This window comes from Podarcis erhardii, assembly GCF_964252035.2.
Source record: "Podarcis erhardii genome assembly, chromosome: 4".
Lineage (NCBI taxonomy): Eukaryota > Metazoa > Chordata > Lepidosauria > Squamata > Lacertidae > Podarcis > Podarcis erhardii.
Window position 1 is genome coordinate 85,191,662 of NC_138508.1, and position 210,131 is coordinate 85,401,792.

Genomic DNA, 210,131 nt, shown 5'->3' on the forward strand with positions numbered 1-210,131 from the left:
GACGCTGCCAGGAGGAGGAGGAGGAGGATTGGGCCCAACGGGAGGCGAAGGAAATTCGGGACACACCCCCCCCCCCCCCAGCGAAAGGCATGCTACCGATGCCTCCCAGCCCACCTGGCGCCAGCCCTCTCCCCGCCTGTAGCGGGAGGCGCCGTGCGCGCGTGTCGTCCGGCTGCTTGGTGTGCGCCGGTGGATGCTCGCGGGGAACAGCTGTTGCTGGGCGACTGCAAGGCTGCAGCGCCAGCCAGCAAGAAGGAACCTGCTCGCCCCGTTTCGCCCTGATCTCCACCACCGCCTATTCTTCTTCCTCCTCCTCCCCATCCCCGACCCCTCCCGGGTCACGCCCTCTCTGCGCACCGGCGACGCGGGGCGGACAACTCCCAACCCCCGAGAATCCTCACCAAAATCAGCTCGGGGGGGAGGGGGGCCCGAGCATCCCGCTCCAATCACGCCATGAAGGGAGAGGCAGGCGGTAGGTTCCCAGCGGCGCTCGGGTTGCTTCTCTGCATGGTCTGATGCTGCTTCTTTCCCCTCCCCCTTTTATCAATAATGCTACCGATAATAATTATACCGTGTGGCGGCGGCGGCTGCTCCTTTCCTGCTGACGGGCTTTGCAGTTCTTGGCGGGTGCGGGGAAAGCAGGAGAAGACAAGGCTGGCGCAGCTGCACCGGAGGAGGAGGAGGAGGAGGCCTCCTGGGCTTGTTTTCGGTCAGGGCTTCACCTGAGCTGCTCTCCACCTTCCGGTGAGGAGGGGATGGCTGGGGAGGTGAGAAAGAGGCCTCAGAGGAAAAGGAGCCCAGAACTGGCTGGAAACCTTTGCCCTTCAAAGGGGGGTGGGAGGAAAGGCTTGCAAAGCCACATTGGCAGCAGCATAGGAAAGGGTGTGGGGGAAGAAAGAGCCCACTGCACCCCCCTTTTTTTTTGCACAGGTGCCCTCCTCCCAAAAGACAGGCCTGGTCTGTTTCTGTAGGGAGATGCACAGGCTTTCCTGGGCCTTCTTGCCTCTGCAACAGTCTTCTAAGATGGCCTTCTCCCTTTGGCATCATTGGTGATGTCAGCCAAAGATCTGGGGGAAGCAGTTGGCCGCTCTGGGGGGCAAGCATGTAAAACTACAAACCGTTGTTGGGCCCATGCGGTATTCTAACTCAATAAGAAGGTAGGCCCCCCATACATGATATGAGGCACTCAACACATTGGGTCTCAGCCCCCAGCTCAATTATGTGACCATTAAAAAAAAAATATAAGTAGGTGTGCGCAAGTACAGTGGTACCTCGGGTTACATACGCTTCAGGTTAAATATGCTTCAGGTTACACACTCCACTAAGCCAGAAATAGTGCTTCAGGTTAAGAACTTTGCTTCAGGATAAGAACAGAAATTGGGCTCCAGCGGTGCGGCGGCTGCAGGAGGCCCCATTAGCTAAAGTGGTGCTTCAGGTTAAGAACGGACCTCTGGAACAAATTAAGTACTTAACCTGAGGTACCACTGTATATAATCTTTTGAGGGGAAATAAAATTGCAAAAAAATAAAATGAAAGTTAGGTTTTCTAAATATTGGGGGGACGGGGTTAGTTAAACTAACATGGGTAAACAGGTTAAATACTGAGACGGTAACACAAGTCGAAGGTTAAAGGCTGATATGCCAAGGTAATACCTGAATAGGCTGCCCCCCATTTTTTAAAAAAGCTCTGTAGGTTATATCCCCAGATGCCACCCTTGTTAGGGAGCCCCAGGAGAGAGAGAGCCATAGGGACCTAAAGCTCTTGAACGAAGTATCCCCAGTATCCGTTCTCCACCCCCAGTTAAAAAATCCAAACTTCCTTGAGTTAAGCATGAGGAGAATCTGTGCCCAAAGAGCATTTTCATGCAAGGCTGAAATACCTGTGAGCTTCTCCCCTATACAGATCCAAATGTATATTCTAGTCAACGGGTGGTGCGTTTGCATTTCAGACATGGTGTTAAGCCCTTTGTTTAAAAACACCCTGTAAGTACATATGTCCAACTTCAAATTAATATTAATTTCATACCAGTTTTAGTGTCAGAGCTTTTTCCCCCAAAACCCCCCAAAAACTAAAAAACACCAGGAAATTTGTGGTTTAGGAAGAATGCTGAGAGCAGAGATTCCTAGACCTTCCCGCAGAACTGAAGTTCCCATGGTTCGTGAAATATACTCAGAGTCACAAAGTGATTTCATGCTCTTTATTCAGCTCATACTGGTGAGGAGGAATGAATGAAAGTCCCCTCAAAGTATCTGCTTTATATACATTATTTACACAATGGGCTGCACATGATTGGCTAATTCTGGAATTCCACTGTAAGCCAATCAGGTTGTGGATTCACTTATATCTGGAGCATGATTGGGTGGTTCCTGCCAACCAATCATACTGCTGCATTGTTCTAGGACAAATCAGACTGCTGCATTCTGAATCCTATTGTTCTAGGACCAATCAGACTGCTGCAATTTGGATCCTATTGTTCTAGGACCAATTAGACTGCTGCAGTTTGGATCCTATTCAACTCAGTACATAACAGTTCGCTAGAGAAAGGGAATGTTTTTTACACCTAGGGTTCCCCTAGCCTTGTCTGACACTCAACGTAGGCCCTTTTCACATGCATATTCATCACTATGTTCTTATGCGTCAGCAGCAACTATCCTTATGAGGAATTGTTGATGGAATTGGGTATCTTTAGCTTGGTAAAGAGGAGATTTGATAGCTATCTTCAAATATCAAAAGGGCTCACACATGGAGGATGGAGCAAGCTTGTTTCCTCCTGCTTCTGAGGCTAGGATCTGAACCAATGGATTCAAGTTAAAAGAACATCAGGAATAACTTTCTGACAGTAAGTGCTGTTTGTCAGTGGAACAGACTCCCACAAGAGGTGGTGGACTCTCTCCTTCTTTGGAGACTTTTAAGCAGAGGTTTAATGGCTATCTGTCATGGATGTTTTATTTTAGATTCCTGCAAATTCAAGGGGTTGGACCAGATTACCCTTGAGGTCCCTTCTGATTCTACAATGATATGATTCTATGATTCTAATCACTACACTGCAGTTAGCTTTACTGTGCTCTCTCTGTGGAGACCTAGTCCAAAGTGTTTACATACGCCCCCATGGTCTGTCCTTTCACAATACAGTACTGCTTAGTTCTGCTATACTATTTTTAGTGTTCATTGACTGAGTGGAGTGCATTTCAGCAGGGTGGCTAAATTATAATACATGGGTTTCTTTGGGTTTTTTAAAAAAAGAATCACAATACCATTATTATTATTATTATTATTATATTTATATGCCACCCATCTGATTGCTTTGCCCCAGCCACTCTGGGCGGCTTCCAGCAAAATATAAAAATGCAATAAAACTTTAAATATTAAAAACTTCCTTATAAGGACTGCCTCTTCCCTTTGCACTTCAACCTTTATATGCTACATTCAAACTATGCAGAGTCAGAAAACCAAGCCATGTAACACTGTATGTGCTTATTTCAGGTTTCCTGGTAGAGAGAATTGAGTTACGTTGCCATATGGTCCTCCACTCCTCAGCAGTATTCTCGCTGGGTTAAAATGAGATTTGCACAAGGACCCAAAGGCAGCACATGCCCTTTTGGTATAATTAGCTTTTATTTGCTCATTACCTTATTGCTATCTTCAGAATTGTTCAGTTATAAAATATTCTTATTCAAAAAACAACAACCACGGTTGCTCATTAGGGGTAGTTTTGAATATGTACCTACTATCTCCCTATCAATTTTATTTCCCCTTCCTTCCTTTCTCTCCTGCCCCCCCCCCCCACTCCCCAGTTTGTTTTTTAAGCTGCCATGGGAACTGACTGCCAGCAGCAAATTGTCACATGCTTTCCTGCAGAGTCAAAAGCACAATTTTCACATAACTTAGAAACTATCTTAATGGGATCTTGGTAGAAGTAGAAGAACAGAATTGTAGAATTGGAAAGGACCCTGAGGATCATCTAGTCCAGGCACATCCAACAGGTAGATCACTGGACGTCTATGATAGATCACTGGTAGATCACTGGCTTCCCCCAAAGCAGCTCAACAAGTTTGGGGCTCCCCTTAAAACAGCTCACCAACTTTGACCTGAACCCCTAAAAAATGGACTTTCCTCCTCCCCCCCAAAAAGCTCACCAACTTTGATCTGAACTGCAAGAAAACAGGGCTTTCCTCCTCTAAAAAAAGCTGAACAACTTTGACCTGAACCCCCCCAAAATGGGGTAGATCGCTGTCAGTTGTTAACTCTGTAAGTAGATCGCAGTCTCTTGGGAGTTGGCCGCCTCTGATCTAGTCCAACCCCCTGCAATGCAGGAATATGCAGCTGTCCCATACTGCAATTGAATCTGCAACCGTGGCATTATCAGCACCAGCTCAGCTATCCATGCAGAAATCCTTGCTGAAGCCACTAGATCTCGGTTGTGAAAACCGAGCAGTGGGGTGGGGAGTTGAATTGGGATTTTCCTCATGCATACCCTTCAACATTTATCTGATGAAAATAGGGATGTCCTAAGAAAAAGCGGGACATTCTGTGATGAAACGGGAAACCGCGACGGCTTCTGTAAATCCGGGACTGTCCCTGGAAAATAGGGACACTTGGAAGGTCTGCTTGTCTAAACCAAGGATTTAGGTCAGAGAGCAATGTGGAACTGTGTCTCCTGTTGTGGAAACCCTTTCAGGCACATAATGTCTTGGGGTTCATGCGAGCATGCTGCTCTACCCTTTGCCCAGGTATTGTGTTTTATCATTCCTCCTCTCTCAAGTTCTCAGTTCTTCAGCAGATGCTTAGGCTCAGTTGGCTGCTGAGCATGCTCAGGTGACATATACTCAGAGGTGAGAGTGGATTTCATGCTATTTATTCAGCTCATAGTGGTGAGGAGGAATGAATGTTTCCCCAAAGTATTTGCTTTATATACATTATTTACACAATGGGCTGCACGTGATTGGCTAATTCCGGAATTCTCCTGTAGGCCAATCAGGTTGTGGATTCACTTCCATCTGGAGCTGGATTGGGTGTCTCCTGCAGACCAATCATACTGCTGCATTGTTCTAGGACCAATCAGACTGCTGCATTCTGAATCCTATTGTTCTAGGACCAATCAGACTGCTGCATTTTGGATCCTATTGTTCTAGGACCAATCAGACTGCTGCATTTTGGATTCTATTCAACTCAATACATAACATCAGGGTTCCCCTGTCCCTGAGGGTTCTTTTGTGCTTCTGCAAAGCCTGGCGTCCCCCCCAAGCCTGTTGATAAGGACTGGCACTCAAAGAACCAAAGCTGCAATCCTAACCCTACTTACTTCAAAGTAAGCTCCACTGAATTCAGTAAGACTGAAGAGATGGTGAGAATGGCACTGTTGCCTGTTTGCACACACAATGACAGGGCCTATAATTAAGGTATATCTTTGGTGGCCAAAAAAGAAATAAAAAAAGAGGTAGCTTTATCTGGAAGGAGAAAGAAACAGTATGGCTGATAATAATATGAAGAAAAGGGGGTGGCTCTTCTGCTTGAGTGGATGGCGCTAATATTTTTTGAAAGGAAGGCTGGGTGACATAGTTATTTGTGTTATTTCTAGTCATTGCCTTGGCCTTCTTCAGAGTGTATCTTTCCTCTCAATGTGCTGACTTAAATTGCTCTGATTTAAATTCCCAATGCATTTCTCCCCCTTTAAAAGCTTTTGAAAATCTTCATAGAATTTTTTATTGGGGGGGCGGTCAGGTATTTTTCTTTGTCATCGTCTTCTCTTGCTTCTAAAAATAAGCTGAAAGAGTGATATTCTGATTTGCACATTAACAAAAATGAGGCTGCATTCCTACATATTAAGCAATGGCAGTGTGCCCAAATTAATGTTTATTTCTGATTCTTGCTGTGCAGAGAAAATGCCTCTGCTGACGGAGAAAGCAAATTGGCATGGCCTTTTTATAGTCCCCCTCCCCACTGTTGTTTTTTTTTAAGTATGCATGATCTAGCTTCATGTATTCTTGATACAGAAGTTGATTCTGGAAAAAAGGGACCCCAAAGGCATATTGCAAAATAGCCCACACATACATTTTCTATTTACCTTTCATAGATAGTATAATGTTGCAGTGATTATTTGAAATGTAGAGTGCTAAAATGTGAGTGTGGACAGTTCCAGACAACTTTTATGAATGTTAGAAAATGTAGGGAAATCTGGGGCAGTTGACCACCTAAATGTGATTTGTAGCATTTATTTGTTATTCCCAAAAATAAGGAAGTGACCCTTAAGAGTATTTATATGCCGTTCTTCAAAACACATTCTTGTGTTTTGCAATAAGATATTAAATGCAATAATACAAAAACATAAATCTATAGAAAAAACAGCAACAAATAAAAGAACAGCACCTATGTTTTTGTGGTGCTCATGGAACTCCTCAGAGATATTAATAAGCCACATTTAAGTTTCACAAATTAAGTATAGAAGATTGCATCCAACTGAGTCTTAGAATCATGGAAAGGAATTGACTTGGGATAGTTCGTTGTTATTATTTATTAGATTTATACCTCACCTCTTCCTCAAAAGGAGCTCAGAGTAGCTGAGATAGTCACAACTAAGTTGAGATTGTCACGACTAATTTATGTCTTGTGTCAGGGAACTGCCATCAGAACAGGGGCAGGAAACAGAGGGAGAGTTGTGTTACAGGGAGCCTCCGAAAATCTTGCAAACCAGTTCCTCTTCCAGTGATGAGGAAAACCCCACCTCCAGTGGGGAAGATGTGAAAGGACCAGAGGATGCTGGTGGGAGCATCAGCACCACTTCTGGCAAAGCTGGCCAGGAGGGAAGCATGCCCCTCCGTCCCCCACCCTGCGCAGAAGTCTAAAGCGCAAAGAGGGAAGGAAGAGGCTGGGCGTAACGAGGCTTTTATGCTGGAGGAGGTCTAGGAAACAGGCACCCTTCTGCTAGCGATTGAGGCAGACATGAACTTTGGGGTTCTGCACTGTAAATAAAGGTAAAGGAACCCCTGACCATTAGGTCCAGTCGTGATCGACTCTGGGGTTGCGGCACTCATCTCACTTTATTGGCCGAGGGAGCCGACGTACAGCTTCCGGGTCATGTAGCCAGCATGACTAAGCCGCTTCTGGCGAACCAGGGCAGCGCACGGAAACACCGTTTACCTTTCCTCAGGAGCAGTCCCTATTTATCTACTTGCACTTTGACGTGCTTTCGAACTGCTAGGTTGGCAGGAGCAGGGACCGAGCAACGGGACCGCCGACCTTCTGATCGGCAAGTCCAAGGCTCTGTGGTTTAATCCACAGCGCCACCCGCGTCCCTTGTGCACTGTAAATAGTTTGCACCAAAATAAAACCTGTAAAAGACAGGTTGGAGTCCTGCCTGGTTACTCGTGAGCAACCACCCTTGCCATCTGACATCTTGATTTCAGCCTGAGGTTGTAGTTTTGCCCTTTCTAATCACAAGCTGTGACCAAGAATAACCAAGGAAGCACTGCCAGAGGGTTCTTCTTTTGCAGCAAGGAGCAGAAATGTGAGGTTCCAGGGTGGGGCTCTGCCGGCCCAGGATCTATTGGATCACAAGTTGACCCCGCTACTGTCACACAATTCCATTGGGCCCAATTGGGGCCTGCCCCCTCACCTTCTGCCCCAGCTGACACACTCAGCAGTGGTTTGGATGTGCTCCTGTTGTTCCATTAAGCCCCAGTGGACAGCAGCCGTGGTTAGGATTTCACACATATAGGTGAACAACTATTTCCTCTCACTGTGTGCAAGTATTTGGTATGCATTGGATTCCTACCTAATAGCCTGATAGCTAGCCAGTGTATCTGCTGCCAGGAGTGGCCACCAGGACGACATAACACCGGTTCTGAGAGATCTGCATTGTCTCCCAGTACGTTTCCGAGCACAATTCAAAGTGTTGGTGCTGACCTTTAAAGCCCTAAACGGCCTTGGCCCTGTATACCTGAAGGAGCGTCTCCACCCCCATCGTTCTGCCCGGACACTGAGGTCCAGCGCCGAGGGCCTTCTGGCGGTTCCCTCATTGCGAGAAGTAAGGTTACAGGGAACCAAACAGAGGGCCTTCTCGGTAGTGGCGCCCACCCTGTGGAACGCCCTCCCATCAGATGTGAAGGAAATAAGTAGCTATCCTATCTTTAAAAGACATCTGAAGGCAGCCCTGTTTAGGGAAGTTTTTAATATTTAACGCTGTATTGTTTTTAATACTTGATTGGGAGCCACCCAGAGTGGCTGGGGAAACTCAGCCAGATGGGCAGGGTATAAATAATAATAATAATAATAATAATAATAATAATAATAATAATAATAATGATATCATCTATTCAGCACTCTTTTCCTGGCTGAGAACCAGAATCTCCCAGCTTTGCCAGTTTCCTTAATTTTTAAAGAAAACATGTTGGGAGTGTGATGTTTTATGGTGATACAAAAGAGCAAACGTATTCTGCCAGAATATGAAAAAATGTATCTTTCTGCAGTGTTGCAGAAAAAAGTATCTTGACCTTCAACTTAATATGTAAACCAAGTATATCTGTCTTTCTTCTTACAAAATGTTTGGCAGGGTGTAGCTCTCATCTTGTGTCTGAGTTCATATAGAAACGTGGGCAAGCATTTGACTGATTATGTCTCAGGGGTGTGCAAAAGGGAAAAATGAATGTAGGAGAATAGAATAATGGGCAAAAATCTAAAATTAGCACCTTTGGTTTGTTAGGTTTGTCTCTTTAAAAAAAAACACAACCTCTTATATTGTGGTTTTGCTTCAGTAAACATATGAGAAAAAAGTATGTTGAAAAGATGGTCCTTGCTAATTTAATAAAGGACGTCTCATTATATTGATAAATCCATGACTGTGTGCTGACCTGCTATGCTTTTTTTAAAAAAGGAGATATAGACAGCATTCATTCTAAATGTAAGCTACAGATGGAGAATTGGCTTTAACTAGATTTGCTTATCTCCCCCAGAAACTAGAAATGTAGGGTTTTTGTTTTTAATTGCCCTTTGTAAAAAAATAATAATTATATATTATTTATTGATTTTTCACACAAAAAATACTATACACACACACACACACAAATGTATTTAAATTTTCAGATTTACAAACAATCATCAAGCAAACAAAACAATTTCCATAAGTTCCCTTTGACTTCCCTCCTCCCCTTTAGTGGGTCCTTATGTTAACTTATTCTCCTGCATCTTCCCTGTTAGTCCAATTCTATTAAATCTCTGATAAAACCATAGTCCAACTTTTAACTACAAGTGTCATTCCAACCCTACTAATAATTTTAATTTACTAATAATTTTAATTTACAATGGTGTGTTTTTTTTAGGGAATATGTATATTTTCCCCATTCCGCGTTGAGATTTTAGTCTTCCTGATTCCTAATTCTTCCGGTCAGTTTTGTCATTTCTGCATAGTCCATCAGTTTAATCTGCCATTCTTCTCTGGTAGGGACTGCACCCTCTTTCCATCTCTGGGCTAGTAGTGTCCGGGCAGCAGTAGTTGCATACATGAAAAGTGTCATCTGGTCACTTGGAATTTCGACACTTACAATTCCTAAAAGAAAAGCTTCTGGTTTTTTAGAAAAGGTTATTTTAAACATTTTTTTTAATTCAAATTTTAACATAGATCATAAATTACTTTATCCATTGACTTCTCATCCTACCCTTCCATGGTTTCCATATACATCCTCGAATGCTGCATATTTCACACAAACTATTCAATACATCCAATACATATACTAGTCAATGCATTTTAAGTTACTTGTCTTAATAATTAACGCTGTTGCTCATATTTGTAAGTGGTCTGGGTCTTTTGATTATATCAAGAACCCATTTGAACTTTTCAGCAATTGAGATATGCTAAGCAATTCCTAATTTCTTGGAGGCTAGATTAAGGGAGCAGGAGGAAAGTGAAGGGAAGCTGACCAGAACTTCCTGTCTTGTTTGTGCAGGGCATTAATTTATTCTTTAAGATGGTCAAGTGGCTTTTATTTGTTTCTTGACATGATAATGTTCTTTTCTTTTGCAGGGAATTTCACAGTTTTAGATAACCACAGCTAATTTAAGTATGCTTAAAAGAAAACAGAGCTCAAGGGTAGAGGCCCAGCCAGTGACAGATTTTGGTCCTGATGAATCCCTGTCAGACAACGCTGATATCCTGTGGATTAACAAACCAGTAAGTTTTTTTAAAAAAAAACATTTTAAAGTCTCAACCCTTTATATAAGAGCCTGATTAAGCCATAGTCCTGTTAATTCCCATTGACTTTAATATAAGAGATTAAAATACGTGCTTGTTGAATTCAAGGGGTTGCTAAATTGCTCTCACCAGAATATGTGTGTATGTGTGTGTCTTACAGATGCTTGAAAATTTTCTGTGACATAAATTTGACTGCCTTTGGACTTAAAGGATTCCAGAGTCTTGGATGGATAAATGAGTGAACGTATGAAAAATTGTGGAAAAGGAGTGTGACGGGGAATTAGGCCATGTCCCGGTTGATCTCAAAGAAAGTAGCTAAAGACTCAACCCTGCTTTTCTTCTCCATAGAACGTTGATAAGGAAATCTGGCCATAGCTGTCAACTTTTCCCTTTTCTTGCGAGGAATCCTATCCGGAATAAGGGAATTTCCCTTAAAAAAAGGAAAACGTTGACAGCTATGAATCAGGCTGAACTCATGCATATCTACGTGGGGTGGCATACGTTTCAGTAGATATGTACAGACTTGCCCTGTTAGAAACAGATTTTATTAAATATCATGAGATAAAGCAGTTATCAAATGCTGAAGTTAGAAATGTCCAAATGTTGCTGAATAATATTTTCTCACATTTTCTATATTTTCAAGTTCTGAGAGTGTGGGACTAGCACTTTTTATAATTATTTATTCCTGAATACATTGGACTGTGTTCACTGTCAGTCCTTCTAGACCCAATGAAAATAATGGCTATGACTAATGTAAGCACATTCCTTTCAGTGAATCTACTCTTGAGTATATCTTAGTTGGATGTTTTAAGGCAGGCTTCCTCAAACTCGGCCCTCCAGATGATTTGAGACTACAATTCCCATCATCCCTGACCACTGGTCCTGCTAGCTAGGGATCATGGGAGTTGTAGGTCAAAAACATCTGGAGGGCCAAGTTTGAGGAAGCCTGCCTTAAGGTTTGGATACCTTAAGCCTTCCTGGAAAAAAAACCTGGCAGGAATGTGAGACAATAACAGATAAAGTATAGACTCTGAAAGTTACACATGTTGTCTTTGTTTGAAAATAGTTTCTAATCTCCAGCAGCGATGGTGGTAAGACAGGCAGAAAGAAATGGTACAGCACAGAGCAAGGAGAATCTGAATGATTCGCACAGCTGATTTAATTGCAAAAGAGAAATAAACTGCTTTCTTCTCTCCCTCTTTGAGTGGAAAAGTTTGCTCCAAGCTGTAGGTCATGAGATCTCATTAAAAAGAATAGTTAAATGTCATATATTTGTACTGTTAAAGAAGGTGATGAAAGCCTTGTTACTGCTTCTTGTTTTTCAGTGGGTGCACTCTTTACTACGCATCTGTGCCATCATCAGTGTTATTTCAGTCTGCATGAACACCCCAAAGACCTTTGAACATTATCCTCCTCTTCAATATGTGACCTTTGCTCTAGATACACTACTGATGTTTCTCTACACAGCAGAGATGATAGCAAAGATGCACATCCGTGGCATAGTCAAGGTGAGCTTTTCAAACACTTTTTAACGTGTGTGTGTTTTATTTTTTTAAAAAAGGACGAGAAATAGTACATTAAGTCCTGATCCTAAACAAATTAGCTGGAAGAAAGCATCACGGATCTGAGGGAAGCCTATGTTGGATCACGTTGGGCAATATCTTGCTAAGTAATACCTGGAACAGACCCATTAAAATCAATGGAAAGAAGACCAAGGAGGAGTGGCAGACTAAATTAATGGTCTATGCCGAAATGGCAAAACATACTGGAGCAATAAGAGAACCAGAAGAAAGAAATTTAATCAAGGAATGGGGAAAATTTGTGGAATATTTGAAAAGCTTTTGTATACAGTTAAATTGAATAGCAGGATTAACATAAAACAAGCAGTTAAATTTCTAAAACTGAAAACTGAACAATTATATTAACAATTAGTTAAGTTCTTTGACTTCAGTGGGTCTCCTCTGAGAATGACTAAGATTCGATGTCGTCCTGTAAACTCCAGTCCTGAGCATATTTATTTGACAAAAGTCCTGAGCATATTTATTTGACAAATATTATTTATTTAATTAAATAATAAAGTTTAGGATCAGGATACTAGGCCATTCTATTATTTTACTGTATTTTACCATTCCCCCTCCCATCATTTTATGTGTGTGTGTATGTGTTTCATGTTGGTGTTTATAAAAGAGGGACTGTGTGTGTGTGCATAAGAAGTCATATAAAAAGATTGGATAATATGCCAACTTTCAGTCAGAATATTGTATATTAATCTTTTGAGACACTGTTTAAAAGGTTACTGAATATATAGATCAACAAAAAGGCCTTGTAGTACCTTAGTCTACGACAACAAACTCCACAGTTTGGGCTGTAGTCTTTCAGTTCTTTGGAAAGCCTTTTCTTGAAATCCATCTGGTGCCAACATTGATTGATTTGGGTGGCAGCCAGCACTGTGGTCTAAACCACTGAGCCTAGGGCTTGCCATTTGCAAGGTCGGTGGTTTGAATCCCTGTGACAGAGTGAGCTCCCATTGCTCGATCCCAGCTCCTGCCAACCTAGCAGTTCGAAAGCACGTCAAAGTGCAAGTAGATAAATAGGTACCACTCCGGCGGGAAGGTAAAAGGCGTTTCTGTGTGCTTCTCTGGTTTTGCCAGAAGCGGCTTAGTCATGCTGGCCACATGACCCAGAAAAACTGTCTGCGGACAAACATTGGCTCCCTTGGCCAGTAAGGCAAGATGAGCACCGCAACCCCAGAGTCGTTCGCAACTGGACTTAACTGTCAAGGGTCCTTTACCTTTACCTATTAAAAACCTATCTCTTTAGCTAAGCTTTTAATTATGTGGATTCTTAATGTATTAGGCTTCTGACTTTCGTAGTAAGGAGAAGTTGTTATGTTATGTTATGTTATGTTATGTTATGTTATGTTATGTTATGTTATGTTATGTTATGTTTATATTGTTCTAATGCACTTGAATAATTGTTTCATTAGTTTGATTTTATATTTGACGCATCCCACACTGGGATCACTTGAAGGGTGTGTTAAAAATAAAATTCAATTAATAAGAGAAATGAATATATATTTAATTATCAGAGCTGCTTCAGCTTAGTACCCCCCACCCCACCCCCCAAAAAAGGTTCTGTATCACGATTTCCCAAATTATGCCTCAAGAGAGTTTGACATTGCAGCCTTGATAAAATCATGCACATTTAAGTAAATTTCTAGCTCGTCTTTTTATCTTTACCTGGACCAATATGGCATGTTGTAGTGCTCTTGTGGTGGAGCTCCATACATGTGTTTGCCGGTGGTTCAAACTGGATACAGCAGACAGGTTAGCAGTCAGAGTTTTGCCAAATTCAGGTTCTGAGTAATTTCTAAAAGGGAAATCCGTGTGAATCTACATTTCAAAGTGACTGCAAGGGGGGGACACATACCTTTCTCTGGTAGTAAGAATTGGCCACACTAACCCTCCCAAAGTGGACATCTTAAACAAGCTTTGGGAGATCACAAGTGGGCATAATAAAATTACTCATCCGGGTAGAATAGGCTTTCCAAAACGAAACTAAAGGCTTTTAGCAGGTATCAAAAACAATACAGCAAAGGCGTTTGCCCGATATTAATAGCCAGGAAGTTTCAGAGCATGGGTGCTGCCACACTAAAAGATCAATTCCTTGCAAGTATAGACCAAATATTACATGGAGCTTGTAAAAGTACAAGTTCCATGGATCAAAGTGGGCATTTATGGGGTAAGGCAATCCTTCAAATATGATAGTGTCAATCTGTTGAGGGCTTCATGTAACAATAGTAGCCAATAGAATGGTATGAGTCATTCATAAAAGTGCTCTTGACTAGTTCTACTTGTTCTTAAAAGGAGTCCATTCTGTCCTCTCTCTCTTAGCCAAACCACATTTTGCATTAAATGTGTGCTTTTTAAAAACTTTAAGTGAGGGTCATGGAGGGGAAATCAGGGCTGAGACTGTGGCACACAGGAAGGGGGATTTAGATCAGCAACCCCCCCCCCAGCAGTGGTCCAAATGAAATCTACTCCCAGCTGCTTCTCTCCAATGCCAAACAGCTGCTTTGGGGGGGGGTATTTTTTGTCTGGATCATTTCATGGAGGGAAAGGGTAAAAATGATTCATTCCCACTCATTGTAGACACAAGCCTGGTTGTAATTACGTAGCTGTTATTTTAAGTTTTAAAAGCAAGCACGTATTGTGACGCTTTGGCTTCCGGTGTGCATATGAATTTTTTTGGGGGGGGAAGGTTGCATTTTTAGAACAATGCCAGTGGGAGCCTGCTAAGGCTATTTGAGCACGGAAGGCAATCTTCATTGGGGTGGTGGCTTGGGAGGAAAGAGTTGGACCTCCCTTGCCCATGTGCTTTGGTCAAAATGAAAACCAGCACCACCAGCTTAGTATTAAATGGGGGGTGGGGGACGACACGCTGAAGGTGCAAGCTATGCATTTGCGAGTTGCATGTCTGCTTGTGGGTGAGGAGTAGATGTAGGCTAGGCAAATGTGTCAAAATCCAGATATTATTGAACTAATACAATAAGTCTACCTTGCCATCTGTGCGGAATAGGAGCATCTTTTATTAATGGGTGTCTGCTTCCCTTGGCAAGCCTTGTATCCCAACACTGTGCCTGGAATTCACAGGAGGCTAACCTTATATATCAAGTCATTGGTCCACCTGGCTCAGAACTGTGTGCTCTGACTGGCAACAGTTCTCCAAGGTTTCAAATGAGTCTTCTGGAGGTGCCAGGGAACCTTCTGCTTGCAAAGTTCTGCCACTGGGCTGTGGCCCTTCCCCTGTGTTGCACTTCTAGATAGCAGTAGTAGCCTGCAGCCCTTTTTGTCAACTCCACCCTGCAGTCTGAAATGGGTCACAGAATTGTAGAGTTGGAAGGGACCACAAGCCCCCTGCAATGCAGGAATCTTTTGCCCAATGTGCAGTTTGAGCCCATGAGCCTGAGATTAAGGGTCTCATGCTCTGCCACCTCAGTTATTTGGTACCTTTTGTAATCCACTAGACCAGCGGTTTCCAACCTGTGGGTCCCCAGATGTTGTTGGACTACAACTCCCATCATCCCTGAGCTCTGACCTTGCTAGCTAGGGATGATGGGAGTTGTAGTACAGCAACATCTGGGGATCCACAGGTTGAGAACCGCTGCACTAGACTAAGGCTGCCCACAAGAGATTGTCTAGAGGCATCGGCTGGTATAAAATGTGGTGGTCCATCCTGGGTGGGATAATGGAAGCGTATTAGAAAGAGCTTTGCACTGGTTCTCCAAAATCTTCCAGCTGCTTTGTTGTTTTACTTTCACCTTTTATCCTTGCGGCAAATATTTTAATGACTTTTGCACATTCTGCTATCTCACTTCTCGTGAATTCAGGGTTTCATGTGCATGACTTCACCACAGCAGAATGTTCTGTAAGAACGATTTGTGAGATGGGTTTGCAGGTGCCTGCTCATCTAATCAATCAAGCGATATTGCGGCACTGCTTAAGTGCAGTTGCTGGGGCACACCAGAAACTCTGCAATAAGCCTGAAGTACATGGGCATCTCTTTGCTTTTGCTGGAGGGGTCGATCCGTTGCACGTGCTCAAAAGGGATCACTGTTCTGCATCCAAGTGAATGCATGTGAAACAACTGCAGGTTCCCATAGGGCCCACCCCACCTATCTGGGGCAGAGAAAGGGGCAGCCAGAAGTCATGGTGGGGGCGCCAGTTGAATAGTCTTTCCTACTGAGGAGGCACTCCTTTGTTTTGTTAACTGGCAATACGTGTGTTTGTGTGTGTTTTTAAGAAAGGTTACAAAACTTTTACTCTGTGATATCAACAAGCTTCCTAGATAATCTGGCAATACCACTCAATATTTTCACAGATGAAAACAGAGGCACTTTCTTTTACATGAGTGGGTGGGACTAGGGGCGAACCTTTGTTGTCTTGATGGGCGATGGTGGGCCGGCACAATCCACTCTCCAAACTAGACAACACGACCTAAAAGAACATGCCGAGCAGGATGGCTCTAGATGACAAAAGTAGTGAAGCAAGCCGCCTGCTACACAGAAAGTCAAATACATAAAGCAGTATACGCAAATACAGTGGTACCTTGGTTCTCAAACTTAATCCATTCTAGACGTCTATTCCAAAACCAAAGCGTTCCAAAACCAAGGCACACTTTACCATAGAAAGTAATGCAAAATGGATTAATCCGTTCCAGACTTTTAAAAACAACCCCTAAAACAGCAATTTAACTATCTAACGAGACCATTGATCCATAAAATGAAAGCAATAATCAATGTACTGTACTATACAATAAATAAGACAGTATTGTAGATGTTGAAAATTAAAATTGTTATTTTTTCTTCCCTGCACTGATGATAGTCATTGTTTAGATGGGGGGCTTTTATCCATTTCCGCAGTCACACAATCAGTCAATCAATCAGTAGCGAACTGGGTTCCACACAGTCACAAAATCCGTTCCGAAAGTCCATTTGACTTCCAAAATGTTCGAAAACCAAGGTCAGCTTCTGATTGGTGCAGGCGCCCCAGAAACAATAGCTGACAGCTGCATTGTACATTCAGCTTCTGAGAAACCGGAACACTTAGTTCTGGGTTTTTGGCGTTTGGGAACCAAGGTACCACTGTATACTGTTCCGCATTTATAGAGAGGACATTGGTCCCATTTTACAGCTGGGAAACAGAGAACTGCAGCAACACGTCTCTAGTCTAAGAGCAGTTAGTATGTTTGTGGCCAGAGCGCTTAAGTCAGAGTACCTCAATAAATACATTGAATGAGCATATGAGAATTGTTTTCCCATAATCTCTGTACAATTACAGGCTTCTACTTCCCCATCAAACTCTGCTCCAGCACATGCTGGCAGATACTTTCCAATATGGTATCTGTGGCAAATGGATGATTAGTTTCGAGAGAAAACAGGCAATAAGAAGATTTGTATTCCCTACTGCCTCCATGGATGCCTCACCTTAAGTTTGTGTCACAGGAACATTTCTCATGTTTTAGCTTTCCAGTCTTTTCTACTCTAAATCAGGGGCGAGAAATTTTAATATATTTTTTTTCCAACCTGAGGGCTTCATTCCCTTCTAGGAAGTTGCCAAAGTGCCGTGTGCCAGTCATGGGAAGGGCCAGATGTAAAAGTGGACAGAGCAAAGAATTCAGTTTTCTTTCCTATGTATGAAAGGCAACTCTGTGCACACACTGACACACCCCTCTCTGTCCAGAAGAGGCTTTTTCATAGTTCAAGGACACATTCTAGACATGCAAAACCAATTGGACTACTGCAATGCGCTCTACATGGGGCTACCTTTGAATGTGACTGGGAAGCTACAACTAATCCAGAATGCGGCAGCTAGACTGGTGACTAGGAATGGCTGTGGGGACCATATAACATGCCTCCTACACTGGCTCCCAGCATGTTTCTGAGCACGATTCAAGGTCTTGGTGCTGATCTTTAAAGCCCTAAGCAATCTTGGCTCTGTATACCCAAAGGTGCATCTCCACCCATATCTTTGAGCCTGGACACTGAGGTCCAGCTCTGAGGGCCTTCTGGCAGTTCCCTCACTGCGAGAAGTGAGGTTACAGGGAACCAGGCAGAGGGCCTTCTCGGTGGTGGTGCCCACCCTGTGGAATGCCCTCCCACCAGGTGTCAAGGAAATAAAGAACTACACAACTTTTAGAAGACACCCGAAAGCAGCACTGTATTGAGAAATTTTTAATGTTATGGTTTTATATGTGTTAGAAGCCGCCCAGAGCCCCAGCCAGCTGGGATATATATATATATACGAAAGCAAATATATATATATATATATATATATATATTGTTGTTATATTTTTATTTTTATTTAGGAGCAGTGAAGGGTGTGGCTTGTGGAGAGTTCTGGGGAGACACTATCCCTACTCTAATGCCTGGTGTTTTGTTTGTTGGCAAACACTCATTGACCAGAACCTTTATTTGTCTTTTATACCGTCCGCAACATCAAGTGGCTTCTGAATGGGGAGAGTTTTAGTAAGGTGGGGGAATGATATCTTCTTCACCATAATTGCTTGGTATTGTGCCAAGGCACATGCCAGCAGGGCTGGGTGAGCAAGGAAGAAGATTACAGATAGGTAGCCGTGTTGGTCTGCCATAGTCAAAACAAAAAATTCCTTCCAGTAGCACCTTAAAGACCAACTAAGTTAGTTATAGGTATGAGCTTTCGTGTGCATGCACACTTCTTCAGATACAAGTGTGCATGCACACGAAAGCTCATACCTAGAACTAACTTAGTTGGTCTTTAAGGTGCTACTCCAAGGAAGAAGAGTTTAGTTACAACATATGGGGACCTCCCTGCATATGGGCATGGGTTGGGTCATTTATCGCTCAAACATCTGTGTTGTATTTCCAAACTCATTCAATCTGTATGAGGCTGGCTGAGGATAAAAATGGGAATCTGGCCAAGAGAGAGGTGTGCCTCTAGCATGGCTGGAGACCCTGCCCTTACAGAAACAAAAGCATATGTATATGGGGTGCGGCCTGCACACACCCCAGGCCCTCAACAGATGCCCAGGTATCACTTGGCAAGTATTGATTTGTGGGGAATTGGACAGATTAAGCTTAATGCAATCACCCAGTTCCTGTTCCCAAAGCAATTGTTGGCAGCTCTGTTTGGCTCTGATGCCTGACATCCCTCTCAGCTGAGTCTGTTTTCTGAATGCATTTTCTCTCTTCACTTGCTTGCTCTGTGCCCATTTGTTCCAGCTTCAGAAGTGACCTCTTCACAAACCCCATTTCCATAGGCTGCTACTTCATCCCTGCTCCCTCTTTCTGCCTCTGTGCTGCTAACTGGGGAGGGCACCAGTTGCTGAACCCACCCTGCACCTGGTCTTTGGCAGCTAGACATTTCTGTTGAACTCCCTTAAGGAAGGAGGATGGGGCAGGGGAGGCCATCCACATTTGCTGAAGAATTTTGCTGCTTAAAAACAAAACAAGTACAATGGCAGGATTGAGCCAAAGAGCTGATGGAATAACTGCAGAGCCAGCAAAAATAAACAAATAATGCTTAAAAATAGCGTTGGATACTATGGTGAATAGTTACACACCAGGGGAAAAAGTGTCCTAGACAATTTCACAACCTGGAAATAGCTTCTCTCCAATTTGCCGTTCCCCCAAGAAGAGTCTTTCCAGCTTCACCATCTGCTAAATGTGAATTCCTTTAGAATAAGAGCATACCTTCCCGCTCACTTCCTTACAAGTTGGTTCACCTGCAGTGCTCAGATTCTTCCTTTGCTTCTTCCTGATTGGGGGAGGGTATAAATACTATAAAGGGAAAAAGGGGGGGGAGGTATAGTTTAGCAAAAATGCAGATTATTCAGACCATTCTTGCCAGTCCCGGAGGTTCTGCATTGGAAAATACGTCACAAAAGAGGGGTGGGGCGCTTGCGGCCCCTTCAGATGTGCTAGTTACTGGGGGTGTAAGGAACTCTTCATCCAGACCCTCAGGCCTTCCTATCTGGAAAAGGTTTCCAGGTTAGTTTGGGGGATCAGCCTGCCGTTCTGTGTGACCAACGTGTTTGGTTTATCATGTGATATGCAAACCAAGCATGCTTCTCCAGAAAGCCAGGAGATAGGGACATTATCCCACGTTGGCACACAGAAATCAGTTTACATAAATATCCACAAGCAAGTCCTGCTGTTTACAGTTTAGTCTCCATTTTGTTCCCATGTTAATGAGCTTTCCGCTTAGGTTGAACCACTGGGCCGGGGCAAAATATCCCCTTTCTTCTCTGTTTGGGTCTTGGCTTAGCCAACTGAGTCCTGGTTCTCAGAAGCTGCTAATAAGAAGATGTAATGAGACCCTATTGCCATCTTTAGGCAGAATGGCTGAAGAGGCAGGGATAAGACTTAACCATGGTTTGCTCAATATAGTTGTAACACTTAACTATGGTTAATGCAAACCATGGTTTGTGAATCCACTGCAAAGCCATAGTTTTATATTCTGTCCTCCAGCCAGTCCTTCCCTATGAGTTAGGAGTAAATAAGTAATGCTTACCATGGTCAGGAAAAACACAGTTGCTAAGCATTTTGTGCACAGAGGAAGCTTGGGCAGGGAGTAAAAGCTGTTTAGTTTGCAGTTTGTTGAAGGCTTGAGGCAAGTAGAGGAATGATGTGGAATTATATAACTCAACTTTGGGCGCACGCAGTGTTACTGGTATCCCTACTATGAAAATAAAATATGCAAACAAGAGGTGGGGAAGAAGGGCTTTTTTAAATCTTTTGTTGTTTGATTGGGACAAGAAAATTAGAGAGGGGAATAATAGCCTTCAAGAGTAACTAATTGACCTTTGTACATCGATTCACTCATTTACTGTGCAGGCAAACTTGGTATCAGTAGATGCAGCTCAGGTGTGACTCATTCTTCTCCACACAGTAAAGTTATAGAATACTCTTTTCTTAGCATCTGCTTAACACAGGGCAAGGTATACATATATATTCCACCAAATTTATTCCTGTATTTGTGCTAAGCAAACTTCATTTAGTCTCTAGCGGAAGGAAGGCCACAAAACAGTTCAAAATTCCAAGCAGAATTTTTAAATTAGTTTTCAGCAGAGGTTTCTCCCTTAATGTTCTAACTTGAATTTTTGGATCTTTGTATTCAGCTGCAGGGGGATTTTCTTTTATTCCTGTCAAATGCTTGAATGGTAATTTCAGAGCCTCTCGTGTCTTTCACCATTTCACCACGGAAGTGATTGACAGTCTCTTACTGTGATGCCTTTCATAGCAAATATGATTGATAACCTTAGCCAAATTACATGCTTACCCTTCGGTTCTTAACTTCCAGCCCCCTTCTCCCTTTCTTAATTGCTTCAGCTAACCCCCTTCTCCCCTGCCTTTTGTCTTCTCCCATTTTGCTAATCCTACATCTCTGTGGTGCCTGATACACTAGAATGTTCTTGCTGATTACTGGAGTTATATTGGCAAGACTTTGCACTCGTAGGTGTAAAATTACCGGATTTTGCACAGTGGGGCCATTTGCAAGTTCTGGGTGTACTCCACAGAAAAATAAAATGCATTTGAATTATTCTGTGTGCCTCTTATTTGGCTCATATTGTTCCTTTTATGAACTTTGGGAATTATTATTATTTTATTTGCTAATTGGTTTTATTTAGAGAATAAAATATTTTTGATTCCTAATCCTTGTACCAACAGACCTTTAAAATGTGCTTTTAATATATTTTACTTTATTTTTTTTAAAAAATAGTAGCCAGGTTTTGTGTGTGTGTGTCTTGTGTTATATTGCATAGACTGACATATGTTTCATATTATATTGTGTTGGAATAACACATCTCTGGAGATGGTTAAAAATAGTTTTGTGTTTTTATGCAGTTCACCATCCCATTTTAGAAAATGCCTTCTTAGGAGCTGCTTAGGAGTGTTTCCAATTACTGTCAGGGTATTGTTTTTTCAGGCAAATTACTATATTTTGAGTGGTATTAGTATGAAGGTCTGGGACCAGGATGTAAAGAGGAGGCCTAGGGAACCACAGCAGGCATGCAAGCAATGGACCAGAAAGGAATTCAGGACAAATTACATATTAAGTGATGGAAATTCTGTGGTTTTCACCTGTCCCTGCCAGCATAACCAGATGATGGGAGTTGTAGTCCAACAATGTCTGGGTGGGCACAGGCTCTCAATCCCTTGAGAAACAGGTTTAAAGACTAGCAGAAGGAAGGCAGAGGAAAGAAAAATACAGGTGCAAATTAAGAACACACAAGAGTATTGAGTGGAGATGAATCTCAGCTTAGTAGCTCCCAGCATGAGCTGTTGACCAGCCTGTCAACAAACCTTTCATGATTTGTGAGCAGCTGGGGCCAAAGGCAAGCTGGGAGCAAATTACTCCCAGGTGAATTTGGCTAAAAGTCAATAGAGAAGACTGACGAGTGCTTTGTAGCAAAGGCCAGCTGTTTTCAGATGGCAGGCATTGGTTGGGTAATCATCTATATTTTCCTCTTCTGGGAACTTAACATAAATGTTGCCACTGAACTATGATATCTTCTGGACTGAGCCTTCTTCCAGTTTTTTTAGGGACTGAGTTAGGGTTTTGGTACTTGTCATTATTTTAGTTTCGATTCTCTACCTTTGTTTTTAGGACCTTGCAATCTGCTTTTGAGCCAATAGATGGATATACACACTCGTACATACAAGGGGAGGGAGGAAATAAGAAACTCTACACTGCAGTTATAGAAGATGCTACACTAGTGGTCAGAGTTGTGGAAACCTTTTGGAGAAAGTTTATTTCCAAGGTTTAATGGCTCATAACACTTTTTTTGGAGTAATACATAAAATTATATATCAATGGAAAAATAATTTACCGTACCTTTCTGCGTAGCTCAACAACTCCCCAATTTTCCTAAATTTGAGCCCCCCAAAATAGGGAGCGTCTTATATATGGGGGCATCTTATAGACGGAAAAGTACGGTAATGAAGAATGTAACGCAACAAGCTTTCTTCAATTATCTGTATTGTGTCAAAAGTTCCATTTATATATTATTTTATGGTATTACTCCAAAAAAAGTGGTGTTATGAGCCATCATTGCCAAAACAAGATGACACCTGATTGGCTCTCTAAACACTCCTTTTTCTGTTTATTTGGCTATAACATTTGATAGAATACAGATAACTGAACAAACCTTGTTGCATTATATTCTTCATTAAATTATCTTTCCATTGATGTATAATTTTGTGGTATTACTCCAAAAGAAGTGGTGTTATGAGTCATCAAACCTTGGAAATACAGTACACTTTCTCCACAATTTTGGCCACTAGTGTAGCTCTTGTGGTGCAATTCCCATTTTAATTGTGAGCTGAATTATATGTTGCAGGAGTTAGGATTCCGCCGCTAGTACCCCCGTGTCAGATTCTCCCATCCATTCTTTTCTTATGTTGCGGTGATCTGCATTTCCCTACCTTGACTTCCTATCTTTACCTCAAAGAAACATGGGACATCACAGTGTTAGGGTGCAAGATGATTGTTGCTGCATGTTTACTGACAAGGAATGAGAAGAACATACCCAGCAGAACTCTCATAGAGCTCACAATCAGGAGTTCGACCTGAAACCGGACTGATTTCATTTACTGTGCTGTTCTCATACTAAGCGGCATGCAAGCATCTTGGGCCACGGAAATACCATCCACCATGGTAGCTACGAATGGTATTAATTACCATGATGGTCTTTGGCTGTTTAAAAGACCTCATCAAGAGTTAGCATGAATTTTGCACCAACAACATTATAACTGATCACATATGGGTCCCTTGGTCAGGAAAGTACATTGCCCATAGATCATTAATTCGCTCATTCGTAAAACTTTTTAACTGCTTATCTGTGTTTGGCCGGTATCCAGTTGTGGCATTCAAGTGTTGCTGGCCGTTCCAGAGGCAGGAGCCTTGATCTTAGCATCGCACAACAATCTGATTCCATTTCTTTTCCCCCGCTTGCAATTAACATTGTGCAGCCATTATTCTTATTATACTCGGTGACTATTAAGCTTGTGTGCTACCGCTTATGTTTTAAAAGGTGTTATCAGTTCAGTAGGCAGTTGATTTGTGTTCAGTTCAGGGGTGCCAACTTGAATAAAATATTGTGGGGGCAGGTAGGCCCCACCCCACATAATTGATCACCACATGACATGGTGCGCACACACCATTTGAATGGCAGCACCCTTCAACTTGGGATGCGGGTGGCACTGTGGGTTAAACCACAGAGCCTGGGACTTGCCGATCAGAAGGTCGGCGGTTCGAATCCCCGCAAAGGGGTGAGCTCCCATTGCTTGCTCCCTGCTCCTGCTAACCTAGCAGTTCAAAAGCACGTCAAAGTGCAAGTAGATAAATAGGTACCACTCCAGTGGGAAGAGAAGGTAAACAGTATTTCCGTGCGCTGCTCTGGTTCGCCAGAAGTGGCTTAGTCATGCTGGCCACATAACCCGGAAGCTGTACGCCGGCTCCCTTGGCCAATAAAGCGAGATGAGTGCCGCAACCCCAGAGTCGGCCATGACTGAACCTAATGGTCGGGGTCCCTTTACCTTTACCCATCAACTTGGGGGGGCGGGCAGTTCCTTCAAATATTTTATTGGGGGATTCAAAAGGACCTCGGCCCCTAGGAGTTGGCTCCTGTGGTTCAGTTCATAATTTTGAATTCAGATACTTAAAATTCATCACTGGGAGGTACATTAGTAGATGAGGCATCATCCTCTGGCATGTAGGCAGCAGTGCCTCTTCTGAAATCGTGCTTGCTTGGACTCATGGATGCATCCTTTAAAGACAATGGGTCCCCCCCCCCTTCGGAAGTATTGTGTTATTTCTGCAAGTTCATATGATTTTTTAAAAGTGCTTTTCTCCTACTCCACAGCTGGAGGGGGAGGGCCTCCGAGAGTGGCTTACAAAGATCAATAATAAGGTGGCCTCTGCTGCCAGGCTGACCATCTAAAAGACGTGACACATGATCTCTGGCTATGCAGCCCAAAAGCACTTAGTCTTGCACATTTTTGTTAGACACTTTGTGCACAGGAAAGGACACTGAGCAAGATCTCTTATTTGAAGACCACACAATCCAGTTTAATGAGTTAGATTTTGAGCTGAAAGCCCAGAACTTCCTACATGAAATGAGATGTTGGGTGGGAGGGATGTCCATGTTGGTCATCTATTTCAATCTTCCTAATTTGCTGCAAAAATACATGACCTAATATATCATATTTATATAATGTTTGATCTCAGAAGCCATATAGTACCCCTCCCCCTTTTATATCAGAACATGGAAGTTTTAGATGAAACGATAGTTGGCCACACGGTGCAGTAGAAATTGGAAATTGAGATTTTAACATAGTAGGCAGACATTCTTAATTTGAGAACCAGATGTTTGCATTTGGATGAAATAGCAAACACTGGTTTGCCACCAGCTAGAAATTGAAGCTTCAAATGCAAAAAGGAAGAACAGAAGGTGTTTGTTCCTAATTGATTTATATATTTAACGGAATTTACATACTGCTTAATCATCAAACATCATGGTGGTTTACATAAAATATACACTAAAATTACTGGTAAAATCAGATGATAAAAAGGTAACCTAAAATTTATCAAGATAAAACCAGTGGTTTAAAAATACACATTATAAAATAAAATTGGAACTATATGTGTCTGGGTTACGCACAAAAGTTTTTTAACAGATGCCAGAAACACTACAGCAAAGGCCTGATCCATGCTTTGGGAGATGATCTGAATTCAGCCACACAGTCCCTTCTGTGATTCTCAAAACATTTCCAAACTCTTACACAGCACCCAGGTTACAGATGTGAGTACTTTTGGCAATAGGCTTGAAGCAGTCATAAGTGTGTCTGAATTAAAAAGAATGCCTGGCTCAAAAGTTAAAAATCTGAACTTTCTGCTTGCATTTCATCACATTACTATATTATCATTGCATTTGTATATGTTGCATCTATACCAAGGTGAATAAATTAAAACTGGGTATTTTAAAGGTTTTAGTTATATTAATGGGTTCTTGTTCTTGATTTTGATTTTGTTTTAAAAAACCTAGTTTTAAAATGAAATCTGATCTAATAAACATATAATAAACATATGCAAATTCTCCCTTCCTTGTGTTTGAAGGAGGATGAAAGGGATGGGTGGAACGTGTGAGCCCAAGGTTTGCTGTTGATTGTTCTTCCAATGGCAAACCATAGTTTGCTGTTACTTCTGAACTGAGCCTATGACTCAGAACTGGAAATCATGCAGGATTTGAATGGGGAATTCTTGTATGTATGCCATTAGACAATTGACTTTTTAAAGACCAACGAAAAATTGCATTTATACCAATGCTGTTTAGTAGCATTTACTGAGTAGGACACATTTTTATATATTGCCATTTCATTGTGGCTTTATTTATTTTTTGAATTTTTATTTACCCATAAATATCTATGCCGCTAAATCAAGGGGGGAAATAATCTCAGAGCGGTATATATAAAATCAAAAGTAAAAACATAAAAAACACTGATCAGATGAACATAAAACTGGGTCACATGGCCGGGTACGCTCATGTAAATTATTTGGCATCTTAAACTAGATTGGAGGGGCACGTTAGGTGTAACCTCCTTTTGTCTGGACAATTCATGGTCAGGGCCTACCCTTTGAACTATGGAACCTTCTCCAGAAGTGACATAATGTGCCCTGGCCCATGATCTCAGAAGCCATTTCTCCACATTCCTCTCCACATGGCTATAATTGCGCGGAGGGCAAGAGTAAGGCTGGCAACTACTAGCACCACACAAAAGGGAAAGCAGCTGTGTGCCCATAGGCGCTCCTTGATTTTGAACCCTGCTAAATTGGGTTCTCTGGGGCACTGTGGGATAATCACAATGGCGACAACTTCCTAGCACTGGCACCGTAAGCCTGTGGTCAAGGGACCAGATGGGAAGGAGATCTAAACAGCAACAATGGAGAATGGCTGGAGGGCTTGGCTCTGACAGCTAACTCAGATAACCGTGGGCCAGAGGTAGCACAACATAACATCAAAGGGCATGGGCCCCATTTGGGATATTTGAGGGTACTTAGAGGGAACAGAAGGAAAAAAAGCTTGAATGTGCTATAAGAAAATGGGGGGGGGGTTCCTTTTGGCTTGGCAATGTCACCCACTTTCACTTTGCAATGTGTTATTAAAGCTGAAGTGAGGTTTAGCGCCTGCAGACCACATATATCATGGCATGAGACTCTATCTCTCTCTCTCTTGCGTTGGTACATTGACAGATAACGCTGCTAATGTGCAAAGCTCATGAATGGAGGTAATCTCCTTTTTTCTGTAGATGGAGTTGGGAAAAGGTTGGAGGTTAACCACACCACAGCCATTTCAGATGTTCAAGGTAAGATGGAACAAGTTCACCTTACTTGGGGATATTTTCCCTTATGAGAGTTAAAGCCAGAATATGCTTGTCAGTCAAAGCCAAAGGGGAGTTTTATAACAAAAGTTTATGGGGGCTAAAACAGACTGTATGTTATTGCACAGTTCCATGCCATAAACATTAGCCCTTTTTAACCCTCCCCTCATCCCCTCATCGTGGATATACAGTTTTGATTTCTTTCTCATGGGTACTGAAATCCAGCACCTGGCCTCCTATGAAGGATATGAAATGCATATTCCATGATAATTTTTCAAAATTCCAATGCATTTGAAATCATAATTGTTTAGGAATGTAAGCTTGTGCGTATTGCTCTATATGTCAGTATGAGAGACTGAACAAGGAGCTGTTTCACAAAGGCAGCAGCAGTTACTATCCCAGTTTATTGTGGGGAAATTGTGGTTAATTTTTGAAAAATTAACCATAGAGCCGGCTGCGTCTGTTCTGCACACAAATCCACAGACCACCAAAATCAGGATCCATTTTGGAAGTTGAGGCCATTTGCTGAGCTTGGCATAATTCACTTTGCTTCCATGATTCAGGCTTTTGACTGCTTTTGCAATTTGATGCTGGTGGGCAGTGCATAGGTAGTTCTGACCATGGCAGTGAGTACTTGGCACCAAATGGGCCACAATTGCATGAAAGAAGTCCAGATTATGCTTTATTAAAAAGAAGAAGAAGAAGTGTTGAAACTGTGGGGCAGGCAGGCAGGAACTGAATGGGAGCAGTGGCAACACCAGAAAAAAAATATTCTGTGGGGCACACAGAGTATTTCTAGGTGGGCAAGTTGTGTCTCACATGTTAAGATCTCTGAAAGAAAAATAACAATATATGCTAAAGACAGGAGTCTAACAATGCTGGAACAAGTGAGGGACAAGCTCCTTGTTTGGGGGACTGCTGACCTTCCTGGCCCCTCCCTCTGCCACTGTCCACAAAGAGGAGGAAAAGGAGCCCGAGGGCTGCTGACCAATATATTCAAGGGAACATCAAGCAGAAGAAGGCAATGGAGGAGATTTAAAGGAAGTTAAAGAAAATTCACTGCAGCCCCTCTGTTCTTAACCCCTTTTCAGGCCTTTCTAACAGATTTCTGAGCTTCACACACTGAAGTCATTCAAGCCAGAAGCAGTCTTTAAAGAAAAATATAAAGTTGACAGCAGAATGTCGTCTAAAGCTGAATCTTGCCTCAGATATTAGATTGCAAGTCTACATAGTGAACTGCATATAAGCAAACAGTGCACAGTTCAGGTTTTGCCTTCCTTGCATGGCCTTCATTATCTCCGCTAATGATCCTTCCATGTTCCAGTTCCATAATTAGAAGGAAAATAATAATAAGTAATGCCGGAAGAGGATGGAGACTTGAAAAAATCCCTCGGCAAATGTTATATGAAGATTCCTGCATTGTGCTGCTCCACCTTGCATGAATTTCTAAGACTGTTCCATTATTATTCATGGGCTCCAATTCTGTGAAGGTCAGAGCTCTTGTGTAAAACATTTACAAATCAGATGGGACGCTTCACACACAGTAAAAAACGGTGGGGTGTCCTCTTGCACAGACAGAACCTTTTGTATTTTGGATATAGTTTGTTGCTTCAGGGCAGAAATGACATATCTAAAGAATTCAGGCAATCAAGAGAGAAGGAGCCATCAGTCTTCATTAAACTGGTACCATCAAATGATTTAGCTCAGCTGTTAAGACTTCTGCTTCCCCAGAGGCCCTGCGCATTGTAAGAAAATAGGATGCTAGTTGCTGAATGCTATGAAGAATCTGCTAAAGGCACCTTAAATTTGCCAGGCAGTGTAACACAGAGAACTTATACTATGCTTGAATTTAGGAAGCTTTCTTGAAAAGTTAACCACATATTTGTGAAATAAGAGGTGGTTTTATTTTATTTTGTGACTTTCCAAAACTATGTGGATCTATCTTTGTGCAGAATAGTTCCCCTCCCTTTCAGACTAGTACAAACCCACACACAGTTTGCTATAGCCATTTGCTCATAACTAAAGGCTGCTGTGACAACTCATAATGAGCCAGAAGGGCATTGCTAATTTGTGTATCTTATTTATGCATCATTAACATTTTCCACAAACTGTGACATCAGGTCGTATCGAACAGATGAGTAGTACTTCTGTGCTGCCACTTACACAGTCTCCAGTGTGAACCTGAAAACCAATTCAGATTTTACCTTTTTGTAGACATAGGAATTATTTGAATGTTTTCGTAAGCAGGAAAGTGTATTGTGTAAATGAGTAGTACTATGCGTTTTATGGTAAGTCTATTCAGTTGCTGCTTGTAGGTAAGTTAATCATTTCTGTGTGGTTGGTCCTTAGGTTCAGAAGCACACGCAGTATTGTAGCTTCTAAATTCTGCATGGGAGGAGGATAGATTAGTCCTTTCCAGGACTGTGAAGGAGGTACAGAAACCAAGCACCCATGTGAAAAGGAAAGCAATTTCATTCCAAGGACCCAGGGGTGACTTTTTTCTTTAAAGACCCTTTGTTAATTGGGACCTTAGTTTATAAATGGTTGAACAGTGGAAATGTTTGCTCAAAAATTCACATACTGGGGGAAAAGGATAGAATCAGATATGAAGGCATACCTCTCTCCAATGCAGTTACAATGCAGCTGTGATGACCCAAGATTCTAGTTTCTGTTGATTTCCAGGGTTCAAAACCAGGTTTTGGTGCCAAAACAAAATAATTTTGACTGTAACATTTGAAGATATAATTATGTTCTTTGTGCTTTGTTTGTTTGTTTGTTTGTTTGTTTGTTTGTTTAATTGACTTCTGGGTTATTTTAAATTCGTGAGCCATATTTGTCACATTTTCTTATTTTTGCTTGCAGTCGTTATGACTAGAAACATACTCTTTTTAAAAAAAGAAGTCTCAAATTCAGTCATAAACCTCTGGGCTATGTGTCTCACCACCACCATTGTTGCAGTAATATATTGTTTCTGTTAAAAAATTGAAATAGCCCAAAAGCATATGCAAACCATGGTTAAGTGATCAATAACATGCCATAGATCTGTTCTCCCCTCCCCTCCCTTCATCTTTGTGAATTCCTGAATCTTACTCATTCAGTGTTAACTATGGTGCTATCTTACATTTGTGATGGGGCTAGCTATGGCTAATTCTCATCATGTTGAACTGTTAATTGAATATTTGAAGATAGGGATAGAATGAGGCTGGTTTGCACACCCTGGTTGCCTAGGCATTGCACCGTTAGACTTAAACCTCTGCCATCTATCGATCGATCTATCAATCTATCGACCTATCTATTTATAAACCCATTCTAGTCAGGGAATTTCTACACATGAGAGGAAGTGAACCTATGAACCTGGAGCATTCTCCCAACTTCCATCCATGGTTAGGCCATTGCTAGCATTATGTATCCAGCAGGCATAGCCTCTGTTTGCTAAGCCAAAGCATAGCTTAGCGCAAATGTGCAGGTTTTGGGAGGGGAGATTGTGGCTGCTTTGCTCCTGCACCGGTCATGTTGTGAGCTATACTGACTGGAGCAAGGCAAACCACAAGCCCTGGTTTGGATGACATGCAGTGCAGTGACAACAGCAGAACCAGGGTAGGAGCAAAAGAGCTGTGATACCTCTGGGAAATCTGCAAACTTGCACGTTTACGCTAAGCCATAGTTAGGCTTTGTGTTATGTGCAAACTGGGCCACGGTGTGTTATCTCATGGTTTCCCTCTTTTCCCCCATTATCCTATTGGCTGAAGGAATTTGCTATCGCCCTGTATTATAAATGTCTTTAAAGACCTCTGCTTAATCCTGTAATTTTCACAGTGCCCATAAAGCAAGTTGCTTTGGCCTCTGTTGTATGGCAAGGCAACCAGATTTGATGTCCTGGATGTTGACTTTAAGGTATTTTAGAAAGATACCCTTGAGGAAAAAGGCTCCCATAGCAACTATTTCCAGTACTTGCAGATGATCAGTCTTTTCTTGATCAACAGAAACGGCAACTCAATGAGGGTTCAACTGCATCCATTTTCTGAAGTGTATAGGTATATGTAGTTTTATGCCCAACAAAGGAGAAAAGCTACCAGGAGATGAGAATTGGGGGAAAGGGTGGTTAACTGAGCACTATAATGAGCAAATTCAGTTATGCTCATAGCCAGAGCTGTGCCTGAAAAACATTTTGTCAGGTGGACTACAGGTGGCTATATAAAGCATCAGGAAAAAGCAAGATGAAGCATGCCTTATTTCTCTTCATTTTGCTTTACCCAAAGCATTCCTCTTATTCCAAATGCACTGGTTGCAAACCAATTCTGTTCAGTACAAGAAACAGGAGGCACAACTTATAAATACTGACCATTGACACCTGTGATAAATGATTACAGGTTGTTTTGAACACCTGTCAGACAAAAAACCCATTTATGCTATAAATGGAGTGTGCTTTGTAAAGCTGTTCTTTGTGAGAAGACTGAAAGGAGATCCTTCAAAGGCTGCTAATCTTGCAGCTTTCTCTATTGGATAGAATCAACAACTATTGACATAGAATTTCAGATGCTAGGATGTTGCTTTTGCTTCACTGTGTTAGAAATATTCTGTTTTAAAAACGTGAAATAACAGAAATAATTTAAAAACATGAAATAACACAACTCGTATAATTCCATTTACATTTTTCTTCTTCTTAGGGGGATACTTCCTATGTGAAGGACCGCTGGTGTGTGTTTGATGGATTCATGGTATTTTGTCTTTGGGTGTCATTAGTTTTACAGGTAAATTATGTTGCATTACAATAAGTGCAGAAATACAGCCTTGATCTCTGGCCAAGCCCTCACCTCAGCTTAAGTGAAAAAATAAAAACACTCTTGAAGGCCACACTTCTGGTAACAACCAAGACCTTCTGCAGTAGAGTTGGTCCCGTTCCTCAGAGCTAAACCAAACAGGAAGATTATCTTCAGGTTCAGTGTTTGGGGCAGTGGTTTTTCTGCAGCTTTCCACGCCAGACCCCATGGTTACCTCCATAATAATCAGCTGAGTACAAAATGAAAATAATAGCTTGCATCCTAAAGTAAGTTAATAGAAAGACACTCACAGAAGGAAGACTTCCTTTCCTTCTACCTACTTCAGCTATCCATGTCCCTTGAAAAACCTCTCCAGCTTATCAGAGGTGCCTTGTCAATAGCCCTAGGCCTGGGTAAAGAGGAATGTTTTTGCCTGGTGCCTAAAGACATGTAGTGATGGCACCTGGTGAGTCTCCCTGGGGAGAACATTCCACAACCAGGAAGCCACCACAGGGGAAAAAATCATACAGTACTCAAATGCTTACATCAGGAGTGGTGCACATGCTTTATTACAAACTTTGATAAATCAGTGGATTGCAATTTTTAAATTGGCTGGGGAAACCCAGCCAGATGGGCAGGGTAGAAATTATAAATTATTATTAAATATTCTAATCTCTCCTGCTTCTGTTCAGTAGATCCTTCCCCTACTTGGCTTGTATGAAGTGCTGCATACTAGATATGGCTAGAATAGGAAGCCTGAACACTTCCTGTTTTCCCCACCCAGTTCTCTCTCTCCAACCCCGACCTGGTCTGGAAGAGGTCCTATAGGAATCCCACCAGACGGTTTGTGTTCTCTGCTTGAGTGTTTCAGCTTAATATGCATTTTTTCTTTGCCCCTGGTAGATTATTTCAATCCTCCCTCGCTTTTAGTTTCACCTTCATGAATGAAATAATTGACATTTGGTGATCTGGGATAAGTCACTTGAATTATAAAATCAGTTGCCGAAAGTGTCTTGTTTCAGAAAACAGTGTTAAACTGGGAACAAGCGCTGAAAGAAGATTGCCATTGAAAATACATTGCCCTGAAAATATTTATGCAAAACAATGCAAACTTTAGAAAACAGCACGAAGAACAGTAGTATGCTCAGGAAAAAAATCAGAGGGAAAAAGACGTTCTTTTGTTCCTAGGTGTTTGAAATTGCTGATATAGTTGATCAAATGTCACCTTGGGGCATGTTGAGGATCCCACGGCCGCTTATTATGATTCGAGCATTCCGGATCTATTTCCGCTTTGAGTTGCCAAGAACCAGGATAACCAACATTTTAAAGTAAGTTGTTTGCTAAATCTAGACACAATGGTATATGAATACTTGGGATGGGGAGGCAGTGGCATTGTGTTGTTTGGGATTATTTTAAACATGCAATCATATGCTTCTTAATTTCTATTAGATACCGTATTTTTCGCTCTATAAGACTCACCCGACCATAACACACACGTAGTTTTTAGAGGAGGAAAATCCGTAGGCATGCCACCCGTAGGCATTCCCTCCATAACACGCACAGACATTTTCCCTTACTCTCTAGGAGGAAAAAAGTGAGTGTTATAGTGCAAAAAATACGGTATATAATACAAACTGAATTTTGGGGGAAATGTCATAGGATGCTTAAGAAATTTCAGCCCCTATATTAAATAAAAATTACATATATAAAAAAGAAGTTCCAGCCCCATCTTTCTGTCTTCCAATTTTTCAAACATTTTTAAAGATTTCATAAAGTTTGATAAATATTATTTTAATCTAATTTCTCCCATCAATTCTGGGCTGCTATGAATGTTGGGATAATGAATGCCCTGTATTAGAAGTTGGCCCAAGCTTCTATTTGAAGTTCTTTTCCTTTGACCTCTTCACAGACCACAATTTTCAGGTGAACACTTGAAGCTGAAGTTGGCATCCATCTGTCTCAGGAGACAGTGAAGGAAGGCACCACTTAAGATTTAATGGTACCATTCAGTTGTATGGGGTGCACTCATCAGAGAGCCCTGAAAATTTGGGGTTGCTGTAGGCCTAACTACACATGAGGTAGAAGTTCCACAAGACATGTTGGATGAGGGTTAGGGGATCTGTTTTTACCTGCAAAGCAGGTGCTTGGGGGGAAGGGATGTTGAACACTCTCTACACTCACTGCTAACCTCTCTTCAGCCAGAGCCAGCTGTACCATTTGATAATAAGATAGCCACCTCAGAGCAGCAGCTGCTAAGGGGCAGGTAGTGGTTATGAGGTGTTGGAGGGTAAAGTGATGAGTGCCATTGTGGCCTCTCTTGCACCCCTTTAGCATCCTTAGGTGCGGTGGTTGATGATACCCTGTCCTCAGTGTTGGAGACAGATTGGATTGTCCTTACAGGTATATATATATTATTGGGATGTGTGTATGTGTGCCATCTTGTCCTTGACTTGGACGAGTTCTGCTTTCAGCCTAGGTAAGCATGGAGAGGAGAAAGGCACTTGAGAAAGTACAGAGAAGTAAGAAACCAGTGAGGAAAGAGGTCTGCAATTCCTCACGTGGACACTCTTATTTGCTATTAAAAAATCGGACATGCACCCCTCCTTTCTATGCAATTCCCAAGACATGACCTGCCATTTTTCAGATTATTCCACCCCCTCCCAACCCAGTTTATCTTCCCTTTAAGACTGCTTGCCTCCTTTAATCTAGCCATGCATTTCAAAGGGCTAAACCACAGTATGGATATCCCCTGTGCCACAAAGCTATTCTCCACTCATCTACCACATATGGATGGGATATTGCGCTACTGGCATTGAACTTGTGCTGATTACTTGCGTGTAATGCATATCACTTTCCTTTTTCGTTAGGCGCTCAGGTGAACAAATTTGGAGTGTTTCAATATTCCTTCTGTTCTTTCTGCTTCTCTATGGAATTCTGGGGGTTCAGATGTTCGGACCTTTCACGTATCATTGTGTAACAAATGATACAAAGCCAGGGTAAGTCTAAATGATGATTTTTAAAAAACTTTTTATCAGTGACCTTCTGTCTGGAGCTGAACTAGAAACGGAGAAATCACAAGGAAAGAGTTCCTCTAGCAAGACACTGAACTGCAAACAAATTCTGCTAAAAATAGGATCCGGCTTGGAATTTGGGGTTCCTGTGAGTCAGTGACTCAATTTGCACACAACACTCAGTCAAACCATGGCTTGGTTAGTATGAGTGAACCAACCTACTTGTTCCCAGGACAATGAACATAACCTCGCTCACTAAATCTTGGTTGCAGCTCATGATTTGATTGCAGTGAGACAAACCATGAGCCCTGGCTCAGACCTGTTATTGCTATTTATTGCTTGTAAGCCGCTTTGGGATTCATTTGAATGAAAAGCAGCATAGAAAGGCAATCAATCAATCAATCAATCAATCAATCAATCAATAACACTAAGTCAAACCATAGTTTAGCTCTGGATAGTGCAGCAGCAGCAAAACTATGGGAAGAGCACAACCACTGTGATCTTTGCTCTGGGAACACAAACCAATACAAGCCCCTCCCCAGTTCAGTTAATGTAATCTTGCATGCTTGAAAGGCTGGTGGTTTTATTTGTGCAGCCCACTCTATTGCTTTTTTGTTATTATTTATTTATTTATTTATTTATTTATTTATTTATTTATTTTTGCAATATATCTTTATTGTTTTACAATAGATATATTTATGTCAGGTAAGCAATCAAACCAACAAACAAACATGCATACAATCAAATAAATAAACAAACTATAAATTGACAAACAGACAGTAGCAATGTATGAAACCACACAATTCTTATAACTAACATCATTTATACTCCCAATGGTGTGAACGATTGTAAAACTTGTAAAACAAGAAATTAAAAATGACTTCCAATTAGTCTCGCTGTACTTTATCTGTTGATTATCTTATACCGCACAGTTACATATTTCTTATAAGTTTCTGTTAACTTCCCTACAAACTTATATTTATACAATGCAAGGTTCAGTCTAATTCTGCCAAGAAGTTTCCTTTTATACCGTAATTTTTAAAGTATTCTTTAAAAATTCTCCAATCCTTATAGACTATTTGTTTTGTTTGGCCTTTTATCCTTCCTGTTGTCTTTGCTAGCTGCAGGTATTCTACCATTAGGATTTGCCAATCCGCCATGTTAGGTATTGCTGTATTTTCCCAGTTTCTTGCTACTAAGATTCTGGCCACTGTTATCCCATACAAGAACAATGTTCTTTTCGATTTCCCTATTTCTTTTGGCTATTTTATTTTTTTTTAATTATAAACTTCGTTGTATTTGTTACAGAGTATTTGCTTGCTCTGTGAAGCCAAACACAGCCTGCCCACCATGATTTGTGGCCTACACTTGCTTGGCGACTCCTTGTTTTGCAGGAGCGGGTGGGTTGGAGTAGAAGTTTATCGACACTTTCCCTTGTAGGTTGCTGTAAGGTTTGTTGAGAAACAAGGGTGTGGAGGCCTGGCCAATAGCCAAACAGCCTTTCCTTCAGCTTTTGGCAAGTATATTCTCTTGTTCTAAGTATCCTTTTGGATGCAGGCTCTCTTCTCGGTGACCTAAAAGTGACCGTGCTGAGATAAGGCCATACCAGCAACAACTGCTGGACATATGAAAAAGGGAAAGTGCTCTGTTCCTCCCCCAGCTTGAAAGCAAGAACATTTTGATTTTAAAACAAACATAAATCGGCTCCGTGAAAATCTGAATCTTTGTCAGTAAGATAGAAGAGTCAAACCAACTGTTCAGCTGCTAACAAGATTTATTTTTTTCTATTGAAAAAAAAAACACCAAACCAACATTGAGTGCTGCATTTTCTAGCTGCTTCTGCTTGTCCTAATTTTCACTGCCAGGTCCCCTCCCCTTTCCCTTGAGAGGATTCTGAATCTCTTTCTTGCTAAGCATTCTTCACACTCATTATCCTGTTGTTATAATTACTTATCTAACTCCATTTCTTCTGAGGCAGATACTATTTCGCCCTTTGTTACACTGGCCTCCACCATCCCCCACAACTATTTTGTTGTTTAGTAGGCTTCCTTGATGCAAAATAAAAAACCCCCGTCTCTTCTTCATATTTATGTAATGGGGAAAAAACCATTTCGTAGATTCTGCCCTTGGTGGTTTTGGATGCGGGGGGAAGGTCTAAATCCCAACTTGTTTGGAAGTAGCCCTCCTACATCCAAAACTGCCAGGTGCAGAATTTCCTAAAGTGAAATTCAGACAAAATATATATAAATAAAAATGGTTTTCCTGGGGTTTGCTTCCTGATTAGTTTACCTAAGACTACAACCATAGGTACAGTATGGTGATTAAAACAAAACAAAAAATCCATGATGCTGATTGCTAGGACATTCGTTCCCACATTTCTCCAAGGTGCTCAGGGAAACAAGGTGCTCCAAGGTGCTCTGTTGTATTTGCACTGCATTGTATTTGTAAGGTAGTGAATGGCTCAAGGTCATGCTAAGAACTTCATTGCCAAGTAGGGATTTGAAAAAGGGTTTCTTCAGTATTAGTCTCCTGCACTGCACCGATTCTCTTACATGCAAAGCAGGATATGTTGCTATATCCTAAACAGTTAGGAACCCAGGAAGCTGCCTGAAACCAATTCAGGCCATTGGTCCATCTAGCCCAGGGAGCAGTCTTCCCCAGCCCTACCTGGCCCTGCCAGGGATTGAACCAGAGACCATTTGCCACTGAGCTTGGTTGGTTAGAACATAGTGCTGATAACACCAAGGTTGCAGGTTCAGTCCCCATATGGGATAGCTGAACATTCTTGCATTGCTGGGGGTTCGACTCTACAATTCTATGATTCTTCTACTGCCCTTCCCCTATAATAGTTTATGAGAAGAAACGTAACCAGGTACAGCATCAAATTTCCTCTTTTGCGCTAAAGCCTCATCATCTGTATCAGTAGGCACTTTACTACATGGCCTTGGTTGGGTCATCATTGCTTTCAGACTCCCTTTAACAGGGTTGTTGTTGTTGTTGTTTAGTTGTTTAGTTGTGTCCGACTCTTCGTGACCCCATGGACCAGAGCACGCCAGGCACTCCTGTCTTCCACTGCCTCCTGCAGTTTAGTCAAACTCATGCTGGTAGCTTCGAGAACACTATCCAACCATCTCGTCCTCTGTCGTCCCCTTCTCCTTGTGCCCTCCATCTTTCCCAACATCAGGGTCTTTTCCAGGGAGACTTCTCTTCTCATGAGGTGGCCAAAGTATTGGAGCCTCAGCTTCACAATCTGTCCTTCCAGTGAGCACTCAGGGCTGATTTCCTTAAGAATGAAGAGGTTTGATCTTCTTGCAGTCCATGGGACTCTCAAGAGTCTCCTCCAGCACCATAATTCAAAAGCATCAATTCTTCGGCGATCAGCCTTCTTTATGGTCCAGCTCTCACTTCCATACATCACTACTGGGAAAACCATGGCTTTTACTATACGGACCTACTAAACAGGGTGTTATGTACTGAGTTGAATAGGATCCAAACTGCAGCAGTCTGATTGGTCCTAGAACAATAGGCTCCAAAAGGCAGCAGTCTGATTGGTCCTAGAACAATAGGATTCAGAATGCAGCAGTCTGATTGGTCCTAGAACAATGCAGCAGTATGATTGGTTAGCAGGAACCACCCAATCATGCTCCAGATAGAAGTGAATCCACAACCTGATTGGCCTACAGTAGAATCCTGGAATTAGCCAATCATGTGCAGCCCATTGTGTAAATAATGTATATAAAGCAGATACTTTGAGGGGACATTCATTCATTCCTCCTCACCACTATGAGCTGAATAAAGAGCATGAAATCACTTTGCGACTCTGAGTATATTTCACTGGCGACGAGGATGGGATCCCGCTGAGCGGACTGCCACACACAGCACCGCAGCACCGCCACCTGCCGCACCGCTGCCTCGCACCGTGTATCCAGGCTTCAGCTCCGGGACACAAGGAACTCAGAATGGCAACTGACAGCAGCTTCTCGCCATTCAACCCAGCATCTGGAGACTGGGAAGCGTACGCCTCCCGTTTCACCTTCCTCCTAGAAGCCAAAGGGGTCACTGATGAAGAAGACGCCAAGAAGAGGGCAATATTCTTCAGCGTCTGCGGAGAGGAGACATTTGAAATCGCCCGGGCTCTCCTTGCGCCTGAAGACGTCGCTACTGTTCCATACAAAACAATAATGGAACAGCTGAAGGGGCACTTTTCGCCACAGCCCTCAGTGGTGGCTCGTCGAAATGCCTTCTACGCAAAGCGGCAAGCCCCTGGGGAAACCATAACTGGGTTTGTGACCTCTCTCCGCCAAGCTGCCCGGTTCTGCAACTTCTCAGAGCTGGAGAACATGCTTCGTGACCGCCTCGTCGGTGGCCTGAAGGATGAGAAGCTGCAACAACGCCTCTACGCTAAGAAGAACCTAACGTTCCAGGTCGCTCTGGAGGAGGCCCTGGCAACGGAAGCTGCTGAGAGGTCGACGCAAGAGGCACGGCTGAGCCAGCCGTCCCAACCGAGGGTCCACCACGAAGACCTCACCAACGACTCGGGATCCGACAGGGAGGAGGTGCACCGAGTACAGCAGCGCACTCAAGCAGCCCACATACCACAGCTGCCTCGACGAGAAGGAGGGAACTGCGCAAGCTGTGGAGAAAGTCACGAGAGGAGGACCTGCCGTTTCCGCAACGCAGAGTGCAGGCAGTGCAGAAAATTGGGACACATCGCCCGGGTGTGTCGGGCTCGGCCCACCCGAAGCCAGGCATCAGATGACCAATCCAAGAGCCCCAGGTCCCGGGGCCCAACGCACCAAGGCAACTCGACGGAGCTCACAGACTTCCAGGTATACCAGTTGCCCCACCCCAACGTAGAGAAAATTTATGTAGAGGTACAGATAGAGGGGGCCCCATGCCGCATGGAGCTTGACACGGGTTCAACTCTATCCATAATCTCGGCAAGGACCTTAAGGAAACTGTGTCCTACTGGGGGTCCCAAACTCAGGCCGGCCCCATTCACCCTCCGGGACTTCCAGAAACGTAAGGTCCCCACAATGGGGGTGGGGACCTTCAGGGTGCAATACCGAGGGCGGACGCGGCAACTGGACTTGCTTGTGGTCAAGGGCCCCTACATTAGCTTACTGGGGTTGGCATGGTTTGGACCACTAGGACTAGCCATCACCGGGGTGAACCACATGAGCTTACAAGTGGACGTGGACGCCATATGCAAGGAGTTTCCGGGGGTTTTCGATGGGAAATTGGGACAGTATACGGGCCCCCCCATTGCTCTACAGCTTGACCCCGCAGTACGACCAGTCAGGCTCAAGGCCCGCCAGGTCCCATTCGCCCTGAAACCCCGTATAGACGAGGAATTGGACCGACTCGTGGAGCAAGGAGTGCTGGAGCCGGTGCCTAATGCCCCCTGGGAAACCCCAATCGTCACACCCGTCAAGCCTAATGGTTCGGTCCGCATCTGCGCAGACTACAAATGTACCATAAACAAGGCCCTCATGGCCCATGCATACCCAGTGCCAGTGGTCAGCCATGTCCTTGCCACCCTGGCTGGGTCGAAAATTTTTGGCAAGCTGGACTTGGCCCAAGCATATCAACAGCTGCCAGTAGATGAGGCCACAGCAGAGGCACAGACGATTGTGACGCACAGAGGAGCGTTCAGGGTAAAGCGGCTGCAATTCGGGGTCAGCGTGGCACCAGGCATATTCCAGAATCTAATGGACTCTCTCCTTAAAGGGATTCCTGGTGTCACCCCCTTCTTTGATGATGTGTTGATTGCCGGGCCCACACCAGAGGAGTTTGAGGACCGCCTCCGCACTGTTCTGCACCGTTTCCAGATGGCGGGTCTCAAGGTGAAGCGGGAAAAATGTCTACTAGGAGTGCCTCAAGTGGACTTTCTGGGATTTATGGTGGATGCAGAAGGGGTTCACCCGACTGGGAACAAGGTACGGGCCATTTGTGATGCCCCAGCGCCCAAGAACAAGACTGAACTTCAGGCCTTCTTGGGATTATTGAACTTTTACCATTCCTTCCTTCCCCACAAGGCGGCGGTAGCGGAGCCCCTACACAGACTCCTGGACAAGCGGGCCCCTTGGGTGTGGGGCCAGCGCCAGGAGGCCGCATTCCAGGCAGTCAAGGACTTGCTTGTCTCAAACTCGGTCTTGGCACACTTCGACGAGAGGCTGCCGGTGGTGCTAGCATGCGACGCCTCGCCCTATGGCATCGGCGCTGTCCTGGGACACCAACTCCCGGATGGAAGAGAGGTACCGGTAGCATACTTTTCCCAGACACTCAACGAAACCGAGCGGAACTACTCGCAAATCGACAAGGAGGGTCTGGCAATCGTGAAGGGAGTAAAAAAATTCCATGATTTCTTGTACGGGCGGCCCTTCACCGTGGTGACTGACCACAAGCCGTTGCTTGGCTTGTTTGCCCCCGAAAAGCAGACCCCCCAAGTGCTGTCTCCTCGCGTCCTCAGGTGGTCAATTTTCCTTGCCAGCTACCAGTATGCACTGATTCACCGCCCTGGAAAGGCGATGGGCCATGCAGACGCCCTCAGCAGGCTACCACTACCGGAAACAGGCCCCGACCCAGCACCTGCACAAGAGGTTATGAGCCTGGAGCTGCTTCCTGACCACCCCATTCAGGCACAAGAAGTTGCACACCATTCCAAGAAAGATAGGGTCATCTCCCGGGTCCTGGACTGGGTGTGGAGGGGATGGCCCAGCCGCAGCCCCGGGCCAGAATTCGCCGGCTACACAACCCGCAAACATGAACTGTCAGCCCACAAGGGGTGCCTGTTATGGGGAAGCAGGGTCGTTGTTCCCCAGCCCCTCCGCAAAAGGGTCCTCACAGCCCTACACGAGACACACCCAGGGGTAGTAAGAATGAAGGCCCTTGCCAGGAGTTATGTGTGGTGGCCGGGGATCGACGGAGAGATAGAGGCCTGGGTCAAACACTGCCAGGCCTGCCAGGAATCCCGCCCAGATCCCCCAAGGGCCCCAGTCCAGTCCTGGGAGTCCGCCCGAGCACCATGGTCACGCCTGCATGTGGACTTCGCTGGCCCCTTTCAGGGGAAAACATTCTTCATAGTGGTGGACTCCTACACCAAATGGCTGGAAGTCGCACTGGTACCGTCCACTTCTACGTCCGCAGCCATCCGGGTACTACGCAGGCTGTTTGCAACCCACGGGCTCCCTGACACTCTCGTCTCAGACAACGGGACTGCATTTACATCAGGAGAATTTCAAACCTTCACAGTGCAGAACGCCATCCGCCACATCCGTTCGGCGCCATTCCACCCTGCCACCAATGGCCAAGCAGAACGCATGGTGCGGACCACCAAGGACACCCTTCGCCGCATGACGCAAGGGGATTGGGAGTACCGCCTTGCCACATTCCTTCTAGCACAGCACAGCACCCCCAGCTCAACGACTGGCCGGAGCCCCGCTGAACTAATGGGTCGGCGCCTTGCAATCAGATTGGACCGCCTTCACCCCGATAGAGCTCAGGATGAGGTAGTGGTGGGGGAAGGCAGGAACCCCCGGACCTTCGAGGCCCAGGACCCAGTGTACGCAAAGAATTTTGGGGCAGGCCCTGCATGGGTACCTGCCACAGTCACCAGGGTCACGGGCCCCGTGTCGTACGAGGTGCTAACAGATGGGGGGCAATGCTGGCGCCGCCACTGCGACCAGATACGGCGACGATTCCCGGGAGAAAACCAGGAGGAGGAGGACAGGTCAGAGGAGTCCCAAGGGAACAGTGGGGCAGTGAGGCCCATAGAGCAGCAGGGGCAAGCAGGAGAGGCAGAATCAGTAAATACAGAGAGGACCCGCGAGGCCAAAAGGACACCGGAACCAGAACCACGACTGAGCGAGCCGGTTGCGCCAGACCAAACAGCCCCATCCTTGGAACACGAGCCAGAACCTGAACCCCGGACCAGGGAACACCCCAGGCCGCAACGCACACGTAGGCCACCGGCGTACCTTGAGGACTATGAATGCGACCTTCCGGGCAGGACTGGAACTTAGAGGGGAGGGGTGTTATGTACTGAGTTGAATAGGATCCAAACTGCAGCAGTCTGATTGGTCCTAGAACAATAGGCTCCAAAAGGCAGCAGTCTGATTGGTCCTAGAACAATAGGATTCAGAATGCAGCAGTCTGATTGGTCCTAGAACAATGCAGCAGTATGATTGGTTAGCAGGAACCACCCAATCATGCTCCAGATAGAAGTGAATCCACAACCTGATTGGCCTACAGTAGAATCCTGGAATTAGCCAATCATGTGCAGCCCATTGTGTAAATAATGTATATAAAGCAGATACTTTGAGGGGACATTCATTCATTCCTCCTCACCACTATGAGCTGAATAAAGAGCATGAAATCACTTTGCGACTCTGAGTATATTTCACAGGGTTACTGTGATACTAAAACAGTGGTTCTCAAACTTCTTCCTCTGGACCACACTGAATGTTTCTTAATGATAAGAAGTACGCTGGAAAGCAAAAAGAAACTACTCCTACCTGTGCTTTATAACAGGGTTGTCCAACAGGTCGATCGTGGGATTCCCCCCCCCCCCCCCCGCATTAAGCAGTCCCCAACAACTCTGGTCAATCCAATGGGTAGATCACTGCCAGGTTTTTTATAGTGGTAGTAGATCGCAGTCTCTTGGAAGTTGGACAGCCCTGATTTATAATATATCGCACAGCTGTGGGACATCCATGAAATATAAAACAATGCAGATGCATAAGGACATGAATCATTCCCAAAATATAATTATAAACGAGCCTCTTACATATGCACCTTAAGTATGTATGCAAACTCAATGAGAGGTGTGAACTTTGTTTTGCCAGGAAATCTCGTTTATATTAGAAGCCTTTCTCTTTTTGATCCTTCATATTTGTCAGAGTTGGAAATCCCCATTCACAACAATATGTCGTGGAGAACTAAAAAAATAGCTAATCCTCCTGAAGAAAGGCATAAATACTTTTTCAGGTTGTATGTATTTTGTATTTTGATACTATGTACTCTACTACACTAAACTTGTCCTCGAATCTTCCCACTACACTTGCCATCCTCTCTTGCCGCACCAATGTGGCATCCCACACCTTTTGAGAACCACTGTGCTAAAATGTTCCTGCTCCTCCTTTGGATGGAGAGGAACATATGAAAGCAGCAAAAGAAATAGGATCGTCCCAGCCCAGTATTACTTGTCTCTTCTTGTTTTTTGTTTCAGTACTACTACTGCCTGAATAGCTGACTCATGTTAATAGCTTTACTTCCTCTCATTCTCCTTCAGCGTATTGCCCTACATTAAATCTCAATTTGCTGAGGGATAACTTCTTCTGATCATTCCAGAGCTTCTCTCTATTCTCTTGAGCCATTGCTCCTTTCAGAGGATGGTGATGTGTGAATTTGATAACGCAGAGTGCACATTGTTCCCAGGTTCTTAATGAAAACAGAGAGCCTAGCTCCCAGAGCTAATTCCTCAGAGAATGGGATCAGCCTGCTCCTCACTTGGGAGCTGTACAGCTCACCATTATTTCTCGTTTATAACCTGTCAGCTAATCTTTATGCTTGCTGTGATATTTCTGTGTGGGCCAGTGATGTGCATATTTAAGAAAATGAAGGCCAGAACTACAAGGATGGTTGGTATTGAAGAGGGAGGATCCAGCATCAGATTAGCATAAGAAACTCACTGCGATCTACCCCACATCAACTAGATACAACAGAGTTCTGCCAGACAGCTAAAATATAAAGTTATCAGAATTCCAGGAGCATTTGAGGTGTGCAAGTTTCATCCCTGTCACAGTATCAGAGCTACCATTAAATAGGCAGCTAGAGATGAGTAGTCATGATCTTAGCTGATGAATACATTCTGCACTCCTTTGTATCAGGGACCATTTTGTTGTGTAACTTTGGGTCACTTCTGCATATTTTAGCTTCAAAGCGCAAATATCTGCACTTTCAAAATCTGAATTGCAGGGTTTACAAAGAATTTCAGCATCTGGGAAATTATCTTTGTTCATATGAAGTATCGTACTAGACTTGTACAAGATGTTATAAAGGACAGGTGCCAATTTCTTATGAAGAAAACTAGTGTTTATTTAAGACATTGTTTTCCAACGTGTTTTGTCAGTATCCTTATGCAAAATTTTGTACTTGTTAAATAAATTGCTTATTATCTGATTTTGCTTTTGTGAGATTGTGGGGGAGGCAGAGGGCGTTGGGGTCCTGCCAGATACCGAAACATGTTACAAGGGTTCCTGGAAACACTGATTTAGAATATTTTAACACAAGAGCCTCTGACTGCAGTGACTCCAGCGACCATCTTGACAAATCCTTTCAAAGATTCTCTTTCCCACATTGTACTAGCAGACAGATGTCCCCTACCGCCAGATATTAACTCTCCATTCTAAGACAGTGCTGTTGCATATTTTTTTACCACAAATGTAAATTTATTTGGGGAGAACTGTTACCACTGCTGTTTTCACTGTTCGTGTTTCTCAGGTTGCGCTAACACGTTCTCTTTTTATGTCAACAGAAACATAACCTGGAATAATCTAGCAATTCCGGATACACACTGTTCGAAACCATCTGAAGAAGGTTACCAGTGCCCCCCAGGATTTGAATGCTTGGACCTTGAAGAACTAGGGTTAAGCAGGCAAGAGCTGGGCTACAGTGGCTTTAATGAGATAGGTCTGTTTATCTGATTAAAATCTATTATCAAAGCCTATTTTTAGATTCTTGTAAATCATCTAGGAGGAACTTGCAGTAGACAGTTTGTGAATGTGTAGGGCGAAGGGCTGTTGATGTGGTGACTGTCCTTGTCTTTGATAGATCTTTTGCACTCTTCCTCCAGTTGGAGATTGCTTTAGGAGCATTGTCTCTGCAATCCATCTAATGCTATTCATGTCCTGATATGCTAAGGGTGACACCCTCTGTCACCTCAGTCGCATGCAGTTTTCTCTGACAAAGTGCAGCAATTTGTTCAAGTCTGGAAGGGGGCTGGCTTCTTAACATTTTCTCCTCAAGTCCCTTTCTACTAAAGCCACTCCTATCCTCCCAGCTACTTCCTTGCCCTGAAAGTAGGAAAGATACAGAGCTGTAGCTTGGGGATGTCACGTTATGGTTTGGCCCTTTAATTAAAAAGGTTTGACTTGCTTGTGTTACTTTCGCAAGCATGAATGTTCAGCAATGAAAAGATGGTACGGGAAATTACCCTTAAAGCGCACGTAAGCACAAATTCATGTGCATAAACAAAAGTCCATATGGTTAGAACATTCACATGCAGATGTCAGTAGGTTGGTGAGGAAACACACAGTGTAAAATAGTCACACCTGCCCCTCTCCTGGCACTTCCAGAGTGTTACTCTTTCATGCAAATTTTTCATACATTCAGGTAGATGCTGGTAGGTGCCTTTTGTGCAGTAGGGTTGCACCTTCATAACCAAAGGCAAACGAAGCAGGTACACTGCAAAACAATAATAATATGACTACAGTGGAACCTCGGGTTGCGGACGTAATCCGTGACGGAGGCACGTCCGCAACTTGCAGCGTTCATAACCTGCAGCGCTGTATCTGCACACGTGCGTGATGCGATTTGGTGCTTCTGCGCATGCGTGAAGCGTGATTTAGCGCATCTGCGCATGCGCGAACTGCGAAACCCGGAAGTTACCCTTTCTGGTCCTTCCGGGTTTCCCGCAGTCCGCAACCTGAAAACGCGTAACCCGAAGCGTTTGTAACCCGAGGTACCACTGTATAGCAAAACAGGATGCAGCAAATCTTTTTTTAAAAAGCAGACACTGCGCTAAAAAAAAAGTGACAGAAAACTACCGTGGGAAATGTAGCATAACAACCATTTGACAGTGACATTGTATAACCTCAGCAATTTTTTGAAAACAAATCGAGATGATTGCTCAGTATGCACTTCATATAGAAGCAGCCTTTTTGTTTGCTTGCATGTGTGTGGTTTGGATAATCAGACTTGGGGTATGTAAAGTTCTTACTTGTTTTGCTTTGGTTTTTGATCTGAGCTCCTTTTCCCTTTGAAAAGTCTTGCGTTTTCTACAGAGAGTCTCTTTAATAAACGAATAACTGACATGTGACAGGTGCCCTAATATTTCAGATCGTATTTCATCTCATCTCCCTTCCCTTCTCTGCCCTTTGGTGTGTTATTATCGAGTCTAGTTTAGCTCAATAATTTTGATGACTGCGTGCATTATGGAGCTAACTTCTCAGAAAGATGCCCTCGTACATTAAGTATGTGACTGCATTTGCATAGATTTCAGAGTTTTCAGCAGGTGATTCAAAGACCAGTATATTACAGAAGACATGAAAAGCAACTCAGACAGGAAACAAAAAGGATAGGTCAGGTGAGCATGACCATGTGATTACATTTTCAATGTAGCTACATACTGGTTCGAATATAGCGCTCAGTGAAACTTAAGCTTTACATGAATGGAGAAACATTATGCTGCATGTTTAGAAAATCATGGCAGCTTTGCTCCTCCTCTGCTCTTGCTTTACTACTAGGAGCCTAACCATGTTTTGGCATCACATGGGAACTTGGGCTCATGGCTTTATTCATTCCAACCAAACGGCCAAGCTGTGATCAAGAATATTCTCGGTTTACCATATATGGTTTGTTTGGGAGAAACAAAGCCTGAGCCCGGGTTTGCACCTAACACTAAGCCATGCTTTGGCAGAGTAACAGGAGCAGGGAGGAGTGAAATGGCCACAACTGTCTAGCAGGACATGTGCTCATTTACACTTAGCCGTGCTCATTTACACTTAGCCGTGGACTATATTCCTTAATACTGTATTTGCTGATTTCTTTTTGAAACCTGTTTTCCTCAGATATATCGCAGAACATAATTCAGCATATGTAGATTTGGCAGAATTGTGGGACTGTTAAAGTAGCTTTCCACCCTAAAGGTTTACTGACAAAGGCACTCAGAGCGTTTGGTGTTAGATTCTGAAGAATGTTTCTGGGATTGTTTTTCCCCCCTTTACAGATGTACACATCTGTACATTCAGATGAGCTGCAGTGTGTCTTCTCTGACTGCAAGGCCTTGAGCTGTTAGAGGTTGAAGTGTTCCCACCAAGTGCTATTTAAACTTATTATTTGCTCATAATATTTGACGATGCTTTTCTGACAACATTTGGGGGGGGGGGGAGGGTTGAAAAATAAGTATTTTATCTAATTTCATGAGAGACAACTTATTCATGTTCCTTTACATCAAATTGTACTAGGGGTCAATAGTACCCCAGCCAGATAGTGGGGTATAAATGACAACAACAAGAAGAAGAAGAAGTACTACTATTATTATTATTATTATTATTATTACCACCCCACAGGTTTATAATATTCCTTTATAAACCAGAATTTTCAAAACATTTTTTTGTGACCTAGCAGAACTATCCTCTCCCACCCCTGCCCCTTCGTAGCTATCATTTTGTGCAAAGCGTACCAGTTCAGCTTTTGGGGTCACTCTGTTTGCAAGCAGCAAAGGACTTTTGTATTTTCCTCCATTCATAGAAAGATATTTGCAAAATGTGCTGCTATGCCTTCAACACTTCTGGGGCATAGTGTCACTGGCCTTCAAAAGATTCTGATCTGATGATCCTCTTCAGCACTGAAGAGCAAGACAAGCTTGCCCGCTTTGCAACTTGTGTGTGATATGTTTACTAAGACCTTTTCATAATGCTTCATGCTATGAAAAAATAATAATGTTACAACTGATGGCCGATTACAGCCATTCATAGGAAGATGTCCAACTAGGCAGTATGCACCTCAAAGTATGGCATAACATTTTGGCTGTGTTTATGATACAAACTCAAATGAGAGGGAAGGAAGGCGATGCCCCAGGCTCTATATCTCGGCCAGACGCTACCTGAGAAATCAGTGACACACAAGGAAACTTTCCCGTCTGCTCCCTGTGCCCCTCCAAATCAGCTCCGGAGAGCCCCCCAACCCTCTGGAGCAGATTATGAGGATGCATGGGGAAGATGCAGGGGAAGGGAAAAGGAACAGCTTGTTTTCTCCTGCTCTGGAGGGTAGGACTCAAACCAACACCTTCAAGTTGAAAGAAAGGAGATTCTGACAAACACCCAGGAAAAACTTTCTGACGCTAAGAGCTGTTCAACGGTTGGAACAGTCTCCCTCAGGAGGTTGTAGACTTTCATTCCTTGAAGGTTTTTACGCAGAGGTTGGATGACCATTTAGCTGAGATTCCTGCATTTCAGGGGTTGTACTCTTGGGATCCCTTCCAACTATACAATTCTATGATTCTAAGGATAGGAAGAGGAAACTCTGTTGTGCAAGTGGAATGGCAGCATGGGATACAACCCTTGTTTCCTGACCACTGAATCAGATTCACCAACTATAAATATTCCTGAGTCTGACGCAGTAAAGATAAAGGTGGTGGGATGGTGTGGGAGCATCACACAAGTTTGTGCTTTTTCTCTTCGTATTCCTCGGCATTATTTTAAGGCCTAAATGTCTTCATGTCTATACTGCACTTCAACTCAGCCAACCCCATGCTGATTTATTTAATCACTTGTTTGCGGCCTGTAAAGTGTGTCATTCAGATTGATGAATCCAGCATGGGCATGTTTTTTGTTTCATTTGTGACTGGAAAATGTCTGAAGGTTTGGGACTTTGATTTACACTGGGGATAAGATAAATAACTATTCATATAATCCTGTCACAGCTTTAATATCTCCTGTTTTACAAGTGAATACCTCTGTTTTGCCTTGACTATCTGTCTTTAATTTTTCTTCTCTTATATTCTACCCTGTGGTGTATTTCATTACATTGATACAGTCTCTTAATTATACTTAATTTATTACACCCCCCTTCATTTTATAGACTATCTAAAATAGAGTCAGTTTCAAGGACACCAGTAGTCTCTTAAGGGTTGCTTGCTTGTATTATGACGTGACAAATTCTTTTATGTGGCTGCTTGTTCTTAAATATGTTCTTCTTCAATGTGGTTCAGAAGAGGCCTTGCTCACAGATTACTTTGTTGTGTGTGGTTGCCTTTCCTCCTTGGTCACGCCTTATATCACATATAGATAATGTCTGAATTTAAACATCACTTGAGGTCCTTGTGATACTTTGTGCAGCTTATACTGCTGCAGAAAGTGCCCCATTGAATCAGCATTTGGGACATTACTGAGCTGAAATTGCATAGATAATGTGGGCCACAGGTACAGCAATGGAAATGCAATAATCTGGGACTCAAATAACTGAACACATGCCTCCCCCTTTTTCAGCTTTCTAAGATCCTCAGGTCCAGAGGGGAGTTTCTTCTCAGTGCCCTATCACAGGAGAAAATTCATCAGGAGGTCACATGGGATAGAGCCTTATCTGTGATGGCACCCTGATAGCGGAGTGCCATGAAAACATGACTGCCCCCAACATTTTTGGCATTTTAGCCCCAGAATCCTTTTAGCTAGTCATAAACTACAAACATCCTTTTTTAAAAAAATTATTGAGAATATTAATTTGTGTGTATGATTTTTGAAAAAAAAAATCCCCATAAGTACAAATATATGCCTAGCATATGTTTTCTCTCCTGATGTTGAACCAAAGTACCTTCCTTCCCTGACTTCCTGTGGATTACTGAATTAATTACGGAAATACTGTTCATCAGCTTCCACAGACATTCTGGAAGAACACTACCATGACAACTTAAAATCATTGCTGCAAATTTTGCAGAGGAACAGTTGAAACACCCAGTTTTGTCACTATCTTTCAGATGCGTTAGGAAGGATGGGAGTAGTGGGCCTAGTTACTTGAAACAGGTGCTTTGAAATGTGTGTTTTCATAGAGAGTCTGTAAGGTATAATGGACAGAGGCAAATACAAAACACAAGATAGTGTCCAGAGGAAGGCAGCCAGGGTGGTGAAGGGTTTGGGAATCAAGTTCTATGCAGAACGGATTGAAATAGCTAAAGTATGTTTCACCTGGACAAGAGATGATTGAGAAGAACTGCCATCTTCAAAAATTTGAAGGCTTGTTGCATGGAGGATGGAGCAGAATGGTTCTGTGTTGCTCCAGAAGGCAGGACTAGAACCAATGGTAGTGATAGGGAAGCAGATTTCAGAAAAGAGAAGCTTCCTAACAGAAAGAGCTGTCTGACAGCTTACAAAGCTTGTGGGCCCTTCTTTGCTAGAGGTGCCTAAGTAGAAGCTGGACTTCTGCCAGGGATGCTATAGTTGCATCCTGCATTGAGCAAGATGTTGGCTAGATGACTTCCAATATCTCTTCCAGCTCTTTAATTCTGTGATAGAGCCAGTAAGGTGTGATGGCAGTATGTTGGTGTTGACCCATGAAAACTAGAATTTGATTCCTTCTTAGCAGTCTTCCTGCTCAGAAATTCTTTGCACTGATGACACATACATAATGGGATTGATAATCAAATTTTCATTGACATGGTTGATTTAAATAATATTATCTGAGGTGGGAAGGACTAATACAAATGCTATCCCGGGTTAGATTGACAAACAACAACAACAGCTTAACCACATATTAAATTAGAGGTGATGAGAACAAAATCAAAAGTACTAAGCCATTGCAGCGACAAACTGTCATTATTTAAGGTTGAGCATTGATTTCAGTTGGTGTTGCTTTGGGAGGGATGTTGCAAAGATGTTTAAGAATCAGTATTTTTTTGTCAATTCTTACAACTCTTGTGTAGGAAACAGAGAAATCTATGCCTACATGCATACATGAAGGCTACTTCATTTGTCTTAGCAGGTACCTGTACTGTGTACTTTAGAAACATAACATGAGGTTTCTAGAAACAGTTATATTAAAAATAAGTATTTGATACATAGCCCCTGAAATGTTGGTAGAACTTGGAGGTGTGGGCAGTGCAGCCATGGAACCTGCTTAGTGGCTTTGGAGAAGACACAACAAATTCACAGAATTGTTTGAGTGTAAAATGAGATGTTCCTATGTACTGTTTGAGGGAAAGAAGCCAATTCAGTGCTGAAATAATGTGGTACATTGGGCTTGTTTCTGATTCTCTGCTGCTTGGATCTTTATTAGAAGACTAAGGTAATGTTTAGAAGTCCATTCCATTTCTTCCCTAGCACTTCTAATGTATCAGAACCTGGACCAGCACAGGTTTTACTTAACACTCTTTTTCCGTACACATGGCTGATTAAGCAGCCACAAAAGATTTTCTTCGGCCTCCCTTGTAGGAACTCCCTGATACTAAAGTTATTTTAGCAAAACTGTACTCTGTCTTCTCTGCATTTTCCTGGGTCCCTGGAGAATCATACACTGATGTCTTCAAGAAGCAGCTCTCTGTTCCCCCCCACACACACCCCCTCAAAAACCCTCCCGTTCATTGGCCCATTTTTATAACAGACAAAATTAACCCAGAACAGCATCCACGTTTCCCATCCTTCCATTTTAAATGATTATAACCAAGCATTAAAGCTTCTAAGTACATAATTTAATTCAGTAGAGATGTTCTCACTCTATAGAGCACCTTAGTTTTGGCACAGCAGCTGTAACAGCTATCCATTCTTTTATTTTATTTTAAGTTGAGTACTTAGTGAGCAAACATAGGTTTTTTAAAATTATTATTAAAAGGTAATTTTTGTAAACAGGCTTATTGTACTGTATGAAGGGGTATTACCCCAAATAAAGCAAAATGTTTCACCAAATATGAAAATTTGGGGAGTTGGGAAAGTTGGGAAATTTCAGAGCATACCCCAGAATTTTAATTGATTGCCATGCTGATCCCAAATTAGCTGATGCCTACATTAAACAAGGCAGTCAGGTGAAACTAATGTGAATAGATTAGTACAGCTGCCTTGTAGTGACAGTCAAAAGAAAACTCTACAGCTGTTAAACAGGATTCAGTGGAACAGAAATTCCATTGGCATTCCAGACCATGTGGTATTGAATATCACCGGGTAAATAATAGAATCTCAGCTGGAATATGCTGCTTTCTAAGTTTGTCTTATTTCCTGTCTCCTTGTTTGTAATCAGACCTTTAATATGGGGAAGTCTGGTCATGAAAGGACTTTGATCATAAAATTAAGGTTGCCAGGTTGCATACTAGAGGTTAGTTTGCTTAGTTTTAAATTGACCAATGAACGAGGAGATGAAGCAGCCCCACCATCTTTTGTCTGTTCCTCTTTTGCCCTTCTACCCTGTTTTACTCTTCCTACACCTGGATTTCAAAAGGGATGGAGTGCAGGTGAGAAACTAGCTACTTTGTTTTCCAACTTCCTTCCATCCATCGATTTAAAGATAGAGAGCGGATCTCCTGGTTGCAGCCAAGCAGCAGAATTCTGCATGAATGTTTATTTCAGTGTAAATGATTGGGAAATAATAGGCATGTGCAGAGAATGAATTTTGCAACACAGATGAAATTTTGAAAAATGCATTACTCTGGATTAATGGTTCCAAAGACCTATTCTTAATCCAGAGTAATGCACAACCATACATTGTACAGAGCCTTACTGTATTTAGAAACATCTATTCCAACATACACCAATGAAATAAATGTTTTACACGCACTGTAATAGCTCTGCTGCGTCTAATAGACTTGTCTGTAGGCTTGATTGAGTACATTTAATCCAAAGAATGCTGAGACAAGCCATTTCTGTTTGCTGTATTGTCTGAGCTGTGTAACTCAGCCCCTTCTGCAGATGAGCACAAACAAAAATGCTGATTGTATATCCTGATTTTTTTGTGGTTTGTTGTTGTTTTTTTAATTTAAAAAGTTACCTTCCTTTGTCACTGCTCATAAAATAAATGACTCCTTGTCAGAACACCTTGGTAAGGTATTTGTAGCTATCTATTTATTAAGCCAGCAGTGTCACAACTGGAATTAGGTATTGCACAAATCAAGAAAACTCATAACAGAAGCCAGATGGGCAGGTTACAAATTATTATTAATAATAATAATAATAATAATAATAATAATAATAATAATAAAAAGGTGCCCAGCTGCAAATGAGGAGTCTGTGCATCCTAATCTGCTCAGAGGTGGGCTTCTCACAGTTAGTCTGGGTGATTTTTTAAAATCACATCATCATCATCATGTAATTTGTATGCCACTTTTCCATAGTTAATCATACTCAAAAAGGCTTATAACATTAAAAGGTTTGCCTAATTACATACATAACAAAAGTATCCAAAAGCAATAAATACAACAAATCAAAAAGCACACAACCATAATGGAACAATTTCCACATTGATCAGTATAAGATCTAAAAATGAAGATGCAAAAAAGTAATATCAATAACAGCAGCAGCTTCCCCCTTGCCCAGCAATACCGCAGCCTGAGAGTCTGTTCAGCAGCCTCAGCTTTTGTAGCTGGAGTCAGTCAGGGCCCCTCCCTTGTAGGGCAAGTGGAAAAGGCCAGCAAGGTAGAATGCAGATCTTCCAGGACTGACAGCTTCATCCCTAATTTCCCAGATGAAAAGAGGAACAGGGAATACATTCAGTCATCGCTATCCTGCAAAAGAATGTATTTTAGCCAGTGATATGATGGCTTAGTTGTTAACAGTACTTAAATGTGAGAGATAATTAGTTTCTCCCAGGAAGAAATATAAGCTGTTCAGCCAGTCTAATGATAATTTGCAGTCTGGATTTTCACTGCCCTTTGCAACATTTCGTAGAAACATAAGAAGCTGTCTTGTACCAAGTCAGTTCATAGGTCCATCTTGATCGGTATATTCATTTATGCAAAGTGTTGCCGCATATATTTGTGAAAATGACATACAAAAATGCATTCTGTTGGGGGAAGTTGCTTTGCAAAAATGTTTATATTAAGGGAAATTTCATACACACATGTGTACATTAACAGAACTTCGTGCTAAAATGCTGGTTAAAAAACATCACAAACTGATGTGGAGAACTGAACTTAAGATTGGAAAAATGAGAAACAACCTCCCCCCGCCCAACCCTGTCTGTCTCAGGTTTAGGACATCTTTCTGAAACACATTCTTTTCTCAATCACATTTAACTCTTTGACACTGTAATGTCTGTTGTTTTTCCTGTGTTGGGCACAGCCCATCTAGGTCTCTTTTATGATGTACCCCTGGGAAGTCCATAGTTAGAGCAGCAACTAGTTTTTGTCTAATTTCTTTGGAAAGGTGAGACAAGTATATGCTTGGCAGTGACCATATCTGCTTCCCGGTATTGCAGAAAGCTCATCAGGAGAGCAGGCAACTTTTTAAAGAGGGTAAATTACCACAATCAGGGGGGAAACATACAAGCAGGCACACAAACGAGAAGAAATGGAAGCTCATTAGAGCCATCAGCCTTAATGAAGATGAAGAGAGAGAATGCCTGGAAAGTGCTGCTCTGGACAAAAAACAAAACAAACAAAATTGCCCCATAATCAGGAAATTAATTAAGAGTTATGTGTTTTTGAGCACTGCATTTCTGTGCCTTGACTGGATTATAGGTTCTGGAACAAAGGGGTGCTTCCTGGGATGTGAATGACTAAACGTGCAGGTCATGTGGTTAAGACTGCCATTTTAATTTTCCATACATCCCCTCTTCCTGTTTTCCAGATCAGGGTTGGACAAAACAGATTTTATGATCATTAGTACTAAAAATCTCACAGAGGTCCGAATATGCTAGTGGAATTTAGAACTCTGAATGATAAATTAATGAACCTAAGAATACTGTCAATTCAAGAAACATTGCATAAGGGCCTCCCTCGTTCTCTTAGAGTGGCAATCGCACCCACCTGAGAGGAGTTCTGGCTGGAAAAAAAGCCCTGAGCCCAGACATGATATAGTAATCATAAATAAACATTAAATAAAACAAGAAAACAGCAGGATGAAAGTCAATTCAAGCCAAAAAACATTTCCACAAGAAGGGTGGTAAACTTTTATAATGCCTTTCTCAGAGAAGAATTAGTAGGAAAGTGTGTGCAATCAGTTACATGTATAGTTATCATAGGCAGGCAATGAAAAGAAAGACTTATAGTTTGTCAGCTTTTTTATTTATTAAAGCCACAAGCTGAGTTGTGACACATCTGTTTTATCTAAATTCACTGACTCTTGGATGTCTTTTGTTAGTAACTATCCTATACCAGAGGGTTAAACCACGGAGCCTAGGACTTGCCGATCAGAAGGTTGGTGGTTCGAATCCCCACGACAGGGTGAGCTCCCATTGCTCGGTCCCTGCTCCTGCCAACCTAGCAGTTCGAAAGCACGTCAAAGTGCAAGTAGATAAATAGGTACTGCTCTGGCGGGAAGGTAAACGGCGTTTCCGTGCGTTGCTCTGGTCCGCCAGAAGCGGCTTAGTCATGCTGGCCGCATGACCCAGAAACTGTACACCGGCTCCCTCGGCCAATAAAGCGAGATGAGCGCCGCAACCCCAGAGTCAGCCACGACTGGACCTAATGGTCAGGGGTCCCTTTACCTTTACCTTATCCTATACCAGCAGAGAACAAAAGGCATTTCTCAAGTTTCTCCACATGCATTGTTGCCCCTGCTTTTGCTTTGTCAATAGTAATAAATAATAGTAATAAATGATGATGATGATGATGATGATGATGATAATAATTTGCCAACACTCAGGATAGGAAAGAGGGCAGTGATCAGATGGGAAGGGCATACACAGTTTGTCTCAACCATGCAGTAAATGTAAGAATATAGATAATGACCAACTGGGGCAGAGCCTCTTGGTCAGCAGTCCTCAGCTCTAAGGTTTTTTTTAAAAAAAATATTTTACAAATGTGTCTGTATTTTCACCTCTGGTGTATGGGAGGATATGCTCCCCTAGTGCTATGTAGAACCTATACATTGGGGCTAGTATGAACCAGCAGGCTGGACTTTGCAGTGCCAGCCTTGATGAAGTTAACTGACGTGCTTGGAAAGTGATCTGGTCTGGAGTGTGTGTTACATTTCCATTTCCTCAAGGATCACCCCCCCCCCGCCAGAATAGAAATCTTGTCTCCAAATTCCCTCTTAGGTAGACATTGTTGTTGTTTAGTCGTTTAGTCGTGTCCGACTCTTTGTGACCCCATGGACCAGAGCACACCAGGCACTCCTGTCTTCCACTGCCTCCTGCAGTTTGGTCAAACTCATGCTGGTAGCTTTGAGAACACTATCCAACCATCTCATCCTCTGTCGTCCCCTTCTCCTTGTGTCCTCCATCTTTCCCAACATCAGGGTCTTTTCCAGGAAGTCTTCTCTTCTCATGAGGTGGCCAAAATATTGGAGTCTCAGCTTCAGGATCTGTCCTTCCAGTGAGAACTCAGGGCTGATTTCCTTAAGAATGGATAGGTTTGATCTTCTTGCAGTCCATGGGACTCTCAAGAATCTCCTCCAGCACCATAATTCAAAAGCATCAATTTTTCAGCGATCAGCCTTCTTTATGGTCCAGCTCTCACTTCCATACATCACTACTGGGAAAACCATAGCTTTAACTATACGGACCTTTGTTGGCAAGGTGATGTCTCTGCTTTTTAATATAGCAGCATGGAAAACAGAATTGGGGGACTTCATATATTGTTAGATTCCAGCTCCCAGGGTTAGGGATGATGGATGTTGTTGTCCAACAACATCTGGAGGTCCAGAGGTTCCCCATCCTTGGAAGGGGCTGGACATCTACCCTTTAGAACATGAGCTACAATGCAGACCAGTGTTCTGTTTCATATGTTCTGCAGTTGATTCCTGCTGTTCGAAATGGGTTAGCTGTGGTTCCAACTAAGCCCTAGAAGCCACAGAACTCTGGCAGGGATGCCCTCAGACTCTCAGCCTTTGTTACAGCAAGCCCCTCTGATGTCTCTGCCCTATGTTTATCTTCCAGATTCCTATTTTCAGTACTAGTGAATGAGACTCTTTGTGGAAATTGTGGGTTTACCTTGATTAATTGAAGTTTTTCAGTCTATTAAGGCTCCAGCTGGGCAAGTGCATAAAGCTATTAGCTGTAATTTAAAGAGAGAAAGAGAGAGAGACCGAAATAAAGCATAAACACAGTTTGATGTCTCCTATACATGCAGGTTGCTTATTGATGATACTTCAGGAGTTCACTTTGATTTTTATTATAACTATTTTTGCTCTTAAGAGTCATCAGCTTTTTCTCAAGAACCAGGGCTGTGAACTTTTAGGAGAGGCTCCATTGATTTTGAGACACATTTTCACACTCCTTTTTATCAACAAGCAGATATTTTCCTGTAGATAAAAAGCCAAGTAATCAATATTAGAGTCTTTCCTTAAGTGAGCAGATTTATTTTGAGACATTCTGAATGGTAGTTTGAGGGAAACTTGTTTTCCATACTGACTAAAAATGTAATTCAGATAAATTTATATGCAACAGCTTTTTCTTAAGCCGTGCTGACATATTGAACTGTTTGATTCCTTACCCAAGAAATTTTTCTTTAAAGGCATAGATGAAGAAACATAAAAGGTCAGAAGTTGATGCTAACTTTTCAAATGCTGAAATTGCATCCAAGAACAGTCAGAGTTCAGATTTGACTGGAGTAGATATGGGAAAATTCCTCTCCTGGGTGTGCTGAAATATTTTGCATTTCTGAAAGATCAAAAGTGTTCCTACTGAAAGGAGACAAGCTTAAATGCGAGGTTTAAATCAGGAATGTTGGGACTTGGAATGCTCTTCCCATTTTATCTGGCAGATTTAAAGAAACCACTTGCCAAAGGCATTGGCTTTTCTCTTTTAAGAAACAGCCAACTGGTAAATCTATCAGTTCTGGTCTTTACAAAATTGTTTTGATAACCTATATATAACTGAGCATGAGAAACATTCTTACAAGAGTGGGAAGAAACTGATGTTCTATGATTTAGCAGCTAAAGCTCTAAAAAGTTATTTTCACAAGAAACAAATCTGCTCATTTTAGCCAAACACTAGAGACCCAAGATCCCTACATTTAAAATATATAAGCCTTGAGAAGACCTGTATAGAGAAGTTTTTAAATGTTTGTTGTTTTACTGTGTTTGAAGGGCAACCCAGTCAGATGGGTGGCATATAAATAATAAATTATTATTATTATTATCATTATTAGTATTGGTATTATTAATGGTTGGGGGTGTTTTGGCAAAGTTTCCTCTCTCTAAAATTGGAGAAGTAAGCATTCTCTTGGGAAAGTGACAATTAATGGAAAAAATGCATGGTTTGCACCAAATGACTGCTATTTAAAAATAGTAATGGACATAATGGGTCACACTTTAAAACATTCACATTAATGTAGTGTGTTTTGGGTGTTTGTCAGCAACTTGGCAGATTATTGGAGGAGATGCTTGAATATTTGTTGCTTCTTACAGGACCTCAGTGTGTAATTTTTTAAACTGATGTCCCTTAAGCAAAATGCTCATACTTTATATGAGACTATGAACTACTTCAAAAAGTTTATCTGCATATGTTTCAATTATTTGTGCCGCCATTCCATTTGTAGTGAAGGCTGTTACTATTTTATTTATGTATGTGTGTCTATCTTGCAGTCAGAGAGTTTGACAGAAACTTGTTGGCTAACTTCCTTCTTTTTTTTTCTTTTTTTTTTTTGCAAACTATCTGCATACCTAGCATAAATGCTCTTTTTTATTTACAACGGGTGACATCACCTTAGCTCTGTCAGACATGTAAAATAGTTAGGCTGTAGTCAGTGAATCTCTTTGACTGACAGATATATAAAAAAACAGTGAATTACGTGAGTTTTCCCAAAGCTCTGTATATGCATTAAGGTTTTCTTTTTGACAGTGACATCCATCACTACACCCATTGATTTTAAGTTCAACATATTTTTCCAGTATTTTAGTATTGCTCTAATTTAAGAGCAGAAATGTCTCCAGATTAAACACTTCTCACATTTGCTTGCTTAAAACAACACACTGTTGGTTTCTTCTTTACTTTTGAAAGAAATGAATTCCTACTGCCTTTTCTTATTGTTGTTGTTTTTGTTTCTAAACTAATAATAATAATAATAATAAATTTTATTTATATCCCGCCCTCCCCAGCCGAAGCCGGGCTCAGGGCGGCTAACAACAATACAACAGTACAACAGTACAACAGTACAACACAACACTCTAAAGTCATTCATTATAAAATTAATTCAAAACAAACCACTGGCAACCATTGGGCCAGAGCTCCGCGAAGATTGCCGAAGGAGGGAGTCAGGCTGTGCCCTGGCCAAAGGCCTGGTGGAACAGCTCTATCTTGCAGGCCCTGTGGAAAGATGTCAAGTCCCGCAGGGCCCTAGTCTCTTGTGACAGAGTGTTCCACCAGATTGGAGCCACAGCCGAAAAAGCCCTGGCTCTAGTTGAGGCCAGCCTAACCTCTCTGTGGCCTGGGACCTTCAAGATGTTTTTATTTGAAGACCGTAAGTTTCTCTGTGGGACATACCTGGAGAGGCGGTCCTGTAGGTATGAGGGTCCTAGGCCGTATAGGGTTTTAAAGGTTAAAACCAGCACCTTAAACCTGATCCTGTACTCCACCGGGAGCCAGTGCAGCTGGTATAGCACCAAGTGAATGTGATCTCGCAGCGAAGACCCCGTTAGGAGTCTCGCTGCAGCATTCTGCACCCGCTGGAGTTTCTGGGTCAGTCTCAAGGGCAGCCCCACATAGAGCGAGTTACAATAATCCAGTCTGGAGGTGACCGTCGCGTGGATCATAGTGGCTAGGTCAGGGCGAGAGAGGTAAGGAGCCAACTGCTTAGCTTAGTGGAGATGGAAAAAATGCCGCCTTTGTTATAGCTGCAATCTGCGCCTCCATGGAAAGGGAGGTGTCGAAGATTACACCCAAACTCTTAACGGATGGTGCTGGCACTAATTGTGCCCCCGCAAGAGATGGGAGTTGCCCCCCCAATCCCATATCGTCCCGTCCCAGCCACAGGACTCTGTCTTCGAAGGATTTAGCTTCAACCAGCTCCCACGTAACCATCCAGCCACAGCTTCCAAACATCTGGTCAGTGTGTCTGGGGCTGAGCCAGGATGGCCATCCATCAACAGATAGAGTTGGGTGTCATCAGCATACTGATGGCAACCCAGCCCCAAACTCTGGACAAGCTGGGCGAGGGGGCGCATAAGGATGTTGAAAAGCATCGGGGAGAGTATCGCACCCTGAGGCACTCCACACACCAAGGAGTGGCGCGATGACATTCATTTATTAGGACTAGCTAATGGTTTCATTCTAGCTCTGCTTACACACAACAACTAGCAGTGCACCTCCATCTTCATCAGAAGATACATTCAGCCAATTCATGAGGATGGTTGCATATCTACATAGACATTTCCATACACTTCAGCAACATGTGGAATCTTCTGCATCGCAATGGGCGCGGATGTGTGTTGTTAATATAAAATGCGTTAACACTTTCAAAATGTTAAGCAGGGCTTTTCGTTGGTACAAAGTGAAAAGATGTCTTCTCGTCCCCGTCAAAAGGCCATCCTTGACTCTACCTTCTAAAAGATATAATCCAAATGTATTTATCACAGACCCTTCTGTTAAAACTAGATGTCAACTAATCGAATGAGAAATACGCGCTCCTGAGACTTGGTTAGCGTAAACAAATGGGATTCTGATGAATCTTCAGATATAGTTTATCGCCTGTGACCTTGTTTTTGGAGAGCTAGTTGCCTAGGCAACTCAGGCCTCCCTCTGCCCATCTCACCACGGAAAGGGCACTTCCTTCCATCCCTCCCGAGTACCATTCCCATGCATATGATTGCCAGTAATCGCATGTTGCTTTTCTGTAACCTTTAAAGTCCTAAATGGCCTTGACTGTAGTTACCTCTGTAAATGTCTCCCCTGTTATCAGACTGCTGCACACAAAGATTCTCAGAGGAAGCTCTGCTCAGAACCCTTTCAGCATCTGAGGTCAAATCGGTGGCGACAAGGGATAGGGAACACTCCATATTTGGATTTTCTTCCCCAGAGAGGCTTTCTAAGCCAGTTCTAGAAACTGGCAAGCACATTTTTATTTCAGTAAGTGTTAGGAGACTGAGATGGAGAGCTATCTATTGCTGTTTTAAGGCTTTGTGTATGTGTGTGGGTTTTAAAAAAAGATATAGTGTCCTAGTTTGTTGTTTGTGTTGTCATGAGCTGACCTGAGGGTCCGACGGTCCCATGTTGGGGGAAAATATAAGACCTAATGCAGGAGTAACAAACCTCCTCTAACTGTCCCAAGAGTCACATTCCTTTGTGCAAAGGTCTGAATGAGGCCTCTAGGCATGCAGAAGCTTCCTTCAGAAATTTCCTGTCAACACAGAATGATTGTGGGTGAAGCAGATGTACCCAGTGTGCAGGGCTGCCATGTTGTGGTATGTATCTTTTCCTTATGTTGTATATATCTTTTCCTTACGTGTTCAGGCTCAGTTCCTGAAGATCACTCATGAAATGTGCACATATGAGTGCATGTCTATTTCACCAGATCATAAGCCTGAATAATGTATTTTTTTCCCCCAGGCGATGCTAAAATGATGTGACTTGCATGAATATATCCATTACTCTAAAGGAATAGTTATACCTAGGACATTCTACAGAGTTGTGGTTTTGTAGAATGAATTCACTTGTACAGTGTACATAAACCCTGCCCAGCATTTCAGTAACCTGTTAAAATGTACCTATGATTTATTTAGCTATTACATAGTGAGGACAATGTGGTTAAACCTACATTGCAGGCGGGCTCCATGTCAGTGTGCTCAATTAAAAATAAGTGGGTATATGTATAATTTAGCTTGCACCTGAGGTTTTTTTCCAGAGAAACTATGCAGGACATTTTTACTTGAGCAATTCCACCAAGAACTGGATCTTGAACAATTTCATTGTAATGAATGGGATTTGTGTAAGAGCAGTTCCAGTTTCAAATTAGAGGGGCTCTTGGACCTCCTTATTCTGTTGCACAACATGGAAAGAGAAATCACTCATTGTTCTTGACATTTTTTGGTACTCCTTGGAATGTGGAAGTGATTTCACTGTTGAAGTGGTCAGCCTGGTAAACATTCTCAACCTTGGCACCCACCCCCTGGACTGGGCAACAGGAATGGCACCGCTCATTTTTCAATATGATTTACAGAGTAGAAGTTCCTTTTGACTACAATCCTAAAAACAATTTTCTGGGAGTGAACCCCATTGAACACAGCGGACTTCCCTTTTGAGTAAAAACACCTAGGATTCTACTGAAAGTGACTTAAATTACTTTTGATTGGACCCCCCCCCCTTCGCTTATTCTATTAATCACTTGGTTCCCACGTCTTATATCTAAATAAATAAGTCAGTCTCTCACAAGGTCTTTAACTGATTAATAATCATAATCATAATCCCAGAAAAGAAATGCTTCCATTGTCATCAATTCTGAATTGAATATATCGTGCTAAAAGATTTTACTTTTGAATACAATGAGTAATATAACTGCAATAGCTAATGCAGATATTCAAATACGATTAGATAATTAGTACATTAATCATGGCATATATGTGCACACACACCAGACAAATTTCTTCCACGGCCTAAGGGTCACCAGTAAATCTATATAATATGATGGTGATTACAAAGCTAGAGATTTTTTAAAAAACTGGTGTGCTCTTCGATATCAGATCTTAAGGACACTGCTATATTGAAATATGATCTGTTCTGTCGTCAGGGGCCCAGGGGGTTAATCAAAGCAAACCTGTTGAATAAATGGTAATTGAAAAGACTTTTTTAAAATATATATATATATATATTCAGGAACCTTTAAAAATAACAGCAAGCACTCTTATTCTCCTGGGTAATTAGGTTCATGAGATCATAGCTATCGCCAATAGCAATTATGAAGAATTGTTAAGCAAGGATACTTGTCAGGGAAAAAAGGAAATTTCTAGCAGAGTCCTCTGCTGCTTCTTAGATGTGTGAAAAAGAGCCAGCACTGTATTGTTCTAGGCATAATTAGCTTGGTTGGGGGAGGGCCAGAAATCATGAGGAACCATAATATCGGTGACATGGAAATGTGAAACAAGTGCACTTTTTATATTCGAGCTCTTAATTAACTTTGCTGTTGAAATGGTGAATCTATTAGCATTGTAAATTATCCTGGGTCCTTTGTGCAAAGTGGAGGAAAATTACGAAACCTCAAACTTCCATAGTATATCTTTTGGAGATGGAGTGCTGTGATAGACCCGGCTTGCATTTAAGAAACAACAACAACCAGCCAACAAATAACAAGCATATTTTACTCTCCCCAAAGAAAGTAGAAAATCAGGTCCAAAACATCTGGGCTGCACCAGTTCCCCAAAGGCTGATTTAAATAATCTGTCCTAGGAGGATTTTGCCCTGCATGGACTGTTGCAAGTCCCTCCTCGTCCCCTCAGCAGCCCTTTAGCTGTGTTTATAGCCAAAAAAATGGCTAGAAGCTGATGAGCTTCCTCATGTTCTTCTGCTGTGGCAGACCAACAGTAGGTTTGCTTTCTTTTCTGGGTTTTATCTTCTTGCCTTCATCTCCTCCCTCCTTCTCCCACTTGACAGAACCCTTTATTGCAAGCACTTTGGCGTAGTCTTCTTATCCTGCTCTGTCCCCCCCTCCCTTTTTTAATCCTTCCTCCCAAGTAGCAGGTGGTACAAAATAAGCAATTTATGGACTGAAGCCTTTTCTCTCCATCTACCTAGCATATGCGCTCTGCATAGTATTTAGAGGGAAAATGCCCTCATATTTTGCATTCCTTGCTATTCTGTGCGAACGATCCAGATGGTGCAGCATGAAAGGTGTGAACAATTCTTCAGTTCACTGAATCCTTTTTTTTTCTAAACTGCCAGTGGATGCATGAGGGGATATTAGCACCAGGGAAAGGGGGGGGGAGAGTATTGACTATTTACCCACACAAGAACCTCCCCCCATCAACTGCCATGATACTTTCCAGTCGCTTTTTTACTTTGGGATTATTTGCGAGCTGCCTGACAAAATAACAATTTCTTTTAAAAAGAATGCTCGCTGAAGCAAGATGGCCAAAAATATCGCTGCGAATAAAAAAGCCCTGGAGATGGGGCTGCTGTAAAATATAAGCGGACACAGAGATTGAAGCATGGAAAACATTTGCAAGTAATTCTTGGTAACGGAACGAAAAGTGTTTCAGGTCACAGACATTGCCTAAGCATGGCCCCAGTTGTCCTTGCCCCACAGTTCAGAAAAGGGGTGTTGGTATGTTGGAAAGTTTCAGAGGTGAAATAGGAGACCATAACACAGAGGTCCTCCAACCTGCTGATGGAGGCTTCCAGTGGTGTCCCTGGGTAGATGCCTCAGTCTCCAAGCTTTCATTTCTTTTATTTAAAAAAGCAAGTCTCTAGTCCTCCTAGAAATAAAGCTGTGGAGCAAAATATGGAGATGCCTTATAAGAAATTTCTGTGAAATGACAGTTGTGTATATATTTTTCTGGTACTGAGGAAAGTTTCCTATTGTTATTAGTCAGTTAATAGCATAACTGTGCATCTGTATTCAAGAGAGAGAGAGAGAGAGAGAGGGATCCATAATAAGGGCCAACAGGACATAAGGATGGTTGTTTCTCTAATGTTGTGCTATGCCATACTCCTTCATAGCAGCCATTTTGTGTTATGGCATGCCTCTTACGCGGCAGCCATTTTGTGAGTGGTACGCAGCACCATCCCTTTGCCCACCTGTCCAAAAATGTTGGTGACCCCTGCATTAGGATGTTCAAATGAGGAAAGTTTTGTGTAACTAGGGTGAAGTCATCTCCTGCTCTATCTATCTATCTATCTATTCATTCATTTTTCAAAAGTAGTTGGTGGGGAGGCTAATTTAAACTGCTGACACAGTACAGTACATGGGAGAATTTAACTGTTTCCGTTTGTGCTGATTCTCCAATACAAATTGTCCACTTTGGAGCTACTATTATAGGAAATAAATAACATACATATATGCCCAGGTGTCCCAGCCAGGGTACATTACACACAGCTTGGGTCAACGAATAAAACTCTGTCGAGTTTAGCATCGCAAAGCCAACAATCAAAACCAATTATAAATAACAACCACTGCCAGCAAAAGCAGTATGGCAAGGGAACTTCAGATCTCATCCTCTACTCCCAAAAGTCTTTTGTGACCCACAAAGGGGAGACTGGAAGTCCAGGAGATTCCTTGGAATCTTCTTTTTATGATTTATGTTTGAAATCTCTCTGTAAAATTTTAATTTGAAAGACCAAATAAATAAATTTGTTTCAAAAGAACCAAAAGTCTTGGGCAAAAAACATGTGTTGAAACCTGCTGTTGTAAAGCAGGGGACCAGATGTACTTTGACTCGGAGAGCATTCCACGATTTGGGGGCCACCACAAGAAAGCCCTCTCTTGCACTCCCACCCTGCAAGGTTCTCGTGGTGGAAGAACTGCCAGCAGGGCCTTCTCTGCACATCTTAACACTCAGGCAGATCTGTATAAGATAAAGCAGCTGTCCAGACATATGGGCCTCGAGTGAAGAGGGCTGTGCCCCTGCCCACACCCATCAAAATCTTGGACCACTGCTAATCCCCTACTGTGGTCTGGCATGACATCCATAGGGCATCTGGGAGAAAAACATCCTGATATGTATGAGAAGGTGGGGGAGCTGTTTGAGCTGTGGGATCTCATTTTGTAAAATAACATATAAGAATGGAAAAGCTATGGAGAACCGAAGAAATTTGTAGGAATAGAAAAGTTAAGAAAACAAAATGTCCCCAGTGGTGATAATGAAATGTGCTCTTCTGAAAAGTGATCTAGAGAAGAAACCTCTATTTTCTTCTCTTCCCTCATTCCAGACAGTGCAGGGAATCATTGCATACTATGAGACAGTTTATTTATATACTGCTTTTTGGTCCCAAACCCCACAAAGCAACAGTACGTATTAGGGATGCATTGGGAACCAGCAAGAGTCCTGCTAATAGCAGAAATGGCCCCTGCAAGCATCCCTCAGCCCTGTTTCCTTAGCCAGTGATGATTACTCTCAGTATTAGGCCTGGAAGAAACTTCGCTCATCCTGAACAATTTTCATATCTTCCCTTGCTAGCACTCAAGCGACATAAATCAGAACTATGGTGGCTGTGTGTATTGCCAGCCTATCTCTAAAAGACCTTTTTACCATATATAGTAGTAGAACATGGTGGTTGTTCTCAAGGCAATGCTGTTTATTATTTGTTATGTGAAAATGTTTAGTGATTGTAAGAGATTTCATGCAATGCTGCTTCACCACCCACCACACCCATGGTAGAATATAGTTCAGCATGCTGTGGGCAATTCAATATTTTCCAAAAAAACCAAAACCCACATTGAGGGATTTTTTTAAAATAGGAAAACTTTTCTAAATAATTTTGTAGTTCATAAGGAGAGATCCGGCATCAGTCCCAAACACCAAAAGAATCATGATTAACCCCATTCTATTTATCTTAAAACACTGGCATGGATTCTGTTTTGTGCATAAAGAACGTGATCACCACCTAGTGGCAGTCAATAAGTTTTAAAAGCTATGTGTTGAGGAGAGCGGCATTTTATTTTATTTTATTTCTCTAGAGAGCCGTATGTCCTTTGACAACAGCGTTTGAGCTGTTCTGTTCTGGCCTAAGATTAAACCTTGTGGAATATATCTTATTATGTTTTAATTTTCTGTTGTAATTAAATTCAGCTCAGCAGAATATACTTAATATTAGAGAGAGAGAGAGAGAGAGAGAGAGAGAGAGAGAGAGAGAGAGCGCCTGCCCCTCATACAAAATATCAGGATGGTGTACAGCAAAAAATAAACAGGGCTTTTCTTCAGCTGGAACTCTCTGGAACACAGTTCTCGCCCCTCTCAGGTGGGCGCCATTGCCATTATAGCAGAATAAGTGTGGTGGTCATGCTGAGTTCTAGAACCTCTTTTTCTAGAAAAATAGCTCTGAATATAAATGCACCCATCATAAGCTTTGCAGATTCCGCAGAAAAAAGCAACACCAGTCAATTTCAATTCACTGCAGTACTTCAAAATTCAATAGCCCTTTTTTAGAATGGGCCAAACATTGTATTGTTGTGTGACTTGGGAATGACACCAGGCTGACTCGCCCTGCCCTCAATGTGGCACATGGCAGCTTGCCCCACACCCTGTTGTCCATGCCAGCAGCTTTGTCACCCCTGGTTGCATGGAAGCCTTCACATGTACTGCTGTACCCATAGAACCATAAAATTGTAGATTTCGAAGCGACCCTGAAGATCCTCTAGTCCACCCCTCTGCAATGCAGTTGTTCCATACAGGGATCAAACTTGTAACCTTGGCATTATCAGCACCATGCTCTAAGCAACTGTCAGGCTTCAGGGAGTCAGCTTCCTCCCCCGTGGCCATAAATGAGCAGATCAAACGAAAGGAAATTCTTACCAGTTAGTTTCTTTAATAAACACAGCGAAGAACAAAAGAAAGTGTCTAACCAGAATGGCGGTGCTCCCAATTAAGGTCACTCCCCCTTCCGTCCCTATTATCACTCCTGTGTCTTGTAATCTGAGATTGTAGCCTCTGTGACTTTGGGGAAGTGGGGTGGATACTATCCAGAGACTGTGAATCTGTTAACTCTCTTCCAGAGTTTCTTCTGCTAGTTGTTCCCCATCCAGTATTTCCCAGCTACTGCCTTCTGAACTGTGTCCCTCTGCAAACCGCTGTTCCAAATCTATACTGTCCTCCTGCTCCTGGGAAGATTCAGGATCAGAAGAAGGGGGTGGCTCCCCAAATCTTCCTCAGTGCAGCCCTTGTGGCGATCACACAGGGTCCCCGGACGTTTGACGGTCTGTTGATCCCTGTGCCACCACTGTGATTGCTTTCCCGCTGCCACCAACCCGTTTCTCTCGGGTACACATGGAGTCCAGACAGTTGTTAACATTAACAAATAATCAAGTTTATTTTTATAAGCATGAACAAGTTTAAGGTTTCAGTTAATTTTTCTTGGCAGTTTCTTAATCTTAGTTTATTTACTGACCTATACGTTCCTAACAACTTCAAACTGATTATCCCAACTATCTATCTGACTCCACCTAACAGTTCCTCTCACTCTCTCACAACACAACTCGACCAACCCACAGACTTATCCTCCCTCTTCCTTCTCCAACTCCCAACTAACTTCCACACAACTCCAACTCTAACTCTAACTCCTCCTCTTGGGTTCCCACTGGCCAATCACATCACACTCATTTAACCCTTTCCTTATGATCCACCTAGGAGGCAAACGCCACAGCCCTCTTCAGCATGGTCCCTGACAGCAATTCAGGGGGTCAGGACATGCTGGCATGTGAAACACCAAGGACAGGATTAGTTGGCCTGGGCCCAGGCACACGCTGATGCAACTTTCAAGTAGTTCTTTAGAAGGGGCCTAGGTATAGAACATATTGATCTATAATGTTTACATTTACACAGGCTACTAATGAGGTGTGGTGGAGTGGGGGGGGGGAGGTAATACTGATCTGATGGCACCTTTAATGAATGAAAAGGTTGGACCAGCTTGCTCAACAGAACCATCTGCTCTGATAGGCTGAGGCTCTCTAGGCCTTAAGGGGGGGGGGTGTATTTGCCATAACTGCTAGCTAGGAATTTTTTAAAGGGGAAATGCCAAGGACCAAACCCATAGCCTCTTGCATGCAAGTCACGTGCTCTACTGTTGGGCTGTGACTCCTTGATCTAATGATGAGTAAGATCGAGGCTGTCAACCACATTGCACGTCAGAATGTGCTGCATGTATTTTAATAACAATTGGGTCTATTCACCGCAGTACAGTTCCATTTTTGCAAGCGTTTGGTGATATTTGCTAGACAATCAGGCAGTAAGTGGAGTTTGCAGATATTCCCTCAGCTGGTGCTATTATCTGTTTCAAGAGGAGCGGAACCCAAGCATTAAACATTTTCTCAGCTTTCAAATAGCGTGGGATTTGTATCTAGCCTCGTTACTGCAACCCAGCACTATGAAATTAGTGTAAGAGAAATACAGAAAGAAGCAGCTGGAACTTAAGTACCAAGTAGAGGTGCCTTGAAAAACACAGGTCTGGTTGCAGAGTTATAAAGCAGAGAGGAGAGGGATAATTTGACAGGCAAAAATGGGTTGCTGGAGGCTTCATGTCCTCTGATGTGTTTGCTTCTGTAACTGCATTACCCATCCATGTTTCTCTTCAGTGGCGGAACCTTGGGGTCTCAAACCAATGAAGTGTGATGGAGTGGGGGGCGAGGTAATACTTTGGTGTCCTGTGCAACACCAAAATTTGGTGGCCTCCCCCTTGCCTTTCATTCTGCCTCATAGTTGCAGCATCCCCTGTGATCTCCCTGAAGCCCCTCACCCAGTGCAGCAGAACCAGTCATGCTCCCCTAAATCTACTTCTATTTTCCTGTCTGGAATCACTCTTAGCCAGACGAAATCCAGCTTCAGGGACGGCTTGCAGAGGGGGAAATGGTAGGAGGGGATAGGTTCATTAGCTATTTCTCCTCCACTTTAAGTCCTGTTTCACAGCTGTATGGCAGATTAGCATTCCCAAAAGTAGGAGTGGTGAGTAGACCTTTTGGAATGAAAGGGACGTGGGTGGTGCTGTGGGTTAAACCCAGAGCCTAGGACTTGCCGATCAGAAGGTCAGTGGTTCAAATCCCCACGACGGTGTGAGCTCCCGTTGCTCGGTCCCTGCTCCTGCCAACCTAGCAGTTTGAAAGCATGTCAAAGTGCAAGTAGATAAATAGGTACCGCTCCAGCGGGAAGGTAAACGGCGTTTCCGTGCACTGCTCTGGTTCGCAAGAAGCGGTTTAGTCATGCTGGCCACATGACCCAGAAGCTGTACGCCGGCTCCCTCGGCCAATAAAACAAGATGAGCGCTGCAACCCCAGAGTCGGCCACGACTGGACCTAATGGTCAGGGGTCCTTTTACCTTTACCTTTATTGGAATTAAAGGACCTAACTTAGTCATGTTCAGTTGGTGTACTGCAAGTGAAACATGGCTGAATATCAATACCCTGGGTCTACAATGTCAAGTCTAGTTAGTAGATAATGCTTGGCTCCTTTACTTTTCAATCAGATTATTAAGGGAGAGCAAATAATGCATTTGGGTCTAGCAGTTTCAGTTGTAATAATCTTTAATTTATTTATTTTTAAAAAATTATATCCACCCATCTGGCTGAGTTTCCCCAGCCACCCTGGGCAGCTCACAACGTTATATAAAAACACAACAAAACATCAAACATTAAAAAACAAAATATCTAGCAACTTGAGCAGGGGTAGCGTCCTAGGTGACTGGCTTTCTCTTTTCATCATTCCTAATTAATTAAGCCACATTAATTCCTGGGTTTCTCCTTTCCCAAATAATTGCCAAAATGGGCAGCTATATAAGTCCAGTCTCTTCTATTTTCACCTCCGAAAAGGAATCCTATAAATAAGAGATCCCACTACTCCCCTTTAGGAACTTAAATCTAAGACGATGCCAGTATACTTGAGACTCTTAGTCCTGGTCATTGGTTTGTTTGTTGTTGTTCTTCTGAAATTAAGTTTCCTACTTCAGAGATAGTTCCCACCTCTACCCCCTTTGATGGAAAATACATTTGTGAAATTTCAACCTCCATTTTGTCATGTGCAACGCAGGGAAGGCCTAAAATGTCTGTCAAGAGAGGAAGTCTCAGCATTCTCACTTTGGAAGGAAATTAAATATAACTCTGTCACCTTCCCCAGGATATAACCTCAAAGCAGTTATTATCCCCAAGGTTATCCTGTGCGCTAGGAAGGAAAGAGCACAAGACAAAGCGATAACAATTTACTGGAAAGAAAATAGTGGGGATGGCAGGAAGAGAGGGAGGGAAAGCTGTGGTGGTTCAGTATTCTCAGACAGGAATCTTCCCATTTATTTAGACTTATTCTGTTCATTGGTGTGGTCATTCAAGCTAGATAAAAAAGTATGTGTCTTAAGTGTTCGTTTTGTATTGTTCTTTTGTTTTTGATTGCTAATACTACTACTACTACTACTAATAATAATAATAATAATACTGCCTTTAATAATGTTGCATTTTGACATAACACCAAGCCATGATTTGGTCTCTGAGAAGGCATGTGAGCCCAGTACTCATTCTTTCTCCCCTTGCCCTCCCTCTCCCTCTTCCCCTTGTATACCGAGATTATAAACTTTTGTTGCCTCTTTGTGGCAAGCCACAGTTCGCCATTTATCTAAATAGGCAAAATATGTATTGTAGTTCCCTACAAACCATGATTACAGAGCTTGGTTTGTGATCCTGGTTTATAAGTGATCACAAACCAAGGTGTGGTGTAGTGGTTAAGAGCGGTAGTCTCATAATCTGGGGAACCGGGTTCGCGTCTCCGCTCCTCCACATGCAGCTGCTGGGTGACCTTGGGCCAGTCACACTTCTCTGAAGTCTCTCAGCCCCACTCACCTCACAGAGTGTTTGTTGTGGGGGAGGAAGGGAAAGGAGAGTGTTAGCCGCTTTGAGACTCCTGAAGGGGAGTGAAAGGCGGGATATCAAATCCAAACTACTCTTCTTCTTCTTCTTCTTCTTCTTCTTCTTCTTCTTCTTCTTCTTCTTCTTCTTCTAGATGAAACAACAAACTTTAGGCACAAACTGGTCCTGGAAATTTCTAATATTTGTTTGCCAGGGAAGGAGAGGGGATGAAACTCAGAGCTCCTTTTCGTAATACAGAATTACGGCTTAAATGTTTGTTGTAGAAAACGTTTCGTGCGGATTGGTGTGTGGTAAATGTCTGTTCACTATTTTCCATCAACGCTGATGAACCCTAGTGAGTAGAAAAAAGTTGTAAAAGCACAAGATGTGAGTGAGGAATTATTAAACCAAACACTCCTGAAGATGTACATGTTTCAAAACCAATTATTTTGTATTATTTTGTATAACACATTACAAACCGTGAATAATTCCATTGTGTCCTGTTCCCTCCTAATCCACTATTTTTCTACTCATATCGCTTCCTGAGTTAAATAGCAATCTTGCTTTAATAGTGGGTGTGAAAGAACACATCCAAAGGGTATGAATATTTGTATTCTAAAGAAATCTAGCATGTGTGCACATTTGGTTTTCATTTTATACTTTTCTGTGGTGCACTTGATCTATGTCAGGATGCAGAGAAAATAATCTGACCCTCTTTCCCCCCGCAGCTAGCAAAACCAAGTGAAATTTTCTGCTTTTATTATATTCATTTTTCTTATAGGAGGAAACCATGTTAAATCATTTGCTTCTTCATATCCTTTGAGGCTAATGTGGGTTTTATTGAGGGAATCGGGTCCCCCTATTTTACCCAGGGCAGTTATTGAATGTCCTTTTCATTAAAATGGCTTTGTAGCTTTGTTTTCCTCAGGACTGAGCACAAATTTGCAGTTGCTTTAGAATATTTTCTCCCACAGAATATGAACCATGTGAGAATTGAAAGTACCGTACATTGAAAAGACTATGCCCCCCTGTGTTGCTTGCTGCCATCTCCCAGTGCTTTTCCACACACATTGAGGAGTCAGCATGGAGTCTTTCTTAATGTGCCACCTTTATTTCTAATTAGAATGGCTTTATCAGATTTTCAGTTTTCCTTTGCAGGTGGGAGGGCCGTATCAGTGCTGCCACATCAAATCTAGAAATCATTGCCAACATGTCCTCATTGCCAACATGTATGCAATGATTGCCATCATCTCCAGGGCAGTCCCGAAACTGGGATGTGTGTATTCCAGGCTGCACTCCTGGCCGACCTGCACAAGGTCATGGTCCCCAAAATGAGCTTTTTTTCAGGGCCGTGGTCTTGCATGAGAGCATGGCACCCAAAAACACATGTTTGGGGAACAAAGCAAGTTTGCCACTTCAGAAAAAGTGCTTTTGTCAGGGCGAGATCACACACACAAAATGGGATGTCCTGGTTTTCCAAGGACAGTTATGGGGTTATCAGGTTGGAAAGTTTGGGTGGGTCTGTTCATTTATATGGGCAGTTAGAAAAACAAAAGCAAGCAGGCTTTTAGTTGCTGCTAGGTATTTATTTTGATATCTTGGCCACTATGTTTTGTTTTGTTTTTTTGCTTCTTTAAAGGTTTAACTTGGCGCACTGAGAGCAGATCCCTAATTTATGTCGCAGTCAGGTTTGCAGCAGATGCAGTTTTACACAGCTGTTTCAGACCTCCCAGAGGCTTATTTGGCACAGCCAATAGCTGGGGAGGAGAAGAATGATCACGCCCATTAAACCATAGCTTATATTAAACAATGGTTTATCATTGTGTGTAAACTGGGCCAAAGTATGAATGACAGACATGCATCTAAAACACTCAGGCGCACATTGGGAGGTCGTGCCTAATCAAGACTCTTAGATGTGTGTGCATATAAGTGTTCTTGAATGTACAGTAGCTGCAGAAAATATAAAAGTGCTCTACAGGCAACCATTGCTAACCTTTTTATTAGTTGTTACTGTTCCTTTGACACCAGCCAGTACACTTAAAAATTTACAAGCAAAGTTGTCCATGTCACAGAGGTAACCTGAAACAAGAAGTTTTCAGAACTCTCTATTATATAGTTTCTGCTGTTAAGGGAACCAGGAAGAGGTCAGCACAGAAGTTCACAAACCTGCTGAAAGTGCTCTAGAAATAGTTATATGTTTATGATTGATTTGGGGAGAGAGGGATTTAATGGTGGCCTTCGCAAGTTTCTCTGTAATATTTTTGTAATATCCGAAGGTGCTAAGGGATCTGGTATAGAAGCAGTAGCCGTGATGAGCCCTCTCGCACCTGTTATGTACCTGAACACAACTTTCATTCCAATATTTAAAATCTATGCAGTTTGTCATCATATGTTGCTTTAATTAAAATGTGGGAAAGCCCAAGCCTCGATTTCTCTCTCCCTTGCTCTTGCTCTCTCTCTCGTGTGTTTGAATGTCCAAGCTTTCCAATTTTGCATTTGTTTTTCTGTAACTCTATAACAGCTGTTGAACTTCATCTGAGAGGAGAAGGAGGAGGATTGCAGGGCTCAGTAAAAATCCCTAGTGATTTCTTTGACACCATAATTAAGAGTAATTAAAACCTTGAAGCTTCAAAGTCTGCCTACATATCCAGAAATAAAACCTCCCATATTTAATTATGCTCAAACAATATGATGAGTTTGGGGGTGAGAGATTTCCATCCCTTCCTCAGGATACAGAAGTAGAACTGATGGACAGGTTGTAATAGATGGGTACCATTACAGGGATGCTTCACCTTCACAATAGATGTTTGTCATATTTTCCCCCCCTTTAGTCAGACGGCTTCCTTAAGTAGATGCAAGGACATCATGAGAATGAAAAGAAGCAAGGCATGAGTAGGAGATATTGAAAACATAATAACTCCTGTTCTAAAATGGCAGGCACTGTTTTTCAAATGTCATCATTAAAGAAAATATTTTCCAGAATGTCGGAATACTTGCAGAGGGTTTTTGATTTGGCATTCTGACGCACAACTATTCAGCCACTTTATGGCATGCTTTTAACGCTCCACCAGTCCCAAATCACATATTCCATCCTGAAGTAATACTTCATATCACAAATGTCAATTTGGGACCATTTATTTTAATTGCTCTCAACAGAAACATTAAGAGGCTGTTGCCACAAGAGGAAAGATTAACTTTAAGATTGCATGTGGGGGGGGGTTGCGGCGGGGGGCGGGGAGGGGAATGTAAGCGAAAATGATGTGATTTAAAAAGAAACATGGGAGAAGAGAATGGGGGGGGGGGAATATGATTTATAGGTTTTAAAATCCGGATATAATTTGAAAATTACCTTTGTTGGGCTGATGGCTGAATTCCCTGTAGGCCAACGTTAACAAGGACCACAGGCAATGGTGGGTGCAGCCAAAGAAAAAGTTGGGGTGATCAAAGTGGTCCGCTTTCACTCAGACTCTTGTGTACATACACATCCAGTAAGCAGTGGCGTAGCGTGGGGGGTGCAGGGGGGGCCGGCCGCACCAGGCACAACATCTGGGGGTTAGGGTTAGGGGGCGCAAATCCACGGGTTAGGGGGCGCAAATTACTTGCCTTGCCCCGGGTGCTGACAACCCACACTACGCCACTGCCAGTAAGAAAAGCATACCGGACACACACACACACGTATGTAGATCACACATACATACAGATGCATGGAGATATGCAGATGGTCTCTGTTCAGTGGTGGTCAGTGCTTGGTGGTACATGCTGTTGGCCCCAACGCATGCCAGACGTTTTGTTTCTGGTGTGGACCTCCACTGAGCTGAAAGCAGAGAGGAAGAATGATACAACTGCCCCCACACCAAAGCGCCTTTCCTTTCCTCAGTGCAGCCATTGACAACAGAATGGGAGAACTTCCAAAAGAGGAAGGACTCCTCTCAACCTTTTCCTAGTGCTGGAAATGGCTTCGGATACATCATAGCAGATCAGAGTGTTTCTTCCAGTTTCTGGAGCACTCTTGATCTGTCCTCAGTGGCAGCGGCAGAGAGACAAGGGGCGCTTCATTCAGTGCTGCCAAAGAGGTGCTTAGCTTTCCATGGTGTTGACAGAGAGAGGAAAGAAGAGAAACATAAGAAAACAGTGTGTGTGTGTGTGCGTGCGTGCGTGTGTGTGTGTGTGTGTGTGTGTATATATATATATATATACACACACACACACACATACATACATATATATATATACACACACACACACACACATAGGTGTGTGTGTGTGTGTGTGTGTGTGTGTAAATCAGCCACTGCCAAATTGTTGGAGGCCTTGGGGAGTCATCAGTAATTGCCTTGGGGCCAGACAGGGGAGCCCACAGACCATGTTTTAGCCACTGCAATATAAGCCAGTAGAGATGTTGCTCTTTATTTAAAAAAGAAACTAAATAGATCCCCTTTTTTGGCTCAATGGTACACAGGGGAGACGCATCAGGGCCTAAAATTTTGTTTTCTTTTTGATTCTGAAATGTACAGGAAAAGATGCAACATTAAATTAAATTAAATTAAGGCAATTAGATGAAATATCTAATTGATTAAATGCAGTTGAGGAAAAGGAAGGTTAGTGTTCTGACATAATACTAAACTCTATTATCTGATAGAGATAGAGTAAGGAGATCTAATATTATCTGATCTGATAGAGTAAGGAGAGTGTTTGAGACCCGTTGGGATTGCCTCTCCCACCAGTAGGAGGCAAGGGCATCTTGCAGGTTGACTCCTTGTAGTAGAAGAAGCCCAGATCCTATACCAGTTCTGCCACAGGTCAGGAAGCAGGGCCTGGGTTGGTCTCTACAGAGTCCTAAACAGTTTCTCCAGTTGCAAATGTGTCCATGTGGCCAAAAAGTATGATGGACTTAAAGAATGAGTGGAGTATAATTTTGCTAAACAAATCTAAGACATATAGATTTGTGACATTTCTGTGAAGATGGGATAAACTTTGTAGGATTATCTTTGCCTCTTTCACGCTGTTTCTTCTTTCTCAATATTGCGTCATGCAACTCTCTTGCATCTGGGTGGGAGAGTAACTGTTCTCTTGGTAAACTGCAAAAAAAATCCACATTTCTCCATTGGTGAAATGCCCTGAATTCGGTTTTGACACAGCAGTGATATTAACACAAGCATACCCATAACTGATGTTGCATCATTGATGTAACTGGTTCTTAACAAGGACTTTTCTGGCAACTTAACTGATAAAGTTGGACCATTAGACAAGCAAATAAAATAATGCATGTACATTATCTAATTCATTATATGTGCCTTAGTTTTGCTAGAAAATTCTAGCAGTTGTAAAAGAAAGGTTGTGCTGCCATTTTGGGGTAGTGGCAAACAACTGCATATGTGCCACAAAGGTGTAATAATTGCTCTTACATTAATTGCATATTATGCTCAAACACACACACAGACTAAGATACCACCGACTTAGGAAGAAGGGCATATTCTGGTCATGGCTATTTATGTGCTTTGAACACACCCACATGTCTTCAGGGATCAAATGTTTTGCTTTGTAATATTGCAACGGCTGAAAGCTAATCATAAAAATAATAGAAAACTCTGTTGGCTCTCTTTTTTGTGTAGAGGCTTGTTTAATGGCAAGAAAAGAAAATGAAGGAAAGGAGTGTTGACTGCTGATATTTGAAAATGCTCCTTTTAATTTGCACTGCATATGTATTTTATTTTCCATTTACAGGTACAAGCATCTTTACTGTTTACGAAGCTGCTTCTCAAGAAGGCTGGGTCTTCCTGATGTACCGAGCAATCGACAGCTTCCCCCGATGGCGCTCTTACTTCTATTTCATCACCTTAATTTTCTTCCTTGCTTGGCTTGTTAAGGTACTGTAGACCTGATCAGACACACACCTGATCAGAATATAAAGCATGTTTGAGTGGGACTCCCCCCCACCCACCCACTGCTTCCACCTCTGCGCTTCACTGTAAACTTCTGTTTTTAAATATATATATATTATTCTTTTTGTAGAATGTATTTATTGCTGTCATCATTGAGACATTTGCTGAAATCCGAGTGCAGTTCCAACAGATGTGGGGATCCAGGAGCAGTACAACTTCGACAGCTACGACACAGGTAGATGTTGCTAATTTTTAAAATTCGCTTTGAGATGTGTGAATTCTTGCCTAGTCCTACTGTGTGCTTACCAATGTATTGAAACACTTAGGTGTAGGATGCAAATGAAGTATTTGAATTCAAAGCCTGTGCGGTTCATTGCCTGTAATGAGAGAGGCAGTGTGGTGTGGTCGTTAAGAGCGGTAGACTCGTAATCTGGTGAATCGGGTTCGATTCCCTGCTTCTCCACATGCAGCTGCAGGGTGACCTTGGGCCAGTCACACTTCTTTGAAGTCTCTCAGCCCCACTTACCTCACAGAGTGTTTGTTGTGGGGGAGGAAGGGAAAGGAGAATGTTAGCCGCTTTGAGACTCCTTCGGGTAGTGATAAAGCGGGATATCAAATCCAAACTCTTCTATAAGCCAATCCCTGTTAATTCACTAAAACAGCGTTTACAATTTGGCAATCCAAAGCTCTCCAGAGATAGATGTCGGTGGCAGACAAAATCCTGTTGCTTTCCTTCCTGAATCCCTTGAGGCATTGCTTTTTTGTAATTATCTGGAAGTGAAATTAAAACAGTTTCCACACAGCAGAACACGTAACATAGTGCAGTGTTATCTAAAAATGATCTTCACTTTGGCGAAGATTCTTCCATAACATTTACTCGCAAGAAAGTCTCATTCAATAAAGGTCCTTTTCCAGTGTTAATTAAGAGTTTCCTGTTCGCAGCTCCTGCTAATAGTATTGCTTCCTGTTCTTTGCAGCAGGAGGACTTTTGGCAAATAAACTTTTAATTGTACCCTGAGCAGCTGCTCTTAGTTTCCCTGATGTGAGTTTCTATTCCTACAATGGTGGGAACTTTAATTATTGATTTCTTATTAATTCTTTCCTTTCATTGTTGCTATTGCAATTTCTTTCTTTTTTAAAAAATAAATAAATCAAAAAGGGGGTAAAATAAAAATGTCAACTTTACAATATCAGTCAGTATCTCAAAACACTAATAAGCCAAAAATTCAGAAGCTAGGAGGAGAGGTTTTAACCAGTCAGGAATGCCTTCCTGGGAAGGAAATTCTATAATTACAGTATGAAAGCAATGGAATCTCGGTTGCATTCCCTGCAATAGGAATAGCTTTCTTTCAAAGGAGTGCTAGTTGAAATGCAAGACTAGGCACAATAGAGTTAAAGCCCAAGCATATCACTAGTTTTGTTTGTATATATGAGCACGTAAATCGCTTCTGACAAGTGCTTTCTGACAAGTATTTCCCCCCCTCCAGATGTTTCATGAAGATGCTACAGGAGGATGGCAGCTAGTAGATGTTGATGTGAATAAGCCTCAGGGCAGAGCTCCAGCATGTTTGCAGGTAGGGCATTGCTGATGATTCTTTTTTAAAAAACAAAGATACCAGTGCAACAAACCAAGTGGGAATGTTTCTTTTCAAATATAGACAGCAAGTGGGAAAATGACCACAACGGAAACTCAGAAACAGCTCTAAATTTAGTATTTACTTGTCAAATTTGTTGTACCTTTCATATGTCTGTGCGTGTTAGGGTGTAATGTGAAATGAATGGCTCATGTGCACAACAGTTAGTCCAATTATACGTTCACCTTGCCTAAGCAGAATGTGCACGCAATCTGTTATGTACTGAAGTTCTCACCCTGGGCCAGCAGGGGGATACTGTAGATAGTTCAGGTCCACATATGCAAATAAGGGATCGAAAGTGACGTTCAGTGATTGGATAGTTACAGAAAGTTGTTACAGTTACGTTGCACTGAAGCTCTATATAAGCAGGCTGGCTGAACCCTTCAGTTCAGGTCTGTTCTGGCCTGCGAATAAATAAGAGCTGTTTGAAGAATTGCTGTGTTGTCTGATATGTTCACCCACAACTTAACACAATCCATTTGTGAAGACGGAATACCTTTTGTCAAAAGAGGCTTGTGGAATGTTCACGTTTTAAAGGGTTTTGTGCACACTCTGTGCACTTTGCATAATTTCTAACAGGTCTTAGGAAATGAGTGTATCTTTGTATATTCTCCAGATAATATGCATAGTCTCCCAGATTATATGTTTATCTTGGCAGAATTGTGCACACTGTCCAGCGGGCTCATTCTTCAATCAATAAGCGTAGCATCCAAGAAATATGTCTCTGCATATGATCAAGATGCATAATCTCCTAAGAAACACATCCTTGGCTGTTTTTCCTTCGTGGGTGGGTCCAAGCCTGAATGTAGGCCAGTCAAGAACCTTTCCAGCTAGGAACACAAATTTCCAAAGTGATGTCAGCAAATACAAATTCATATTGCAATCAATGCAGGTACATATCTGAAATTCCCCAAACCTCCATTTCAAAATGGGAAAATAAAAAAATGGCCCAAATAGTAAAGCTTTATTTTCATAAAGACGTAACCAAAACTATAACAAACAACTGCAAAACTTGGGTGGGGGGGTGTTCCGGACATTTGTGGTGATGAGGACATTTCTTAAGGTACCATTTCAAATTTGATACAGGATAATAAAATACCTGATAATTCTTGTGAATTGTTCCAGCATGCAGCTGTAAATGTATTACTGAGCATATAGGGGGAAAAATTACTCAGTGTAGACCCACTGAAATTAATGGAGCTAACTTCATCTTTATCCATTTCAGTTGGTCTGCTCTCAGTAAAACCTATCTGAATACCGCCCAGTTTTGGAAATACTGTACTCAATAAAACCTTATTCTTAAAGCAGGGGTAGGAAACAGCATGAGAGCATCTGTGGCATGGAGATTAAGAATTCTAGAGAGCTTCTTTGCCTCCTGGGTAAGATATGTCCTCCTCTTCAGATTGTTCCTGCCTACAATGCTCCAAATTCCAACCAACCATATTTTTAATTTTTCCCTAATGCCCTTAATATAGCATCATTCTGGGAAATGGTGATAACTTAAAAGGGTAGACCCCACTAGAATTAAAATGATGGATCCCCAAGGGCATGATTCTGTGCAGTAGGTATCACGGTAAATTAAAATGGTGGCTGCTTAACACTACCACTTGCATCCATAAGATCAGAGCAGTAGCTGAAAATGTACCATCAACATAGCAGTGGGCATTCCTGTTGTGTTGTAGACCCAGTAGTTGCCAGTGGATAAGACATGGTGATACCAGGCCTGTGCGGTGCGTTACAGCGAGCAGGGAAAGGAAGGGACATTGCACCTGTGTCAGCTGCAATTTCCTTTCTATCAAGGACTGTGTGGTTACGAGATTTCTGGGTCTCTCTAGAGCACCTGCAGGTTAGATGCACATTATAACGGCCTCAAATTGCCTCAGATGTGTGCTAGAAAACTGCCAGAGACAAGGCCGAAGTCTTAACTAATGCACGCTGACAATGTTTTTCTAGTGTTTGCATTTGCATGATTTCTTTGCTCAAGCCATATACAAACACAAATCAGAGATAAACAGTGTGTACGTGCAGGAAACTTTGCTTACAGAAGCGAATGCATTCACAGCCTGGCGAAGCGGGTTCTGCTTTTATTTGCATGGTAGGGAATAGTGGTCACTGATGAAGCAGGGGCACCTCAAAGCACAAACCCAGCAGGATTACAGTATTCTAATAACCTGCTACGTGTTTTCTTGGAAATAGCCTTGATAATCATTGGTTCAGCTTTTGTTCTACAGGTGGTAGCCAAGGTAATACAGTACTGGTGGGGAGGAGGTGGATGGGCAAGAAGGGGGAATGAAATTGCACAAAAGTGAAAAAGCAGCTTGGAGATTTGGCCTGAGAGCTCTTCAATAAGTTATTTATGTGTTTGTTTAAAAGCATCAGTAAGCCACATAATATTTTTAAACTCTCTAAGCAATGTACAATATCAAAGCAAACCGTACCATTACAACAAAAACACAACCAGAAACCAATAAAACACCAGTGTTAAAGCACGTAAAGACAAATAAAAGCAAATAAAACAGGAATTGGGGGTGGGGTTCAAATAAATAAAGCAGGGTCCAATCTTATGGGTCAGAAAAAGCCTGTGCAAAAGGTTAGCCTTTACAGGACAGCCGAAGCAACTGATGGTTGCTGCTTCACATTTGACAGGGGGCTAGGCATTCCATAATACAAGGGCAATAGCAGATAATTCCAATTTTTGTGTCTCTGCTCTGTTGGATGTAGGACCCTATATATACTAATGGGTGGTTTCATGAACTTTAACTTTCTCGCAGGCCAAATCTTCACATTTCTCCCTCACCCCCAAACTGTTTTAAATCTAGAGGAGTTTGTGGAGCAGACTGGGAATTTTGCACATGCAACTATTGAGAGGAAATATCTTCAGGGAGGGGGGCATCCTGTGTGCTAGTGAGGGTGGACACTTTCTTTCTGTCCCTCAGAGTCATGTCTCTGTTAAAACAGTCCCCAGCATAACCCTAGCATGTCTGAGAAAGCTGCTTGGGAGTCGCTTTGAGACTGAGTAAAACCTGCGCCTCACTAGTCGCGAGAGCCATCAGAGGCAGGAAGCAGACTTTGCCCCTACCCACATCCCTTGGCTCTCTTCTGTATACATGAGTGGTTGACACTGACTTCTGAAGAACAATTGGGTCAAACCTGCCCTGTACATAGGAGCTGGGACTCCCTTTCTTATATCTCACCCTCCAGGGGCCCTTGCACAACTCAGGCCCTCTATCCACATGCATCTATCCATCATAATGAGGCAGCTTTATTTAGTTAATTAAAACGATCATTTGTTTTGCCTGAAAACTTCAGTCAGCTGCACAAATATATTTCATGTTTCATTCTAAAGATGGGTCTTTTTCCTTAGAATGCATCATGGAAAATGTGATTGCAGGTAATTAATATTTTCAGGGCGGGTCGCTAGCTGTCGCTGAATCTGACTATATTCCTAAGACTACAGTGGTACCTCGGGTTAAGTACTTAATTCGTTCCGGAGGTCCGTTCTTAACCTGAAACTGTTCTTAACTTGAAGCACCACTTTAGCTAATGGGGCCTCCTGTTGCTGCTGCGCCGCCGGAGCACAATTTCTGTTCTCATCCTGAAACAAAGTTCTTAACCCAAGGTACTATTTCTGGGTTAGCGGAGTCTGTAACCTGAAGCGTATGTAACCTGAAGCGTATGTAACCCGAGGTACCACTGTATGTTCTTGTTGCCTATGGCATCCAGGAGGTTTGCGAGTGTGCAAGCTAATTCTTATTAATTATGTGCTTTCTTCCTATTAGGGAACTTGCCTGGATAAGTTATTTGCTCTTGCTATTGTCACTGGTATAGCGTATTTTAACTTCTGGTTTCTTCCTGCGTACCATAAATTGCTCCTGCTGTTACACTATGTGCAGTTCTCTGTCTCATGGAAACAGTTAGCCTAAGTGTCAGGTTTCAGAGGCTTTCTTTCCCAACTCTGCAGGAAATAGCACATTCTTTTAATCCTGTGCGGAAGGCATGCTTTCTGTTTCATTGTTTCTACTCTTGTTAAGAGTCCAAAATAACAGGGGGGTATTCATTATTACTGTTCTTCCCCCCCCCCCTTTTTTTTTTGTTTCTTTTGCTGAATATACATTCTTTTCTTATAACATGTGTAGAATATGCATGGCATGATAAAGACATGGAGAAAGGCATCGAGCAGCCTTTCCAGGGAGTTTTGTATCAGTCTTGCAACAGCTAGTAATTTTACTTATCACCTGGATTAGTGCCAGTGTCTGCATGGCTTCCTTGCCCAGCCATTTATCTCCAGAAATGCCATATGAATTACAATGGGAATGAATAGTCTTGAACTGAATTTGGGGTTTAAAGGGTTTGTAGGAGAGTTATGTTCATCGTTTTCGGCTCTTTGTGTGTTGATTTGTGAAATGTGGTGGCACCTAAGTGCTTAAATCATTTTGAAATGACTTGGTTTATTTATAGCTTGAGTATTTTAGGGTAAAGGTGAAATTTGGGCAGAGCCTAAATTTCCACGAGTTTCACGTTTTGCATCAAAACTTGTCGTTTGACAACAACAAAAATTGGCAGGGTACTCATTAAAAAAAAACCTCATGCTTTTCGTAATGAAAGTAACATAGCAGTAGAGAAGATGTTGTGATTTTGACTGACTGAATTACAGTGTGTACACTTTGCATATATGACAAGGAATACTGTGTTGAGGTAAAAACATAGGATTCCAGAAGCTGGGCAGCACAACACACTCAGCACAGCTGGAAAAGATTCAGCTACGTTGTGATAGACTGAAGGAGTGAGAGGTGAGTCCTCAGTTTGAGGAGAGAGCGTAAGGACCAGATAACATTCTATTTTCTTCAGAATTCTATTATGGCAGAAGTAGAGGGGAGACTGAAATTACTCTTCCCCTTTCACAACAAATAACAGTTCTGAAATTCATTGGGCTTGCTCTGATTCCAATCTTTTTCACCTGTGCTATGTCTGTGCCACTATAGTTAGATTAAGCTGATGTTCAGTAGTAATGGGCTCTGTAAGACAGAATCTACCAACTTGTTTATTGGTGTTTTTTTATGGAATTTTTCCAGAGAAGTAACATGGGGCCAACTTGCTTCATTTTTATTGTGTTCCAGAAACTTCCAATATACCTTAACAGTTCCCCTGGCAATCTCTGCCCACTAATATAAAATGATTTCACCCAGGGTCTGGATAAATAAAAAAATACACATTGTCTGAAGTTCAACAGACCCCATTCCACCCGAATATTGCAGACTACTCTATGAATCTGTGCAGAATAAAATGAAAGTAGTATATACCACAAACCTAAAAATAATAAACAGGGAGTTTCTTTCAAATCACCTGTGTAGTCCTTTGAAAACAACAGCTTTCACCTAATGATAGAGAAGAGGGAATGCTAACTAGCTTACTAACATCATCTCCATACTGTGCTTATTTATTGTGTTTGGATTGAACTATATTTGCCATTTCTTACACATCAGAATAGTGTTCCATGATTTATTGGGGGGGGGGGGACAGCTACAAAATTCCTATCGTGTGAAAGGAAGGTTGATTTTCTCCATACAAAGACGAAGCAACTCTCAGTTTCTCAAGTTTCCTGACCTAGAGTACAATCAGATCTTAAATACTCTAGTTGTACAACTTAACATCTATAATTGCTTTTCAAACTGCATTCTAGGGATCTCTCTAGCTCTCCCATGGGCAGCATGAACACTAGAGAGCTAGGGTTTGACATCACTTCCTTCCAACATCTCTCACTCAGCACTAAGAGATTTCTGTAGAGAGGTGCCTGGTATCCTGAACATGCAGGGTTCTCCACTTATACGCTCAGCTCTGCAAAATGCCTCCCCTACATGTGAATGGTGGTTGGCCTATCTGCTTCCCTTAATTCTTAATCATGTAAGTGGGGGAATTCCCAAACAGGGCATGCATAGTTGGGAAAGAATAGCCTTCAGGCTTGTCAGAGATCCTGTAATTCCACCCAAACAGTTCAAAATATGGTGTAAGTTCATACATGAAAGGAAAGGGGCACAGCTGGGCTCTAGAATTATATATGGGATTGCCTATGGTAGTGGTTTTGGAATAGCTAGACTGGTGACTGGGAGTGGCCACCGAGACCACATAACACTAGCCCTGAAAACCATACATTGGCTCCCAGTATGTTTCCAAGCACAATTCAAAGTGTTGGTGCAGACCTTTAAAGCCCTAAACAGCCTCGGCCCAGTATACCTGAAGGAGCGTCTCCACCCCCATCGTTCAGCCCAGACACTGAGGTCCAGCACCGAAGGCCTTCTGGTGGTTCCATCACTGTGAGAAGTGCAGTTACAGGGAACCAGACAGAGGGCCTTCTCAGTAGTGGTGCCCGCCCTGTGGAAAGCCCTCCCATCAGATGTCAAGGAAATAAACAACTACAGTCATACTTCGGAAGTCGAACAGAATCCGTTCCAGAAGTCCGTTCGACTTCAGAAACATTTGAAAACCAAGACACGGCTTCTGGTTGGTTTCTGATTCTGCAGGCATGCTGGAAACGATAGTGGAAGCCACACCGGACATTTGGCTTCCAAAAAAACATTCAAAAACCAGAACACCCGCTTCTGGTTTTCGATCTTTCGGGAGCTGAAATGTTCAACTCCAAAGGCATTTGGGAGCTGAGGTACGACTATAGCTGACTTTTAGAAGACATCTGAAGGCAACCCTGTTTAGGGAAGTTTATATTATTATATTATATTATATTATATTATATTATATTATATTATATTATATTATATTATAATTAATTATATATCACATCTTCATAACACTGTCTAGTCAAAATGCCTGATGTCTCTGATCCATAAACAAAACGGAAAAGCATGGGTGGAAATGGAACTCTCTTTTGTACTTTCATCTGCTATTTTATGCAATAGGCCTTCAGTGGTGCAACGGGTCTGTGCGTCTTATTGTTAACCAGAAGGTTGGTAGTTCAAGCCCACCTAGAGACTGCTATGGGCAGAATTCCTGCATTGGAAGGGGTTGGACTAAGATGACCCTGGGGGACCCTTTCAACACTACTGTCAGGGTTTTAGGGAGAGAGGAGACAGAGAGCGAGGGCGAGGAGGAAGAGGACGACAACGAGCCGAGGTTGTCCCAAAGTCCGTCTAGCGAATCAGAGGATTCCCAGAAGGGAGCCCCCCTGGTCAGGCCAAGGGGCAATAGAGAGGGAATCAGTCAGAGAGAGGGGAACGAAGAGGGAATCCCCAGTGGGAGTGGCAAAGCGGGACCAGCTCCCCCGTCGGAACGGAGTAGAGGGGGGGGAGTTGCCAGTGTGTCAGAAAGAGCAGGACAGGAAGGAGGAAGGGGGAGGAGTTCGGAGCAAGACGTCCTGCCTGAAAGGGAGGAGTGTAGTACCGAGAGCAGCGTAACTGTAGAAAGGAAGGTCAGAGGCAACGTACGCGCGCCAAGTTCAAATATAGAGGCGCGCGGAAATGAGGAGAGCTCTGAGGAGGAGCCTGGTGCCAAAGCACGAAGGAGGGGGGAGCAGGCGGGAGAAGACTCAGCCTCTGGGGAGTCCCGGAAAGAGGGAAGACAGGGGGGCAGGAAGACCCTGCGGAAAAGGAAAGAGAGGAAAAGGTGGAGCAGTACAAGCCTCTTAAATTGGTGCAGGGGAGGGACGGACTCAGAGGGGACTTCTAACATCTAAGGGTAACAGATGCGGAGCCACGGAGTTTGGATGTAATGACGACAATGATCTTCAATAAAACCTTTTGTATATAGCTTGGACTGGACTTTGGTCTCTTGTGAGCTGGGACCCAGGGTGGCTCTGACAGAAAGTCCCCTCCAAAGAACGCAAAATTTTTTTTTTTGCAAAGCTCACGAACGGTGACAGCCATGACTGCGGAGGAGCAGTTGACAGCGCTGCGAACTACACTTTCCGAACTCACTGCTGCAGTCCTTGCGTCTCAGAAGAAGCATGACGAAATGGAGAAGCGCTGCCAGGACCTGCAAACAAGGTGGGAACGTGCAAGCAGGGAAGGGTTCCCAGGGTCCAGATCAGAGGGGATTGGACTTGGACGGAGGGGGGGCAGCCTAGTCACCCACTTCGATGGGAACCTGAAGCACTACCCCAGTTTCAGAGCAGACGTTTTGTATGCATTGCACTTGCTTCGTCATGACTTTAAAGATGAGGAGGAGAAAGTGGGGTTTATTGTTTCTCACTTGCATGGGCCGGCCAGAGACTGGTTGCGCAATTTGTGGCGTGAAGATGGCCCTGCCCGCCGCGATGCAGATGAATTCATTAAAGCGATGGATGCCTGCTTCCAGTCTACTGTAGATGTGGATCTTGCACGCAGGGAAATTTTTGGATTGCGGCAAGGCAAAGCCACTGTGCGTCAGTACCATTCTAGATTTTTTGCTTTACTGACTGCGCTAAGCTGGGAGAAGGATTGTGCACCTGTGAGGGATTTGTTCTGGGAGGGGCTCAGCGGTCCCATTAAGGATGAACTTGCCAGGGGAGACAGACCCCAGACCCTGGAGGAGCTTGTGCAGAGGGCTTTGGCGATTGGGATACGGCACGAGGGACGTCCTTGGCACACTGAGGAAGAACGTCAGGTGCGTCCACCAGCGAGGACGTCTTCTTTCATCCCCAGGGAGTTCAGTCAGTCACATCCTTCGCCACTGGGAAGGCAGGGGGAGGAGCCCATGGAACTTGGTGGTGCTAAGGCTCAAGCAACAGCCAGAGCCCCAGCTTCCGGTGCAGTGAAGGCAAAGCCTCCTAGAGGGACCAGGAAGTGTTACATTTGCGACAGTGCACAGCACATGGCGAAAGAGTGTCCCCAGAGGCTGCAGAAACACACTGCAGCTTTAGCAACTGTTGCAGCAGAAATGATGCAAGCAGAGCAACCTCAGGGAAACGACAGTGCCTGGCTGGAAGCAGAGCTGCTGGGGCTCAGCCAGGCGAATCTGTAGAGCAGTCCCCAGCGCTTTTGCAACGCACAGACCCTTTACCACCCAAGCCAGTGGTGCAGCTCACTGCAACACTTCAGTTGCCGAATGGAACCACCCTGGAAGTCCCCATCACGATTGATTCTGGGAGCAACGCAGATTTTGTGGGGACGCACTTTGTCAAGCAGCATCGCATAGCGCTTCTGCCAGCGACAACACCTCTGAACGTAGTCACGGTGGATGGCAGGAAATTGCTAGGAGGACAAGTTGTGCAACAGACGCCTCCCATGGTGATGAGGATTGGAAATCATCGAGAAGTCATCAGCTTCAATGTCACCCGCCTTTCAGACACGCCTATAGTATTAGGCATGAGTTGGCTGGAGAGACACAGTCCTGCTGTAGCGTGGTACCAACGGCAGATCACCTTTTGCTCATCGTACTGTGCTCAACATTGCATCCAGTCCAGCCAGGAGGAGGGAGCTGAGCAGCAGTTGCAACTTGGCATGGTGCAGGCAGTACCCCGCAAGTACGAGGGGTTCCTGGAGGTTTTCTGCGAGAAGGAAGCTGACCAGTTGCCGCCCCACAGGCCTTATGATTGTGCCATCGACCTGGTGCCAGGGGCGCAGTTGCCGACTGCAAAGCTGTATTCCATGTCTGAGGACGAGATGCAAGAACTCAGGGAGTTCATAGAGCACAATTTGAAGCGCGGATTCATCCGAGAATCGAAAGCGGTGGGGGGCAGTCCTGTTTTCTTTGTAAAGAAGAAAGACACGCCCCAGAAAAGACTCATTGTGGACTATCGATTCATAAACAGTAAGACCAAACCCAAGGCCTTCCCCATGCCCAAGATAGATGATCTCCTGGCAACCGTAAGGAAGGGGAAGATCTTCACCAAATTGGATCTGCGTGGAGCGTATAACCTCATACGCATCCGGGAGGGCGATGAGTGGAAGACGGCCATGTTCACGCCTCTGGGCACGTACGAATACAGAGTTATGCCATTTGGTCTCCAAAATGGATCTCACGTCTTCCAAGCATTTATGCATCACGTGCTAGCGGGACTTCTCTACAAGAAATGCGTGTGTTTCCTCGACGACATCCTGATCTTTTCGGAAACGGAGGAGGCCCATGAGAAGGACGTAAAGGAAGTCCTGCAGAGACTACGGGAGAACAAGCTCTACGCCAAGTTAGAGAAGTGCCAGTTTGATGTGACGGACGTGGATTTCCTAGGCTACAAGCTGTCCGACAAGGGGCTGGCCATGGACAGCGCCAAGGTCCGCGCGGTGTTGGACTGGAAGAGCCCTCGCAATCGGAAGGAAGTCCAAAGATTCATCGGCTTCGCCAACTTCTACCGCAAATTCATCAGAGGTTTTGCAAAGGAGACGGCAGCGATCACGGACACTCTCAGTTCCAAGAAAAAGAGGTTCGTGTGGACGGAACAGGCGGAGCGCTCTTTTCAGAAGCTTAAAAGCCTTTTCGCCTCCGAGGAGCAGCTGCTGCACGTGAATCCAGGCAAGCCCATACGACTAGAGACCGACGCGTCAGACAGAGCGGTTGGAGCCGTACTCCTGCAAGAAGATCCACATGGAAACTGGAGACCCGGTGCCTTTTACTCCAGAAAGCTCAGCAAAGCGGAGCAAAACTACACCATATGGGACAGGGAGCTGTTAGCCATTCACGCAGCTTTCAAAGCGTGGCGACACTTCCTCATAGGAGCCAAGCACACAGTACAGGTCCGCACGGATCACAAGAACCTAGAGTATTGGCGCACGGCGAAGCTCCAAAGCCAGAGGCACATGCGCTGGGCGGAATTCTTCGCGGATTTCGACTTTCGGATAGAGTACGTCCCAGGAGATTCCAACGTTATAGCCGATGCGCTATCCAGGAAACCGCAATATCTCGATGAAGCGGCGCCTGTAGCAGCCAAGCACATTTTCGCACCGCAGGCGTGGTCGTGCGCTGCCGCCACAGTAGATCTGGACGCGGTGCGACGCGCGTTGCAAGTGGATCAGTTCGCACAGTCCAAGATGGAGGAATTGCGCAGAGGTGTGCAGAGTGGCGAAGAGTTCCAACTACGCGACGGGCTGCTAACTCGCAAAGGTGCCCTCTACGTGCCAAGCGACGAGCTTCGCGCAAAGGTTCTGCAGCAGTTGCACGACGCCCCCAGTGCGGGCCACTTCGGTAAGGAGAAGACAATAGAACTGGTGGCAAGAGACTTTTGGTGGCCCCGGATGCGTGGAGAGGTAGCGGATTACGTCGCCAGGTGTGACACTTGTCAGAGGTTCAAGCCAGTACACCAGAAGCCAGCGGGGCTGTTGGAACCGCTGGAAACGCCACAGCAACCGTGGGAGAGGGTAGCTCTGGACTTCGTTACTGACCTGCCCAGCTCCAGGGGGAAGACGGCGGTACTGGTGGTTGTGGACCTGTTCACCAAGATGGCGCACTTCATTCCATGCGCAAAGGTGGCGACGGCGGAACAGACTGCCAAACTCTTCATCGATCACGTGTTCAAGGTGCATGGGCTGCCGCAGTCCATCCTGTCCGACAGGGGGCGCCAGTTTGTTTCCAATTTTTGGCAGAAGCTTTTAGGTATCCTGAACGTCAAGATCAACCTCACGTCGGCGAGACACCCACAAACCAACGGCCAAGCTGAGAGGGTCAACGCGATCATGCAGCAGTACCTGAGATGTTACGCCAACCAGCGACCAGCAGTTTGGGTGGACTACCTGCCGATGGCAGAGTTTGCCTATAACAACACGAAGCACGCGTCCACGGGGGTGACGCCGTTTTTCGCGAACAATGGTCGTCACCCCAGAACCTTCCCGGGGTTCGTGGCACCGGGAGAGGGGGTGCCGCAAGGAGCCGACCAGTTTGCAGCGGAGCTGCAGGAGGTGCACGAAGAGTTGCGGAGACATTTAGAGCTGGCCAAGCAAGCATATAAGGTGCAGGCTGACAAAAACAGGAGAGAGGGAGAGGAGATCCAGGTGGGGGACTGGGTGTGGTTAGCGGCCCAAGCGATGCCAGCCAAGTCGTTGGCCAAGAAGAAGCTGGGGCACAGGCAGTTAGGGCCGTACCAGGTGGAGGCTAAAATCAACCCTGTAGCCTTTCGACTAGCCCTCCCCGAAGGTTCCAGAGTGCACCCGGTCTTTCATAGATCGGTGCTCACTCCCTACAAGGCACCGCACAGGTTTCAGGAGTCTGACACAGTCACGCAACAACACACTAAGTCACAGGAGAGGGAGAGGGCGCCTAGGGCCGAACCACTCAACGAGGTCACAGAGATCCTGGACTCGAGATGGGGGCAAGAGGGAGTAGAATATTTTCTAGTCAGAGAGGGTGCCCCAGTCAGTGCCAATGGTTGGGTGCCGGGCTACGCCTTAGACGAACCTCTTTTAAAAGACGAGTTCCATGCCCTTTTCCCTCATAGACCCATGCCAGCCGAGTACTTTGATGACTGGCTCTTTACGCCCACATGTTCAGGCAGCACTTTCCACGGCTTTTCTTCAGCTGAAGAAAGGTCGCCGGACTCCAACTCGCCCAGGGGATCGTGTTCGGGGGTGGACACAGAACCCTCTTATTGGTGGGACGAGCAACCAGAGGAGGACTGGCGCAGGAAATGGCTGACGGGACCTTGGCAGGCAGCACCGGACCAGGTACCAATGGAGGAGGGAGAAGAGAACACCTTGGGTCAAGAACCCGAATTCGAACACTCGTACAACGAACTGCAAACAGAGGAGATGGAGGTGCAGAATCTGTATCCTGCGTCCGCCTCCGAAGAGCGGCAGCTTCCACAACCTGCACCCGATGAGCGGAAGGGGGGAAGGGGGGGCTTCGAGGGGGGGATGGATGTCAGGGTTTTAGGGAGAGAGGAGACAGAGAGCGAGGGCGAGGAGGAAGAGGACGACAACGAGCCGAGGTTGTCCCAAAGTCCGTCTAGCGAATCAGAGGATTCCCAGAAGGGAGCCCCCCTGGTCAGGCCAAGGGGCAATAGAGAGGGAATCAGTCAGAGAGAGGGGAACGAAGAGGGAATCCCCAGTGGGAGTGGCAAAGCGGGACCAGCTCCCCCGTCGGAACGGAGTAGAGGGGGGGGAGTTGCCAGTGTGTCAGAAAGAGCAGGACAGGAAGGAGGAAGGGGGAGGAGTTCGGAGCAAGACGTCCTGCCTGAAAGGGAGGAGTGTAGTACCGAGAGCAGCGTAACTGTAGAAAGGAAGGTCAGAGGCAACGTACGCGCGCCAAGTTCAAATATAGAGGCGCGCGGAAATGAGGAGAGCTCTGAGGAGGAGCCTGGTGCCAAAGCACGAAGGAGGGGGGAGCAGGCGGGAGAAGACTCAGCCTCTGGGGAGTCCCGGAAAGAGGGAAGACAGGGGGGCAGGAAGACCCTGCGGAAAAGGAAAGAGAGGAAAAGGTGGAGCAGTACAAGCCTCTTAAATTGGTGCAGGGGAGGGACGGACTCAGAGGGGACTTCTAACATCTAAGGGTAACAGATGCGGAGCCACGGAGTTTGGATGTAATGACGACAATGATCTTCAATAAAACCTTTTGTATATAGCTTGGACTGGACTTTGGTCTCTTGTGAGCTGGGACCCAGGGTGGCTCTGACAACTACAATTATTTGCTTTTAATATTTCTGGCTTCCTTAATCTGGCCTTGCAAACTGAAGGGAATGAATGCTTTTGCTTTCTGGAAATTATGATGTTGTGCTTTTGACTGTGCATTGATATTGCCTCACTGTTCTATAACTTACATAGTTTAACCACCTTTCATCCCTCTCTCTCCCCCCTCCCCACCTTTTTAGTTGGTTGCACTATATGGTTGTGGCTGTGGGAAGAGGTTACTGCCCTTGCCAACTTCTAGGGTTGAGAAGAATCAGTGCTCTTATAATTTTGCATTGGGCGAATTCAACTTAAATAATCAAGTAATGAGGAGCTGAGGAAACTTAAAAGAGATTTTCTAAGGCCATATGGCAAGTCTTGTAGAAAAGATACTAAGGAGCATCTAGAATTAGCTCCTTGGGGTTGCATCCGACTCTGAATTCTGTGTTTTTACAGCACTAACAGGCTGATGTTTACAACCTCTGGGCATATTTTTATTGTGGCCTTTAGTTGCTAATTATGTTCTAAACTGCGTAATTGGTTCTTTAGCCCCAGTTTGAGCAATTTTGCACTATGGTGAACTGTTGTGTTTTTTCCTTGACTTTTAACAGTCTTTTCATATAATACTGCCCAAAATTATTTGGGTGTTTTAAACAGTGTTAAACTGATTTGTATTGTGTAACTTGTGAATTGCCTTAGGAAGAATAGGGTTTTCCATTGAAATGAAGTATACAAATATGTTTAATGATGGATGGATGGATGGATGGATGGATCAATCAATCAATCAATCAATCAATCAATCGATAAATGATACTGGGATGCTGGCCTCACAGTCCTATACATGGATAATCAGAAATAAGGCTCATTTAAGTATCACCATAGCTCTCTTCCTTTTTAAAGAAAGTATCAGCAACTTCCAAATTTTACTCTGTGCCTCCTCGGCTTTCCATTTCATCCAAATCTGTCATCAGTTGTGTCTCACTGAGGCGATCATTTTAGTCAGCAGTGTGCTTTGATTGCTATAATTGTGCTACAGAGAGAGAGAGAGAAACCTACATGGCAATTTAAATGCCTGTTTGATGGGGTTTGAAATACTGGACCTAGTTAACCCCACAGATCAAGCTTTGTAGAAGAAATTAAAATTATACATTAATTTTAATAGTTCTATTGAATACTCCTATGGCCCATGACATCAGTTTAGCTAAAAAGCTTGCAAATGACTGCCAGCAGAACCAGTGAATTAATCCACCAGTGAAAAGAATTCTAAAACTAAGAATGCACATTCCAATTGGTACACCTCATTGTTGCAGCATCTTGGTTTCCTACAGAACTGCAATCATGCTCAGTGTTCAGGTTCCTGAGAAACTCAGTTTTCTAAAGAGTATGGAATCAAAGAGTGGTATGAAACAGGGCTCTGTTCTTTATCTTTGGCATATCGTTCTCCTTGTTGCTCTCTTAGACCTTGAGCTCTACTGAAGACGGTGTGTACTTTAATTCAAGGAGAGACGGGAGGTCTGTTCAACCTGGCGTCTCCCCACCAATAACAAAGTGTGGGTCCTTATATGCGAGATGTTGTTTGCAGGTGATGCAGCCTTTACAATGCACTCCGAGGAAGCTCTACAGAGTCTCATCAACCATTTTGCCCAAGCCTGAAGGGAATACAGTCTTACCAGCAGCCTGACAAAGACCAACATCTTGGGTTAGGACATCATCAGCACTCCACACATCAACATTGATAACCACCCTCTTGAGGACCCACCCTCCTGGGATCCGCCATAACCTGCAACCTCTCCATCGACACTGAGCTGGACAAGCATATGGGCAAGGCAGCTACAGCAATGGCTCTTTTCTCCAAAAGGGTATGGGAAAATGTGATGCTAACACATAATATCAAGATGAAGGTCTATCAGGCTTGCATGCTGAGCACACTGCTTTATGGAAGTGAGTTGTGGATAACTTACAACTGTCAGGAGCAATGCCTCAACGCCTCCCACATTTGCTGCATCTGGGAGATTTTAGGCATCACATGGCAGGACAGAAGGTGTGCTCTCCCAAGCCCATATTCTTTCTCCTGTCTCAGCAGCATCTATGGTGGCTTGGTCATGTCCACAGAATGGAGGGTGGAAGGGTCCCTGAGGACATGAGGTACAGAGAGCTGGCTTCAGGCACCAGGCCCATTGGCAGACCAACTATGCATTGCAAAGATGTCTGCAAACGTGGTGTGAAGATCAGTGCATTGCCTGGAGACAGTCACATTGTGCATCCATAGCAGTGAGCAGAGGGGGAAAGACCACCAGGAAGAGAAGAAACGCCAAGGTGCATCTGCAGCAGCGCAAGTGGACACCTTCATCTGCCCCAGCTGTTTCAAAGCATGTCTCTCTCATATCTGTCTCTACAGTACAGCAGGTGCTGTAACCTTCCAACAGTTTGACTTCACCCGCAGAGGCACACTTCTCCATTGTCTCTGTGGTCAGACAGATGTCAACCGCGGGTGGAATTCTGTTTTGTGCTGTTATGAACTTTGAGTTAGCACAAGCATTGCAGTTTGTCAGATGGGGTCTGTTGGGCGAATCTCACCCCATGTTTCCAGTCCTCACAATTATGGGAAACAGTTTAAGAAGTTGAAGCTGCACCACAGGGAAAACGAAGCAGGTGCTCTTCCATTGAGCTTCAGCCCTTCCCAAAACAGTTTCTTCCAAAGCAGTTCCTTCAATGGCCCAGCACAACTTGGCAGGCCAGGGGAGGACCATGGCAGGCTGAACGTGGTTTGCAAAAGCCCCATTGTGCAGGCGCACCAATGAGAGCAGAAGATCAGTTTCACCAGTGCTTCACAGCTCTGATATCACTGCCCCCACACCACCCCAATGAGCAGCACTGATGTCTCTGTAGGGAGGGTGCTGGCTGCAACTGAGACGGAAGTTCCAGGCCAGTCAACTCCCTTGTGTGCTACTTTTCTGCTTGCAGGGTTTTTTAAACATAACGATGATGATGATGATGATGATGATGATGATGCAGGGATGTGGTCAAAAATACTATGTTTCCCCCTACCTGCAGACTGAAGCCCCGTGAAGTCCATTCTACCACTGTCGATCACCACCACCCTATTCCCCCAGTCTACCTGAGGCCACCCATCAAATGTACAGCAATCAAGTATAGAGGCTTAAGTGTAAGATGCACATTGTAGACATAATCATACATTCTGAAAATCTTTAATGCATAGTTCTCCTAATAGATGTGTAATTTATGTCTTCAAAGCTTTTTGAGAATTGGGAGTATAGTTGTTCCACCACCACTGCCCCAGCAAAGTAGGAAATCCTTCAATTTTGTGCAGCTGTATAAAACTGTGTTTGATTACTTTGTGTATATAAACTGTGTTCAGCATTATAAAGTAAAACTGCCAGATTTGGGGAAACATTATGCATCCTCCTTCAGCACCCCCCCTTCCCCATCTACATATCTCCTTTCTGCTTTATTTATTTTTCCCCCCAGTAGAGGAGGTAGCAAAATTGCCTTGATTTCTTTGAAATGACATTCTTTTAAATGTGGGCTTGTTTTTATTTCAGTACAATACTAAGAATTTTCTATAGAAAAGAGATGTGAGTATTTGAAATGACACCATAGCAACAAGGCTCAGATTACATTCCAGAATTGCGTTTTGACATTAAAGTGGTGGTTGTGGGGTGATGGGCTGAGTTTTTTAATCGGGGGAAATTCAGATCATTTCCCCAAGACAATCCAAGGCTTTGAAAAATGCACACACACCCTCATTCTGCCAGAGTAAATTGTATTAAGGGGGCGGGGGGACGGAATGTGGGCTGCCATTTTTATGGCAGACATATTGTCACAAAAAAACTGGTTATCTATCCCACACCTGTCCCTCCTTAGTGTCAGAACTCACTCAGTTTCAGATGAGTGAGGCCTGTAAAGGGAGAGGGAAATGTCGTCCTTATAAACCCAGTATTCCCCAACCTGTTGTTGTTCAACTATCGTTTGACTACAGCTCCCATGTAGGGATATATCAACAATGCCTCACTCTTCCGACATTCATTTGCACTTTCATGAACTATTTTATGTTGCACTGCAGTAGGGAGTTTTTTGTTGTTATTTTTTACAAGTCTTTCTCTGTTTCATTTCCCAATGATGCAGAAATATATATATATATATTTCATGTGTTTCATAGCACACTATAAAGACACATACCTCAGCCACCAATTTGTTGTTTAGTCGTTTAGTTGTGTCCGACTCTTCGTGAACCCCGTGGACCAGAGCACGCCAGGCACTCCTGTCTTCCACTGCCTCCCACAGTTTGGTCAGACTCATGTTTGAAGCTTCGAGAACACTGTCCAACCATCTTGTCCTCTGTCGTCCCCTTCTCCTTGTGCCCTCATGGAACAGGGTTTTGTAGCAGCAGCAGCAGCTCCCCCCCCCCCAAAAAAAGAAAAACCTCTCTGAGTCTGTTTCATATCACTATATCATGCAGTATGCCCCAAAGTTCTCCCAAGAGATCTTTCTGATTCTTTCGGGAATTTGCAATTAATAATTTTCACATCGCAAATGTAGAACAGAGCTGTCTGAAGAGCTTTATTTTGTGGCCTGAAAAGTATGTTTGATGCTGATATTATTATTATTTTTTACCCCCAAAAAATCCTTTGAAGTTAGCTTCAATAGAAACATTTACCAGAAAGGAGAAAAAAAATCTTAAGTATGATCCCAGCTCAGTGATTTTAATTATTTTGATAAAGTAGCTGATTTTAGTCTAGTTGACCTCAGTGGAACTAAAATGACTGAAATCAAAGAACTTTGACATTAATTAGGCTGCGGATTATGTTTGCTAATTTCACTATTTTATTAAAATAAGTATAATTAAAATTTCATTATAAGACTTTTCTCTCTGGTCATTCAATGCTCTGTATAGTAAATGTTCAAATTAAACTTTAAAATGTAATTACAGGCAAATGGTATGGCATATTCATTTAACCATAGCTAAGAGGTCTGGATCAGGTTTTATAATCCTCTTTTTTTTAAATTAAAAAAAAGCAAACATGGAGAACCTGTGGCCTTCCAGATGTTGTTGAACTCCAACTCCCATCAGCTCCAGCCAGCATGATCAATGGTCAGGGATAGCGAGAGTTATAGTCCAACAACATTTAGCTTAAAATACTTAAATCTCACCTTTGAACTTTAGGTCCCAAGGCAGTTCATGTGCTCTCTTCTCCCGTTCCAATCACTGATTGCATGCAAATTACCCCCTCCCTGTCTTTCTGTGACTATGACTTAAGTTATATTAGTACCATTGTTAACAATATTGAATCATAAACAGTTTCTCTCTGAACCAGGATTTATTAATGTCAGTGCACAGGCAAGTAGGGTCTGTTTTGGTGGGAAAGAGAGTGGTCTCGTGGCTCACTCCTAATCTACAGTGGTACCTCAGGTTAAGTACTTAATTCGTTCCGGAGGTCCGTTCTTAACCTGAAACTGTTCTTAACCTGAAGCACCACTTTAGCTAATGGGGCCTCCTGCTGCCGCCACGCCGTCGGAGCACAATTTCAGTTCTCAACCTGAAGCAAAGTTCTTAACCTGAAGCACTATTTCTGGGTTAGCGGAGTCTGTAACCTGAATCATATGTAACCTGAAGTGTATGTAACCCGAGGTACCACTGTAGTTTCAACCAGTATTAAGAGATTGAGAGGGTTGTTTCTACACCGGCCATATGTGTTTATGTTGTAGGCTTCATGGGGCTTTATCTTAACCCCCCCCCCAAACCTCAAAGCTTTTAATCAATAATCACATTTGGCATAATATGATCAGCCCTGAGTGCTCACTGGAAGGACAGATCCTGAAGGTGATGCTCCAATATTTTGGCCACCTCATGAGAAGAGAAGACTCCCTGGAAAAGACCCTGATGTTGGGAAAGATTGAGGGCACAAGGAGAAGGGGACAACAGCGGACGAGATGGTTGGACAGTGTTCTTGAAGCTACGAACATGAGTTTGACCAAACTGTGGGAGGCAGTGAAAGACAGGAGTGCCTGGCGTGCTCTGGTCCATGGGGTCACGAAGAGTCGGACACGGCTAAACGACGAAACAACAAACAAATAATATGATCTGATTAGAATGTTTCACCTAGCACCATCATTTTCAAACAGTGCTCTTGGAGCTGGATTACAGATCAAAATTAGCCCAATAAACCTTATTAGAGTTAATAATTTTGCCACAGTCCTGAATTATTCCTGCACTCCAGCATTTATATAAAGTTCCTGTTATCGCACAGGAAATGGATGGAACCGCCTTTGCTTACCTTCATGTAATTCTGGAGCTCCTGGAACTAAAAAAAAGGGGGGGGACTAAAATTTGTCTTGAATTAGACCAAGCAAGACAAACTAAACTTTATATAATAATATATCTATGACAGAGAAAGGAAATGCATATACACAGAGTGGGGGATATCTAATATTTAATATGATAAACTTGATTGAGATTTTTAATGGATGTAAGTTTATTTGCAATCAATCAATCAATCAATCAATCAATCAATGAGGCATGTGTATTATAGGCCAATAATAAGGCAAGTAGTTGTGCAAGTTACTTATATGGCGTGGGAAAGTACAGCCCCAAACCCATTTTAGGGTTCTGCCCATTCTACATCCCTGTGCCACTAGTATAGGTAACTGAGTCTCAGCAAAGTGCAAGTATTATCTGGGAGCCAGATATTATGCTGCCCATTTCCTTCTTCCTGGTTTGTTCTGAAGCTTGTGTACATCCTTCTTGGTTTATATGTAACAGGCAACTTTAGTACATAGGTGCTGGGCCCCTGGGCTCGCTGGGTGCTTGAGCACCCACAAAATTCCCCATGAAGGGGCCAGGCACCCACAAATTTCAGCACCAGGGCCATGCACGCTGCATGGCACCCACGGGCCAGGGCACCCACTGTCGCGGTGCCAAGCTGGCACTCCTGCTTTGGTAAATATACCCATGTGGGCCACAGATTGGCAGAGCTTGCAAGTTGAATTATGATGCACATCTCAGGTTAATAAACCAAGATATATTAAATCCAGATCAGAGCATTGAGGTTGCTAATCTTTCAGCTAAGCACTCATTTGATTATACCATCACACAACCAGCTTAATTTTCAGCCCACATTTACATGTATGTGAATCATTACTCTCAACATACATACAGACCGCAGATATAGTTTGACAATGTTTCCTTATTTACTTTATGTAGTTTTTCCTACCAGAATGTTGCTGAGAGCTGAAATACCAACTCATTAGAAGTTTGTAGATGAAACCAATTGTATTCCAGTTTTGCACATATCCTTTGTGGCCCAATTGTATTCCTAATTTTGTGGCCCAGGGAACATCATATAATGCTAACACAAATCACAAGCTGTATATGGTCCTGCAGGGCTCCATGATGTGGCAATACTGACTTCATAAAATCTGAGAACAGGTGAACAATGTCTTAGGAGAAGGACCATTGCAACCACAGCGTCCATAGACTGTGTATTCGGGCTCCATAATCTCTTTAAAATGACAACTCGTATTTTGGGTCAGATCGATAGCCCAACCTGCTTAGCCAAGACAACATTATGCAAAGGGATGTCTGCTACTGTGATAGAAAAAAATACTAAATTAAGAGCACAATTTACTAGGTGTGTTTGCTTAGAAGTAAGTTGTGTTAACCCTTCTTCCAGGAACGTAGCTTAAAGGTATTTTCTGGAAAATTTATGATTATATTTAAAATAAAATAAATTTGCTCTCTGGGAAGAATTACATTTATAAAAAAAATTAAATCATGTAACGTTCTTTAAAAAAAGAGGGAGAGGTAAAACTGCAATATTGTGAATTTGGATCCTGACATTTTACATTGATTGTACAATTTACCATCTAGTACAATCGATTTTGCAATGTGCTCTATCATTTTTATTTATAAGGAGTCACTTCTTATCTCAGTGGTGAATGAGATTTTGTTCAGTGTGGTCCTGCCTGTGTATGGATCCTTTCCCCTGTGTTCAGTTTTTAAACACCCACCCTAGTATTATAACAATGGTTAGTTCTGTATATTTTAGAAGAGTCTTCTTGCATTTATGGAGAGATCTATCCACTGCTGTTCATACCAGATTCCAGCAGTTGCATGGAGATTCAGGCATTTGTCATCTTCAGCCTATTTATTTCCACAGCAGCTGTTCTGCTAGAGATTAGGCTGTGAATCTAACCCCCCCCCCCCCGAATCTTCATTAATACAAATTAATCATCTGATCATTTTCTTCCTACTGGAGCATTTGATTATCTCAAAGCACCCTCTACTTTTATATGCAAATTTTGTCCTAAGCTTTGCAAAAAAAAAAAAAGGCATAGCAATTAAGCAAAGCAAGAAAAGGTGAGGGATTTCTGATTCAAATCCTTTGCAGTTGATAACAGTAAAAAAATTTGGTAACTTCATTAATATTCTTTTCACTGCACACACGCAATTGGTTTTCAAACAATCAAAATACTCCCATGTTGTTCAATAACTTGATGGATATTCATATTACATATCTTTTAGTCAACATTAATAGTCTATTTAAAAAGTCAACCCAATAGGTGGTTATATCTATTAATGGTATAATATAGGTAGTTCCACATACCTGGATTCACATTTTAGATTCACCTGAATGAATCACAGCGATCATATTTAAACAGGTATGCCTGTATTTATGGTAACATTGACTTGTTACTTTCTCCTCCATAGGAATGTGTGCAAGTTCTAACCTGAGGGCATTTGTGTACAAGACATTCAGGAGCGCTGCTATATGAATGAATTAGCCTAGAGGCCTTCCATAAAACATCATTATACATAGGCCCCAAAGCTTATCCAAAAGTTTGTGTCCCCAACTGTTGACCTATGTTGACACCTGTGCATATATGATGTAAGATTCATTTTTATGGGAGAAGATGCTGGCAGCATTCTTACAGTTCCCCCCAACCATGGTTTAGAGGGTTGGACTCAGCAATGAGCTCAAGCATTTCACACGTGTTGTCTATTCAGATCATTGTTTCCAAAATGCCTGAACAGCAAACTGGCTCGAGTGGGTGGTTTTCAACTAATTTTTACTCAGAGGGAGCGACATTAAAATTAATGAACATGAGTCAGCTAAGTCTATTAATTTTGATGGGTCCACTCTTGAGTGAAACTTAGTTGAATACCACCCGGTCCACCTAGCTCAGCACTGTCTACACCATGGGTGGGGAATTGGCCCACCCCACTCACTAAGGGTTTGAGACCCATCAACTGCCTTCACCTGGTTTAGCCAATTTGTCAAAACTGTTCCCAGGGTGCAGCTGCTTTCTCATCCTGACAGCTTCTCTCACTGCAGGTGAGAGCTGAGTGTAGGGTAGGGATGCAGTCTTTGATCCTCTGAATTTCCATAATACATTTCCACAGGAGTGGCAGGAGTGCTTTATGCATTCTAAAGTTACCATTCCGTCACAGATACTATGGCTGCTTTCATGACCATCCTCCAAACTGTGGTTTGGGGAAGTGAGCATTCCCATCTTCCCTCCTATGTCCTCCTTGACTCTTACTTGCTACACAGCCCAGGCACAGCCTTACCACTTCAGCAAAAAGTAGGGACCGCTATGCCCCTTAAAAAATGAGGTCCAGTCCAAGTGGTAGTGATGGTAAGGGACCATTTAGATTTTTCACTTGGGTGACTACAACGATAACATACAAATAAGGGAAGCAGTGAATAAATTATGTGTTTCCTATATTATGAACATTGTGATTCACCTGATACTGAGATGGGAGCAGGTGTGAGTATTAAAAAGGAATTTAAATTAGGAAATATTAGTTGCTTGAGGAAAGTACCAGCTGAGAAATGTTTCTCAAGACAGAGTGTACATTTTGTCCAGATTCACCAGCAAGGCCATTGAGACGGAAGACAGCTTTGTCAGAGCACTGAAGCCATTTTGGGGAAGAAGAAGAAGAAAACAGATCAGTCGCTTCACATTGTTTGTCTACTTACTCTACCTTCGCCTCTGGCAAACAGGTTTTGCAAATCCTTTGCGTTATTTCCAGGACAAAAGAAAACAAAATTATGCAAAAGTACAAAAGAAATGTAACTATACAGTGTTCTCTAGTGGGTACATATGCTTGGATGCTAACTAAGCACCTTCAGATTGAAGGACTTATTCTGTGTTAGTTTCTGTTTGTGCCACTATGCAGTGCTTGGAGTCACAAGACTCTGTTTTGCATTCCAGACTTTCCATACTGTTGGAAGTCTCACGGGAGACGGATGTGATGTTTTCTGGTTTCCTGTTCCTTTGTGTTTCAGTTGCTCTCTGCTCTCACAGAGAGAGGATGTTTCTTTTCTGTCTGCGTTATTAGGAATAAAACTCTTTAGCCATGTAGCTCATACTGTCTCGTCCTTCCGCATGCTGCTGTATACTCTGCGTAATGGGGGAACGTGCTTGGAGCCTTATCAAAGGCTCAGGTCATTAATCATCGTCGGATGAGCTTTATCAGCTCAGTAACGGAACGCAAGTCCGACATTCTGGTCTCACTGGCACAATGGAAGAGATATATAGACAAATATTTAGAATGTTTATGCGTTTTTTACTTTTTTCTGGTTTTAATTTTGTGGTCATTTTTACCAATAATCTTACTGTTTTATTGTTTTTGTAAACCTCTTTTGAGCGTTTCTACAATCAAGCGGTATACAAATTTTATGAAATACGTAAAAAATAAAAATAAAGCAGGGAAGATATCCAAAACGGACATATAATTATAAAAAGGGCAACATGATTGGCAGCTGTCAAACCAGAGGCCCAATCTGGTCCCCAACAAGGCTGCTGAATCCAGTGGGGCTCTTCTTTCTGTATGCTGTGCTTTCTGAGACACAAAGGCAAAAATGTTCTAAACACTAAAGTTTTGCACCCGCTGCCTCTCACACCCCATTCTTCAGCATTGTTTTGGTGCCCCCTGCAGTCTGACACCCAGTGGGCACACCACCCTAAAACCACCTCTGTCCTGAACCTCCCACAGAGGCAAAAGAGGTTCTTCCAGAGATCTTTCCATATTACACACCCTGTCTGCTCACTCCTTGTGTGAATGCCAAGGTTCAGACAATATAGGAATCAAAGGAGCATCAGCGTGGGGAATTCTGCCAAAGCCTCAGCTGCTGTTCATGTTGAAAAGAATGGGAATCTAATGGTGTCTAATTCTTCTGGTAGAGAATAGCCCATGTTTCAGACTCTTCATCATCCTGTGCTCAGTTCAGCGCAGTGACCCTGATAAAACCTAGTTGTGCACTAGAATTACAGTGTATTCAAATGCTATTTGATGATAGCCATTTAAGCATTCTTGATAAAACCGTATAGGGGACAATGGCTACAATGAATTGGACAAAGCCAGAAAACAAGCCTACCTTTCATACATTCACACCAGGAGAGTACTTAACCTGCATTATTTGTACAATTTTTGTGCAGGAATAATTTTCGTTCTGAGGTGCTAAATGTGGTTGCTAAGCAAAAGAGGAAAGCAGTCAATCGATAATTTAACTTACTCAAGTTTTACTTTGTAATTTCGATAAAGTACAGAAAAGTTTGTATTCTGAAGGTGACGATTGGTCAGCAATCTTAAGGCTTGAATGGATAATCATCTAAATGTGTTGCTGTTGTGAACTCTCTGTTGTATTTTTAGGTTTCCTTTATCATATACCTGTCACTCTAGATTTCTTGGAACCAAATTATGGTTGTTGAAAGGCTGGGAACTTTATTGTCCTAGAGACAATGATGTGACGTTGATCTTCTTGCTTGTTTACAAGCTGACATTTGGTTTAAAATGCAATCTTGGTATCTGGGCAATTTTGAGTATTTACCTATAAATACCTACCAAGAAAAGGTATTAGTTTCTAGTGCTCTCGCTCTCGCTCTCTTTTTGCAGCTGACAATGAAAGAGCACTTTCTTACCTTTTTGCAGCTCAGTTAATGTTGGTATTTTGCATCAAGGCCTTCTGCTTTAAAGAATTAATTCTTTCTGACTTAAAGGAAGAGTTAGTGAGAGCCAGGGCAGCAATAGCCAATGTGGTGCTCTCTAGATGATGCTAGCATCAAAGGATATTGAGAGTTGTAGTCCAACAAGATCTGGAGGGTACCATGTTGAATGCATCCGCTATAGAGTGATATCCAGCAGTCAAACATAGAGGAGGCCAATTGAAATAAATTGACCTAAGTCAGGCCTGCTCAGCAGATCGATCCCGACCTACTGGTCGATCGCAGGATGCATCTGGTCGATCCTGATCGATCTTTGTACCCCCCAACAAAAAGAAAAAAGCTCAACAACTTTGGCTCCAGTGACAGTGAGTAGATCACTGCCAGTTTTTTGTTTTTTTAAAAATAATATTTATTAAAGTTTCCAAAAAAAATTACAAGAATAAAAACAGAGAAAAGAAAAAGAAACAAAAAATACAAAATACAAAACAATTAAAAACAATTAAAAACAAGTCAACTTTTCCATATCTTAACTTTCATTTATTTGTTTCCCTGACCTCCTCACACCTCCCTTTTTTGTATTCTAGTTCAATTAGTTATTTCAGCAAATCCTTTCCATTTTTACTTTTATCTTAATAATTTATCTTGATATATTATAACTTTACATTCTCACCTGCTAATAATCCATCTTTAAATACTCCTTTATAACATTACTGCTAAAACCACATAACTTCATTCCAACATCCTTCTAACATTCCTTAATTTTACAATATTTCTGTAGATAGTCTTTAAATTTCTTCCAATCTTCTTCTACTGACTCTTCTCCCTGGTCTCAGATTCTGCCAGTCATTTCCGCCAGCTCCATGTACTCCATCACCTTCATCTGCCATTCTTCCCGGGTGGGTAAATCTTGTGTCTTCCAGTACCTCGTGATGAGTATTCTTGCTGCTGTTGTTGCATACATAAAAAAAGTTCTATCCTTCTTTAACACCAATTGGCCGACCATGCCCAGGAGAAAGGCCTCTGGTTTCTTCAGGAAGGTATATTTAAGTACCTTTTTCATTTCATTATAGATCATCTCCCAGAAAGCCTTAATCCTTGGGCAGATCACTGCCAGTTTTTTTATACTGTGAGTAGATCACAGTCTCTTGGGAGTTGGACAGCCCTGACCTAAGTGATTTGCTGATTGGTTTCAGTGTGTCTGCTTAGAGTAAGACTTAGTTGGGTGTCAGTTCTTGTACCAAAACACACACAAACAAAAACAACCACTTCCTGCAAAATTTTAAATTGCAACTTGTGAAGGAGAAAAATGTCTTTTCATCTTTAAGGAAATGTCACAATAAAGTTCTGCATTTCTTGCTAAAAGCACCAGTAGTACACGAGCCAAGCAAGCACCATGTGTGCATTGTACTCAAAGCCAGAGTGGCAAGCCTTAGAAAAATACTCCCCGCTTTGGTGTAGACATCAAAATCACTAGAGTCATGTAAACATGATAAATAGCAGCAAAATATTCAGCTGTTTTTGTTCCATTTTCTTACAAGAAGGCCTTTCTGATTCTTCTTATTTTGCTGCCATGATGTTTTTTCTGATATTCCTTCTATCTTGTGTCAACCACACTAGTTCCTAGGAAGCTCAGTCTCACTGCCGACACTAATATTTTGCATTTCCTTTTGTAGACTCCTTTCTGCTTCATTTGGCTGATTTAGAAATTTGCAGATAAATACAGAAATAAAGTGACAAGGAAATAAGGGTGGTGCTGTGGGTTAAACCACAGAGCCTAGGACTTGCTGATCAGAAGGTCGGCGGTTTGAATCCCCGCAACGGGGTGAGCTCCCATTGTTCGGTCCCTGCTCCTGTCAACCTAGCAATTCAAAAGCTTGTCAAAGTGCAAGTAGATAAATAGGTACCACTCCAGCGGGAAGTTAAACGGCGTTTCCGTGTGCTGCTCTGGTTCGCCAGAAGCGGCTTAGTCATGCTGGCCACATGACCCAGAAGCTGTACGCCGGCTCCCTCGGCCAATAAAGCGAGATGAGCGCTGCAACCCCAAAGTCGGTCACGACTGGACCTAATGGTCAGGGGTCCCTTTACCTTTACCTAATATCCGGTGGCATATGAATGTACCGGTACTTCCATTTGCACAAGGAGACTTACCCTTCCTCTCCTCACCCCTGTTCTGCCCCCAGATCTGTTCTAAAGGGTTGAGAGATCCTTTGGAGCAGATTTTGGGAGCCTTCAAAGAGGAGGGGAGGAAAGGGAAGTCCTGTTAGGCAAGTGTGTTGCACAGTTGGGTGGAAATTATTGGGATGTCACCCACAGATAATGGCATTGTGGGAAAGATATAGAAATTCATATATCCATGAACAAATTATTGATGGATGCAATCAAATCATGGAAGGCAGGAAAGCAAGAATTCACATTGCAAATATATCTTGTTAACACTAAACAAGAGACAAATCTTCATCTTCATCTTTCTAATAATTGCTCACCCAGACCTGCTATATGTATTAGAAATATCAATGTGTATCAAAATCTGTTTGAAAACAAAGGTCAAAAGAAAATATGTGATGCAATATAAGAAATAGAACACAGAGGATAAGGCATAAAGAGTTTATAGACTTTTAGACACAATTTGATGTCCTGAGCATAGATTAAAAAACACACAGAGGGTGTAATAAGCTGGTCTTGTTTCAAGACAAAATGGGGGGGGGGGGGGAGAGACATAATGATGACGCAGATTTTGGAAGCCTAAGTAAATGGTACCATTCTTCAAGGTAGACTAAGGCAGTGATGTAAATGCCTTGTTAATACAGACCTGGAAGGAACTGTTGAAGATATTGTCCTACCCCTTCCGAAAGCTGGAAGGAGACTGAGCAATTTAGAAGGTAGTAGATGACGAACCACATGGAAGTCCATTATTAAAAGCATCGTGCTTTGATTTGGGTTCTGACCCATATTACTCCAAGCATGTTTAAAAAGTGGGAAATGTCAATTCTCAAGATTTCTAATTAATTTTAGTAAGAAGACTCACCCACTCACAGAATGTTCTGTTGGATTTTAGATTCATGGGGTTCTTTTAGATTGTCAACTTGTGGGTAGGGTCTGTCTTGTTTTGGTTCTATGAAAGCTGCTGTGGCTGAAGAGTGGAGTACAAATGCTCAAAACAAAATAAAATTAAAATGAAATGAAATGAAACCCGCCTAATATTCCCAGAATCTACATGACATTCTGGATTATAGTGGATCTGTTTTACTCCAGCTGTTTTAAGCTGATTCAAGCTTTATTTCCCTGGGGCGGTTTTCATTTGCTCCATAGAAGATGGAGCACTCGGGGACAGGGTTTTGATCCAACTTCCTCACCACCTTCTAGCTGTGCTTAAAATTGAGGTCATGGGTCTCCAAATATTCATGCCCTATTTCAGTTGCAGTCCCTGCCTAAATTAAACAAACCTTTGGCAGACTGTCTCCCCTTCTATGAATTTCTAGTTTGGTCACATTGTAGATGCCCTTATTTATTTCTCAAAGCATTCGGATTATTAAAAGTGGCTTATTACAGGTTGACATATACTTTTGGGGATATTGCACATTTAATCATCTGCCGCATGTCCTCCAGACAGGGAACAATGTCACCCTGCTTTTCACATTAATAAATGACGTGCCATAGTATCAGAAAACTTGTTATTTGATACTTCAGGCTACAATTCTAACTCTGCTTATCTCAGAGCACTCCCCATTGAATTCAACAGAACTTACTTCTGAGTAGACATGGTTTGTGCTGTTCTTTCAGAGTAAGTCTCCGTCCATTGCACTGACACTATACAAATATATGTGCCTCTAATTATAACCTTATTTACGTGGATGAGGGCTCAGGGAAGGTAATCTGTGGTTCAATATTGATACTGTACAGGTTTTTTTTCTATCATATAGATTCCTGGCACTTACACCAGAGCATTGCTTTCATCTCCTCCCCATATTGTTTAAGAGGCTCTTTGAAGCACTAGAAAAATTCAAAACAAAACAAATTCCTTCCAGTAGCACCTTAAAGACCAACTAAGTCAGTTCTTGGTATGAGCTTTCGTGTGCATGCACACTTCTTCAGATACACTGAAACAGAAGTTTCCAGTGTATCTGAAGAAGTGTGCATGCACACGAAAGCTCATACCAAGAACTGACTTAGTTGGTCTTTAAGGTGCTACTGGAAGGAATTTGTTTTGTTTTGACTATGGCAGACCAACACGGCTACCTATCTGTAACTAGAAAAATTCAGTAATTTCAGAATGAACAACACCTGGCAAAACACCTCTTTTCTCAAGTTTTTACAATAGCTTCCCACAGTGCGTGCTCTGATAAGCTCTGAAATCCAAGTGGCACACAGCTGATCAGACAACTGTTCAAAATATTGTTTGATTCCATTCTGTCCAAAGAACAAACTCAGTTCACACATTCCACTTGGGTGGCATAGTACTGATGTGAGAGCAAAATTGGCTCAGGGGTTTCGAAATGAGTGACTTTTTTCCCCAACCGATGAATGCATTTAAAAATTGTATAGTATAAAAAGTTCAAAATGGAACAAATGTAGGCCTTAGAATACTGCATGTGGCTGGGCCAGAATTCAAATGAATATGCTGATTTCTTTTCCCCCATGGGAATTGTTCGTGGCGAAGCAGGGGGTAGGGGGAGAGGTGGAAACAAAATGTATTTCTCCAATGTTTTTAATGTCTGTTCACAGCCAGCTAGGTTTTCCTGTCTGCTGCTTCTCCAGGGTTGTTTTCATTTTCCTTACAGCATGATTCCAGCCAGGGATGATGTAGTGAGCAAAACATTATCAGTGCGATGTAGCCAGTCCAATTTGGCTACAGCGCTAGACTAGACTGTAATCAAAGTGTGTACCCAACATGCATTTGACTGAGATTTATGGCTACTCCTAAAAATATCTGTTCTGTAATCTGGAGTGAATTACAATATAAAGATACAAAATGCATAATAAAAATAAAAACAAGAACAACCCAATAACCCCACCCCCATCCCCAACACATTTTAAAAGGGCATCAGATGTCAATCATCCAAAGGTCTAGTTAAAGAGGAATGATTTTGCCTGACGCATAAGGGTGTGTAATGAAGGCTCCAGGCGAACCTCGCCGGGGAGACCATTCCACAATCCCGGAGGCCACTGCGGAAAAGGCCAGTTCTTGTGTTGCTACCCTCTGGACCTCTCATGGAGGAGGCATTCGAAGAAGGGCCTCGGAGGATGAACTCGGGGTGTGGAAAGGTTCATATTGGCAAAACCTATTTGGTGTTTCGCAACTTTCTGACTAGTTGCAGGACCTTAGCCACATCTAGCAGAGTATACGCAGAATCCACCGAAGCAATTGGCAACTTGGCTGCAGACAGGATAGACGAAGCAGGAACCAGGAACTTGTAGTTAGGTGTTATATACAGTGGACTATTTACAGGAACAGATCACGGACCTTTTGCTAGCTCTCTCTGACACGACTCACAACTCCTACACTGACACAGAACTACTGAACTCACAAACTCTGAACTAACAGTTAGTAGGCCATTAATTATCACTCCCTTGAGAGAGCTTGACCAATCAGGGAGCGGTCTCCATGTCTCTGTTATCTCCAGGCAGACTTACTCCTTCAGATTGCCTTCTGGCTGTCTGCCAAAGCTTAATTGACTCTGTGTGAGTAGCTGCACGTACACAGTTTCCCAACAATGGAGAGATGCTCAAACCACCTTGCCCCAGGGAGCAACCTGGCCATTGAATTCCGTGCTAGCTGAAGTTCCCAAACCACCTTCAGAAGAAGCCCTACGTTTAATGCATTGCAAGAATCGTATTTAATGTGGGAGTTGCTCCATCCCCTTGATCATTCTGGAGATGCCAGAGACTGAACCAAGGACAAGCATGAGGAGCATGTGATGTGCCTTGGACCTGTGGCACCCTGGAGGTTATAGTTAAAGAAATTTCATGGTGATTTCTAGGTTCAGTACTCCTAGTTTCTGCATCTGTCAGTGTGGATAATCATAATTTTTGCATGTGATTAAAAAGTTTTTATTTTTCTAAAGGAGAGAATCCACATGGTTTTTTTGCTTTGTTTTTCTACAGAGAATGATGAGGTCCTCAGTTTTCCATATGTTTATCTTGAGCATGGTGGCAGTAGATGTCATTGTTGCGGCTAGCAATTATTACAAGGGAGAGACTTTTAAGAGCCAATACGATGAATTCTACCTTGCAGAGGTGAGTGCCTTGAAATTGCCACAGATTTTCCTCAATAATAAAAAAGGAAAGTGAGCCCAGGCGAATGTCAACCAATTTTGAAAGTGTGCCATTTTGTATTATTATTATTACTCTTAAAGCACAGCTAGAATCTGTCAGGGAACTGCCATCAGTGCCGGAGGGAGAGAGCAAAATCCAGAGGGATTCCAGAGAGCGTCCCGGGATTGGGAGAGGCAGCCCATCTTCTGGGGAAGAGAATCAGCATAGCACCAGTGGAGAAGGGGGGCAGATGGGGGAAGCGGCGAGGCGGTCCCATGACTCCTTGCCGGGGACCAGTGGGGAAAGTAGGGGTCCTCCGCTGCCTACGCCCTCCTTGCGCAGAAGGCTTTCGCGCAGAGAGAGTAGGAGGAGACTAGGCGTCAAAGAGCTTCTTTGCTGGAAGAAGTTTAAGAAACGCCCACTGACGGATTCTGCCAGCGATTGAGACAGCCACGGGTGAGTGGCTGTCCGGACAGAAAAGGTTCACTCAAGCAACCCAGCCAGGTGTTTGCACCGGCTTACGCACGAGCAACCCCTAGAACCATTACAGAATCCTTTACCGATTTGTTTTTTTCTTTTTTTTCTTTCATCAACTGACAGGTTTGCCCCACACTTTTCTGAAAGAACATTTCCTCACACAAAATCACAGTAATAATGAGCTCAGACAGGAGGGTACCATCAGCAGGCCATACCCATATTTTATTTTATTTTTTCATAACAGGAGTGTAGTAAACGTAGGGGTTGGGTAAAATCATACCTTGGTTCTTTTCTTAAAAGGAAAAAGAATTAATAATGTCACACCACAAACAAAGTTAAGCTAATTTCAGGAAACCGCTTTTGTGCGGGAAAATATTTATTGCTTCAAAATGTACTTCACTTATTTCTTAATCGTGGCCTATGTAATTCCCCTGCACTAATATCACCTAAGTCAGTAGCAATATTTAACAGATCTTTCATGTTCTCATGACGTAAATGCACAGCCTAGGTACTTTCTGCATATGTGGAATTTTCCCCTTATCCCAGAAGAAGACGGACCACTCTTTAATTACTAGTCAAATGCCCTTCATTACGACAGTGAGGATGTATGTATGTGGACTCTGGTGTCAAGGATGGAAAATAGGTTTTGTTCTTGGAGCATCTTTGCAGTCAGTACACACAGTACTTTCGTTGTAAGAAGGAACGACAGCAAGTAACACACCAGAGAAATCCTCATCGTTGCACATTGTCCCGATCCAAACGCTCATTTGCAGAATAGAATAATTTGCTAGTTGCTAGCGGACCAATTCTACTGCCACCCTTCCCTCTCATTCACACAAATGCTCCTGTTGACACCCTTGGTATTCCATGGGTCCTGACTATACGCCTTCGTCAGACCATGTTTTGCTTTGCTTTTTTAATTGCCCGTTTCAGTGCACTTTGCATAACTGCATTCCTAGCAAGCTCCCAGAGAATACAGAGGCTGCTGCTTTGTTCCAGGTACTCCCCGTTTGCTTTGTGGGACACAGCATTAAAAAGAGCGGTAGCGATAATAATATATATGTTACAGTACAGAGTCTTGCGCACTGCCATTTTTCAAACAGAAAAAGAAAATGGCACATCAAACACTACCCTGCTCAAACATGAACAATTTGGAGTGCATAGGGTGATTGTCTCCTAGAGCGTTCTTGTAGGCTGGGTGGAAAATGTGCTTCTGGGTGACATCCCACACACTCCGCTTCCACAATCCCCTCCCCACCTTTTATAGTTCCTGAGAGGCATAGCTATTCTGGCACAAAAAGAGGTGACAGCATGCTGAACTGCAATTGTTCGAGTTACCACTTCACCACACTCTGCTGTGTCAAGGTCTCCTTTATTACATGGCTAACAAGAACTACTGAAACACTCACCAGGGGTGCCAACTTGGATTCAGAGTCTTCTCTTGTAAATAACGATACTCCTATCTCTAGTCTTTTTTATATATATAAAAAAGTCAGGTGTTTTTAAATTTAACAAAATGTTATGCAAACCTTTAGTGGTTTTGAGCTCCTTTGACAAGCATATAAAATGCAAATCATCCAGCCCACACAATTTTGGAACACATTAAAATAGGTTTAACTCTGTAATTGTTAATATTCTCATAATGGAACAGAGAAAAGTGTCATTGTTCTAGAACACACTTTCACCATGATAGGTAACATTTAGAGGGCTTACGTGGGAGGAGGGGGTTGACAAAAATGTCCACGTTTCTTTGGCTTTTGTTTTACATGGATATATTTTTGATGTATAGTGTTCATGTTTCAAGTGATTGCTTTGCAGAAATTGTTTTGCTTGTCATGTTTTTATCCTGCTTTTCAAATACAAATATTGTATCCAAAAGCAGCTTACAAACTAAAAATACAAAGAGGGAAGAGGTAGAGGAGAGAGATCAGTAAAACCATGACAAAAATGAAGTGGTGGTTGTAAACAGGCTCTTAAATCTAGTTGGAGGAAATAACCTAGATGTTCCCTTGCTGGTGTGTCACAGTATGTTTCTCATACATACATTCTCACACCACAGTAGCACAAGAAACCCTTAGTAGTTTGTGTAAACCTTGATGTGTGAAATCACCCATGTATACCTATATTTTTGCGTGAAGCGTGACAGATACTGGGCAGAAATATGAATCAAATTACTTGAGATAAAGGTCTGTATAAAAAAACCACCTTTGTTTACTTTAAATATTGACAGGATAACAAGATTTGATAGGAGAGCAAAGGCCGTATAAATGAAACACAAAACAAAACCCCACAACAGCGGTAGCTGTAATAAGCAAAAACATATTTCAAAAGCTTTCCAAGGAGCTAAATTTTCTTTAAAATGCTTTGGGTATGAAGACACCAAGATCTCCCAAAGAAAGACACAGTTGACACCAATATTAGTTTAAGGTTATTGGCATAATTTTTGCCACAACTTTATTGATTACAGAATGTGAGTTGGTTTGCTTAGGCATTGGTTCAACTAGCTGCACCGACACCTCTGGCAGGGCAGCACTGACAACTGGACACTGGCAGAAGTCAGGAAGGGTAAACAGACTGGGGGAGCATTGGTCTTATCAGAGACGCAACCTCACCCCAAAATGCTCCCAGGCACTCTGGTGTGGCCCTAACCCCTAGAAGGGGATCGGACAAAAGCATGGCGAGCACCTGGATTCCTTTAATGGAATACCCTATTGCACACTGGGAGGGGCAGGTGTGACGACCTTCCCTCCACCACACCTTGAACCAATGCCTAACCGCCAAACCTTACAAAGTTGTGACGATTTGCTACACGGCAGGCGAAGCCCAAGTGGCACCAGCCAATCAGCCAAATGGGAAAATTCCTACCGGGCCCCTGCCCCAATAGCAGATGACCCACGACGGCATAGCAAGGTCAAAGCAAGACCCTAAATATAGGGAGGGTGAGAGGGTGATCTGATACACGAGGTGCTAAGAGGAAGCTTGATGCAACATGGTCCCTCGGCTGCAAATTCTATCAACCCCATTAGCCAGAATTGCCCCAGCAACCGAGGGACCCAATCAGGTTGTTGTGGCTATCCAATGATCCCACCCACACAAACAAGTGAGGTCAATCTTAGTGATCTCACCGCAACACGTGCCCTCGGTGATGAGGACACGATTTACCCATCTGATCGCTCTGAACTTGCCCAGGGAAATAGAAGAAGCATTTCTGGGAGATCTCTGAATGCCTGATCCAAAGACTTCACCACCTTCTTATATGTTCCCCCAGGTTGCATTTACGGTCCTGTTTGATCTGGAAGCTCTTCTGAAGATCTGGTGCCTGGGATTTACTGGCTACATCAGTTCATCTCTGCACAAATTTGAGCTACTGCTGGTTATTGGAACTACTCTTCATATTTATCCAGACCTCTACCATTCACAGTTTACATATTTTCAGGTACAGTTTATAAGGGAAAGATGTGATTTGAAATCATACATATGATTAGGTAGGAATAAGTTCCATTAATGTTTCAGGTTCATTGGAAAATAGCCAGTTTACCTACTTTATAAAGGTAAAATTAGATCGTATGTGTAGTGTGTGGCTGCCATTGATAGGAGAGTCTCCTCTCTCTTTCTGCCCCTCTATGCTAGTGATCTTAAATGTGTGGCAGGATGCGAGTGCTTTTTGAGTTTCCTTGGCCTGCAAATGGCTGACATGGAATAGGAATGGGGTTGAGGTTGGGGAAACTCACAGCAGCACCATGTTGTCGTCTCGGATTCTTTAGCTGGCCAGATGTTATGAAGGATAGAAGTGGAGGAAATATAAATCTGTTTGCTTTCAGCAGTAGCCCATACATTAGGGCTGCCATACAACTGGAATTTCTCGGACGTACCCGGCATCTGTCGATCAAAAACAGCGTCTCAGCGCAACTTTTGAAAATTGGTTAAAATGTATGGGAAAACCTGGGCATATCGGAAGTGTTGAGGGGTGGGGGGTTTTTTTGCAAATTTTGTAAAAAAAATAGCTTAAAAACTTAAAAACTTCATTTATTTTGAAGATTTTTGTGTCTGGATTTTCACTTTATGAAATATGGCAACTGTAATGGGAAAAGGGGGCTGCTCGTGCGTAAGCGTTTAAGCCCTCAAAGCTTTGCCATCAGTTTCTAAACTCTCCCAGTCCGCGGAGCCATGGGTGCATGGCTACCTCAATCGCTGGCAGAATCCGTCAGTGGGCGCTTCCGGAATTTACGCCAACATAAGAGTTCCTTGACGGAAACTCTTCTTCTGGATTCTCTGCGTGACAGTTTCCTGCGCGGAGTAGGCGTCCCCAGCGGAGGTCCTGAGCCCTCCCCGCTGTTCCCACTGGAAGCATCTTGGAGCCATTCCTCCGACTGAGTTTCTGCAGGAACTCTCCCTCTCCCCCTACTGGTTCCTTCCTCAGCATCCGAAGGTCTCCTAGCCTCCTTGAGCCCTTCCACCACCTGACTCTCCGATGGCAGTTCCCTGACAGCAACCCTGCCATACATTACTCACATCTAATTGGGTGCCACAAGAGCTTTCCAAAGCTCCAGAGAATATCATTGTCACAGTGCTAAGCCCTGTAAACAAGGGCGCCTCCAACTGTCATTTTTATTGTGCATTCAAAATTATTTGTGCTCATGATGGTATCGGAACCATTATATGTGTTTCCACTTTGAATACTGTTTGTACTGCAAAGGTTTTGGAGTGGACATACTGCTTTGTTTACAGTAGATGCATGACTTGGAGCAGGGGTCAGCAACTTTTCCAGCAGGGGACCAATCCACTGTCCCTCAGACCTTGTGGGGGGCCGAACTATATTTTTGGGGGAAAATAAATGAACAAATTCCTATGCTCCATAAATAACTCAGAGATGCATTTTAAATAAAAGGACACATTCTACTCATGTAAAAACACGCTGATTCCTGGACCATCCGTGAGTCAGATTTAGAAAGCGATTGGGCCGGATCCGGCCCCCGGGCCTTAGTTTGCCTACCCATGACTTGGAGCTTTCTGCTGAAATCTTGTAACTTTTCATGACGCAAGTGTTCGAGTGGAGGAGGGAAGGAACCCCACTTCTGTTGCACTATAATGCAAGTGTACTACTCAAAATGGCAATTGGGGCAGCATCACAGAACAACTCATAAAGTGGAATGATGTTTGTACGGTCCAATATAAATCCACCACTTGTTGGGTTGAAATAAACGACAGATGAGTAGTGGTGTCATCTGGGAGGCATCCTCTCGAGCATGTCTCAGGGAGTCCCTTTTATTGAATATTACAGCATTGCCACATATGTGCTTGTTGCTGATTGGTTAACACAAGTACAAAGCAAAGGTTACATATAGGTATTAATCACTGATAGATTAAAGGCTGAGAAAGGGAGCACAGAACTAGACAGGCATGAAAACCTCCTAATTAAATTACAACTAGTGATTAATAGAACAAGACCTAAAACAATTACTTAATGATTGATAAAGTAAGACTTAAAAGGACATATCAGTCATGTTCCGTAGATATGATCAACTATGCATTAAGAACAGGTCAGAATACCATGTTTTTATGAACTTGGTGTGAACTGAACATTCTAAGAATATTTCAGCTTGGAACGGTGAGCGGTGTGTGCAAAAGCAAAACGTTCCTTCAACCACTACTGCACTGATGACATGTTGCAGAATACACCCACAAAGTAACACTAGTTTGGAGAGGTTCTAGCTCTCCTGTCTGCCTGAAAATCAAATACATCTTCAGTAGTAGTATATGTGCTGCCGAAGCGAGCACAATACATCTTCAGATTGTTGGTGCGCATTGAACTTAACACTACAAAGTTAGTCACTTTAAAGTCCCAATGATTAAAATGGGCGAGTTAAGCATGCATTTAAATATTTTCTACTCAAGTCAGTGGACTTTTTTTTAATATAAAAAAACCTATTTTGGCTGCATTGTGCTCCAGTACTTTTTTATTTGAAGGTCATGAAGATAAAAAAATCTAACTGAAACTCTTTTGTATATGTATGTTCTTCAGGTTTGGACTGAAGGTTTTGTGCAGAAAGTAGGCCAGCATATGACACAGAAAGCCCCTACATTTGACTTCCTTTGGCAATGGGAAAGCTTATTTAGCATAACCTATGAGCCTGTGTGATCCCTACATTGTTCCTGGAATATATTCTCAGAGCAAAGGAGAATCTATATTGAATTGTGCTTGTGAAGGTGAAATCTCTTACACTGATTAGCTGAGCTGGTACAATGGCTCAGAATTTAAAGCTGCATTGCACATAACATGGGAGTTGCATGACCAGACTCATTTTTCTCTACATAAACCAAGTGTTGGTGATCCTAATTTGGATCAGTGATGGAAGAGGAGGGGAACCTAACATTTTGCCACATGTCACAGCCCTGTGCTAAACCGGAAAGCATGGAGACTGAGGGAGGACAATGTAGTAGTAGGCAGTGGACTGGGGCATGGCTGAGAATGATGAACCTGAAGAAAGTTGTCAGGGAACTGCCATCGGAGCTTAAGGTGGTGGAGAGGCTCTCGGATGCTGGGAGACCCTCTGATGCTGAGGAAGGAACCAGCAGGGGGAGAGGGAGAGCTTCCGCGGAAGCAGGAGGGGAGGCGGAGGAGACAGAGTCGGAGGTGAGGCTCAGAGACGCTTCCAGCGAGACCAGTGGGGAGAGCTCAGGACCTCCCCTTGGAACGCCTACTCTGCGGAGAAAGCTGTCACGTAGGGAATCAAGGAGGAGACTTTCTGTTAAAGAACTTTTATGCTGGAAGAAATTCAGGAAACGCCCACTGACGGATTCTGCCAGCGATTAAGGCAGCCATGCACTGATGGCTCCGCAGAGAGGGAGAGTTTTAGAACTAACTACCAAGCTGTGAGAGTCTTAGCGCTCACGCACAAGCAGCCCCTTATCCCATTACAGAAGTATAGGCGGATAATGAGTCTTGAGGAAAAGAGCTGGGGAGGCAGGAAACTGAGGCAAGAGGGAGCTAGCAAAGAAGCGGTTCTGAAGAAACTTCACAGCACTTAAATTAAAAATGGACTAGGGATTCCAGTCAGCAGAAAGGTGACCGAAGGATGTGGGATGACATAGGCAATGGCCTGAGAAGCAGAAAACTGAGGAAACGATTTGTGGTTGAGTTGGCGCTTGGAAACAGAATGAACTGGGCACTATTGACAGAAAATGGGCAAGCAAGGGAGGGAGCCCTTCCTTTATTTGAATTAACGAGGCAATTCTTTGGTCAAGTACTGCACAATCAACTCTTGCTACCAAATTTTTTGTTTTTGCTTGTTCGTTTGCCAACTAAGGCAGCTGCAACCCTTTTGCAGGTTCGGCAGGCACTTGGCATGAGAAAAATACCATTCAGAGAATATGGTTTCAGTGAGCTAAGCCAAAACAATGATTTCTGGAGATAGAAAATTGCAGTTTTCAACCATAGCCAATGAGGCGGCGAATTTCCCTTTTTAAAAATGAAAAAAACTCAACTCACCCTCATGCATTATTGATAAACAAATTGTAATGAATGGCAAGTGATTAATAATACATAAAGGGTAAATAATGAATAGTACAGATAAATCTTTTTAAAACTGTGAACGGGGTCCAGTCAACTGAAAAGAGTCATGTATTCTGAAATTATGGAAATCTGAACAGCTTTTTCCTATTCACTTGGTGATGATCTGCAAAATCCGTCCAGAAAATATGTGCTAGCATCAAAACATCCTTGGAACATATAAGGATTCTTTATTTCAACAAATGGGAATTTCTGGAGCTGACTGCAGTCAGAAGCATCAGGCTAAACTACTTGTGTGGCAAGCTAGATTTCTCAAGCATAAAACAAAGAATGACAATCCTGAATAAATCTTTGTTGCAGAGCTCCTGTTTCAGTGGGGCCTGAACAAATAGAACATCAACCCAGCTTCGCCTTGCATTGTGTCCCAAATGTTCCTTTACTGGAAACTGTTATAGAATCATAGAATTGTAGAGTTGGAAGGGATTTTGAGAATCATCTAGTCCAACCCCCTGCAATGTTGGAATCTTTTGCCCAACGTGGGGCTCCAACCCATGAACCTGAGATTAAGAGTCTCATGCTCTACCAACTGAGCTATGAATAAAGATTAAAAATAAATAGGTATTTCCTTGCCTGTGAAATATTTAGGTTGCCCCGGTGAGCTTTCAGACTCATTTATTAAGTGTGTGTGTGTGTGTGTGTGTGTGTGTGTGTGTGTACACACACACATCTTAATTATAAATGCATTTATAATGTTATTACCATACATTTATAATTTATAAATGCATTTATAATGTTTTACCCATGTTATTGTCATTTGCTTACATTTTGCCTATGGTGAATGCAAGCGATAATTCAAGGGAGACTTCTTTCCTGGACTTCCTTCATTGTGGATTAGAGATAGATAGATAGATAGATAGATAGATAGATAGATAGATAGATAGATGGATAGATAGATATTGCTTTCCCGGTACCAGGTAAACACAGCTGTGTTTGGATCCAGCATGGGGATTGCACTGGTGGTAGCATCCTGCCCAGCTAAATACAGCAGGGGCCTTTCCTATCCTAACCCCCTGCAGCAGTAAAGATCAGGGAGTTAGTACTTCGTGGCTAATCTCCCCAGATGCTCCAGTGGTTAGGCAAATCCTCGTAGTAAATTCTAAGCCAGGCACTGTTGGCTTTTCCTTTAACCACGGACATGCTCCGCGTCCTTCAAGACAACTGTGACCTTTTTATTTGATATTTGGAAGAAGAAAAAAAGGACACCTGTCTGAAAGTGCTTTAGGAATGATTCTTCAGTCAGTCAGCATCGCAGAGATCCTGGCACACCATTAAATAAAGAATGCTCCTGTTATCAAAACTGTTCTTACAGCCAGCTTCTTCATTAAATTTACTGTGTAAAGATAAAGATGCATATGTTTCTCAAGCAGGAGCATCTGCCACATGAAAGATTTAGGTCACCTTCTGCAATCCAAGTCTCCTACCGGCAAATGACAGGGGAGGTTGCAAAATGCATTACCATTTGTGCCAGTGTGACAGTTAGAAATCCACAGTATCCGTGAGCAATCAAATTCCTAGGGAGTGATGTAACACATCTCTAAATCAACTGGCTCAAAAGATTATGTTCACCTAGATACTTCCGGTGGCTAGGCAAATCCTCCAGCATTCTAATATTTATGGTGACAGGTCTACAGTATCCCCAGCCAAGCAGCAAAGAGGTAGTTGGGAAAGGAATTCCCATGTTAAACACACCCTGATTTATCTGCCAGACCTACTTTGCACCTTCCTATGCTTCCACGCTGCGCACCAGAGACTGCAATATTTATTAGCTTTTCCTTTATTTTCAATACATCAGTTACTCTTGCTTACAACTAGGGCTGCCATTCACCTTGCAAACTGCAAAGAGGTAATCTTTTTTTTACAACACAATTTGTGTGCTCTTGTGTACAAAATGGAAAAGCAGGGGGGAAATCTAGTATTCCTACTCCACACTGGGGTTTTTTATGTATTCCTGTATGGCACGACGCAGCCAAAATGTGCTTAGTTCTCCCCACTGAAATAAAAGGATTTAAAGGTGCTTAACTTTGCTTGAATTGCGTCCTGCACTAATGTGATCTGAAGTTGGAAGCTGGCATGGGCTAGTGCTGAATCATCCCAGCAATGAAAGATAGGTTTGGGTTAGCTGTGCATTCTGTGGCATTTGGACCCAGCCATTTTGGGGGGTCAGGGGAACAATGCCAGAAATGGGGGTGGGGAATCCTGCAGGCTGAAAATGCAGAAGTACCGTATTTTTCGCTCCATAAGACACACTTTTTTCTTTCTAAAAAGTGAGGGGAAATGTCTGTGCATCTTATGGAGCAAATGCGTGGTCCCTGGAGCCGACTTGCCAGGGGAAAAAAGCAGATCATGCATTTTTTAATTAAAAAAAAAAAGAGGGAAGTGGGTGTGGAAACAAAGCCGCTAATCAGCAAGCGATCGGGGAGGGAGATAAGGGACGCTAGAGATAAAGGAGGCTGCCTGGGAGGGGGGAGGTAAAGACAACAAACTTGCAAAGGAGGGAAACAGGAAGACTAAATTAACGAGGAGAGAAGTTAGAAGAAAAGGAGGAGCAAAAAACTGCTCCAGCTAAGGAAAAGACAGTAAGGCAAACAAGAGGGAAGGGAGTGTTGAAAGGAAGCAGCTGATCAGTGGGATCAGGAGAGAGATAAGGGACGCTAGCGGAGGCTGCCTGGGAAGGTAAAAGCCCATGGATCCAGTGGCGTAGTGTGGGGGTGCGGGGGGGCCGGCCGCACCGGGCGCAACATCTGGGGGTTAGGGTTAGGGTGCGCAAATCCACGGGTTAGGGTGCGCAAATCCACAGGTTAGGGGGCGCAAATTACTTGCCTTGCCCCGGGTGCTGACAACCCACGCTACGCCACTGCATGGATCCTCAGGATTTTTACATTGGGTCACCCCAAATTCACCATCAGTTCACATAGCATGTCCATGGCTACAGCCTGCACCAAAAAAATCATGCATCCACTGTTTCCTGGGGCTGCAATGGTGCAAAAATGTGGTTACAAAGCACAGATCCATATGGATCCTCAGGATTTTTGCATTGGGTCGCCCCAAATTCACTATCAGATCACATAGCATGTCCATGGCTACAGCCTGCACCAAAAAAATCATATATCCACTGTTTCATTCAGAATATTTTTTCTTGTTTTCCTCCTCTAAAAACTATGTGTGTCTTATGGTCAGGTGTGTCTTATGGAGCGAAAAATATGGTAGTATTGCTCTGGATGGATAACAGTAAGATCCAGATTGCGCTAAAAGGACATTCCACCCAACCACTCATTCATTTCCAATTAGATTCTTTTCTAAGTCAGTTACTATGGACTATCCTGTCCAGAACAAATACCTCTTAAGCATTTCTGGAAAACGGAGACCTTATAGGCTGATCTATTTGAGAACGGGGAAAATAGGTGCTGTCCTGAGTTCATTGGAGAATTGGTAGGGCAAAACAACAGTACGAAGTTAAAAATTGCAGTGAATATCACAAAGTCATATCCTGCAATGAAACGATTATTCATTCCATTGATGATCTTTAGCATCATGAATAGTGTTGCTGTACATTTTTCCACAACAAGGTATAAATGTTCAAAATTTAAAGCCACGACAGCCAATACAGCAATTAAAAAAGAAAAGAAAAAAGTGTAAGTCAATCCTCACACTGCCTTAATGATGCAAGCTTCACTGAACTGCACAGGACTCAAAATGCCTCCATCGGATGTTCGGAGCCATATGCACATGAGTAAATGTAGGGACTGGCGGAAGTAAAGAACTTTGAAGATTGCCCTGCCCTTTTCTCTCTTAATGAAAACAAATGGACTAGCAGAATAGTTCCTGGAAAGATTAATGTACTACTTAAATGTCAATTAAGGCAATTTAAGAGGGGGCAGGGGCACCTGTACCAGAACAGTTAAGTGGAAAACTGCTCAAAATCTAAAACGAAAACAAAACTTTTTTAACACCTAAGGAGGATCTGCAAGAGCAGTTTCACTCCATGTTCCACCTATTCCATTTAATATTTGTAAGCAGTTATTGCTGTGTGATTATTTTATATGTCCCAGGAAGGACTATAGGTAGAGCAACTGCTTTTCATGCAGAAGCTCCTGGTTCAATCCTGGGTATCTCAAGGTAGGGCTGGAAATGTCTTGTAGGAAATGCTGGAGAGCTGCTGGCAGTCACTGTTGACAAGACCAACCAATGGTCTTGCTCCGAACAAGGCACCTTCCTTTTTTTGCCATATCATTTTTATTAATTTTACAATAATGTTTTCCATTACAATCTCTCCTCCTATATTATACTATTTGGCCATGACTTCCTTCAAACCTTCCTTATGATTTTCTATCTTTCATTTCAAATTTCTGCATTTTCACTACTTTGCCATTGCTTTCAAACCAAAAACATCAAAGCATCATATTTTCTTATTCTTCTCGGCAGTGATTTTTATACCTTTCTTTACAAAGTTTCTTGCAATCCTACCAACATGTTTGACTGACTACAATTGTCTTTCAAATAATTTACAAATTTAGTCCAGTCCTTGATGAACTTCTGGTCCCGCTGTTCTCGGATTCTTCCCGTCATTTTGGCCAGTTCCGCATACTCCATTAACTTCAATTGTCATTCTTCCTTTGTTGCTAATTCCTCTTGTTTCCACTTCTGTGCTAATAAAATTCTTGCTGCGGTTGTTGCATATAGGAAAAGCTTAGTATCTTTTCTGTAAATGTCTGTACCTACAATTCCCAGTAGAAAAGCTTCTGGTTTTTTAATATATGTATATTTCAACATTTTCTTAATTTCATTATATATCATATCCCAGAAGCATTTCACTTTCTTACATTCCCACCACATACAATAAAAGGTACCTTCTTTTTCCTTACATTTCCAGCATTTAATATCTACCCTATAGAGTTTGGCTAACTTCACCGGTGCAATATACCATCTATACATCATTTTCATCACATTTTCTCTTAAGGCATTACATGCTGTAAATTTTATTCCTTCTTTTCATAATTTTTCCCAATCTTCTAACTTCATATTATAACCAAAATCTTTAGCCCAATGAATCATTACTGACTTTACCTCTTCATCTTTCAGATGCCATTCCAGCGATATTTAATACATTTTTGAGAGTGTTTTATATTTGCTATTCAATATTTCAATTTCAAATTTTGATTTGGTATTTCCAAATCCATTTTTCTTCATATCATCCTTAAACATCTCGTTAATTTGTCTGCCGAACAAGGCACTTTCCTATGTATTCGTCCTAGAATCTCAACTCTGCATAACTGCAGGGCGATGTTCCAGTGATGTTCCTTCTGTTCTGCTGGCCCCCAAAAACAGCAACAAGAGGATTCTTTAGTTTTCCAGAACACTTTGTAAACATACAAGATGTAACCAGTAGGCGTAAAAATTGGGATTTTATATCCTGGACTGAGAGAGGAAGCATGAAAGAAGAAAGAAGGCGTGCTAAAGGGAAAACTAAGCATGTGTTCCTGAAAGTTCATAGAATTATAGAGTTGGAAGAGACCCCAAGGAAGGGACCCCAAGATAGCTGTACCTCTCTCCTCTCCCCCCCCCCCCACTTTACTCTAAATAGTTGTATTGGTTCAGGAGCGTTAAACTGGATCAGGACCTTGGCGTTGACCCTTTGTGCTACTGTCTCAGTGAGCTGCTCCGATGGAAACTTCCGTCACAAGCCAAAAAACTGCTGGTGGGCGGGGGACGTTATATAATTAAACACACAAGGACACCTAGAACTTTGACACAGTAGTTCTATGTCTTGGAAATAGTTATTTCTGAAACATTGCCAAAATGTTTAAACCCTGAGGCACCGTCCGCTTCTCAGAGGAGACGAGGCTGATTTTTGTAAATAAATACTTGCATTTAAACTGAAGATACATTTGCAAAAAAAGAAAAAGAAAAGAAAAATGATGTGCTCGCAGTGCAGTAACATAATCATTCTCTTTTGTACAAGTTGCTTACTGTCCGTTTTGTTTTAGTTTAAATTTTAAGGAATGACTAATACAGTATTGATCATTTTGACCATGTCAATGCTTCTGTTTGTTTTAAGGTGCAGTGTTTTTCAAATACATCTTTTGTGTGTGTGTGTGTGTGTGTGTGTGTGTGTGTGTGTGTGTGTTTTTAAAAAGCTTTATATTTATATTTTTAAGTAACTGCACTAGCCATCATTAACCAGAGTATTGTGTTTTGGGGTGAAGATGGGACATTTAGGATAATATTATATGAGCCTAAAACCACATGAAACCTTGTACACACTCCCCTTGGCATAGGCAAACTCAGCCCTTCAGATGTTTTGGGACTACAACTCCCATCATCCCTGACCACTGGTCCTGTTAGCTGGGGATGATGGGAGTTGTAGTCCCAAAACATCTGGAGAGCCAAGTTTGCCTATGCCTGCAGTACACTGATATATAGAACTTAAGAACTGACATATGGTTTTTCAAGATCAAAGCAATGGTTAGTTGATCTGTGGTCCTGTATTTCAATACTTTGTTCTTTTTGAGCCTCACTAACCCTTTTTAAATTGACGTGCTGTAACAATATGCTGTAAGAAGCAATAGAAAACCTGAAGGAAATCAATGGACCAGGACATTTGTTACTTTCCCATTCAACACATGGTACTTAATGCTAGGAGCCTACTTGAAATAGAACCTTCTGTGTTATACCCATTTGACACCCTACAGTCAGATCAATAATGTATTTCCTTTCCTCTTGCAGGTGCTCAGGGTGGTTCGACTTATAAAGATTTCTCCTGCTCTGGAAGACTTTGTGTATAAGATTTTTGGACCCGGGAAAAAACTTGGGAGTTTAGTTGTATTTACTGCCAGCTTATTAATTGTAATGTCAGCAATCAGTTTGCAGATGTTCTGTTTTGTGGAAGAACTAGACAGATTTACAACATTTCCAAGGGTAAGTGTAAAACAACAACCAACCAATCAATCAAGCAATCAGCTATGATTCTGTCGTCTTTCTTACAAATGCCTTTTTCTTTTAATTCTAGCTTTGTTAACACCAGCTGTTTGGAAGGTGTGGGTAAAGATCATGTTGTTCCTGTGTGTTGGCTGGGGGAATTTTTTGCGCATTTCTATTGCTTTGTGGAATGTACTGTGGAAAGCTGTGTAATGCCTTTTGATTATTTACTTCATTTAGTTTTTAAACCCTGTGCTGCCTTCTGGACCCCAAAACAACTCTAAAAATAGCTTTACAAGTACTGCTCTGTGAGTCGTTGGGTTGTGTCCAGTGCTACACAAGCAGGCTTTACTCCCTTAATAGAACTTCTCCTTCCATTATCCCTCTACAGCCCCTTGCACACACCCCAGATTTGCTTCAGAGGGCCCTCCAAAGCTCAAGAGCAGATTTCAAAGGGTGGCATCAAGCAGGATAAAAGGAAGGGGAAGTCTCATAGTGTGAGCTGACACCAGTTCAACTAGTGCAATGCCGGTGTTGGGGGAAAAACCTTACATATTTATGTGCTCATTCATTTGTAACATCTCTTCCACTTTTTTTCCTGCCCCTTTCTCCAGATTTTTCAGAGTAGTTCCCCAGTGATATCCCATCAGGCACTGATCATCCAGGCACTTAGCTTCAGAGACAGGGACAGCAGTAGCAAGATCCAGAGTGCTTTCCTTCATTTTTTGTGTAAACACAGAAGAATAAACAAGGAGAGTTGTAACTCAGGGTGAGAAATGTGTCCTTGGATCAGAATAAGAAATACAACATCCATAGAAAGCAATCTTAGTAACTGCCACCTGCTTAGAACAAACTCTGCCGCCATCTTTGGCCCTGCACAGCCATTTTGTGCCTCTTAGGCGTCAATATTTTTCAGTCCTTCCAAGTAGGCTCTGGGGGTTGTAAATGTCAGAACATGTAGACTAGACTCTTTGCAAAACATCCAGGCCATGTTTTCACAAGCTGTCATAACGTAATGCTCCAGTCTATAGCTAAAGTGAACGATGCATAACAGTTACCGTGAGAAGGGCTGGCCTGATCATGTGGTTAAATAAGATGGCAAAATCAGCTGCTATTTAGTTTGGGTTCTTTTAAAACCACTGAATGTGGCAACATGGGGTTTTCCAGCCAAAGTGTTAAAATGTACTGGGATGAACAGAGAATGAGGTGCAGGTGATGTCAGGAAATATTCTAGTCAGGCCCTTTCAACCAAATAAATGTCACTGATAAACAACCCATTAGCTCCCAATCTAGAAAATGTGGAATGGAAAGAGAGAGGCAAAATATGTTATTTTATAATTCTGGATACTCTGACTAAAATAAGTTCAAGTGAAGGTTTCTTTTTCAAACACAAAAAAGGGGAATTTTGAAATCAGACATGCCAATATAATCGAAGCCGGAAACTTCCTTAAGAGTTGTCTCAGCTAATAGAAGCTACTGCACATATTGTGTGATGTGATGATAGATTGATACTGTGCAGCGCTAAGATGTCATACAAAGTGAATACGTGAAGTGTCCCAATGTCCACAAGCTGATTGTTGGCATACCCTCTTGCTGTCCTGTATTGCTTGCCACTAAGCAAGAGCAAAAGTAAAAAATGGCAGTTGCTTGCTGCTATGGTACCTTTCTTTCTGCCATTTCCCTAGATGCTGAAAAGCAAGTGTGCTGAGCCAAATGGGAACTATTGATTACTATGTCCATTAATGTCGCCGAATCAAAAGCCTAGAACTAAAAAAAAAAAAAAAAAGCAAAAGCGCTATAGGAATATTGTGGGTTTTTTGAAAGAAAGGGGAAGAAAAGGCAGACAACCTTCATTTCCTAATGCCTCTAAATTGCATGCTTTCACATGGTTACCTGACAAACAGTAAATAAGTAGAAGCTTATGGTCACTATGGTTACCGAACACAGCATTCTCTGGACCATTTTTGTCTTCTTATGTGGTCTGATAGATTTGTTTTCAGGTCAGTGTGAGCCTCTAAAATGGACTTCTTCAAGTGTGTTTCCTTCCATTTCTTGGATTTGTCACTTGCAAAGTCATGTCCAAACTAAAGAAAATATGGAACATTTTATTACCTTGAATTTTTGCAATTAAAATTGGCTGCCTTCTCTCATGAGAAATTGTATTTATTTCATAGGGCTTGGCTGGTACAGATGAGAAACTAGGGTTTCAACAGTTGAGCACAATGCTTTTTGAGGGAAGACCTGCACTTATGGGGCAAGCCCCGCTGCCCCTCCGGCTCTTGTGGAGACCCTCCCCAGAGCCCAGAAAATGTCTTCTTTGGGCTCTGGGGAGGGTTTCCTCATGAGTCAGAAGCACAGTGAGGCTTTGCTGAGGCTCTTCAAGTGTGTCCCCATACTTGAACATGCCTAAATGGAGGGATGCCTGTGACGACATCAGGCAAGATTGTATTGCATGAGACAGATTGTACTGAATGTTGTGGAATGGGAGAACTCTTTATCATGCTACCATTTCAGACCTTAATACTGGATGATGTTAATACTGATTGATGGATGGACCAAAAATGGTGGTCTCTAATGCATTTTAACATTGGTCAGTTTATATTGTATTTTGGAAACAATTTCTAGTTGATTACCAGTATCAGAATCTCTAACTAATCTTCAGGAAGGAGGGGGTCAAAAGGAACTTGAAGCCTCCACCACACAGCCACACAACATGAATTAATTCAAAATCCCTCTATTTGCATAAATCTCCAGGTCTCATTTTCACAGCTGTTGGTTCTGTCAGCTAGGTAGCTGCGTTTCAGATTCATTTTAACATAAATGGTGAAAAGTGTACCTTTCAACTAAAAATATCTCGCTCTGAAAGAAAGATTGCTACTTGCTGAACTTAAAATCACTGTATACTGCCTTAGCATTTTCTTTAAACTGGTGTTTTCCGATACAGAGAACTTTAATAATAGGAAAGATTTACGTGTGGTAACATTAGAATGAAGCATGTTTTAAATGGAAGGTTTGGTTTTCTCTAAAATGGAGACGGTTGTCTAGTTTGTTTGTTTGTTTGTTTGTTTTAACATCACATTTGTCCTTTCTAAAATGTGATGCTGTAGAAAATGAATGCCATTCATTTGGCATTAAGAAAGAAAGAAGAGAGGAAAGTTTCATTTTAAGCAAAACTTGCTGTACTTTCTAAGCTATTGAGATATAAATGATATAGAGATGCCGAAAAGATCAAATAAACCATGAACAAGATATGTACACTGTCACCCTGACCCAGTTAAGCAGGCTTATGTCTGAATATCACTCTGGATTGGAAATTGTGGGTGTAAATTGGAAATAGATATGATACTCTTCTTATGTGTATCAGGGTGAGGATGCAGCCGACCAGTGCTATTTTGCTTAGAATGAGAAACATATTCCAGTGTGTATCTGAAAGTACATCCCCCATTCATATTCCCACACAACTAGTTGCATGTTCATACCTCATGATGAGAGCTGGATCAGGGCCACTGATAGTTAAGAGCTTATTTGAATGTAGCCTCTATGCAAATGAATGGGTATAAGAAAGCTGAAGGAGACATATCTGAGGAAATCTACAAGTGATGAAACTTCAGCATATTGGACATATTTATTTTTTAGCATTTATTGAAAATTTCATATAAATTCTTCCTTCATAAGATATATCAAGGCAGTATACATAATACAGAATACAACAAGATCAGTAAAAGTATCAATAGAAGCATAATGATAAACTGATAAAAAAGCAATAGATACAGCTCCTGCAGAACCACTACTTGTAGGGAGTTCTAGAGTGCAGGGTCTGCTGGGCTAAAGGCTTGAGTTCTGTTGTTGTTGTTGTTTAGTCCTTTAGTCGTGTCCAACTCTTCGTGATATCATGGACCAGAGCATGCCAGGCACTCCTGTCTTCCACTGCCTCCCGCAGTTTGGTCAAACTCAGGCTGGTAGCTTCGAGAACACTATCCAACCATCTCATCCTCTGTCGTCCCCTTCTCCTTGTGCCCTCCATCTTTCCCAACATCAGGGTCTTTTCCAGGGAGTCTTCTCTTCTCATGAGGCGGCGAAATATTGGAGCCTCAGCTTCAGGATCTGTCCTTCCAGGACAGGGCTGATTTCCTTGGGAATGGTTACGTTTGATCTTCTTGCAGTCCATGGGACTCTCAAGAGTCTCCTCCAGCACCAGAATTCAAAAGCATCAATTCTTCAGCGATCAGCCTTCTTTATGGTCCAGCTCTCACTTCCATAAATCACTACTGGGAAAAGCATAGCTTTAACTATACAGACCTTGAGTCCTAGTGAAGACCTAATGCAGTGGCATAGACAGAAAGGGGATAGGTGCTTAAAGGTGGCATTTAAAAAGAACTTACAGCTCAGCTACTCATGTGCAGTGTTGCTCCTTGGGTTTTATGGAGAGATTCAGCCCACCTTTCCTTTCAACCACATGTTTGCTTCTGATGATGAGGAAAAACCAGCATGCATACAGGATTATCATGTGCTCTGGGTGAAAATGCATGCCTACGATATCATAGCAGCATATAGGAGTAGACTAAGGAAGCTGGGAATCTTAGCAATCCAAACTCCGAGGTACTGAAAACAGTCTTATAGTGACCCATTGCATTTTTACAAGCAGGAAACCAAACTCCACCCACAATTTAGCTAGCAAGGTTATGATTGCTGCATGCAATTGCTGACACGGATATTGGGTTCAGGATATTATTCGCTTGTTTTGATAAAGTGCGCCCAACTGAACTGTGTGTTTGCTTATGTTCTCTTTTAGGCTTTTATGTCCATGTTCCAGATCCTTACACAGGAAGGATGGGTAGATGTCATGGATCAAACTCTTAATGCTGTCGGGCATATGTGGGCACCTGTTGTCGCTATCTACTTCATACTTTATCATCTTTTTGCTACCCTGGTATGTTGTATGCCTTGCTGTTTCATGTATCTACTTTTCTGAAATGTTGCTCGTGTTCATATGTGGATGAAACGAGGCACAGGAGAAATCAGATTTTACAACTGTCTGAGGAAGCTGCCTTGTATTGAGTCAGACTACTGGTCGATCCAGCTCAGTATCGTCTCCCGCAAGTGCTTCTCTCGCTACTCCTGCATCCCCTTTAACTCAACTAGCATGGGATGGGAGTAAGCAATAGCTAGTATAGCATCTACTTTTGCCCTGCATTGCTTCCCTGTAGCATATTGGTTTCGGTATGGAAACACTCACAGGTAGCACAGTAAACTAGGAACACTGAATGGCAAATGAGTGTCCAGCATGGTTTCGTAGGTGGAAGCTTGCCCCTCTGTGTCTAGATTTCCCCTGTTTAATTATTTGATGGAACCTGAAGTTCAGCCCTGCAGCTTATGGCGGCCAGTCTTTGCACTAGCACAGGAAGTTGTTTGTAAACCACGACCATACTCCTTTTCATAATATAATATTGCAGATGCTACCTACAATCATGAAATCATAGAATTGTGGAGTTGGGAAGGGATCCCAAGTGTGTCATCTAGTCCAACCCCCTGCAATGCAGGAATGCTGCCCACAGCCGTCACTGGGTGGACTCGAACCACCAACCTTCTTGTTAACAGACCCATTGCTCTGCAGGAGAAGACAGGGTACCTGTCGCAGTTCACAATGAAATCAGGGACTACAGTGAAGCAGAAACCTACACTGATCATCACTGTACTTTCCCTCTAGCTGTCATGATTCACAGATTATGGTCACTGGTGACCTCAAGCCTTATTGCAATGCGCTCCATGTGGGACTACCCTTGGGCCCAGCAGAGCAGTTTTTCAGGGATCTCAAAGTCCTATACCCTATCCCCTACCCCAGCTTCCTAAGAATAACTGGTTGGTTCCACTCCAACAGAACTCTAGAGTGGTTTAAAGAAGTTGGTTGTCTTCTGCAATTCACTCCACAATGAAGGAGATGGACCTTTTATGAAACTCACCACTGCTGCATGGTTGAGTGATGGTTCCTTTCCCTCCCTGGTTCAGATAGTGCAGACCCTACGTCTGGAATGCATATTGAGTTTTCATAGTACAGTCCACCTGCCCCCCCTCCTAACCCCCCCCCCACACACACACACTGCAAGACGATGCAATTGCAGTGAGATTTGCCACTTCTCTATTACATTTGTATAGTGGTCGCACCACCACTATTTGAGGAACAGAACCAACCCTACCACACTACTATGGGGGGTTCAGTTTATTTCCACTGCTTAAAAAAGAGGGGAAGAAGGGGAGTGAAGCCCTAAGAATATATGGTGACACAATGACAAGTGGATAAAAGAGCAGCAAAATGTTGCAGTAAATGAGAATGAGAAGGCGGGTTAAAGCTCAAAAGTGCTAATTGTATGCACTTGGAGCTGGATCTGTAGAGAGCTGGAGAGAAATGAATAGCTTTCACAGCAGAAGCTGGAATGGAGTTTAGGTTTGAAAAACAAAAACTGTGTTCAGAGTGAAGTCTATTATTAAAATCCAGAAGGGAATGGAAGAAGTTAAGCAAATAACAACCTGAGGTTTAACTGTTCTTTTGTGATAATGTTCTAGATTGGTTTTTGACATTCGGTAAAAAAAATCTCCATTGTGTGTCTGTCATTCTCAGCTATAGAGACTGGAAATAACCACAGATTAAACTGCAATGTATTTCATGGCTACTGCACAATTCCTTGATAATATCAGGCACAGCTTTTCAATATCATTCTAGCTAGGGCCACAGTCTGAAACAGAGTTGAGCTAAATATTTACATTTTTGTAAAAAAAAATAATGCAGTCCAAAATGTTCCATAATTGCTATTTTATTGTATTTAATAGCATTTCTATTATTATTAAACCCAGTCAGATGGGTAAGGTATAATGATGATGATGATGATGATGATGATGATAATAATAATAGTTATTGTTATTAAATTTGAGCACCATTTGGTGGCAAGGAAGAGCAATTTTTTCATAAATGCACATCTTTTAGCATACTTTTTTTTTTTTAGTTGCCCATGATATCCTTTAGAGCAGACATTGTGAATTGGATGCATGGTGACTTAGTGGTTCCAGTCCCTTGTAAAGAGCCAACTCCAGAAAATGGTCTGGTTAATAAGCCAATTAATTAGTACAATCCATCTCCATCTTGGAGTTATCTCCATAGAGCTCGTTTCTCCTCAGCCCATGCAGGCATCACAGCAGAGCCATTTGGGGACTGGCAAGTCCATGCAAACCATCCATGTCCTATATATTGAACTCCATGCAGATCTCTCTCCAAACAGGTACTTTGCCCTTGTAAGGAATAGGCCATTATCATTATCTTCATCATTATATTTGCACTTAGGTAAAGGTAAAGGAACCCCTGACCACTAGGTCCAGTCGTGACTGGGGTTGCGGCGCTCATCTTGCTTTATTGGCTGAGGGAGCCGGCGTACAGCTTCCGGGTCATGTGGCCAGCATGACTAAGCCGCTTCTGGCGAACCAGAGCAGCGCATGGAAACGCCGTTTACCTTCCCGCCAGAGCGGTACCTATTTACCTACTTGCACTTTGATGTGCTTTTGAACTGCTAGGTTGGCAGGAGCAGGGACCGAGCAATGGGAGCTCACCCTGTCGCGAGGATTCGAACCGCCAACCTTCTGATCGGCAAGCCCTAGGCTCTGTGGTTTAACCCACAGCGCCACCCGCGTCCCTTTATATTTGCACTTACTGGTTGCCTTTCCTTACAAAACATAACCCAAAACAGACCTTAGAGGTAAAGTGTGAAACCAAACACTGCAAAATGTAATGTACATAAAATAAATCTTACTTCTGTGATTGACACACCCAGGAGCCAAGAGAAAAGGAAGCCCCTTTTACGTGTTGTCACTAACAAAGTTATTTTTTCTGTTTGGTAGAGGGAGGCTTTCATTATCTGCTTCTAATATTGGGCTCTGTTTTTTGAAATCCTTTTGTAGATTCTGCTGAGTTTGTTTGTTGCTGTTATTTTGGACAACTTGGAACTTGATGAAGATCTAAAGAAACTTAAGCAAGTAAGCTTTTTCATGTTGGATATTAATTGCAACAAAGCAATATTGTGCCCTCATTTTTCTAGGAAAATGCAGATGTCAACCACCTTTTCGAGAATGTGAACTAATTAAAATGCCTATATAGTTTACTTTCTGCTTGCCTGACAGAATGCTCTCCCCTTCCCTCCCCTGTGTACTGTTTTGGGAGTTTTCCTGACTCTCCAGAGCAGATTTAGGGGAGCTGTGGGGGCCATGCAGGGGGGGGCAGGGAAGGGGGAAAGGCCTGTTGCGCTAGCTGGAATCCTTGTGTTGGGTTTGCTGAGTCCGGTCCTAGGTCCTGATGCACTCCATTTTGACGCAAAAGAGGACATCACGCTGAATGGTAATTTGGGAGAGGCAATCAAGAAGATGTCCACTGAGCAAAGGATGGCACTAGGATGATAAAGCTGGAACTCCCTGTACACAGAGCAATACATGCTAGAATGTGTGTGGAGGATACAAAACATGGCTGTTTCATGCCTTATTTTTATTAATCATCTGTAAGTAAAATCTAGAAACTTGTTTCTGAACTTAGCAGATGCACTCTTTACTCAACACCATCACCATGCAGAAAGTTGCACATGCAAATCTGCGTACCATTAATATTTTTATCAATATGCTTCTGTTGCCATACCAGCAATGAAAGCAGTCATGGCACTACACTTAGTTTACAGCGGTGTGTAAAATGTGTGTAAAAGAGCGTATTGTGAACCTCCTTGCAAATTCAGTAGTACTATGCAAATAGCTCAGAAGTGTCTATTCAATGCTATCTTGTGCTGTGGCTTAAATTGTCCCTCTCTTTCTCTATATAAAATAAGTTCCTTTCAATATGTTTTGTTATCCATTTTATGCAACTTTACACATGATATTATTCTGTTGTTCATTCTGTGTCCCATGGAAATCCATAAGTCTGAGGGTATTTAAGCCATTTTATCAGGTGGAAATATAAGTACCTTGATAGTATTGGGGGAATTTGATTTATACAATCTTCTTTATATATATAAAAAATTCCTAATAATAATAATGCATCTGATGCTATACTCCTTAGCAGCCATGTAAAGGGAATAGATATATTGATACATGTTTGTGTTTGAGGTTACATGGCAATGAATGGAAATTGTACAGCCTGTGAGAATTCAATTAAAATGTATGCAGAATAAGCACAGTGACTTCTCAATGGCAGATTCAGGTAGGTAGCCGTGTTGGCGGTGTTACTGGACAATTTTTTTTATTTTTCTCAAGGGCAGTATTTGATGATAACACAATCATCTTAGCATTGCTGAGTAAATTAAAACACCAAGTAGGACAGGGGAAATGGCTGATATCCAGTGTTAGTCATAACCAGATTAAGACCTATTGAAAACAATGAAATGAATTGATTTCAGTGGGTCTACTCTGACTGAGTTGGTTGTCACCCATTGTCTTTATTGAGGCCCAAATGAATAGAACTGAACTTCCTGATAAGCTGCAATTTCATGCGGGAGTTTATCTTTGAAGTCATGCAGTTCAAGAATGACTGTCTTAATGCCAGTGATATAGTGGCCTGGTAGGTTAGAAAGTTTTCTTATTTCTGTGTGTTGCCATTTATGGTATCAGATTTGTGTGCATTCATTCTTTTGTATAGGGTCTGCCCTATTGGGCCTATGTACAACACAGAAGGTTGTTGCTAGCGGTTGATAGCATAAAACACATTAAAAGGTGAACAAGTGAATGAGCCCTTGATGTTGCAACTCACGTTGTTAGTAACTGCAATAGGTTTGCCTGAGTGGATATGGGGACAGAGCAGACACCTAGGTTTGTTGCAGGAACTGGCCCCTGTGCATGCTGCTGCTGCTGACTAGCAGTTTTAGGTTGTTGTTGTTTAGTCATTTAGTCGTGTCCGACTCTTCGTGACCCCATGGACCAGAGCACGCCAGGCACTCCTGTCTTCCACTGCCTCCTGCAGTTTAGTCAAACTCATGCTGGTACCTTCGAGAACACTATCCCATCATATCGTCCTCTGTCATCCCCTTCTCCTTGTTCCCTCCATCTTTCCCAACATCAGGGTCTTTTCCAGGGAGCCTTCTCTTCTCATCAGGTGGCCAAAGTATTGGAGTCTCAGCTTCAGGATCTGTCCTTCCAGTGAGCACTCAGGGCTGATTTCCTTCAGAATGGATAGGTTTGATCTTCTTGCAATCCATGGGACTCTCAAGAGTCTCCTCCAGCACCATAATTCAAAAGCATCAATTCTTCGGCAATCAGCCATCTTTATGGTCCAGCTCTCACTTCCATACATCACTACTGGGAAAACCATAGCTTTAACTATATGGACCTTTGTCGGCCTGGTGATGTCTCTGCTTTTTAAGATGCTGTCTAGGTTTGTCATTGCTTTTCTCCCAAGAAGCAGGTGTCTTTTAATTTCGTGGCTGCTGTCACCATCTGCAGTGATCATGAAGCCCAAGAAAGTAAAATCTCTCACTGCCTCCATTTCTTCCCCTTCTATTTGCCAGGAGGTGATGGGACCAGTGGCCATGATCTTCGTTTTTTTGATGTTGAGCTTCAGACCATATTTTGCGCTCTCCTCTTTCACCCTCATTAAAAGGTTCTTTAATTCCTCCTCTCTTTCTGCCATCAATGTTGTGTCATCTGCATATCTGAGGTTGTTGATATTTCTTCCGGCAATCTTAATTCCGGCTTGAGATTCATCCAGCCCAGCCTTTCACATGATGAATTCTGCATATAAGTTAAATAAGCAGGGAGACAATATACAGCCTTGTCGTACTCCTGCTGTAAACCACTGTTTCCCAAACCTGGATCTCTATTTTTTGGACTACGATTCCCACCAACCCTGACCACTGGTCCTGCTAGCTAGGGATGATGGGAGCTGTAGTCCAAAAGCAGCTGGAGACCCAAGTTGGTGCAAACCTTTTAGTTATTAGTCTCTGTCCAATGGAGCAGTTGTATTGCAGATCTGGCTTTTTTCTACATTCCACCCATAATGTAATTAACATCATATCTGGAAATTTCCATTAAAAGGCATGCTTAGAAAGAAAGAAGTTAAGAAATTGCTCCTTTGAAATGGAAGATTGTCCAGACGATTAAGTGACACAGTGAGAAAAGGTTTTCCCTTGAGGTAAATATGATGGAATTCCTGGCTTTGTGCTGATTGCAGTTGTGAACTGTTCTACTGAAATATTGGTTTTCTTATCATGGTAGATAAAGCAGAAAGAAGGGGATGTGGTTTGGTTTTGTTTTTTAATTCGGTGACTTTTTGACTTCTCCATTATAAGTTGGCCACAAGAACAAGGGAAACAGTGTGGTGTTATTGTTGCTTTTCCCTTCATGCCCATTTTCTTAATGGAAATGGCTTTTGTATCATTGTAGGGGAAAATACTATTCCCCATCTGTAATTAAAAAGCTAAATGGAACTCCAGGAGATAGCCGGCTAATTTGCTGTGTGCTGGTTCTTCAGAAGTGCCTCGTGCATACCAATTCAAGCTGCACCACCTTGTACAAAATGCAGTTTGTCTGTTTGTTTTCATTTCCATCTGCTGTGGCCACGAAGATTGAGGCGAAAGCATTGTGGCGGTTGGACTAGATGACTCTCGGCGTCCCTTCCAGCTCTATAATTACATGAATTAATGACTGCTGGGAATGCCTTCTAATTAGCAAATTTTTTTTGCTATTCGTTGTTTCCAGGGAGATGACCTGCACTGCAGTGCTGTGGTGCTTCTCCGAAGGAGATGTCAAGCACCACAGAATTAGCCAAGTTCAACTACCCACTAATGAAAAACATACAAAAATGGCAGTCCTACTTGAAAGCCCTTGCTGTTTGAGTAACATTGTGGGCGCTTAGCAGTCACTGAAAAAATATGAAGTGGTGGCCCAGGGTCAAGTACAATCAGTGGCGTAGCGTGGGTTGTCAGCACCCGGGGCAAGGCAAGTAATTTGCGCCCCCTAACCCGTGGATTTTAGCACTCGAGTGCTAGCACGCCCCCCCCCAGATGTTGCGCCCGGTGCCGCCGGCCCCCCCTGCACCCCCCACGCTACGCCACTGAGTACAATGTTTAGCAGCGAGCAGGAAGTGAGGACTTGTGTTAGATACTTCAGATTAAGTATTAACAATTACTTGGCGCACACACCTTCTGAATATACGTGCTGTTCCCTGGGGCCTACATATTGTGACAGTAAGTTAGAAGCACCATGTGCTGCTACTACTAAACAGAGAACGGGGCGGGGGGGTGGAGATGCTGACAGGAGCATTCTGGTTTGGGATAAATGACTACTTTATTTATCTAATGGAACTTGGCTTGTCAGACTCTTCCTATAGGATGGAAGAAGCAGGAAAACTGTGATTTAAGAGGAAGTAGGAGGGAAGGTAACCCTAATACTGTCCCATGTCCCTTCATCCAGATGTGGTTAGTAAACACATAGAGTTGTGGACCCTTGCTATTGTCACTCCAATGACCAATTCCCTGTTTTTAAAGGTATTTCCTTCCAACTGGCTATATGAAACATTCTCCCTCTCCCCCTCCTTCTTTAGTTTCATTGATTTTGGCCGAAACGTTTCTACAGTTTAAGTGTGTCATCCAGGTTTTCCTTGTTGACTTGTGCCCACCTATCTCTTTGTATATAGCACATTTATTTATGAACTCCTACAGAAGGAACTCCCCTTTTGTAGCCCAATCCCAGCTATTGTTATTTGGAAAGTCTGACTGATTTTAACTCTGCTTATTTTCACATAAGTAGAGGAGTTCAGCCTCAGCCTAGCACAAGCAGTTCACAAAATGCAAAATGCAGCTGTGGTCACAGTCCATTTCTGCAGCATCCAGCTTTGCTTTGCTTTTTTAAGTAAGCCATTTTCTAATCTCTCTCTCTCTCTCTCTCTCTATATATATATATACATATATACTGTGTGTTCTGACATTTATCCTCCATAAATGGTGAATACTTTTCTTTCACAAATGCTGATTTCACAATCTTGGGAAGTTGATTTCAATTGCATAGTGGTATTTATGAATCCGATATGAAAAATGTAAGAAATTCATTCAATAATCATGACTATAGTCTTTCAGTTTACTGGCAAAATTAGCAATATATCTGATCTCATTCTCTGTGGGAAGATTTTTTTTTCATTTACTTTTTTATTTATCACATTTATATATCTCCATATTATTCGTCTTATAAAAATGAAAGTAACTTATATTGCAGAAGCTTTGTAAATATCTGTTACAAACAGGAAAGCAAATAATGATGTTTCATGGTGATTTTTTTATTTTATTTTGTTGAAATCAGTGGAGAAATTCCTATTGACTTAATGGGAACAGAATTGCACACTTTGGAGTTTATATCCCCAGGAGAGGAGTTTGTTGTCAGTGTCTTATTGTTTTTTAACTCACTTTTTAGGACCTCATTTCCTTTTAGAGAAAAGCACACAAAATATTTCATTAAAATTAAAAGAGTTCAGCTGAAGTCTTCGTCAGTTGAAAGAGAAAACATGCCTGTTGCTAATATTATAGCTGGCCTTATTTTGGCTGGAAGCCTCAAGGGGACTGTAATAGGAATGGAATGGAAACATTGCATGATAATGAGTGTCAACATTTGCAGAGATTCTGTATTCTTAAAGGGCCATAGAGCCGGATGAAAAGATACGGCATCTTGTACACAATGTGCGTCAGAGAGTAGCTAAAGTGATGTCTACAAGACATTGGGGTTTGTCCTAGAGAGCTCTGAAATGCAGAAGGCAGAACTGACAGGGGTTGGGGGACATAGGAGTCAACTCCTAGGGGCTGAGGTCCCTTCATCCCCTCAATAAAATACTTGAAGGTGATAGCCCCCCTCCCCAAGTTGCTGGACATTGCCCTTCAAATGGCATGTGTGTGCCTTGTGATTGATTATTTTATTCAAGTTGGCACCCCTGTTGGGGGTTATTGAGAAAACTCTGTATAGTGGGGTAAAGAAACACAGATACTAAAAGGTGGTAGACCTCAATGGAGGCTGCTCCATCGGGCAGAATGGGACACTGCCCAACCATCTTCAGGCTGCCCACTTGTGGACATGATTTCTACATACACTTGCTGTATGCCAAAACGTTTGCAGGATTTGGGGGGTGGCATGGTGTGCTGCTGCTACAGAGCCACCTTCCGAGCTGCAGCATTGCTGCCACATACCTAGATGGTTTCAGGGGTAGCAAGAAGGCAACGCTCTTGCGGGATTGCCAGGTTGGCTCTGCCATTGTTTTTACACAACCTCAACCGCGCCCCTGCACTGTGTCCCATAAATGGCAGCAACACCACCCTTGGAATGGTGGGTCTTTCCTCCATTATGCTGGCCGCTCCTGGACATTGTGTTCTGGACGGAAAATATATGGCAAATCTTACTTACTCCTACCACACATAGAAAGTTTGCCTGTCTGTCTTCATAACATGCAGGGACGCGGGTGGCGCTGTGGGTTAAACCACAGAGCCTAGGACTTGCCGATCAGAAGGTTGGCAGTTCGAATCCCCGCGCCGGGGTGAGCTCCCATTGCTCAGTCGCAGCTCCTGCCCACCTAGCAGTTCGAAAGCACGTCAAAGTGCAAGTAGATAAATAGGTACCGCTCCAGCGGAAAGGTAAATGGCGTTTCCATGCGCTGCTCTGGTTTGCCAGAAGCAGCTTAGTCATGCTGGCCACATGATCTGGAAACGGTACGCTGCTCCCTCGGCCAATAAAGCGAAATGAGCACCGCAACCCCAGAGTCGTTCACGAGTGGACCTAATGGTCAGGGGTCCCTTTACCTTTACCTTCATAACATGGTCAAACTAATGTAAGTGGGACGCTTACTGTCACCATTTTGTCCTACTCAGTTTACTCTAAAGAATTCACAAACACTAATCCTTCGCCAAACCTCTCATCATACATAGACACTCTAGCCTAACCTGTAGGTGCTGGGGTGGGGTGGGGGTTTTCTGAGCAGACTTAAGCATTTGGAATGCATGGATAAAAACCATGAAATCATTCCTGTGTCCCATAGAAAACACTTAATAATACTGGGAAGGGTTCCCCAGATCTCCTGAGTCATAAGCTAGCTCTTCTGTTCCTTTATGATTCCTGCATCTCACATTCTGTTCAGTTTATGCTTTCAAAGGAATATTCTCTTGGGAGAGATCAGTTCCCTCTCACAACTTCACACATCTGCCAATCTCTCTCTTCCCACTGCATATTTATGACTCGACTGCAGATGTTCATTACTGAAAACAATTTTGCAACTGATGTGCTATGCTACCTATGACCATACGTTTCCTCAGAGGGCTTGAATATTTGCTGCAAATGTATTGTTTGAAATGAATGAAAAGCTCTGCCTGTCACCAATTCGTGTACCTGTCATTTTTCTCTGTGTTCATGTGCGTCGGGGAACAGTTTGCCCCATTTGGCTAATAAATTTGGGGGTTTCACCCTCAAACAAAGATAAGATGCTACAGGCCTGCCTTTCCCCACTACTGCTGTTATCTTTTAAAGTCTAATGGTTGCTTTCTTTGCTTTCCTGATTATTGCACCATGTTGAAAATTGGCTTGTAATTATTCTGTGCTCCAACACTGTGTAGGATTGAGCATGAGGCTCTGTTCACCAGTGCAATGTCACAGCAGGTGAAAGCGCACCACAGCCATCAATAATAATGTGCCTTCCAACCATGCCCATTCGGTATTTCACTCCCTCTAAATAGCAAACTCATTTCGTGAATGCCAACAACCAGGCAGCCCAATGGGGGCCACGGAGGGAAAACAAGGAATATATAAACATGCTCAGAGGTGACCTGAAGTTTGCGGAACTACAAAAATCTTTAATAAACTGCTTTCAGATGGCAGACAGGCAGACAAAGGAAACTAGCTGAGAGTGAAAGTGAGGAATAAAGAAGACGAAGGGTAAAAATAGGGAGGGCCTTATATCCAGTGCTATTTTTCTAGAAAAAGAGGTGCCGAAACTCACCTTGAACGCCTCCCTGGTTCTCTTATAATGGCAATGGCGCCCACCTGAGAGGTGCCGGAACTGAGTTCCGGTTGAAAAAGAAAAGAGCCCTGCTTGTATATATGTGTTTCTTCCTCTGATGCCCTTTGCTCCGTTCCTCTTTCCTCCTCCATGAGAATCAATGTAAAGAGGATGAAGAGACATATAGACAAAAGCAACTATTAGACAGGCTCACTTCCATCCATATCACAACCCATCCAAAGAGTTAGAAGTGTGCTCTGTCATCTCATGGAGGTCTATGCTATTTCCTCTTCAGGCTGTAATCCTATACAGTGGTACCTCAGGTTACATACGCTTCAGGTTGCATGCGCTTCAGGTTACAGACTCCGCTAACCCAGAAATAGTACCTCAGGTTAAGAACTTTGCTTCAGGATGAGAACGGAAATCGTGCTCTGGCGGCGCAGCAGCAGCAGGAGGCCCCATTAGCTAAAGTGGTGCTTCAGGTTAAGAACAGTTTCAGGTTAAGAACAGACCTCCGGAATGAATTCAGTACCTAACCCGAGGTACCACTGTATCCTACTACCTAGGAAATAAGCCCAAACTGAATTTAGTGGGAATTACTCACGCTCATTCATGTATAATATTACATTCTCAGTGTATGAAGTCAATGAAGCAAATGAGTTGCTTTGGAACTCAATGATATGGAAAATAATTTTATGCATGGCAAGCCTACCTCTTATCTTAGTGGTAGAGTTACACACTTCTTGGGTGTAAGGGACGGGGGAAGCTTTTGCTAATAATTATTTATTATAATTAAGCACTTTTCAGGACATGGAGTGCCTTACAATTCTTTGCTCAACCTTGAAAGCAGCCTGAAGGCATTCAACACAGTCTGAATGGCTTTAGAAACATTATAGTCTTCCCTCTCACAATATAAGTTGTGATGCTACTGTTGTGCCTCTTCCAGGATGGTTTTCTACAATGTGGGCAAACATTGAATAGCACTCCCTTTAAAGAAGGCATATAATACAAGGTTGCATCCATTGTTCTAAGAGCGTGATAATTTATGGGAAGCAAAGCTACCCAAGAAATGCTGAGTTTTAGGCCATATATAGCCAAATCTTCCAAAACAAAACTATTATGCCCAACTCAAAATGTAAATGAATGTTTAAAGAGCACTTCTCTATAAGCTATCAATTTGTGCACACGAGTAAATGCTCTTCTGGATAGAAGCTGCAAAATTAAAGCAAAACATACAGATTTATTAGGGGGGAAAGAACCGCAACATGTTTTTTAAAAGAATAATTTCTTTTCATTACATACTTGGGAAGTACCACATATCCTACTTTTGCTACTAAAGGTGTCCAAAAACTCAGGCTGACAGTATGGAACATGAACTCTTAAGTATTTCGACATTTATAATAATGATATTCTCTTCCCTTCCTGGCCTCAACCTTGGCACTTTGTCATTTCATTAAAACACTCTCCATGTGTTAAAATACGTGCAGAGATCAGTATAAGAGATTTGCTGTTGCTCTTTCAATTGTTGTTGTATGTGGTTTCTGATGGCAGTGCAAAAAGTCATAATAGCGTTAGATAAAAAATGTTCTTTTACACTGCTTTCTTATATATATATTTTAAAAAGCTAGTGAAAGAACATGCTATTTTTATAAATGCTGCTAGACAATCCTGCTGCTGCTGCTTGATTTTTATGTGATTGTATACAGAGTAAATGAAGACACTATGTGAGATCACAGCTTCCTATTTTCTTGTTCTTTAAGCGTTTTCTTGCTAATCCTATCCTATATGCCATAAATTTAAATTTTCTGGGCTTTAATTTATTCACCAGGATGCTTTTTGCACTGGAAACAAATCATGATCACACTTAAAGGTAAAAATGGCAAATTCAAAATGGCAGATTCAAAAAATGAGAGGCACAAATACAAGATGGGTGACACCTGGCTTGAGAGCAGTACATGTGAAAAGGATCTAGGAGTCTTGGTTGACCACAAACTTGACATGAGCCAACAGTGTGACGCGGCAGCTAAAAAAGCCAATGCAATTCTGGGCTGCATCAATAGGAGTATAGCATCTAGATCAAGGGAAGTAATAGTGCCACTGTATTCTGCTCTGGTCAGACCTCACCTGGAGTACTGTGTCCAGTTCTGGGCACCACAGTTCAAGAAGGACACTGACAAACTGGAACGTGTCCAGAGGAGGGCAACCAAAATGGTCAAAGGCCTGGAAACGATGCCTTATGAGGAACGGCTAAGGGAGCTGGGCATGTTTAGCCTGGAGAAGAGGAGGTTAAGGGGTGATATGATAGCCATGTTCAAATATATAAAAGGATGTCACATAGAGGAGGGAGAAAGGTTGTTTTCTGCTGCTCCAGAGAAGCGGACACGGAGCAATGGTTCCAAACTACAAGAAAAAAGATTCCACCTAAACATTAGGAAGAACTTCCTGACAGTAAGAGCTGTTTGACAGTGGAATTTGCTGCCAAGGAGTGTGGTGGAGTCTCCTTCTTTGGAGGTCTTTAAGCAGAGGCTTGACAACCATATGTCAGGAGTGCTCTGATGGTGTTTCCTGCTTGGCAGGGGGTTGGACTCGATGGCCCTTGTGGTCTCTTCCAACTCTATGATTCTATGATTCTATGATTCAATAAGGGCAGAGCAATCCAAAGCACCCTTATGCCAGGCTGGTGGGGGGCAGGGAGGGCACTTGATTAGGCAGAGGGGCTCCTCCACCCAGCTATCCTAGCTAAGCCAGTTGGCCTCCAACCAAGCCAGAGTGATGCAGGTATCACTCCATCACTGACCTCTACGTTTTGCCTGATGAACATACAGGTGGGTGGGAATATGGTTGGTGGGCTGCCTGCTGATGGCAGCCACTGAAAGTCCCCCCAAATGGCTCATTCTCTAGGCGAAGAAGGCCTGAACCAGCCCAGGATTCACTGGACCCTCATCCATTCTCACTGTCATTGTGCAGTTGTCCTGCCCCCTCCCCTCCACCTTATGCTACAGCCAGTTATGGACAAATAACGCTACTATAGTGGCATCTACTGGTGCTTCTGGGATTGATTTCGGAGAGAATGGTGTGAGAAAACACGCTGCAGTCCTTTGCTCAAAGATCTCAGCCTGCTCTGTTAGTATTTCATGCCTCCTATGCTGCAGATGTGATTGGTGTAATTCACATGCCTGTCTGGGAGAGTGTGTGGGAACAGAAGACAGTCTTATCTTTTCCGCTGTGTCTACTGTTACACTGTAGTTTTGCTTTTGCTTTTGTCCTGTCTGTGCTCTCGGAGCTGGAGAGAAAGGACGCAGTGATTCTTTTGTATGTAGTGTGTGAATAAATACGTAGATTGGCTCTACGATGTCTCCTTCTTCTTGCTGTGTTACGCCAGCAGATTAGTGTGCATATATCAGTTGGTATATGTCGCTGAAGCGCACTGGAGAAGAAGGTGGATGCCTTTTCCAGAACTGCGCATACTGGAGGAAGCTTGGAGTTCAGGGGCTGCAGGGGCACCCCAGGGTGTTTTTACAACACCTCCCCTCCACCTTATTCTGCAGCCAGTTATGGACACATAACACTATCGTAGTGGCATCTACTGGTGCTTCTGGGATCGATTTTGGAGAGAATGGTGTGAGAAAACACGCTGCAGTCCTTTGCTCAAAGATCTCAACCTTCTCTGTTCCTTTATGGGAGATAATCTGGGTGGGAAATCTAGGATAGTGTGATAGGGCAGCAGCTCAGTGATACAGGGTGTGCTTCGCATGCAGAAGGTCCCTAGGGCCAATGCCTGATACCTCTAGTCAAAAGGTGATAGGAAAGTGCCTTGAGAGCTGCTGCTAGCCAGAGTAAACAATACTGGGTTAGGCAGACAAATAGTCTAAGATGGAATAAGGTAGCTCCTGCATTTCCCGTTCAACTGATGTGAGAACACCTGCACATTATCCTGAACTTTCTGAAGAATATCAGTCAAAAGCACTTGCTGGGAGCCATAAGAGATTGAGAAAAGGGGGACTGAGACAAGCCCTGCCACCCGGCAACTTCAGTACATCCTGCCTAATGCCAACACAGCTTTCCTTATAGTAAAAAACCTGAATTGGAAGAGGTGTTTTGTTAGTGGTGGGAAGAACTGGGTGTCAATAAAGGTAATTTTAATTATGGCATTGACTTGTAGTGTTGCAGCTGAAAAGAGAAAAATGAAATTGAAATTGAAAAGAGAAAGGGGAGGTTACTAACTTGTCTGATTTGCATCCCTCTCTCGCATAGTCCTAGTACTGTGTACTAAAACGAATCTACTATATAAATCTACTATATATAAATCTATATAAATTCAAGTTTTTCTCCGACAAGTTTACACCCAGATATTTAACTTTTTCCACAAAGACTAGGCGAATCTACTGAGTATATTAAAATGGAAAACTGTCTTACATAACTACGTGATAAACACCCTCATAATTATATATGGGTGGAGTATTTATCTTCCATTATCCCTTTTCCATCAACATACACACTGACTTCCTTCTCTCCATTACTCCAGGAAGAACAGCTAAGAAGCCAAAAGCAAATTCCGATTTCATATCTAGCTTTCAGCATTTGCTAGTACATGTATCCTTAAAAAAAATCATTGGACTCTTTAGCAAAGAGGAAATTGTTGTGCTAAAAGCTGTTTCTAATTAAAATACGCAATGCATACCTACCGGTATTTCATAGGGAAGTAATTTTACAGTTTGTTTCTCTTCACTAATACAAACAAGATGTCTGCGAAAGTTCAACCAGTGCCTTGAAGGTAGTTTAAAATTCCTGAAATGTGCTACATTCTATTTTGCTCTAAAAATAACATGTGAGTCCTGGCAGAACGAGATACCCTCTAGGCTAGTAGCATAAGCAGTGTATTTCAGGGCAAAACGCCACCAATCAAAATGTCACAAGCAGCTCTTCGCTTTTCCCCTTTCCTTCCTAACTTGATTCTGATGTTATTTGATAAGAAGGGAACGGGCAACAGAGACATTTTGCGAGCCACTAGACTTGTATGTTTTTCAGCTGTACGCTTTCCATTTATTAATTCTTAAATGTTATGTTGATATTCTGTCTGATTTTAAGCCCAGACTTACTTCTATTCTATTTTCGTTTTTTTAAAAATCTTTTAAATAATGTGTGAGACTGCAAACTCCTTGAGGGAAGGGCCTGTTGCTTACTTGATGTTTTTCAGTAAAGTGTGGTGTATGCTGATAGTGCCACATGAATAATACTTAGCTTCCACAGAGACTAGACATTGCGTGTTCAGACCCAGAAACCACCCCCCTAAATAAATTCACACTTGACTCAAAATTTTGGTTTTGGTTTTTGTCAGAATTTAGGCCACAACTTTACTGATTACAGAAAGTGACTGGTTGCATAGGCTCTGGTTCAACTAGCTCCCTGCCATGCAGGTAGCGCTGACCCAGGGTTCCAGCATAGGTCATCTAAGGGTGAACACCTGGATAAGCGGAAAGCCAGGAACAGGCTAACTCTGCCACCCAAATGTCCCCCTGGACTCAGGCACGGCCACAACCCCCTCTCAGGGGTTGACCAAACCATCAAGTCTCTGGATTCCTTTAACGGAATACCCTTCACATAGGAATGGCAAGCACGTTCTCCCATCCCTATCACCTGAACCAGAGCCTATCCGCAACCTTACACATTGTGACGATTTACTACGCGGCAGGCAAAACCAAAATGGCAACAGCCAATCAGCCAAGTGGGGGAAAGTCCTGCCGTGCCCCTGTCCCAACGACAGACGACACAGGACAGCATAGCAAGGTCAAGCGCAAAGCCCTAAATGTAGGGAGAGGTGGGCGGGTGTTCCGAATGCACGTGCCGAAAGACGAAGCTCTGGGTCACGTGCATGGGCATATAAATAGATCCCTTGAACCATTTGAACTGTGTCCCATTGGCCAGATTGTACCCAGCTTCGAGGGACCTACCAATCGGGTGTTGTGGCTGACCAATCGTACCCACCCACAACACAGGGTGTCAGTTTTCCAGGTCTCACCGCAATATGTGCCCTCTTTAAGGGAGGACCCGATTTACAGTGCCTCCAGTTGGTATTATTGCATTATGGCTAGCTAAATAAGCCAAATGGACTAAGCACCCCAAACCAGTTGAGTGTCCATATTAGAGCTTTGGGATGCAGGTGGTACTGTGGTCTAAACCACCAAGCCTTTTGGGCTTGCAGATCATTAGGTCAGCAGTTCAAATCTGCAGAATGGGATGAGCTCCTGTTGCTTTGTCCCAGCTTCTCCCAACCTAGCAGTTCAAATGCATGCAAGTGCAAATAGATAAACAGATACCGCTGTTGCAGGAAGATAAACGGCATTTCTGTGCACTCTGGTTTTCGTCAAGGTGTCCCATTGCGTGAGAAGCAGTTTAGTCATGCTGGCCACGTGACCCAGAAATCTGTCTGTGGACAAACACTAGCACCGCACCCCATTGTCAAATTCAACTGGACTTAACCGTCCAGGGGTCCTTTACCTTTTACCGTTACCTTTGTGCAAACAGCTTCTCAAAATTCACCAGCCTACTTGAGGGCAAAGAAATTGGGGAAACAATTCCACCACATTGATTTTCTCCATGGGGAGGTGAAATTCACCCAATAGTTTATTGGGGCAGGTCTTCCTATTAGCACTGGCAGTAGCACAATGTCTATCTTTTTCACTAAGTTACCCCTTCCTGCCACACAACTGTAAGTGCCAGCAACAACAACTGTGTTGGCATCCTGGCCATCCTTTTGCACCCTCCTCAGTGTCCCTGGTTGAATGCATTCCAGAACATGGAAATGATGGCCAACTCAGAAAAATTATGGACAATATTTGGAGAAAATTCTATTAAGCAGCTTTCTTTTCAAAGGGATGACGAAAAAGAAACGTCTCGGAAATTTTCTCAGAGCAACGTCTTCTGAGAAATTATAGCTTAGCTGTAGCTCACATCCTGCCAGGTTTTTTAAGAACTGAAGGGGAGCTTGAAGGAGGACAGCAAGGTGGATTATTTCATGCATTATGGGAGCCTGAGAAACAACTACCACATCCTGCATTCCAACTCTACAATTCTATGATTCTATGTGGGCAGACAGGGGTGGTGTAATGTGCTTTATATGTAACTTTTACTAGCTTATAGTGAAACAACAACAAACTACAGAAATGTGAATACTGTAATGTATCTGATAATTCCACAGGCTTGCTCTAGGTAACCCAAATACATGACTTAAGCCTCAAAGCCCAGTCCAAAAACAAGTGGCAACTGTCAGCCAATATATGAACCAAGAGAGAATCTAATGTGAGACAAAAGTGTTATCAACACATCTTGTCTTCCCTCAAAGGCAATGCCTCAGAATTCAGGAAATGCACCTCAAAGCCATGCCCACCACAGTTTAGAACGACTGTCTTGCTTTAAATCAGATCAGACTTTTATTGGCTATGCTTTTGGACTTACAAAGCATTTTTTTTTAAAGAAAAAGTTCAGACTACTTTTTCCTACCTCTTACCACATGTATTTATTTGCATGCAGGATTCCTCTACTACTGACCATCCTCACTGCCTTCTGCTCATACTGAGATGAGCTTCTGTGAAGGCTACATATTTGTATGAAATGATTTATGCCCTTTTGTTTCACGGTAGAGGCACTTTTCAGGGTCTGCCATCAGCACACTGGCACTTTATAACCGCCCCCCTCCCAATTTGCCAAGAGATCTGTTCAATTAATTCTCATTTTGGTATATCTGACTTGCTAATCTATTAACACATCAGCTGGAGACTTTCATCTGTTGCCACCAATCATGTTGAATTGCTGAGGAGGGGCTGAACTGAAACATTAGGGCGTCAAATTTCTTCTGGTTACTGCAACACAATTGGCTTCCTCCCACAGTATCTACATATGGGGTGGTTTCTGGTGTTACAAACAGGCGTAAACAAAGCAGACGCTAATGACTCCTGTTTCTTCTTTTCATACAAGTTGTGAAATGTGGGAAGGGAGGGATAATGTATTCATATCTCCCAAAGTGGTAGGAGTTTACTCTATACACATCTGGTCCTTGTGCGTCGCCCCTACGGTGAGATGCTCAAATTCCCATTTGCCACATTATACAGGATACAGCAAAAGTGGGTGTGTTAGTTGATTATGCACTGAGAAAGTAGAATGGTCTTGCAGTGCTGCAATTTGGAATGTGTGTTTGCTTTTTCATCTTTTTTTCCCCCTCTCCTATTGCTCTCTTTCACCAGCACATAGCATTAAAATGCCCGAAACTAGGTAATAATAAGTTTGGAGATTTTACAGAAGTTTCAAGGTACATTTGCAGGAAGTGTCCAGAGGTTGTGCTGCATACGGATCTCATTCTCGGTTGCAATTCATTCATTGTAATGTATCCTGAGGTGAATGACTTTGGGATAACCCCATCTTTTTATATAATATTTCTTCTGTAGCACTGAGTATGTTCCGTGGGTGTATTTTTAAACATAATCACATAGCTGCTACCAAGCATGGCTATCTGGAGACTATACTTCAAGCAGTTTCAAATAGGAAATACCCAAAAAGAAAGTGTCAAAGGAGGGGGGGACAACTTTCCATTATATATTTGATCCTTGCAAATTGTGTGTGTGTGTGTGCATGTTTTAACAACTGGCAACTGATAGGTATCAGGCTTAGTTTAGTTAGCAAAAGGAAGCCACTGTGAATTCAAATATAGCTACACACGATGCAGTAATCTCATAAAATCCTCTCTCATACAGGTTATGTAGCATGAAGATTACAAAATTCACTCCATTGTAACGGTCCTTAGACTAGTTATATAGACAGTGAGATATGTAGCAATTTTTAGGATTGGAAAACTTTACAGAAACAAGCTCTTAATCCCTAGTGAGTATCTAGGGTTGCAGCGAGTATTTCATGCATAGGTGCGTAAAGGTAAAGGACCCCTGACAGTTTAAGTTCAGTCACGAACGACTCTAGGTTATCTCATTTTACAGGCCGAGGGAGCCAACATTTGTCCGCAGACAGTTTTTCCGGGTCATGTGGCCATCATGACTAAGCCGCTTCTGGCGAAACCAGGGCAGCTCACAGAAACGCCATTTACCTTCCCGCCGGAGCGGTACCTATTTATCTACTTGCACTTTTGGCGTGCCTTTGAATTGCTAGGTTGGCAGGAGCTGGGACCGAGCAACGGGAGCTCACCCTGTTGTGGGGATTTGAACCGCCAACCTTCTGATCGGCAAGCCCAAGAGGCTCAGTGGTTTAGACCACAGCGCCACCCGCATCCCCCATAGCTCTGTTCAAATAGCAACAAGCATAACTCAGACATCATTCATTCAATAATTAATTGATTAAATTTCTATATTACAAGCAGGTCCCTGGCTCAATTCAGCTTGCAGATATCCAGCCCTCCTCTGCCCCCTCTCTCCCTCAGCACAGAAAGAGCCTTGATTTCTGTAAAAGCATAATTTAAGAAATCTTTATTTGTCAGTGACTCAAATTTAATGTAGAAAAAATATGAAATCATACTAGGAAGTATTGCCTCAAGCACTGGGGTTCTTAATGACCCACTCCAGCATTAATACCTGCCTTACTCGTGCACTTCCCCCTTCAAGTCCTTGTTCTGAATAGTTAGACTTAAATTGCTATGTCAATATAAAGTAGTTGCTTTGTTATTAAGTCATATGTTTCTCCTTGTTCAACCTCCATAGAGATTTAGATCCCAAGACAAGTTAGGTGAAGAAAAAAATCCATCACCACTTTCCTCTCGCAGCCACTTGGACATTCTGAAATCTGTAAACTCCTTTCTTACAACTTGAAGTTCTACACTCCAGAGAGGAAGAAAACAAGCATGTTCCCTCCTCCATGTGACAGCCCTCAAGATATTTGAAGATGGCTATCGTATCTCCTCTCAGTCCCCTCTTTTCCAGGCTAAACAAACCCAGCTCCTTCAAGCGCTCCTCATAAGGCTTAGTTTCCAGACCTTTGATCATCTTGGTCACCCTCCTCTATACACATCCCAAATTGTCAACATCCTTCTTAAATTGTGGTGTCATTATCTCTCAGACCAAGGGGGCTGCAAGAGTGCTTGAACCTAGAACCCAGCAGGTAGGGAAGCGACGCCAAATTTAAGAGCTCCCTCAGCCCTCACACTGCCTTCCCAAAGCCGGGTAACTGAGGCACTGGGCTTTAGGAAGGAGGCAAAGGCTCTGGCAGGGTCCTAGAACCCTCCCATCTTCTTCCCAAACCTGGGAAAGCACTACCTAGGCTTTGGGAAGGAGGCAGGAGGAATCTGTCAGAAGTCCAGCACCTTGCATACCTGGATTTGGGAAGGCAGAACAAGGGCTAAAGGGGGGGTGTCAAATCTTGCTGACCACCCTGATTCAGGGTATTCATATCCCTCTCCCACTGGCCAAAGTTCCTGAGGCACCTGTTGCTATTTTTCCCTTGTTAAGCGCATCCTGAGATACAGGGTTGTTTTTAAACTGAACTCCCTCAGATTACACACATACATAAGGGCATTGCAACACTAGACGTCAACTCGTTTAGAGTATACATGGAGTTCAAAGGGAGAAATTATTGGTGGTGGGAAGTGATAGATAATAGATAGATAGATAGATAGATAGATAGATAGATGATAGATAGATAGATAGATAGATAGATAGATAGATAGATAGATAGATAGATGATAGATAGATAGATAGATGATAGATAATAGATAGATGATAGATGATAGATAGATAGATAGATAGATAGATAGATAGATGATAGATAGATAGATATAGATGATGATGATAGATAGATAGAGAGAGAGAGAGAGAGAGAGAGAGAGAGAGAGAGATAGATAGATAGATAGATAGATAGATAGATAGATGATAGATAGATGATGATAGATAGATAGATAGATAGATAGATGATAGATAGATAGATAGATAGATAGATAGATAGATAGATAGATGATAGATAGATGATAGATAGATGATAGATAGATAGATGATAGAGAGAGATAGATAGATAGATAGATAGATAGATAGATAGATAGAGAATTGGGGTCAGTTTTGACTTCAGGTGCCATTGTGGGCTGGGAAGGTAGAACAGTTTGAGAATTTCTATAAATGGAACAATGTGAAGGTTGAAGAAGGTGTGTGTCATGCAGAGGAAATATTACCCCAAAACGTGTTTGGAGTCACTAAGTGAAGTTAAATGCCTTGCTTTGCCCAGTAGGTAGCATTATCTCAGCACGGCGGAAGTTGAGATGTACTGCAGAATGGCTTTGAGTTTAGAATATTTTTTTAACATGTTATTAATCACTATGTTCTTTTCCACAAGATGTCTTTATGTAACCCCTTGCCTGTTCTCCTCTCTTTAGCTACAAGGCTCCAAAATAAATGTTAATTTCTCTCTCTCTTTTTTTTGCTCATATGAAAATCTGTCAACACCTTTCTATTATGCTGTCGTTTGGGATGTCTTCTTAACAGTGGCTCTCATTCAGACACTCTGTGGTATCACATTTGTATGAAGGACAAGATTGCCCCATCTCTTAGGCTGCCACAGTGACTGTGTGATTCATCATCATCATCAGCTAGTGGGAAGAAAGCCCCCCAAAATGAGCCATTCATTCTAGGTTTAAAGGTAAAGGGACCCCTGACCATTAAGTCCAGTTGTGGCCGACTCTGGGGTTGCGGCGCTCATCTTGCTTTATTGGCCAGCTTTATTGGACAGCTTCCAGGTCATGTGGCCAGCATGACTAAGCCACTTCTGGTGAACCAGAGCAGTGCATGGAAACGCCATTTACCTTCCCGCTGGAGTGGTACCTATTTATCTACTTGCACTTTGTGCTTTCGAACTGCTAGGTTGGCAGGAGCAGGGACAGAGCAACGGGAGCTCACCCCGTCACGGGGATTCGAACCGCCGACTTTCTGATCGGCAAGTCCTAGGCTCTGTGGTTTAACCCACAGCGCCACCCGTGTCCCCATTCTAGGTTTAGCCATGACTTATTAAATTTTAGCATGCAGCTATCTCTCACTCTCACCTTCTTTCCGGAGCCATCTTTATATTAGCATTCAAAAGCCCCTCTTCAACTATATATCCACTCTGCATAGTTCTGCACTACTCTAATGATGCACAATTCTATATTCTGTTTTCCCCTCAGTCTCATTCTTTGTATGTCCATGATTTACAGTCCTAACTCCCCAATACACTTAATCCCATGTTTCTGTGCCTTAAAGTGGCATTCAGAAGTCGATGGCCCAGTCCAAACAGCTCCTTCATCTATATGCGCAAAGGGCTTCAGTATGTCCACTAAGATTTTCGACTCTTTGAGCAGCGGCCCTCACCAGCCATATTACAAATACCTGCTTTTCACATTTTTCTCAGCCTTGCTGTGTAATGTGCTGGAATCCTATTCAAGATAGAAAAATGTCCAAAGCTCCCTTTGGCACGTGGAGCTCCTAGCCATTTTGTTTCCCTGGGTCCAGCTGCCGCCATTGCAAATTGTTTCTATGTCCTCCTGCATTGCCAAGAGCCGCATAGCTGTTGGGCTGCTACTACGATATGAATGTTAAACGGTGCAAACTTATCTTGTATTTTCCTTTTGGTAACACCTTTTCGTTAAGCCTGTCTCCCTGCCCCACGCTTCCACCTCAACTGTTTGCTGTACGGGTTTTCCCAGCTCCTTTCAAGTCATGTTCCTTTCTTCAGTGCATGCCAGATGTCTTCCCTTCCCCCCCCCCACCCAAATACTACTGTGCAGTGGTTTTTTTGGTTAAAAGAACCTTTTTGCCGCTGCTGCTTTATGATCTTCAAACCACCGCTCTGGTTTTGATTCTCGCAGGTGTTTGCAGCATCCCCCGGTCTATTATCCAAGCCGTTCTCATTACTATGCTGTTTCCGCCCTTGGAATTCATTAGCAAAGATAAGGTTGAACATAATTGTGGCCCTTGCAATGCCCTTAAAGGACTCCTTTCCCTCAGCGCGCTACACTATCATTAATCTGCACCCTTTGTTTATACTCAAACTCAAAAGTGTTTTCGGTGCATGGGGCCCTTTGTTTGCAGCAGCGATAGCTATTCGGAGGTCATTATCCTTCCACATGGGAGGCTGAGAGCGGGAGCAAGTGCCTGCCCTTCAGGCGCTCTCAAGCCCTTATCTGTGATTAGATGTTCTCCATCAGATGTCCTGGTGATTGTGCTGAAATCTAATTACAGTATATAGTTCGGTGGCTGCCCCACTTTCCCAAGTGATGGAAAGTTTTAGGGGGCAGCCTTTAGCTAGGTTAGGTTTCCTTCTGAGGTGGGGTTGCTGGAACCTTGGGGCATTTCTGGTGTTATGAGGAAAAAACTGCTCCTTTTCCCTTATGGGGTACCCAAGAGCCCATATAGAGTCCTTTTGTAGGTTCTCTATCAGTAGGAGAAAATAACAGAGACCAACCAGAGAATATTGAGAAGCAAAGCAGGTAGTAAGCCTGATCTTTATTAAAGCTGTTGCAACAAGGTGCTCCCCTCCCCCGCAGACACAGGAAGGGGGGGACCCTGAGCCATGCATGCAACCCCTTATATAGATATTTTAAATTGCCTGCCCTGAAGTCCAAGACCACTCCCAGAAACATCATACATACATCACAGAAGGGGGGTGGCCCAAGACAACCCCCTTAATACGTCAGAGAAGGGGCGGAAATCTGAGTGTGTTATTTCTTCCTGTCTGCCAGGTTACCTGATTGGATTACATAGGTATCCTGGCCACTCTTTTGTTATGATAACTACTCAATTCCTGAATCCAGGTCACAGGTTCACACCCTGTTCATATCTTAAATATGCCCTTAAGACAGGATTTGTGAAAGAGACAATGGGGAGATTTCCCATTTCCTTCGACCTTGCAGAGAAATATTTGAGGTCATTTTGCGAGAGAGAAAATGGTTTCAGGACTTTTCTGTGGGTTTCAGACATGTGGTTTACATATTTGTATGTGTTTACTGGGTACATTTATGAACATCTATTTTCTATACAGTGGTACCTTGGGTTACAGACGCTTCAGGTTAAAGACACTTCAGGTTACAGACTCTGCTAACTGAGAAATAGTACCTCAGGTTAAGAACTTTGCTTCAGGATGAGTACAGAAATCGCGCGGTGGCAGTGCGGTGGCAGTGGGAGGCCCCATTAGCTAAAGTGGTACCTCAGGTTACAGGTTAAGAACAGACCTCCAGAATGAATTAAGTTCTTAACCCGAGGTACCACTGTACATAAGACCTTAAAATTCTTATAACACTGGGATACCTGTTTTTATTTACAAATATGCATGGTGAGTGTGGGGAAGTGAGCAATCATTACTGTACTGGTTCTAGGGGGTTGCTCGTGCGTAAGTTGTCGCCACACCTGGCTGGGTTACCTGGGTGAACCCTTTCTGTCCGGACAGCCACTCACCCATGGCTGTCTCAATCGCTGGCAGAATCCATCAGTGGGCGTTTCTTGAACTTCTTCCAGCAAAGAAGCTCTTTGATGCCTAGTCTCCGCCTAATCTCCCTGCGCGGAAGTCTTCTGCGCAGGGAGGGTGTGGGCAATGGAGGACCCGTGCTCTCCCCGCTGGTCTCTGGCGAGGAGTCCTGGAGCCCCCTCACCGATTCCCCCATCTGCCCCCCTTCTCCACTGGTGCTACACTGATTTCCTTCCCCAGCAGATGGGCTGCCTCTCTCCCTGCTGGGACCCTCTCCGGCATCCCTCTGGAGCCTTCCCTCCGCCTCTGGCTCTGATGGCAGTTCCCTGACAATTACCATAAAGGGCTATGTTTTTAAATAACAAGTTGTCGTCCCCAAAGAAGATAGCTTCTGCATTTGGCCTGGGGGTGTGCTAAGACTTCCTTCTCCTTTATTAGCTACATTCTGCCAAACCAACCGTTTCTTTCCAACCGATGCCCAAATACATGGGGTGTGTTTCTAGCTACTTGCCACTAGCCATCAGTGCCTGTTTAAGGAAGGAGTTTTCCCACCAGTGCCCATAGAGCAGTGGTTCCCACTTACTAAGTACTGCGGACTCCCGGTTTTTCAAAAGTCAAGCCATAGAGCCCCTACTTTTGAAAATAAAAGAAAAAATATATTTCTGTGGTCATTTTTGTTATGTGAATGGTGCCATGGACCCCCTGTGTGGGTTACTCTTTCTTTAGGCTTCTAAGCATTTAGGCTTCTAAGAGGCATTTCAGTAGGATTGTCTGGGGAACCTGCTTAGTGGTGTACTAACTGCTGTGGGTTAAACCACAGAGCCTAGGGCTTGCCGATCAGAAGGTCGGCGGTTCGAATCACCGCAACGGGGTGAGCGCCCGTTGCTCGGTCCCTGCTCCTGCCAACCTAGCAGTTCGAAAGCACATCAAAGTGCAAGTAGATAAATAGGTACCGCTCCGGTGGGAAGGTAAATGGCATTTCCGTGTGCTGCTTTTGCCAGAAGTGGCTTAGTCATGCTGGCCACTTGACCCAGAAGCTGTACGCCGGCTCCCTCAGCCAATAAAGTGAGATGAGCTCCGCAACCCCAGACTCATCCACGACTGGACCTAATGGTCAGGGGTCCCTTTACCTTTACCTAATCTAATAGCAAAGGACCCACTCTTCTTTTCTAGTCTTCTTCTTCATGTGCTGTTTTGTCTTTTACCTTCTTCCAACCCCATTTTCTTCCCCAAATATACTCCAGGATTAGCTGGTATAGCAATTACTTTGTCCTTGAGTGGCAGAAGTTGAAATTCTGAGCCACCTATATTGCCTTCAAGTTTATTAGCAGGGAGTGGCATTTCCCTAAGGGTCAGCAAGGAATTCCAATGCTGGATTGCTTGGTCTGCTAAAAATTTAGTGACTTCTCTCTACATGAGAACTGTCTTTGGAGACAAACCTAGTCCTATTATTATTATTATTATTATTATTATTATTATTATTATTATTATTAAACTGCCTTACACCCAAAGATCACAGGGCAGTTTGCAATATAAAAACACAACAAAACATCCCATAAAAACAAAACAAAAAAATACCCTCCAGTTTAAAAAAAAAAAAATTTTTTTAAATTAAAATTAAAATTGAACTGATTGTTTGATTAGCTAAAGGACTTGGAGAAGAAGGATGTTTTTTCCTGGTGCCTAAAGATATGCAACAAAGGCACCCAGACAAGCTTCCCTGGGTATGGCATTCCACAAGCAGGGAACCACCACAGAAAATACCTGTTCTTATGTTGCCACCCTTCAGACCTCTTGCGGAAGAGGCACACGAAGAATAAAATATGGTTTGCTGAGCACCTGTATTGTGCAGTCAGACAATATCTTTTCTCATTGGCTAAGTATGTGATACATACCAGTGTTTTTCAACCTGTGGGTCAGAAGTGGGCCGTGGACAGTTCTCCACAAGGTGCTCATGTAAGAAATTGAAAGATTATTATAGCTCGCTCCTGATGTGCAGAGGCCAAAGGCACCTTGTGGCAAACCATCGCCAAATCTGCCACCAGGATTAGTGAATAGTTAAGCCAAAGTTGAGTTGAAGTTTACTTGGGTGAAATAAGAAATAATATATTTACCCCTATGTATTAATAATGATCTGAGATTATGTCAGACAGCCATCAAGCCCTGCATTGATCTACTTTGTTGGCAATATGCCAGCTTGGCCATTCCACTGATACTTGCCAGAACGGACTTTATTGTGAATAAAGCAATTTAAAAATATTCATAGTTCATTATACACTGCTTGCATAACCATGTTTTTATAACTTGGGAAGCAATATCCTGCCATCAGATGGTAGCTGTTCTTACATTCCCATATATAAAACTATGAATAACCTTGTAAGTACTATAAATATTTAAACAAAATCCACATTAATAAAGCTTTAAGCAAATTTTTGCTTGGGCATCTCAGGTAATGGTTATAAAATAGGCAAACTTGCAGTTAAAATGCAAGAAACTGACAGCTGGTAAAGACCTAATGTCCAAAATCCACCTGACAGTGTAATGATGGGTCACTATATGAAGTCTGTTTGGACTTGTGGGTCACCGTGCCAAAAGAATTGGGAACCCCTGATATATACAACATTTCACTTATCTACAACTGACAGGTCTAATAAGAGGGAGGGAAGTATGTTTTCCTTGTAGAGTATGAGAGAACTGTGAAAAACTACACAAAGGAAATAGAAATATTTACTGCAACACTATTTGCATTTTTAAATCTTTCAAGAAAAGGACTTTTTGCAGTTTTAACTGTGTGTGTAGTTCTGAAACACTAAGAAATTAATGTCAGAACAGAAGTCTCAACTGTAGTTCTTTACTGCCACCGTGTGTTTCTTCAGTTGATTGCATTTGCTGCTCTTTGGGCGGGGGGAAAGCAAGACTTTGTTCCTGGTTTATTTAATCTTTATGTGTGTGTTTTTTTATTTAGCTGAAGCAAAGTGAGGCAAATGCAGATACCAAGGAAAAGCTCCCACTGCGCCTACGGATCTTTGAAAAATTCCCTAACAGACCTCAAATGGTAAAAATCTCCAAGCTCCCTTCGGATTTTACAGTCCCAAAAATAAGGTAGTATCACTTTTCAGCTCTCTTTAAGTGCTTGGCAATGTGAAAAGCGTTTTAAGATAGGTTTGAAGTTTTCTTTAGATTCTCTTCTCCAATGTGTGTCTTTTTCATTTAAAAAAAAGAATGCGAAATCAATCCCGTTCCACAAGGCCAAATTAAGGTGGTTTGGGGCCAATGCAATTCCCCAAACAGCCCCCCCTTCACCAAAAATAAGTATAAAATGGCTGCAAAACACTTAATGCTTGAATCACAGACATCACATTTTGGTCCCTTTAACCATACTGACGCATCTTGTTTCTTTGGGTCTCTCTCCTAACCACATACTCATTTTCTTCCTTTTCCCCTTTTTGCTTGTTTGCCCACTACCGGTGCATTATCTGTACCGTGAACCAACCTAGAAAGGGTATCTGTTTTGCTTCCAAAGGAGTGAAGAGTCTTCCAATTGACAAGAAAGCTAGAACAGCACATCTATTGTCTTTTAAAATTATTGCCAAATACTATAGTAATCCCTGCACAATATAAACACATTTATCTGAAATTTCATGTTTAGAAGTTGCATTAATACTTACCCTCAGGGTTAAACATTCTGCTTTATATAATTAGAATGTTAGGAAAGACATAATTGAAATATATTTTGTAAACCGCTTTGGGATTTGTTTTTCACACTCAAGCAGCATATAAATTTTATGAAATAAATAAATAAATAAATGGGGGGCGTTAGCTATGATTCTGTCCCATTAGAACAAAATGCAGCCAAGTAAATGGCCTTAACAAGCAAATTGAAAACCACAATCTGGCTGATGCAAAGTATGGTCTAACAAAACCCTTTTTTATAAACATGTTCTTTGAATTCCTGCCGAAATGTCTTTTTTTTCCTTGAGAAAGGATGCTTTCTATGGATTATATGAGAGGTTTTAAAACTTGGAATTTAGCACATAGCAGAATCAGACAGAGAGGTAAAGTGCAAAACAAATGATAAATATTTAAAGGAAAGCACGGTTAAAGAAGAACATAAGGTTTTTTTAGACAGTCGTGTAGCTACATACAAATTTAATGTTACTTCACTGATCAAATCAAAATCCATTATGTATAATATGCCTTGTATCGTTTTCATTTTATCTTTTGTACTAGCATATGGACTATTCAGGATTTTTTTCAGATACTATCAAATTATAAATAAAGTGAATCAGGAGCTTTGCCTCAAAGCCTTCTCTCTCTTTTTTTTACTCTTAAGGGAAAGCTTTATGAAGCAATTTATTGATCGACAACAGCAAGACACAACTTGTTTACTGAGAAGGCTTCCATCAGCTTCCTCCTCCTCATGTGACCATTCTAAAAGGTTGGCAATTGAAGACAACAAATACATTGACCAGAAGGTAAACAGCATATCCATATCTATCATAAACTAAAGTTGTACAAGCACATAGAACCTTGATTGTCCAACATGACAGACAGATTTTGTAATTATGACCCTAGACTTTTGATTGATGCTAATTTGAGGTTTCCTTTTAAAGCTCTGTTATGATTCTGAATATTAACAACTCCATGATGACATTCCAGTGCAGGGAAGAGATGGGTATCTGGTGTTGTGTCCACCCATGCAGCAGTCTCCCATCAACACATTTTGCAAGCAAATAGTTATGCTCCATACATTGATTTCATACAGGACCTGAAGAACAGGGGGAAATAGCACACCTGGCCAAATGCTGTCTAGGTGATTGCAGTACCATGCCAAGGAGCACAGATTCCCCATGCATAGGTTGAGTCTCTAGTCAGATAGATGTGGGAGAGATTTTTGCTCAATGCCTTTGTTGCCAGACAAAGTTGGGCAGTGCGTGGGCTGACTCAGTGTAAGATGGTTTTGTATACTCAGTGAGAAATTTGCCCATGTGGGTAGAACATTAGGTTGCATTTTGCTACTGATTCTGGCTTTCTATAGTTACCATTACCATAGCAACCTCCCGTTTAAATGCACCGACATTCTCCAAAATCTCTCCCCTCTAACACAGATTTGAAATAATAACTTTTAAAAAAACCTGAATATTTGACTGTGTGCACAGTAGAACAAACAAGCATGAGCTATGGGAGATGTTAATTAAACACACAACACTGAAATCAACCACAAAAATTATGCTGACAGCTGTAGCTTCCTTTGTGCATGCTATCTATATTTCCTCCAACGCGAATCAGAGAACCTAGAAAATAATAAAGGAGAGCTGTTTAGGAGTTGAGCAAAAGCAGGTTTCTAACTATGGTGGCCCTAGGGTCTTTTGGGAAATCATGCCCCCTTTCTTTATTCCAACATCTCACGAGTTTCCATTTTCTCCAAAATGAATGCACAGAGGTGCTGCAGATGTTTTTGCCCAAAGGTTTCTCTTTATCCAAAGTTCTCATAGTTTTCTTCCCTCTAGTTCAGTCCGCCGAGCCTCTTTCTCTCTTTACTCTGTCCAAAGTTGCATGACAGGCAAGCTGACATCATGATTACAGGGATCTCCAGCCTTATCAGGATGCTGTTGTCCTTTCTGGAAGACCGCTGGAAGGTAGCTCACCTCCTGTTTATTTAAGATAGCCATCAATAGCTTTAAGCCGTTAAGCGGAGCTAACATTCACTCAGTCATTCACTTTGTGACTGATTACATTAAAAATAGTAATATTATATGGATAATAAAAGCATAAGTGTAATGAATACATAGGTATATAAGACTTACTGTACAACATAATGTCTGAATTAGTATGGTACATGCCAGGGGGGAATCAGCTGGTTACTCCATTTGATTTCATTCATGGTCCTTACTTTTGTTTTGTTATTCATTCACTAAAATTGCATTCACTCGGTAATTCATTCATTCCTCTCCTATCAATTTCATTATTTCCATTTATTTCCATTTTGTTTTCTTAACCATTACTTTTGCTGCTATCTATGGTTGCAGCAGCTTCCATTGGTTTTATCGAAAACGTGCTGGACATTACATTTTTCCATTCCTGGGGGCAGGGTGAGAAAAATAGTTGCCATTAAGAAAAAACACCACAGTGCACCATTTGTGGCTGCCATTCTTGCGCATTGATGCTGTTGGCCAAATACAATGCATAGTTTGTCACACTTGCGAGTGGAACCAGTCTAACATGAATGAATACAATTAGGTGAGATGATCCATGCCACACAAAAGCAGAAGCCCCTGATAAGGTTTTCACAAATCCACCAATAACTTCTTTAACAACCCCAAAGGCATAATAATAATAATAATAATAACAATAACAATAATTTGTACCCCGCCCATCTGGCTGAGTTTCCCCAGCCACTCTGGGCGGCTCCCAATCAAGTGTTAAAAACAGTACAGCATTAAATATTAAAAACTTCCCTGAACAGGGCTGCCTTCAGATGTCTTTTAAAGAAAGGATAGCTGCTTATTTCCTTCGCATCTGAAGGGAGGGTGTTCCACAGGGTGGGCGCCACTACCGAGAAGGCCCTCTGTTTGGTTCCCTGTAACCTCACTTCTCGCAATGAGGGAACCGCCAGAAGGCCCTCGGCGCTGGACCTCAGTGTCCGGGCCGAATGATGGGGGTGGAGACGCTCCTTCAGGTATACAGCATCTGACACCAGTGAGAGCTGCTTTACGCCATCCAATCGTATACAGTGATGTGCTACTCTGTACAAACACACAAACCACTAACCATGTTCTAAGCATGAGTTTAACACTACGCCAGCCACCATTGTGAATTCCTGTGCTACTTGGGAGAAGTCCTCGTCGGGGCAGAGTGATACTGCCCCAGTTTGGGTTTTCTGCAGGACCCCGTTGGGGGTATTCCATCTAAATTACCAGCTTGAGGTAAGAAAAATAACAACCCGGATGCAACATAAGCAGCTGTATCCTTGGGTTGTGTGTACTGGTGATTAGCCACAGCTTTGCGCAGACCAAACTGCAGTCTCATATTGACATGAATGACTAAACAACAGACTGGTATTGATAGTGTTATTTATATTTTAAATGTCTCTCTGCAAGGGTAGATGGAAACGGCATATAAGCATGTGGCTAGATGCAGACATGCCACTATACAAATAAAAGGGCTCCCACTGGGAAATTGGGGGCACAGCACCATATCACCCTTCCCTTTCTAGTCCCCCACACCAATCTTATGCTGTTCTCCCAATCCTTTGGAGCAGCTTTAGAGAGAGGAAGGATCTGCAAACATTGCCACCCCTCTTCTTCTGGTGGAGAATTACATGTGTGGAACTTTGCACACCACAAGTCTGGACAGAAACCATAATATGTCAAGTGATATTTGAATGGACTACTATGTTCTCCAGATGCGTTTGCATTTTTCACATTGTTTTAAAGTAAGCTTGTATTCTTCATCCTTATATTCTAGCTTTCAATTGTGATGTTTTCAGACAGAGATTTTCTGAAAACGTCTTTGTCATCTGCAACATCTGGGTTGTTGTCAAATGAGTTGGCTTGCCATCCACATGGCAGATGTGTTTTTGCCTTTCCTTTTTACTAAAAACCATCTGTGTTGCTTTAAGCAGTTTTATGATCCTGGTAATTTTTTGCAGATCTTCTTTCATTATCATTTTTTTTTTTAGTAGTAGTAGTAGTTAGATTCTGTGGCCGCAGAATTGGGTTTATTGCATTGCAAATTTCTAAAATAGGAGAGCTCTAATATCACCAAATAGAAACAGACCTTGCAACTTCCGATCTAAAGTAGAATGAAACTTTCTTATGCAAGTCTTAAGAAATATTTGCATGTATGTATCCAGGTGCATTTTGTCATTCAAAGTCTCAATTTAAAAGCCTGCTGTGTTTTCAGATAATGCATACGAAGCTGGTAGAGTCTTTTTTGCAAGGCAAGTGTTGAAATGTAAAATGATCTGGGTAATCTGTGAGGAGTGATAGATATTCACAATATACCTTTATTTTTCACATAACTGTATCCCTAAAACTGTTAGTCCAAAATTACAGTATAAGGTAGGACTCCATAGGAGGTGCAAATTCCAAATAAGTAAAGGTACCTTGTTCACCAAAGCAGGACTTGCCTGTGCACATTTGACATCACAAAATGAACTGCTCAGTAGATCAGTATTCTGGCCCATGACAAGATACACAATTGGTAAAGCTGCTTTTCCTTTCATTTCACAGCTCCGCAAATCTGTTTTCAGCATTAGAGCAAGAAACCTTCTGGAAAAGGAGACTGCAATCAACAAAATTCTTAGGTAATGATGATTTGATGCTTCCCTTAATTTGATTTGCAAGTAGCAGATTTATTTGAATCATCTTGAATAGTTTTCCTAGTCCAATTCTTTTCTCTCTCTTTTTCTGGCTCTCTGCATGTAACAAGTAAAAGTTTGATATTTCCTAAAAACTTTGATGCAATTACAACCCCCTCCCAGACATCTGATTTGGAATCATTCAACTGGATGAATTTAATCTCTGGACACCCAGCAGTCATTAGGAGTATGATGTGACCTCCCCACCTTTCATGAGCCTGCTCTGCCTTTCCCCTTCTCCAAATCTAACCCACAAAGACCTTGAAGAAGGCATGCCCAAATCACTAGATCACAGCACAACAACCCAAGACCTTAGACGTCTCTCCATCTAGGGACTGTCCCTCTCCACTCCCTCTGGGAAAGGGCATGCTTGCCCAGGAACAAAAATTGGGATAATGATCCAGATTTTTAATACCTTCCCTTACAAATTTCAAAGTCTGCTGAAAAAGATAGTGCTCAGAAGAAAACCAACATCATCATAATTCTGTAACAGTTTCTAGCTATTAGAGAGGTAAAAGATAAAGTGCCTGTTCATTTATTTGTCACTATACATAGAAGCCACAGTATGTTCTAGACAACGATCCTCTTAACATTTTTACTGTGCTCAACATGAACTGCACATCTTACACACAAGTTCTGTTTTCAGTTATTACCTGATTTTTTAAATAAAATAGAAGCACCTATGTTCTGTCTGCAATGACGTTTGGGAAACAACATTATTGCCTTGCTGGAATTATATATTCAGTTTTGGCAGTCTGTTGGTATTTGAAACAGCTGCTCAGCTGGTCCTATAAATATTCTTCGAAATTGAATGACCTTTTCTGCTCGCCGGGATGTTAACAGCCAAGGGATAATGTATCTTTGAAAATATTTAACAGACAAGCTTATAGCCAGATAGTTTCACTGTGTCAAAGATAAGAGAATGTTATTCAGAAATCCAATGCATTGTTAAGTGCATTACAATGAAAAACAATGTACTACAATGCTTCTATGCCCACTTAAGCTTCACAAGATGATTGTGTCCTTCCTTGACAACATGTGTGGCACCATCTAGTATGATAGCTCATCCTTGAACACTTTCTCTATAAAGAGCAGTGTGAAACAGGGCTGTGTTCTTGCCCCAACTATATTTGGCATATTCTTCTCCCTGTTGCTCTCATATGCCTTCAGCTGAAGACAGTGTGTACTTCTGTTCAAGGAGCGATGGGGGTCTGCTCAAACAGGCACATCTCCACACCAAGACAAAAGTGTGGCAGGTCCTTATCTGAGAGATGTTGTTTGCAATTGATGCAGCCTTGACAATGCACTCTGCGGAAGCTCTACAGAGACTCATCAGCCATTTTGCCCAAACCTGCGGGGAGTTCGGCCTTACCACCAGCCTGACAAAGACCAACATCCTGGGTCAGGACATCATCAGCACTCCACACATCAGCATTGGTGACCACACTCTTTTCTTTTATTTTTTAAATAATTTTTATTAAGTTTCTTACAGATATAACACATAAAGAAAAACGGAGAAAAAACAAAATAAAAAAGACAAGATCACAAATATAAACAAAAAAATAAAATAAAAACAAGGTACCTAAATACCTAAACAACCTAAACACCTAAACAACACAAATTAATTAATTATTTAAACTTCTAACCTCATAAACATATTTTGGGCTTCCTCTGAGCCCTCCCATCTGAATTTCCTTGTAATTAAAATGTAGCAATTTTCTGGTATCATTTTTTAAACACACAGTATTCCAATTAAAATAAAATTTCTTAACTTTCCTTTAGGTTCTAAATCTTATTTATTTAATTAACTCTTAATTTAATCCCAGGCCTATTCTGGTACTTTCAAGTAATTTCTAATTTTTAATATCACAGTATTTATTCAAATAGTCCTTAAATTTCTTCCACTCTTCTTGGTTTTCCTCTTCTTTTTGGTCGTGGATTCTTCCAGTAAGGTCAGCCAGCTCCATATATTCCATCATTTTCATCTGCCATTCTTCCACAGTTGGTAGTTCTTGTGTTTTCCATTGGTGACCACACTCTTGAGGTGGTAGATGACTTTGTCTACCTGGGTTCCACCATAACCAGCAACTTCTCCTTCGACGCTGAGCTGGACCAGTGTATTGGCAAGGCAGCTACAGCAATAGGTCACCTCTCTGAAAGGGTATGGGAGAATGTGATACTAACGTTTAGTGCCAAGATGAAGGTCTACTAGGCTTGTGTATTGAACACACTGCTTTATGGAAGTGAGTCATGGGCAACGCCTTCCACATGTCAGGAAGATTTGGAGCATCACATGACAAAACAAAACAGAGTCTCAAACAAAGTTGTGCTCTCCCAAGCTCTCACATTCCCAGCACGTTCACACTCCTATCTCAGTGACACCTACCCTGGCTTGGTGATGTCCACAGAATGGAAGATGGCAGGATCCCCAAGGGGAGCTGGCTTCAGGCATCAGGCCCATTGGCAGACCAACTCTGTGTTACAAAGATGTTGCAAAAGTGACATAAAGGCTGGCAACATCAACCCCACGGTGTGGGAATCCAGTGCAGGGAGATTGGCAGTTAGGTTGTGCATCTGTACAAGTGACAAGAAGAGGAATGACCGCTGGGAGGAGCGCAGAGAGAAGAAATACCATGGTACATCTGCAGGAGCACAACAAGACACCTTCATCTGCTCCAGCTGTTCCTAAACATGTCTTTCCCATATCTGTCTCTACAACCACAGCAGGCTCTGCAACCTTCCAACAATTTGACTTCATCCCCAAAGGTCCATTTCTCCATTGTCTCCCAAAACAGATGGATGCCAAAAGGATTATTATTTTATTCTTTAATTTATTTAAATACCACCTTTTCCCCACAACTGGGACTCGTGGCAGCTCGCAGATAGCTAAAGACTTATCAAATATACACCTATTCAGAAATAGGAGCCACTGAGTTCAGAGGGGTAGGATTCCTGCCTTAAACTACACTGTATTACTAGTCTTCTAGTGATTCTAACAATACAATCTTACTAAACCACTTTTCTGCTTACAAAAATATTTAGGGGGGGGGGACTTCAGTTAAAAGTGTTCCCTTAATAGAAAATAATTCTTTGAAAATTAAGTATTTTAACAAAAGCTAACACTTGTAACAATACGTATGGAGTTCAGAAGTAAAACAAGCAATAGCACCAGAGTTTGAAGGGGAATCAGGGAGTGAGCAAGTTGAAACAAGGAGAGATGGATGGAAAGGCAAGGAGAGAACAAGAGGTCATGTAATTGCTCTGTATTAAATACTCTGATGAAAGCACACTGTTTAGGAGTTGATTAGACAAAGAGTTCCAGCATGAGGTATCTCTGAAATATCCATATTGAAAATGAAGAAAAACAAATTCCGGACATGAACATAGGAGGGGACTGAGACCAGATTCCATGGCAACCTCTCCATGAAGCCATTTATCAAACTGGGAGGCTGGTGTTCTCCTGTCTAATAGCCATTTCTCTGTCCCTCTGGTCCTGTAGCCCTGGCTGAAGCAGGAAGAGCTTTCAGGCCAAACTTCTAGGCGTGAGGAGGATAGGGGCAGATGACAACTATATTATATGACTTCTTGTTCTGAGTAATGGCTTGTGCATGTATGGCTGAGAAAGAGAAAGGAGTGGAAGAGGAATGTTTTGAGGGTTTTGTGGGTTTTTTGCCAATCTCCTCCTGCAGGGCTGTGAATTATGTCCTTTAAAAAAAAAAACTACTGAGTTGCTTAGTTGCCGTACAATTTTATTTTTACCTACCATAGTGCTGCTCATTTCCCTAGGGCCTGTACACGCCAGCGCATGTTGAGTGGATCCTTTGAGGGGCAGCCTGCAAAAGAAAGATCAATTCTTAGTGTCCAGCATCATATACGTCAAGAACGCAGGTAAATACCGTTGTAGCATTTTACAATATGTGGATTATATCAGACAGATGAAGATGAAAACCAAGCTCCATAAATAACTAATCTCCATATTTCTTTAACAATGACAATGATAAATCAGTGTGACGTACAAAGGGGAGAAAATGCTTTTTATTTCAAATGTAGTTAGCTTCCGTGATATTCAGATCATCCATTTTAAAAATCAAGAGAAAAATGTAGCTGATAGTAGATTAGACTAGGCTGAAAATTTACAAGCTTTTGATGCTACCAAAGAAAAATTGATTGCAAGGGACACTGTCTTGATGCACTATAATAGTAATCACGTAAGGATCGGCACTTGATCTCAGTTATCTGTCACCCAAAAGAGTGTTATTTTTTCAGGTCACTAAGACATGGCTCCAACAGTCAGCGAATCAGCAGAGGAAAATCACTTGAAACTCTAACGCAAGATGTAAGTCAAAGTAAAATTAAGAATGGAGTGGAATTTAAAGTATCTTGGAGAAAAACAATTGTCATAACAAATCACAAATTCTACAATAACGATTTTGTAACACTGTAATATTAGTGTTCCTTTTTAGTGCATTAGTTTGTGAACTGATAAAGCCTAGCACTTGCAAGTCCCATTGATATGTATGGTAGAGGTTTATGCCTACCACTTCCATTGAAATCAATGGGATGTAAAGATGCTTCATTTTGGCTGGACAAGCTCTGGTTAATATGTATAATAGTGGAGAATCTACATAATTACTAATCAAGTTGTGAATTTTCTCAAAAACTAAGTAAGAAACTCTTCTCATTGTACCATAGTTTTTGAAAATAAAATATAAGCTACATGCAGTTACCCGCATTGCCTTGCTTTGTTCTTGTGTGGTAAAATACAGAACTGTTTTGTTTTTTTTAAATGCTTCTTCTTCTAGCATTCTAATACAGTGAGGTACAGAAATGCACAGAGAGAAGACAGCGAGATAAAAATGATCCAAGAAAAGAAGGAACAGGCAGAAATGAAAAGGTATTTAGGGAATTAAAATTTCTACCACTTTCTTAAATGGAATATATTTACTGGGACTGTACCCCAGTTTCTTCATAAATTAATAATCTGAGTGGTTGAGGTCATAATCCTAACTTCTGGCTGGTAGTGGTGAGGCCTGATAGAGGGACATAGCCAGGGGCACTTGCACCAGCCAGGCCAGAAGGCAGAAGGAGAAGTGAAATGCCCCTTCATTACACCAGCTCCCAGGCTGGTGAGGCGAAGAAGCCAGTTTTGGGCTCGTTTCCAGGTCATAGCGGCAGCAGATTTGGCAAAGGATCCACTGGCGCTTGTGCTGGCCCAGCCCCACCCTTGAAACACCCCATTTCAGCCATAACATCTGCCCACCTACCTTTTAAGCAGGTGCATTAGGTTGCTGTTTGTTATGTACTGAAGTTCTCACCCTGGGCCAGCAGGGGGATACTGTAGATAGTTATGCAAATGAAGGATCAAAAAGTGACGTTCAGTGATTAGATAGTTTTGTATGCAAATGAAGGATCGAAAAGTGACGTTCAGTGATTGGATAGTTTTAGAAAATGGCAACAGTTACATTGTTCTGAAACTCTATATAAGCAGGCTGACTGAGCTCCTCAGCTTTGTTCTGTTCCAGCTTACAAAATAAAGAGCTGCTTTGGAGAAATCGCTGTGTCGTCTGCTATGTCAACCCACAACTTAACGCTGTTCATTGGTGCTTCCCCCACCCCCACCATGCTGGCATTTGGCAGAGCTGAACAGGGATGGGTGGAAGGACATATCCACCCCATTGAGACTTTTGCTTGACAGATCGGATATTTGGATTATTCTGCCAGTTGATTAACAGATTTGCTTAGAGCCAAAAGCAGTATTTCAGAAACAAGAAGAATGCTTTTAGATGATGCACCCAACAGTCACAGCTGGCATTAGATGTATTCCTCTAATGTGTGAAAAAGGGACGAATGTCCTTTTTAAAGAAGATTCTTGCCATCTGCGGTTTTGATACACACTTGTAGAGAGTATATACCGGTACTTTCCTGATCACAGCCAGTTAGGGCTGAGAGATAGGGACTTGCCCAAAGCCATCCTGTGGTTGCCACAGATGAGCAGAAAGTTCCTAAGGCTCACAGTCAACTCTCTCTCTACTGCACCACAATGGTGCAGTAGAGTAAGCTAACAAAATATATGCTTTATATGCCTTCCTGCTGGGAACTTTGCCTGTGATTGAATATCCTGCTGGGAACTTTGCCTGTGATTGAATATCTTACAAGTCCCCTCCCCCCCCCATTCTTGAAAGGAAAGTCCAGGAAGAAGAGTTACGAGAGAATCACCCCTATTTTGACAAGCCTCTGTTCATCGTTGGCCGTGAACACAGATTCAGAAATTTCTGCAGAGTGGTTGTGCGAGCTCGCTTCAACGCGTACGTATCTGAGTGTTTTGTGGCAGCTTTGTGTTTCCGCTTTGGCTCTGTGTTTTACTTCACAAGCTCATACATCAAGTAATAGGGTTCGGCTGAGTAACTTTTTATTTGTTTATCCTCATTCCAGCCACTTCCTCGTGGTGACACCTTTAAAACCATGCTATAACACCTGCAAGCACTCACCACACAGCACAGCGGCATCCCATTGCAAATTCTTCCACTGCCATTTCATGGCAATAGAGGCCCTTACTGTGGTACCACAGCACATGGTTAGTGCAAGCCTATGGTGTGGGCATGGAAGCTCACCGTGGTACTGTTGGGGCATGCGTACATAAGATAGCACTAGACCTGGGCCTAGACTTCTTAAAGTTCCCAGCAATTACTTCATTTGCAGCAATCTGGCATCTGATATTCAGAGGCATGTTGCTTCTGAGCATATAGGTTCCATTTAGATATTACAGCCAATAGCCATCAATAGGCCTACCCTCCATGAATGAGTCTAATGATTTTTTAAATCCAACTAAGAAAGTGGCTATTGCCATGGCTGCGATAAAACAGTTCCATATGTGTTCCATATTGGTTCAGTTTGCATGTCACAGTAAACCATAGTTATCTCTCTGCCTGGGGTACTTTGTGCTACCTTGTTAGCACGTGAAGGAAACAAACCATGTTTGACTTATTGTGCAGTTTGTTTGACTTGAAGCGCCTATTCCTAGCTTGGGTGAAATGCTAAGCCAGAGATCATGGTTTATTTCTCTTCAGCTCTAACAGGGAGAAACAAAACAGGTTTGACTGGCATGTGCACAATAAGCTGTGGCTAATATGTGTGAATGCAGCCATTTTTAAAGAGGTAATTCTTTTTATCAGACAAGGACCCACTATCAATTAGCTTCATTGCGTGATGACCCTGTTACGGGGGAGGGGGGAATCCCTTCATTCTTAATTTTTTAAACTTCTATCACATCCATCAATCCCTTTGTCATCTTCTCTCAAAACTAAACCAAGATCTAAACTAATACTGATTTCTGTTAGCTTTCTGTAATTGAATTAAGAACTTCTAATAACTTTTTCTTAGTCCTGGCATGCCATAGATGAAATAACTTAAGTACTAATATGATTCAAAATGACCTTAAGTAAGCTTTAAATTCAAACACAATTCCAGGAATCTGTTTTCTGACGTATGTGTGTCATAATTACATGGCTTCTTAGAGCTTGAACTGCAAATTCTGAAGACATCTTTCCTCTGTTACAGCTCTAAAACAGACCCTGTTACTGGAGCAGTGAAAAATACCAAATATCATCAACTTTAGTAAGCATAGCAAAAACAAAAACAAATGTTACTACTTGTCCAGTTACATTTGCTATATCTGTGTGCATGATTTCTAAACTTATTTTTTTTCTAGAAAATATCTGTTTGTTAATATGTCACTGTAATGATTTTGTAAAATGTTAAAATTGTAGTAGTTGTTCTTCATTTACCTTTCTCATCCATGCCATATGTTGAATAGATACTTGCCATTAATATTGGAAACTCCTTCTGAATGCTTCATTTTATTCTGCAGTGATTTGCTGGGATTGGTTACGTATCTGGACTGGGTAATGATCATTGTCACTATATGCTCTTGCATTTCAATGATGTTCGAATCTCCTTTTCGAAGAGTGATGCATGCACCAACACTTCAGGTAATTATATGGAAGTAATTTGTTGTACAAAAGAACCCATTGTTTTCAAGTTCAGGGGTAATTAATATTTGGTTTTCCCTTTGCTTCTCAGATCGCTGAATATGTTTTTGTAATATTCATGAGCATTGAACTTAATTTGAAGATTATGGCTGATGGCTTGTTTTTTACTCCAACGGCAGTCATAAGAGACTTTGGGGGTGTCATGGATATATTTATATATCTTGTAAGTATTTGCTCTTCGGGCATTTTTCACCAGCGTGCCTGATATTCTGTGCTAGTCATGATTAAATCAAAAACCAGCAAACTATGGGGAAATAATTTCATCTAATAAGAATGAGAATACACACTAGAAATTAAAAACAATTTGTATATATTGTTTGTCTGCAGTTTACATCTAAACTCCAAAGTACTTTCAGTTGTACATAGGTACATAAATACCTGTTTACCTGGAAGTGTTTAAGAAATGCATATGCAAATGTATGATTCAGTTGCACTGTTAGTATAATAGACTCACAACTTATGCACATTTAACTTGTGTGCATTCAGCTTTATGCATTTGGCTTGAAAGGATAATGTAGGTGCCAGACAAGCCTCCCAGAGGACTGAGTTCCATAAATAGGACGTCGCCTCAGAGAAATTCATCTCCCTTGTTGCCATTCATATTTCTCAGCTGGCAGGGGCATTATGAAGAAGAGCCTCCAAAGCAGATCCCAGCACATGAGTACATGATATGGGGGAAGATGTACTTTTGAGAATAGCTTTTAGAATACATATCTATCTTACCTCATGGCAACATAGTCCTTGTCACTTAGTACCGTACTTTTTGCATGTATAAGACTAGGTTATTTTCCTTTAAAATCATGCTAAAAAGTGGAGGTTGTCTCATACATGGGTAGTGCCTAGGGATGTTTGATTGGTTGCTGCCACGGCTGTCAGCGGCTATTGTGCGTATTATTGGTTGCTGCGTCAATGGGTGGTGTTGATTGGCCGACACCGCATAAGTTGGGTGGGCAATTGGCAGCTTCTGGAGGCAAGGGGACAGACAGGAGGCGGATCTAGCGATGTGGGGGGGGGCAAGCAATTTTCGCCTTTTTGCCATCTCCCCCCATTTTCTGAAATTTCAGTCCCCCGAAATAGGGAGCGTCTTATACACGGGGGTGTCTTATAGACGGAAAAGTATGATAATTTCTTTTATAAAAGAAATATTTAATATTGAACTATGTATAGATGGCATTAGATAAATACTTAATGTTCATATTATCAAAAAAGACAGTTTTTTTAAAAAAAATCATAGCACTATATCTGAACAAGACTTCTAAGTGAAAACATTGTGAGCTTGATTAAATCTTGTAGATATTAGACTGTGTCACGGATATAATGAATATAATTTGTCACAATCAATTTGTATTCAAGCCTTGCGTGTCTGCAGTCAGAAAATGAGGTCTTTTCTCAGAAATCCTTCTCCGCCTCTTCTACTTTGTTTGAAGAAGAAGAAAAACTGCATTCAATCTCCATTTCTAAATAATTCTAACATTTAGAAAAGTTCAGTTCAGCATGTATTGTTCCGCATTGCACCATTATTTGGGAGTGCAGAAAGTAACAGCAATGTATCCCAAATGAAATAATAATTTTAAGAAAACTACACACATATCCAATTCTTGAACATCTTGGAACTAAATTCTGTTGACCTCAATGGGTCACACTTGCAAGAAAACGAGATTAAAGTCTTTTTGAAACTCCGTACGAGATGAGCGCCACAACCCCAGAGTCATCCGTGACTGGACCTAACAGTCAGGGGTCCCTTTACCTTTACCTTTACATGTCTTCCAACCCCTCAAAATATCATTTTATTATGCAAAGTGTTGATGAAATGTTATTACTCACAAGAAAGGTTTTTCACAAAAGCTAGGTCAACAAATCCAGATAATAATTACAGCAGAAGAGAGGAATAATGCCCCTTCCCTTCTTTGTTTGCAGGCTTTGGCCATTATTTGGGATATGGTTGAGGCCCAAGCTGGCAGTAAAGATGGCTAACCAGTCAGGAAATGTACACAAATAGGCATTTAGACTTTCTTGCACCTTTACTTCAGTGTGATAGGATTACTGCTCAATCGCCTTTTGCCATCTGGGCACACTGTTATGCTGGTGTGTTGAACACATGCTGGTGTAACATGATGGCATTTCTATCATGGCCATGTGTTAGTTGGTAGGTAAAGGTAAAGTAAAGGACCCCTGGATGGTTAAGTCCAGTCAAAGGTGACTATAGGGTGTGGCTCTCATCTTGCTTTTCAGGCCAAGGGAACTGGTGTTTGTCCACAGTCAGCTTTCCAGGTCAGGTGACCAGCATGACTAAACTGCTTCTGGCGCAACGGAACACCATGACAAGTGCCAGAGCGCATGGAAACGCCGTTTGCCTTTCCGCCACAGTGGTACCTATTTATCTACTTGCACTGGCATGCTTTTGAACTGCTAGGTTGGCAGGAGCTGGGACAGAGCAACAGGAGCTTACCCCGTCGTGGGGATTCAAACCACCAACCTTCTGATCAAGAAGACCAAGAGGCTCAGTGGTTTAGACCACAACACCACCCGCGTCCCTTTGTTAATTGGTACCTAATGTGAGGGTGTCATTGGTGAGCATCATTGTCTTTATTCAGGGATTTTTTAAAAAAACTGAAGTTTTCTATGTTGCCCTTCAGTAAAATTTCCATGGGTGGCTTACAATAAAATAACGGAAATAAACTATAACAAAAAAACCACACCTGAAAAAAGAAACGAATAAAACAGAATCATAAAATGTAGAACAGACAGACTATAATCATGCAACTTACTTAAATGCTGACATGTCCTAGCAAATACTGAGATATTTCCTTGGTGCTGAAATCACATTAAAATTGATGCTAGGTCAGATCTTATGGAGAAGACATTCCATTTGTGGGACTTGCTGTCATTATCACTATGCTGACTATTGTTTGTAGTGTTAATCTTAGGATTCCAGCTTTGCCTACCAGACTGCAGTTGTGTTATGCTGGTGCAAACACTGGTTTGGCAGCCCCCAGCACAGTAGGACTATAGACTTGGCATACTCATGGCATACTTAGGATCGCATTTTATTCTGGTGTTCTGTGTGAGATATTTTACTTTATTTAAAAGGTTTTAAGACTAACTTTCAACCTCAGCTGCCCAAGCTAGCAAATGAGTATGTGAAATGTTGTTGTTTTTTAAAACACCTGGGCTATGTCGTCTTCCATCTTTCAAAAGGTAAGCTTGATATTTCTCTGCTGGATGCCGCAAAACGTCCCTGCGAAGTCTGGAGCTCAGCTCTTAATGGTGCTACGGTGTCTCCGGCCACTTCGGATATTTAAGCTGGTGCCCCAGATGAGAAAGGTTGTCCGAGAACTATTCAGCGGCTTCAAGGAAATCTTTCTAGTGAGAACTGTTTATTTTGCTAATCTTCTGATAAAAGATTTAAAAGTCAAATGTATTACATTCACCAGTATCTGTTCAATAGATTTATGGTCAATGCATTTCACTACTTCCTAATAAGAACAGGTTAAAATCCCATCTGTTCTTAGACTGGGTAACTCTCTCCAAACCTATTTAGTTATAAGCTCTTCTGTAGAATAGGGGGGGAATAAAAAATACTGTAATTGGGCCCTTCCAAAGTTTTGGTTAAAGGCTGGGGAGAATGCATCAAAATTGCCTATTTATTTTATTTAAGCTATTTATATACCACTTTATCTCTGGCATTTCTAAGCAGTGTACATAACACTTTCAAAAAAACCTTTGTATTCTATCATGCTGTGACGACATAAGTGTACTTAAAAGAATGTCCTGCTTGTGGGCTTCCCAAAGACATGTAGCTGATCAGTGTGTGAAGCAGGATTCTTCTTAAGATTGTGTTTCTGATTGCAAAGAGGTTTACCTGCATGCATGAAATGTAGGTCATGAAATTTACCTGAATGGAGTGAGGAATGCGTTTAAATGCAATAAGAGGCATGTCACTGGGGTTAAAGGATGTGAAAATACATATGTGAAGGAAAAGAATGAGGAATAGGAGGAAGTACCTTGCTGCCACCTTCCTCAGGACACATCAGTATTGAAGGCAAGAAAATTCTCTTCCTGCAATTTTATGAAGGGTTTGCATCCTGTGTATTATTATGGAAGAAATAGTAATGACAGCTGCATGGGAAAAGATGGCAGCACATTAATCTTGCATGAACCCCATGCCATACTGCAATATCTCTCTAAACCAGGGGTCAGCAACCTTTTCCAGCTGTGGGCCGGTCCACCGTCCCTCAGACCATGTGGTGGGCCGGACTATATTTTGGGGGGGGAAATGAACAAATTCCTATGCCCCACAAATAACCCAGAGATGCATTTTAAATAAAAGGACACATTTTACTCATGTAAAAACACACTGATTCCCGGACTGTCTGCAGCCCGGATTGAGAAGGTGATTGGGCCGCATCCGGCCTCCAGGCCTTAGGTTGCCTACCCCTGCTCTAAACTATCCTTATGTGACTTAAAGATGCAGTCCAGGGTTCAACTGGTGCCAGTCTGTTGTCCGGACTGGTGGCTTAAGAGAAAATACCCACAGAGGATTTAAACATTGAATATAAGACCGTTTTCAATATAGTTGGACTGTTTTTCATTTATTCCTACAGGTTTCCATTCTCTTGCTGACATTGATGCTTGTTTTTGCAAGCTTTGGAGTTCAGCTTTTTGCTGGGAAACTGGCTAAGTGCAACGATCCACATATTATTGCAAGGGTAAGAACAAGTTTTGCTTGCTTCAGCATGTACAGAGCATCTCTTACCTTTGCACATGGGCAAAATTCCACTAGCTTCTGCGGTTCCATTCTAGAGTAGGGTGGGGGAAGTTTATGACACATTTAAGGATGACAGAAAATGTACAAAAAAGGGAAAAGTATATATGAAGCTGCTTTATATTGTGTCAGAAATTTATGGTTCACTCAGAAGTTTTACCGATAACATGACTATACATCACATGAGATCAACATAAGACATTATGTGTGAGAGATGGCAGACCTGTATTGCCACTGTGAAACAGCTCTGTGGTCCCAATTTAGAAACCCTCGCACACAGCAGTGTGTGTATATCAGTATATATATATATCAGGAAATATACTTGCAAATGCAGTGTGTACATTTGTGGTTGGTGAGCAGAGGACGCACTCAGCTTTGCCAAGAAGGCTGTTAGTAGGAATGGTTCTCTCATTTTCTCATTTTTCCAATGTTGAATTCAGTTGTACACATTTGTGCAGCAGTTTGTGGTGTGTGTATGTGTGTGTGTCTCACACACACATACACACATACTTTTTCAGGTGCAAGTTTCTTCTAATAAAACATTTTTGTATGTGATTTTGAAAAATATACACCTTTTTGCAAGTATATTTCCTGATATGATGCATTCTTCACAAATATATTCATTTTAATGCACATTTTCCCCTAATATATGCATTTTTTTAAACACTGGTTGGAGAACTGCATTAAAAAATTCAGATAATAATGCAATTTTTAAGGTTCTCATAATTGTTTCAATTTGATAGAGTCAGCTTAAAATGCATACTGAATCAAACATGAGATAACCCCATGCTTAGCTGTTAGTGAGTGGAGAGGGAAAGCAGGAGTATGGATTCCTTCCCTCTACCTCATCAAGAAAGTAATTGCTATTGTTGAACAGATGTTGCCAACAAAGTGCATGCATGTTCGGTCAGGGAAGTACAACTCTGCTAAAATGTACAGGTTTCTCTCTCTTTCTCTCTCATCATAAGCAATACCCTTTGCTGGCCTAGCGTGGGATGCTGGTTAATGAGAGATTTGACTCCTTGAGTTAAATCAAAAGCAATACTTATGCTCACTTTATGACATAATTTCCTGGTGTTTGTCATACGGGATATTTTTTGGTTTGTTTGCAGATTTTTATGAGCATTATTTTATGTTTATTATAGGAAGACTGCCATGGCATATTCCGAATAAATGTAAGTGTTTCCAAAAATCTAAATCTAAAATTAAGACCTGGCGAAAAGAAGCCTGGATTTTGGGTGCCTCGGGTCTGGTAAGTAGTATATTATGGCCTGTGCATTTATTCTGAAGATTCAGTTAGTAATCTAAGATATGCAGTGGACACTGTAAGACTCAGCTACATGATAGTTAACTTGTGCAAGTCAAGTACTCCTTCCTACACTTCGATTTTAGTGGTAAATCACACAACCAGGAGAGCATGTGGACATAATTTTAGTAATATTATGGCAAAAACAATGGAAATAATGGTACTGGTTGTTTAAGAGCAGCAAAGTTGTTAAGCAGTTTATCTACGCTTAGAAAATGATAGAACTGAGTATATGTAGCCTAGGCACATATAAAAAGATTTGAAGCAGACAATGCAATTTTCAAGGGCTATAAAAACCGCAATAGAGATGCCAGATATATTAGTTCTGCCTTGTCATTGCGGGAGTAGGATTTTAAGCTGCAGCCACATAGATTTAGTACCATATTATGACAAAATCCCTAAATGTCAGAAGAGTTAGATGTGCCAAGGTAAGTTATGTTACCCGATCCTTTGATTTTGAAAGGAGAGAGTAATTTATAGATGATTATATCATACTTGGACCCTTCTGCTTGAATTTCTGTCCCGTTGTTGACCCCATTCCCACACAATGAATTGAAGGCGTAAGATATAAGAGGGGAGATTCTTCTTAATAGTAGAGTCTGTGTCTGAAGGGGCTTGGAAAGTAATGGCCATTTCCACATATAGTGTGGGCATCCATTGTGCTGCCTTAAAAATTGTTCCTTATTTTACAAATGTAAGCATAGGTAGCCATTTTGCTATTCTTTTCCAAAATGCTATTGTTAAATTTATCCTGGTGAGGGGGCTTGCAAGGAAGCCTCCAGTACTAGTATGTGGAGATTTTCTTTCATTCTGTTCCATTAATATTAGAAATCAGGGTTTCTAAAGCAGGTTTCATTTTTGCAAATATTTTAACATGGAAAGCTGTATGTGGCTAGGGGAAAGTGCTATGCTATTCTATTGAAACGGTGCCCTGTGATGGGAGCAGCTAGTGATGCTGTGGTATTTGCAGAATCATATACTTTCAGAATCCAAGTCTCTAAGTGTAAGCAATTTAAAGACTTTAAGCAACAGCACTAATAATGTGAGGAACCAATTTTGCCAATGTAAGAATATGTATTTACCATGAGGAAAAGGGCACAGACAGGAGACTTGAGTGCAGAGGCTGATATTCAACTAAGTCATACTCAAAGTGGATGCATTGTAATCAATAGACTTAAATTGCATTCAACAATTAATAAATAATATTATTGCACTGATACATTGGTGTCCTCCAGTTTTATTCCAGGGTCATGGACCACATATTGATGCACTTAGTAGTGGTGTGCTGTGAGGTTAAAATATGACACTGGAGATCCACATCCTTATATCTTCTGGGATCCTATACATGCTGACTATGTCTCCTTCGGAGTATTTTTCCAGATGTTCAGGGGTCAAATGTCACTCTTATTCCTGACTGTCCTCTTTGATTGTTAGCTACTTAATCCAGGGAAATAAGTGAATCAGAAATGTAAATACATATCCCAGGAATGTATATGATTGTCTCCATGACTGTGTGTGTGTGTTTGGCTCTAAACTACTCACTAGTGTTACTAAGATATTTGTCAGTTCTTTCAGTACAATTAAGGACCTTGGCTGCATGTATTTTTGCTACCCTTCCCTGTGATATTTTACCAGGGCCAACCCTCGGAACTTTAACTTTGACAATGTTGGGAATGCAATGCTGGCATTATTTGAAGTCCTTTCCTTAAAGGGATGGGTTGAAGTCAGAGATGTTATCATTCATCGTGTGGGTCCCGTGAGTATATATACCTCAGCACTTGTCAGACCTTTTAATTGCTCCTTTAATTTATACAGATGAGTAACATATTTTTTTAAAAAAAAATTACTTATGCAGATCCATGGCATCTACATCCATGTCTTTGTATTCCTTGGCTGTATGATTGGGCTAACTCTTTTTGTTGGAGTCGTCATTGCTAATTTCAATGAAAATAAGGTAATAATGCAGGCTTTCTGTTTCTCATGAAATAATTTTTTTTATATTGTCTTTGCACCTCCCATGTGCTGCCATGCAGTTATCAGATAACATTGCAGGTATAAAACGATACCAACTTGGGCTCATCTGCCAACTGCACCCATTACTGGGGTGATTTAACTGGCCACAGTCATCGTATCACTTGCTAAAGGTGGAGGAGAATTTCGTTCAGTCCATGTTTTAAAGAGAACTGACCTAATTTGTACCTCCTGGGTACACAGTGGAATATCGTTTTTCACACTTCTCAGAAAGTTACAGTACAGTTCTTGTCTCAAAAGAAATGCAGTATATATTTTGGGATAAAAGATGTTTAGAAATGCATTGAAATGAATTACACATTTAAATACATATTTGTTTAAAAACACATGTAAAAATGAATTTTCATACGGATTTTTAATAAAGAAAACAAATCACAAAGCAAGGCAAAATGGAATTGGAACACTTGTGAAATTGACATGCAATGGAAATAGACTGATATGCCCTGGAAGTTAGTAACTTCCAGGGTTAGACTACGATAGTGCATTCTAATGCACTAGGGTGAGACTACTATAATGGACTTTTCTTGGGTACACCTCTGTAGAATCCTCAAGTTTCAGCTGGAACAAAATGTGGCACAGTGTATATATCTATTGCTTCAGCTCCCTGTTCACTTCCGTGCCCAATTGAGAATGCTGGTGTTATCCTATAAAGTCATAGATATCATCATCATTTATTTATACCCCGCCCATCTGGCTAGGTTTCCCCAGCCACTTTGGGCAGCTCCCAACAAAATATTAAAAATACGATAAAACATCAAACATTAAAAACTTCCCTAAACAGGGCTGCCTTCAGATGTTTTATGGGACATCTTATGGGAGGGTGTTCCACAGGGCAGGCACCACTACTGAGAAGGCCCTCTGCCTAGTTGAGGCTTTGTTATCTTCTGGACCATCTTCTCCTGTATGAACCTTCCCCCAGTTATTAACTGAGCACCTGCTTCTGTGGATAGGCAAGTGGATTTTCAGGGGAAATGTTCTCAGCTATTGCATCCAAGCTTTGGAATTCCCTTCCCTAAGAAGTCCTAATGTACGATGGGGTATCCAGCTCTCATGTAGCTTTCCCTTTCTTCGACATCCATATTCAATGCCTGGATGTTGAGAAGTGGGGCCAGAGATCCACCCCAGCTCAGGAGTCGGGCCAGGACTATGGCCCCATTAACTTTTAAATACCTTGGCAGGGGGTTGGACTCGATGGCCCTTGTGATCTCTTCCAACTCTATGATTCTATGATTCTATGATACCAGGGCAGGTGTATCTTTTTGAAGCAATATGAGAAGCTTTTGTTCAAACCATTTCTTGGTGGCCAAAGATAGGATAGTGAACTTGGTATACAGTTACACACACACAACAGCTTTTTGATAAACAAATACGTGAAGATATTTTGTTATTCTTGTTCATTTAGGGGACAGCTTTGCTGACAGTTGATCAGAGGCGATGGGAGGATCTCAAGAGCAGATTGAAGATAGCACAGCCACTTCATCTCCCACCTCGCCCAGGTATCAAAGCCATTTCACTTTGATTCGTAATTCCGCAGGAATGTAGGTTTCACATTATAATTGTAATCATGAGGCCCCTATGAGTTTGTGTGTATTAAAGTGAAAATATTCTATGTCTATAAATTTTGCAAAAGGGCATTAACTACAGCCCAAAATGTTCAGAATTTGAATTCAAAAAGTGTTCAAAATTTAAAGGTCTAAGAGATTTATTATTGTGCATATGCAAACTAGAAAAAATTCAGGAAAATAGAGAGTGACACAAAAGAATTATATACTTTATTAAATGTGTGCTTTTAATTGTTTTTCCCAGATAATGATGGATTTCGAGCCAAGATGTATGATATAACTCAACATCCATTTTTCAAGAGGACCATTGCTGTACTTGTCTTGGCCCAGTCTGTGTTGTTATCTGTTAAGGTATTTGCTCTGTTCCTTACGACATCTTGCAAAGCAGTAGATTACAGTGGTACTTCGGGTTAAGTACTTAATTCATTCTGGAGGTCCGTACTTAACCTGAAACTGTTTTTAACCTGAAGCACCACTTTAGCTAATGGGGCCTCCTGTTGTTGCCGCGCTGCCAGAGCACAGTTTCTGTTCTTATCCTGAAGCAAAGTTCTTAACCTGAAGCACTATTTCTGGGTTAGCGGAGTCTGTAACCTGAAGCGTATGTGACCTGAGATACCACTGTATATACTGTAGAGTTGGGAAAGGTTCAGAAAATGGCAAAGCATAATGATCAAGTGGATAAAGCAACTCCCTTGTGAGGAAAGCATACAATATTTGGGGCTGTTGAGTTAGAGAAAAGGCTAGAGGCGTTGTGATAGAAGTATATAAAATTATTCACGGGATGAGAAAGTGGGTAAAGTTTTTCTCCTTCTCACATAACACTAGGACTTGGGGAATATCCAGTGAAGCTGAACATTGGAATGTCCGGGTCAAACAAAATAAATCGGTTCTTCACACAATGCATAGTTAGACTGTGGGATTTGCTCCCACCTGAGGCAGTGATGACCAACTTGGATGGCTTTAAAAGAGAATTTGACAGATTCATGGAGGATAAGTCTACTAACCCTGGTGACTGTTCTTGTGGGAAACTGCAGCAAGGGAGAGTGCTGTGGTTCTCACTTCCTGCTTGCAGATTTCCCATAGGTATTCAGTTGGCCGTTGTGAGAATGGGATGCTGGACTTGATAGGCCGCTGGCCTGATCTAGCAGGCACTAATGTTCTTTTATTATTTTAGAAATATTTTATAAAGCCCTGTTTCTTCTTTTATATAAGTGGGATGATCAAGACCCTGTCACCGGTCCTCTAGCAGCAATGTCCGTCGTCTTCACCTTCATTTTTGTTCTTGAGGTAAGGTGATATATTTCACAATTTCTCCACTCTACAACATTGCATCTTTTGTCAGTTTTGCTTTTGGACATCATGCAACAGCTTTACTTTTCAATCTGTTCAGATTCATACTGATTTGCCAATAACCCCCCAGTTTGGATATAGGTGACTCTCAACTTACATGGGGGGTCACATTCTGTGGACAGCAATCACATATAGGGTGGGATTGTCCCCTTTCTGCCTCCTTTGGTGGCGGGGGGGGGGGATAATACATTTTTGCCAAACATATAAAGCTAAATGCACACATTACACATGCATAAGTTTTGAGTTACCTGTAGGGCAGAATTTTTGGGGTGTGGTGGCATCATGAATGATGCCCCACAGAAAAGTGATAACATATACAGTCCTCTCTTACAGGTTACCATGAAAATTATTGCTATGTCACCTGCTGGATTTTGGCAGAGCAGAAGAAATCGCTATGATCTCTTGGTGACGTCTTTAGGAGTCATTTGGGTGATACTCCACTTTGCCCTAACTGTAAGTTCCAGCAAACTGCTTTTTTTTTTTTTTTTTTTGTCAGAACTGATCACATAGGACTTTTATAGTTTGTATACCTGAAATGTAATTCATGAGCTGCTTCGGTATTATTATTATTACTATTACTATTATTTACTATTTATTCAAAAGAGGGGGGGAAATACAAACTGATAAGCGCTCCCTTTTCCCCAATCCAAAGATCAGATGCAATCAAATGTAAACAGTAATAGTCCTTGTTGGGAATCTGCATACGTGCAGCTACACACACAGAGTCAATTAGGGTTTGGCCGACAGCCAAGGCAGTGTGAAGGAGTAAGTCTGCCTGGTGATACAGAGGCATGGAGACAGCTCCATGATTGGTCAAGCTCTCTCACGGTAATAATGATTAATGGCCTACTAACTGGAATGTGTGTTAGTACAAGTTTGAGTGTAGGAGTTGTGAATCGTGTATGAGAGAGCTAGTCAAAGATCCATGTTCTGTTCTTTTCCTGTAAATAGTCCACTGTATATAATAAACACCTAACTACAAGTTCCTGCTTCGTCCATCCTGTCTGCAGCCGAGTTGCCAATTGCTTTCGTGAACTCTGTGTTTACTCTGCTAGGTCTGGCTAAAGTCCTGCAACTAGTCAGAAAGTTGCGAAACACCAATAGGTTTTGCCAATAGTCCTTAGTATTTTAAGCTGCCATTTAAGAAGTAGTACCAAGCAGAAACAACTTCTGTGCTTGAATTCCAGAATGCCTACACATACATGATGGGGGCATGCGTAATTGTCTTCAGGTTCTTCTCGATCTGTGGAAAACATGTGAGTAAAAGTGGCTTGCTTGTTTGGCTGCTTTATTCTTTTCAGTATGTTATACATTGTTGCAATGAACAAATTAAAGCAGTATGGTACTGAGGGTGGGAAAACGATGAGATGACAGGTGTACACACCACCCATGCCCACTGCCCTTGCTCCTGACCCCGCCCTGGGTTCCGTCACTCTGCCCAATCCCAGTCCTGGCAAATAGCGCAGTTCAGAAATTTGCAGTTCAATTTGGGTAGTCTATGCCCTAGAGACAGGAATAGGTTTGTTGGGGGGGGGGTGATGGCTGGAAAGAGGTCCCGGAAGCTAGGAGCAGGGTAAAAGGTAAAGGGACCCCTGACCATTAGGTCCAGTCGTGACCCACTCTGGGGTTGCGGCGCTCATCTCGCTTTATTGGCTGAGGGAGCCTGCGTACAGCTTTCGGGTCATGTGGCCAGCATGACTAAGCCGCTTCTGGCGAACCAGAGCAGCCACACGGAAACGCTGTTTACTTTCCCGCTGGAGAGGTACCTATTTATCTACTTGCACTTTGACGTGCTTTCGAACTGCTAGGTTGGCAGGAGCAGGGACTAAGCAACGGGAGCTCACCCCGTCACAGGGATTTGAACCACCGACCTTCTGATCGGCAAGTCCTAGGCTCTGTGGTTTAACCCACTATGCCACCTGCGTCCCCTAGGGGCAGGGAGAAGAGAGTAAAGAGCATGAAGGAAGAATGCAGAGTAGTCAGTGGGCCAAGGAGGAGGAGGAGCAAATGATGTCAAGACTGAGGAAAGAAAGGGTAAGCAGGAAGGTACCTTAGGAGGGCTCAACACCATGGGTCAGAGAGCAAAGGGTTGCTGTGTGTCAGTTCTAGACCCTAACGGTGCTGCTGTGCTTTGAACACTGCATATAAGCAGAAATATAATTGTATTGTTTCTGGAGCATTGTGACCAGGCAATCCTAGGGATACAAGGAGGGCCAGAAAGCAGTAAATGGCAGGGGCTGGATGTGACATATGAGTGGAACTAACCAACCAATTCATTGGCTACAGGTTTCTAATACTACTCAGCTGTGTCACTGTTATGCCCCATTTCTATTATTAAACGTTATTTTCCATTGCTTTCCTTATATCTTTTAGGTGACCCTGAAGATGCTGCTTCTGACAGTGGTTGTCAGCATGTACAAGAGCTTTTTCATCATAGTAGGGATGTTCCTGCTGTTACTTTGCTATGCTTTCGCAGGAGTAGTTTTATTTGGCACTGTAAAATATGGAGAGAACATCAACAGGTATGACATTTTTTACTCCACCAGAAAGTAAATGATATTGTGGTATTGCTGTGTTTGAGCATGAATGTTCGTTGAATTGTTGAGATTCTCAAGAAATTTGATTCTGGGTCAGGTCTCAGAATCCATGCTTGTGCAGTCTAGTTTTGGGCACACAAAATGCATGAACAGCTGTACTAGGCTACTCCCATTCTGTGTATGTACCCATGTTATTTCCTGTAGTAGGAGTAATTTGCAGGCTGGGCTTCTGGAAATGAGAACATCAGGTAGATTACTATATAGCAGGCACAATATAGCCTCTCACGATAATTAATAGTCACCATGGAAAATGCTTAGTAAAGGAAAGAAGGAAAAGATCGCAACATCTAATGTTTTTTAATGCTGAATTTCACTTGTCACACACTGAACAAAATTTATTGTTTGTTTAAAAACAGGCATGCCAACTTTTCATCAGCTGGTAAGGCCATTACTGTACTCTTCAGAATAGTCACTGGGGAAGACTGGAACAAGATAATGCATGACTGCATGGTAAATTGAACACAATTATAAAACAAGACATAAATACTGGAACCACCACATATCTAACAGCCTAGCTTTGTGACTTAACAGTGCTGTGCTTTTTTTTTTTAAAGCTATCATTCACACAAACATTTGTGTATTTATTTGACAAGTTATAGGAATGCATAACCATTTAAGTCCGTGGATAATGTCAACAAGTACGCATATATTTTGCCATTCTAAATATCACCATCTTTGTATTAATTGCTAGCAAGTGGGGGACTTTCTGAATATGTTGACTATATTGCTAACTGATAAACATTTGTTATCCTTTACATTCAGTACTGAATCTCCTGGAATAAATGCCAGAACATTATTTAATATAATTCTTTCTGCAGTCTTATCTGCCCCTGCATCTCAGATGTGTATAAATGCTAATTCACAGGACTGGTGCTGCTTTCATTTCAAACCACCAGCTCTTACAGGTGCAAATCATATATAGCTTGGAACACAGGTTCTCTTTGTGACATGGTGCTGGTAATGTCTACAGTGAAAGGCTAAAGTATTTGGGCCTTATTATTTTGGTAAGATCTTCATAAGATCTCTGGGCAGTTCACAGAATAAAATAGAGGATAAAAACAAGTAAATAAGTAAAACGAAACAGCAAAACAATAAACCACTTCCCTTTACCACAGACACATTTAAAAGGCTGTAGAATATTAATCAGCCAAAGGTCAGCTTGAAGAGGAATGTATTAGCCCACCACCTAAAAATATATAATGAAGGCGCCAGGCGAACTTCCCTAGAGAGAGCATTCCACAGTTGGGAAGCCACCAAAGAAAAGGCCCCGTTCTCTTGTTGTCACCCTCCGAACCTCACATGGAGGAAGCACACGAAGAAGGGCCTCAGATGATGAACGCAGCATCCGGGACGGTTTATATGGGTAGAGGCAGTTTATTTAGTAAAGCTGTGAATATATAGATAGAAAAGATTGAGATATGGCAGGAAGTTTAGGTCAGACAAATGGAATAGGTTCTTCACCGTTGGCTGTGAGAAAAATAGGTTAAAGTTTGATAGGGAGGCATGCAATGGACGGGGGGGGGGAGTTATGTACGAACGCCTCGCAAGACGGAAAACCCGCTAGACAAAAGGGTTTTCCGTTTTGGAGGCGCTTCGCAAAACAAATTTCCCTATGGGCTTGCTTCGCAAGACAAAATGTCTTGCGAGTTCCTGCAGGTTTTTTCCCCCTTTCCCCCCCTTTTCCTAGGCCATTAAGCCGCTTATCAGCTGATCCGCTAAAAGCCGCTAAACCGCTAATAGCGCTAATCCGCTAAGCTGTCAATGGGCTTGCTTCGCAAGACGAAAAACCGCTATACGAAGAGCCTCACGGAACGGATTAATTTCGTCTTGCGAGGCACCACTGTACCCTGCATCAGGGCACTCCTTTCGCTGTTAAAAATTGAGACCTTCATCACTCTTTCCACATTACAGGGGCAGAGCTTTTTTAAAACAAAAACACACGGATGTGCCGCTGTTGCATCCAGTTTGGCCCTCGCTCTTGTCCTGACATAAAGGTACCCCTGCCCGTACGGGCCAGTCGTGTCCGACTCTAGGGTTGTGCGCCCATCTCACTTAAGAGGCTGGGGGCCAGCGCTGTCCGGAGACACTTCCGGGTCATGTGGCCAGCATGACGAAACTGCTCTGGCGAGCCAGCACCAGCGCAGCACATGGAAACGCCGTTTACCTTCCCGCTATAAAGCGGTACCTATTTATCTACTTGCACTTTTTAGGGGTGCTTTCGAACTGCTAGGTGGGCAGGAGCTGGGACCGAGCGACGGGAGCTCACCCTGCCGCGGGGATTCGAACCGCCGACCATGCGATTGACAAGCCCTAGGCGCTGAGGTTTTACCCACAGCGCCACCCGCGTCCCTTGTCCTGACATACGCCTCAGAATGTTGTTACTATTGCTGCTCTTGCTGTCGTGTTAATGCCATCGTTGTTCCCTAATTGTGATACATACGTTTAAGTGTATGTTTGTGCATATGTCAGTTAGTTGCAAAAGAAAAAGAAAAGAAAAGAAGAAGCAATTGTATATCCCTTTGAATTAATTAATTATTTTCCTTTGAAGGTTCAACCTCCTTTTTGTACTCCGGATAACAGAACATACTGGAAGACAGATTGTGGAAACTATGCTGGTGCTCTTATGTATTTCTGTTCATTTTATGTCATCATTGCATACATAATGCTAAATTTGCTTGTGGGTAAGTAAGACCTGACAGGGATTTCAGAAGCCTTCTGAATGTGAATCTTTTTAAACAACTGTCCTGGTGGACCTCTCTAGGAAATGAAATTCCATAAAGAAGGTGCCATCACTGGAAGACCTCACCTCAGCATATGGAGTATGCTTTTTTAAGTATTAGTACCATATTTGCCCGAATATAAGTCGCACCTGAATATAAGCTGCACCTTTAAAATTGGGGGGGGGGAGAGAAAAAGAAAAAATACCTGAATATAAGCCACTCCATTCCTCACTGCTTCTGGCTGCATACTGGGGGGGGGGGGCACTGCATTGCCGGCAGCCTTTCCCCTTCTTCGCTCTCTCCCTTCCCGACCTTGGGGGAGAGGACAGGGGACTATGCATGGAGCAGGCAGCGCTTTCCCGCATTCCTGGCACTGTTTGCCCCATGCTGCATACCGTAAGGTTGCGAATATAAGCTGCACTTTAACTTTTCACGGTCGGGATTTGGGGGAAAGTGAGGCTTATATTCAGGCCAATACGGTACTTAGAAGATCAGCATACCCAATTTTTGAAATCTTTCAATAAAACAATGAAGTCTTGTTTAACATTTGAAAAACCTAGCTGTCATTTCTTTTCGTATAAAGTTATTGGTTTAGCAATATAGGAGCAAATATGTTTTAGTAAGAACGTTGACTGGTAAAAAGATGTCTATTAGAAGACAAATTATTCCTACCTTGTATGTACTTATGAAAATAACACTGCAGAAGGCTTTTCAGTTTGCCTTTATTGAGTTTGTTCAGTGTTCACGGAAGCCAGTAGAACACTTCCATATTTAAGGTTGAAGTATATTAGATTCTAACTAATACTGTTAGATTGACTTGTCTAAATAAAGGCAAACCTATTAATATAAATATAGCATTTTGTACATTTTTGCCAACATCATGAATACAAATGAATTCCTTAATAGATTATATCCTTGTTTAATGCCCATGTCATTTTAAAGATGTTTCTGTTTTCCGTAGCTATAATTGTGGAAAATTTCTCGCTGTTTTATTCTACGGAGGAAGACCAGCTCTTAAGTTACAATGATCTTAGACATTTCCAAATTATATGGAACATGGTTGATGACAAAAGAGAGGTAATAACCTAATTCACTATAATTCCACGAGTCTTATTTAGTTGCTGCTCTGTTAATTAATTGCTAGCAAGGAGAAGTAAATGCAGTTTTCCAAAAGGGAATGCAATAGCTGCTCCCATTTCACTTTATACGTAGTAGAGGAGACCTTTCCAACATCAGTTCCTTTCAGTCTTGGTGCTCAAGCACAGTGGAGCTTCAGAACTGTGAATGGATTTTGTTATGTACTGAAGTTCTCACCCTGGGCCAGCAGGGGAATACTGTAAATAGTTTTGACTCAGGTCTGCATATGCAAATAAGGAATTGAAAGTGACATTCAGTGATTGGATAGTTACAGAAAGTTGTTACTGTTGCTTTGTAGTTGAGCTGTCTATAAGCAAGTTGGCTGAACCCTTCAGTTCAGTTCTGTTCTGGCCTGTGAATAAACAAGAGCTGTCTGAAGAATCGCTGTGTCGTCTGATATGTTCACCCACAACTTAACAGATTTACTTCAGAGTCAGGGTACATGTGGCCTTCAAAATATTGATGGCCTACATTCACATTATTCCTGATCACAGGGCATGCTGGTTGAGGCAAATGGGCATTGGAATTGAGCAGCTTCTGGGAGGCCAAAGGTTGTCTACCCCTGGCTTACACCCTTGACCTATAGATCACTATCTACAAAAATGAACAGTTTGGCTGAACTCTTTCATGGGTCATATCCAACACTAGTGTCCCGATAGCACAGCAGACACCCACTTACGCAGTACATCTCCCTGTGCACCCTCAAAAATCGGCTCCAGAGAGTTGGAGAACCCCCTGGAAACAGATCTGAAGGACACATGGGGAGAGGAAAGGGAAGTTCTGTTGCACAAACAGCACTCCATGCATGCAGCATTAGCTATTTTGGTGACAGCTCATGAAGGGTTTGACCAGTACCAATAATGGAGAAGTTCTGCCTTCTTTTCAGGGAGTGATTCCTACCTTCCGAGTCAAGTTTTTGCTGAGGTTGCTGCGTGGAAGGTTGGAGGTGGATCTGGACAAGGATAAACTCTTGTTCAAGCACATGTGCTATGAAATGGAGAGGCTGCATAATGGGGGAGATGTAACATTCCACGATGTACTGAGGTATGTTAGATGGCACACAAAATCAATTGTAGTTTAGTTGCAGATATTTTCTGTAAACTATAAAACTGAGTACCAATATCAGTGCTATTTTTTAGAAAAAGAGGGGCTGGAACTTGCCACGAATGCCTCCCGTGTTCTCTTATAATGGCAATGGTGCCCAGCTGAGAGATGCTGGAACTGAGTTCCAGCTGAAGAAAAGCCCTGAATACAATCATGTTTATAGGGTTTATAGAAAATATTAACTGAGAAGCATATCAGATTTTACTCAATGCTGATTTTTCTAATGTGTATCTAGAAGTCCAATTCAAACTACTATAGTCATCATATAATAACTGCAGCTTTCAGCTGTCTTTTTTTTGGCTGTGTGAACTTGATTGGATAAAGAGTGTTTTATTATCAAGGAAGGCAAATTTAGCTTATAACAATGACCACTTCCATGGAAGAAAGAACTTTCCCTGTTAAAAACACCCCAATCCAGGGAACTTCTGCATCATGATGAGAGCTGACACCAGTTTAGGAAGTCGCAAAAAGGCCAATCAGTACTGTCAGAGCAGAGAATGTTGATGCATATCTCCAGTGCAGGATTTGGGCAGCTTGCACAGTTGAACATACTTGTGTGCAGAAACCTGTTTTCATTGCACATGCACTTCTCTGTAATGGGGTTGGCTGTATAATGTCTTCGCCACTTTTCACTGTATCATAAATCCATGTATCCCTAGGTCATCGGATGACCCTTTAAGAGCAAAATAAACACCTTATTTTCAAAGGAAGTATATGATACACCTGCTATTATTTTCCTTTTATAAATAACATTTTTTTAAAAAAAAAAAAACCTCATTATTATTATTGTTTGTTATAATTTTTTTCCAGCATGCTCTCCTACAGATCTGTTGACATCAGAAAAAGTCTTCAGCTGGAAGAACTGCTTGCTAGGGAACAACTGGAATACACCATAGAGGAAGAAGTAGCCAAACAGACTATCCGCATGTGGTTGAAGAAGTGCTTGAAGCGCATTAGAGCAGTAAGTTTGACTAGAAAAAAACAGAAAGCATGTAGCATACCCTTCCTCGTTGTGTAGAACATGCTACATTTTATTTTCATACTAGAGAGCTGTCAATTGTTTGGAAAACATTATTCAAGCTTCTTAGCCTTCTCAGTCATGCAGTGCTTAAAATACAGGTGTGCTATTTATTTATTTATTTATTTATTTATTTATTTTTATACTAGCGTCACTGATGCTTTACATAATCAAAAAAGACACAAGGAGACAAGAATTAAGATGTGGACAACAGAGGAGAAAGAGGAAGGAAAGGCAGATAACTATAACAGAAGGATGATGAGTGACAGCAGGAGAGTGTGGTGGAATGTTGCGTGAAGATATAATTGAAATTGAAATAATTGAAATACTTTATTGTCACTTGTACAACTTGTATACAGTGAGATTACACGAGCACCCATCATATGAATGATGGGTGGCAGGAGTTGGTTGAGAAAGTCAGAGTTAAAAGGAGTGAGGTGAAAAATGAAGACTGTATGATCAAAGAGGGGCATTGGTACATTGGTGCAAAGCTTGGAGGGTCAGGAATACCAGGTTAGATGAGTAAATTACAGTACAAACGTTTTCTGGTCCAGAGTAATGGTAGTTTTCCAGATTTTGCCCCCCACATGCATCTTGTAAATTACACAGTCACTCAAATAAATGAAGAATCCTCTTGCTCTCTATAAAACAGTGAATGGAGGAAGCAGGTTGCTTGGGGAAATATTAAGGAAAGTTTGGACAGCTGAGTGACTGACCCTAATGACTTCCATGCACCCAGGCCCATGTCAGGGACCACTGCAACATCACCATAGCAATTAGTGATGGCGGCATATTTTGGAAATGCGGGTTTCAAAATACAGGCTCCCTCATTTTAAAAATCTGCACACTATTATGAACCAAGACAAACACTGCTCCAAGTTTTGACTTGTTTTATAATGACTTGGTAGCAGCCCTCCATCTGTCCTAGAATCCCCTACCTCCCCGCCCCTTTACCAAGTTGCAACTCAGGCAAGGAAAGCTGGTGATTGTTTCTGACTACAGTGACTTGACATGTCCGGAAAGTCCGGAAAATGAAGTTTTTTAATTCCTTCTCGAGTGTATTTTGTTGTTGTTGACAATGACGATAGCTGAAAACACTGATCCCAAATAAATACTTGTAAAAAGAATGCTTTCTGTTATTTGAAATTTAGTGGAGGATCATTAAAAATATGTTCTCTCCCAGTCTGGAAAAGGACATACCTTCATTGGGGGGCAGGGATTAGAGTTGTTTTCCAAATCTGTATTCATTGACGCTGAAAACACTCCACTTTCAAGTTGGTAAAGGAAAAGGGGAATACGTGCCATCCTAAAAAATTCTCGGATTTTGGATTTTGTTCCAATTCTTCCTACAACTCACAAACAAGCATAGAAAGCTTTATCTTTCCAGTTAGCACAATAATGGATATATCCTTTTTGCTTCTCTCTCTTTTTGCACACATTGTAATTGATACATAAAAATGGTACAACACAAAAGTCACACTTTGTAGTTATCCAAGGGAGTTTCTATTATCACTTTGTTAATTTTATCTACTGTCTAATTTAAAAATCACTGAAACCAGTTAACTTCAATAGCCTCCAGATGAGTTCTATAAAAGCTTAGTTCTTCTCCCTGATCATTTTATTTTAAATGTCTCTTTCGATAGTCTCATAAAGCAGATTGAAATAAAATTAAACGGTGTAAGCAGCTTTATGAAAATGACTACAAAGGAAAAGTCCACTGTAACTGTGAATAATATAAAGGGAATGTAGAGCAGACAAGAGCAAATCTCAATTTTTGAAGAATACTTGTTTGAAAAGATCCAGTGATAATTATACTTATTATCTTTTTATAGAAACAGCAGCAGTCATGCAGCATTATCCATAGTCTCCGAGAGAGTCAACAACAGGAGCTTAGCCGTTTCCTAAATCCACCAAGCATTGAGACAACACAACCAAGTGAAGACATGAATGCTAATAACCAGGATAACAGTACACAGCCTGAGGTACAGTTATACTCAGGTCCTCAACGTATTGGCCTAAACCAGTGGGTTAAGATAAATCATTCTTAATGTTCTCTGTGCAGGCACAAATATGGGAAAATCTGTGCCTGTGCAGAGCATCTTTGGAATATTCTAGATCTTTTAGGGTGGCTGGATACACACACAAACTTAAAGAAGAGTCACTTTGTGAAGAACATTGTCTTGATATCCTGAGCTAAGGAAACTAGGCCTGTTGTTGTTGTTGTTGTTGTTGTTGTTGTTGTTGTTGTTGTTGTTGTTGTTGTTGACCTAAGGAAACTAGGCCTATAGTTGTTGTTGTTGTTAAAGAAGAGTTTGGATTTGATATCCCGCCTTTCACTCCCCTTCAGGAGTCTCAAAGCGGCTAACATTCTCCTTTCCCTTCCTCCCCCACAACAAACACTCTGTGAGGTGAGTGGGGCTGAGAGACTTCACAGAAGTGTGACTGCCCCAAGGTCACCCAGCAGCTGCATGTGGAGGAGCGGAGACGCGAACCCGGTTCCCCAGATTAGGAGACTACCGCTCTTAACCACTACACCACACTGGCTCCCTGTTGTTGTTGTTGTTGTTGTTGTTGTTGTTGTTGTTGTTGTTGTTCTTCTTCTTCTTCTTCTTCTTCTTCTTCTTCCTCTTCTCCTGCTCCTCCTCCTCGCCTGTGGTTTCAGTTTTGCATTTTCCCAGTTCTACAGTCCTCACAATATGAAATGACTGGGATCAGATCCAGCCATCCTTTACTTCATTGGCTTACCGTAAACAGTGTCATAGTGACTGAGGTGGATACTCATTGTGTTCCGGAATAAAGTATCCTAAAATATTCCCAGCTACCATGAGCATAACCCTTTCTAGTGAATCAGAAACAAAATAAAGATCAGAAACAAAAAGGCCTTGCTTGTGTTCTTTAAAGCTTCAGATACTATGCACTTTAACACTGTTCTCTTTTGTTCTATTCAGACGAGTAGTCAACAACAGCTCCTTAGTCCAACGCTCTCTGACAGAGGTGGATATCGGCAAGACTCTACTGATGGTGGTAAACCTCAGCGGAAGTTTGGACAATGGCGTTTGCCATCAGGTAGGTGAAGATTGTCATGAATGACACCAAAAAGAATTCTAAATGGAACCTGGAGCTCTAGTTACTGATAGAACTCAGAAAAGTGCCATAAGAGGGCATGAATCCTCATTGGAGGATTCTGCAGCAGTAGATTTCAGACTGACTGCAGCTACACTAGAAACAGAAGAGAACAGTCATTCCAGATTTCTCAAACAGGCTAGCCAAATCACATGCTACAGGAGAAGAAAGGAAAATCATCTCGGTCTTTAAGACCAGGGTGTGGCTGGGAGTAGAGAAAAGGATGTAATTATTTTGTAACTCCAAATTCAGTGATCAGTAAGGCAACAAATGTGATCCAAAGCCAACCACCATTATTATTCCAGAAAAAAAATATTGTTAGTATAATTCTATGCTGTATAGGATCCTGATGTCATTGAGGAAACACACACATACAGAGGTTCTAGATTCAGGTAAGTAGCCGTGTTGGTCTGATGTAGTTGAAATAAATTTAAAAATTGTCCAGTGGCACCTTAAAGACCAACTAAGTTTGTTCTGGGTATAAGCTTTCGTGTGCATGCACAGTTCTTCAGATACACTGTTTAGGTGTACCTGAAGAAGTGTGCATGCTCACTGTTTCAGTGTATCTGAAGAAGTGTGCATGTACACAAAAGCTTATGCCCAGAACAAACTTAGTTGGTCTCTAAGGTGCTACTGGACAATTTTTAAATTTTATTTACACATACAGAGGGTTTTTTATCTGTTTTAAAAAATCCACAACTTATTGGAGCCAACTGAAGCTCCTAGGTCAAAATATGCTAGAGTAAATCATTCAACAAAATATATTTTAAGAAAAGTAGTTATGGAGTACCTCTTCCAATGGCGTCCCTAACAATGGAAGTCCATAGGGAAAGTAATAAGTGTGTGCAATTTTTGGTCCTTTAAACACCAGAGCAATATGGACCTGCATAGGCTTAACCATATACATAGCTACTGCCTCTAAGACCAACAGTAACTTAAGCTAAGCATGAGCTTCATTGCTGTGCTGGATGCATAAAGATTCTTAAGTGTGCCAAAGCTGCAAGTCTGGCCTGTTTTAGGTAGATCAGTTCAGTCTTAGGACATTTTCCTGCACTTGGTATTAGTTGTTGCTTTTTTTCACATTTGTAATGCTTTTGTATATGAAACCTAAACTAGTTGAAATGAATTGAAGGTTTAGAAATTGCTTTCTTTCCTCTTCTGTACTACTGTATATTAACAAGGTAGGATGCAAGGTAAATGCATTTACAACACAAATGTAGTGTTCAAGCATCTCGAATGCATTTTTAATGTGAAAGGCTCTTGGTTTGCATGGAACCATCCCCACTATTCCAGATAACAGAGCAAGATACATATTTGCACTACTAAGTTGTCTTCTGTTTAATTCCCTAGCTCCAAAGCCAATAAGCCATTCAGTGTCTTCAGTCAACTTACGGTTTGGTGGCCGTACAACCATGAAGTCTGTTGTGTGCAAGATGAATCCCATGTCAGATGTGGCTTCTTGTGGATCAGAAGTCAAGAAATGGTGGACAAGACAACTCACTGTGGAGAGTGATGAGAGTGGTGAAGACCTGCTTGATATCTGATTGGAAAAAGATGCCATTTCAAATCACACTTATGCAACATTCCTTTGGAATTAAATCGTTTTCTTGGTTTTTAAATTGCAGTTCCTATTGACTGACCATTTATATCAAGAGAAGCCTTCAACTTGACAAGATATACGACTTACTTATTTTTTAATCCTTATGTGATTATTAACGTAAGAGAAAACAGCAAAAAAAGGTAGTGTTCACAAAAAGCAAAGACAGTTTTGTTTCGTTTTTCCCTCAGACCCAAGAATCATTAGTTTAACTCCCGGATCTCAGCAGGGCTTTCTGTCTTTCAACAGCCCCTCTACGTCACATCCCAAGCTGGTTTTTAGATTTGGTGGGTCTTTAAAACTGGATTGATGTTGCTTAGTCCAAATTGGGAGGGATTATAAACCAATAGCTGTTGTCGGAAAAATGGGCATGCAATTCTTTACAATTCAAAAAATTGTTCTTTACAATTCAAAAATATAGGCGATGGTGTGAGGACTTTCTTTCAGGTGGTATGGGAGAAATTTGCTGTGGAACTCAAAAAATACCCCAAAGAAAATATTTGTATGGAAATATTGTGAGTCTTTTTGTTTCAGTACTTTAGAGCTTTTGTTTTAGACAGACAGGCAAACATAATTTATTCATAGTTTATTATGTGCATTTGTTTATGGATGCCAATTGGTTGATTTATTTTTCTTTGTTAACTGTGAGTGTTGCTTTTGTCTATAAACAAAATAGTTTGTAAGGAGGATGCTATTGGGGGGAAATCAAGTCCTCACAGGGCATATACAATCCTACACAATTAAGGAAATAGACCTGATTGCAGCCAGTGTTTCATATTTGAGAAGTTTCACTGTATGCATTCAGAGGACTTGTGTAAGTGTTGCTTCTGCCCTAGTCAACACTTAACCTAGCCTGGAAATGATCATCACATAGGGTACGATGTCATTGTTTTTGCTCTTTTTTTCTAGCCTTCGGCCTAACCAGTATTAATATTGATGAACAGCCTGTAGAGATCAGCAGGGAATTCATTCTAAATGAAAGCATTTTTACAATATACAGATTTTGACTTGCAGATAGCTAGCTTTTTTAAAATATGCAAGATGTAGGATAGTTTCTTTTAGCATATCAGAAAATGACTAATTGGGTTTTATAATCATTTTTAATTGTTACTGTGAAGAACTGAACACGAATGCACAGCTGTTCTGCCCTTACACCTGCTGAATAGGTTAGAATCATAGAATCATAGAGTTGGTTCCGAGCACTGTAATCTCTATCAACATCCATCACTTCTTAAGGTTGGGACAAGGACAGTCAAAGCCTAGATTTGGTTCATTGTCACCTCTCTGTAGGTCCTTCTAAACAAGTGTTTGTAACTGTCTGAACTAAGGACTCTGGCTGTTTAAGGAAGAAGCTGGGATTCTCCTGTGTGCAGTCCTACGTGTTTTGATGTAGGATGCAGCACCCATCCATCACTTGAAGCACACCCAGAAAAGGAGCCTACTCACAAAAGTCTGGTTTTGTGCTTGATTACTCTTGCTTATAAAGTAAATAAGATTTATTAAATAACCTTATTGTTTAGATCAGTGGTTCCTAAATGCCCACCACTTGTTGCTTCTTTTGTTTCTTATATTGTTTTATTATTGTAATACAATAAAATATAAGAAATAAAAGAAGAAATTGAAATGCCATTAAGCATCAATATAAAAAGTTAATGTGGACATGCCATGGACCACCGGAATAAAGCTTGTGGGCCACTGGTGGTCCACAGACCACAGTTGGGAACCCCTGATTTAGATTAATTCACTGTGTAAAGGACATCACTGTTATACTTTTTAAGTATCTTAATCATGCAATGCTGACATATAAATTATGCCATTTATCAAGTTCCTTGTCCTTGTGTACACTGAAAGTGTCGTTTTTAATTTTTATAACTATGATACAAACTTTGTTTGATAAGGGGTTGGATGCAGACGACATGTTAGAGAAGCAAGACACTTGGCAGTTTTTAAAATTCAGTTTACTTGGATAAATGTGAAGTCTGTTGAATTAAAGATACCCTGTGTGTGGAGTGGCAGCAAACAGAACATGCAGGAGCAAATAATAATAATAATAATAATAATAATAATAATAATAACCGCTCCCCGCTTAAAATGGGGGGCGACCTTTGTGTGGACGCGCGCAGCCCTGGATCTGGAGCGGCCCCATCAGCATAGGCTTGGCTTTGCCTTCCCTCAGGTGGGATACCTGGAGGTCTCCGCCTACTTCAGTCAGTTGTCCAATCCCACCTGGGGGAAGTGTTGCCAAGGAGACCAGGCCAGGTAGGGGAGGGATTACCTGCCCACACAATAGAAGGAGGATCTTACCTGGGAATCCTCACTTGGCTCCAGAGCTTCTCCCACCCTACCCACCCTCAGTTAATGTCTTCTTTTGCAGGTTAACTTTTCTTCATAGGTTTTACAGGTAACTTTTCTTCACAGATATGCAGGCGCTGCTACGTTAAGGTCGCTGTTAAAGGGCCGGAAAGGAATTTCCCTGCATTGGTAGGTTTCCCGTAGCAAAACGTCATAACTTTGGCGGTATCAGGCCTTGGGCAGAATCCTTTAGTCCATTTTCCTCTTTGCGGTGGCGATACCAGGGCTCCCCGTTAAAGGGGTTTCTGAAGGGAGGCTTTGACCGTACGCCGAAAGGTCGTCATTGCTCTCCCCTGCGGCGGCGGCGTAACGGGGGCGGCTATCTCTGCTTGAACATATGTTCTCCAGAGCCGGCCCATCCCCCCCCACACTGGATAACCCTGAAGCTCCTTAGGTCCCCGGCTGGGGACTGGGGAGGGAGAACGCCCAATGCCTGAGCCAAGGTCTACCCACATTTGAAATTTAATAAAGTTGTGGCCAATTTAATCCCATAGCACGTTTTCTTGAGTCGTTATTCCACATGACGGGGGGGGACCGCTCGGGATTTGGGGATTCCGCCTGTCCACGCAATAATAATACTTAACAATTTTATAAATTGCTTCATAGCATGAAGCAACTGAAGTGATGTACAAGCTAAAAACTGAATAAAGCACAACTCTGAAAACAATAAAACCATCCCTTTAAATTAAAAAAAAAATAAAACAATTTCTGCAGATAACATTTCAGTATGCATCAAGATACCGCACAGAGATTCATAGGATACAGTAGCTCCAGGGGAGAGTTAAAGGTACCAAAAACCTTTAAAATAAGTCAGAGGGAAACTGGCCACTGATCTCCTATCAGTAATGAGGATCCAGCCACCAACAGGGAAAAATGACCTGTCCAGGGGAAAGGAAGAAAAAGACAAATCAATCATTTTTGTGGCTCTGGTTCTGAATTTGCAAAATTAATTTGCAAACAAGTTTATGAAGAACCTATTTTGGCTACTTCTGAAAGGCAACTCACCCAGCCTCCATACAATTGCATATATAACCTCCATACAACTGCATATATAAAATTAAAATAGCCTGGTTTATAAATACAAAATGGATTGACTTGCGTTTGCACTGAGATAAGTATAATAGGTACTTCAAGATAAAAGTTTGTGAGATGTTTTGGAGCAAACATCAAATCAATTTGCTAATACTACCAGCGAGTGGAATACTCCCTTGTATGTTTTGTTTACCACTTTCTATGTTACTCAAGAAATACTGAGCACAAGTGTGCAGCATATAAGAGTTGTTTTAACATTTCAAACTTCAGTCATGTTCTTAATTCGCTTAGTATATTTTTGTAATATCATAAAAGAAGAAGAAAGTGCCATTTTCTGGCATTAGTGAGGCTGCGATTGTATGCTAACTTACCTAGAAGCCCCACCCAATATAGTGAGTCATACTTCCAAGCACACAAGCATTGGATTTCACTTAAAAGTAATCACTGAACTTCTTTCTCCAGTATAGCTGCATGTCATACAGGTAGCATGACCAAACAGTGATGAATAATAGCCATCTTATTACTTCTACAATACAATTAAATGTATTGTGAGAGGCAGGGGGGAATGGCAGGGTTCTGACACCTTCATACAAACAACAGTGCTTTTAGGATTTTATATCTGCTTCCCAACCTCAGCTACCTTGGGATGGGACCTTTGCCACTACCATTATTTCCTATGGAAATTATGTTGCACTACCATGGCCTGGCCTGGATCTTCTAAGACGCACCAGAAACATAAGATTTCATGAATAAAACAGGAACTTTAACAACTTGGAAATTGTCCATGTTCTTTAGTAGCTTTATGGACAAAAACAAAGAAAAAACCCAGCAACAATGAATGATAAGAGTTGTTTTGGGTTTTACTCCTGCTTTTGCTTTTAATGCAAAATGTATTTGAATCAATAGAAGGATTTCCATTCTCAGTCTACCCTTTGGCCACATGTTATTTTAAACACTATGGTCTTTAGCGCATTATGATGTACTCATCTGTGTGTGTATTTCACTGTTTAGATTAAGAAGAAGTCGAAGTCCCTGTGATGTTGTTTTCTTAAGTCTGTGCATTCTGTTGTTTAAACTAGATTGCAGCAAAGATCTACAGAAAATGTCACCCCGGTCATTTTTGAGGACAACATTTTGTCTTTTTCTTTTTTGTCTATTTGAACTTAAGGTCTGTACAAAAAAATAAAAATAAAAACCTAAGCTGACAGCAGGAGGGTTGTTCGGTTTATAAAATATGTTTTCTTGAACTTTCAGTAACGTGCTGAATTGCAGAACCTTTCTGAGTTGTTTCTATGGCAAATGTTCTTTTTCAGCCTCTGGCAAACATTAGCCCTTTGCCATACGGTGTCAAGAAAAGAGAGTTGCTTCCAGTGACGCCTTCCCTCACATTTTCATTCTTAATTCATTTGCTACATATTATTCACAGGTTCAAGGCAGTATTTCACAATTTTATTTTGCTAGTGCAGTTTGCCAGTCGTTTGGAATTTCCTTTTTCAGACAACAGAGTCACCCACTCCTACGGAATGTTAGGCTAACAGAGATTCACCAGACACCTCCTGTTTAAACCTTTAAACACCTGCTGAAAACATTTCTATGCCACCAAGAGTATTGCAGGTAATTTTTTAAAAAAATCATCTTTCTGTAATGGTTAGTTGATGATGTCCGATTTTCATTTTTTACATGGTTTTTATTACGTATAGATATTGTAAACCGCTTTAATGTTGTTTATGATATATATAAACATTTTGATAAATATGTTCTGAATCCCACGGAGCAAAATGTGTAGAGGGGGCTCCAAACGCAGATGGGTAGATTTGCTACATTTTGAAGTTAGGCACATTGCCATCTAAAGAGGAGCTCCCTGCCCCATAAGAACATAAATCAAGAATATCAAACTGCACCATAGTTCCCAGGGTACTCCTAATTGTTCTGCCGCAGCACCTACCAGCTGGCATGGTCGCAAAGGAGGAGTACCAGATTATGATCCTGACAGTAACACAATGCAGCATCATTCCTAAATCCAGCAAACTCATCTTAGGCAACTCTTTGGGTTTGTGCTTTGCTCCTTGGCCTATAGCTGACTTTCTCCCATGTGTCCATCAGCTGAAACTGCAGCCCATCTCCATCTCTATACAGCAACCATCCGGCCCCATCTGCTGCAGTGCAGAGCTGGAATATTGTAAGCTACAGCAGGTTTGGAGGTGGGGAAACAGGAGATTGCACCTCTGTGGACAAAGCTGCACCTGCCATCTGCTGAGCATCTATTCAAAGCGCCCACCTGGCTGGCTCCTGAGTCGGCAGCCTGGCGACGCAATAAGCCTTTTAATTCTTCTCCAAACATCCTTCAAGCTCCTATGTCAGAAAATCATGCTGACCTGTCATTTACATTCAGCCAGATGTTGTCTGTATCGCCAGGATTTAGAGTTAATAATAAGCCATTTGGGTAACCCTTTTCCTAGTGTAATTCCATGCCACGTATATCCATGTGTAAAGCTTTCTCTTGTGTTATTCAAGTCTTGCAAAGCAAAAGGGAACTTTTTCTAGAATTCAGCTGAGCTTCCTTAAATCTCAGGCACTCAGGGGCTGACAATGCTTGCCTTGTGTCTTAAGCAAGCATTATAAGTCATCATTCTTTGCATTCTGAGCCAAAAAAACAACAACAGGGAGTTCAGTAGCAACTCTACTGAGTAGATCTGCTGAGGATCAAGTTGCAGCTGATATGTGGTTGAGTTAGCACACATGCATTCATTGCTTCATAACTGCATTGTCAAGTGATTGCTTGAATGTGCGTGTCACTGAACAGGCCAAATACTATAGCCAGTGCATTTATATAATAATAATTTATTATTTCTTCCCCACCCATCTGACTGGGTTGCCTTGGCCACTCTGGGCAGCTGCAACAGAATATAAAGAACACACATACATAAGACATTAAAAGCTTCCCAATACAGGGCTGCCTTCAGATGTCTACAGAAGATCATATACAGTAATTGTTTATCTCTTTGGCACCTGACAGGAGGGCATTCCACAGGAAGGGTGCCGCTACCAAAAAGGCCCTCTATAACACCACTCAGATCAATATAGGTTTGCACATTCAGCTGTGAGTCATTCACTGAAGGGTGTATATGTATGAGTGGCTCTGGATTTGTGAAAATTAAATTTTGCTATGGGAAATTTCCATCCTTTGAACACTAGAGGGCCAGCATTACCTTACAATGGACTCCTGCAAGCAGAAACACAGGCAGAAAACTTTTATCTTCATGATAGCAAAACATTTTTAAAGCTTTGTTCTAATAAGATTAGGGCTTCATATATGTGATCTGCATACAGGGTTTTGTAGTCGTTCTTACCTGGACATTTCCACCATGTTTATGTAACACAATCCTTCTCTGGGGCCTGGGTTAAGGCATTTTCAATATTTATCCATCCCCCCCCCCCAAAGATCCTTTCTTCTTACCTGTCATCACCACAAACTGAACATTTTCTCTCTCCTTTCTGATTGGTTGTCCTTAAGGATCCCCGTTTTCGTTTGTTTCAAGTTCCCCTCCTACAGGAAAATTGGGGTGACATTTATGACAAGCAATTAACCTTGCAATTGTTCTTTCAGAATTTGCAAAGGAATTCCAGAATAGTTTGGCTAGAGGAGTATAAAACAAAGCCAGTTGTCAGGAGCAGCTCAAACACCTAATTTGGTTTTGATCTGCCAGGTTGTTCACTCTCCTAATCCAGGGTATGATTTTATTTCTACACTGTTTTAAGCTTTTGAGCTGGCTGCTGTTTTTCTGTCTCTGGTTAATATTTTTACAGTGTGCAAAATAGCTGCTTACTCATGAGTAGGGATGGAAGGAGCTGTCAGTTTCGGTCCTCTCAGTTTTACAGTTTTCTAAATCTTAAATTCAGTTCTCTGAAGCAATTCATGGATTTATACTTTTTAAAAGGAGTCCTCGTGAAAATGGGTCGGTGTTTTCATGTGAATTTATTCTGATGGACACACTTTTGTATGCAGGCAATTTTCCCCCTGATACAATGCAAGTTTGTTATTTTCATGAACCTGTTTGTTTTCCATGCACATTTCCCTCTAAAATATTCATTTTTTGTAAACTTTGGTTGGAAAACTCCACAACAAAATTCAGCTCCCCACCTCCTCGTCCCACATCCCTATTTATGAGTAGCCCAACTAATAATCAGCCTGGATAGGCCGCAGTTGGACAAAGGTAGAGATGATGAAAGGCTGCACGTTACCAAACTCCTCCTGCAGGCTCCTAAGTCTCAAAGGAAGTCATTAAAACTGACTTTGCTAGCATGGCACCCTCCTGGATGCCAACTCCCATCAGCCCCAGACAGCACAGCCAACTGTTAAAAGGAGGAAGAGGAAGCCATTTGAGAAAGGATATCATGTGGCTCGGCTGGGTTCTTTCCTTCCCATATGATGACAGCGCAGAGGAGAAGGGGCAGCCCACATTCCTGAACAAGACCAGGCTCTGCTGCCATAAATGCTGAAGCATGTGAGACCCTAGAAGCTGTGGCGTATATCATTTCCCTATTATTTCCTTATTACTGGTTGCTGCTTTTTAAATCAAAGCAGCATATATCTCACTTTTATCTCAAAAATAATATTGGCCACTTCCCAGAATGCATCTTGATTAGGGAGAACATAATAGAATGCACAACTTTGTATCTTTTAACATTTGCTTGGTTTGGGAGAATTTTATTTATTTATTTTTTTAAATGATATTTATTCAAATTTTAAAGGTTACAAAGAGAAACAATACATAAAAACAAGTCACATCAAAGAAAAAAGAAAAACAGATAAAAAGGGGGGGGAAATACATACAATCAAAAAAAGAACAAATCAAACCTTTACATAACTTTCTTTCTTTAGCTTATTTCCTTGACCTCCTCACACCTCCCCTCTATGTATTCTAGTTCAGTTAAATATTTCAGCAAATCCTTCATCCTTGTTTTTATCCTAATAATTTATCTTAATATACTGTAATTTTACATTCTCTTCTTTCACCAATTAACCATCCATTTTTACTTTATTTAATCTTATTTCTCATTAAAACTAATATATTTGAACTTGATCTCTTAAGACATTTCCCCTAGGGTCATAAAAATTTCATTCCACGATTTTTCCATCTCTCATAATTTTTTTTTTTTAAAATCTCCATATATACACTTCAAATTCTCAATTTTCTTCCACCGTCTCCCCTCCCCGGTCTCGGCCCCTGCCACCAGTTCCATCAACCTCCAACAATCCATCAACCTGGAGATCTTATATCCGAGGCTCTTAACTCTTCTTGACGTCCCTTCTGCCGATCTTGCTCTCCGGCAACGGCTGTGCGGCTTCACTCCGTAAAAATAGCGGTCGATTCAAAACACCGCACCGCTCACCCCACGTCGCTTTGGATCCCCGAAAAAGGGTTTCACTGCGAGTAGGGGAGGCGCTCCTGGTGTCTGCCGAATCCCACGTTCCCAGGCTTCCTCCGCCTGGGATTTTTAAAGGGTCTCCACCTTCGCCGCCGCGGCAAGACCCGATTTTCGCAGAGCAGGTTCCTCTCTGTCAGAGGAGCTCCGCCATTGCTTGTTTGGGAGAATTTTAAATAGCGTGGCAAGTTGATCTTGCCAACCATCTCCGTTCCATTCAATTATTATGTGGCGAAAGTTTGATTTCATCCCCGTGTTTGGAAAATGTTCGTTTGTTAAACTTCTGCACAGTACACAGGCCTGAAAGACACAGTAGAGGCTTGCAACAGAAAACTGGCTTCAAAATGTGCTTGGAAAACCTCCCAGCTGTGGATTGAGTCACAGCATGAAAAAGAAGGCTTTTGCTTCACACACGCCACACCAAGAGTGGACCCAGGCCAAAAGCACGTTTTCAGAATGGACTGAATGTAAGCAGCATTAGAAGGACATTTACTTGAAATGATGGGTCCTGCTTAGCCATCCCCAGTCTGGTGTCCTTCTGTTTTGGACTACATCTCCCATCAGCCCCAGCCTGCAATTCCCTTGTCATCATCCGTACTGCTTCCTGTTTGCCTTGACATGCCTGAAACTCAAGCTGGCTCTTATTGTAATAATAGTGCATTTCAACCATTGCTGATTAAGGCCAAACCCTAAAGCAACATGTATAGTTGGAAGTTCCGACAGGGAGCTGTTTCTCTGAATGTTGCCAACTGACCAGAATATACTAGCCAATAGTGTGATTTGAAGAAATCAGCAGGTGAATTTTTCATGGGGTGGACATAAATATCAGTGCCTGCAAAATGCTCCCAAAATTAAGCTCCCGTTAGAAGTAGCGCTACAGGGGCTGGTTGAAAAATTGGCAGCACTTCGGTACAAATAGCTATCTTTTGATTCAGGAAATTTACTATTTGCATTGGCAACTCAGGGCTGAAGGTAGATTGCTGCTGCTGGAAACAGGTTTACTTTATGCCACCTCAAAAAAAGGTAAGCCTAATCTTGTTTTGTGTGTAGAAAGGGGTACATTCAGCCCTAATGATAACCAGTAAGATATTTTGCCAGAAATTGATCTCACTGATCTTGGTGATGCTGCCAGGTGCACAGAGGGCTTTAGGAAGTAAAAGCTCCATGACAAAGAACATAATCAATGTGACCAAAAAAAGAAAAGACCTTGATTAAATGGACTACGTTTTCCATGCGTCTTAGTATTTTGTATAGAAATTCTGCTGCACTTACTGTAATCCTCAGGGAAGCTTGCTTGCTTGCTTGCTTGCTTGCTTATTTATTTATTTATTTTGAAAGCAACTCTGCTACTAGTCATTATATGAACTGAGAGATGGCTTTTAAGGCCAAAATGAACCAAGGAGGAAGTTGTGAAACAGCAATCATGCATTTCCCCCCACTTTAGGCTGGTGGGGTTTAATTTTATTTTTTGTCTAGTCATATTTGTTTGATGTGCATCCCGGTATTGTGAATGGGCTAGTTCATTCTTATTTTTGAAATAGTTTGATTGAAATCGTTTAAACACGGATAGAATGCTATACCAAAACAAGAAACATTAGAGTACGGGGTGGGGTGGGGGAACATAGAATCCTTAAACAATAAAGAGATCTACAACAGATACTAACATGTTATGCATATTCTTATATCACTTGTGTGCCCTTTAAAAAAAGGTCAACAAGGAGCCAAAATGTGCATATATCCTCTCCGTAAAGCAATCTGTGGCAATGGCGGCAAAGTCTGTCTCTATTTACAGAAAACATAAAAGGTCCCCCGATTCTGTCAAATTTGTCTTTTGTAGCTACCTATCTACATGCACAATATTGATAGGCCAAACATTAAGATACAGTCGTGTCCTATATTTTGTCTGGGCTAGTTCATTCTTATTCTGACCTACATACCATACCTGATTACTGATTTATGTTCAGCTTGAAGGAAAATATTTTCTGGCTTGAAGGAAAATATTTTCTGGCCTGTGCATGAGTGAATGGTTTCCTTGTAATCTCCTTACCCTTTACGTGCTGGGGGTACCTCTTTGCCCTTAGCATGAACTTTTTGTATATCTTCCCAAATACAGTACCTTCAGCAAAAAGGTACAAGGCTTTTATAAACAAAAAAACAAAAAACCCACAATTATTTCCCACAGCTTTTTGCTTTTCTTTTGGTATATCGCAGCTCATAAGAAATCCAAGAGTTACCTGAAAGAATCTTCTAGTCTAGTCTATTTTAGTTGCCCTCACTGAACTTGGAGACAAAACCATAAAGAAGGGTAAAGAAAAGCAAATGATTATGAGAGGCTGTGAAGGAGCAGAACTTGATATTTTATTGTTATTACAAGAGGTCATGAAACTGTAGGAGCAACCAGATTTTAGAGTGTGGAAAATATCTCCCTGGTGGCACTGGTGACGGAAGGGTAGGTTTAGTTGGTTTGCTTAACCTCATTTTCCTCCCTCAGTGCAGGCCAAAGCCCATTCATTCCATCACAAAGGCGCTTTGGACGCTTCCAATATGGAGGTGATAAGGCAAAATATCAATTTCTGTACTAAAATAACTGTGTCCTTATGATTCCTGAAGGAATTCATTTTCTTGCCACTAGCATTTAAAAACCCCTGAAAAATCAATCACAAGCTTTGGAGATATTGTAACATTGACTGGTTAATTAGGACTGTTTTGCAAGTAACATTCCGAATGTCTGTTGTGGCTTGCTTTCTTACTTTTCTAAGAAGCCATGCTTTAATACATTGAACAAATACTTCTGGAAGTACTGCTGGTTGTGTAAAAGTAAGTAAGTGTAATCCTGTTTGTGGCTGCCATAAGATATATAACAACAGAATGTTCTGTCGTGGGGAGAGGAGAAGCAATATACCAGAAATAAGCCTTATATCATACAGCACAATATTGCCTCAGGAAACTGGTTTGTAAAAGCAGTAACTCGATGGTGGTAATAATGTACCATGTATCTCAACTTGGTTGCTATCTTTGCCATCGTTATCTTTTTCATAGCCTCCACTGGGAAATACGTTATTAGAAGGGAATTTGTTCCTACTGCTTGTGCATATCTCAATACAAGGTAGGCTGTACACAAAGCAGCCTTAGATTGCTCAGTTCATGGCATGGCATGGAACAGAAACCTTTTAAAGATGGCTAAAAATGATTAGATTTATGGACCCAGTTCTTCTACCTCAAACCATTGTACCAGCAGTTTCTGGAAGCGTGCAACGCATGGTTACAGGATTATTTTCTTGAGTTTGGGCCTCTCATGAATACAAAAAAGATGTTGGATTCAACTGGCAAATGCAAACATAGATGCTAATGTTTATGAAGTTTTACTACAAGTGATAGTGAAAGTCTTCTAAAAATTGATAAGGACTACATATGAATGCATATATCCATATACACAGGTCAGTTATTTTAAAAAGTGTTTTCAGCAACTAAAGTTGCTTGTGAATGAGAACAGAATACATTGGGGAAATCATAATACACTTTTTGATTGAGTCTCCGTGAAGATAGCATGCTTTAACTGGGAACATCTGTTGAATATACTTCTTGGCTCAGTTGCCAAAATATCTCTGTATTCCAGGTTCATAAGGATACAGGAAGCTTACTGCCAAACTTGTATGTTTCTATACACTGTAAATCAGCAGGTGGCAAATGATTTGTTTGTTTTTATTGCATAATGACTTATTCTTCCTTATATCTTTGTATTTCTCCCATGTGCCGTTACGGCTCCAACAGTGTGCTATTTGATTCCCCGTGAAAC

At 42.2% G+C, this 210,131-nt stretch overlaps 1 protein-coding gene across 7 annotated transcripts; it reads left to right on the forward strand.

Annotated features, from left to right (window-relative positions):
- The first annotated feature begins 298 nt into the window (after nucleotides 1-298).
- Nucleotides 299-198,687, forward strand: NALCN (sodium leak channel, non-selective). Of its 7 annotated transcripts, XM_081857956.1 has the most exons (46): nucleotides 299-472; nucleotides 10,016-10,162; nucleotides 11,509-11,691; nucleotides 27,030-27,086; nucleotides 31,769-31,852; nucleotides 33,050-33,189; nucleotides 34,729-34,857; nucleotides 45,410-45,564; nucleotides 77,921-78,063; nucleotides 78,209-78,313; nucleotides 79,566-79,652; nucleotides 111,299-111,430; nucleotides 115,194-115,361; nucleotides 126,219-126,410; nucleotides 131,203-131,340; nucleotides 134,355-134,429; nucleotides 159,770-159,906; nucleotides 161,138-161,279; nucleotides 162,357-162,443; nucleotides 165,039-165,112; nucleotides 168,953-169,054; nucleotides 169,433-169,502; nucleotides 169,969-170,060; nucleotides 171,349-171,471; nucleotides 172,724-172,780; nucleotides 173,034-173,154; nucleotides 173,246-173,377; nucleotides 176,413-176,580; nucleotides 177,819-177,923; nucleotides 179,125-179,231; nucleotides 180,921-181,041; nucleotides 181,141-181,239; nucleotides 182,719-182,812; nucleotides 183,123-183,229; nucleotides 184,091-184,165; nucleotides 184,562-184,681; nucleotides 185,416-185,484; nucleotides 186,602-186,750; nucleotides 187,182-187,275; nucleotides 189,374-189,506; nucleotides 190,507-190,622; nucleotides 191,569-191,726; nucleotides 192,597-192,747; nucleotides 194,637-194,786; nucleotides 195,753-195,870; nucleotides 197,278-198,687. In XM_081857956.1, the coding sequence occupies exons 2-46, from the start codon at nucleotides 10,055-10,057 to the stop codon at nucleotides 197,469-197,471; spliced, it is 5,361 nt and encodes a 1,786-aa protein (XP_081714082.1). In that variant the 5' UTR covers nucleotides 299-472; nucleotides 10,016-10,054; the 3' UTR covers nucleotides 197,472-198,687. The 7 variants fall into 7 exon arrangements, with proteins under 7 accessions (XP_081714082.1, XP_081714084.1, XP_081714083.1 ...); XM_081857958.1 differs by lacking the exon at nucleotides 162,357-162,443; XM_081857957.1 differs by lacking the exon at nucleotides 27,030-27,086.
- The last annotated feature ends 11,444 nt before the right edge of the window (nucleotides 198,688-210,131 follow it).

Bases quoted from the DNA above. Each gene is read 5' to 3' on its own strand.
- NALCN (XM_081857956.1), top strand. From the start codon at position 10,055: ATGCTTAAAAGAAAACAGAGCTCAAGGGTAGAGGCCCAGCCAGTGACA. The intron at 10,163-11,508 runs GTAAGTTTTTTT...CTTGTTTTTCAG, and splicing joins TCCTGTGGATTAACAAACCA to TGGGTGCACTCTTTACTACG. The intron at 162,444-165,038 runs GTAGCTCACCTC...TTCATTTCACAG, and splicing joins TTCTGGAAGACCGCTGGAAG to CTCCGCAAATCTGTTTTCAG.